Below are 288358 nucleotides of genomic sequence, written 5' to 3'. Positions count from 1 at the left end.
AAAGACAGCATTTCTGTTGAGTTAGGGCCCTGAATATGACCTCTCTTTAACTTGATGCCCTCTGGAAAGATCTTACTCTAAATAAGGTCCTATCCAAAATATTGGGGTTGGGTGTGTGAGGGCTCCAAAATATCTTTCTTGGGGTGGGGGATCACAACTGAACCCATAATAGATGCTTTTGAGTTTTACTTCATCAACTGGCCCAGTGTTCCTGGATTTTACTTGATATATTTATGGGTCACTGTATTTCTCTAAATCTAAGTTTGGTTTCCTCCTTTCTAACACAGGAACAATAATACTTGTTTCAAGCTATCATGAGGGTTAAATGTGATAAAAATTGGAACATGTCATACAATATGAGCTGGTGTTATTATTATCTCCCATCACCACCTCTGGCCCCCAAGTACCCTGGAACAAGGCCAGCGGGTCCCTGGAGTCTATCACTAATAGTAAAATAACCCAAGATAGGTGATATGGCATAAATCTGAGACCCATGTGGAAATTTTCAAAAGGAACTTTACTAAGGAACAAAATAAAACACAACTAGACACAAAATCATAGAAACATAAGTATATAGAACACCTTTGATGAATTTACTCTAACAAGAATGACCTTGGACTGGCTTGGCGGGATTATGGCCTATGAAGTGGCACCTGCCAGCCCTTTCCTCTGCCTCAGCCCTATCGCCCTCATCACCCCACCCCCGACAGCAGGTGTCCTTGGCTATGCCAATGGCCCAAGATAAACCTGGATAGCCAATCTTGTGACCATGATTCATGGCCTCCCCACTGAAAGGCTTCACTGTGGTGGAGATCGGTGCTCCTGTTTGGCTCATTCTTCACTTCCTTCCCTGCATCGGGGCAAGTCCCTTGGAAGCCTCATGGTCCAGCCCAATGGAGTTTTGACAGAGCCTGCTCTGTAGGGACCCACTCTCTCTAGGATATTTTCTTGAGTGAATGGGGAAAATAAAATCTTCATTTCTTAGCCACCTGTAAGTTTTACTTCACCAGTTGTGTTGAGAATATACTTTCATATACTGTCCAGAGTGGGGAGACAACAGACATGGTTGAATATTAATAGATGTTTGTGGGGCTATTTTCCAGTGAAAGTACTGGGGGGGGGTAACTTACTGTCATGGTTTCGTGTATTTATTTTTACTGAAATGAAATTCATATAACATAAAAGGAACAATTTTCAATTGAAAAATTCACAGTATTGTACAGCTACCACCCCTGCTTTGTCCAAAACATTTTCTGCACCTCAGAAGGAGACCCTGTACTATTAAGCAGTCACCCCCATTGTCTCCTCCCTCTACTCTCCACCGGCCTGTGGTAGCCACCAATCTTCTTTCTGTTCTATGGCTTTTCCTACTCAGAATATTTCGTATAAATGGGACCTTATGACATGTGACCTTTGTGTCTGGTTTCTTTCACTTAGCGTCATATTTTTAAGATTCATTTATGTTGTAGCATGTATCAGTGTTTCATTCTTTTTTAAGGCTGAGTAAGATTCCATTGCATGGATACGCCACCATGATTTTATTTTGCTAAGTGAGGTATGCACGCTGAGCACCAGAACTGACTTCCCCTGGAGTTTTAGAAGCTGTGTGAGGGAAAAGAGAGAGGAAGGAAAGTGAAGTGGTGACCCACAGAGAAAAATGTTGAGAAAAAATTATTGATGGTTAAAAAAAGTCTTCTATGAAGGGTTCAGTGTGCAGTATAAAGTGAAAATTTTTATTTTATTTTTTTGCCTTCCTGTGAAATCTTCATTGAAGTTGACATGAATGATGTTTTGTGACCTTATTCTTTTTTCCCATATGACAAACTGCCAAGTACAACCTGAAGGTATGATCAGGGCAAGAATGGAAGTTCCTGAGGCCAGACCTAGGTCATCTGCTTACCTGGGTTCATAGTTTGAGTTAGAACCGACTTTCTTCTGGAAGGTCAGTAAAGGCTTAGCTTCTCAGTAGAGCGGGTACAGATGTTGATGCCGCCACAACCTGCTAAGAGCTAAGTCCAGTTTTGGCATATCAGGATATCATTTGGCTGCTAAGCCAATAGACAAATCTTCCTTTTTTTAATTTTTAATTTTTTTTTTTTTTTTTTTTTGAGAGAGAGAAAGAGAGCCAGGGGAAGGGCAGAGGGAGAGAGAGAGAGAGAATCTCAAACAGACTCCATACTGAGCACACTGAGCTCAGCTGGGGCTCCATCTCAAGACCCTGAGATCATAACCTGAGCTGAAATCAAGAGTCGGACACTTAACTGACTGAGCCACCCAGGTGCCCCCAATGTTCCTTTTGATCCTGTGTAACTGGGCCCATTCTCCTCACCCTCAGCCCTAATATAAATGACCAAGGTGGTGGTGGTGGGCGGGGGTAGGGGGTGGGGGATAAGGCCTTTTGTACCAAGAGGGAGCTTCTCTGAAAGCACTGAGTTGTTTTACTTCCCTCTCTGAGATGGGTTAGAGAAGAAAGAACTGACTTTCCCATTCCGATTAAATCACAGGGAAATTCACTGTGGCACAAAAGCATAAACCTTTGGCTTCATGTTATGAAGGGTTTTAAAATCTGATTAGGTGCCTGGAATTCAGAAACATTTAGTGCCTATTGTACAAAATGAATAAAAATGTGCTGAACTTCAGCTGCTTAATAGAACAAATAAAATTATAATTTACTAGGCAAATATATCACAAGAAACAAAGCTGCTTCCCTTTGGGGAATCTAGAGACCTGTGATTCAGGAGCCTAGAGACTCATTCAAATTCTGAAGAACCCATAACAACAGGCTACACACAGGTCACAATCCAGACAACAGAGCACACCCTTTCCCAAATTCCTCCTCCGCTCGTGTTTACCACATCTAGAACAACCAGTTCTAACAATATTTTTATAGGATTGGCTCATAAGACAATAACCTTACCACATTTGACTTTTACTACCCAAACTATTCCACCTAGAATGTATAAAAAAGCAGGGGACGCTGCATTCGACCTCACCTTTCCATCTCTAATTTACTTCCTTTCTAGTCAGTTAATAGGCCCCAAGAGGATGCTTTAAGGCAGCATGTTCAGAAGCTCTCGATTTTATGGATTCTGCTTGAAATCTGTTTTTTCTGATCCACAGTATCAGCTTTCCACCAACCCCTGCCAAAAGAAGCCCCCCCCCAAACCACACACACACACACACACACACACACACACACACACACACACAAATATGGCTATGGTTTTTCTTTAATAAGAAAGAGGAATAAGGGGAAGCTAGCTAGTGTGAGCAGATTAAGGCACGTGGGCTTGGAACTTAAGTGATGATACGTATGGCTGACATGGATGTACAGAGAACCTGGGTAGGATCCGCCTAACACAATCCAGTCTCTCCTTGTGAGAGCCGTCTGCCTCTGGGCAGTAGAGAAGAGACATGAATGCCTGAAAACCATATGTAAAGGGCCGTCTTGGACTTGATGTTGATTGTCCAGCATCACTCTTTAGAGAAGGAACATAGACAAATGAGCCCAAGTGTAGAAGTGGGGTTGAGCTTTCATACCTGGCCTCTGCACCCTGCCTTCATCAGTTACAAAGACACCCAAGCAAAGGCACCCTGTGCTGCTTCAATAGAATGGATTTTGCAGCCTTACAGCCATGGAAATCTGTTGTGTGAACATTTATTGGCTAAACAGGCTGTCAGGATGCCCCTATGGGCAAACCTGTTTGGGTGTTTGCTTTCGTCTTGGGTGAATCCAACCTCAGAGAACGTCTCCCACTACTTTCCCCTTGGGTGCTCTGGTCCACTCCTACTGTTCCTTGAACATACCAGGGAGGCTTCTACCCCAGGACCTTTATACTTGACTGTTCCCCTAGCCACAAGCTCTCTCCCGATAGCTATATATTTGCTCCATCACCTCTTTCGTTAGATCTTTCTTCAAATGCAGAAAGAGTTCCATCCCTCCCACCCCTGGCACCTCAGTTTGGCTTCATCTTTTACTCATGGATTTGTTTGTTATCTCTTTCTTTGTCTCTGAGAGAGCAGGGAGTTTTGTCTTTTTTGTTCTCTGCTGTATCCTCATTACCCAATTTGTGCCTGACATGTAGTATGCACTAAAGAAGTATTTGTACAATGGCTGGGCCAATGAATGAAGGTCCTTCTGAAACCACTTGCCTTGAGAAGAATGGCAGTTCTTCATAACATCAGCACATTTTAAGGGGATTATCATCTGGGGCCTCTAATATATGTTTGTTATTTCCATAACCAGCCCAAGTCATGCTTTTTAGATATATTTATTTTCTGGATAAAAATCAGAACTACAGGAAAGTCATCCAATCATTTAGCAATTCTTCACTGAGCACTCACTTTATGACAGATCCTCTTTAGGTGCTAGAAATTCCAAAATTAAGACATAATTGTTGATTTTAAGAAACTTCTAATGGGGAAAGGTAAACCAGTAAACAAAAGAAAAAAGCAAATAATATGTGTTACAGGGGAGTGTGTACTATATTGGTCATGGTAGAGGGATAAACGGCTATAACAAATAGACCCAACAATTCGGTGGTATAAAAAAATGAATTTATCTATCTCGCATAACAGAGAAGGTAGGTTAGGCAAGTTGCTCGGCTCCACGGTCCTTGAGAAATGCAGTTTCGCTTCATATTGCTTTCCTTCCCTCCTAGGAGTTTACTCTTGTCTGCATGGTTGAGTTGGTCAGATTATTTCTCTCCAAACCCAAGTGGGAGATATATTGTGCTCTTTCCCTTGAATTTGGACTCCATCATGTAACTTGCTTTGGCTAAGGTTAGGAGGTTCGTAGGTATGGCTCAAGCACTCAAGCAGGACTTTGAAATGTGTTTGCATGCGTAGACTTGCCCTCATGCCCCTGCGCTGTGACAATGAGACTTTCCCTTGGTAGTTGCTGCCCCTCCAGCCCGGGCCACAGAGTGAACCTGTGAAGCAGATCGGACCTCAAGCCCAGCAAGGAGTCAGGTCCTGCCAGACCAGCAGCTTGGAGTGGAATCACCTAGCTGACCCTTGGACAGATCAGATGATTATTGTTTTAAGTCTGAGCTTTGGGGTGATTTGTTACAGAGACAACTCACTGATACAATGGTCAAAGCTGGGTCATGGTGCGTTCATGTTCCAGCTCACCTGAAGGGGATAGAGCATAGAGGAATGATGCTTGAAAGCCTGGAAGGGGCACGAATCACACCTATGTTCTATGTGGTTACACATAACTGGAGACTGGGTGTGGGCTGGGAAAGTAAGTCACTGGCTGGGTGACCCAATGTCTAGTTACCACTCTGTTAAAGAAGGGAAGAATGAATTTTAGGGAATAAACAGCAGTGTCCACCATATGCAGACAATGAAACAAATGCCTTACTTTGGAGAAGGGAGAGAGAGAGAGAGAGAGAGAGTCAGAAAAGTTTCCCCAGAAAGGCAAAATATTGAGCTGAGGTTTTAGGGGATGAGTAGGAGTTCGCCAGATGGAAAAAGACTGGGAAAAGCATTCTAAGCAGAAAAAATGCAAAAGGGAAAGGTGAATAGGAAACCTGGGCTTGATCATGGGGCAGCAACAAGCGTGGTGTGATTGGAATGTCCTCAGTGCTGCTAAAAGAGAGACAAGCATAGGCGTAGCATGACTGGGACACTTTATAGCAGACAGAGCACATAGTTTGTTTGATTTGACTTTCTTTCCTGATAGATCTTCATAATTTTTATATTGTCACAGAGAAAATGAGAACTGAGGTGTAAGCTTTATAATAGACAAGAACTGTGTGCCCTTTTTCTATTCTGATTTTGCCCCCTAGCAAATGGGGAGCTAGAGATGTGCTCCAAAATGGGTGCCCCCAGGAACCTTTGACATCATCCTCACCCTGGGGTTTCAGGGAACCACAGCACACCTTCTCCAAATCTCTGCACTCCCAGTTCAAACTCCCCATCTCCCCTTCTCCAGATGATGTCTGGGAAGCACCCAGAGTTTTCTCCCCACCTCGGTAGTTCCAGACTTCCATGCAGAAACTAAATGAAGCTGAAAGATGAGCCTTCAACCAAGAAATGGGGCTTGAGATGTTCAATACCTCAATTCCTGAATAACGTGAACCTGTTATAATGTAGCCTGTTACATGGGATTTGTGGTAACAATGTAACAGCTGGATAGGTTCATACTTTAGGCTGCTCTCCAGATATTAGTCCCATCTCCTGTCTCCTGGTACGTCCCTTGTAACAGGCTTCTTCTGTTTTGGGCTTTGTTTCTTCTTGCTCTCTCTCCCAGGCCTGGCTAACAGAAGCCGGAGCCCACATTTTATGTGGCTTCCTGATCTTTATTCCTTTTAAGTGCTCTCGGGATGGGGGGGAGCTTTATAGAGAGATGAATTTATGTGGTGTCAGCAGAATCCAGCTCCAGATGCCGCAACGCTGAAAGAATTCTATGCGGCAGGTGCTGCTATGCGTCTGCTTCACTTAGGATCTGATAAATCACAGATGTCTTCAACATCTGCAGCCATCAGTATGAGGTCCAGGTATAATCGTACCGCTGGACTCCTGTACTCGTCTTCTTAGCAATCTTATAAAACAGCCCAACCTTCAGAACACTAAGCCAGCTGAATTACGTAAATGGGGGAAATTAAGGCTCCTTCTAAGCCCATTATTTTCCACATGGAAGCTCATTCTCCTGGTGCATTTTTTGAAACTTTCCCCCATGATATAAGGAGCCTGAAGCTATGGCAGGAAGAGATGGCAGGGAAATATCCCGCCCTCAGTACATTCTGTGTGTTTCGACGAAACTCTTGGAACAGCGTGATTAATTGGCTCCTTTGGAGCCAGAACTGAGTCAGTGGGCTTCTGGAGCTGATGTTGCCGCAATGGGAAGGCTACACCTCTGTCCTGGAAATGTCCCGATTGTCCACCAGGGTGCTGAGCGTGGCAGCCCAAGGTGGTGCCCTGCTCATCGCCAACCTGCTCTGCCGCATGTGAGAGCTGCACCAGGAGTTTCCACCCCAAGGGCTGCTGCTCTGCAGGCTTTCTGGGCAACAGTGATTACCCAGGGGGTGGGGGGTCAGTAAGGCTGGAGACTAACTGGGCCAACCAGAGCTGTGTCCTACCAGGATTTGACTATAAAACGCAGCCAGACAGTAGGGATCAGGCCAAGAAGACAAGTCTGAAGAGAAGAAGAAATGGAGTGAGTGAATGTGTGTCACGACTGCTACGTTCTGGAGTAGGAACCAGTGAACTTCTAAGCCTGAATCAACAGATAGATAATCTGGTGTCCAGAGCGGCATTGTCTTCCAGTCCAGGGCTCTGTGCACAAAACAAAAATAAGCAAAGGCTTGCATAGCACTTTGTGACAATCGCTGTTCTTAGCACTTTCCATCTATCCCCTCATTCAGTCCTCACCATCCTGAGCTAGGTGCTTTCATCGTTCTCTCTATATGAGAGGGAAACTGAGGATACAGATTAGAAATTTGCCTAGAGGCACCAGGGTGGGTCAGTGGGTTGAGCAGCCCACTCTTGATTTCAGCTCAGGTGGTGATCTCAGGGTCGTGGGATGGAGCCCTGCATGGAGGTCCAGGCTCTGCAGGAGTCTGCTTGAGGTCCTTTCCCTCTCCCTTAGCCCCTCCTCCTGCTCGCACACCCTCTCTCTAAAATAAATAAATCTTAAAAAGGAGGGAAGGAAGGAAGGAATGAAGGGGGGGAGGGAGGGAAGGAAAAAGGAAAGAAAAGAAAGGAAAAATGGAAGGATGGATGGACGGAAGGAAGAAAAGTAAAGAAAGCAAAAGAGAGGAAATAAGGAAGGAAGGAGAAAGAAAGAAAGAAAAAGAAAGGAAGGAAGGAAGGAGGGAGGAAAGAAGGGGGAGGGAAGGAAGGAAGGAGAAAAGAAAAAAGGAAGGAAGGATGGAAGGAAGAAAAGAAGAGAAAGAAAGGAAAGAAAGAGAAAGAAAGAGAAAGGAAAGAGGGAGGGAGAGAGGAAGGAAGGAAGGAAGGAAGGAAGGAAGGAAGGAAAAGACGGAAAAAGAAAATTTGCCTAAAACCACACAGTTGGTAAGTGACCAGAAGAAGATTTGAGGTTTGCCTTCTGGCTCTGGAACCCATGCTTTTCCCCATTCCACAGTGCTATCAGTCAATCCCCAGAGGCTTTAGTTTCACAAACAATTTCTTTTCCTATTGCAAAGGGACTACATACATATTTAAGAGACAACATGCTTTGATGCAAGCAAAGAAACTGATTGTACCAACTTGAACCAAAGGGAATCTCTCTGAAGAGAATGAGACAGCTCAGAGAATGCAAGGAAACACCGAAGACGCAGGCTTGTGCCTCACAGAAGCAAGGGTAGCTTGGAGCTCTTGGTACCAGAACCAAATACACACTGCCACAGAGGGCGGAAGGAGCCCCAGCACTCTTCTGTTCTTGCAAATCCCAGGGAGACTGCTCTGCTGGTCCAGCCTGACTTCCACATCCATTCTTTGACTTAGGAGAGCAGGGTGCTCAGTGAATGGTTCCTCTAAGACCATGCGCATTTGGGGAGCAGAAATTTCCAGAAGGAAACTGGGGAGGCTTTCTGTGGAAGGGGGAAGATGTTGAGTAGGCAAAACCAAACCGCATTCACCGCAGGATTCGTGTAGTGAAGAAGCTTAAAATTGCGGACCTGAAAATCTCTCGAAGTACCACCATTCAGAGATGATCAGCTTGTCCCTTTTTGGTTAGTATTTTTTCCCGTCTCTTAACTCCCACATGAAATTTTATAAAAATGGTCATCACTCATGCCCACCACCTCCTCTCTTCCTCTTGTTCTCTCTCAGGTCCAGAGCCTCACAAACACTGCTGACCTCTTCAAAGTCTTTCTTCATCACTGCCCCTAGCTCAGTGTTTCTCTGAAAATCTGTGATGAAGAGCTAGATGGGTTTTTGCATTTTTTTTTTAAATTTCCAGTCTGACCTAATATTTTTTATAAAATACAATAAAGTTAATTGCCAGGGACTAAAGTTTTAAAATCAGACACAAAGGACACTCCCCAATTTTTTTATTATTATGTCAGCAGACATAACACCACTTTGTTAAACTGTTATAAAATTGCTAAATTCTTAATTATCAATTTCTGTACTTAACCAGGAAAGACTGTTCACAAATAGACTTAGTGCACTGACACTTCTAAAAATTCCATTTATTGCAAATATAATTAACATACAGTGTTATATTAGTTTCAGGCATACAATATAGTGATTCAACAATTCTATTCATTACTAAGTGTTCATCATGGTAAGTGTAATCTCTCTCTCTCTCTCTCTCTCTTTTTAGATTTTATTTATTTACTTGACAGAGAGAGATAGGGAGCGAGCAAGCACAGGTAGGCAGAGAGGCAGGCAAAGGGAGAGGGAGAAGCAGGCTCTCCACTGAGTTGGAAGCCCGATGCGGGGCTCAATCCCAGGACACTAGGATCATGACCTGAGCCAAAGGAAGATGCTTAACACACTGAGCCACACAGTGGCTTAACACACTGAGTGTTAACACACTGAGCCATGATAAAAGTATTCTTAGTCCCACCCCCTGTCACCTATTTCACCCATCCTCTCCACTAACCTTCTGTCTGGTAACCATCAGTTTGTTCTCTATATTTAAATACCTGTTTTTTGGTTTGTCTCTTTTTTCTTTGTTCCTTTGTTTTGTTTCTTAAATACCACATATGAGTGAAATCATATGGTACTTACCTTCTTCTGACTGACTTATTTCACTTAGCATTATTCTGTCTAGATCGATCCATGTTGTTGCAATTGGCAAGATTTTGTTCTTTTTTATTGTTAAGTAATATTCCATTGTATGTATACCCATATCTTCTTTATCCATTCATCTATCGATGGACAGTTGGGTTGCTTCCATATCTCAGATGTTGTAAATAGTGCTGCAGTAAACATAGGGGTGCATATATCTTTTTGAATTAGTAATTTTATTTTCTTTGGGTAAATACCCAGTAGTGGAATTACATATGGTAATGCTATTTTTAGTTTTTTGAGGAATCTTCATACTGTTTTCCATAGTGGCTATACCAGTTTGCCTTCCCACCAACAGTGCACAAAGGTTCTTTTTTCCCCACATCCTCTCTAGCACTTGTTTCTTATGTTTTTGATACTAACCATTCTGACAGGTGTGAAGTGGTATCTCCTTGTGGTTTAGATTCTCATTTCCCTGATGATGAGCGATGTTGAACATCTTTTCATGTGTCTGTTGGCCATCTGTGTGTCTTCTTTGGAGAAATGTCTATTCATGCCTTCTGCCCATTTTTTAAGTGGATTACTTATGTTTTTTGGTTTGGAGTTATATAAGTTCTTTATATATTTTGGATACTAACCCCTTATTGGATATACCATTTGTAAACATATTCTTCCATTTGGTGGGTTATCTTTTTGCTTGTTGATGGTTTCCTTCACTGTGTAAAAGCTTTAAATTTTGATGTCCCAGTAATTTAGTTTTGCTTTTGTTTCCCTTGCCTGAGGAGACATATCTAGAAGACTGTTTCTATAGCTGATGTCCAAGAGATTATTGCCTATGCTCCCTTCTAGGAATTGTAAGGTTTCAGGTCTTCCATTTAGATCTTCAGTCCATTTTGAGTTCATTTTTGTGTATGATATATGAATGTGGTCCAGTTTCATTCTTTTGCATGCAGAATGTAGGTACATTACATGCATGTTACTACACAGCATGTAACTGCTATGTAGTTTTCCCAATACCATTTGTTGAGGAGACCATCTTTCTACCATTGCATATTCTTGCCTCCTTTACTGAAGAATTAATTGACCATATCATCATGGGTTTACTTCTGGGTTTTGTATTCTGTTCCACTGATCTTTGTGTCTATTTTTGTGCCAGTGTCATACTGTTTGGATTACTGCTGCTCTGTAGTATATCTTGAAATCTGGGTTTGTGCTACTTCTAGTTTTGTTCTTTTTCAAGATTACTTTGGCTATTTGGGGTCTTTTGTGGTTCCATATAAAGTTTACGATTATTTGCTCTGGTTCTGTGAAAAATGCTGTTGGTATTTTGATAGGGATTGTGTTAACTCTATGGATTGTGTTGGGTAGTATGGACATCTTAACAATGTCTGTTCTCCTAATCCATGAATATGGAAAATTTTTCCATATTTCTGTGTCATCTTCAATTTCTTTCGTCAGTGTTTTATAGTTTTGAGAGGACAGGTCTTTCACCTCCTTGGTTAAGCTTATTACTAGGTATATTTTATTATTTTTGGTGCAATTGTAAATGGGACTGTTTTATTAATTCTCTTTCTCCTTCTTTATTATTAGTGTATTGAAATGCAACAGATTTCTGTATATAGATTTTGTATCCTGTGACTCTGTGAATTAATTTCTCAGTTCTAGTGGTTTTTTTGGTGAAGTCTTCAAGGTTTTCTCTATATAGTAGCATGTCATCTGCAAATAGTGAAAGTTTTACTTCTTCCTTCCCAATCTGGATGCCTTAGTGGACACTGAGTAGAATTTTCTAGATAACTTTAACCCTTTCTTTCCTTCTCAGCTTAGTTGTCACTTTCTTCAGGAAGTCTTCCTGGCAGCCCTCCTCCAGTCGCATCTGGCTGGCTTCTCTCATAGAATTCTGTGAGTCCACCTGTCAGAGCAGTCACTAATCAAGCTGTGTTCTAAATGAATCAGTCCTACTTAGTTGATGGTACTGCTGGTTACTTCTGAATGTGTCAACCCCTTGCAAAAGTTCAGGGCTCCAAAGCCAGCAAGGTCACCACAATCCCTTCAGCAAGCCTACTGGTCAAAGGAAGTAAGTCTATGTAAACCTATTTGTTTAAATGAGAAAAGAAACACCATGGGTCATTAACATTAAGATGCCAGAAATTGTAAGATGCATCCCTAGTTCTGCAATGTGAAAACAAGAATTGTAAGACACATCCAGATTTCAGAAATGGTAAAATGCAGCAATAAGTATCTTTGAACAGATGAAATGTGGTTATTAAAATCTTAATATTCTCCTCACCCCCTGGTAACATTGCCTAGAGCTATGCTGGGAAGATCACCCTGTAAGGCAACTCGGGAAACTTAGTTAACTGGGCAGGTCTCATACTGACTCTATTTTCTCATCTTCATGTGGACATTTCTCACCTTCATATGGACATAAAATCTTGTTGGGATGCCTGGGTGGCTCAATTGGTTAAGTGTCTGCCTTCGGCTCAGGTTATGATCCCAGGGTCCTGGGATCAAGTCCTGCATTAGGCTCCTTGCTCAGTGGGGAGCTGCTACTCCCTCTCCCTCTGCCCCTCTGCCCTGCTTGCGCGCTCTTGCTCTCTCAAATAAATGAATAAAATTTAAAAAATAAAATAAAACAAAAGCTCAATTGTTTGTCTTTTGAATAATGAACGTCTCACCTGTTTCTGGAGAGAAGATTTTATAGGAATGAAGAATACCCATAGTCAAGCATATTTACATTTCTGACTGTGAATATTCCTGCCCTACAAGGTGTCATTTGTGGCTACTTGTCATCCCTTGCAGATATTGTCACTAATCCCTCCTCCATTCCACTAAATTATGTAGTTAGTTGGGATTCTTATTTCCTCATCCTCATCCTTTCCCTGGGTGCTTGAGTAAGTTACCCAAGACACTGCAGTGAGTGACTCAGTGGGGAATGGAATTTCTGTTCTCCTCACCCCCAAGTAACATTGCCTAGAGCTATGCTGGGAAGATCACCCTGTAAGGCAACTCAGGAAATGTAATTAACTCGGCAGGTCTCATCCTGACTCTATTTTTTCATCTTCATATGGAAGACTGATGAGTAAGGGTTAGACAGAAGAATCCATATTGCCTAGTCTGGGAAACAATTCCTTTGAAAGGCTCATAAATTGATCTACACCTATTATCAGTATTCCAGAACCAAACAAGGGCCTTGGTGACAGACTCCAATGATATATAAGCATGACTCCATGTTAATTTGAATGTGAGAAGTACCCAGAAATCTCTTTGTGGCCAAATGTATATGTATTCTTTTTCTCATCTTTAACAACTGGTCTTATAGCTTCTATTACCTCCCAGATATCATTAATGTATTTTTGGAGATTGAAGTATCTATTAACTAGAATGATTTGGAATTTACTCAACTTGATCCAAAATGATGTTTGACCAGGGCGTGGGTAATCCACGCATACTGGGGATATCAGTATGTAAGTAGTTCATATTAGTATCATATTAATTAATAGTTCATATTAATATCAATATGTAAGTAGTTCATATTAATGTTGAAGAAGACCACAGATGTCAGCAACAATGCCAAGTCTCCCAGGTAGATTTCGTGATGCCAGAAGCAATGGAGGAGGTAGAGAAGTGGAACATTTAGAAAATGGTGGTCCAGAAAATGTGTCAATTCCTTGATACTAGAAAACAATGTTGCCATAAAGACAACATTAGACAGATCATTAGAGTTCTAGGCCTTCCCACGAACACCTGTGTACACATCAATGAAGCCATCCTCTTATCTAGATATCACTAACCTGATCTCTGGCAGCTGGGACCCAGGGATAAAGAAGAGGAAGGAGGAGAAACAAGACATTTGCCCCAGATCTTCCTTTAATCCTGTCTTTCACTTCCTGGAGCTCCCCCTCCCCCCTTCCTGGGTGGCAGTTTTCTCAAGCGATTTTATGGAGATCCACCCCAGACTTGCTCAATTTCACCATGGGCCTCAAACATTTCAATTACTTCCTTCTTTTTTACCCAGGCAAGACTTGCATTCCCCTTTGGCAGCTGGAAAGCAATCTGATTGAACTGATTGGCACCAGCTTGTGTTTCACCGATCATTCCTATATCAGTCTATTCTCCATGTCTGCATTATAAAAAGTCTCCTCCAAATTGTGTCCAATGGGTGGACTTCAGGCACTGAAACAGACAGAAGGGAAAAATGTTCAGTTGTACAGTAGGATGCTGTTTAGACACATACCCATAAATACAACGTGTAAATAAATATAGTGTAAGTATATATTTACATTGTATATCAATTATGATTCTTAGGTGCCAAGCAAGAGAAAGAAATTCTGACTTACAAACAGAAAAGGCATTTACTTAACGGCTGTGGAGTAAGTCATAGAATCAAAAGGGAAGTTCAAGAAGTCAGCTTTGGACAGGCAGGAATTGTGAAGTTTAAGGGGAAGCGGAAGGCGTGTTCTAAGCATTAGGATTGTTGATGCTGTCCTATTAGGAGAAATTGACTCCCAACAATCACGTTGTCATTTTGTTCAAAATTCAGATTCCTGAGAGAGAGCATCTAAATAGTCTTGCTTGGGTCAGAGGCACTCACTCTGGCTGGATGTGGGCAAGGTGTTTTGACCGATGGTCCCAACCAAGGAGAGACGCTAGGTCGCTAGGGTAAAATTAGAGAGTACTGCTTCTAGAAGAGTGGATGGACACTGGTGAGAAGAACCACCATCTGCTAAGTGCTGTAGGTGCCAACCTCCTTGAGCAGCAATGCCTGGGAGTGTGTCCTTGGGTTCAGTTGCCTATTCTCTAATTTTCACAGCTTCTACCTTTTCTTATTTTAGAACTCACAGCTTCCTAAAAGATCCAAATTGGTTTACACAATAGTTCCTGCAATAATAGTAGCTCTAATAAAGTGCCTGGTCAGCCTGTCCTGCCCTTAATTCCCAAGTTTTTGGTGTGTATAGGCCATTGGAAAGTCTGACTTGTTCATGTGAGCTTGGGAGGGGGTGAGGGCAGGGTGGGCTGGGTTGATTTCCAGGTGTAGCAGTCTTCATTTTGGCCCTCTGGCCAGTGTTCCAGTTAAAATGAGAAAAGCAGGATTAAATCCAGTGACATTCCCATTGCCCTATAAAACTTCAGAGTCCTTTATCTGTGACTGCCAAGTAAGTATCTGGCCTCTTAGAATGTGAAGAAACCCTTGCTTTGCTTAAGATAGCCTTCCTGACAATTGACTGTCGGAATTACTTATTTAAACAAAACCTAATTAATGCCCAAGGCAGGAACAGAGCCATGGATTAATATTTAACCATTTGGAACAGGTAATTGAGTATATGGGGTTTAGCAACAGATTTGCAGCACCGGTTGATTGGTCTCTGCCTGGTCAGCACACCCGGGGTCTCTGTTCCCTGGGCCACATTCTTTCTTTGCCTCCTCACCCTCTTCCCCATGAAGAACCCAGGAGGAAACATGGAGGGTGAAGTGTCAAGCTGGGACTTGCTAACCAAAGGCGTAGCTGAATTTAAGTTTAATATTTACTCAGCCAGGAAATGCTCTAATTAAAACAAGCTCTTTCAGTATTAACGCCCTACCCTGGAAGGACAGAAAAGAGCTCTCCCAAGAGGGTTCTGCCCTCAGGGGTGAGTAATCCTTTTCTGCCCTACACCCAGATGTCTTAGAGATCTTCCTTCCAAACTCAAGTAAGAGTATAACTGGGATTGTGGATTGAATTTTCATGGGATGTTCAGTGGTTTCCAGAATAAGAGCTGGCTGCATAGATCTCCAATCCCAGATGGGAAAAAAAAAAAAAAAGAATCACAGGGGCAAAAAGGAGATTTTTCAGCCGAGGGGGGCAGTTTCATATAGGGATAAAAGTAGGAGTAAGAAAGATGTCCTGGGTCAAATGTTGACTCCACCAGCATTTTCTGTGTGACCTCAACTCTCTAAGCCTTGGTTTCCTCTTGGGTAAATTGCAGTAATAGTATCTACCTCATGGGGTTCTGGAATGAATCAGACAAAATAATCCAGTAAAGTGTTTAATACATAATAAGTGCATATGAATTTATGCTACTATTGATTTGATCATTCGTGCCATCACTCATTCAAATAATATGCCAAATGTCCAAAGTATACCAAATAACAAGGTAGGTAATGGTAATACAAGAAACCGGCCCTTTCCTGAAGGAGCTCACAGCTTAGTACAGAAACAAATGTATAAAGTTTCCTCCCGTGTTGCGATAATTGCAATTGTGACAGTAGGAACTAAAGTGTTATTAATATGCAGAAAGGGCATTCTTTCCATGGGGAATTTCAGGAAGGCTTCCTAGTGACATTTAAACTGGGTATTTAAGGAAGTTTAGGACTTTTTCAGGAGGAGAAAAGAGAAAAGTTTATCCTGGATGGAAGGATAGCACAAGTAGGAGCACAACAATGGGAAAAAGCCCAGTGTGTATGGGAAACAACAGAAAATTTGGACAGAATGCCAGAGGGCTAGGTACAGGCGGGCATGGCGAGCAAAGAGGCTAGAAAGCCAGGGTCAAGGATGTCCTGGGCCGTATCAAAGCATTTAGACTTTATTTGCATGATCATCTCTCTATTTAGGAAGATAATTCATACAGTAATATAAAAATTGGACAAATAAAGAAGGGATTAGAACAAGAACAGAGAGAAGAGTATAGCCACAACCCAGGCAGGAGATAAAGAGGGCCCAACTTAGGGCCACAACAAGAAGAAAGGTGAGCAGGTCAGAATTAAGAGATATTTCCATGACACACTTGTCTATTCTCCTTAGAGCAAATCACTTCCTTTGCCACTGCTCCTGGTACCTTATATCTAAAGCTTGTGTTAAGAGTTTGTGAGGGGCACCTGTGTGGCTCAGTCAGCTAAGCGTCTGCCTTTGGCTTGGGTCATGATCCTGGGGGCCTGGAGTGAGCCTTGTGTCAGGCTCCCTGCTCAGCGGGGAGTCTGCTTCTCCTTCTCCCTCTGGCCTTCCTCCCTGCTTATACTCTCTCTCTCGCAAATAAATAAATAAAATCTTTTTTTTTTTTTTTTTTAAAGAGACAGTTTCTGAAAAAAATGTCTGGAAACAGTTGAGTGTTTCAGAAGAATATTTATAATGATATTTTGGGTAATGATTTATCCATATTTACCCCAAATGATCAAGAACTGTTAGGCAAATCTCCCAACTACCTCCCACACATAATTATATCACTTAAATTTGACTTTCTTTTATTTCCTTCCTTCCTATCTCCCTCCCTCTTCCCTTCCTCCTTTCCTTCTTTCCTTCTCAGTAATTTTAACTAGAGATTTTGTTTTGCCTATTCCAAACTGTCTATTAATTAGGACTCTTTACTGCAAGTGGCAGAAACCAACTAGCTTGATTAAGAAGAGTTAGGAGGAGGAAGAAGAAGAAGAGGTGGGGGAAGCGGAAGGGGTCAGGGCAGGGAGAAATTGATTACTTACCTACCTGGGAACTGAGAAGTGCAGGGATCTAGTTCAGCTAGATCCAGGGAGTCGAACACAGATGCCACAGACTAATGACTGTTCCCAGAGGGATGGAAGGAATGCTCCAATTTGGCAGAACTGAATTATAAACCCACTTCTGTGGTCAGGAGGACTGGACCAGTTACCAAAAAATGGGTGTGTACGAAATTTTTAGACCAAAAGAAAAAATGTATGACCACGGTCCACTACCTGAAAAAAATTGCTGAATGAGAATTATGGCAGCCCCTTCTTTTATGTCTTTTGATCCACAGTCAAGGATATTTTCAGGCTACAGAAATATATTTTCTTTGCTAAAAATTCCAGTGTTGTAAATAAAAACATAGTGTTCTCTGAGTAATTTAGCCAAAAGGATTGTGCTAAAATCCTAGGCTGTGGAGAGGGGTCAGCTAAGGTGGGAGTGCCTTTCCACTTTCAGCCTGTCACTAATGTCACCCACACTCTCGGGAGTCTTGAATTTATAATCTGGCTTTTGTTTTCAGTCTGGAGTCCTGATCTCGGTCAATTTTGGTTCTATTCTCCAGGTTCCTGCCTTACTCTGGAATTCTTTTCAAACTCGGAGGGAAGGGTTCTAGAATTGGCACACTCCTTAGCCTATAGGCAAGCATATAGTTTGTCCAGACCTCAATTAAATTCCATGTGTACGTGCACGCATGTGCACACATTCACACATGTGTATACGCATGCACACACTCACAAATGCACATGTCGGTGTGCTCCTGAGAGCCAGCTCTTAAATTTTCAGGAAATTTGCAAGCCAATGTCTAAACACAGCCATGACTAAAATTTACATAAACTTCACAATTAAATGAATTATTTTAAAAGCAGAGATAAGAAATACTCAAGATTCATCCCTTCCTGATGATTTGCATCTACTATATCTGTATGCTGGGGACACTATATAATAATGTGCTGCCGTCTATTTCTCCCCAGCTGTGATCAGTGAAGTCAACCTCTGGTAGCTTGAAATCAGCTATGGTGGGAGTATTTACATCATGGGAATCTGCAAATACTACAAACCAGGGCTTTATATCTCACAGGGTCGGTGGTTAAACATCTACCAGCATGCCCCTGTGTTCATACAGGCATACCCTTTTCTGCTGTAGACGACTTCTACATCCTTCTGAACACTGGTGTTACTACCTTCCGTCTGAGCACAGCGTATCAGGGAAAACCTCGTCATGCATCAAAATATTGTGCTACGCACATCACTCACAGCTAGGATTTCTTACCGAGATATTTACCTGTCTGCTTATAGGGGCAAGTAGATGAATATTACCAGACACCACAGTGATTAGATTCCACCTCGACTCCCTTTAAGGAAGTGCCTGTTGGGAGAGACCTCACCCAAATAAGATTCCTCCATCTACTTTCTTAGGTCTGGCGTTTTCCCCCTCTAAGATTGTATTTAAGAATATTGCTGGCACCGAACCACAGTCTTGTCAATTTCCCAAGTCCTTGGAAGAGTAATCACTCAGGAGCCAAGGATAAATTTGCATTGGATGGCTCCTTTGGCCTCTCTCACTAACAGAAATATATTTATGAATGCAGTGGCTTCACTGTTATATTATTTCCTTGCTTTGTCAAATGAAGCCAAGTGTAAGTTCACCATAGAACCAAACCCTGAATAAATACTGTCTTAAGGTTGATACAATTTTTAAATTTTTTTCTTGCAAGATGCAATTGAAAATATGTATCTAACAGATCTGCTGAATATGAGGCCAGTCAATGCTTTAGACTTTTAATCTACTTAATGAGATAGAGGTTAGACATAATTAAAGGTCTTGAAGCTTGCCTCTCTCAGTGCAATAAGCAAATGACTGAATTAAATCCATCCAGGGGAGAAAATAAAAGCATTTATCAAGGTAGCAATTTTGAAGGAATAACTCTTCTTCTGGTTGAACTTAAAAATAGTTTAGTATTTTGGCTAAATACCTGCAAAATACATATCAGTTTTAGTATATTCATAGTAAAGGCATTCATAAAAAGAGTGGATAGAAAGATGAATTCCCTCATCTCATTCTTCCCTGAGCCCCAGAATTTTTCCTTTTTTTGGGTGGTGGCCTGGGGGCGGGGAGTGTTGTTGCTTCTATATTGTCTTGTGACCTTTTTGGGAGAATGCTGAAGGCCCTGAAGCAGCAGATGTCTTGGAATAGCAAAGGTCCAGCATTCTAACTCTACATGCCGCAGATTTTCCTCAGCTGATCACCAAAGGCACGGAGGACAGGCAAAGCCTCTGCTCTGAGAAGATGATCTGTTGCTAGAAGGAAGTGCTTAACCCGTGAAATGGCGATGGCTCCCCATGGTCAATGAAGCCCAGTTCCAGGGAGGTGTTCCCAAGCACATATCCTCCTCCCTCAGACTCTGTTTAGAACCACTGCTCCCAGATCTCCATTCCAGTTCAGCATGGAACTCTCTGGGCCCATGACAGCTGACCTCAGTCACCTCGGTCACCCTGTATCCTACTCTGCCTGAGCAGACTGGTTGGAATGACCGCCTGTGCCAGCGCAGCTTGGCATCCCAGCTTGACGCTCTTCTCTCCTGCCTAAGGACAGAGAAAAACAAACCAGGCAGAGAGTCCTTCCCTGAGAGAGTCTGTACCATGTCCGCACAGAGACCTGCTCTGTTCTGGGCCAGTGGCTTGAAGGCCAGAGGAAGGGAGTGAGTGAGTGATGGGAGAGGAGAAGGGGGCCAGGGAACCAGCGTCCTGTGCAAAGACAGATCACGTGGGTATTATGTGAATGTCAAATCAATTACCATTAGCTGTACTAATGCCCTCATCTCTAATGTTCTAGGCAATCCTTCTAACTTAAAAACTTAATCTTGAGGGCCATTTTTTTTTTTGCGTCTTAGAATTAGGGAACGAAAGAAGGGTAGTGGCCAAAAGATCTGTCCTCGCTTCTCTTTATACATATGCATGTGTGTGTATGTATGTACACCCATCTACAAGGGCACATGCACACACAGACCTGCACTCGTGTAAGTATGTGTGGTCCCAGTGTTTGTTTCTGACCATACTGTGCATTTTAAGATACTTTCCTGGGTGTCTGCTTTAAGAACTCTCTATTATATTATATTTCTGAATTATGACCTATATTTGCTGATCTTTTACCTCTGTGCATTTTGAGGCACTGATCCTTGCCACTAAGTTTTTAATATTCTACATTTTAAATTCTATCAGTGTGCACTGTGTAACAGAACTTGTTTGGACCCAATGCCCACAAAGGGAGTGTGTGCTTAACAATTGAGTAGATTCTGTTTCCTGGTTGACTCACTTCAAGCCCTAGAGAATGGAATGCCTGGCCCTCACAGGCTGCCTGATAACGCCGAGTGGCCCTGTTTGACTAGGGGGATGGGGAGTGGACACAAGAAGAAGGTGCTATTTAAGCTGTGATGACCACGTCAAGCCCTTCCCTCAGCTCAAACTCCCTCAGAGGAAACTTCCCCAGAGGAAGTTCTCCCAGAAATGCAGGGATAGAAATTTTTCATGAGACCTAGAGGAAGAGGAGGCGCGTTTATGACTGACAAATCGGGAGGGACAGACAGAACTGTGGTTTGAAGGAATTGGGCCCAAGACCAGGGCTTGCTGGGTGAGAGCCAAAGGTGCAACTGCTTCTTCCACCAGCCTGGGCACTTACAATGCTACTTTCTTGCCCACTCCTGGATCAAATATTTCCTATGGCCAGACCTCTGGGATGGCGCCATCTTTGAACCCCTGGAAGTCCTACTTCTGGGATGTCTGCCTGGTTTCCTAGGGCCTTGAGCATGTCTTTCCTGGTGTTGAAGTGGTAACCCAACCCAGTCGCACTTTTCAGCATTGTTTCTGAAGTCATGGAAATGAAAGTAGGAGAGGGGTGTGACCAACACGGTGCCAGGGGGTCTCTGGCCCTGGTGCCTTTGTCCAGACCGATGGACACTGCTATTCCTCCCCTGAGGCCTGAGACTCTTGGGAAGTCCTCATGGGTGGGACCCCTACGGGATGGGCCTGAGGTCTGAGCTTCTGGGGAGAATTCAGGCGGTGAGCAGCGGAGAACCCTGAGTTGGTTTAGAGCCTCTGAGATAAAGGCTGCTTATCCGCAGCTACCACTCTCACAAGCCCGCTGTCCTTTAAAAAAACAGCACATGGGGGCGCCTGGGTGGCTTAGTGGGTTAAAGCCTCTGCTTTCAGCTTGGGTCGTGATCCTGGGGTCCTGGGATCAAGCCCCGTGTCAGGCTCTCTGCTCGGCAGGGAGCCTGCTTCCCTTCCTCTCTCTCTGCCTGCCTCTCTGACTACTTGTGATCTCTGTCTGTCAAATAAATAAATAAAATCTTTAAAAAAAATAATAAAAATAAAAAAATAAAAAATAAAAACCAGCACATGTAACTCCAGCAGCTGGGCTCTTTGGTGCCAAACCTGTGAAACCTTGCCCCGCGCTTTTCCCCACCAGGTCTCTCTCTGTGCTTCGAGGTGATGGCCCTCGGCTTGCGTCATCTGCGATTTCTATTTAAAGGCAAATCCCAGACAGTGAAGAATTTGCTGTAAACTCTAGCAGCAATGTGACACATGGCTTTTCTGCCACTCAGGTCACTCGGCCACAGGCCTCATGCTTCCTCCTCAATCGCGGTTCATTCCAGGAGGTTTCCTCCATTTCAGCCATTCTGGGGCAGAGCTGCCGGCCCAGCCACTTATCACTGGTAATAACCAGAAGAGCTGTGATCTTTTACATCTCCCCACAATGACCTGAGTCTTGGAAGGCGTCCTAAACTCCCGAATCCCCTCTGCCTGGTCAGGGCCTCTCTTCCTTTCTAAGGGCAGCGGATCGAGTTCAGAGGCGGGGCTCTCCCGCTGCGTAGGCGCTTGTGGGTCACGGGGAGGGCCAACAGCCTCATTAACATAGCAATCGAAGGAGAGAAAAGAAGGCCGGGTTATTCTGGTGAATGCCGAGCTTGTTCTAAATCCTCATATAGAATCCTCCTAGGCCCACAGGCGGAGGATTTGAGGCACTGTGTTGCAACAGAATTTCTGAGCCACAAAGGCATGGGAATGGAGCCATTAGGAAGGAAAGCCAGGCACTGCGAAGACATACTGCAAACAAGCTCAGCTCTTACCTTACGGGACCGGAGGAGCTTCCTGCAACTTCTAGACATTTCCATAGTGTTTGCTGGACCCGCCCTGGCTTTGAGGGTGGAAGCAGGGTGTGTCAGATTAGACAGACGAACTCCCAGGACCTGCATTTGTTGAGGAAGCAGGCCTGAGTGGACCTACATTTATCCCAATTATTTCCTCAGAATTGTCCTGCCTGTGAATGGCCTTTTAAAACAGGCACCCCTAGCTGGCTTGCATGGTGGCCTGTGAGGTTCTGCCTGTGAGGACTCTGGGGTAATCCATAGCCAAGAGAGCATCAGCACATAGGATCTGAGCAATGAGCCATCTTGAACTCATAACTACATTTTGGGAACAAGAACTGTGCCTTGAGATTTCAGGAATTCAGCCTTCAGATACAGAGAACAATGCTATGGCGGGGGGGGGGGCTGCCTTTTGGCCCACCTACTTTTCTTGGCCACAAATTCCATAAAACTTTGGGAATTGCTTGTAAAAGTCTCCATCGGAAAAGAAGTCTGAAACGTTATCTCTAGTGGTGTATGTATATTTGCCGGCCACTTTCTCATACACGAGTGTACAGTCCAAGTACCAGATTTGGTACTTAAAGAAGAATCCAACAGACCCATCACCTCACCCTACTTTGTGACTACTTGTAATCAAACACACTAATACGTTGCATTTTGGCTTTCGAAGATGTCCAATTTCTCTCTCTTTCCTATTTATTTTGGTAATGAATTGCTGTATAGACATGCAATGATAGATGTGTTTGCTCTCTCCTGGGCTTCCCTCCCTGCTGTTCTCATCAAAGAGCAAGCTGAATACCGATGGCTGTGCTGGTCCCTCGTGAGGGGGCCCCGCATCACACGCTCCGGACTCAGAAAGGGCCAGGGTTGCCATTTGTCAGTGGCTCATCGTCACGGCTGCCTCAGGTCATTGACCTGGGTCCCTCTTGTGTCACAGCAAAAGGGGCTATAATGGGACCAAAAAGAGAAGGCTGACGTTGGTGTTTGAAAGTGACCAAGTTGGGGCTGTCTCTTGGAAGCACAGTGAGATGGCCAAGGTTGGAGATACAGGGCAGGGAGGGGGCTATAGCCGCTGAGGAACGCGCTTTCCTGCCACTGCGCCTTCTAAAAGGCTATCAGGCAGGACTGCCTTGCACAACTCTGGGGGTCCCATTCACCCGGGAACTGGGTCACGCTGGCTCTGAGGTCTGTGGCTTCCCGAGCTTGTGCCTGAGGGGAAGACAGGAGAGGAGTGGGCAGCCTATGACTCCGCCCCGGCTCCTCCTGCTGGTCCTGGCATGCTTCCGTTTGGACAGTGAGCCCATGTCTCAGGGCCAAGGTGTGCCCCTCCTGGGGGAGAGTCTCTTCTGGTTTTGCCGCCTACTAAACATATGGCAGATTATTCTATTGCCCCCATAGAGACCCATGACCAAAAGAAGACTCATGAACAAAACTGGCCTTTTATTATTATTCTTTTAAAATAAAGATTTTATTTATTTATTTATCTATCTATCTTTGGGGGGAGGGGCAGGGAGAGAGGAAAAAAAAAGAACCCCAAGCAGACTCTGCAGAAAAGAATCCCAAGCAGACCCTGACACAGGGCTTGATCTCACGACCCTGAGATCATGACCCGAGGTGAAATCAAGAGCCCGACACCCAGTTGACTGAGCCACGCCAGAGCCCCCATCTTCTTTCTAGGCCAAGGGTTTCTGCTAGCCCACAGATCAGGGATGTTCACTGACTAACGTTTACTTAGAACTTTGGTTCACTTGCAGACTGCTCACTGCCGTTCTGTGCTCTCATCCCTTATATTCAAGCATCTACAAGACACAGAATGTGACTGGTCTGGGTTTGTCACCAACAGTCCTCTGGGCTACGCACCAGTCTGTGGATCGCCTGCCTAATCGTGTCTCCTTGCAGGAGGCTCGGGCGTGTTCCCCAGTGGAAGGCTGTGAGCTTACCGCACTTGATGGCTCCTTCCAGAACGTAAGACCAAAGGTGAGAAGGAAGAAAATGAAATTTTCTATAATTCCGCAGCAATCCAACGGCACCCCTGATGTCAAGGCATACTGGGTGGCGCTGTTACGGAGGTCCCTGTTATGTAGACGGCATTTCTACCAATGGCAGAGCCTGCAGGTTGCTGGCCTGAAAGCAAGTCTGCCATCGTGTAGAACAGCAACAACAAAAACCCCCAAACCTTTGCTCAAGGCTGTGACTACTCAAATTTGCCAAAGGAAGCAGTGGGAACCGCATTACTTAAATCCTTTCAAAATAGCCTGAATAAAGCACTTCACTCAAGTAAGCAGAATAGACTGCCGCTGACCCTGCGGGGCATCCATAAGATGACCTCTTATGACCTTTTTCTCGTGTCTGGTTTCTATGAAGTAGAAAGACTGGAGCTGAACCATGAAACAAAGAAGGAAGTTCATCCACCCTCCCACACCCTCGCCCTTTAGTCCTTAGTTGCGTCCTGATTTCTAGATGGTCTCCACCAATGAAGTTGTAAGAGTGCTCACACATACCGCCATCCTGAAATACTGTAGGATCCTCCTTTCCACTTTAAAGAGAGAATTCATTTCAAAAAGCCTTTCGTGGTCCCATTTCTTCTTCCATAATTCCTGCGGGTGTCCTCGTGAGTGGGCCCTGCGTAATTCTCTCGATTGGCTCGGGCGCCTCCAAGTGCGTCCCCCTACAGCCACCAAACGGAGTAAACCGCCCCTTTGCACCGCTTTACCCTGTCGGTTATGGAGTCAGCCTTGTTTGCTCTTTGAGATCCAAAAAATCACAGGGCAGCGTCTCAGGCAGCAGCTGGAATACAGAAAAGTGAAAGCAGAAGGAAGTGGACATCTTTGGCAGGAGGTGTAGTTTTGCTTTCTTTTCTCCTTCTTTCATTCATCTTTGTTTGGAAAGCAGATAAGGAGGCATTATTTATTGAGAAGGAAGTGTGTGCATTAGCTACCATGGTAACTTATGTAACTATTGGCACTGTCCGGGCCAATTAAGGCCCTTTCATAATGCTCATTTTCTTTCTAGAGGCTGAGAAAACCACTTACATAAGAGACTGATAAGTATTTTACAGGCTCTGAGCAGGAGGCTTCAAAGGTTCCTCTACCTGACTTTCCTGGCAATCTGGGCACAACCGAGTTCCATTTACTCCAAGTCTCTGGGAGGACCCTGGGCCCCAGGAGTGCCCACTTGCTGCTCTGGCAGGAGTCGGTCTTGCCACTACACCCTTCCGCACCTGCTACCCGTTCACTCTGCAGTTAAGATTCTGAGCCTCACATGGCTGGTGCTATGGAGATCCTCCCTCCCTGGGCTCTTTGCCCAGGCCCTTGGTCCCCGCTATCATACCTCTTTGGTGCTAAAACCATTGGTCTGCCTTCGATCGATCGATCAATCGAGCCATCCATCCATCCCTCCGTCCCTCCATCCCTCCATCCGTCCATCTATTGATTACCTTCCTACTACATGCCAGGTGCGGGGGATACTGAGATGAATAGGGCATGGTTTCTGCCCTCAAGGAACTTACAGTTTAATGGACGAAGCAAAAAGGCCAGTGATTTTATACATGAACACACAAAATTCACAGCATATGGAAGATTTAGAGTGAACCATTTTATTCCCATTCCTATTGTGTAGATTCCCAGTTCCCCTTCCCACTACCTTCAACCACTTCATTGAAATGCACCCAGGGATGCACATGTAAACACACGCAGGTACCTGGGGATTGAGGGTGGGGACATACAGTAGATGCCTTCTGGACGAGGGGACCCTGAATGAAAAGGGAAGTGTACGGTCACTCGAGCGGTGTCCCCAGCCCTTGTACACTGGCAAACACACTTTGATATTTTTTGACTCTCATTTGTACAGCTGTGGGTTAAACCTCCTAGGCTACTATGATACCTGTGATGCGTACTGATCCTTAATTGCCTACTGACCTTGATATGTAACAGTTTCCTTAGCCATCTGTTTAGAGGTGGCACGAGGCACCCTAAGATGTTCATTTCCAAATCCTACATTCCACATCACTTCCATTGCTCCTTGGGAGGCCCGGTGCCATAATTTCACACCTTATTGGCCATGGTGCGTGTTCGGCATAATGTAAAATGATGGGCAGGGAGAAGGTCCATCTTGTGTTAAAAATATGTTTGTTAACTGAGTGCTAGTGACTCATGGCATGGAAAAAATACATACTAACAGAAGATTTCTGGTGCATAAATTTTGAATAGTCTGTGGATGTTCAGCTCTTACATTCACCTAGTATGTACTGGGACAATACACTGGTTGTTAATAGCTGGTGTATTTTCTGATTAGTTGGTGTCATGCTATACAGATTGGAACCATTTCAGTGATTAATAATGTTAATATAAATAAGTATTTCATGGGACAATTTTAAATGAAGAATGCTGTATTTTATGCATAATCCATCACATATATTGGGCCTGGGATTTTAAAAGCATTTCTGAGCCCCTCTAACCTTTTCTTGGCTATTGCTCAAGGCAGCCTCTTTGGGTAAAGAATGGGGCCAAACAGGCAGGTTGGCATAGAGTCTCCCTTTTTCTCTTGCTTGGTTCTCCCTCTTTCTCTTGCTTCCACACTCTCAGAGCACTGGCTCTTTTGTGCTGAGTTCTGAGTAAGATTTCTTTTGAAGAAAATGCTCTGTTAATTAGACATAAGGTTGAAACCCCATTCTAATACTCAGGCAGTGTCTCCATGAGGGCCATGAAGATACCTGGGGAAGGACACCTAGTCCATTTTTGAGGGTCAGGAATGCATGGGTGAAGCTTTCCATGATAAAGTGATTCCTGAATGTGTGTATAAGGTCAGGTGAGGAGACTGTGTACCTCCCAGGCAGAGATAGCCATACCTGGGAAGTCCCAGAAGCAAGACGAGGAAAGTTTAGCTTCTTCAGGAAAGTTGCAAGGTATTCAATATGGCTGGAGTGTTTGGTTTCAGATGAGACTGGGGAGGTGAGCTGAGGTCAAACCTATGTTCTTGCCTATTCCACTTTGTCGGTTTCACATGCTTTGACCAATGCTCTGTGTCTGGATGATGTCTCTCAAACTCTTGAACTTCAAATCTAATGTGGGTATCATCTGTTCCTCTCTATCCTTCTGGCACCATTGCACTTTGACCCCAACCACATTCTCAGACCACGTGATCCAGCCTGAGAGACCTGTCATTGACCAGTCAACTCACCCTTGTATTTGCTTTTCTGAAGTCTGTACTAACCCAGATTCCAGATTCCTAAGCATCGAGCCCAGGGCCTGATGTGTCTAAACAAAGTGCTGAACTTCTACTGGCCATGACCTCGCTTTTTGGCTCTCATTTGGTTTCTAAGTCAAGTCTTTGGATAAAAATCTTGCAGTGGGATGATAGAATGACTCAACACCCTATAGCAAGTAAACATGGCATCCATGTTTTGGAAGCCAGGCTTTAGTTACCTACAGTTTCGTCTGGCTAACCTTCAAGAATTACTGTGTCCTTCCTTCAGCTTGTGAAGGTATTTCTTGTACCAAGTTGTAATCAAATTTTTCATTTGTGGGAAATGTGCCATCCTTTCTTTATCACACCAGAGTTCTCTTAGCTGAAAGGGATCTCCAAGTTGTGAGAATTGAAAATGCCAGAAATTTCCACCACCATGGTTGCTGGCAAGGGACCTCTGGGCTCATCAAAATCAAAGAGCTCAGTTGAAAGTCTTTAAAGAATGTCCTTACTGGTGGAGAAACCATCAAGTTCCACATTGCTTTTTATGGTCTCCAAACTGTTGATTGTGACAAAGCAAGTTTTATGTACAGGAAACAACCACTTCCCTTCTCCCTTTGGAGGACCTAAAAAAGTTTGATCTTAGATAAGAAACCATAAATAATTACATAAACAATTACTCAGCCTTTGCCTTTCTTCTTGTAATCCTATAATGATACTTTAGCAATAACATCAGACACCACTATTTTTCTTAAGTTTTTACAGTGAATAAAAATAGAAAATTTAAATATTATAAGTACTTGGTGTTTAAGACTTTCATTAGTTGTGAGAAGACACTGTTATTGATGAATTGCTGGCCCCTAATTTGTACACCATGCATGACTAGGACACTGAATGCAAGTTTTCGTTTTCCTCAAGCAAAGAATTAGACCATTTTTACAGTATATCATTGAGGACATAAATTTTCCGACTAAATGAAGTGCTTAGATTAAAACTATGCTTTTAGGTGTGAACCCTAGCTCCAGTATTTAGTTTTAACTATCAGAATTTTAGGTTGTCCCAAACCATAACGAAGTTAAAAGCCAGGTCACTCCCTAAACAGAGGTTGGTCTTTCTTTCTTTCTTTCTTTTTTCTTTAAGATTTTATTTGTTTGAGAGAGAGTGAGTGAGAGAGAAAGCACAAATGGGAGGGGCAGGGTAGAGGAAGAAGGAAAAGTAAACTCCACACTCAGTGGGAAGCCCAATTTAGGGTTTGATCCAAGGTTCCTGAGATCACGACCTGATCCGAAGGCAGACACTTAACCGACTGAGCCACCCAGGCACCCTAGGTTGGGCTTTCTAATATGCTGTTATTTTTTTAATGGGACAAAAAGTGATGCAATACCTTATAAAGATTAAGCTAGCTTATCTTATGTAGCATCTTATGGGAAGTTAGAAATAAAAATGTTAATAAATAATTAAATAATTTAAAAAGTTAGAACCCCATCAATGTGAGCAATAAATATTTGCCCTGTGCTTAGTGACAGATTAGACATGAACTGTTTGGCAATGTTTTGGAAAAAAGTTTTAAAAAGGAGGGTGCCTGGGTGGCTCAGTGGGTTAAAGCCTCTGTTTTCAGCTCAGGTCATGGACCCAGGGTCCTGGGATTGAGCCCCGCGTGGGTCTCTCTGCTCAGCAGGGAGCCTGCTTCCCTCCCTCTCTGCCTGCCTCTCTGCCTACTTGTGATCTCTGCCTCTCTAATAAATAAAATCTTAAAAAAAAAAAAGTTTTAAAAAGGAAGGGCCATTTTACTATGGAGAACGTGACTGTCCATTAGGATGTTTCCTGGACTTGAAGTGACATGAAACAATTCATTTAATATTTAACATTTGTGTTGTATACATTTTTAATATTTTATAACCACAAAAATACCTGATACAATCTGAAAGTTACAATGCTGGATAATACACTGTGACTAGTAAGGTTCATTTCATAAAAGTTATCAAGGTGTGAGCTTCATTTAATGCTCTAAAGGAATTGTGTAATTGTACCTTTTGTTCTCTTAAGCCTATTTGCTTCAGAATAGTAGAATTAATCACATAAACACCCTTCTCCATGCCTCCCTATGCTCCTTATTCATTCAGTCTCTGACTGGCCTGTTGAGCATCTACAGGGCCAACCCACTGTGTAAGGTAAGAGGATGCAGGATTCCAAGATGAGTAGGACCTGGTCTTTGCCCTCCAGGAGTAAAAAACAAGTGGATTGGAGTGTTTGCCTAGCTTTGACATAAGTGCAAAAAGAATGCAGTGAAACTGTGGAGGAAGGGGTCTGGCCTACATAGACAGGGACCTGGTCCACACAGTCCTTCTACAATGTAGGATTTACCTATGACAGATGAGAAGGTGTCAGGAAAAAGGCCCTGCACTGGGGATTAGGTTTGGGTTTGGCTCCTTGTTCAGTTACTTCCTAGATTTGTGACCCTGGGCAACTTAACTTCAATTCCCCAAGTTTTCTCATCTACAAAATAGAAATAATAATAGCTGTTCATTGGTCTCATGGAATCTTGGTTTTAAGGCTCAAATGAGTTAGTGCAAATGGAAATCCTTTTTAAAGTTTATATATATATATAATCTATTAGAACTAACAGATGAATTCAGTTAAGTAGCAAGATATAAAATTAATATGCAAAAATCTGTAGCATTTGTATACACAAACAACAATCAGAGAGAGAAATTAAGAAAGCAATCCCATTTGCAATCACATCAAAAAGAATGAAATACCTAGGAAAAAATTAAACCAAGGAGGTGAAAGACTTATACTCTGAAAACCGTAAGACACAATTAAAGAAATTGAAGAGGATACACAAAAAAAGGGAAAATATTCCATGTTCATAGGTTGGAAGAATCAATATTGTTAAAATGCCATATTACCCAAAGCAATCTACAGATTCAATGCAATCCCTATCAAATACCAATGGCATTTTTTTCACAGAGATTAAATATTCCTAAATTTTGTATGGAACCACAAAAGACCCTGAATAGCCAAAACAGTCTTGAGAAAAAAGAACAAATCTGGAGGCATCAACCTTCCTGATTTCAGACTATGTTACAAAGCTTTAGTAATCAAAACGCTATGGTATTGGCATAAAACCAGATACATAGATCAATGAAATAGAATAGAGAACCCCAAAGAAAATGCACACATATATAGTCAATTAATGTATGACAAAGGAGTAAGAATACACATTGGGAAAGGACAGTATCTTCAATAAATGGTGTTGGGAAAACTGGACAGCCACATGTAGAAGAAAGAAATGTGACCACCATCTCATACCATAACACAAAAATTAACTCAAAATAAACTAGAGATTTGAATGTAAGACCTGAAACCATAAAGCTCCTGGAATAAAATAGGCAGTGATCTCCTTGACATTGATCTTGGTGATGATTTTTTTGAATCTGACACCAAAAGGAAAAATAAATAAGGGGGACTACATCATACCCCAAAGCATCTGCACAGCAAAAGAAACCATCAATAGACTGAAAGGCAACTTACCGAATGGGAAAAATATTTGCAAATCATATATTTGATAAGGGACTAACACCCAAAATATATAAAGAATTCATACAGCTCCACAGCAAAAAGCAAAAACAAAAACAAAAAGCAGTCTGATTAAAGAAATGAACAAAAGATCTGAGTAGACATTTTTCCAAAAGAGACAATACAGATGGCTAGCAGGTACATGAAAAGATGGTCAAGAGTAGGAAAATGTAAATCAAAACCACAATAAGATATTACCTCACACCTGTCACAATGGCTGTTATCAAAAAGGCAAGAAATAACAAGTGTTGGCAAGAATGGAAAGGAAAAGGAATCCTTGTGCCTTGTTGGTGAAAGTGTAACTTGGTGTAGCAACAGGGGAAAACAGCCTGGAGGTTCCTCAAAAAATTAACAATAGAACTACCATATTATCCAGCAATTCCACTTCTGGGTATTTATCCAAAGAAAACAAAAACACTCGAAGAGGTAGATGCCCCTCTGTGTTCACTGCAGCCTTAGTTACAAAAGCCAAGATATGGAAGCAACCTAAGTGTCCATCAATAGACACTTGGGTGTCCATTGGGTAAAGAAGACACGGCGTACACATTTACACGATGTAATATTACTCAGCTATTAAAAAAGAATAAAATCTTGCTATTGTCATAACATGGAAGGGGCTCAAGGGCATTTTGCTAAGCGAAACAAGTCAGACAGAGAAAACCAAATACCATGCCATCTCTCTTATATGTGGAATCAAGCAAAACAACAACGAACAAACAACCCAACCAAGGTCAGAGATACAGAAAACAGATTAGTGGCTGCCAGCGGCAGGTTGGGGGGGGGGTGGAAGAAATGGATGAAGTGGGTCAAAAAAAAAAAGATTGTATGTATGTATAATTATATCATCTAATATTTATATTACATAAATCTCACATTCGGGGCACTGGTATCGAATTTCAGGTATCATGACTACTTCTGGATTTCCTAACAAGGGTGGGAGGTGAAGAATTTAGAGGGGACTTAGAAGAGATGGATAAGAAGATAAAAAAAGACGAACATGGGAAGCCCGAGACGACATGTACAACAGACACAGGAAGGACACCAGGTGTTTCCTATCTTTGCCAAGACCCAAACACGAAGAAATGAATTTACACAGCAGCACGAGGGATTCAAGTTAGGAATAAGGATGACTTTATTTTCTCTAAAGAGCTGTTAAAACACTAAAAAGGCCAGTAAAAGAGGGCTCTGGTTCTCCTCCTCCGAGAGTCTTTAAAAACAGAAAGAACGAGGAGCCATCCTCCAACAGTGCAGAGTTATATAAAGAGAGTTCAAGAATAAGAAGTCCACAGGCGATGCTTGGAACATGCTCAACCTTCAATTATTCCTTTGGGAAAGAACCAGTATTGGGAGAATGACGTCAGAGCCCCATCCACCACCTGGACAAAGTGGATGGAAGAGACCTGCCTTCTCTTCTGCAGACCTCTGTTATTCTTGCTTTATTGCTTGGTGTAACTTCGGATGTTTTATGACATACCTATATAGCCTGAGGGCCATAAGTCATTTGCTTAGGACCCACGAAATATACAACTACTTCCTCTGAAGCACTTGTGTTGATCATCATCCTTGGTGGGATTCTAGAATTTCATCCCAGTGCCATATAGAGAGCCGTACAGGCCTCGTGGACACTGGACTAACTCAAGTCTCTAAGTTTCAGTCCTTAACCTCAGCAGAGTGTATTTCAAGGGTTCCTGGTTTGTGGCTGGCGAGAAACCAGGTACATCGGGACCTAAAGACTTAACTTGCTTATTTTATTCACTCTATAAAGTGAATAAAGAGGAACAGAATCTTTAAGGCAGCCAGGTTCAGACCCAGTCTAGGCAGATGGCAAAGGATCGTTTGCATTACCAGGCCAAACATACTTCGAAGAAACCATTTGTGCTGTTGGAATTGATTTGGAATGTTCTTGAATCTATGGCATGGTTACACCTGGCTTCCATTCCCCCAAAGAGACAAGATCCTGCACATGGTCAGAGGCCTGGGGGGTTGGCCCCTCTCACTGTGGTTCAGTCCTGCCGTTAGTCCTTCCTCTGCCCTTCTCTGGCTGTGGGAGGTTAGAATTCGGAGCCAGAGGAGACGCTGATGGGTCCTCTACCGTCCAGGTGTGAGATCTGGGTCATCCCTATTCCCGAAACGGCGCTACTCTTCCTTATTTCCCATCTGATTACACTGCAGCTTGGAGCATGAGCTGCTTTTCCCACCCTTCCTGGTTGGAGTCGGCCTCCGTACTTGTGTAGCCAACAGGGAAAATGGCAGAGGAAGGAGGGAGTTTCTGTTGTAACTGTCTATTTTTAGTGGCTCATAAACTTCTCCATATTCCTTTGGCCTGAAGCTACATATGCTTGGTCTCAGCCCAAAGGGAAGTTATTTTGGAAAGTCTGAGCAAAATCCTCTTCACTGCTGCTTGCGTTGGCTTCAAGGAGACAGCAAAAAATGGGCTTTTGGAAAATCAGGTCTGTAACTTTGGGGCTGGTGTGGAACTGGCCACTGAATCCTGCTCCCACCAGCCCCCATTAGAGGCCATGCCACTGGGTGGAACATTTAGGGGCCCTTTCATAGGCTGCCTTCTGGTCACGGGATAGTGACGGCATGGTTGTCCCGAAGTTGAGGGCTGTAGCAGGGCCATCAGTAGGCTGTGCTGTGGTGTGAAAGGAGAAGGAACTGGACCCAAACTCAGGAAACTCTTACTAGTTGTGTTGGCTTGGACAGATCTAGTGGCTTCCTGGAGGAAGCAGCTAGGACGGCTCTCCGTTCTAATTCTGCTCCAGAATAAGGGGATAGAAATATATCTCTTCTTGGGATGAAAGTACTCAAATGATTGGGGGGGGGGTGGTTTGTCTTCATCCCTAAGGGCACGGCTGGTAAGAGGCCATGGAGACCAAAGGCAGGCTTTTCCTACAGCTCATACGAGGGAGAATAAAAACTTGAGGTTCTCAAGCACAAATTTATAGAGAACTTCCTGTTTGTGGAGGATGGAGATGCAGGAGAGATATAAACAAAATTGAAATGATGATTCTCTTGTGGCCATTCCGTGTCATTTCCCAGAATTGAAGCTATTTATCCATCAAAGCAGATGAAAGTCAAGCTCAGCTGTTCCAAAAATGTGAAAAAATCTCCCTTATTTATTTATTCATCTATTTATTTCTTCAACTAATATTTATCGAGTGCCCCCTGATTTTCACCCTTTCCTCTGGGAGCAGGAAAGGCAATGGACAGAAGAAGAAAAAAGTAAGAGAAAAAAACTGGTTGACTGCCTGGACACAGAAGATGGGCTTGGGGCTTAGGGAGCACCCCCAAGGTGAAAATGGCAGCCTCCATGGAGGACGTAGAGCACCACCGAGCAAACAGATCGACACTTAGATGATATGTTTGTGCTTCTCACATGCTTCCAGGTTTCAGAGGCAAATCCCTCTCGATGATTAGGGGAGGTGCTGGGACTCTGTGCTCAGGGCTGGCTGGCAGGAGGCCACCACACCTACATCAACCTTCTCGCTTCCCTGCTCTGTCATCTATTCCCATGGGAAGCTCGGAGTTCCCACACATCCTCAGCCAGGAAGGTCAGCGTGGACACATCTGTGTAGATGGTGGGGTGTGGCTGATAAGCACCAGCTGCTGGACCCTGCTTGCCCCTGAGCACCACATCCTCTTCCGTATCAGCTCCTGCAGCAAACTGCAGATCCCATCCCTCAAGCCCCCAGAGCCAGCTTTTAAGAAGGGGAATGTGAAACAGCACAAGGAACTTGACTGGGGTTCTTGCCACCCAGGCAAGACCTGGTGTGGGTTCTGCTGCTTCAGAAGCAGAAAAGGGGGAGTGGTGGCGTCCTATTCCTGAGGCTTTGATGTGAAACCAAGAGAAAACAATACCCCTATTCTTGCCCACCAGAGAAAATGATGCAGAGCCTAGAGCCATCCTTCTCAAGCTTTCATGTGTGTACAGATCACTTGGGGGTCTTGTTGGAAAGCAGGTTCAGCAGATCTGAGATGGTTCTGAGAATATATATGTCTAACAAGCGCCTAGTAATGCTTGCATTGCTCGTCTGTGGCCCTCCCTTTGAATAGTGAGGCTTTATGTTCTGTTTCCTAGCACCCCTCCTCAGGGGTAAGAACTTGAACATGAACCAACAATAATATCTCAACACAAGTCAAGGGGTAGCATATGACAGCTGTGTGGCCCATCAGAGTTTTTGCTTTTTTTTATTGGGGGGGTTGGAGGGTGCAAAATGGAGGTGGGAGAAGGAAACCCTGTCCTCTTTAGTTGCTAAAGTGTGAATCAGAGCTGCTAGGCCCAGTGATTCCCATCTCACAGAAGAGTTGTTCTGAGATGTAGCAGAAACGTGGGAGAAGTGAGCTGGGGAGCAGAGAGATCTTCACAGTGTTCAGTGTCCTGGCTCTGGTTGTCCTTTCGGGCAACTCCACTGGGCCCTTCCTCTGGTTTCCCTCTGTGAGTCTGCCAATTACCCTCTCTTGCTTCCACTGGTGGTTCTCCCCCTGGCTGCCCGTTAGGTTGACGCTCAAAACCCCCTTCCTAGGGACTCTGATTCAGTCAGTCTGGAATAGGACTTGGGCACGGGTCGTTTTTAAAGCTCCCCAAGTGATTCTAATGTGCTACCAAGATGGAGATCCACCGCTAGGCACATTCAAATTGGGTATGTATCCAGCGGCAACTGAGAGAGTGAGAGAGTCCTAAAGTGGGTTCTTGGAAACCACTGAACTAGAAGATGTGACTGAGCGAGAAAACTGAGACAGACTCCTGAGAAGACAACATCCACAGAGGGCCTGAAGAAAGGGAGGCTGAGGACCACACTCTAGCCCTTGGTGACCTCTCTGGTCCCTAACCTCTAGTATGCGCCATACTAGATCTGAATTATGTGTAGAGCTTGTAATTTGGTCTTTTTTGCCGAAGGGGATAGGTCTCATTCCAGACTATATGCTGCTTCAGGGCAGGGATGATCATCTGATGCCTCTTTCATTTCTTCCAAACACCAGCCACTGTATGTGCATTTACTGGTATCCCCAAACACGATGAGGTGACGAACAGATATTCAGGTGTGCATCCTAACGGGTTGGTCTCATCTTTCAAAACCAGGTCTCCCCAACTTCCTCCATGATTGTGAGGAATTCCTGAAACCCTTCACTATGTTCCAAGCTTGTGTTTGGGGAGGGGAAAAGGAAGGTTCATCAAGTGTTTATTTTATAGTCCTGACCCACATCTTAGTCTTACGAGTGGATGGAACGAGCCAGAAGTGGGCGATTAAAGGGTTTGTGAACTCTCTTGTCACTTCAGATTCAACAACTTGTTCTCTTGAAATAGAAATAGCTGTTGGTTTTGTGGGGTTTACCCCCCCCCCCCGCCCCAAGGTCAGGCCCTTTTCTCAGAAATGCAGTTGCCTATGGAAAACTGACACTCCCTAATGAGTCCTTACCAGCTGTCAGCCTCATAGGAACAGTAATTATTCTGCAGGCTTCTTGCTAAATTCCAACGATGGTCTCTGCCAGAGCCCCAGAACACAAGCGCACTAGAGATGGCAGGAACTCACAGAGCTCTTTGGGTGGTATTCTCTTCCCTTCCCTCAGGAGGACTTGCCCTGGGAGGCTTCCAGGCGGCCCCTCCACAGCAGATGTGAGGAGACTGGGAAGTTCGAATAGATCTCTCGGGCTGAACTTTAGGGCTGTTCATCCTGACCTGAAGAACCCGAACCAAAGAAAGGGACTGAGCTGATAGCTAGGAAGAGACACCAACCTTGCTAAGGAAAAAATAAAGTACACAAAAGCTGGTGAATATGTAAGAAAATCTTTCACAAATGTAAACACTATCATTCTTTCTTCTTCCATATTACTATATAGGAGAGAACCTTTACACATACAAGACACCTTTGGACCAAAGTCCTCAGACAGGAGTCCAGAGCTTAGCTATGGTCTTCTACGCCTCAGTCTACCACTGCCTTCCTGTGTGACAGTTCAGTTCATCTGTCTGGGCCTCAGACAACTCTTCTACAGTGAGCAAATTCCTCCTCGCATGTGGTGTCAGTAGTCAACAGCCTTCCAATGCCACGTATGGGAAACTAACTACGATTATCGGCAAGAATGGTAGGGGGCTATCTCCAAGTGGCTTGAGTCCACATGGATGACAGTTCTTTTATTTTATGGAAATGTGGTCAAAATGAAAGGCTCATCGGGAAGAAATTATAGCCTCCTGGGAGCCTCAGTCTCCTAAATGGATCCTCTTGAGCTTAGCAAGATGGGGAATTCATTTTTCTAACTCATTTGAGAATTTCTGTTGTGCTCTCTTTCTCTCTCTTTTCCTTCCCCCAGACTCAATGGCTTCCGGGGGTGGGGTGCAGGGGTTTGAGCGGGACATCTGGGAAAGGCCTGGGGGTGTTGGGGGGTGCTCCTAATGCAGTCAGCTGCTGCCTACAGCTCAGGCTGAAAGGGGTTTCAGCAAATAGCATGAGATGCCTATCCCCCAGAGCCGCCCCTCCCAGGTCATTCCCTAGAAGTGGAATCCGGCCAGTTCTTCCCAGCTGGCTCCGAAACCCGACGCCCCCGTGATTGATTTCACCATCTGACTCCAGAAGACTTGCACACAGGGGTGAAACGGACGCCTCTCAAGAGTGTGATAATCCACACTTCCTGGTAAGGTTTCCAAACACCACTCTTCCCTGGGTCGTCTTCTTACTTGATCGTCGATCTTTCTCTCGAGTCGGAAAGTGCTCCTCAGGCTTTGTGATGATGGATTTCGTGCTTTTTCCCTTCACCGGCCCACCGCACCTGGTGCAGAATTTTGTCTGTGTCACGAATCATGACGTATCATAATCCCTTGTGTACTTCTTCATCTGACAATGACCTCCTGAAGGTGGGAGTTGTGCCTTGTTTATTCCTATATGTTCAGCCACTAACAGCCTGTAGTTCTTAGTGCATAGTAGGTCTTAACTATACGTTATTTTTTTTTTTAAGATTTTTATTTATTTATTTGACAGAGAGAGATCACAAGTAGGCAGAGAGGCAGGCAGAGTGGGGAGGGGGAAGCAGGCTCCCTGCTGAGCAGAGAGCCTGATGTGGGGCTCGATCCAGGACCCTGAGACCATGACCTGGGCTGAAGGCAGAGACTTAACCCACTGAGCCACCCAGGTGCCCCAACTACATGTTATTTGAATGACTACTTCACATGAATGACCTCAGGGCATTTCGGTGACTTTCCAGGAAAAGTAAGACCACCAAGAGTCAAAATATTTTTAAAACTGCATGGTTTCCAGGTATCAGGAGAGGAAATGCTATGAGTTCAGAGACCGGGTTAACTTTTGGTGGTGATGTAATAAGATTATTGGTTAAACTGGTTTTCTTTCTTACAAGTAAAATTCCAAAGTCTCCCAAGATAACATGAAGTAGTCCTATGAGGCCTTAAGCATGCAGAAGGAAAAAGCCTGTATGCTCATGTCTCCATCCAGAAGTACTTGCCAAAGGAATAAATGAATGAAAAATGAATCTTTTAGTATACAGAAGATACGTAAATTCTCTTTAACTTTCTTTGAACTCCATTATTAAAAGAAATACCCTTACCTTTAAAGGCAGTAATATTTATAAACATAGCATGGTGTGTGGCACATAAATGGTAGCTATTTTGATTATTTTAATATAGATAATGAAGTGACATGCTTCCTCCATCAGTGTAAATCATGGTTAATGCCAAGAACTCCCCTACCCTTTTGTTAAATTAAAAGCATATAAAAAGAATAATAAAAACAAATACAAAATAACTCTTGAAAAATTCTCTAGTTAAACACAGAGAATAATTTCTTGTATCTGAAGGCCATTTTGTTTTGTAGTCTTCATTCTTTAGGAACGCCTTCACACAGCAAGGCAAGGAAGAGTACCTTCAAGGTATACATGAAAAAATTGATGGTTTAGCTGAATTTGGCTCGATGTTAGGTCCCAGTCTCTTCAGAGACCCAAACCTGAGTTGGTAGTCCATTTGTTCTTCATTTTACTTCTGTCTCATTCTTTTTGCTTTGCATAGAGCTCAACGAGGACAGTTCTACCGCTGGGATACTGGGCCCCAGTGTCTCCTAGAACATGAGGCTGGATTAAGGGACTGAGAGGAGAAACAGGGGAGATGCATGCATTTCATCACTCAAAGTTGTCTTCAAAACTCCTGAGGTGATGGCTAGTCAGGGAACTAGAGAGGGTCTGATGTTTCTGATGTTTCCAATAATCCTGGTGAGGGAGGCTTTCTTACAGGCCAGACAGTCCCCTCATCCTTATCTCAGTTAGTGAAGACAGGGTTCCATGATCCATGCTGGTTTTCTTTCTCCTTCCAACCTAGATTGGGTACAGGATGGGTCTCCCTGCCTCTCCTCCCCACCTAAGGAGGCACAGCTTTTAGGCAGTTTCTGGCCTCACATGATTTTGGTGTTCCCAGATACAACATACGAGCCACGGCCATTTTAAGGATTGTTTTGCTGTTTGGGACAGGAAGACAGACAGGAGATGACAAAACTTATGCACAGAGGTGCACAGAGCCACCATCTCCAGAGCAAGACTGGAACTGGAATAAGGCAAGTGAGGACAAGTCACACAAACACAGGTCCTGAGCCCATCTTTATTTAAAATTTTGATATTTATTTTCGATTTTTGACATTAAAATATGAATTATCTTGATTACTGGCTTCTTTGGCGACCCCTTTCATTTTGTTGGAGCCAACAATATTTCAATGACCACTACTGTCAGATTAGCTGTTGAATTTGTTCTCGTGATGGTCTCAGAGCCTGTCAAAACTCTGGCAGCGCTGTGCCACAGCACACCATCTATTCTGAGGTAACGTAGACCAAGCATCTGTGCCCGGCCCAGAGCAGGGTCTCAACTAACAAGTCTAGGTGCCCTTTCTTTCACCTGAGTGTGGAAACGTCTCAAAGCTTGAGGCATTCTTCTCTGCCATATTGAATATGTTTAAAGTGAACATGGTGGGTGAGCAGCTGGTGATCTATTGTCCCCTGAAGTAGAATGGGTTGTTTTTCCTTCTGATGGAAGGAAGCTGTTTGCTTCCCTCTTTGGGCTCCCTCAGCACTTTGTCTCTCCTGGATTATAGCTCTTACTCTGCTCGCGTTCACAGATCCATCTTCCCAGGCTGTGAGTTTCTTTGTGCAAGGACACTGTATTGTGTTTCCCCAGCACTGTGTGTAGTGCCTGGTCCTGGGCCTGCTCAGTACGTTTTCATGGAGTGAAGGTAGAAATTAGGCAGTGTTTCTGACTTATGCAAAATGCTTTTTGTTGGCATGAACTTTCTGTACCAGAAATTCTTTGATAAAGCAGAATCAAGCGCTTTCTGGGACCTCTACCTAGCTCTCACTCCCAATGTTTCCATTTGTGAGAGCTTAATATATGTCAGGTCTAGTCATTTAGGGATGTCTTTAATAACTGGCCAGAATGCCTATCACTTGAAACATTATGCTGGTGACTGAAAGTCTTCTTGAGTTAATCAGGACCTTTTGGTTTGTAAGCAACAGACTCCAACTCAAATGAACTTGAGTGAAAATGAGAATTTGCTCAAATAACAGAGAAACCCAGGGATGAATATCAGCTCTAGAAGCTGAAATGAATGTCACCAGGACCCCATCTCTCACCACTAGTGCATGGTTTCTGGCATCCCGAGGCTCACATGCAACCTGCTTCCAGCTCCCAGTGAGGAAGAGGTCCTTCATTAAACTCCACCAGAGGGGCACCTGGAGGGCTCAGTCGGTTGGTTAGGCATCTGCCTTCAGTTCATGTCATGATCCAAGGCCCTGGGATCAAGCCCTGTAGCCAACTTCCTTCTCAGTGGGGAGTCTGCTTCTCTCTCTCCCTCTGCACCTCCCCCCAGCTCCTGCTCTCTCTCAAAGAAATAAAATAAAATCTTTTAAACAAAACAAACAAAACTCTACCAGAAAGTCCTGACAAAGAATCACTTATGAACTTGTGAACCCATGGCTGAAGCTGGAGTGAATGGGCCACCTCAGATGCTCTGGGGTCACATGTGGTGGGGAAGGGGCCTGGTGGGTGAGCTTCACCCCAGCCTCGAGCCTCATGGCTTATGAGGTACTATCATAGGAAGGGGAGATTCCAATATAGATGAATAAGGATGGTTGTGGGCAGGGAGAAACAGCAGGTGCTCACTATACTTACAACATTGGATTTACTCATTTTCCATTTAACTCTCATTTTTGCATTCAGTCTTATCAATTCCTCTTAAGTACTAAGTTATGTTATTGTTGGAGTGGTTTTATGGCTTAATCTTCCCTCTTTTTCTCCCCTTTGGACATTTTTTTAAAAGCCTTTCTTGAGTTAGGCTGTTTTCTTGTGTCTACCCTCTATCTGTGGCCTGCTTTTCTTTATTTACCAGTTTTCCCCTTCTTGTGCTTGCCTCAGAGGTTGGTCTTCAACATCCAGGGTGTATTTTGGGCTCCTGGTTATGAACAGCCGTGGGGTGTGTGTGTGTGTGTGTGTGTACGTGTACTATTGTTTTCAATCTTGCCTATTGTCAAATGTCTCCTCCAATGGCTTCTAGAAGGTTTCAACAAGCAGGCTGCCTCACTTCACAGGGTGTCCTCTGATAAACCCCTTTGGGTGTGTGTGGCCTGGGTGTTCATGGAGGGGGCAGGTGTTTGGTGAAGGCACACCGATTTTCCCGGATGGGTACTGTGCTCACCCCACCAAGCATTTGCATGGGCTGTTAGCTCTGTCTGAAATGCCCTTGCCTGATCAATTTTTACTTGTTCTTTAAGTGTCTGATCAGGCACTACTTCCTCCAGGAAATTTTCTGGCCATCCAGCCCGGGCCAGGGCCAGGGTTCTTTCATCATCAGCTGGTGTGGCCATTAATGGAGCCAATTAATTACTTCTGGAGTCAGACCTGGTTGCTCAGGTATCTGTCATGAGTACCTACGCTTAGAGCCCCTTCTCTGAGTTCCATGGTATTTCCCATATCTCACTGGTGTGCCCTATATCACATTGTTTGGTGTTCATCTGTGTATCTTGCTTTCTGCCAATAGATAGGGAACTCCTTGAAAACAGGAACTGTGGGGTTTTGTGTTTTTTTTTTAAGATTTTATTTATTTTTGAGAGAGAGAGAGAGCATGAGCTGGAGCAGGCAGAGGGAGAGGGAGAAGCAGACTCCCCACTGAGCAGAGAGCCCAACACGGGGGTCGATCCCAGGACTCTGGGATCATGACCTGAGCCGAAGGCAGACACTCAACCAACTGAGCCACCCAGGTGCCCCAGAAACTGTGTTTTAACTCTATTCCTAGTTTCAGGAACACAGTAGGCCTTTGATAAATGTTTGGAAAATGACCCATGCCTTCCCTTAAAGTCTCTTAAGCTCTGCGGCAGATTGCTGTTGTGCCCAGAGCACACATCTGCTAGAGTGCCATTGCTCTTGGTTTGTGTGTCTTATTTCCTGTCCTGCATTGTACACTTCCTTGTGGTAACTGACTGTGTCTTTATTAATTCCTAGTATCTGTCACCTTGTTCTGTGGTCTATGAAGTAGGTGCTAAGTAAGTATAAAAAACATTTTAAACATAGATTGCTTTAATGAAACTGTTTCAAAGTGGCCAATTATTATACACCCTTTTGTTTGTATCTGCTGGAGTGCTTGCTCCTTGAATATGAACTAAGCCATGTGACTTTTGTCAACACTTGGTTTGGATGTTCCTTAAATGTCCCCAGGTACCAGACTGTTAAGTAGCATGGCAAGACTGTTCTTACTCTTGATATGAGAATGAGAACAAGCTCTGAGAGACAATGAGCACGATTTGGGCGGTCCATGTACTACACAGCCGTAATTATTTTTGTTCTGAGGTATGCCTTGCAGAAGGGGCCCACGTCTTTGAACTGAGCTGGGGTCTTAGGCCCTCAGACTGGTGATGGAGGTGTGTGGGGCTGGAGTCTGTGTCCAAAAACGAGTGTGGGGTGAGGCTGTCTCAAGTCCACACTAGTACATGGAGAGCAAGAGCTGGATTCCAAGTAGAGAATCTAGAAGGGAGAGGAAGCTAGGGAGACTCCTGTAGGAAGGTACTGGAAAGACTCCCAGAGGCAACCGGATGCAGCAAGGACTTTGTCACCATGAACATGCAGCTGAGTCTGTGGGTGGAAAGGGATTGTTTGGGGTAATGAGTGAGCTCTGAAAGGGATAAGAAGGAGTTGGTCTGTTGGCTCTATATAGTGGCAAGCTGGAGGGCCACCACAAACACATCATGTGTGTCAGAGGACACCATGTAGACAAGTGTACCATGGGCCTGTCTCCTCCAGGCTTCCTTTGGGGCCTGAGATGATGAGAGGGGGTGGTTGCTCTCCTTTAACTGTTCTGAGCAGCCCAGATTCGGACAGCAAATCTCATCCTCATCGCAGAATGAGGCAGAATGAGCTTAAATAAATATGACTAATATTGTGCCAGAAGCAGTCTTGGCCAAGGAGTTCAGACCCAACGCCGTCCATCCAGCCAGTGACTCCCACTAGCTGAATGGCTGCGGATGTGTGGGCTGCATACGCGTGGGCTGCATATGTGAGGGGAAGTTGGGATGCAACTTCAGGGAAGGCAAGGGGGAAAGCTTGCTTCTACTTTTTTTGTTTTTAACTGAGGTAAAATTGGTATATGACATTACATTAGTGTCGAATGTACGACATAAGAAGCTGATCTTTGTCTACACTACAGTGTGGTCATACCAGTTGAGTTGAGCAGGATAAAGTATGGAGAAAACAGACTTGGTCCACTTTCCTCTTGGAAGGAGACACTTTCTTTCCTAGCCAGCTTACGTCAGAGTAGAAGATGAGGATTTGATAAAACAATGTCTTTATTTCCTATGTATATTTCTTTGTTCCAAAAAGAGCTCTGATGTGTTTTCATGTTGGGTTCAAAGAAGAGATTGTCCTGGAAAATCACAGCTCCCTCAGAAGGGCAACCAGGACGTGAAAACCCTTCTGTGAAATCTTCACACTGATAAGCTGAGGACTGAATTTCCTGGCTCAGGTGGTTTTTAATTAAAGCAATTTATATTCAAAGAATGTCTGCACATGCAGGCTCACACAAAATCAATGAAATCAAGAGAGGAAATGGAAAAAAAAAACCACAAATGCAAACAAGAAGCACTTATGTGGAAGGGCAAATTTGTAATTTTTGTGTGTGTGTGTTTACCTTCTGTTGAAAATATCCATCTATGTAGGCTCATTTCAGCCAAAATTCTGAATGTGTTGCACGCTGTTTCCTATTCTTCTTCCCTGGCTACACAATAAGGCTGAGTTTCGTTCTAGATTAAGCACGACTCCTTATTTTTCTTACACTTAAACAAGGATGTGGTTTCAGCATCGAGCAGGACACATGGAATAATTTGCTGCCACTTTCCCTCCACCAGCTCAGTGAGAATGAGGGATTAATGAGTATGTCTCCTTAAACAAGCCGCACAGTTTTGTCATTTCCATGAAGCTTGCTGGCATATAAATATAACCCCACATTCTTTTATGAAACACATAAATGCAATAAAATAGTTGCTTTGGTTCTTTTCTGGAGGCAGAAGGAGAAAAATGTCAAACTCTCATTGTTCAGTGTTTCTAACAGACCCCTTTTGTATAACTGCTATGACTTTCCAGCACAAAGTTCCAAACTGCAGATAATAGCTTAAAAGGCTATCTGAACCCATTCTGTTATGTAGATGAAAGGAAGTCTTTAAAATTAATCTATGGCATCTCTGAATAAGAAAGAAGGGCACTCGTCCAACTCATTTCCTTGGGCCAGAGCAGTGAGCAAGCAGAACAAAAATGTCAAAATTCTGCTGCTCACAAACCGGAGTTGAACATGGCACAGACACAGCCAATTAGCAGCCGGATTTTTGCTTCTGACCTGTCACTGTTTGGAAATATGAAACAGTGTTATTATTCAATGTTACCACTAAATTCGGAGTTTATGTAAGGCACTGGACTCAAGTATAGTTTAAAGGTTAAGAACCTGTCATATTGCTGTTTTAGAACAAAGTATTCTGTGAGAGCTATATATATATATATAAAAGGAGATAAAATAATTTAATATTTTAAAATCGAAAGACTGTCTACTGGAAGACTGTCTAAACCAAGGGAAGCAACAGGAAAACAAAATTGGACCAAACATCCTGGGAACTATGTTCGCCACGTCATCCTCGAGAATCAGTTGTATGAATAAAATTGTATCACCAAATTTATTTCTATCACAGCAAGTACTGGAGTAAGGAATCAAATGCAAATATTGGCCAAATGCGAGATGGAAAGAGATGTTGAGTTAATAACATCAGTTAAAATGGCATCTGCCATTGAGGGCATTCAGGTAAAAAGACTTGAAAGTACTCAGTTATCAGAATGAATAAGCATTTAGGAGGATTAGTTAAGAAATAATTGTGTAGATCAAGACTGTTCCTCTATGCAAGTAATAGAGGGAAATATAAAAACACAGATTTTATTCACAATAAGACTTAGACACACACAAAACATAAACTATATAGGAATAGAAATATGCTAGATCTATCTGTAGGAAAAAAAACCCCGTTTCCTTTTTGAGACAGGTAAGAGAGGATTCGAATCCATGAAGAAACATGTTCTATTTTACTACCAGTATAGACATAATACCCTTTAGTATGTCAATCTCCTCCAATTAAGCTTTGGTTTTTAACAAATTTATAATGAGAATGCCAAGGGGATTTTATGGAGAACTTCACAAAAATCTTCTAATGTTCATCCAAAAAAAAAAAAAAAAATCCCTGTAAAGAGTTATCTAGGAAAATCCTGAAAAAGTAGAATAATGATGTAGGACTTTCCCAGGCTTAAAAATATATCATAAGGTTATTTTGATCAAAGCAATATGGTACTATCATGGGAACAGATGACTAGGACAGGAATCAACATATTTGGTCATTCCACCAACTGAGTAGGCATGCTCAGGAGTGAACACATATAATTGGGGTTTTCCTCCCCAAAGAGGCTTCTCACCTCCCGGGGAAATATAGATTACTACTGGGTATTTTTTTTTTCCCCAGTTTATCAACTATGCTGTGGACCCTGAGGGTAAAAATAATATCATATTCCTCATTCTCATGCCTGCAGCGTACATAGTAAAGGTATTCAATGTTTGATGGGTGTATAAGTGACTGTATGAATATAGGTGCACTGGAAAGAAAACTTTGAACAATGTTATGAAGATCCACCAGCTTTAAACCTCTGCTTGAGAGTTCCTGACAAAATTCCTTTTGAACAGCTGACATTAGAATGAGATTTTCTGTTTAACAAACCAAACTGCAGCTAATGCCTTAGGCATTTTCCAAATTAATTTATAGACTGATGCTGTTCATGGAAAAATTCTTATTAGCTCAAGTGATGACTCAAATTATTTTTTTAATGTAACGTTCCTTAAATATAAGCACACACAAAACCAGGTTTATGAACATTAGGCAAGCATAATACCAGAATGAATGTATCAATTAAACATCCATACTTATAAAACCAGTAAAATCCAGATGAGCCATAGATGGTATTTTTATGGACACTAAATTGCTGATGTTGGGTTTAATAATGGAAAGATGTGTTTAGTTGTTTTACATTTCCCTAGTTGACTTTACTCTTTCAATCTTGGAAATGAAGGACCATTGTTTGAGGCTTCCTTATTGTCACTGCTATTATTTTTAGGTTTACAGTTTTTGAAGCTTTATCCGTTGATCCATTATATTGGTTGTTCAACGGAGTTAGTACATTGCCTTGTATACAATTTGTGTAGTGTTGTATACAACACTGAAGTTTGGCACTGAATCTCATGGAAGCACAAATGTAGGTGCTGAACTCAAGATAGGTTTGGTCACAAGCAGTTGTCATCCCAATGGTTCAGAACCCTCTTGTATTACTTTTCTTAGATCATAAGCTAAAAGAAAACCCCAAACTAAAAAATTCTTTCATGGGCACCTCTGTGGCTCAAGTGGCTAAGTGTCTGACTCTTGGTTTTAGCTCAGGGCACAGTCTCAGCGTTATGAGATCGAGCCCCCACATCAGGCTCTGTGCTTAGCGGGGAGTCTGCCTGAGATTCTCTCCCTCTCCCTCTGCCTCTCCTCCCACTCGCACGCTCTCTTTCTCCCTCTCTCTCTTTAAAATAAGTAAGTAAATCTTACAAAATAATTCTTTCAGGGGCGCCTGGGTGGTTCAGTGGTTTGGAGCCTCTGCCTTTGGCTCAGGTCATGATCTGGAGGTCCTGGGGTCAAGCCCCGCATGGGGTCTCTGCTCGGCGGGAAGCCTACTTCCCCTCTCTCTCTGCCTTCCTCTCTGCCTACTTGTGATCTCTGTCTGTCAAATGGATAAATAAAAATCTTTTTTAAAAAATAATTCTTTCAGAAATCTTAGGTCGAGAAACATTGCCTTAGTTTCAAATAGTAATTGATTAAAAAAAAAAAAAATTCCAGAGTAACAGAAGAAAGGAGGCAGAATTTTGTGATTGTGGTAAATAGATTTTGTGACCATTGACCCATATTTTCAGCACCCATCTCAGGCACAAACTAATCGATCCTCCTTTGGAGATAGGCACTGCTAACCCTCCTCTGCAGAAGGAGAAATTGAGGCAGTGACAGCTGTGGGAAGCACAGGAAATCGTGGTGAAATTTAGATTAGCAGTCAAAGTTGTTTGTATCTCATTGAGAGGGAAATTGAGTGGTAATGACACAAATTGCTTAGCCCTTGGCTTGCTCTGACAATCACTGAGACTTGACATTTTTTTTTCCTCTGGCTACACAGGACTCCTTGGTATCTCAGACCACAATGCTCGGAACCTGGTCGAGCACTTGTGTTAAATACACACTCCCTGTACCTTACTCCCCGTGTGTCCTATTCAGCTACAAAGGGCTCAGTGAAAGCTAATAGCCTGTCTGAGACCACGAGAGCCAGGAGTTAGCCTGAAAGGTGCTGTCCACTTCTGATTAGAGACCTGTATGGGGTGAACGCTTACCATGGGGAGCGACTATTCTTTCCCTAGTCCAGGTGTCGCTTCTTCCTGAGCAGCTGCCTGGGGCCCGGCAGCCAGGCAGCCCTTCGGATAAATAGTACCTCAGATTCCGAGGCCTCACAGCGGCATGTGCAGACACAGCCCTCAGGTACTGGGCATGCACTTGCCTTAGTCATAGTGAGACTAGAGAGAATGTTCCTTCCAATCAGACCAAGTAATGATCAAGTTCCCAAATATCAGGGGAACATCACCTTGCCATAGTTACTAGTGTAACCAAAAGAAACCACCAGAGAACATAGAATTCCAGAGAGACTGTGTCAAGTAGATTCCTCAAGAATGCTTTTTTTTTTTTTTAAGATTTTATTTATTTATTTGGCAGACAAGAGATCACAAGTAGGCAGAGAGGCAGGCAGAGAGAGAGAGGAGGAAGCAGGCTCCCTGCTGAACAGAGAGCCTGATGCGGAGATGATCCCAGGACCCTGGGATCATGACCTGAGCCGAAGGCAGAGGCTTTAACCCATTGAGCCACCCAGGGGCCCCTCCTCATGAATGTTAAACAAGATACTGTTTAGTATGAAATAGAGCTTTCCCATGCTTGCAGCCTTCCTGCAGCTCAGCACAATAGCACTGGGAGCTAATTTCAGTTCCACACTTCTTATGATTAACTCTAGTGAGAGCTGGAGTCCTGTTTTTAAATGACCAGAGTTGACGTATTTGCCTGTCGGAAGTAACCCGCCTAAGCTAGTCACAGTAAGCCAGGTTGCCCTCTTCCATACTTATTATTAATTTTCAGGGTCCCCAAAGTAGGGCTTAATAAGAGGGAGTTTGACCTATGATCTTTAATAAGGAGCTCCTTAAATCATGCAAGGCTTGAAAGCCAAATATTTATAAACATGTTCCTACACGCATAAAAGGGAGGATGTAAACCCCACTGTTAACAATGATTATCTCAGGGGAGTGGCACTGGACGGGGTAGGAAATGTCACTTTCTGTTTTAGACACATCTATTGTCTAAGTTGCTTTTCGAGCGAGCGTGTGAGTCATATTTTAACTTTTTAAAAACATTGTTTTTATTTAGAATAATTTCATTCCCTATGAAACATGAACTGGATTCACACTCAGCCCAGGGCACGTAGGATAGAAGGCACATTAGAATTAATTGATTGGAATGGACTGACTTCAGGAGGAACCTGTGGAGACAGACAGACATGACCTGAGGTAGAGCCTCTTCTACAAGGTGGAGGGATGCTCTCTCGCAGTTTCTTCTCATCCAAACCCCTGGGTTAGAAGTAGTATGAAGCCAGGAAGATCGCAAGCCCTTGGGAGGGACCTGGGCGGCAGTAGACAAGATCCAGCCTCCGTGTAACATGACACTGGGACACGGCCATGTGATCCCCTCAGCCTCTGCCGAGTGTCCGTTCTACAACTTCAGCATTTCTGGGCGAATTTAACTTCCAAAGTTATGTTCCTCTGCGAAGCCCTATGAATTCTAGTGTGCTGGGTTGTCATTGACACAAAGAACACGTCACCCCTACCGATCTGGCCTGCTAGGGAAAATAGGTGGTGAGATTAGGGAGACTCAAGGTCTAATCCTGATTCTGCCCCTAACCCTTTATGGGTCTCAGTTTCCTCAACTCCATACACATGATAAGACTGAATGTTACATGATACTGAAAGTCTCTTTTAGTACAAAAGCCTTATGACCTCTAATGTGGTCTATAAAGCAAGCATTTTGAGTAGTGAGTACCAGTACCAGTTTCTTTCTCATTGGTAAAAGCCCAATTTTCTTCAAGAGCCCAACTTCAATTTTTTAAAAAGATTTTATTTATTTATTTGACAGACAGAGATCACAAGTAGGCAGAGAGGCAGGCAGAGAGAGAGGAGGAAGCAGGATCCCCACTGAGCAGAGAGCCCAATTCGGAGCTTGATCCCAGGACCCTGGGATCATGACCTGAGCCAAAAGGCAGAGGCTTAACCAACTGAGCCACCCAGGTGCCCCAAGAGCCTAACTTTAATTAAACACAGCAACTCAGTCAGGTATGTGTACATCCTATGTAGCCCGCTATATCATCAAAGAAAAGTCAGCCTACCCTGGGTTATAGGAACAGAAATGGCGAACCAAGGAAAGTGGTACACTCCAGGTTTCTCATGAAATAAACATGGACTTGGAATTAGGATTTAGTCCTCCGAGCTCCAACATGGGGACATAGGTGCCTTCACATTTCTCCTCCTCAGCAAGGTACCTTAGAAACGAGGCCTTCATGCCACCCACTGTCCTTCAAATGACACCTTCGCCCAGAGGCAGAGCTGTGCATTGCTCGGGAAGTGCAGGGCGGCGCCATAGTCTATATTCCGGTCAAAGGTCCGGTGGGGGCCATTCTCATGTGGGTTCCTGAAGGCAGCTGGTGAGTCAGTTGTAGCCTGACTCTTAGGCGTCTCCCCAGGGAGGTCTTGCGGAGAGGGAGGCAGGGCGACTGCACGTGAAGAGCCTAAACTCTTGGCCCCTGTAGACGTCATGCTCAACTTGGGTCACTTCTAATCCAGGATGTGGTTCGGTGACAAACCATCCTGTTACATACTATGCTATACAAAATAAGAGAGCAGAGAGTCACCTTTGAACATTATCTGAAAAGTGAATGCTAACTTGACCACTTCTTCTGACATATGTCCCTGTCTGCTTGTTTCTTCTTCTTCCTCTCTTTTTCTTCTATACTATTTCTATTTCTTCCTTTTTCTCTGGCCCATGGCCTCCCAGGGCACTTCTGCACGGTCATTAAACAATGGTTGGCAGCTCAGACCCAGAGATGCTACTGAGTTCTATTTGTCAACCATGCAAGACTTCCACGTGTTTTCTAAATGTCTTCTTGAACATCTCTCCAGGACAGGACAGTCCTTGACCCTCTGTAGCCTGTGTACAGACTCTTCCTCCTGCTTGACAGAAAACTTTGACCAAAGTTCATTCCTACTTTTTATGAATACAAGACAGAAGTCACTCCTTAACTTTCTTCTCTCTAGACCAAAGAGACCCAATTCCTTCTAGCTTCATGTAAGTCATAATTTAATAAATTTAATTACTCTTGGAACCCTTGCTAGGAGGCCTATATCTCTATATCTTTTTTTGTTTTAAAGCGTGGCAAAAATGAGACTGCGTGCCAAGTAAGATTTAGTTAAAAGAGAGCAGAAAGTTTTTTAAAATCTACCTCTTAAAAAATTATGATTCTTATATACTATATCCCTTGACCTATAAGTCAGTATTGCATTGTTTTTTTAAACAATGGTTTTGCATAGGTAAATTATTCTTAATTTCAAGTCATTTTCCTTCTTCTTTTTATACATCTGTAGTGCCCTAACCTATTTTGGAATATAGAGAGATTTTGTCCAGAAGTGAATTGCTTTTCACTCATTTGATTTTCAGGTTCGGTTTTTCGGTTTGCAAGGAACAAAGCCCCTCTCGAGTTCTAAGGCCACGGGACTTTTGAGAGTACCCGTGGCCCACAGTGGAACCTAAGAACCGCCGGAATCTGCGGCAGGACAAAACACAGCCACGCTCAGATGTCTCACATTCATCTGTGTATGTCCCTCTCCCTCCCTTTCTCTTTCACTCTCTATTTCTTCATTCTCCTCTCTCCACAGACCATCTTCCTCAGCTCCCTCCTAGCTTTGGCTTGTGTGTGTGTGAAGCCACAATGGCCTTTCCTTTCCTTTCCCTACCTCATAACTTATCAACTTTAAGTTACCATTGCCAACTGTGTCACTCTGTTGTCCAGAGCAAACTCTCAGGAGCTAGCATCTGATAGGCCTGCTCCAGCCTCTGTGACCCAATGTGTCAACCCAACCTTCCCAGGTCAGGTGTTCGTCTATATCCAGTTGCCTGTGCTGGGCATGTGAGTCTGTCACTCAGAGCACGTGCCACGTGGAATGGCTGAGTCTGGCACTGTGATGAATAAACATCTCTGGAACATCTAAAGTGAATTGAATAGTTTTTATGGAATTATTTCCCCCATTTTCTGAGCGTTGGTTTGAATTCCCATTATCTTCCAAGATATTAACACTTTACTAAAATCATTAGCATATGAAAATTGAGGAAATACATTCTAACTCTTCCTGTCTACCTAATACTGATATTGAATCATATAGATTCTTTTTTTTTTAAAAGGAAAATTGTATTTATTTATTTGAAGAGAGAGAGCGAGCGGAGGGAAGGGCAGAGGGAGACAGAATCTCAAGCAGTCTCCCTGCTGAGTACGATGCTGGGCTTGATCTCATGACCCTGAGATTATGACCTGAGCCAAAATCAAGAGTTGGACGCTTAACTGACTGAGCCACCGGGGTTCCCCTTGACAGAAATAGATTTTAAGAATGAACCCCATCAGACTTTCCTTGGAACATCACAGGTGGACACTGTCCCATTGACCACTTCTATCTTGTGATTTCAAAGTGAAAGCCATGACTCCAACTCATACCAAAGTAAAGGCAAAGGATAACACTTTTTCTTGATTGGTCACCTTAAAAAGTCACATATTCTGGAAATTGGTTGGGGAAGGGAGTCATGTATGTGGGCTCTGGGGCTGGCCTGCCTGGGATCAAAAGTTGGCTTTGACACTTCTGATCTGTGTAACTTGGGGGACTTATGTGACTCTGCTGCTTCTCAGTTTCCTCATGCATAAAATGGGGCCACTAAGAATATTTCTGATTCCCATTATTGTGAAGATTAAATGAATGAATCAATGTAAAATGTTTGCTGGAACTATCTATTGCATGGTCAAAATCCCTTAAATGTTAGTTATTATTGTGATCATTAATTCCACAAACTTTGTTGAGTAGCAATTGTATAGTTTAAGTTAGTTTGAGGTGGGATTCTGTGATTTTTAAACCATGATGGTCTTACTCAAGAAAATGCAGGTGGATCTCTCATTTGTTATGCCAAGCTCTTTACAGAATCACATTGGCAATCTCCTGTTACCTTCACATATGTTATTTTGCAAGTTCCCTGTTACGAATATTCAACTGCCTGGGATCAAATTGAGAGCAGTTGCACAATTTTTGTTGTCTTTCAGAATGTTAGGTATTTAATTTCTTTTATTCCAATTAAAGTTTTTGTAATTTAATATGAAATGTTTTTACAAAGCTAATTCTCTGAATCTTGTAATGACATTGTTCTTCACATTTTTTCCCTCTCTACTACTTCTGGGTATGCTAATGTGAAGCTTAGAGCATATTGGTGTGAAAGTCTATAGTGACTAGATGGATGAGGCACTCTTGAATTCAAGTTCATGAACTGTGAAAAGTCTGATAAAGAAATATGGTATTGCTCATTGTCATCTGAACTAAGCTGCAAAAGTTCTGCTCCAAGGTTCTGTCACACTAAATACACTCATCTTGCTAAGTATACAGATCAGGTTCAATGCCTCCGAACAGGCAGCCTCTTCTAACCTAGTGGTAAACATTTTGATTAGTGAGAAGTGTTTTCACATCTGCTTATTTCAAGCTTAAGTGCTTTTCTCCTTCTCACAGAAAAATTGAGATAAGGCAAATATCATCATCTCCATTCATTTCCACTTGCAGTTTCAGCTAGTATGTAAATACGAGGCTCAGAGGACCAGAAAATGCCTTAAATTAGCACAGTATTATAACTGCATTGGCCAATGCTAGAGAGTGATGGGAAATTGGTATTCCTAATGGAGCAGTGGTGAATATTCATTTTTCCATCTGGAAATGAAGCATATGCTATTTAAGAGATTGAAAAGTGACTTCAGCACTGTAACTACTAAACTTTACAATCTTGAGGGTGTAATTCACATGAAAAAAAATGAACGTGTGCTGTAAAAGTATACGGACGAGGACTAGAACTGAACTAGTGGCTGAAGCTAATTAAGTCTGTTTTTCAGAAGAAACCTGGGGCACAACCACGTTAAGAAAATTTCATGGGTGGGGACTCAGGACCACACTTTGATCACTATTATGAGGGGCCATGGGAACTTGGAGACGTTCTCTGCTCCTTTCTCCACAGGATTCCAATTTCAACAAGAATTGCCAGAATCTCCCTAGAAATACGGAATATTGAGGAAATGGAAAGAAACTGAGTAACACACAGACACACCTTATGCCTTAAATAAAATCCTGTAGTTAGAGCTTGGATTGAAAGCCTCCTGGGGATTGACAGCTCGTTCCTCTGTTAGAACTGCTCTCTGGAAATTAATGGGCTTGGCTTTGTATCTCCAACTGTTCTGCACAAATGAACCAAACTGGGAATCAGTTGGAGTCAGTGAAGCTTAACACAACTCCAGTTATTGTTTACATGGCTCCCATGAAACCCCTGTGCCAAACTGATTAGATTTACAGTTCATTCGATAAGCTTGTCTGCTCATGGCACATCAGGCAGTGAACCTTTTCACAAAATGAAACTAGAGCTGGAGAGGGGGGAAAAAGACCTTTAATGAAGAGGGAGGCTGAGAGACAGTGGTGGGGGATCTTCTAAGCTTTTAGACAGCCTCCCTTATGCAGGGATTCTCATGCTCAGTGTTGGAATGACACTTTGGGATTTGCCCTCCTGCTCACCAGGCACTCTGCAGTGCCATTTTAAAATATGTTGTGATAATGGATATATATATATGTGATATATATATAATGGATATATATATGTGATAATGGATATATATATAATGGATATATAATGGATAATGGATATATATGTATATATTTATATGTATATATGTATATATATGTATATATTATATCCATTATCCATTATATACCCATTATATATATATCCATATATATCCATATATCCATATATATGTGTGTGTGTATATCCATATGTACATGGATATATATATGTATATATAATATGTATATATCCATATATATATATATATATATGAAATCAATCACACTACTGGGAACTAGGGACGGTAAAAGGCTCTTGAGGGTAAAAGTGGGCCAGGGAGCCCCATGTGGACCAGTGGAAGTGATTACCCACTGCACAATGCCAGACAGAGCTGCTTTTTGTTCTTCCCCTTTCCTCCATGCTAGAGGCTTCGAGAAACTGTACAAAGCCTACCCTATTTGTACATGCCTTGGATCTATTATTGAGTGATTGAGAATTAGTCATGGAGCCATGAAATCATCACCCTCAGAACTCCATCTAGTTACCTTGAAGCAAGTAAAACTGATCTCATTTCTCTAAGAGCATGACCCAACGGTCTTGCCAACCATGGCCTTGCACTGTGGCCTTGCTCCCACTGAGCGGAGGAGGGGCCAGCTGAATAGAAGCTGATGACCACCCTCAGAGGAGTCGCACATGCGAACTTTATACTCCATCTGTTTTGGCTGGCTATTGCTTCTTCATGAACTCTCCTGAAACTTAATGGCTTCAAACAATAACCACTTTATTAATATCTTCCAGTTCTGTGGGTCTGGAATCCAGGCGGGGATTGGCTGGATGCTGCTGCTTTTGCTCCACATTCTCTCACCAGGTGTTACCTGATGGTATTCAGCTGGTGTCTGGGCAGGTTTGTAGGGTCTGAGATAGCTTCTCTCCCATACTTGGCACTTTGCCATGGACAGCTGAAGGCTGGCCTCCATTGCATCTCTCCCTCTCCATATGGTCTCATGGTTGCTCCGCTAAAAGAAGTTGAACTTTTTACCTGGCAGCCCAGAGTCCAAAAATGAGTGTTCCAAGGGTCTCAGGAATGAGCTATAAGGCTCCTTATGCATCAGCCTGGAAAATTCCAGAACATCACTTCTGCTAATTTTTATTACTCAGGAAAATCTCTAAAGCCAGTTCTGATTCAAGGTTGAGGGAGTTAGACCCCACCTCTCAATGAGACGAAAGTCAAAACATCCTTGTCTGTCTTGAGTCTTCCTCAAATACTTTCTCATGACCTTGGAACTCCAAGAAAGAATTCAGTATTATAAGTCATTTTCCAAATCTCTTACCCAATGATGGGAAAAAATATGGAAGAAAACTCTAAAGAAACCCTTGTACTGAGCACATACTGAATAATAATATTTAGTAATATTTAATAAACTAAATTTAATTTAAAATATTTAGTATTTAATATATTAATATATAACATAAACTAAATAATTAGTTTATTAGTATTTAGCTTATTTAGTAATTTAATAATACTTAGTATTTATTACTTTAATAATATTAGTAAGCCCTGGTATGTGCCAAATGCTTCATATTTAGTAACAATCGAGGGATCCACTAAATGGAATGTATAATTTAAAGTAACCATAGGGACGCCTGGGTGGCTCATTGGGTTGGGCCTCTGCCTTCAGCTTGGGTCGTGATCTCAGTTTCCTGGGATCGAGTCCTGCATTGGGCTCTGCTCGACTTCCTCCTCTCTCTCTCTGCCTGCCTCTCTGCCTACTTGTGATCTCTGTAAAATAAATAAATAAAATCTTTAAAAAAAATAAAAAATAAAGTAACCATACAGGTTCCAAATAGATAATTCCTGGCTGACCATTTTACTATCAACCTTGAACCAATCCCAGAGAAAAAGGATGTTTCTATAAAAAAAATTTAGTCTCTAAGTATTAAACCCTGGGACACACACACTAGATGCATTTCCCCACTATTTACCTCATGCTTTGTCATTTTATTGCTATGACCATACTCCCTCACCCACTAACTGTGTCTCCAGAATTCTGTGTAAACTAGAGTTGTGATTCTGAACCATAACATTATCATATTTGTGGGTGCAAACTGAAGCCCATTTTCTCCAGTCTTTTGATTTTTATTGCATTAAAAAGTCACATGGGTAGTATTGGTTCAAGCTCATGAGCCTCAGCTGTGTCTGCCATGTGTACTCCATGCTGCTTTCTCCAGAAATCTTTTCCTGAGAAAGTCTAGCTGGCATTGAGATTCCTCCCAGTTAGGCACCTACTGCTGGAATGGGGCCAGGGCAGGGTGCAGGCTGCCTCAGGGATACATTGTTGAGTGGATCGAGTGGTAGAGCCTGGGGAGCTTAGGGAAGCCTATCACCCGAGCACCTCCCACTTCATGTCACCATGCCTTCTTTTTATCTGGTGACTAAAGGATGAGGTACAGTGATGCTGGCAGCATTGTGAGGACTTGGGGACGGCAGACCAAAGAGTGAAGAAGTAGATTTTCCAATTTAGGGGATCTAGCCTTCCAAGGACCCTGCTGCTTTCTTTGTTCAAAGGACTCCTGGAATTTCAGCCTTCATACCCACCTTCTCTCCTCTCTCTCTCCAGCCTCCCTCAAATCCTAAGAATTTCCACTCTAGATTATGCAGCTCACTTTCACTTTTTCCTACCGGTCTTTGAACTGTTGGCAGGATGAGAGCATTTGAGACCTTGAGTCCAGAATGGTGCCTTATTAACTAGCTGCCTAGATGCAGGAGTTTTTCTTTTGCATGAGAATTACTGATCTTTAGAGGAATCAGGGTACCAAGGATGTGCCCTTTGAATAAAGTACACTGCTGGGTATGCTCCATTATAAGCATGTAGTACAAGGGTGACACATTTTCTTAAAAAAACCAACAACAACAAAAACAAAAGCAAACCCTCCAACTTCAAAGAAGTCTGCTGGCATAAAAGTGAAAACCTTAGGTACCATAGTCAGTCATTTTTCAGTAGTTTCCATGTTCCAGGCCTAGGTATTGGTGCCGGGGTTACAAAAATGAAGAAAGCTCAGCCTCCAATTTAAAGGAAATAAGTTTAGTAGCAGATAGTTCTGTAAGCAGATGAATCGCAGTAGCACTCACTATGAAGTGGGGGAGAGGTGTATCCAGAGAGTTGATGGAGTCTGAGAAGGGAGTCCCTGGGCAGATGGTCAGGGTGTCAACTCAGTGCTACTCTCCTCTTTGAATAGTTATTGTAGTAGTTAATGGCTGGAATGAATCTATATCTATATCTATATCTATATATAATTTTTAATTAACACTTGCAAAGATTTCAACTTTGGAATATATTTTAAAAATACACGTAACACTGCAACTATTTTTCCTGCATTTGAATTATCTAAGAAATACAGATTAAAGTTATTTATAATCACTATAGACACTGCTAGATGACTGTAGTCAGCACATAAAGAAAGTCTCAGAGAAATAAACGTATTTTGCTTATTTACTGAGTGCAAATTAGGAAATTCTAAGAGCCCCTCAAAATCAAAGAGCTGACTGTCTCCCATACTCTCTTACCTTCTTTTCAACCAATGTGGCATTTACCCAAACTTTTCTGTAACCAGTAGCAACTGGGGGTGGGTTAGCTACTTGGGGAAAGTAAACCTCTGGAGCACCGGGGTGGAGACTCTATTTGCTAGTAGGGTCCAAGGCTGAAAATTTTCACCCTGGTTTACTGGACTGAGCAGGGCAGGAATCCCCCCCACCCCACCCGCCCCCGCTCCACGCCCCCCCCCCAGTCCCGCCCCAGCCATCCCATTAGCTTTTTGAGGCTTTCCACCCTTCTGCAAGCAGGAAGAATATGCAGAAGTGTTTATGTCTGAATATCCCAACCTAACTGATACAATGTTCCTGGTGATGTTTTCCCTGCCAGAGGACACCTCCCATCAAGCTCACTCTTGGCAAACTGCTACAGTGCCTGGTTTGGGAGGCAGGAAATTTGGTCCTGGGGCCAGAGCTGAAGAAGGCTGTGAAGGTGTGCTCTTGGTTACCAAATCAGAAGCTGGGATATCCTGAGTCTTAATTTGGTCAGAGTCCCTGACATTTCTCTCTTGCGAAAAGTCCCTGCTTTGATGTCTCTGGATACAAAATTCAGATAATGGCTTTTGCCTTTGGAAATGCACTGACTTTCCATGACTTTTGAAAATGAAATGTGATATAAGTGTCATTGAGTCCATTTTCCTCCTTTTTCACCAGGAATGCCCAGAAATATGTTGTATAATGTGAAACTGTTCGATGCCTCACTTTTAATCATGTGATCAGGGACAGCAAAGCCATTGTTATGGGAACATTCTCAGCTATCAGGTGGTCCAGATTTCTGCATTCTTTTCCTACTTTCTTTGTTATTTGTTCTACATAGTGGGATGTTCACGGGGCAGAATTTATTACCCTGCCCTCAAATTTCTTGTGAGATAGAGTGCTTATTTGTATGCAGGTGGCTTGCTTTCCACATTCAAAATTTTCGAGGAAATTTTGAAGTTCAGGGTCTGATTTCCCTATTAAGCCGCATGTTCTCCTAGCTCCCCTGCCAATTTATTTTCAGTGGTATGAGCTGCTTTAATATTAGCAGCAAGATGTATTCGATAAGCTAAAGCTTCAAACAGTAACAATGATTTGTAAATCGGTCATGGTTTTGGATAATCCTTGCCACTAACTCTCCCACTGGTTGAACAGATTGTGAAAAGAGGAAGATAAGAATGTGTTTGGGACTGTCCTTCAGCTTTCATCTTATTCTCCCACCAGGCCTCCTAGCTGGCTAGTCCTCTGAGCTGTTTTTCTCTTTTCAGCTTATGGTGCCCAGTTTGGGGCCCATTGTTGCTTCTGCAAACACTGTGAGAGAAGCGAGTGATCTAGAGCCAGTGGGAAGCGCGGACTTGCTTCCACCCAAACGTCAGGCACTGAGAAACTGGAATGATAGGGACTATTTGCCAAGCTCTAATGGGAAGGAATGGTTTATCCTGACCATTTACATGAAGTGAATGTGGGGTACAGTGACCTCATTTATGTGTTCTCTCTCCCTGAGTTTAATGCCCATTACCTGAACCTACTCTTATTTTATTTTCTAGCATATTGTCTCCTCCTTCTGTTTCTTTTCTTTTTTTTTTTTTAAGATTTTATTTATTTATTTGACACAGAGAGAGATCACAAGTAGGCAGAGAGGCAGGGAGAGAGAGAGAGAGGAAGTAGGCTCCCTGCTGAGCAGAAAGCCCAACGCGGGGCTTGATCCAGGACCCTGAGATCATGACCTGAGCCGAAAGCAGATGCTTAACACACTGAGCCACCCAGGCGCCCTCCACCTTCATGTTCATAGCTACCATTTTATTCACTACATATTTAAGAGTAGACGCTGTGCTACATACCTCACGTATATAATTCATTTAATCGGTAGAATAATCTGTTGAGATCAGAATTTGGGCCGTTTCATGGATTAGAAAACTGAGTCCTAGAGAAGTAGAGGAACTTGTTCCAGCGCCTCAGTTGGGAAGTGGAAGAGGCTAAGGTGCCTCCTTGGTAATGCAAACTGGTGCAGCCACTGTGGAAAACAGTAAGAAGTTTCCTCAAAAAATTAAAAATAGAATTACCACATGTAATTCTACTAAATACTGGGTATTTACCCAAAGAAAATGAAATTACTAATTCAAAAAGATATATGCACCCCTATGTTTACTGCAGCACTATTTACTACAGCTAAGATATGGAAGCAACCCAAGTGTCGGTCCATAGATGAATGGATAAAGAAGATGCGGTGGAGGGTATCATGCTAAGTGAAACAAGTCAGTCAGAGAAAGACAAATACCATATGATTTCACTCATCTGTGGAATTTAAGAAGCAAAACAAAGGAACAAAGGAAAAAAGAGACAAACCAAAACACGGGCTTTTAAATATGGAGAACAAACTGGTGGTTGCCAGAGGGGAGGGGAGTGGGGGGATGGGTGAGATAGGCAAAGGGGATTAAGAGAACACTTACAGTGATGAGCAAGGAGTGATGTATAGAATTGTTGAATCACTATATTATATACCTGAAACTAATACAATGTATATTAATTACAACTGAATTTTTCAAAAGACAACATTATGTGTGCATGAGATACACATAACTTCATGTTTGTTTCTGATGACGGTGGGACGGAAAACCAAATTTTCCAAGTGGCGGTTTCATCTCAGTCGTGGGAACCCCGTTTTAAATTTAACATGATTCATTTAAGGTTTAGTTTATTTCTGGCTGGCTGACAAGCTGTGGCTTCTTGGCTTAGAAAAATTCCCTCAAAACAAACTTAAAAAAAAAAAAATCCCACCTGAAATGACAATGTAAAATACTATATGACATTTTGATGAGCTCATTATAAATGAATTAGAAATAGTCAAATGAAATTTACTTTATTTTGTTAAAAGATATTATTTATTTATTTGACAGAGAGAGAGAGATCACAAGCAGGCAGAATAGCAGGCAGAGGGTAAGGGAGAAGCAGACTCCCTACTGAGCAGAGACCCTGATGTGGGACTCAATCCCAGGACCCTGTGATCATGACCTGAGCCAAAGGCAGAGGCTTAACCAACTGAGCCACCCAGGTGTTCTGAAATTTACTTTAAAATATATCTTTAAAAATATATCTTTAAAATATATATACTTTAAAATATATACCTTAATGTCCACTGATGGATTAATTGATAGTGAAAACATGGTGTGAGTTTCTAAATAAACATATATACAGCAGAATATTATTCAGCCATAAAAAGAAGGAAATCCTGCCATTTGTGACAACATGGATGAAACCTGAGGACATCATGTAAATGAAATGAGGCAGACTGAGAAAGACAAATCCTCTATCATCTCGCTTATATGTGAAATCTAAAAAATCCCCCAAACCCCAAACTCATAGAAACAGAACAGATTGGTGGTTACCACAAGCTCTTAGAGATGTGTGTGTGTGTGTGTGTGTGTGTGTGTGTGATGGGTTGTCCCAAGGTACAACTTCTAGTTAATAGCATAAATAAGTTCTGGAGATTGAATGCACAGCATAGTGACTGTAGTTAAAAATATTGTATTTTATATTTAAAAGTTGCTTAGAGAGTAAATCTGAAAGATTCTCATCTCAAGGAAAAAATTGAACTATGAAGTAACAGGTTAACTAAATTTATTGTGGTGATTATTTCACAATACATACGTATATATATAAAACATATTGTATGCCTTAAACTTATGTAAATTATCTTTCAATAAAACTGGAAAAAATAGATCTGAGTTTTAAAGGCATAGCTAGCAATTTGGATTCTCCCGATTCCAGCCAGAGGCGGGTTTGCCCCTATAAAATGTGCTGTGACTTAAAGCAAATGAAATGCCAAAAAAAAGGCAGTAAGTTTCGGTATGGAAGGCAAACCCCTAACCACTTGTATAAAGAGACAAAAAGTAAAATGGAAAACTTTCTTTTTCTGAAACATAAAGTCTGACATCGAATAGTACAATCCCTATTGGAAAAGTTTACTACATATGTCTAATTCATAAAACTGTATGTTTATCATGGGTCAATGCCTAACTTGTGAAAGCCAAATTTTGAAAGACTGTACACAAGTGGAAATTCTGATTTTAATACATTTTAAGTGCTTCAGATCCTGTTAACTTTACTAATGCTTAAGGCGAGGCAATTCTTTGGGGGTAGATGCTATCCTCATCCCTACTTCATAGCTGGAGAAACCGAGGCAGGGAGAGATGAAATGATTTATGGTCATCTAGCCAGGTTGGAACAGAGACAGAATTTGAAGCAAGGATCTTTGGTTCCACAGACCATGTGCTCTAGAGAACATATAAAACCATCAGTATAATGCAACCACAAAAGGAGAATACAGAGAAGTTTTCCATAGCTAGTTTCCATGTGGCCTAAAAAGCAGCGAATATGATATTCTCTGCTGTTGGTGATGATGAAGTCAGTACAACAGTGAACTTGATAGCAAAATGATTACAGTAGGTCCCAGGAAATGGGAAATATTTCAGGCATGACATGAGTTTCTTAGACTTCTCTGCAGGTGACCAATGGTTTAAAATTATTTGAAAGCTCCCCTACCAAAGGTGGGATATAGAGCAAATAATTTTCTTTTGAAAAGTGTATTGGTAAAATATAATTCAAAAGCTCTCATCTGAGCAAATATCTATTCAAAGCTTCCACTGCCTTTTTTATTTAAAATTTTCAGTTTGTAGAAGTATCTTCTGTGATTTTATAATCATCTTCTTAGGTATTGCTGTTTGTTTTCTAATCAACATTTTTTGGGAACATGACGTGATTTTGTCATAACTGGATTTGAAGAACCCTTCTTGCGATGTGCGCACATGCGCGTGGGGACACACACACACACACACACACACACACACACCATGCCCTATACAGTCAGCACATCTTTATCACCAAGCTAACTTTCTCCCTTTGGTTCCAGACAAGTGTCTTCTTGTCCCAGATTTATTTTTTTCATTAAAACTATGTACCTCCCTCCCCAGGTCTTGACCTCTTAATTTTTAGGTTTCTTGCTTCTTTCATTTCTTCAGCCCCAGAAACTGACAATATCCTCAGCAGATCCTGAAAGACCTCTACATCTCCCTTTCCTAAGATACTTCTCTCTTGTGTTAGCCTAACCCTATTTACTATGGAAATGACAACTGATTCACAAAACTTGATTGTTACAGTTAATCAGGAAAAGCTGACCGTCTTCAAAGAGATTATTGTCAAGAGTCTGAGTTTGATTCAATTTCAAGTATGTCTGGCATCCTAGGCAGGAGGTAGGTGAAAGGCAGGAGTGTGGCTGAAAGTTTTCCATCGGTAATGGGCACTCAGGACACTCCAGAACACATCTCTCATCCTTGTTTTTCTTTATCCCTTCCTTTTCCCAAAGAAGTGTCGTTCAATTTAGTAGCACTCTATTGTTAGTTGCTCTTTTAAATTTCACATTATTTAAAATGTCAATTTGAGCACAATCGATATTTGGGATCAAGTAGGGAACTGGCTATTCAAATGTCATCTACTAACCGTATGTTGGGAAGGAAGCGGAGAATGGTGCACAGAATTACCCTTGGACGCAAGGCGTCATATTCAGTATCATTAACAGCTGCTATGACACGGACATACCCGACCATGCAGTACAAAGGCTTATGGGTTTAAACCTTTAGTTGCTGTATTGTGGGGAGGCTGGTGAGTCCTAGGAAAGTGGCCAGGGTGGGGGCAGTTGAAACTAGAGAGCTTATCAATCAGTTCAGAAGTATTTCAGCAACTGTTACAGGCATGTCAGTGGCTCGCACTGGGTACGAGGCTGCAGTGAAGCTTACTGTACTCTAACTGTTATAGTCTGGACCTGCTTCTCTGGAATAGTATGTGTTCAACATGAAGAAAAAAGGCTATCTTGCATGAAAAAATCATAATACAGATGTTTCTTAGTTTACTCAGTTGCCAACAGTCTCATAATCTTAGCAAGGTTATTACACATTTGTGAAAACAGTCTGATTTCCTGCATTGCCTGCTGAATTTGAACTCACTGCACCCCACTTCTGACTATACTTGACTGGAGCTGTTGATTGGCAGACAAGTGGGACCTGCTCCTCCTATGCTGAGGGACTTGCTCCAGAAGCTGTTATCACTCAAAAACCCTTGATGACGTTCGGGCAGCCTTTTTGTGCGGTGTGGGCTGCTCCCTTGGTACAAATACTCCTTTAGGTGAAGGGCACCCCCATTCCTATCCCCACATGCACCCACGGAACTTCAGGTCTTCCCCAGGACTGTACTCTGCTTCTGTTTCTAATGCAGGGATATCAGATTCCAAGGCAGGCTCCCCAAGGCATTCCAGAAGTCTTCAGGCTAGCACTTCTTAAACTTTTTTAGTGGCACAGGACCCCATTTTGTCAGACTGCCAAAAACCATGAATCTCTTTTCAGAACAAGGTTTTTAAAAAAATAAAATACACGGGATTGCAAATGAAACCAATTATTTTGAAATACACTTAACAAAATGTTAAAAAATTGTGTTGTATAAGTATATATACTTTAAAAATTTTTTATACTTCTTTTAAAGGAACTTTTCTGCTTTTTTTAAAGATTTATTTATTTTTCAGAGAGAGAGAGAGAGGGAGCGAGCAAGCTCAAGCAAAGCAGGGGGAGAAGCAGGCAGAGGGAAAAGCAGGCTTCCCCCAGAGCAGGGAGCCAGATGTGGGACCCCAGCCCAAGGCAGACACTTAACCAACTGAGCCACCCAGGTGTCCCAATATATATACTTTTTAATTGGCCTATTGCAGTGGAGGGTCTATTTAATAGCTACTGTAATTGATGATATTGTAACAACTATGCTGTGATGTAAAAATCAAAAACAAAAACAAAAAAAACCCCAGCAAAAAACAAAACCTGTGGGTTCTACTGGAGACTGAGTCCTAGATACATATCCTACTGCCACTGTGGTGTTTCCCTTCCATTTATAATGGAAGGAAATGCTAAATGTCAGAGGTTAGTGAAAATAAAAAAGTAAAATTTTTTTGTCACCCCAATATCACAGTAACCCTGTCTGTCTCTGCGGCTGAAGAACCCCGCCAATAAAATTGTCCTGGAGGTCAACACCGTCCTGGAGGCCCCACCCCAAGCTCTGGAGGCAGGAGACTTTAGGCCACCCACACAGAACTCAGAGCTGCCTCTTGGCAAGAATCTAGTCCTGGGAATTTGGGGGCAGGAAAGAAGAGCTCCTGAGCTCGTAGGTACGACCTTACACACCCATCCTTTCCTGTTGAGGAGCTGCTTCTCCGCTTCAGAGCACCTAGAAAATGAAATTGCTTACACCAGGGTGACTTGTCCCAAAAGCTTTCCTTTTCAAAGGGCATACCCCTGGGTGCTCAGGGTTAAGGCTGAGCTTCAGTTTTCTAATCTGCGAATTGTTATGCAGATTGTTATGAGGGCTAAATGGGCCATAAAATGAGCTATATAAATTGTATAGCACTATCCAAGTTTGCGCTATTATTTTTGACGGTTAGTTCTTTGAGGGCCGAAAACAATCCAAGCAGCTCCCTTCCCCTAGTATCTGGCGAGCGTTAAGCGCTCCAGAAGCACTCGTGGACTGAATGAATGAAGTGAGCATTTGCACGTGGGCTCCGGTCAGCGAGAATGCGCTGCTTAAGGCGGTCGGGGCCCGTGCATCATAGCACTTCTTCTTGCTTAACAGGTAGTAAAAGCCTTTCTGGCTCCGCACGGAACGGCAACCACAATTCCAGGGCTTCATTCCCGGAGGACCCCCGGGATGGAGCTGCGGGGCCGGGAGCTCGCCTCCCCCCAGCACCCAGGTGTCCCACGCCGGCTTCCGGGCCAGGTAGGCGGCGGCGGGAGAGGCGTGGGATGGCGCGGGGAGGGGCAGCGCCGGCAGCCGGCGCAGCCAGGCTGTCCGGGAAGGTGCAGGCAGCCGGGTCCGGCGGCGGGCGCGCGAGGCGGGGCCAGAGGGGTGGGGAGGGGTGGGGAGGGGCGGGGCCGGCGTCCTCGTCACTTGATAAAATGCCTGCGAGTCTCCAGAGAACAACGGGCTCATTCAGCGGTCAGGAGCTGCCCGCGAGGGGGAGCGGCGGGGCGGCTAGCGCGACTCGTCCCGGGGGTGGGGCCGGCGCAGTGGCCAGAGGAGACGAAGGTGGCTGCGGCGGCGGCGGCAGCAGCAGCAGCCCGGCAGCCTCGAACCCGGCCCGGAGCACAGGGCGGCAGCCGCGGCTCCCGCTCCACCTCGCGGTGCGCCCGTCCATGGCGGCCACGGGGCAGCTGTGGCTGCTCTACCTGTCGGCGGGGCTCCTGCCCCGGCTCGGCGCCGCCTTCAACTTGGACACCCGCGAGGACAATGTGATCCGGAAAACGGGGGACCCCGGGAGCCTCTTCGGCTTCTCGCTGGCCATGCACTGGCAGCTGCAGCCCGAGGACAGGCGGCTGTAAGTTCCCCGACTTCCCACCCCCGCCGCAGCGCCGGCCCGCGCGCGAGCAGGGGCGAGGGCGCGCCGCGTTCCCGCCCGCGGGCCCTGCCGGAGAGGCTGCCCCGCCCGGGACTCCGCGGGCCCCCGGTGGAGCGCGGCCAGCCGCCAAGCCGGTCGCGGCGCCTCCCCCATTCAGCCCTAGAAACCCGAGGACCCCGGGGCCGAGCCCCGCGGACTGCGGCCCTGGTGCCAGGCCAGGCTGTCCTTGGCCCCGGGAGAGTTTACTTTTTTTTTCTCTTTCTTTTTAAACAAAGTGTTTTCCGGCGGTCCTTCCCTTCGGGCATGTTTGCTGGGAACCCGGCAGGTGGCATGCTTTGCTGAGCTTCACGTGTGTGTTTGGAGCGGGGCGTGGGGGGGGGGGGTGGCCCAGGGTGTAGGGTCGCCGTGTTGCCGCTGTGGGCTTGCTGGGAGCGTTGTTCCGGAAGATCCAGGGCTTTCCCAACTTCACGCAACACCCGGCTTGCCCGCAGACTAGGGAGCCCCGCAGAAGTTGGAAAGTCACTGTCCTGCGTGGCTTTCCCCGCACGGCGGGTGCTCCTGTGGGAGCTACTCTAACATACCCCCTCCCCTCCTTTTGAAAGATGGAATTGACCAAGCACCTGTTCGCATGACTAGATCAGCTGAGAAAAACAAGATCGTATGAGTGGTGTGCCCCGTCCCCCAACCAGGCCCCGAAGCGTCCAGCGGTACCCAAAGACCCTTTGGGTCCCTGCATTGCGCAGGCCCAAGCCAAAGGGTTAAAGCAAAATATCGGATCTGGGCTGGGGTTTTGCAAACACAGTTTAGATCACTACCTCCCCACCTCCCGCCCCGCCCATAGTATAGCGGTGTTCCTCCCGCGAGAAAGTGGAGACTGGCACTGCTCAGCTTCTCTTTTTCTCTTACACAGTGTTTGGTTCCCACATGATCTAACTCTTTAGGCTGGAGAGGGTTTGGGAGCCTTCATCTCGATCTGTACTACTGAAAAATAAACTCACCGAGGTTCCCTCCTCCCCTAACGCTTTTAGTTGAACCAAGGTCCTTCCAGGACCAACAGACCGGAGAAAACAAAGTGCAGCCACGGAAAGAGAGGACTTTGTGTTTATGAGGGTGGAATGGGACGTTAGAGCTGGAGGAAACCTCTTGATTTCTGCAATTAACAACTTTGGAGCTGGTGAATCTTAACGGCAGATTTTTCTGCTAACACCTGGTGGTGAAGCAAATACATTTGTTGGGGGTGGGGAGGCTGAGGGCTGGTGGTCTGCAGGGCTGGCCCATTGCTTGTACTCTGCCTTCTCTTGCAGAAATAATTGCTAAGCTGTAAATCTGAAATGAGAGGTGGTTTCTGTGACCTCAGTTAATGGATGACGTTTGGTGTCTCTGAATCCTTAGGGTGTGTAAATGTGCATCCACCCACACGGTGCATTTGAACTGCTTAGTGCAGCCCTGGTTGTGGGCTGGCAGAGGGGGACACCTTCAGCCTGATATTCTTGTGCACCTGACGCCTACTGACGGTCATGGCTTCCTTGAAATACTTGTTCAAGCCAGCGTTGTGAAGGGGATGTATTGGGACAAGAAAATGTCTTTGGGATGGAGACTTAGAAAATGTGAGGCTAGCCAGGAATCTCTGTCACTGAGCAGCATGCTTGCTGAAACTTGTTACTGCTGTTATTGCTGCTGCAAGTGCTCCTGTGGGTAAGAATAAGCCTGCCATTGGCATCTGCCGCCTTCTAGAAAGGCTCTGCGTAGAGGGAGTGGCTGATCAGACCCTGGAGTGTATCTTTCCCTTGAGCTTGGAGTGTGGCAGTAACCACACTGCTGGGGAGTGTGGTTTATGTTAAATCCTGCCCCCTCCTTCCCTTCTTTTGGTAAAGTGTTCCAGCTTCAGCAGCAGCTTTGGGCGTCCCAGGAGAACCAGCACACACAGGCCATAATCACATCAGTTGTCACCTTTGTCTGTAACTGATGTGGGTGTAAATAACAGCCAGTGAGGTTGAGACCCCACAACTTCTGGTCCAGCGTCCTAAACTCTTGCATTCTGTGGAAAAGTTCAGCGGGGAACTGATGAGGGGGGTGGGGGCAGAGAGAGACATGACTTGAGCTCAAATTCCTTCTGGGCTGTGGAGCAGCTGTTAATTTATTTTAAGCCTTAGTTTCTTTATCCGTAAAATGGAGGTATTTAATAAGGTTGTTGTGAGGAGTAAGAGACCGCACGTACAATGCTTAGTTCCTGCCCGGTGTGGGGACTTGCTGACTAAGCACTGGGGGTTAGTGGTGATGCATTGAGAAGCACTAATTGAATTCCTACTGTGTGCCAGCTACTGGACAGGTGCTAACCATTCACATTCTGACTGCCAAAGAGCAAAGCCAAAGTTTATTGTAGGTGGGGTAACCGATAATTTAAACTCTTAGTCACATTTATGAAACTCATATTCAAAGCAGTCTAACTTTAACTGGTCTTAATTAGACTGATAAAGTAAATTTGCTGAACAAGAGACTTTATTGAAGCAGGAGAAGTGAAGATGTGGAAATAGCAAATGAATGCCTAGTATAGAAGCTGCCGTAGATTTTTGTGGGTTAAATTTTCTACAGTGCTATTTAAATATTTAATACCACCTTGAACTCTAGTTAAGATTTTATTACAGAATATCTGAGAGCCTCAGAACGTGTTGGGTGTTTGTAAAACTTCGGGGACTGTAAAACTTCACTTGGGTTTTTGGGCTGTGCGTTAAGGAAGTTTGAGACTCCAAATGATGGTGAGATAGTTGTCTGAATTACTGAGGTCAAGATGTGCACTCGTGGGGATCTTTTCATTTCCCTCAGGTAGTTAAGGTTAAGTTACCCCTTCCAAGAAGACTGTGTGGGACGACATCTGTGGGTATGTCCCTTCTATGACTCTTAACTCTTCTGGGAAGAGACGGATCTATGTTTGACTATAAGGCAGAACCTAGAAGGAAGAAATCTGTAAGATATTCTTATAGAGCAATTCTGGATTTTCCCCCGTCCGTTATCTTCTGAAACTTTCTTATCATCATCTTCCAGAGGCTCTTCAGGCCCATTGTCCCTTTCTCTTCTTCTTCTTCTTCTTCTTCTTCTTTTTTTAAGATTTATTTATTCAAGAGAGAGCATGTGCACACTTAGGGGGAGGGAGAGGAACAAACAGACTCCACACGAGCACAGAGCCTGACATGGGGGCTGGATCCACGACCCTGAGATCATGACCTGGGTGGAAATCAGGAGTCGGACACTCAACTGACTGAGCCACACAGGTAACCTACCCCCTCAACCATTGTCCTTTCTATTCTGACTCTGATGTTTGCTTTCAATTTTTCTCAGACTTGTGATACTTCCGCCTTTAAAATCATTAACTAGTCATCTGGTCATAAAAGTCATCTAGTCCCACTGGCTCTCTTTATAGATGAAGAAACTAAAGTTGAAACTTAGGAAATGTCTGAAGTCTCACAAATGCTTCAGCAGAATCTTAATAGAATCTGGATTTGAATTGGTATTTCTGACTTGTGCTCATGCCATCTCCTGAAGGAAATGTCAGAAATGTCTTTCAGACCTGGAGAAATTGGCCAGTATCTGAATTTTTGGAAATGTACTATGTTATGTTGATTTATTAAACTACTTCTCGTATGAATCAGGGCTATCTATTTAAATATCTATGCCTGGATTCTTCCAGCTGACCCTTATTCCAGCTGGCTTTGGATCAGATTTGGGTCCTTCTTTGTCTCTTACTCCCTCCCCTTCTGAAAGAGCTCAGTGAGGGGTGAGTGGAGCTAGCCAGGGATGAGAGCTGTGTCCAAAATGTGGACCTAAGCACTGGCTCCCTTACATTCATTCACAGTGCCATGTGGCCCAGGGCCAGTGTCCAGGGACTGTGCTCAGTCACCTTGAGTCCTGAGAGTGGAGAAAGTGCCAAAATGGACAGGGAGACTCAGCGAAGGTCATAGGATTCTGCAAGAAAGGGAAATAGAAAAGTTTAATTTTAATACAGGCTGGTAGGAGACCATCCAAGTAATGCCTTAGGGTTTGAAAGAATGGATCAGGATACTCATGGTATGAATAATATGTCAGTAAAGTCAGGTTAAATGCTCATGTAAGAGTCTCTGTGATTGTAAAGAAGCAGTTAGCATGTTGTTCTTAGTTGTATAGTCCTCTATTTTAGCATAACAATAACATCAAATTTAGTTTAAGCTTTGGCAACCATGTAGAACTTGAACTATGGTTCCTGGTTACCCTGTGACCTTGGCACAACCGTGGACAGAGTTGACAGAGTGGACAGAGTTGGCCAGTGAGTTAGTTGGCACTTTCAAGAGGGAGAGTGGAGACTTAATAGAAAACACCATTGTATGCTTAGATGACCAGGTCAGTTTTGTGTGGAACACTGATCAGTTCTCGGTCCGCCCATCTTAAGAAAGAATGTGATCAATACCTCAAGAGCCAGTTTATATTTCTCCATGAAAGTCTTTTGAGCCCACCCTACACCATAGCATTTATTTTTCCTTTGAATGTCTGTAGCACTTAGTATCAGACGTCTGTCAGTTCTGATGGCTTCGTGTTTAACTGTTATCTACGATTTTCAGAGGATGAACCAATCTTTCCCAACTGGGTTATAGGTAAGTTGAGGGCAGTGGTTTTAGGTTCATTTCTTTGCCTGATGGCACCTAGCATATGCCTTGCAGATATGGTGGATTCCTATCATCATACACTCAATTTAACTTGTGAAATCAGCTCTTTTCAGCTCAGGGTAGAGAGAGCAGGAAATCCCTTGATTTAACCCTTCGCCATTCCCTGCTCAAAGGAGCCCTTGGACTCTGCTGCCCCCAGGGAAAGGGAAGCTATCGGCATAATGCAAATAGACACCCAAGATGATAATTCTTGGTTTTTGAGTTGTCGAGAGGACACCCATCCCAACTCAGGGATTTTCCTGAGTGATTTTAAATTATATTTGATTTTTGCCTTAAACGCTGACTTGAGAGCTTGACCTCAGAAATACAGGTTGACCTGCCCTGCAGTGGATGCTCAGCATTTGTTGGTTGTTAAAATGAGACGAAATGGAGAGGCTGGCTGTAGGGCAAGATGCTGAAAGGCCTGGACCAGGGCATGTGGGGATCGCATGAGAGTAAGCACGTGGTGGTACTTGGGAATTGATGGCTAAAGCTTCAGTTATTCAAGGCTTGCAAGGGACTCTTGAATGTGTGTGTCTCTCAGGGGAGCGGTGGGGAAGCTGTTGAGCTCCTCCATTGAGAGCTGTGGAGTAGTAATCTGGTTGGACCTTGTCAGAACCAGAGTTCTGCCGGCTTCTCGGGAGGATTGCGAAGACTCAGCCCTACAGTAATGGTCACCAGGGCCAGCCCCAACCATTTCTTACCCTTTGTGTTTGTTAGATAAATGCGCAAACCGGGGCTGTAAGCAGTGAAGTGGCCGTGGCACGTTGTTGGGCAAGTTGGTTCTTGGTCTACATCTTCCATGCTTCCTGGACTGTGCAGCATGTGGTTTCTCTCTTTGGGTTTGATTATGATCATGGTTACGTGTACATCCTTCTTTCCATTCTACAGTGACCCTGTTTGGAAAGTACATCTCCAAGGAACCATGCCTTATAGCCCTTTGGTAGCTGCCAAGCAGTGGGTGAATACCAGTCGGGGTTCAGTATGTAGGGATCAGTGGGCAGACAGATACTGGCACGGTGAGGGACTGGATGGGCAGTGACTTTGTGCACGGGTACCCATGGAGGGTAGACTGTTAAGTAATGGGGCAGAGTTAACGAGGAATACAAACTTCCTGGTTTCCGGATCTTCTCAGAGCTCTATGACTTTGGAAGTATCCCCAAACCTTATCCTTGGGAGACTGGGTAATTTGCACTCTACCCAGGGCAGGGTTGATGATGATTTATTTTCCTAGTCCTTTGTTTGGCGTTAATATGCAATAGGAAGGCTAGGTCTGTTTGTGCAAAGCTGGCTCTGATTGTTCCCAATGAAGCTGCCTGAGGTTGAAGACGCACCGACAAGTGTGGAAGTAGTGCGTTCTAGCAGGTTTTCGTTTGTTAAACTGGCACTTGGAATTGGAAACAGTGATTCCTTGGAAATAAATCAAGAGCCTAATTGTTAATTAGCCCTGAACTGGGACAGGTAGATTGGCTCTTCACCAGTGTGGGTCCCTGTTAGCCTAATAACAGGGTGGAATGATCACCATCTCCTCTGTTGCTGTCTGGCTTTTCTGTTTAGGTAAACAAGGCAAGACGGTTCCAAATCCGTTTATTCCAGAGTTGGTGTGCTTGTAGAACGACTTCTTTCACGGGCCAGAGTGTCGCCTAGATTCTCCCCACATCTCCCTCCATCCCTCTGTTCCTCCACCCCCACATATACATGCTGGATTCCAGCTTTGGATTCTGCTGTCACTTCACCTAATCCCAAATTGGCAGAAAGACTTGAAAAACTTTGAAGACTCCAAAACCAATGAACTGGCCAAGAGGTCCATTCTGAATTAGGGGAAAGTGTCACTAAAGCAAGTGCAGAAGGCAAAAGCAAGTGACACGGAGCCGCGGACATCCGCTCGCAAGTTTATTTGCTAAGCGGCTACATCTATTTTGCATATCACACAATCCGAAGATTCCTTTTTTTGAAGAGCCACTTCAGATGTAGTAAAAGAAAACCTTTTAACGAAATATGCTTTCTAAGCCTGAAAGTATAGAAATAAAAATAAACCTTGGAATAGTATGAAAGGGGCACATTGGTTAGCGATACGAAGAATAAACAGAGCAGAGTAATGCCCGTTTCCCCGGGGCTGTGTTTGCTTTGTTTGGTGATATCAATGTCACTATAGTTTCTTCATTTTATAAAGGGTATTGATTCGTACTGAGGTTAAGTGTGGATGTTAGGGGAAGTGTACAGATGATAAACATTTCAGAGCCATAAGGGTAGGATGTCACTGAACTGTATAGGTCTCCTGAGCCAAAACCCCCTCTTGTCCTGGCAGAATTAGAGCCCTTCTCTTTAGGATATATTGCCATCGGTCAGGTGGTCACAGTCTTCTGTGGTCCTGATAAAGCCATGTAATCTAAAGTTAGCAAGAGGATCCTCAGCAAGCATGGGATGTGGGAGGGTTGTTCCTGGTGCGAACGGACCACTTGACAGCAGTAGGAATTTGAAGTCCTGTTTCTGTTTCAGCCCTTCCTGGGTCGTCTTTCCACGGACTCATCTGTCAGATCATGGCCTGACACCCCTCCAACTGGCAGTGTAGGACTGTCTCTTGAGAACAAGGATATTTTGAAGTGAAATGGAAATGTTTAGAATCCTGCAAGGCTTTGGTGAGATTGGAGATGCGAAGTGTTGAAAAACCAGTTGGCTAGGACTTAAGGAATCCTACTTTGCTGTGACACAAAGAAACCTAAGAGTTTTCAAACAAGGAAAAGCTTTAAGAGGCTCGGACATGATCAGGTGGCTATGTGGAGACATCGTTCTGGGAAAATGGCACTTGCATCTGAGGCCTCCTGGCTGCTCGTGAGACCTGGCCCAGGTACCAACTTAGGATAATACTCAGCAAAAGTCGAGAGCTAGCTTTAAGATCTGGGTGATGAGGAGGCTTCACGAGAACCCATAAGTGCAAGAAAAGTTGGGTTTGGACACTTTTGGGCCTTCTAGATGCCCAAGGATAGAGAACCTGGAGAAGATGTGTATGAAGCTCAAGGGAGGGTTTCAGGGGCCAGCTGGAAATGTGTTTTAATGTTCAGGGCATGGTAAAGTCATATCAGATGCCATATCCCATCTGCCAGTTTAGAAAGAAAAAGTATTTTTCCATATCTTCTATTTAGAAAGGGTTTGGGGCTGCTACAGAGATTAACTGAGGGCATGAGCATGTGGAGAGGCATCCTGGGGCCCCCGCTCAGCATGATCCCAGGAAGTGAGGGCTGCAAAGTGAAGATCCCCCAAGTTCAGCAGCACCACCAGCCATGGCCATCTGAGAAGCTTTTTCACTGTCCTGAAATTGATCTTTGGTAAGCTCATTTGTTTCTGTGTGCACATTTATGTATAATTATATATATATATTTATATATATATATATATAATTATATATAATTTACATATAATTTTATATTTCAACATAAAGGAAAGTAGGGGTTTTTATCCTTACTTGAACATGAGAAACAAGTAAAAATTTAGAGGGAAATGTGTTCTGGACTTCCAGAGAAACCATAATCAACTTTTTTTTTTTTTTTTTAATAGAAGTTGTAAGTTCAACAGATATTCACTGAGCATTTACTATGTAATAGGTACTCTTCTGGTGCTAGAGATATGGATGCAAACTAAAGTCACTGTTTACTTCTGTTGGGGGAGACACAAAATAAATAGGGGTATTACGTTAGGAGGTAGTGAGTGACATAGAGGAAAAGAAAGTGGAGACAGGTACTGCGGAGTGGTCAGCAGTCTGTCAGCCAAGGAAGACTTCACTGAAAAGGCAAAGCTGTAAGCCATGTCAGTACTAGGGGGGAAGAGTGTTTTGGCAGCAGGACCACCCAGTGCAAAGGCCCTGGGGCAGAAGCATGCCTAGCAAATTTAGAACACCAAGGACGCTTATGGTCTCCTTGGAGGCAAATTGCGTGGAGCCTTATGGGCCACTGAAAGACTTTGGATTTTACTCCTGACTTCGATGGGAATCCTTGCAGAGTTCTGAGAAGAGTATGACCTGAGCTGACTTAGATTAATCTATCAACGGTTTTCTCTAGCTGCTAGATTGAACATGGACAAGCGTGAGAGCAAGGATAGATGCAGTGATATTAATTAGGAGGCACTTATAATGACAGATAAGAGATGATGGTAGTTTGGGCCATGGTGATAGCAATGAAGATAGAAGTGGTTGTATTCTGGATATATTTTAAAAGTAGAGTCAACAAGATGAAGAGAGTGAAAGTAAAAGAGAATGTCCTCAAGGTTTTTTGCCTGAACAACCAGAAGAATGAACTTGTCCTATGATGGGTTAGGACAGAACGTAAGAGGAACGGATTTTGGAGGAAGAGTGAAAGTCTGATTTTTAGACATGTTAGATTTGAGATATCTGGACATCCCAGTGGAGGTGCTGCGTAGGCAGTTGAATGAGAGTCTGAAGTTCAGCGGGGGAAGGTCTGGGCAGGAGATACAAATAGCGGAGTCCTGGGGCTCTAGGTTGTATTTCCAGTGGAGGACTGAATGCCGAATGAGGTCACGAAGGAAGCAGGGGTAGATACTGAGGGTAAAGCTGTAGGGTACTCCCCAGGCAGTTAGGGAGAGGAAGGCCATGGCTAGTAAGCGGGAGAGCTAGGTGTGCTAACCTGGGAGCCACGTGATGAAGGCAGTGATCCATGAGTTGTGTCAGCGACCTGAGAGCTGATCACTGGGATAGCAGTGTGGAGACCAGCAGCAGCCTGAACAGAGCACTCGTTGGGGGGCTGAGAGCAGTGCCTGGTTGGAAAGATGGGTGAGAAGAGAAGATGAATTGGAGACCAAAAAAAAAAAAAAAAAAAAGGAACTCTGAGTTTTGTTGAAGAGGGGAGCCGAGCAAGAGCTAGAGGAGAAAATAGGCTTAGGAGGCAACATCATTATTATTGTTTATGATGAAAGCAAGTTATAGTGAGCTGTAGCTCGCCAGTGTGAGGATGCTTCAGTAGAAAAGGCAAAGTGAGCACAGGAGAGGAGAGAGTTGCGGGTGTGCCGTGTACGGGTGGGTGAGAGGGGTGGACCCGCGGAGGGGTCAGCCTCCTCACTGGAGCACAGGGGGCTCATCTCCCCACAGAATAAGGGGGCACAGGTGCGGGTAGCTGGGTGCTTGTCCCGGTGGGAGGTTGTGGGAGGTTTTTCCTGGTTGCTTCTCATCTCTCATCAATAACCGTACTCATTAGCCCTCAGTTCCTCAATAACCTGTGTAGAAGTTTGCCTTGTAAGGGATAAGAAGTCCATTCTAGAGCTAGAGGAATGTGGGGCTTGAATCCCAGCTTCTTCACATTCTGTGGATTTGACCTTGGGCAAGGTACTTGTCCTCCTTGGGAAGGTGGCGGTGCTGACAGTACCTGCCTGAGGGAGTGGTGGAGCAGAAGCATGGGGAGGAGAAGCACTTAGCCTCGTGCCTGGCACATCCAGTAGACCTCAACCTTTACTGTTGTGGGCTCCTTAAAATAGGAGTCGAGTTTCCTCCCCCACCCCGGAGCTTTTGTAGCTATCTTGTCTTGAAAGTCTGGTGGCCAGGAGGCCCTCCTCTCTGAGGGTTAGGTCACAGGTGCAGCTGCCCCATGGTCAAGGGGGCTACAGCCAGACTTAGGGGCAGTTCATAAGCCGTGGACAACTACAGTATCATCTTGAAGAGAAGAAAGGGAAACATGGGACTTGGAAGAAGAAAGACAAAATGACAACACATCAAAACCCTTTAACCATCTCGAGTTCCTTATACCATATTTGAGATGCAGAAGACCATAGCTTTCTATATTGCTAAATTCTTACAAGGCTCACATTAGGTGTTGAGTGAGCATTGCCTGCATGGGAGCATATGCAGCTCCAGAGTCTGGTCCCGTCTAGGATGGCATGGTGTCTGTCACTGCCACTCCCTGCCCTCCCACCATAGACACCAGGACATTGACAGGTAGACAGACGTGTGCTGTGCAGGGCAGAACTGAGTCAGGAACATGCCAGGGGGGCTGCAGCCTGACTTCCTGCTCCTGGGGCCTGGTTGCTTGTCTTTCTCATCCTGGTCAACGTTATCTAGTGTATCATGGGGTGTATGGAGTAAAAATGAGGCATGGCCTTGTCGAATTGTCAGGAATGTGGAAGACCGGGCTAAATAGCTCTTCGAGTTCTAAAATACTAGCAGTTTTCAGTCTGTTCTTTCAAGATAAGTGGTAGAGGCTAACAAGGTAACTTGAGAGAAATGTGAATCTGAAAGGAAATAGAATATCTCTGAAATTATGCAAGAGGGTGACTCATCAGGACCTTAGCATCCATGGCCCTGGGGGTGCCACAAATTAATCACAGCACATCTCCCTGAGGCGGCATGGTGGGGAGTTATTTTTTTAAATTATCTCTTTGTAGTGCAGAATGGAAAATGTGTAATTTTTTTAAAAAATGTGTAATTTTTTAATATAAAACATGAGTCTTTAAAGAGAACGCACATTTCTGGTGGGCTTGGGTTATGTCCCCTGTACATGTTCACCTCCCTCTGTCATTCAGTGCTTTCGTGGAAATGACTGAGAAGCACTGACCAGCCCAAACTCTTCTCCTCAGAGGGACAGCTAAGACCTCAAACAGTCAAGTGACACTTGGGTAGTATACATGTGGGTCCTGAAACACAGCTGCCTGGTGCCCAGTCCAGCCGATGCTATGCTGTCCACTCCTACCTTTTGGTGAAATAGCCCATTCTTGGCATTAATCCTGTGCTACATCATCTTGCACTTGACAGAACAGAGTCTTACATTTTTAAATGTCCCCCTGGAGTAGTGATAGCAAATATACAGCCACCGTTGCCCTTTCCCTTGCTGGCTGGGGACACTCCAAATGACCATAGCAATTTTTCCAGCCAAATCCCAGAATTCTCCAGATCAGCAGAGATTAACCTCCACTGATGAATGAGGGTCTGCACCTAAGACAACACCTGTTTGCTTACTTGGTCTGGCCAAATCCCTTGCTGTGGAAGGCACACTGTAAATGTCTGCCTGATGGATATATATATATCCCATCTGGTCTGAGAGCTTCTCAAAAGCAAGGCTGACAGCTTGTTCATTTTTGGTTCAAACTTAATAGAGATGAGTACCCAGTGGTACTGGTTGAGCTCTTTGAGTTGATTTAATTTTCCAGGTACATTAAAGACTTCCAGAGGACAGGAAGTGGGAGGACCATTCTTTTAGGATGATCCTTTACACCATTTTTTTTTCCTAAGTTGTGGTAAAATACGTAGAACATAAAATTTACCATCGTAACCATTTTTAGGTGTCCAGTTCTGGAGTGTTAAATATATTCACATGGTTGTGACTACTTTGGTCCTCCTTCAACTTGTTTTGGAGGGTCCAGAAATCAGAATGTCCGTGTTAACGAGACCCTAAAATATTGATAACTAAACTTAAAAGAACTAAATTGAGAATTGTGCTATGTTCTATCATCTGACAGGACATTCTAATGCGGATCACTGGCAACAAAATTAAAAGTTGAACACATTTACAGTAGAAGTTCAAAGTCCTTTCTCCCAGTGCAGCCTGTGTTTTCCGCTTTGGGAAATGACTGGTCCTGGTTGGGTCTAGCAGCTGCGCAGCTGGCTACACGTGTGGAACCCCCGGGTTCCTCAACATCTGTCCTTGACAAGCCAAAGTTCTTGTCTCTAGTTTCTAACAGAGTGAAAGAGAGAATCACAGCAGATGCAAAGCCTGGCCGTAGTCGGTTTCTCACTTTCATCTTGTTGCTCTTCCTATCAGACTCAGCAGCTTTAGAAGGAACCCTCCATCTCAGTGGCCACAGAGGTCAGGCTGGAGCTGGGGCTTGGTGGGACAGTGGCACGTTTAGGGCTGAAGTTTGAAAGGCAGTGCGTATGCATTCAGGGAACGTCTGATTAGACTAACAGCTGTCCCTAGTAGTAAGGTATCTTTAGCTTGTCTTGCACATTCTTTCCTTGTTGGTACCTCCCACCCCACACTCAGCCTTCCTTTAGAGCCTCGTTCATCTGTTACCTCTGAGCAGCTTTATTTTCTTTCTTGGTTCCTCATCGCTTTGATTTTCTAATGATTAATTTCTCTCTTGCCTGGATTCAATTTAGTTTAATAGACTCTTTTTATTTTTACTAATGTATTTATCATGGAATTTCTTTTTCTTTCTTTCTTTTTTTTTTTTTAATTTATTTTAGAGAGGGAGCCAGGAAGGGGCAGAGGGAGAGGTAGAAGAGGTAGAAGGAGAAAGGATCTCAAGCAGACTCTGCATGGAGCCCGGAACCCGATGCAGGGCTCGATCTCATGACCCCGAGATCACGACCTGAGCTGAAACCAAGAGTTGGGCACTTTACCGACCATGCTGCCCAGGTGCCCCCTACCCCTATCATGGAATTTCTAATAAACTGTTAGGGAGCTGTTAGAAGCTCACTGACGATTCTGAATTTTGGGCCCCCTTAAGGCAAGGATTTGGGTCTGATTTATCTGTGCTTGCTTGCCCAGGACTTTAATGTGGAGCCTGGCACATGTCATTCCTCAAAAATAAAAAAGTGCTGTTTTAAAAGAAATCTAGGCCATGTGCAAGTCACAGGTGTTTCATCTGCACGGAGAGAGTGGGTGTATTCTAGTAATATCACTCACTAATGCTTTTGTGGATTTCTTTACCACTGGAACTATTTATCACCTACTGAAGTTGGGAAGGAACCCAAGAAATGTTCTAGGAAGACATACCATCTTCCTTATTATGTGGATCAAGAAATGGAGGCCTAGGATTTGTTGGAGGTCCTGCAGCCACCCGATGGAGCTGCACCTACACCCTTGTCCCCCTCACTTCCTGTACTGGAACCCCAGGCCTCTACCTCCACTCCCAAGCAGGGATCGGTCTAGTCAGTGCCACTGTTTTTATATGCTGTCCACAGATGCTTAAGCAGATGTGTTCCTGTCTCCCCAAGCTGCTCTGAAAAAGAGAGCTCTCTCTTCTCTTGTGGAAAAGAGCTGCCCTCCGGAGTTCCCAAGATAAGCATTTCTTGAGGAGGAACCGGGCCTGGATTTGCCTTTGACCACACATGGAGAAGCATTTGATGTTCCCCAGATGGATCCCTACCCCCTCCGGCTTGTTCCTGGACAAGGAGTCCTAGGTCACTTCACTCCTCTCATTCATACTGTAGATGAGATGAAAGGTGAGGTGCCTGACTCAGCCCGTGACTCACCCCTGCTCCGCCCTATAGCAAGTGGGTGCCGCCGAGTGGGTGGGGCTGGGTCCCTGGCTCGGAAGACTGGACTCTGGCACTGAAAGCCTGGGGTTCTTTCCCGGCTGTGCTCACTGCGTATTAGCTCTGCGTGTGGGGATGCCCCCGGGCTGGACGGATTCACCCTCTTCGAAAGCAGGACCTGAGGTGTGCGGATTTTGGGTCGCTGGTCCTCCATAGTGGAGACGTTCCTCCCAATGCCAGCAGCGCTGACCGCCCCAGACTTCCTGGGGGCAGGGGCTGGCTCTTCTCTGGAGTCCCAACAGCTTGCTCGGGGGCTCCCTTGGCCATGGTGGGAAGCTGGTCTACCCCCTCAGCTCTGTGGATTGCAGCCCCTGCCCCCCCTCTCCCCCCGCCGGGACCTTTACTGTAATGCCTGCATGGCCAGCCCAGTGCCGCTGTGCCCGAGGTAGGGCTTGGCTGCTGCTTTACTGGTGTGTCGTCCTGGCACTGGAACAGGCTGAACCCGTCCATGCCGGCTTTTGCTTGCCTGTAGCTGCATACATAAAGACGGCACGTGTGAGCTTGCCTCATGTGGTCACGAGGTTTGATTTTTCCGTGATTTCTGGGCACTTCTATAACACTCAGTGCCCATGACATCACATGCCCTAGGAGAAGAAGACTGACGAATGGTAGACCTGTAACTCTGAAACCAGCAATACATTATATGTTAATTAATTGAATAAAAATTTTAAAAGTGTTAAAAAAATTCCCCCTCTTAGCCCTGGTCTCCATTTACCCTGTACTTCCGGGGTCAACCGTCTTTTCACGTTTGTTGTAAATCCTTGCACAGGTGCCTGTACATGTTATCAGCAAATACATACATTTTCTTATACATCCTGTAGCACGCCATATGTTCTTCTGCACCTTGCTCTTTTTTCTTTCGGCGTGTTTTAGAGCTTATGTGAGGTGTTAAATAGAGAGCTTCCTTAGTATTTTTAACGTCTGCATAGTATTCAGTTTTAATGATGAACCATGATTAATTTAGCCAGTCTGGATCTTCAAGTGATTTCTCATCATTTGCTGTTAAAAGCGGAGCTGTGGTGAAGAGCCTGATACCCCCTTTGCTTTCTCTTAAGTGGCGGGTCATTCCCAGGGCCGTGGTTTGCCCCGCATTGTTGGAATGATCCAGGCTGATTCCCGAGGAGTGACTGGCTGCTCTCCATGACTGTCAAAAATGATGTCCTACCATCCGATAGGGTCAGAGACCCCTGCTCTGCCTGTGGGATTAGTGGAATCCCTGCAGCAACTAGATCTGACCATCTCACACTCATGCTGTTGGATTCCTGATGGCTTCAGCATTTGGACCCCACCTTGTACCTATGCTTGTTAAAAAATGTTTGAATGTGAGAACGGCTGGTTGGAGTGTGTATGAGCTGAACAGCACCAAGAACTCTCCGCTACTTCGTCGCTACCTCAGGGTCTATGAGGTTTTTTGATGTTTTTTCCTTTGATCCTTACAACACCCTGTGAGAATATTTAGAACTGAGTCACAGATGACACCCAGCCAATAGGTGGTCTGGCCAGGATTTGAACCCATCAGGTCTCCCAGTCACTGCCTTGCTATTTCTAATGACGGTTTTGGCTTGCCAGTTGTTACGGGGCGGGTAAGAAGGCGTGGGCTCTCGGGAAGTCATAGCTGCTGCAAACACGTACCGTGTTATCCCGATAATGGCAGCTCCAAGCAGGACTATTGTTCAGCCAGTGAATGGATGCCAATGAGGTAGTCCTTGGGGTTAAGCTATTGAAATACTAGTTTGGGAAAGAGTTTTGCCCCAGTCCCCCTAGGTGTCCCTCAACATGGCCTTGGCTACTCTTTCTATAGGACAGCCCCCTCCCATCCTCCATGTTTCCCCACAATCCAGCAACTAAAGGGGAAGGGCCCCAACACAACAGGGGCCCCTGGGATGCAGCTCCAGCGCTGTGCCACTGTCTGGGATTAGTTGGTTTCCAAGCCATACTGGTCGCTAAATATTTTCAGATATCTTTAAATGCAGGAGTGGAGTAGTGAACAGTATGAATGTTCAGCAGTGTAGCTTCTGTAAATACTTTTATGTACATACACTTCTGAAGTTGTATTTTTTTGTTGCTCACAGTATCCTATTTCTATTTTTTTTTTTTTTTAAATCCAAAAGGCCTCTTTTGGCTTTGCATTTTGTGTTGTTTTGCTGTTGGATATAAAAATCTGGGTAGCTGGTTTGAGGCGTTGGGGGACCGGAACTCAGTCTCCCTGTTGCTCCCCCATGTGGAGCCTCAACCTCATACTCCTAGAGGGCAGCATCTGTGTTCTAGGCGGGGCGATCAAGGGGTCAAAGGAGAGTAGAGCCAAAGGCCCACGAGCACCATCTTTTAAGGAAGGTTCCTGAAGCAGCAACGTGATCCTTCATCGTGCATCCCCTTTAGCAGGACCAAGTTATAGGTCACGTCCTGCTGGGAAGGGAGGCTGCCATGAACCATCTTTATTCGGGGAGGGAGGGGGGCCTTGCACCTAGGCAATCAGTTCACTATGGAAAGAAGGGAGAACCAACCCTGGGCCACAGGTCACAGTGGCTGGCACAGCTACTAGACCTGTTATTTCAGTTATCTCCTATAGAAAATAAACTATGTGGGACTAATTTCCTTTTCTAAACATTGAAAAATTTGGATTTCCTAAGCTGTTGGAATAGTAAAATGGATATGGTGACTTACCAGGTGTGTGTGTGTGTGTGTTTTAAATATACTTTTTATCTTCTTGGTTTTTAATTAAAAATATGTTACTGAAGAAGATGGAAATTGAAAAGTCACTTTTTTGCAAATGAACTACTTGATAACAGCTTTTAAGAAAGACTTTTTTTTTTTTTTTAAGAATTAGCACTGATACTGTTGATGCTCACTCAGCACACTTGGCATATAAAAACCTGCTTGGTAATAATATCTCAAATTGAAAATTATTAAATGTAATAAGTTAATTATCAAATAAACTTCATTCATCTAACTGCGTACCTACTATGTGCCAAGCGGCGTGGGAAGATCAAAGATGGGAGGCTGGGCTCCCGGTCCAGCTCATACAGCTTCTTAGACTTGGTTCCTTGAAAGGTCAAGTCTCTAGAAGGACAAATGCGATTCTGTTTGGCAGCTGGAAAGTCAGGTATCTGATAATTCAGAAACACAGGAAGTGTTCACAAGGCGCATTTGACAAGGTCAAGCAGCTGCTTTGTAAAACTGAAAGAACAGTTTTGCTTGGAGACCTTTTATTTTCCCTTCCCTTACTGCAGTAGATAACAGCATTTTTCATCTAATGCTTTGAGGACTTACTGGTAATGAGTGGCTGGATCAGCTGAAAAGCACTTTCAGCTAATGACTTTATTTTTTAATTGAACTGGTTATACCTACACTTTCTAAATTTTTGCTGAAGTGGAATTATTGGACATTTTAAATATAGTCTATTGCAATTTTACCTTGTTTGATGCTAATTGTATGTTTCCTGTAGATTATTTAAATCATTGTTGGGAGATTGGAAGCCAGTGTTGAACCCAACTCACTCTAAAAATTGGTGCCCGGACGGAACCAGAATTCCTTCTCCACCCCTCCTCCCTTTCGCCGATCTGACTGCTCTTGTTGGTATTCCATTTAAGTGGTTGAAATTGGTGCCCTGACTTCACTTTTTCCCCACCCTGGTAATGGTGGATGTTTCTGAGCTGGAAGACAAGATGAATGTTATGGATAATAAAAACACTTTGAGTGTTTCTTTATTGCATGGGCTCCCTTGTTCTTGGTCAGAGACACACCTATCGTAAAATGTCCCCAGTCAGGTAAGAACCAGAACCTTCTGGCTCAAACGTCACAGGACTTTCACGGTCACTGAAAACTGGATTTAGTTCCAGCATGTTTCTTCAAGGAGACAGGGAGAGAGTCTCTTATAAAATGTTTGGATGGCCAGGACGAGATGACTGGTTTTGTGGGCCACATAAGGGAGGCAGATACTCTTTGGGCCCCTGTGCTGTGGAGCTCAAAGTACTTTAGAGACCTTAATTATAACTGGCCATGCTCTTGTAAAGTGTAAAGGTAGATAAATGAAAGTGCTTTAGTGATGTTATGCGATGAAGCAGAAAGGAGATTTGGGGTGGGGTGGTTTAGAGCACAGGATGATCAGAGAGTATGGGGCCCAACTTCTGTTTCATCACTTGGCAGCTGTGTGACACCAGACGAGTTACTTGTCCTCTCTGAACCTGCATCCACGTCTGTAAACTAGGTGGTGATAATGGTATCTGCTTCTTCATGAACTCAGAGTGCCTCTTCTATAATAAGACATGATAGCTGCCAGTGCATTCTCAGTAATAGCTTGTTTGCCCTAATTTGCGGGTCGGGTATGTGTTTATGTGATTTCTTGGAAGGTCATTAGAAATCTAGTCTTTTGAAAGTGAGACTGTAGTTCAGAAGGGAGCGTCAGCCTTTCAATCACCTTTCTGTGGAAACGTGAAAACCCGAGGCAAGGAGGTGGACAGATTTGTTCCACCGTGAATTTTAACTTGTACTTGCCCAACTGGATCAGCCAGTTAGTACAGTTAAATAGGGTTTTGGTTTTCCTTGGCCACTCTTGCCATCACACACACACGACCAAATGCCTGCCCTTAAGGAGTTTATAGCCTGATTAAAGCAGGCCGGGGAGAAATCCTCGTCGGTCCGGGGAAACTTGCTGTGGGGAGGGTGAAACATGAGTGCTGCTTCATGTGTAAAGCCTGGAGCTGGAGTTTGGAAATTCTTGGTGAGGAGAGCTCTAGGGGAGCAGGGTAGGCTGGCAGGAAACTCTTGAGGGAAGGCTTCGGGGGCCTTTGTGTGGTCGGGAGGTGGGGGCAACTCGTGCTGAATGGCTGGGTGTGGCCCCCAGGTGTGGCAGGCGGGGTGTGGCGTGGAGGGAGGGTGCTATCCCTCTGTGTCTGAGCCCCGCTTTCTTCCTCTCTGAGATGCAGACGGCTGCCTGCCAGTGACTGAAACATTTGAATAAAGGTCTATATGAATGACTTCATAATTACAGCCTCCTATCCACGCAAGCAGTCTCCCCCCTCCTCAGGGTTGCTGCCTCCCCTTCTCAGAAGAGCATGGAATGCATGAGCAGTATCTATCTGGGGCGGGGTGGGGGGGTTTGCAGTCCGGGGGCGCATCCAATGCCACGGCTGTGTCGGTACTGCCTCAGCTGTTGTGTTCAGGGAGCAAGGGAGAGCCCCTCCTCCCCTGGACTGGCAGCATTCTGGAGGAGAGATGGAGAATTGACACAAAAAATGGGATATGTTAATCTCAAGTGCTGATAAGGACTGTGGATATGATGAGCCAGGGCGGATGTGGGGAGGACCGGGGAAGAGCTCCAGCTGGGATGATCAAGGTAGGGCCTCTCTGAGGTGGTGATGGGTGTTGAGCCATGACGATGCGAAAGAGCCGGGGCAAGAATGTTCTGAACCTGAGGAAGCAACTGCAGAGACCCTGAGATGGAAGCCAGGTTGGTGTGGTTGAAAGACAGAAATCAGGCCAGTGTTGGGGGAGGGAGTGGGGGCAGATGAAGGGCTCTTCCCATAGTATCCTGTGGCGCACAGCATGATTTGAGTTTCGTGCCAGTGGCCGTGGGGGCTGATTGGGGGGTGGTAAGCAGAGGACTGGTGTGATGTGCCTCACGAGGTAGAACAGTGGTTGCTCTGGGGGGGCGGATGGGCTGGGGTGGAAAAGAGCGGAAAGAGGTAGACTAGTTAAAACAATACTACTCTGGTCCAGCCGTGACCAGACAGTGGCATGCATAGCAGAGACATGGGTCAGAGTGAGATGCGAGGCAGAGCCAGGAGGAGGTGCGGGTACCCTGGATATGGGATGGGAGGGGAAAACGAGCCATTGAGGGGGCTCCTAGGTGCCTGGCCCGAACACTGGTGTAGAGAGAGTATATGTTTACTAAGTGAGAGGGGAAAGGCTTCTGGGGAGGATGGAGGGGAATGGGCTTGTGTTTTTGAACATACTGAATATGAGATGCCTGGCTGGCAGTTTGGTATTAGAGTGTGGAGCTTAGGGGAAACATGTGAGCTGAAAGAGTGGTTTTGAGAGTCCTCTGTTAATAGAAGGAATATCCAGCATGATGATAAGACTACGGTGAGAGACTAGGGGAGGGTCTGAGATCTTATGGAGAAGGAGCAGCCAGTGAATGGGACATAAGAATCCATAGGCTATGTTTATTAAAATAAATAAATTAATTAAAAAAATAAAAAAATAATACAGCAAATAAGAAAAAAAAAAAAGGAAAGAAAGAAAGAATCCACAGGCTGGCACAGACTTTGCTGCCCTTTCTTCAGCCGGGCCAGTCTAGTTCCTACTTGGACAGGATTCAAGGGTCAAAATTGAACTAGACATGGCAAGTCACAGAGACTCTCATATCCCTCTTTTCCTCATAAATAAGGGAAGTGAGCCCACAGTTCAAAGCTCTTGTGGGGCAAGACAGTAATGGTCATAGTGGTCATAGTTCCCAACTGTGAAGGATATATAGGTAATAGACACTTTGTGTTAAACCAGGGGGAGAAGAGGTTAGAAGGGGCTCTGTCTGCATGGTACCCTTCTAGAATGATCATTTAAAGCTCTCACAATGAAGAGGGGCCCCTGGTGCTTAATCTCACTGGTAAGATTGTGAAGGAGTTTGACATTCTGGGGATTCCTCTGGAATGATATAAAGAAATGTGGTTTAGGGGCACCTAAGTGGCTCAGTTGGTTGGATGTCTGACTCTTGGTTTCGGCTCAGGTCGTGATCTCATGGTTCGTGAGACTGAGCCCTGCATCTGGCTCTGCACTCAGTGGGGAGTCTGCTTGAGGATTCTCTTTCTCCCCACCTCCCCCCCCCCGCCCCAACTTGTGCATGTTCTCTCTCAAAAAAAAAATAAATCTTTAAAAAAATGTGATTTAGAATTTGATTAGGTAGTCTGTTTCCTTGACCAGCTTTCTTGGACCTTCTAGTTCCTCTCTCAGGGTGGTTAATTGTTTTAACTATTTAGGTCTTAAATGCGAGCTGCATAATTAACATTGGAACTGGGCAGGTCCTCCATGAACCTTCATTCTTGTTTCCCTAAAATTAGGAAATCAAATGAGATCAAGCTGGGCTCCTTGAGCTCCTCCAGGAAACCAGGGGCTAGTGGGGGTCAAAGGGCAGTGGCTCTACCCAAGGGTACCAGGGCTCAGTTCCTGTGTGCGTGGCAGCCAGCGCTGGAGGAGGCAGGAGGGGCTGGGCCTCACACAGAGGGTAACACTCCAGTGGAATGAAAATGTCGGGAAGAGCTGGCGACAGGGCAGGTGTTCTGTGGGGAATGGACAGCACTGGCAGAGCTTCTGCAGAGCGTGGGAATGTTGGTGAAGAGCTTGGTGGGAAGGATGCATTTGGAGGGGGAGGGTTGGTCTGATTGGAGCCTGGGTGGGTGTGGAGGGGGAGGTGACGAGGCTGCAGTGTCACAGGACCAGCTCCAGTGGTGACCTCATACACCGCAGTGCTGCCTTATCTGAGGGGGATACATTCCCAAGACCCCTTGGGATCTTGGCTGCCTGAGACTGCAATAGTACCAAACCCTATATATACTATGTGTTTTCCTATTCCTGTTCCTATTCCCTATTCTTGCTTACCTGTGAAAAACCTTCATTTATAAGTCAGGCACAGTAGGAGACTCATAACAATGGTAAAATTAAACAGTTATAACAATTTACCATAATAAAAGTGGTGAATGTGGTCTCTCTTAAAATATCTTATTGTACTCTGCTTGTCCTTTGTGTGATGTTGTGAGGTGTTTGTTACCTCACGTTTGTGAGCCAAGTTTGGCGGCATGATGAGGTGAAGTGAGGTGAGTGATGTCAGCTCTGATGTCAGCGTTAGCCTACTCCTGACCTTCCGACTAGGGTTGGAAGGAGGATAGCCTGCTTGCGGACCACGACTGACCACAGCTAACTGAAGCTACAGAAAGAGAAACAATGTATAAGGGAGACTATTGTATGGGAAGAGGTGATTTTCCTGTATTTTCTCATCTGTAAGCAGCCATGTGGAGAATCCAAAATAGGTTGAGTTAAAGACCTTCAGAAACACTGGGGCTGTGAATTCTGTGTGTTTCAAACCAGAAACCAAGTTCAAGCTTCCTTTGACAAGAAGTTTTAAAGCTTTCTCTCAAAACCTGTCAAATGGGCTCATTTTGGTGTTTGTCCTTTTAGTTGAGGGCATTTATGTTACCTAAAGCTTCCTTTTGATACCTTCCAGCCTTTCCAGATGTGGTGTGGGCATTTGAGGCAAACTCCTCTCTGCGTAAGGTGTTGCTAAGTGTTTCGTTTTCAAAGACTGGTTTTCTCCGCAAATATATTCATCAGTAGGAACCGCTGGAATTAGGGCCGCTGACACCTCTAATAGGTCTAGTTGAGTTGGGGAAGTGGGTCAGCTACAGCGTGGGCCAGAGCACTCATTTAGTGAGGGTCTTGGGAAGTATTTGCTGAATGAGTGAAGGAATGAACAGATGACCGAGGGGTTGTGCTAGCAAATTGGCAGCCAGCATTTCCACGTCAGACTTATAGACAAAACTGTAAGACAATATCACATCATTACAGTCTCACTTTTACATTTAAAAACTCCCAGTGCAGCGGCACCTGGGTGGCTCAGTGGGGCCGTGGGCTCCCTGTGCAGCGTGGAGGCTGCTTCTCCCTCTCCCTTTCCCTCTGCTCCTCCCCACTGCTCCTGTGCACTCTCTCTTTCTCTCATTTCTTTAAAAACAATCTAGAGCCCAAAGAAGAGTGTCTGGCTTGAGGTATGAGGATAACCAGCAGTGGGCAGTGCTCCCCATTGTCTGCTGCTTTTAGAAGCCTCCCTGTAGAAATGGTTGAAGGTTCAAGGTTCCTCAGATTTTAAATCTGCTGGGTTGAAATTGTTAAGAGTGAGTTGTGCAAGCTACTGCATGGACGTGGCTCATTTATTAAACATACTGGCTGAGTGTCCTTGAAGCACCAAGCATGGAGCTGGATGGGAGGGGAGGCAGCAGTGAGCAGAACAGATGTGGCCTCGGCCCCTGGGCAGCCGACCCTGTGACAGGGGAGATGGACAGACAATAGGCAAGTCCTCCTAGGACTGACCATGGCTATTGCTATGAAAGTATGGTAAACGCGAACGGACACCTGATCTAGCCTGGAAGGTATAGGAGGGTTTTTAAACCCTCAAGTTGAGTAAGGGGATTCCAGGGAGAGAGGAATGTGTACAAAAGTCCTGAGCCAGGAGAGAGAGCATGTGGTCGAGGGTTTGAAGGAAGCCTGGTGTAGCTAAAGGGTCCAGAGTGAGGGAAAAGTTTAACTCAGACTGTGCTCTTCAGAAATACCTAGGCTCAGCAAAAATATTTTAGGTTATCATCAAAATATAAGTTCCCAGTGGCTGAGTACAATTTACTATGAATAAGGAAGGAGACTGTTTAGATTTCTGGCTATGGTAGAAAGCCTAGTGCCTATGAGGAAGTCTGTGTCCTAACCCCCCCCCCCCTCCCAAACCTGTAAATTATCAGGCTAAGTGGCACAGGGGACTTAAAGTTGCAAGTTAGGGTTCTTCATCAGATGACTTTAAGGTTAAGGAGATTATCCTGAATTACCCATGCGGGCCAGTGTAATCAGAGGGAGCCTGCTAATGTGGAAGAAGGAGGCAGAAGATAGATTTGGAGTTGCATCACTGCTAGCCTCGCAGAAGGAGGAAGGGGCCAGGAGTCAAGGAATGCTTGGGCAGCCTTGGAAGCTGGCTAGGGTGAGACCGAGTCTCCCGTAGAACCTTCGGAGAGTAACTGCCGACACTTTGATTTTGACTTCTGAGCTACGGAACTGTAAGATGCTAAGTTTGTGTTGTTTTAAGCCACCAAGTTTGTGGTGACGTGTTACCCAGCCACAGAAAACCAGGACATCTGCCCAGGTCAGGGTCTCCTTGCAGAGATGGCTGTTGCCACCAAGTCACTTGGTAGTAACGACCTCTGATGATGTGTTCGGCGTTCACAGAGCGGTGGAGAGTGGCTCCGACACATCCTGTCTTTTTTTTTTTAATTGTTATTTTTTATTATGTTATGTTAGTCACCATACAGTATGTCATTAGTTTTTGATGTAGTGTTCCATGATTCATTCTTAACATATAACACCCAGTGCTCCATGCAATCTGTGCCCTCCTTAATACTCATCACCAGGCTCACCCATCCCCCCACCTCCTCCCCTCTAAAACCCTCAGTTTGATTCCCGGAGTTTATGGTCTCTCACGGTTCGTCTCCCCCTCTGATTTCCCCCCCTTCATTTTTTCCTTCCTTCTCCTAATGTCCTTCATGCTATTCCTTATGTTCTGCAAATAAGTGAAACCATATGAGAATTGACTCTCTCTGCTTGACTTATTTCACTCAGCATAATCTCCTCCAGTCCCACCCATGCTGATGCAAAATTTGGGTATTCATCCTTTCTGATGGCTGAGTAATATTCCATTGTATATATGGACCATATCTTCTTTATCCATTTGTCTGTTGAAGGGCATCTTGGCTCTTTCCACAGTTTGGCTATTGTGGCCATTGCTGCTGTGAACATTGGGGTGCATATGGCCCTCCTTTTCACTACATCTGCATATCTGGGGTAAATAGCCAGTAGTGCAATTGCCAGGTCATCGGGTAGCTCTACTTCTAATTTTTTGAGGAACCTCCATACCATTTTCCAAAGTGGCTGTGCCAATTTGCATTCCTACCAACAACTACACATCCTGTCTTGAAGCAGCTGGCTGTGATGGTTCCTTAGTACATATTGATTATGCACTGCTGTGAGCCAGAGCCTGCTCAAAGAGCTTGGGATGGGTCTGTGGGTTCAAGACAGAAAGATCTGTGCCCTCCGAGAGCTTTAGTCCATGCACCGCACAGCCCTGAGCTCCACAGAGGGTTGATGAGAGTAGAGATTTCTAGCTCACCACCACTGGTTATAAACTTTTGTGAGTGCAGAGTTCTCAGATGTATTTTTGAAATCTCCAAATGACTGGTCACCAAAATAAGGAAAACATTTTAAGGTTTCATAACTTATATGTGTATATAGCTACACACACACACACACACACACACACAAACACATATTTTGGCTGGAAAGGCTAACAGGAGATATTAGTCTGATGATTGATTTTTCAAGTTGCAAAGGAGAGAGAAGAAGGCCCTTTCTCCCCATGAAAGAGCCTGACGCAGGCAGAGTTGCCGGGTTTAGATAAAAGCTCAGGCAAGCTTTAATGCCTCCTTGCTTCTCTTTACCAGGCGGGGAAGAGAGGGGAGGAGGATCTTTAAGGAGAGGGAAGGACAAGACTCCTCAGCAATCTGGGCAGGCTATCCGGGGTGCTGATGGTGACCAGGAGTGGTGCAGGGGTACGTACGGACATCCCCTGTGGACCACTGGCCCTTGGAGAGCAGAAGTACTGTCTTGCTTCTGGCTGGAGGGAGAAGTATCTTTCAGTGGACACCTGGAGAGTCCACAACGTTGGCCCTGGAGAGGGCCTCTCCTAAGGCCAGGAGAGCTTTGGTGACCAGACAAGGTGACCTCAGGTAGCCCGGACATGGGGAGATGGGTTGTAGGGCCTCCCAGGCCAAAATAACTCACTAGTGCCTGTGAAACCATCCCCAGATCCAGCCATATAGCTGGAATTTCAAGTGCAGGGTTTTAAAACTCAAGCTGTTGCATCAGTCAAGTTCATTGCTAGCTTTATATCTGAGGCGGGGGTGACTGTATAATTTGTCTCCCAAACTGGGATTATTTGTGTGAGGGAGAGGGAGTCCAGACAACAGGTGTGAGTGAGGACTATTCTGGGAAGGCTTGGTTGCGTGGTCAGCCGAGCTAAGAGCTGAAAACTTTTAACTGCTCTGTGGATAGTCTGGTGAGCAAAAATGACTCCATACAACGTGGACTCTGTGTCGAGGGGACTAGGCTTTCCAGGAGAGAAGGTGCAACCTAGGGGCCTTTCCTGAGATGCCTGTCCACAGTCCAGGGGGCCTTGAAGAGTTGTTTTCTGTATAGCCTGGACTGTAATGCAAGATCCATTTTTTCACCCCAAATCATTTCACCTTATTATATATGAGCCCTTAAAAAGTTGTTGAGAGTTGCCCTCTTGATTACTTTATTTTGAACAAGAAAGTTCTTTTTGTTATAAACACATTAGCCTAATAGGACCTGCATCAGTTATAATTGTGGATTCAGGTAGAGGTTAAATTGGTTTTAAAATATTTTAAATAAAATAAATTGCTTTTACAAAGGAGGCAAAGAAATTTACCTCCCATTTAGTAATAATTCTTCAGGATTTGCACCATAATTGCAAGTCTTGGTTGTGGTTATAAACTTTAAAATGTCCTGGGAATGCTCCTGAAAACTGGGTTAGACATGGTTTTCAGAAAGTACTATCAAAGACATATACGGAGTTTGAATAAAATCACTTCATGGAATACAAGTAAAGCTACTTTTAAATGTTTAATATGTTATTTAAGGGGCCCCTGGGTGGCTCAGAGGGTTAAATCTGCCTTCAGCTCAGGTCATGATCCCAGGGTCCTGGGATCGAGCCCCACATCAGGCTCTCTCCTTGGTGGGGAGCCTGCTTCCTCCTCTCTTTCTCTGCCTGCCTCTCTGCCTACTTGTGATCTCTCTCTGTCGGGGAAAAAAAAAAAAAAGAATACTTATAATATGTTATTTAAATGTTTGTGCAGAGGATCAGATGTCAGTTGGCTATTTCATCTATATTCATGAAAACTTGTAAGACAAATTGGCCAAAAAAATCCGTTTTGAATTTTTTTTTTTCCCAAGTGAGGAATTGTATTTGTAGGCATCCATAGTAGAAGAAGGGTGGTAGTAAAGATTAAGAGGTGTTATGGGAACAGCTGGGAGAAAGACCTCTTCAGACTGCAAGAAACCAGGGTTGAGGTGAACATTGGATTCCTTAAGGTTTGACTTAAGGTTGCAGATGGTGGACTCGCTGTGCAGGTTTCCCTCCAGCCTCCTCAAGGCTCCATAAAGGGTGAGATTAGGTTACTACAAGACAGGAGGCAGATGGTCTGGTTTACGACTGTAACAAGGGGGAGGAGCTACAGTCTGGAGCAGGTCATGCCGGGACTAGGGCAACGGGGAGAGGGTTTGCCCTGTGACCACCCTGGGAATGATCAGGTAAGGCAGGGACTTGGGACTGAGATCTAGATCTGGAAGGGGAGGTCTATGTGCAGGACCACAGATGCCAGATAGCACCATCAGCCCCCATGTCTGTACAGAGTATAGGCTGCTGGCATTCACACCCTGGCCAAAAACGAAACCAGAGCACTTTTTTGGTTGGGTTGGGGGTAGGGGATGGGAAGGTTGGCAGGTTTTACAGAGCTTAAATTGATTACAGCTCAAAAATATAGAATAGATTCTTACAAACAAGGCAGTTATGGTTATTTAAAAAAAAAACGCCTAAAAACCAGGATTTTTCTAGTGTGAATGCTGGCACCCCAAAAAGGCTTCCTCCTCTAGCATTTGCTTTACAAGTGGTTTGCAGTCTGATGGCAGCTCCCTACCCTCTCAGAGTAAAGTGAATCCTGACCCCACCCAGGGCTCCCTTCAGAATTCCTACTCAGGGTGACACCAAGCCAAAAATGGACATTTTTTAGACAACACCAACACAGGAGAACCAAGGACTATGAGGCATGTGGTGAGAGCTAGCAGCATAAAAGGGAATGGCTGGAGTAAGCCAAGAGAAACACTGGAAGAAACAGATAATCCAGGAACAGAACAAGAACTGGGTCGGGGTTGGGGGGAGACCTTACAGGTGAAATGCAGTGCTTAGAATGTTAAGAACACGTTGATCCACAAATTAAGAATAGAGTGTGCTATTAAGTAAAAGGCATGACCGGGAACCAAGAAAGAGCTTTTGGAGATAGAACTCCTGAAATTAAACTTTTTCAGTAGAAATATTAGAAAATCAAGTTGGAAAAACCTCAGAACCACAGAGAGGGAAGGAGGCCAGGAGACCCAATACCTGAGCAGTTAAGGTGTTCCAGAAAGAGCACAGAAAATGGGACGTGTGAAGTGATCGACGTGCCGTGGGTCCGTTGGTCGAAAGAGCATGCGGTCAGCACACAGTAAGTGAGTAAAGGCCCACGTGCAGGTACGTGGTTGTACCATGCAGAATGCCTAGGGTAAGTGAAGAGACTGAAGGTTCAAAGAAATGAAAATTGGACTTCCATTAGGATTTTCGTTGGCACCGCTGGATACTAGAATGAAGGCTGTAGCATCTAAGTTCTGAAGAAAATGTTTTGCAACCCAGAGTCCTACAATGCCATTTTTGTATCGGGAGGGACTAAGTTTACCTGTCATGTACTATTCCCTAGGATGATTTTTAAGAAAGTAATTAGAATAAGAGGGAAACCTGTTTTCTGAAGCAGATCAGCCCAGCAAGGCAGTCCTAGAACAGTTCGTGCAGTTGCAGAAGGTCTGAGGCCTCTGAGGAGGAAACCCGAGCAAAGTAGCAATCCTGATTTAATACAAGGTATGCAAGGGAGCTTCGAAATGATTGAGGCAAACAGTGTAAGGAAAAAGACAATGAGAAATGCCAAGACAAGCCAAAGTCATGGTTCAAATGGGAAGTACAGCAAGCAATTGATAGAATGAATGGAAGAAATGTCTGTCTGACCTTGATGCTGGGAGCAGTTTCCTTTGAGGCCAAGGGCTCTGATACTGGTCCCAGAGAGAAAGCACATAAGTTCAATGTGGTCTGATCGAACACTGAATTTTTACCTGGTTATGTAAAAGAGCAGGTGTCTTGTGGTTACACAAGACAGCATGTAAGTGGTAGGCTATTCTGACAATAGTGTAAAAGTTCAGCTAACTGGTGGTAGGAGTTGGGGGGAAAGTGAGGGAGAAAGGGTCAGGGTGCTGATGGCTGCATCTCATCATTCAGGGAAGGGAGAGATGGTGTGGAAAGTTGGCGAAGGGAAAATAGAAGGTCAAATACATTGTGTAAAACTTTAGGGGTAACAAATAGAAGAACTAAGAAAATATGGTTACTAAACATGGGAAGGAAAGTGAAGTAGCAAGTAGTGTAAGTTCTTCCCTTTTCATGTTGTGGGGTCCACAGTTATCGCCCAACGCTGACAAATCAAGAAATAAAAGTAGAAGCAGAAGTAATGGGAGATATGGAGAAGTAAATCCAGATTTTTTTTTTAAAAAGAGGTTTTCCTAGATAATGGGGCTTGGGATGAGTTTGGAATTTGCTGCTTTCCATCATAAGTCCTTTTTTAACTTTTTGGTTTCTTGTCATTTATTTGTATATATTCAACAAAAATTAAAAAATGGAGTTTGAACTTGGGTTAAAGGTAGAGGTGACACAAATGGTAATGCCATCTTTCAATTTTTTTATTACTTAATTTGGACAAACTAAGAAGGCTGCACTTTATATTCACCAATAATAGTGTCCTTGTTCTAATGAAGCAGTGGTTCATATTTCCTGGGACAAAGTTGCATAGCTAGAAGGCAGAATCTTTAATCCTTGAGGAAACGAATTACTGCCAAAAACAATGAAGCAAAGCTGCTATTGTCCTTAGAGTTTTAAAAGTGGTCCAGTGTTTAGATCTTTTGGTTTGAAGTAGTTACACAAAAGTATACCAGCTCTATTTGGGAGAGAACTTGAGGATATGAAATAGGAGTGTGGCTCTCTTGAAGTTTGAAATAACCCTGTGGTTAATAGCATAAGAGTGGGTCCCGAATACTTGTGCCAGAAATTCTCATCTAGACTCCACAAAGACCTGAATTTATATCCTACTCTCAGTTTTATGTCAAGCTTGTGTCATCATTAGCCTTTGATATTGTATTTTGCTATTTCAAGTTTTATTTTTTGTCTTTAAAGATGATGTGGTTTTGCAGGTTTTAGGTGTTGTTTTTTTTTTTAAGTTTTATTTAAGTAATCTCTACACCCAACCTGGGGCCTGAACTCATGACCCCAAGATCAAGAGTTGCACATTATTCCTACTGAGCCAGCCAGGCACCTGGAGTTTTGTATTTGAAATGTGGCTTTTCAATATGTTGGAATCCCAGGCCGGGTTTTTATATCATTATAGCTTCAAAATCGTGGAGGTGATTGTTCACCAGCCCTGTGGAAAGCACTCTCGGAAGTAATTCTTCCTGTTCCTTTTGGTATCTAAAACAATCCCGGTTCAAACTTAGATCCTCACCCTTCCTTGACAGTTTTTCTTTTGACCTGATAGGGGACTAGGCTTCTCAGACCCCATTATGTTAATTTCCTCCATTTCCCTTTGAAGGCCGTTAACTTCTATCCCCTGGTCCCTGTCACTTTGAATGTGAGTTGTCACTGTAGTTTTGAATTCCTCCATATGTACTGGGTGGGTCAGTAATGACAGCAGCTGCTGTCACTGCTTCTTAGGAGGAAATGAACTGAGTAGCCTAGCAGCTGCTGCCCAAGTCCCGGGCGTTGCTGTGGGTATCCTGGCAGTGCCCAGAGAATGTGTGCTACTTCCACTGAGCCAGCATCAAGGGGCATTGGGGTCAAAGTGGAGAAAGCTGGGATTTGAACAGAAACTAGATTCTGGTGTGGCCTTTGTGTTCCTCTGCATGCTGACTAACCCTTTTGGAGCTGTACGCAGTCTGCTAACTCAGGAGCCAGCGGTGTTTGAATGGCTTAGCCCAGTGCGCATCCTATAGGACTTGGATGGGTTACATCAGGGATGGTGCCATTGTTTGACTGGACACAGCTCTTTTTGATCATTTGTTCCTGCTAAGCATAACCTCCGCGAATGGGCTATGACCTCCTGATTCAGTCAGGGTTCAAGCTCCATTAAGAGTTTGCTTATTTCTTGACCCAGAAAAGACCACTTTTACCTTGAGAATTGGGACACCGGCCACTTGAGTTTGGTTGGGGTTAGTTACTGTGTTCTTCCATCAAGGTGCTTTCTGATGTTTTCTATGATTCTGATTTTATCCAGCTTACTTGCACCTGCCCCTTCACCCCCACCGGTCATTGTTTTCCTGATTGTCCTATGAAGTGTGGTCCCAGGGAACCAGATGCAGCCAGAGCAGGGGCAGCCCCCTGGTGATCGCTGCCTCTCTTTCCTCTGGCTGACTGGTGCCCAAGGCCAGGGACCAGAGGGGTTCTGCCAAGGGCTGCAGAGCACCCGGGCCTCCCTCCATCTAAGGTAGGACAGATTCTGGAGTGGGCTCACTGTGCCAACTGTCCAGGGCCCTGGGAGGAAGAACTGTGCTGGAAACACGTGGGGGCAGCTCCCCCCCGCCCCAGGGGAGGCAATGTGGCTGTTAATGTTATTCTCCAGAGGCACATTTCTCTTATTTGCTGAGTTTTCTTTCCTTCTCTGTTTTCTGCCCCTCCCCACCCCCTCAAACCTTGCCCTTTCCAGTCTTCCGTACGGTTGGCTTTCCTCTGCTGTAGCTGCCCTAAATAAAATGTGCGGACTCCTACAAGAGCTTGGCGTTTTTATTCTAAACAGCACCATAATAAATTTTGTTAAACATAAAAAGAAAAAAAAGAACTTGGTATTTTTAGCACATGTGAAATTGTGCTGCCACAGCCTCTGTGACCAGCTGGCAAAGTGGAATGAAATGGCTCCTCTTTCTCACTTGCCTGCTAAAGGCTTGCCTTAGCCACCCCCTGGCTGAGCAGAACATGTGGAGGGCGTGGAGGGCGGAGGTACCAAGGAGGGAGAACTAGGCAGTGGGCCGGCAGTTGAGAGAAAGGGGGCTGGGGGTCGGGGTGGGGTGGGGTGGGGAGCGGCGGGCCTGCTCAGAAGGAGGACCAACTGTCCTACTGTCCGTAGAAATAGAACAAGCTCCACAGCTTTTGAAACAACAGGAAAGCCGTCCACGCCCCTCCCCTGTAGGGCACAGCAGTGCCGGCAGCCCCTGGGCTCTGAGGGGTCTGCAAGTGCACATCTCTGGCCCTTTACCCCAGAACCCCGGGCTCCGCAGAGCAGGCTGGCTCATCCCCCAGCCAGTCATGTGGCATCACCGATTCCCACCCCTCCCTGTCCTCTGGCTCTTGCCCTGCAGGCCCCTCCTGTGCTGCCTCCCGCCCCGTGGCTGCCTCGGGGACCCCCTTCCTCACAGGCAGGTTTGAGAGCCCTCCCCCCTGACCAAGGCCCACCACCTTGGCCGCTCTCGGGTTTCATACCTGCCTATGGGTCTGGTCCCTCAGGGCCAGAGTTTGGCAGGGAGGGGGCAACCCTTGCTCATTCTAGAAGGCTCTTGAAGGTTCATGGAATGAATGCCTGAATGAATGAGTACAATGAACAGGAACTAGCAAGCCCAGCACCTGCCTTAGGTAGCTTACTAGGCTCCTCGGGTGTGGCTAAGGAGAGGAAGTGGTCAGAGAAGACTCTGTAATGACCTTGGAACTCTGGGGCTGCTCTTTATAGCCTTCTCCGCTGGAGCTGGTTGCCTCTGCAGATAACCTCTCCCCAGTCTTCACCCTGCCTGATTCCAGGAACGCTTTCACTCTGCCTGCCCGCAGCCTTTCCTTATTTTGCCTCCTATCTGTCGTTAACAGAGCAGTTCTTGTTTCGGTGTTTCATTGTGTAGGTTTTGCCCTTTCCCCTAGGTTATAAATGCCTTATAGCCTAGGAAGCATTTGACAGGAATGGGAAAAATAGTGCTCCAAAGTAATTTTTTGTCCCTACACATATATATGTGTGTGTGTATGTGTGTGTATCTATGTATGTATGTATCTATCTATTTATATATCTAGCAGTGATCTTAGGGGATCTTAGGGGAGAGTAATTACCCTCCTTGCAAAGGCCTCTGTTTTCTTATCTGTAAAATTAGAGGGCTGTACGCTCTCTGCTGTTTCCCAGGCTCACATCCTGTGACTCAGTGCTATTGAGCCCAGCACTTGGCTAATCCCGCCCAGTCCCTGGGTCAGGGTTCCTTCCCCAGATCAGCCAGGTAATTGAGCTCATTCACTTACGGCTGAGGCCAGTTCACCTCTCAGCTGTTTGTGGGAGCTCCTGGGATCTGGGACAACATTGGTGGAATATGTGTGTGGCAGTCCTGTGGAGACGCCTGTGGCCCTTTACCTTGCCCCTACCTTCTGCCAAGAAAACTTTCAGGCCCCAGGGACCCTGCCTTGGTCCTAAGTCTCCACTCCAGTTCTCTGTGTTGGTGCATGCTAGTCATGCCTTTGGATGTGGGACAGAGTGTGGGGTGGAAGTGGGCTGTGTCTGCCATGCAGGGATGTGGGAGGAGGGATCGTGCTAGGGACGTGTGTTCCCACGTGAGCCAGCCCTCATTCTAGAATGCCGTGCTTCACTGGCCCTCCCTGGACAAACTCTTGCCCCTTCCCTGTTTTTTGAGTGCATTTCCTTCTGTTGCACCTGCTGCATTGTATCAGTTTAAATTTTTGTTGTTGTTAAATTCTTTATTGGGATCAGAAAGACAGGTGGGAGGGACTGTTTTGTTTGTAGGGTTTTTTGGGTGTGTGTATGGTTTTTTGTTTTTGCATCTGAGATCTGTGGGTTTCTTAAAGGCTGGGAGTGGCTTGTTTTCTGTTTGAGGAGTTGTTGGTTCACATGTGTGTATCCAGCTCTTTCCCCCAGCTCCAGCCTCATTTCTCTGTCCCCTCAGGTGTGCTCCTTCCCTTTGTTACTGTTCCTAGCTGTTCTGAGAGCCAGCCAAACCCACAGATGTGTGTAGACAGCATTATCAAAAGGAGCCCTGCAGAAACAGTGGGTTTCTGAAGATCCCTCCTGGCTGTGAAACTGAGATTTTTAAGGCTTGTGGGTTGGGATTAGGGTCTCCTCTTAACGGAGCTAGCATCACTGGGGAGGGAGGGAAGAAGGCATAGTAGGATACCTAGTACACCGGTCATGCCGCCCAGACCCTCCCTGCCATGTCTGCGCCAGACTGATGGGATGATGGTGGCTGAACCCATTTGGGTCAGGAGTTCCCAGAGTAAGAGCTGCTCCGGAAAGGCAGAGAAAAGAAAGCACGAGAGCCAGGCAGAGGGAAGGAGACTCAGGCCGGTTGTATCTTGGGTAAGTTTAGGTTCTAAACAGTATTATTAAAAGATAAACTAACTAAGGCATATTAAAAAAAACTTTACGAGTTGGAGCAAAAATCAATAGGAATCTGGCAGCGGCAGATTGGAAGTGGTTAGGAGTGCTCTGCCAACAGGTACCAGGGGAAAGTCTCCTACAGAGAAAGTAGAAAAGCAAAGAAAAATTATTTAATCAGCTGTAGTTTAAAGCCTGGTTGGCTTTATAACCTTGAGGCATTTACAGGCTTAGATAACTGCCACGTCATTAAGCCACATGGGCCTAATGGCCTCCTTGTTTAATTAATTAGACATATGTGAACCGAAGATTCAGTGTCTAGCCAAAATTACCTTTGAAAAATGCCTCAGGAAGGCATAGTGTTAGATGTTGACATATCATTGCTTGTTAAGTTTAATGGGGCCATTTTACCCCTCCAGTGTATGTTGAGTTCCATATGTCCTTGAATTAGGTTTAGGGGTCATGTTCTATAAAACGTATCTTTTAAAACACCAGAATCCTACTCTGAGAGGTGCTGATACCATGAGAGATGGCACACTTTTCACGTTGTTTCAACAACCCCTTTCCGGGCTTGACTGGCCTAGCTGTGTGTGTGTGTGTGTGCATGTGTGTGTGTGTTGCAGGGACCAGCCACAGGACTCCACCTTTACTGTCCCTAGCACCTAAGCCAGCAGGGTATCTGGGAACTCTTGACCATGAATAATGCTGACATCTCCATATCTCGGTTCTAACTGAAATGTTAATTGTGTTTGTTAAACTCAATTCTCCAAATTCTCTGCTTTGTCAACAGGCTGCTGGTGGGGGCCCCTCGGGCTGCGGCCCTTCCACTGCAGAGGGCCAACAGAACAGGAGGCTTGTATAGCTGTGACATCACCTCCCCGGGACCTTGTACACGGATTGAATTCGATAACGATGGTGTGTCCTTCTGTCCTCACTTTGTCCACTTGGCCAGACCCCACTTGCCTTTTCCATGAGGAGGGAGGGGGAGCCCAAGCCTTTGTTCTTGGAGAGAGAGCCTCTCTTAAATACATGTCTTGACGTTTTCTACTTTTAAAATGACGCTGGGATGCATACCGACTTGCAGCCCTTCCTAAGCTTGCTTTCTAAAACGATATGGTGTATGGATGTCGCCATCTAGTGTTGTGCTGAGGTTCTACAGGAGGCTGTTGAAAAACTAAATTCAGAGCAGCAAAGAAAATTGTACATAGCTTGTAGTTGGCTGCCAAAAGTTCTCGCTTGCTGTTAAAATATTTGGGAGAAAACTGTTTTAAATATCAGAGCTCTCTAAAGTGAGAGCTGACCATCATGGATAATTTTGCCCTCTGGCTCCAACAGAGGCTTGTCTTGTGAGGGATCTATGCTGAGCCGAGCAGTTAGTGTACTGGGAAGCTCCAAGCGAGCCAGATTTGACATACTTGGTCTAAGTAGATTTGCAGATTCATGTTTATGTTCTTCTCTTTTTCATCTTTTAGAAATAACATTTGGTTTTTTCTTTACTGATTAGAAAATGATATATGTTAATTGTGAGAAAGTTGCAAAAGACATCAACCTATATAAAGAAAAACTCCAAAACCATGGGTAATCTAGACATAATCACTCTTTAACATTATGGCATTTTGGCTTCGCTCTACTTAAAGTTGTTTAGTTTTCACATTTTTGTAATGATTCAAGATAAAAAAAGTGCCTGTCTTCTCACTGGGGAAGGCAAAACTTTAGATATAGATTGATACTGAAATAAACACATACATGATGGTGTTTGTGGTTTCTCTCTTTTTTGCGGGGGAGAGGTAAAAACTAAATAAATTGCTTTCTTTCTTGGCATTGATAGAAAGATGTAAAGTGAATCTGAGGCCTTGTCTTCTCTCCTCCAGGAAAGAAAAGAATAGTGCATACTGTTAATATGACAAATTTAGGACTATGTAGAGACGTGCCCAGTTCTTGTTAGTTTGGATGACAGTTGGAGTTTGGAGACTGGATTTTCACATCACTGCTTTAAGCCGCATATGTTGGAAAGCTACCCCTGAGTCTTATAATTTTCAAATAGGTTTTTGTACTCAGGATCCTGGTTGTCAGAAAGAGTGTAGGGCCACCAGGTAAAAGCTATATAGTTTATGTAAAGAATCTTAAGAAGGTTTTTACCAGGAACCACTTACCGGTTTCTTCAAAGGAGAAATAATTTTTCTGGATTGAGTAACTGAATTTACTAAGGAGCAAGACTTGGAACCTAGGCAGAGTAGAAACCATCTTGTGTTTGTGTTCCTCTCTTGCTTCATTGCCTGCTTCAGTGACTTTGAAGTCCTAACTGTGTGTACGTAACCTGCGCTGCTTTCCACAGCGGACCCTTCATCAGAAAGCAAGGAAGATCAGTGGATGGGGGTCACCGTGCAGAGCCAAGGTCCAGGTGGCAAAGTTGTGGTAAGTGTGGAGAAGCGTGCCTATTCCACAAGGTCTGAGCTCCTGTCGTGTGCCAGCACCAGGCCGACAGCAGTGCGCAAGGCGGGCAGAGCCGCTGCCCGCCCCGTGGACAGTATGGAGGACTCGCTGCTTTACAGCAGGAATTGATGTCAAGAAGAAATCAGGCATTATTTTTTCTGTGCTTCCTAAAGATGTTATTTATTTATTTATTTATCTGAGAGAGAGCGCAAGCAGAGGGAAGGGCAGAGGGAGAAGGGGAGAGAATCTCAACTGGACTCCACGCTGAGCATGGAGCTTGACTCGGGGCTCGATCCTGTGATCCTGAGATCCTGACCTGAGCTGAAACCAAGAGTCAGATGAGTAACTGACTGAGCCACCTAGGCGCCCCTCTGTGATTTCTGATACACTTTGAAATAGTCATAAAACCTGCTTTTCTTTAGAGCTTTCAGACTTAAAGAACTTATTACTATACCTTCACTGAATATTCCTAAAATGCCAGCTAGTCTTTAGAATGCAGGAGAAAACTAGACGTGGTTTATGTCCCCGAAACTATGTGGCTTTTTTAGATGAGTTATAAAGAACATGGGAATGGTCATGGAAAGTAAGAGCAGGTAATTTAAAAGTCTGGTTGTTTGTTCTGAACATCTTCAAATATAAGTAGCAGTGGAGGAAGAAAGGGGTTTGTTCAGTGGATTGTGGGAGGTGGCCTTGGAAATGCCTTCCAGGCTGGATCACGATACTCTGTCTCTATCTCCTTTAAAATCTGGTTACTCTGACAAATTGATACAGGATTTTGAAAAAAAAATGAGAATTTTACTGAACCCTGAGTTTTGATAATCAAGAGATCATCATTACAGGAAATCAACTTAGCTATCAAAAAGTCTGTTCAGCCTGTGTTGTATGGAAAGTAACCATGAATACCTTGTAAAATTATAAAGAGTATTTTGTTTTTTCTGGCAGTGTAATTTTCTCTGCCTTTTAAAATAACCTTAATCTGAGCTTAGAGTACAAGTTAGGACTGATTATAAGGAAAAGATAGTGTGGGTAAAAGGGAAATGTCTTTGTTTTAGCTATGTCTGCCTGGTCCTAGGAAAATATGTCCGTGATTTCTCCCCTCTGGGACATAATTACAAATTTTCACCAACATACTGATGGGAAAGTTTATACGGCCAATAAAAGCCAATTAAGAAAATGAGAGAAGATATTTCCCATTGTTTATGTGACAGGTCAGTTTACAAATACATTGCCTGTGGATTACAGACTAGCATTCAGTATTTGGACTGGAGCATTATCCTCCAGGCGAGAGTAAGACAGAAGTCCTAGTTGTGATATGCTAGATTGTGGTCCCCTCGTGCCACTTTGGAGAACCGTTGCTGGTTTTGGATACCATTCCAGGATGAGGGACATGTTTAACATCCTATTTGGAATTAAGCTCTCTCTATTACAAATTGATAAAATGGTCACTAATAAGCGTAAAGTCTGTAAAAATGAATGGGCTGCTTTATTCCATCTGTTTGCAGACATGTGCTCACCGATATGAAAAAAGGCAACATGTCAATACAAAGCAGGAATCCCGAGACATCTTTGGAAGATGTTATGTCCTGAGTCAGAATCTGAGGATTGAGGATGACATGGATGGAGGAGACTGGAGTTTTTGTGATGGCCGATTGCGAGGCCATGAAAAATTTGGTTCTTGCCAGCAAGGAGTAGCTGCTACTTTTACTAAAGACTTTCATTACATTGTGTTTGGAGCCCCGGGCACTTACAACTGGAAAGGTAGGACATGTATTTATAGCAATAGAGATTAGAATGACTGCATAATTTCTGTTACACGCACCATGATTGAGTACATTTGAAGTTAAAACAAAATGTTACAAGGCACTTGTATATTAAAGAAGTAAGGTAGGATTTGTAATCTCTCAATTATATGATTTCAGAAACAGTGGTGGAAATGTATATTGGAAGATATGTTTACCCTCTCTCAGCAATTTGCATTAATACAAGTAGTTAACTTTCTTCTCTAAGAATATAATAATTAACATCCGTAGTTTTTTCCGTTTTGTATTTTCCTGTTTCTTGAGGCTGAAAGTGTTTTAAGTTTTAATGCTGGCAAACATTTCATTTTAAGGTAGTGATCTGAAAACAAAATAATTGTGTGGTGTCATGTACAAGTAACAGTATATTAATACAGACATTTTTTTCATTATATCTTAAAAGGCTATGTTTTGCTAGTAAAGCAGAGAAGTTAGAAGGGTAGATGATAAATTAGGGCATTGTGAGATGATAAATTTAGATAATTTATGGGAAAGTTGTTTAATGGTATCATTTAATTATGATTGTGATGTGGGCAAAAGGAGACACTGGGAGGGAGTGGGGAGAAGGGCCCTCAGTTTGACTGAGTTTAACTTCTCTCAAGAAATGAGGCAGGCATAGAAAATCACTGTGTTACAAAGGACAGTTAACTCTAATGCATAATGAAGAGAAATGCATAGGATTTAGACATCAGACATTTTTCTGAGAAATTTATTAAAATAAATGTGTTATAACATTTTCTGTAGTTAAGAAAAACTTAGGAAAATTTTCCCTTTTGCACTCAAAAACTCCCAACTTTGAATTTCTATTAGAAATAATCCTTGAGGAACATCTTTCTCTTTATGTCATCCGTAGTAACCTTTGGGAGGAATTTCCTTTGGCCTCCCCACTCCCAACATAACAGTATTTGTCAGGTTATGTTGACCTCATCCGAATAACGCATAGAATTTAGGAATAGTTTTGCCATAGCGAGAATAGATGCCATTTATGGTTAAAATAACAAAAACACCCACTAGTTATGTATGTATGTATTTATGGGAAACATCTTTTACCTGCTTTATAAACCCTGATTTAAAATGTTACCGTTTTTAAAAAGTCACATAGTGGGCTTACTATATGAAGTCTTCTCTTTTTAATTGTTAATTTTGAAAATTTTAGAAAGATGAAATCTTGGTTCAGGTGGTTTGGAGAAAGGATCAAAACATTTCAGCTTTATACTCTAGTAAAGTAGGTAAATTGATGGTAGGATGACAGACAATACAAAATACATCAGGCTCATGTAATTTCTAAAAAGTTACTTTCTCTAGATTTAGTTAACGAAGTAAACATTTCATTTTCCATCCGGTTTTGTGGCATTACAGAGAATTCCTAAAAATGCATGGGGCATTTTTTTTTTCATTACTAGAACAAACTTCTTTGTAAAAATTCACATAAACATGATTCTTTAAACTTTAATAACCTCAAAAGCCCTCTATTTCCTCTGCCTTTCTTCCTCCAGACTCTTCTTCTTGTCCTTATGAACGTGAGGCATGTGTATTAGGAACCATCTCTTTTATTTTGTTCCATCTTCATGGTTTTGTTGTTTTTTTTTTGCCATTTCATTTCTTTAGGCATTGTTCGTGTAGAGCAAAAGAATAACACTTTTTTTGACATGAACATCTTTGAAGATGGGCCTTATGAAGTTGGTGGAGAGACTGACCATGATGAAAGTCTAGTTCCTGTTCCTGCGAACAGTTACTTAGGTAGGAATGAGCTCAGCTGGTATGCCCGCCTTTCCAGATGCCTCAGTGAGACCCTGTCCTCCCAGGACCCTGGACCTCGAGGCTGAGAATAGGCCAGGAGGAGCCAGGGGCCTGTGGCTGCGCTGATGGGAATTGGATTTAAGCTTTGGTGATCCTGAGGTAACCTGGGTGATGCTTGGGACTCTTCCCTTCTGACCTGGGCCAGCAGTGGCCTCTGTAACTGGGAACAGGCTGTTGGTACGGGGCGGCGGGGCGGGGAGAGGCAGGGATGTCGGCAGTGAGCTGAGCTGCCTCCTCTCTCCCTCCAGTGCCTCTTTCTAGAGATACTCTTAAGAGCTACATTTATGAAGTTACTCTGAAGTGGCAGGTCAAGACGTCCAGGTCCTTCCTTGGTGACTGTTGTTCTCCAAGGGTCAGCTCTGCTTCCGGACTGGGGCCCCCCTGTCACAGGCCCCCTGGCGGGTGGCATGGTGGCTTTCCAGTGGCAGCTGAGCAGCACTGCCAGAGCAGCTTGGAGGACCCCCAGACTGTGTCTAAGTGCCAGTTCCCTAACTCCTCAGGCTCATTTGCATTACTAATGGGTGTCCTAAATTATTCGTGTGCATTATGGTAATTACACAAAGGCTTTTAAAAGCTTTAATTCTTGGTATGAGTTGACATAAAGAATAATTACTGTACATTTCTTGGGAAAAAATGTAAAAAAATCTCCTAAACCTAAATAGTGACCTACTTTTTTTTTTTTTTTTTTTTTTGTTAAAAAGTACCCCTGTTCTAGAGATGTTACTGGAACAATGGAAGGTAAAAAGTAAAAACACAAGAATAATTCTAAACAATGTGTTAGTAAGCATATTCTAAAACTGTTCTAATTATAGAGATATACATGAGTGGTACTGTTAATTAAAAACAAAAAAACAAAAAAACAAAACCACAACTTTTCAGACACTGCTTCTTCCAAATAAAAAATCTGGTGTGAGGGCATAGAAGAGGGCAGAGAAAAGTTAAAATTACCACTTGTTAAGTGCCAACCATGTGCTGCGTTTATTGCTATACAAGACGTACTTGACCTTCCCAACAATATTATAAAATCAGTATGATTATCCCTCTTTTGCTGATGGAAAAAAACTGTGACCTAGGGAGATTCATTTCTTAGTCAAGGTCACACAGTTGCTCATCCCTCAGCCAAGGAAAGAAAGGCTCGTGGAAATGAGGCAGGATGCGAAGCAGCTGGGTGTGTGAGTGAGTGCTGGGTCAGTGGCTTTGCAGGACACAAATGGGACGCAGACGCCATCCGTTTGCAATCTCAATTACTCAGTATGGTTTTTCAGGGTAAATACCATCAACACACAAGTATGTTCTTTGAATATATTTTAACAGGCAGCCTCTCATCAAATGTGTTATTTAGGGATTATTTTTGATGAGAAGTAATTTTAAATTAAAATTTAATGTAATGGTCAAGAAACCTGGTCAGGGTTTTCTGGTCAAGAAACCACCACTTTGGTCTTTAAGATAGATGCCCATGGATTTTTACAAACAGTTGCTCTTGGAGCATTCGAGACGTTAAGGTGTATTTTATTAAACACATTAGCCCCTTTTAAGAGTGGGTTGCCTCAAAAGAGGCTGCCTGGAGGTGGAAAGAGTCCAGTTCATGTTATCACATTTTTGTTGTCCGTGCTGTCCTTGTGTCTGTTGTTTCAAAAAAATCAGTGGGCTTGAGGAAGCAAGTGATCTGCTTGTGGTTTTGGAAGCTGGTGAGGCTGGCCAGCCGGAGGCGGGGGTAGCCACCTCGTGCAGCGGGAGTGTCGGGAGCTGGCAGGCCTCTTACGAAGCGTAATTGCTTTCTCTTCAATCTTTTCCGTTCCATGCGTGTGTCCAGGCCTGCTGTTTCTGACCAGCGTTTCCTATACAGATCCTGATCAGTTTGTTTATAAAACACAGCCTCCCAGGGAGCAGCCCGGCACATCCCCCGATGTGATGATGAATAGCTACCTAGGTTTGTGACCTCTGAGATGACAAATAAATTGTCTTGGTCATGGTCATTTAAAGAAATTTTTTGGGGGGGGGGAGGGGATCCATACAGAGCATAAATCTTTTTATTTTCTATTTCATTTCGAGTGAAGCACGCTGAAAAGCATGCCAGGCTGAGGCTCTGCCGCCAGGTAGTTTGCAGAGCTGGATTTGATTACATCACCCTGTTCTAAACTCGGAGCTCATCATATTCTCCAACTCACTTCACAGTTTGAGAACTGCAACAGTAGTGGTGAAGCTTTTTGTAAATCACAATAAGAAGGGTGAGCATCTGCTTCCCCTCCCTATAGGAAGATTTGCTCAGTTTGAATGGTTTTGACAGAGGCATTGATATGCACCTGCTGGCAGATCTCGGTCTGTTATCTGACCCCCCCCAGCTGATGCTTTCTAATTGGGCGCCTCACGTTTTCTGCCCTCAGAACGAGTACGTGATTGTCATCAGTGAGAACGTGCTCACCTCTATTGTTTATACGAGGTTCTCAAATACTCCATCTCACCGGTCATGGTCTTGTTTGCATGTTTGTGTCTGAGAATTAAGTTGGTCTGAAATACTGAAATGCTGTCTGTGGTAGATGAAGGATATTAGCATTTGTTTTACCAAGGAGACTGATGAATGTGGAAGTTACTAATCATTACGTTATAGCAGAACCCTATGACGTGCCCTCAGGTATGTTGGTCTGTACTTTCCCATGATAATTTAGGATCTAGCTTGATCTCCTTTTACAGTTCTAGTATCAAAGTAGAGTGCGAACAGCTTCGGGAGATGCGTGTTTCATGATTCAAGTTATACATATGCTAAGTAGCACAGGTAATTTCCATGAAAAAAGTCTTCATGTGTGTCACAGAAAGCCATGATCCTAGCCTACTGCTTTGTACTTGGGTCAAACTCTTTCATGTTGTAAGTACGACAGCTGCTAAAAAAGGCCTGGAGGGGGAGGGGTGGGGAGCCAGAGGCAAAGGTGGTGATGGCGTTACCGTGTTAGATGCCTCTTGAAATACACGGTGACCTTAACTATTACTTTGTTTTTCTAGGCTTTTCTTTAGACTCAGGAAAAGGTATTGTTTCTAAAGACGAGATCACTTTCGTGTCTGGTGCTCCAAGAGCCAATCACAGTGGAGCTGTGGTTTTGCTAAAAAGGGACACGAAGTCTGCTCATCTCCTCCCTGAGTACATCTTTGATGGGGAAGGTCTGGCTTCTTCATTCGGATATGACGTGGCAGTGGCGGACCTTAACAAAGATGGGTAAGTGCGTCTTCGGTTACTTTACATCTGCCTAGAAACCGTTGGTTCTTGGGCATTTTTCAGTCTTGAGAGGAGCCATCCTTTCCGGTTCGTTGACTCAAAGAATATTTTTGCTGCCAGATCTTTACCCTCCTGCCACGTCTTTATCACTTGTATTTTGGCTGCAGACATTCATTACCTTCCTCAGGTTATTTACATTTTCAGTTTTCTGTTTTCACTCATATTTTGGGTCTGTGAGAATTAAAATATGGAAAAACATTAACTCGAAAAATGACACCTACGTGGTTCTTCTGTGGCTTCTCATGAGGCTGTGAGAGCATCCAGAATGTCCTTTTAAAAACCGGGATCGGCAACAAAGTAATAGTTATGTCTGGTGGTGGAGGTTTGGCGGGTGGGTGGAGGGGAGCAGAGTCTGTGCACTCTTGTTCCAGCTTGGGGCCTGTCTTCAGGTTCTTCCCATTGGTACCTTCCTCTGGGCATTCATCGTGGGCTATTGTGTAAAATGTTTTACCTAAACCTAAACACTTACATACCTAAACATTACATTACCTGAACATTACATAAACACACCTACAAAAATGTTTTAATGGATGAGAAATCAATTCCACATTTGAGATCCTTTCTGTGTCCCGTCTCTGTGTCCTTAGTACCTGGGCTGATGGCATTCTCTGTGAGCTCGATGGTATTTTAGCCGACGGTTCAATTTAACCCTCATTATGTTTTTAGGTGGCAAGATATAATTATTGGAGCCCCACAGTATTTTGACAGAGATGGAGAAGTTGGAGGTGCCGTGTATGTTTACATTAACCAGCAAGGCAGGTGGAATAAAGTCAAGCCTATTCGTCTTAATGGAACCAAAGATTCTATGTTTGGCATTGCAGTAAAAAATATTGGTGACATTAATCAAGACGGCTACCCAGGTAATAGATTGTGAAATAGTTATGATGCTCACAGGCTGATTATTTGATTGCCCAAAATAATGAATGCTTATGGCATCATACTGGGATGTTTGTTGAAATATTACGTTGTCAACAGATATTGCAGTTGGAGCTCCCTACGATGATATGGGAAAGGTTTTTATCTATCATGGATCCCCGAATGGAATAAATACCAAGCCAACACAGGTAACCAGACAGCCTGGGTTTCTACAATGAGGGTTTCCGCGTTTTGCCGTGTAGTAGGATATTGGGTTTATGTGCATTTTCATGCTACTCATGTTTGATTGACAAATCTGTAATAGTATGAACTTTGTGCTTTTTTAAAATGTACCATTAGAAGATAGCTTGAAAATAGATTTAATATAAGCACATCATTGCATTTATTTGTAAAATTTCTTAGATAAATTGGGAATCAAAGTAGTCCAAAGAAAAAGACTGTTTTACCCAGATAGCATAAATAGATGGAAATGTGAGTTCTTTCCATTAGCGGGATACTAACTGGAGGTAAAATGGGCAAAAAACCCAAACAAACAAACAAACCAGATGGTTGTGATGACATGGAGAATTGAGATGCCAAAAATTTAAAATTGCTTTTGAGAAAAACAAGACATTTGGAGGGCAGGTAGAGAGGTTTGGTATGTAGTAAAAGAAGCTCATCAAAAATTGGCCTCTTTATCCTTTGAGATAGAATGTAAATCAGATGACTTCTATGAGATAAAATGTATGAAGTGTTGGAGCACATGTGTGCTTATAATTTATTTATAATTTAGTATAATTTGTAAGTAAACTCTTAGACTTCAGTTTATGAGGAAACATTTGGCTTGTTCAAAGTACCAAGAAGTTTATTTTGGTGGCCCATTATTCATTCTGATGCCCTGTTCATTTCAGATTCTTGAGGGTAAATCCCCTTATTTTGGATATTCAATTGCTGGAAATATGGACCTTGATCGAAATTCCTACCCTGATGTTGCAGTTGGTTCCCTCTCAGACTCAGTGGCTGTGTTCAGGTGTGTGATCTCTGACTTCAGTTAAGTAGGTTCAATATTCAGGTTTCGCTCAGATTTTGACCTTTTTAATTGAAAATCCTAATACCCATATTTCAAAGTTTAAGATTTGTATGGATTTTGAAGATTTTTTAAAAAAGTGATATAACAATGTGAAAAGAACTATTTTGTAATGGCTCGCTAATTTTGAATTGAGAAAGAAATCAGAACTGGTGAAAATTTTTACTTCATAGGTACTTTTAAAACCTTTTATTTTCTTCAAAGAGGAAACATAAAATTTGACAGTACAAAGAATATAAGGAGGGAAATAAGAACCCCCCTGTCTTTCACTGTCCATTAGTCAGCTCCAAAATTTTGGTTTATATCCTTTTAGTCTTTTGTGTTCTGTGAGTGCATGTGTATATTTAACAAAACGGAGCTCACAGTGTACGTATTGTTTTGTAATTTGCATTTGTCTGTAATGCCTTATGGACTTTGTCCACGTCAGTGAGTTTATGGTGCACGGGGTCTTTTCCCCTGTCCTTGAGCACTTTTCTGCGATGAAGTTACTGGCTGCCTGTAAGGTGTCACGAGGCTGGATCTAGTTTATTTAACCATCACCATACTGTCCTTGGATATTTATGTTCCTTTCAGGATTGTTTGTTTTTTTTCCTGATACACCAGCTGGCCAACATCCTTTACTTTTGTTCATGTCCTGAATTCTTCCCTCATGATAAATACCCAGAAGTGAATTTGCTGAGTGGAGGGCATATGTGTTTTCAGACTTTAGATTCAGATTCACCAAAATGACCTCCAGAAAGGCTGCCTTGGTTTGCCCATCAGCTTTGCTTGCGTCCCCATTTTCCTAGCGAATTTCATCACGGTTGGGACTCACCATTTAACATCATTTATTTCATTTGTAATTCAAGAAGTAGCACATTCTTGTAAAAAAGTTAATACACAGTTGTGGAGAATGCAAGTTCCCCAATATTCCCATCATCCACAAGACAACTTTGGATAGTTTTAGGTATCTTTCTGCTTTGAGGGCTTCCTCAAAGGGCCATTCTCACTGCTCTAACCTGGGTCTTAAAAATCTAGTCTCTGTTGGTTCTCTCTTTTTGTCAGTATAGACACATCAATCTTGTTTTTTTTTTTAACAAGCTAATATTGTTCCATTATAAGCATTTAATCTTCAATTAATGGAATTTTTAGTCTCTGACCTTTAGCTAATATAAATAGTGTGCTACAGAATACTATACATCTCTACGTGTTTTTTTTTTTTTTTTTTTTTTTTGTAAGAAAAATTCCTAGAAATAGAATCCCTGGGATACAGGTTAGAACATTTTTGTATTAATACATATATCTACAGAGAGGTTGTAACAGTTTATGGTCATGGAAGCAAGCTGTGAGAAAGCCTTATTTCCTCACACCCTTAACAGCATCAGACATGATGAATCTGGTTTTTGCTCGTGTGCTCTGTGACCCCATCCTTTGGCTGAATTTGCATTTCTTGGATTCTTAGAGTTAACCATTTGGGTTTTTCTTTCTTTCTTTCTTTCTTTTTTAAAACTATTTGACTTTACAGTTAATTTAATCTTAAAGACATCTTTAAAGATATTTTATTTTATTTTTTTTAAGATTTTATTGAGAGAGCAAGAAGGAGGGAGCACAAGCAGGGGGGAGGGGCAGAAGGAGAGTGAGAAGCAGATTCCCTGCTGAGCAGGGAGCCCGATGTGGGGCTTTATCCTAGAACCCTGAGATCATGACCTGAGCCAAAGGCAGATGCTTAACTGACTGAGCCACCCAGACACCCCTCTTTAAAGATATTTTAAATGGGTGTTAATGTACAGTGAGTCCCTAAAGAGGAAAAAAAGAAAAGAAAAAAACCCCATCATTACCCTGTAGAATTCCAGAGAGTGTCAGGTAGAGAGGTAGCCCCAACATCTAAAATATAATCCTAAGCCAAACTCCTCAGTCTTATAAGAAACTGATGCCAGGAGGACACTTCTGAAGAGAATAATGTAAAAAAAAATACAATATATGTATGTAGAATGTAGTGTAGAATATCATAGAAAAATAGTTTTCTGGTTAGATGGCAAGATCTATGAAAAACGAAGAACCACCACAGAAGTTGGAGATGGCAAGAGTAGGAGACAGGAAAAGAAGTAGAGACGAGTGTATCTGAGATGTTAGTGAGGACAAAGGAAGTTAAAAAAAAAAGTTAACTAAATGAACCGTGTGTAAGTGATTGAGAAAAGAGAGACCTCAGGAAAACATGGCTAGCTCCGTAGTGGTTTGCGTTGGTGGTTATACGTATCTGTCCTAGGAACCCAGTGACCTTCTGAACTGTCACACTGGGTACACTAGTGTGTGGTACTGTGTGCCTTCCAAGGTTAACATGTTCAGCCTGTGTTCTGTCTGGTGGTTCTCAAACACTGCCTATAATATGCCTGTTTCTCTTTGTTCCTATACATATTAATCTTAAAATATTCAATGTTTATTAAGATTTATTTATTTTAGAGCATGCACGAGCACAGGCAGGAGGGGCAGGGGAACAGGGAGAGGTTCTCAAGCAGACTCCACGCTGAACGTGGAGCCCATCGTGGGGCTTGATCCCATGACCCTGAGATCACAACTGAGCCGAAACCAAGAGTTGGATGCTTAACTGATTGTACCACCCAGGCGTCCCTTAAAAGTGTTTTTAAAAGGTAGAAGAATGTAGACCATTCATCAAAATGCAGTTTGCATTTCTAGTTGAGGTATAGCCCTCAGGTATCAAGAAGACTTGACTTCCTGTACCAGAATTTGCTTACCATGTTTTCACAGCACACAGCCTGTTTTTAGTGAGTTAATAAATATTTGCTTCTGAATATAGCTGGTATATATATTAATATTTAATATTAATATTTAATTATATTTAATATAAATATATTAAATATTAAAATACTATTTTCCTGTCTTAATAAGTAGGTTGAGTATGAACCCTGTGGACTTGTTCCTGGTTTCTTCGGAGATAGCACAGAAGAAAATTTTAAAATCCTTTCATTAAAAAAAGAGAACCCAATTCCCTTATTTTACAAATGGGGAAAGGGAGGCCCAGGACTGCTTAAGATCTGAAGACTGGATCCTAGGAGTCCAGGATCCCAACGTCTGGGCATTTTTCCCATTTACTAGTACTTCAAGGTAGATCATAAATACATGCCAGTCAAACAAGAGGTAGCTGAACCAGTAAGATTTGCTTTATGTGTTAAGGCACATGTTTCCCGATTTGTTGTGTACTATGCGCTTGAAATTATATTTGTTGTTATGTTTTAAAAAAAACAGAAGTAAGGGGCACCTGGTTGGCTCAGTGGGAAGAGCATGAGACTCTTGATCTCAGGGTCTTGAGGTTTGAGTCCTGGGTTGGGTGTAGAGATGACTGAAAAAACAAAAGGATTTTATTATTTTTCTTTTAAAGATTTTTTATTTATTTATTTGACAGACAGAGATCACAAGTAGGCAGAGAGGCAGGCAGAGAGAGAGAGAGAGGAGGAAGCAGGCTCCCCGCTGAGCAGAGAGCCAGATGCGGGGCTCGACCCCAGGACCCTGAAACCATGACCTGAGCCGAAGGCAGAGGCTTAACCCACTGAGCCACCCAGGCGCCCCAAACGTAAAAGGATTTTAAATAAAAAATAAATAAAAATGTTTTAGGCAGAAGTGTGTGTTAATATTTACTTCTGATATCTATGTCCCCTTAACACTATGATCTATAAAACATTCTTGCATCTCTAGCAATTGGTTTTAATTTGTGGATTTTTGCCTCTTAAATATGCTCTCAAAGCTTTAATTAGGAATGTGTCTAGTTAGTATCTTAGAAACTAGCAGCTGTCTACAATAACAATGGAAAGGTAAACAACCAAGATAGAAGTCATTTAGAAACAGGAGCGTGGGCAGCACTTGTCCTTCTGCAGCCCTTCACCTTGCCCATGAATGTACACGCATCTTTTCTAGCCTACCGACAGATTGATTCCAGAAGTTCCACCTCACTGTCTGGGATTTGGAATGCATTTTTCTGTCTTCCCCAGGACGGCTGGGTTACCAGAAGCCCATTAAAGTCAGTCTAACTGGATCCATGTGGTAATGAGACCATGGACCCATTCCGCATTTTGGCTGGGGAGTGACAGGGATGAGAGGGGCCCTCTCCCCGTTCGCTTGCACTGTATACTTGGACTTGCTGTATCTTCGGCGGAGGTCAGGACATAGGCTGGTGGTAATGCCTTCTTAGGCTGGGGAAATAGGGGAGAAGATGGAAGGGAGAACAGAGATGTTTTTATATAGCGAGAAGGGCCCAAGGTGTGGGGTTCCAGCTGCTTGAGTGGGTTTGCGAGGATGGGGTTAGGCAGAGCAGAGATGGGACAGGCTGAGGGCTTGAAGCTTTTGCTTACAGAGATCCTGTGGGGGTGGAAAAGTTGTACTCCCTTCTGCTGACAGGAGGACAAAGACTTAAGGCTGGAAATGGGATGTTCTGAGGAAGGGCAGAGGTTTGTGGGATGGAGTCCTGTCAGCTGAGGGTTGCCTGTATTCCTAAAATTCACATGTACCTAGAAACCCTGACAGAGAGCGTCCCAGGTAATTAGGTGTATGTGGGTTTTTCACCTTTTTGGAAGGTATTTTGGCAAGATTACTCATAATTAAATGTGCACATATTCTTCAACTCAGAAATTCTGCTAGGAGTTTATCCTACAGGGGAATTCAAATGTGTGCCTAGAAACCTGTCCTAGGAGGTCTGTCAGAGCCGGAAGCCCCAAAACAACATAAACGTCTACCCCTGAGGGACTGATTGGGTCCGAGCTGTTGCTGCATGGGCGAGGAACAGCGCCACCGGCCTGAGAACCCGGGAATTAGATCTAGGGAGAGACAGGAGGAGGCCACTGAAAGGTCAGTGAGAAAAAGCAGCACGGAGGGGCGTCTGGAAGGACAGACCAGGCCCCTTGGGGGTTTAGGTGAGGACAGAGCCATAATATGTGTCTGAAAACTCTAGAACTTTGACAAATTTTCCATGTTCCTTTCCATTTGAAAACTTCTATTAAAATGACAAGACATTTTATAAATAAGTGTATTTAAAATTTTTGGGTAAAATTTGTATAATGAGGTTTTATTTATTTATTATTTTTGTCAAGGTGTTGCAGAAGAGAAAGTATATTTTATTTTGGGGATTTTTTACTAATAGAGACTAGACTAATCCTTTGGGTGATGAGATCTTTTTGAGATCATACAGAAATCTAATTTGTTTTGTTTTGTTTTTATTGTGTTATGTTAGTCACCATATAGTATGTCATTAGTTTTTGATGTAGTGTTCAATGATTCATTTTTAACATATAACACCCAGTGCTCCATGCAATCCGTGCCCTCCTTAATACTCATCACCGGGCTTAGCCATACCCCCACCCCCTCCCCTCCAAAACCCTCAGTTTGTTTCTCAGAGTCCACAGTCTCTCATGGTTCATCTCTCCCTCCGATTTCCTCCAATTCACTTTTCCTTTCCTTCTAATGTTCTCCATGCTATTCCTTATGCTCTACAAGTAAGTGAAACCATATGAGAATTGACTTTCTCTGCTTGACTCATTTCACTCAGCATAATCTCCTCCAGTCCCATCTGTGTTGATGCAGAAGTTGGGCATTCGTCCTTTCCGATGGCTGCGTAATATTCCATTGTACATATGGACCACATCTTCTTTATCCATTTGTCTGTTCAAGGGCATCTCAGCTCTTTCCACAGTTTGGCTATTGTGGCCAGTGCTGCTATAAACATTGAGGGTGTATAATGAGATTTTAAATGATAGAGCTGTTCTTTTCTTTGGCCACAGGGGAACATCTCCCCCCTGCCGCCCCCGACCCCGTGGTTTTTAAGATGTAGTAGACAGCTTGAGAATATGTGAATTCTTCTCACACTGAAGGTAGTAAGAGGCCGAGCCTGTGTTTTGCTCCTTTTTTTTTCAGGTCCCGGCCTGTGATTAATATTCAGAAAACGGTCACTGTGACACCAAGCACGATTGATCTTCGCCAGAAAACGTTCTGTGGGGCACCTAGCGGGATATGGTGAGAGCTCCCACTGTATGCACGGAACCCCCTCACTTTCGTACGTCTGCTTTAGGGGGACCCTGTTGCTCTGAGGAGCCATGGGCAGCAGTGGGACAGAAATGAGCAAGGGGACAAGGAATCTGTCAAGTGAACATAGAACATTTTACTCATCAGTGGGCAGTGGGGGGATTCGAGACCTGGGGACCATGGGTTTTTGTTTCTTTCTACTGCAGCGATACATCTTTTAAGGAATATGTGTTTGATTTTATATAGCCTCAAGGTGAAGGCCTGTTTTGAATACACTGCCAAACCCACAGGTTACAATCCTACGATAAGTAAGTACCTAGTACCTTTAAAAATTATATATGTTCTGTCCACCAGGTTGAAAGTAATGCATAAGTAACAAAAATAAAACTGCTGTGGCCAACCTTGGTTCATAAGTTCTTGTATGAGGCATTCAGTGGCTCTGCTGTCTTCTCTTTAATCAGGAGGGCGAAGCGCAGGAGGGGAGAACTTTCCATTTGGTCCTCATTTGAATTTTCCAGAGCAGATGGTTTAGGACAGCAGGACTTGGCAAAGTACTCATTTGCTACCACAACTGTTTCCTCCATTTCTGCCTTTGAAGAGCAACATGGAAAATTGGTTTTGCGGTTGTGAGGTGGTGGGTGGTGGTTGTAGGAGATGAGTCCCAGAGCCCAAGCTTTGCACAGAATTGTTGGGTTAGTTTCTCCTTGCTGCGTGGTCCCCTCCAGGCGGCCTCCGAGGCCCAGGACACCCACGCCATGCCCCTGTGGGCGGGCTCCTTGGGGACCGGAAGGCTGGTCTTGGGAATTCAGAGCCCGGGGCTCTGCTCCGGGCTGCAGCTCCGAGGCCGGCTCACCCCGCAGCACAGCAGAGACATTGGAGTTTCCATTTTCCTATCAGGAATAAAAATGTCTCTGGTAGGAATTCCTACATAGGATTGTGGTGGAGAGCAAAGGAGATACTCTGGTGAAAGCCATCTGTCATTTATAAGGTATTATGTGGCTTCCTTTCTTTATAATCCAAACAGGCTTTTTGGCCACACGTTTAGACAAGGCTAATGACACTCTAGCGGTGGTGATCATCCTCAAAGCCTTCTGTGGTAGGTTTTAGTAAGAGCTATACGCTTTCAGGTGTAGGCAACCTGCTCCAGCTCCAGAGTCAAGATGGGGACATGGGAATTTAAAGGGTTTTTCCCCAAGGAGCAGGTACAAAGAGTGAGGGTGATCAGATGGTCCTGGCGGCCCCGTGTGATGGCGTGGCATGCCACCAACGGAAGCCTTTTTCGGGGATGGGGTGGTCTGCAGTTTTTATTTTACCTTGACGTAATGAGTTTTCTTAAGTTTCCTTCTTGTTATGTAAAGTATTACTCTGTTTTCTTTATTAAAAAGATACTGCTTTTCATACTTCAGAATTTGGCAAATTAAGTCTGTCTTCCCCCAGTTCACCCTGTCATAGCCCCCTTTTCCTGTTTTAAGCCTCCATCTTCCCCTATTTTAAGCCGTCCTCAGGTAGTTGCTTTGCCTCCCTGAGCTTTGTGGGCCCGTCTGCAGGGCTGTCTCCTGCTGTAGCCTCTCCCAGGATCTACCCACCTTGTGGGACATGTGCTTGGTGTTGCTGTAGCACGGTTTGTGCACAGGGCGGTGGTGGCCTCTCACTTGGCCTTTTGATGTGGCTGGTATTTCACTGAGTACTGGAAACGATTCTTGGGGTGGCTTTCATTGAGAAGAAAATGTCTTCTAGGATTTCTCACACTCTGTTATCCTGTTAGTATATTTTGTGTTATTTTTACCCAGACACCATACCTTACACTTGCCTGTTTGGATAATGGGTGTTTGGCCACTGTGTTTCGAGTAGACTAGAGAGACAAGGAGAAATTGTGATTCTTTGACTAGGTGAGGAGAGGAAATGGGGAAACATTTTTATTCTATGAGTCTGTCATTTACTCACACCACTCTGACTGTAGATGTGATGAAATCTCATCAGAGCTGTCCTTGTCTTCCCCTACATCAATCATTTCCATAAAATGACAGAGGTTGTTCTAGCTTTCACGTAGCATTTGATGCCCTGTGTATTAATTTCATGTTCAGTAGCTACGCCATTAACCAAGTGTTTAACGACTCCGTTAGCCGAGTGTTTACTGATGGCCTATCACGAATAGAACTTTTTTTCTGTGAAGACATTTAGAGGGACCCTGTATTTCCTCGCCTGTACTTCCACAGCACTGGGAAATTCTACATCAGATAGGACTTCCACCGAGCTGCATAAGTGAATCCATCTAAAATCCGTTCCCGGTGTCTGAGAATGTGAGCTTATTGTTTGATCAGGCCCTTTTAACTCGGTGGTCCTCGGTTGTGGTGTTGCCTACAGACAGATATTTATAATTGAGCCTTAATGAGTATTCTACTGGCTTGCCCCTTGAAAGGTCAGCAAAGGTGGCCTGCAAGGATTTTAAGATAACGCGAACTGTCTGGGGGTCAGAGAAGGTTAGAGTGGGCTTGGTAGATAAACGGTTTTAACACACCCACACCCTCCCCTGCTTTTGCCATGAGGGGCACTCAGCACTGAGCCTTGGTTGGGTTCACTGTGGAGTTAACAGGTCGTTGATAAATGGATGATGTCAAGGCTACAAGGCTAAAATGGAGACACATTCCATTTGGCAGAAATTACTACTGAAACTGTCAGTGTTTCTAAATTTTGGTCTTGCTGTAGCTCAGTAGCTGTTGTTTTGGCATAAGGATAACATTCTGTGGTCTGTGTGCATGTCTCTATGTGTACCGGTGGGTATGTGGGTGTGGCGCAGTCCCTCCCACTTCCATTCAGCTGTTCTAAAATCATACTTATGGCAGGCGTTGTCCCCATGCCGGGGAACACAGTGGCAAGCAGACTGATGGGGTCCCCGTCCACGCCTTTGCCTGGGGAAGATGGTCGGGCAGTCCCAGTGGCTAAGTGTAGTAAGTAGGGAAATAGAATACTGTCCGATCCGCCCCGGAGAGGTCAGCGCCCCCCCCCCCCCCCCGCCCTGGGAGGAAGTGATGTCCACACTGAGATCAGAAGGAGGAGTAGAGTTAGGCAGTTGGGGGTAGGTAGAGAGGGCCAGGGCCCCGCTGGCAGAGGAAGAGAGTGACCCAAGCAGAGGCCCGGAGGAAGTGGAAACCTGGACATCCAAGAGGCTTCGTAAAGCAGTTGTCTTGTGTGTTTGTGACAGAGACTTCGAAGCTGGTGCCGCCCCGTCCCTCGCTGTGTGGTCCTGGGCCAGCCCTCTAGCTCTGTGGGCATCCATTCCTCACCTGCAAGAAGAGGCTGTTAAAATAGATGCTCTTTAAGACCTCTTCTGAACTCCACCGTGAATATTAGAACGTGCGTGGTTCATTTTCTGTTTTCTGGAGAAGATTTTTTTTCCCTTGAAGCTGCCTTCTCTGGCCCTATAGGCACTTTGGTTTGCTTCCCCTTCTGGTAGTTAGTGAGTGATTGATGAATGGATGTAAGTAATTTAAATGTTACCCCATAAAGAAACATAGTAACTACATCCAGCAAAGAATGCATTCTGAAGCCGAGAAATGAGATTTTGATCATCCAAATCCTGGCTTGCCTCTGAGCTCCATCAGTAGAGGTAATCAAGTACAGGAGGTGTCTTCTAGGCCTTTGTAGGTCAGAAACTTTGGTGCGGGAGACATGGTAGCTGGCAAACGGGTCCTCTAGCCTCAAAAAGGAATGTGTTTTACCTTTCAGTTCTTTTAAGTGAGAAGTCTCCACCTGTTGTCAAAAGACTTCTCTATCTCTCCTATGTTTTATTCCCGTTTCAGACAACTGTCCGTTATCCGTGCTTCTTAAACTTTAATGGGTCTAAGACCCACCTGATAGTCCTGTTAAAATGCAGATTCTGGGGGCGCCTGGGTGGCTCAGTGGGTTAAGCCTCTGCCTTCGCCTCAGGTCATGATCCCAGGGTCCTGGGATCGAGCCCCACATCAGGCACTCTGCTGAGCAGGGAGCCTGCTTCCCCCCCTCTCTCTACCTGCTGCTCTGCCTACTTGTGATCTCTGTCAATAAATAAATAAAATCTTTAAAAAAAAAATGCAGATTCTGGTTAAGTAGGTCCGGCTGGGGCTGGAGGTTCTCACTGCCCAGCAGATGCGAGGAGAAGCTGCCACTGCTCTCCAGGTGTGGGGCCCCGTCAGGGACAGACTACTGGGTGGGAGTCAGTGCAGGCCTTTCAGGAGTGCTGGGTCCCCGTTCTCTTTGGTGCTCCAAGTGCCTGAAGTGGAGCCAGAAATCCTTGGATGCAGCTCAGAGGTTCTGACTTATTCTTGGGCTCCCCCAGGTGGCCCAATGGAAATTTAACTTCACAAACTCTTGACAGCAGCGGCAGGAAAGGACAGCTTGATCTGAAAGGCTGTAAATCAGGCAAAATGTACATTACCAGGAAATGTGATCAGCAGGAAGGGCAGTGGGAGACGTATTCTACGAGGGATTAAAATAACATCAAAGGGAACTCACTGTCCTTACAGCTGAACTGTATGTGGATATACTCTGAGTTCAGAGGATTTTGTTCATTGTATCTAGCCATTTTGGGCACGCTCGAGGCTGAAAAGGAGAGAAGGAAATCTGGGCTGTCATCAAGAGTTCACTTTCGAAACCAAGGCTCTGAGGCCAAGTATACTGAAGAGCTCACTCTGACCAGGCAGAAGCAGAAGGCATGCATAGAGGAGACCCTCTGGCTCCAGGTGAGGGGGGCCCCGCTCAGGCCGGTCGTTGTAGGGGACTGAGCTGGGTTCTGTGGTGGCCTAGGGAGATCTCTGAACCTGACACCAGCGACCTCTCATTCAGGACTGTTGGGAGCTCCCCAGGAGTGTTGATACCATACTCTGCACACTTTTCAGGAAAATATCCGAGATAAACTGCGTCCCATTCCCATAAGCGCTTCGGTAGAGATCCAAGAGCCAAACACGCGGAGGAGAGTGAATTCGCTTCCGGAAGTTCTTCCCATTCTGAATTCAAACGAACCCAAGACAGTTCACAGAGATGTAAGTCTCCTGACTTGGGTGTTGCCAAAGCTTCTGCTGTATTATGCTGCTACATCATGTGTCTTTGAAGGGGGAGGACTAGTGATTTGCTTTTTTAAAGTCCATTCCTTTGTATCAAGTAAGCTTTTTAATATACGCAAAGTTTGTTTGAGATTGGTTTCCCAGCTTAACAGTGAATATGAAAACAGAATACAGTTTGGAGCCAGAGTATTGTTCTTAATAACTTTTGGCCGCTGCGACTTATTGTGATTATAACTGGCAGAACTCATTCTCACATCCAGTATGTCCTGTGGCCGTATGGAGAAAAATACAGCGCATTTTACCATTGAGGACATTAAAATGTAGAATATAAACTTGTTAGTCTGGACATTAAAATCAAGGAATATGAAATTCAGCAAGGCCATCACTTCGTGGCTAATGTAGCCTGTGTAGTCTTAGGAAGACCATTCTGTGACATGGCCTGCTGCACGCCTCCTACGAGGGGGGCCTATATGCTGAAATTTAAGGTGGCTGAGGCCTGAGAAAGGGCAGGGGAGCTGTGGCGTCTGGATTTGGCATTGTGCACCTGCCGTCAAAATCCAGCTGGTGCCAGAGCGTCCACTGTGTGGCTCTTGGTTCTGGTGGCCCCCGACAAAGCCTCTCAGAAGTGAGTACTTGCTGCTTCAGGCCTAGGCCATGGTGCCTCAGTCTGCACACCGTCTTTATCGTCACAAAGTGTAGTTCCTTGTACTTTTGCATACTTTTTCATAGACGTTATGTTACTGCTTCTCACATGACTGTTTCTTGTGGATGTTCCCAGCTCTGTAGTCATGTTGAACACAAGAAGCAAGGAGACGCTTTCCCCAGCTATTTATTTGTCAGTGTGATTGTGAAGCACCCATTAGCACTGTGCCATTTGTTTTCTTCACCTCAGACTGTTTTCCCTTCTGTTCAACAGAGCCCATAACCGTATCCTCATGGTCTATTGTGAGGATTAAGGGAGTTAAAATAAGTAATCACATGTTAGGTAGCATCATCACGACTACTGGCACTTCTTACATTATCCCTATAAAGTTGGCTGGTGGCATCCCCCTATCACCAGGGACGTCCCTTGGAGTCTGAAAGGTTAAGTGACTTGCCCAGAGCCCCATGGCTGAGTGCGTGGCAGAGCCGGTTTGGAAGGCGGAGCTGTGTGGCTTTGGGGCTCATGCTCGTTACTACACCTCGGGGGCCTGGGCAGCGTGTTCTTACAGCACCGCTCTGTTCAAGGACAGAGTTAAAAGACGGTTCCGTTAAAGGCACTGGGTGCACGGCTGAGTATGTTTGAAGCTTCTGCTGTGGTAATTGTCGCACAGGGACGGGGTGTATGGAAACAGCCAATCACTGTCGCAGTCTCCAAGAATTGTGATGGTTTTGTTTTTACCAGAGAGAGACAAACCCTAAGAGACTCTAATTTTCAAAAACAAACTGAGGGTTGCTGGGGGGTGGTGGGTGGAGGGATCAGGTAACGGGTAACTGGGTGATGGACATTAAGGAGAGCACGTGATGTAAGGAGCACTGGGTGTTCTATAAGGCTGATGAATCACAGACCTGTACTTCTGAAATAAATAATACATTATATGTCACTTAATTTGAATTTACATTAAAAAATTAAAAATAACTAATTTCCAAAACAAAACAACAATGGTTTTGTTCTCCTACAGGTGCACTTCTTAAAAGAGGGATGTGGAGACGACAATATATGTAACAGCAACCTTAAACTAGAATATAAGTTTTGTACCCGAGAAGGAAATCAAGACAAATTTTCTTATTTACCAATGTAAGAATCACTCTGTCATCCTGGCAAAAATGACTGGCTTTGCAGCGGGTTACTGAAAACGTACTGAGGTCTTTGTCATTTTTGTTTTTGTGTGTATGTGTATGTGTTTTATAGTCAAAAAGGTGTACCAGAACTAGTTCTAAAAGACCAGAAGGACATTGCTTTGGAAATAACTGTGACCAACAGCCCTTCCGATCCGAGGGACCCCGCAAAAGACGGAGACGATGCTCATGAAGCAAAGCTCGTGGCCACTTTCCCCGACACTCTGACTTACTCAGCATACCGAGAACTGCGGGCTTTCCCTGTAAGTGGTTTCACAGCCGCTGGGAGCAAGCAACCTGGGGTGGTGGGGCGGCAGATGTGGGGGCTGAGGGTGTTGGGGGCGGCAAGCAATTGGAGGGTAATCTCCTGTTTTTCTGTTACAGGAGAAGCAGCTGAGTTGTGTTGCCAATCAAAATGGCTCGCAAGCGGACTGTGAGCTTGGAAATCCTTTCAAAAGAAATTCCAGTGTAGGTGATGCCTTCCCATCCCACATCGTGCCGTGTCTGGTGCCATTACAGGGTTGACATGCTTGGTCTGTGTTAATGTCTGTTTCTGTTTTTTCAGGTGACTTTTTATTTGATTTTAAGCACAACCGAGGTCACCTTTGACACCACAGATCTGGATATTAATCTGAAGTTGGAAACGTAAGAATTGCTTCAACCTTTCCATTCAGAATTATTTCATGAAAACACAGCCCGTCAATGAATTGGCTCTGCTTCTGACTCATAAAAGGAGTGTAATTGTAATGAGAAAACTGACTGTTAAAATGAAACCCTATTGTTTCCTTTTCATTTTCAGAACAAGCAATCAAGATAATTTGGCTTCAATTACAGCTACAGCAAAAGTGGTTATTGAACTGCTTTTATCGGTCTCTGGGTAAGTGTTTGTGTTTAGCATAACAAATCAGTGTTTAAAAGAACCGTTTACAATCCTCGCTAAAACTGGTGTTTTTTAATTTAACAGAGTTGCCAAACCTTCCCAGGTGTATTTTGGAGGTACAGTTGTTGGTGAGCAAGCAATGAAGTCTGAAGACGAGGTGGGAAGTTTAATAGAGTATGAGTTCAGGGTAAGTTTCAGCAGTTAGTCTTTTTTATTCTATATATCAAAGGTGAACATCTACTGTATATGTTAATATATGTAATGTAATTTTAATAAGTGTGGATATGTAGCTTTAATATGTAATAGCAACATTAATAAAAATAAGTAAGCATGATAAATCCTCAGTTAAAAGTGAGTTCACCGATGTTTATATCACATACCGGCTTATAGTGGAAGTTTACTCCTTCAGAATGGAGAACAAAACTATCATTCGACATGGACTTGTTCAAAATCCAGTTTAGTTTTTGTGAATAAGTGATGTAGGGACAAAGGAATACCCCACCCCTCCCTCTCCCCAGAGTCTGTCTGTAACACACAAATCTCAAAATAGTTGATATCTGGCTTTAGACTGTGTTGGGATTTCTTTCTTCTTTGTGAGGTCCTCTCTCTTACGGCGTGTGGTTAATGTTCCCTCACATTTTACAAGCCTAGTGCCGGCGAGGAACACTCCTGCTTGCTCTGAAGCATTTCTAAGCAAGAATCACAGCGACTCTCAGTCCAGTTGGGTGAACATGAGGGCATGGTGCGGAGAGGGCTCGTGACTCATCTGTGGGTTTGGGTCTATGTGGCTCAAATCAGCTGAGACAGCACAGTGGCCGTGGTCTGAGATGGCAAGAACGTGCCCACCCCTGACTCCAGCAGGATGGGGGGCTGAGTTCCACTAGGGGTGTCTCTCAGCATTGCAGACACAGCTGGGGTAGGTGGTAGTGGCGGAGGTGAGGACGCCTGCACGGGTATGGCTGCCATAGGCGGCCCTGGGTGCCACGGCGGTCCTGTCCCCCACACAGAGCTCACTCCTCATTTGGCTTCTGCCTAGGAAGCTGCTCTGTTCCTGGCTTGAACTCCTGATTCGTGGCCTTTGTAATGGTTTTCTTCCTGCTCTCAGTTGCTACCCAACCACCCTCCCCTGCCCTCCCTTGTGGTAGTGGACTGAGGCAGCTTCATTTTGGCCTAGGGAGGGGCTTCCTAGAAGGAGGCTGCTGGCGTGCCGCCACAGGCCACACTCCTCTACAGGGCCCGGGAGGTTATATAGCGACTCCCAGACCCCTGTGACCTTCCAGGTCGGGAGCATGGAGTATCGAACAAGGCAGATTCTCTTGCTCACAGGAGTTGCCGGGTTGAAGGAGCAGTCCTCCGTCTCTGACCTTTCCTAGGCCTGCATCTCTGCTGTGGGCACCAGGCTCTCTGCAGTCCAGCTCTGGAGCCTGTACTTTTCATCATAGGGTCATGCTTTTTCTCCCTGGCTGCAGGAGCAGCTACTTAATTTTAGAGTGAGAGACTTACACGAAGATATAATACGTATTATTTTCTTACAGGTAATTAACTTGGGGAAACCTCTTAAAAACCTTGGCACGGCGACCTTGAACATCCAGTGGCCAAAAGAAATTAGCAACGGCAAATGGTTGCTTTATTTGGTGAAAGTAGAATCCAAAGGATTGGAAAAGATTGCTTGTGAGCCACGAAGTGAAATAAACTTCCTGAACCTAAAGGTACATTGATTTACCCTGTGTCTCTGTAGCACATAATAAGGGAAGCAAACTTCTGTGGGGAAAATCCTTAATTTCCTGAGGAAAAGTGACATGGTGGTGTGCTTACTTCTTCTCTGGTGCCACATCTTCTGTCATAGTTGAATAACCAAGTCAGGCTGAGGATTTCTGCTGATCAGCTGCCATGATGGCACATCAGTCTGATCCAGGGCTTGTTGAAGGAAATGATGTTTTCTGGAGTTTTGGACCCAGTATGACCTATAAACAGGACTGGGATGTGCTTCTGGGGTGGGCCGGTGTTCACCCCCCATAAAACCAAACTCATTACAGAAGAGATTGGCACTTTAGCAAGAGACCTTCAAAGCTTTCATTCTTATTTATGTTTTAAAAAAGATTTATTAGAGCAAGTACACAGAGGGAGCAGGAGAAGCACATTCCCCGCTGAGCAGGGAGCCAACATGGGGCTCGATCCCAGGACCCCAGGATCATGACCTGAGCCAAAGGCAGATGCTCAACTGACTCAGCCACCCAGGCATCCCTCATTCTTATTTTTTAAAATAGTAAATATTTATCAAGTGTTGATTGTGCCTCAGGCACTGTGCTAAAATAAACATTTTATTTGCTTTTTCTCATTTCATTCCCTTGATAGTCCTTTGAGGTATTTTTTCTTATCCCTCCCATTTCACAGATGAGAGAAGTGAGATTCAGAGAGAGTAACATTTTAAGAATCACTCAGCAGTTATGAGGCTGATTCTGCGTCCGAGCTCTGCTCTGTTTTCAAAGCCCATACTCGTAACTGCATGTGCTGCTGCACGAGGACAGTCCTGGTTTATCATTATGCTCCAGTGTGACCATCTGCATCATTACTGCATGTCTGTTTCTTTTCTTCTGTTTTTAATCCTGTGTTGAGGGCAGACTTTCAGTAGATCACAGTGAGGGAGCTCCTCTGTTTAAGTGATGGTGTGCTCTGTGTTCACTGTTGGCAGCTTCTAGAAGGATCCTTTGTTCATCAACTGAAAGACAAGATGGTCCGTGACTCTTAATCCTTTCTTAAGGGAGATGCTATCTTAAAACTCCTTATGTGGATTAGTTTCCAGACTCTACTTTGAATAAGTCACATACCAGTTCTTTTGTTTTTTTCCATTTGTCAGTGTCATTTATTCAAGATGTGCTGACTTTTTACCATGCATTAGTTACCAAGCTGGGCACTAGGGACATAGGGATGAGATTTGATGCCTGATCTCAGGCTGCTCAGTTTGGTGAGGAGACAGAAGAGCAAAGAAAGCCTGCTTTCTCTTCGCCTGAGTTTTAAAGTCAGAGTGAAAATAAACTACCTGAATCGAGATTGGAACATTTGTGGATTTTATACTTATTTCTGTGGCTTTGGTGACAGGAGATGGGGAAATATTAATTGTTGATGATATGAATTTGGCATCATTTGGGAGAGGTGCCCAAGAGGTCTATGCAGTAGTGACTGCTACATTCAGTAGAACTGTTTTGGATATAATTTCTTTTCAGGAGTCTCACAACTCAAGAAGGAAACGGGAAATTGCTGAAAAACAGATAGATGATAGCCGAAAATTTTCATTATTTGCTGAAAGAAAATATCAAACCCTTGTAAGTATTTTTCAATAGCCATGACTATTGGACAAGACGGTGGCAGGAAGGTCTTCCCCACACTGTTGGATTTTATTTTAATTTTTTGTTTTATTTTAATTTTTAAAGATTTTATTTCTTTATTTGACAGAGAGAGACATAGCAAGAGAGGGAACACAAGCAGGGGGAGTGGGAGAGGGAGAAGCAGTCTCCCTGGTAAGCAGGGAGCCTGATGCAGGGCTCGATCCCAGGACCCTGGGATCATGACCTGAGCCGAAGGCAGGCACTTAACGACTGAGCCACCTGGGCCCCCGGTCCCCCCGGTCTGTTGGATTTTAACTATCGTCCTTTTCTCTCCAGAATTGCAGCACGAACGTGAACTGCGTGAACATAAGCTGCCCGCTGCGAGGGCTGGACAGCAAGGCTTCTGTCATTCTGCGCTCGAGGTTATGGAACAGCACGTTTCTAGAGGTTCGGCCCTGCCGTGAGGCTGTCCCCTGGAAGTCATTTGCCATCTCTTAGAACGTTTCTCACCTCCTTGACGCATTTGGTAACTTTGTCTCCGAACAGGAATATTCCAAAATGAACTACTTGGACATTCTCGTGCGGGCTTCCATCGATGTGGCCGCCGCCGCCGAGAACATCAAGCTCCCAAACGCAGGCACTCAGGTGAGCGGCTTCCCCACCTTCACACTGCTCAGAGCCCAGCAGGCCACCTCCACCGGGTGCCCGCAGCCTGAGGACGCGCCACCTTGTCATCCTTCCCCCACACCACTGCGACTCCCAGACGGGAGAAGTCCGACCAGTCCCGAAGGGGCTGCCACTCCACGCTGCACTGTAACAGAATCACTGGGAAAAGAAGTGCGCGCAGGGCCCTCCAGTGCTGCAGGGCACGTGGCAGATTTGAGAGCCGCTGTGCCCGTGAAAGAAGGGGTGCACCTCCCACCTCTGTAGAAGCCCCAGGTTTTCTATTGTCCCTGATGCCATAGCCACTGTTGCAGTGTCCCCAGGGATGGAAACCACCACTTTACGGAGTCGCTCATGGCATGTGTGGCTAGCTATAGTTAGTAGAAAAGATCTCTTTCTATATGAACCCAGGGTTGAATCTTACAAGGTCAGTCCCTGGTTATGCCCCTTGGAATAAGCCCCAAATGAATCCTCTTTCTCAGCCACGTAGTAGCCTTTGGAATAACGGAAGGAAACTGGCATGCCCCTGGGATGGGTCTCTCATTCTATTCAGAGCAAAGCCTCCGGCTCTTCAGGTACCCGTCAGGCCAGGCGCTCTCCTTCCTGGGCTGGCCCTAGTCGGGCAGTGTGACTCCTGGGTGGGCAGAGCACAGATGCGTGATCTGTCTAGTTTGGCTCTCCCTGAGCCCCTTCCTTCTGGACACGGCGGCCCCACACTGCTCTCAGTCAGCCTAAGACTTGGTTTTTCCAGTGTACATAGGAGATTGTGTTTGTATTTCCAGCAGCTATGTTTCTGTTCTGCTGAAATTTGCAAGTGTTTTCAACAGGATGTGTTGTCAAGCGATAGTTCCCATATCCCATCCTTGAGCAATTTTTGAAAATTCTGAACGCATGCCTTTAAATGTAAACCTCATCCCTTAGGTGCATTGTTTGTGGCCCATCATTTCCGTTCACAAAGTAGTGCTGAGTCTTGACCATTTGCCCTCTCTGAGCTTTCTCCTGCTGCAAGCTTTATCATTTTCAAAGCTGAGAAGCACAGCTTCTCTGTCCTCATCCAGGCAGTTGAGAAAATACTGAACGGAACTGGGAGCAGTGGTGGTGGTCTGGAGCCCAAAGGGCCTTGTGTCATGCTCTTGAGATCTAATGCCTGCATGTCATGTGCCAGAATGTTTTGCAAAAGAGACTGAATGGAGAGAAAGGTGGTGACTTAGTATTCTCCAGCTGGTCTCCTGATGTGCCTATGGATGTGTTCTGGCTTCAGTCCTTTGAGCCGGCTGAAAGTGCAGTGAGCCTCCTGAGCACTGGTTTCTGAAGACAGCAATCCCTGGCTGTTCAAATCTATCATCTACACCCAAAGACATTTGTCCAGAGCAAATGCTAACCTGGGCGGGATGCTTGGACAGGGGTTAAAAATCAGGACCGTCCCAGACTTAACCATGACATCTGGTCACCCTGGCCTTAGATGCTCTCTGCCTGCTACTCCAGCCCACCTCCCTGCCTCTTACCAATAAGGCATCATGAGGGATTGTCATCCAAGCCAGAGCCTCCCCGAGAAGCTCTTCTCTGTCCCTCTGACCAAGGCAGCGGTCATAGCTTTCTGTAACTTGAAACTGACAACCTGGAGAATCACTGGGTATTTAAGAGCTGGAAGAACACCACACTCTCGAGAGGGAAGGGACAGGAAGGGACAGACATTAATAGCGCATTAATAAAATGTCTACAGTTTATTGGACTTTTTATCTGTGTGTAGTCATGTAAACCTCAGAATGACGAGGTAGATGGACTCATTTTCCAAAGAAGGAAGCAGGTGCAGCAGGGGATGCCTGTGGGGTCCTGTATGGAGACCTGTAAACCCGTCTGGTTTCAGGGCTCCTGTTTTTAACTCTGTAAGTCCCCAGATCTCAAATTCAGATGAGAAAACAATCCAAGGAAGGTTATCTCTCCTTCAGGGTCACAGGACTGGCAGACATGTGGAGGGGAGACCAGACGGTGGGCTCCTAAGTCCTCCTCGGGTGCTCTTGCTGGCTAGAAGATGATGGAACTGGGGTGCTGGTAACCAGTCTAGTGGCTGGGTCACACAGGAAAGTGAGGTTCTCTTGGGCCTTTCATGTTGGGGCTTGGAGAACTCATGCCTGCTCACGGAAATTGGGATCCCTGCTGTGATCCTGCTTGGTTTAATAATTGGTAGGTACGTGAGTGGATTAATGTCTTGTATCTAGAGTGCATTTATTTTGCAAAGAGAGACATTTTCTTGCCTCTAGTCTTCTGGTACCTCTTCTATTGACTGATTTCTGAGCAACAACAGCTCCCATGTCCTACCTACAGGTTTCTTTAGTATTTTAAAGTGTACTTTTTCTGGGCCTAAAGATTTAAGCCTAATTCAAGTGTTACGATGCTTTCCTTTCTTATTTCCTCACTTATTGTGGGTTTCAGTTGTGTCTTTATCTTGGTTCCTCTGTACTTTCCAGCCCGAAGATCATCTTTCTTTGGAGAGAGAAGCAAGGAGGTGGGGTTATTCAGCCTTATCTTTTGGTCTTCATATTAAAACTTCCCTTTGCTCTTACTCTAATCCTGGCTTTAAAAGAGAAGAAAAAAACCCTTTTTGTTTCCTTTATAACCCAACCAATTTTAAGAGTTTTGTGTTCACTTCTTAATATGAAAATTATAACACATTGTTAGAACAAAGTCCAATAGAACTGGTCTCCTAACTAAACCAGATAAAATGGTTACATTTTAGCACCAGTGAAATCCATCCAGTTTACAAGCACTTACTAAGGACACACTGTGTGCCTTCCCTGCACGAATGATAGAGAAGCAAAAGTAGTAAGATACGCCTTGTGAGCTGTTAAGAATTTCATGATTCACGTGAACCAGGAGATAATTGTTGAATTGAGCCGAGGAAGGAATTGTTTATTGGTTGTATTTCTATATCCCCCACTTCATTCCTAAGGAAGGTGGAAAAGAGTATCTGTTTCCTGGCTGCCAGAGATAAGAGAAAATATGGTAGGTCAAAGACACAGCATTCTTTAGGGCAATGTGATTTTCTTCTTTCAGCTCTAAATTTGGAGAATTTGAGATATGGATCCTTTTATAAGATGAGTTTCTGATACGAGCAACACTCACTAAGGGAATGAGGTCTTTAACATAGTTTTGTGAAAGACATGAAAATACCTTCACGGAGTGATTTCTTACACTGATGTGCAGTAAGATTAGAGGGTATGACGTTAGAGTGATTCAGGGCAACGATTCTGGCAGTGAGCAAGTGAATGAGGGGTAAGCCCTGCTCACTCATGATCGCACTGACTCATCAGCAGAGCTTTGGCCACGTTTCCCCTTCATGGGCACATGATGGATGAGGTTCACATGCTTAGGTCATCCCTACAGAAATGCCTAGATTTTAAATCCCCTCCCCCCCGATTGTTTTTGGAGTTGGAGTAATTGCTACTCACCTCAACCTGTCACTGTCCATTAACAACAGCTGCTGTGGCAAGATGTGACCAGGCTTCCGAGAGCTCTGGGCAGTTGGTCACCGTTGGCCTCCCCTGACCCGATTCTGAGGCTCCCTCCCCCTTTATTCCCAGTCCCCGCTGGAGAATGACCATCCTACAGGAACAAAACTTTAGTTGACAGTTTCAGGAAACAAAATCTCAGCTGACTGGCCTTCCTCACCTTCCTGGACTACAGTGTGGCCTTACACCCAGCCTGGGTTTGTGGAGCACGTCTGTCCTTTAAGTGTGTGGCTCTGCCCCTGGCTTCAGTCCTCTTTGATGCCCAGTGAGTTGTTCTAAAAGGCTCCCAAATCTGGTTTGAATGGTAGCCAGACTCGGGGCTAGACCTCCTGGCTGGTTTCCATACACAATCTCCCCCTCCCCCACCTCATACTGTTGGATTGCTGCCATTTATAGGAATGGTTTTCCCTATTACCAGCCATTTGAAAGGCTCTGGTACACGGTCTGATTATGAAAGCTCATTCCCCTGCCATGGACCATTCTCCAATCTCCACTTCCAGGTTTAACAGAGCTTAGGCTTAAAAATGAGGATGGCAAAAAATTAAAAAAAAAAAAAAAAGAAAAAAAAATGAGGATGGCCCTTCCAGGTTGTCTCCTTGCCCCCAGGACGTACTCTATGCTTCCTTCTACTAGATGGGCAGAGTAAGTGATAAGGAGCTGGCTCATTAGTGGTTTTGTTTGGGTTCACAGTAGGGAGGCTTACTGATCCCCAGTGCCCGCTTTTATCACTGTTTCCACTGTTCTTCCTATTTCGCGGATGCCCCTGTGCTAGACCTAGTCATCTCAAGAAAGGGTTGTTCTAGCTTAAAGCTGGGGTGCCTGTCGGGGGAAGGGAGGTGAGGGGAAGTGAGCCATGGGGCACCCCTTCCCCGGGGGTAGGGCTGGTTGGCAGTTTGAGCCAAACCTCACTGAGAGCATAACAGGAAGCACAGAGGCTGATAAAGGTGTTAGAGTCAGGGGAGCGGGCTGAAAAGGGACTTCTTCGCTCTTAAATGTTCCCAGAGAAGCAGTTCTCTTGCTTCAAAGTATATTCTAAAGTCAGATGAGTTGAGAAGCTGTTTTCTAGTATAAGTAGAAAAGGAAGTATTTTAGTGAAGACTTTCTGTTAATCAAAGCAGAATGTAGGCAGACATGGAAGCCTTCTTAGGCAGCATCCCGGACGAACAGTACTGGACTGAAACCACTTCTCAGAACTTACTGGCTCGCATTTTTTGTTTATCCTTCACTTTACATTCTCTTAAGTCAGAAATACCAGAAACTCAAACTGGAAGCTCTCTACTCTATTAGCTTATGAAATCCTATTTGTAGCAAACACCAGGTCTTTCAGGAGCTTTGAAAAATAGTCTCCTGGGATTATGGAAATCCACTAAAGGCACAGAACTGAGTTGCTGCAAATTGCCAGAAGCAACTTTTTAGATGTCTGAATAAACACCACTTCTGTTTAATTGGTATTTGCCAACTATCAAATGTCTAGAGCTTAGGCTTCTCATCAGCTACTGTTTACAGCTCCAAGTCACCTCTGAAAGGGTCTGCTCTGTCCAAATACACTGTCGGAGAGCACGCACCAGGCCGTTTAAGGAAATCCTATTGTGCGAGACAGTCCTTCATTAGACATTCTAAGGGGAAGTTACCGTGGTATCAGCGTTGCAGCTCCGTCCCTATTTTCATTTTTCACAACATCTTTAAAGTCCAAGTGAGGAATATAGGCTACTTCTACATAAAATGGCCCCTTTATTTCCAATACTGAAAACGAAAAGGGAAGGTGATTGTTCTCAACGAGATACCAGGTTATACAGATGAAGCAAGATGGGCTATATACTGACGAATGTTGAATCTTGGAGATGAAAAAAAAATGCTTTATTACACAATTACTTCGATTCAATACAAAAGTTTTAAAAAGATGAGTTACCAGTAATAATAATAATAATAACTTTGTCAAAACGCAGTCCGGCATTTTCCAGGTTCTGGGAAAGATCTCACATAGGAAAGGCATCTCATTCCTCCATGGGCTGCATTGTTCAAAATGTGTCTGGAAGCAGACGTGGAACTATAAACTCCTGGTGTTCTCACCTGCCTTACAGTGGTGCTTGCTTTTATGCCCCATAGATTCGTGTGACCGTGTTTCCCTCCAAGACCATCGCTCAGTATTCAGGAGTACCTTGGTGGATTATCCTAGTGGCTATCCTCGCTGGGATCCTGATGCTGGCTCTCTTAGTGTTTATACTATGGAAGGTAAGTCCTATTTGGCATTTGAGTTCTAACGACCTAATTTTTATCTCATGCTTTTTAAAAGAGTGAATTTACACTGATAGAATCTGTATATTCCTTTGTATTGCTTCCCTTTTCTCAACATTTCATTATGAAACTTTGCCAACATGAAGCAAACTTGAGAATTTTACAATGAACATCTGTATATCTACCTCGTACCTGAAATTTAAAAGTATTTGTATATTATAAGGAGTTTCTTAAATAAATTTTGGTGTTTATCACATACCTTAGCATGTTTGGCAAATACCAATTTTGGCAAATACCAATGCTTCAGCATCATCTTTATCTAAAATTCTGAATCGAAGCCGAACTGTTGGCTGTCACATTAATCTGAACTTGTATCCTTGTTAATTTCAACTTCTGTAAAGAAATGTTCAAGGTAGCCATGGGGGCTTGTGACAGCTGCAACTAGCTTAGGAACAGAAAAGCATGCAATTCGTAACTCCATGGCAAGGGGGTCCTCACTGCCTCTCTCAAACATGAGGAAGATCTGGGTTTAATATGAAGTTCTTCATTAGAATTTGGTCCTGCAAGTAAAATTAGTATCTTCTCCTGGATTTCTACCAATAAACAGTCTATATTATAAAAATGTATATATGAGATGGATGCATACTTTTGTTGGCAAAGATTATGACCCATAGAGTTTGGATTATTCTAAGTGACTAACGAAGTTTCACAGTCCCTTATTGACAACTACAAATTGCAGAAAACTCTGAAAGCCGAAAGTTCATAATGACTTATTTGGCCGCAGAACTGGACAACATGCGAAGAGAAGCTATTTGTATTCTTTATCCTTTATTTAATGGTTCTGCTGTGAAACTAATAATGTTTTAGTTAGAGTAGCTTTATGCATGCAGCATATTACTTTCCTAAAATGCCAAAATTCTAGATTTCCACACCTGTCTGGTCCAGAGGATTTTGGATTAAATGATTATAAACCTCTACCAACAATCTCTAGGATCAGACCATCTTTATCCTTTCCCTCGGATCCAAAAGTATAATTGACAAAGATGCAGATACTGTCACTTTCAAATATTGGGCATATTTTTTGTGTGTTATTTTTCCAAGCAACTGCCTTTTACCAGTCTGAGCGAGTTTTCTGGTGTTCTCTAAATGTGTGATTTGGAGCTTGGTGACTGCTCACACCAAGACTCCTCCCTGAATTGCGTACTGGCCAGTCTTATTGCTGACATCCCCTCCAGGCAGCCGGTTTCTCTGGTCAGCACAGCCAGCCATAGGAGATGCTCTAAAAATTATTCTGGTATCAAAAACTGATTTTGAAATTTAGTATTTGAGGATGGCTTTTGTGTGCTTTCTGGAGGAGGTCACAAGGATAGTCTTCTTCAGAGCAGGTCCTACTGGCAGTCTTTAATGAGGGTGAGACATAGCTGTAGGGCGAGAGTTAAAAAACACCCAAGCTCTATAATTTTAGGCAAATCATTTCATCTTCCTGGGGCACTGGTTTGCTTTCGCTTTTTAGTGAGTGGACTGGACTATATAATCTCATGGGTTGTTTGTAGCTCTAAGGTATCCAGAACTCACAAGTGAACCCTAATCAACCTCCTATGAACCCTACACGAAGACCACTTTTATTACTTTACTGATACTCTTCTTTCTCAAAATGAACTATGCATTTTTCATGTATTAAAATCATGGAGCTTAAGGGCCAGAAAGTACTCCAGTTCAGTGGCCATTAAACTGGGTTTTGCACATCCACATAGGTGCCAAGATTAAGCTAGGTGGTGCAGTTAGGGCCAATATCCCCACTTCAGCCAGGGTCATTCTGATGTTATGTGCTTTATTTATTTGACAGAGAGACAGTGAGAGAGGGAATACAAGCAGGGGGAGTGAGAGAGGGAAAAGGAGGCTCCCCGCCGAGCAGGGAGCCTGATGGGGACTCCATCTCCAGACCTCAGGATTATGACCTGGGTTGAAGGCAGATACTTAACGACTGAGCCACCCAGGCGCCCCTGATGTTATCTGCTTTAAATACTAGGATATTGCAGAGGTTTTTGTTTGGAGGTAAAGAGGAAAGTCCTTCCTTCAGGCTGGTCTCAACACCTTCATTTTGCTAACAAGGATGCTCATGCCTGTGAATGGTAAGAATGCTGCCAGCCTGGAAGCAGGACGAGGACACTTGGTTCCCTGTCGACCCACATGTGTTACTGCAGGTTGGCTGCGTGTGTTCACTGTGTATTAGATGGAGGGAGTCACAAGTAGGCCTCAAGATAAAGGGTAAAACTATCATAATGGAGCCGTTATGAAGCTGCACTAGCCAGCGGGACACATGTGGCTACTGAGCACTTGGCATGTGGCTGTTGCCACGAACATATTTTTGATTTAACTTTGAATACCCACACGTAGTTCGTAGTTACCATGCCGTACGAAACATCTAGATTTTCACTTTAAGGAGTGGCCAGACTAGGAAGCAGAGTTTTCCAGGAGGGCAGACTTACTTGAAAGCGGATTCCAAAGGTAGTTCCACAGCCTTACAAACAAGTAAATAGAAAAGGTCCTCCCTCGTCGAGTGAAGGAAATGATAGTAAAAAGGGGAATTACGTCTCTGTGTTGATTGAGAGTGACCTAACCTGAGGAGCACAGGTTCCTACCACTTAACGGTTACCTGGTGGGTTAGAATTTGGGAACATGACAGCTGTCATTCTTTCATGATGGTGTATTCGAATTTATATTACGATTTACCCACAAAGTCCTCAAGTAGACAGCAGTTGTTCCATGAAACCTCCTGTGAAAGGCAGAAAAATGCCCTATTTTATTTGGATTTATGCTAAATCTTGGTGAACTTCTTTGTCGCAGAAAAACTGCAGAAGTCAATCTTTTACCTATTTTAGAGTTCATATTCTCCTGCATGAAGAAACCACCCAAAGCTACAATCAGACGGATATATGATTTTCCTTTTAGGATGATTTTTTTGTTCTCCGGATGTTGGTTACAGATGGAAAAACCAATTAGCAAATTAATGTCATCCGGTTTAAGTATCAGACCAGAGACCCATGGTAATCAGGTCGGTTTGGCAGCTGTTCACTTCTGGTTGATCCATAAGTGGTCTCTTTGTAACAAGCTATAACTAGAAAACAGGTTACAATCTGAGATTTTTCTTTTGTTTCTCTTATACACAAAACTGTAAAACTGACTAAATACCTTGCTTCCTTATAGTGTGGTTTCTTCAAGAGAAATAAGAAAGATCATTATGATGCCACCTATCACAAGGCTGAGATCCATGCTCAGCCGTCTGATAAAGAGAGGCTTACTTCTGATGCATAGTATTGATCTACTTCTGTGGTAATTGATCAATGTTTTTTCATTGCTAGCTGTGGGACCCGCTATGGTTGTGGTGGCTAACTTTAAGAGCAACAGCTTGCTGTGTGTGTCCCATTAACAGATGTTTCCAAATGTCCACACTGGCTTGCCTTGCTTGGATTTGTTTTATTTCACTTGAAAGCTCAGTTTTGTTTGTGTTTTAGAAATGCACAAAGAATCTTTTGTTGCAGGTGAGTTATTTTGTGTTGTTAAACGTCACCCACAGCAATGAAGATGATTGGAATCTATGTACACACAAAAGGAGGCATTAGACCTCCCTAGGAGCCCAGTTTGCCATGTGTTGTCAACCCAGTATATAGCATCCCACTTGGAATTTCAGAGGTGAATAAGAAATCACTGCAGATTTCTTGTCCACTTTGGGATTTTCCACAGATAGAAGCTTGTGTTGACTGCCTAATTAACCTGTTGCATGTTGGAAACATTGTGTTTCTCTTGAGAAGGCTTCCTTACTCTCGTTTCTGATCTTGCTATAAAGTGATGGGGGAAGGCTTGGAATGCTTTTGTTGCTCAGAAATTGTTTTATGCTCGCTAAGCATGCGAATTCCTTTTCCTGCATATCTACTACGGGTCAAAGACCACTACAACAAACTATGAATGTGTTGACCTGGTGGACACAATGGACAATTTCAGAAGATCACTCTTTACCAAGTGACCTTCATTATACAAAATTCTCATATGAAAATGCTCTGGACAGTTATGGTTTCAATATGTTGTAATGGAGTTTGACCTTGTTTCATGTTCCTAGAGATCTTATTCAACTTTGGGTCTTGGTTGATTTTAAGTTCGTGTTTTGCTTCCCTTGTTTGTAAATCCATGGAAACAGGAATTGGTGGTAATTCCTTTTTCCATTTATGTGGGCAGGAGGGGATGGAATTATTCCTATAATCCCTTTCCATGACACTGTCACGATGAATCCCAACCTTTCCATTTCAGTTCTACATACCACCCTTGACTTCCTCCTTTTTTTAAATGAAGCAAGAACCACATTTTGTAATAGGTATTTTGGCTTTTTGCACAAAATAATAAAGGAGTCCAATGTGGAAATGGCCTTACAACAAAACTTCTTGGTCCATTTTTCCTAATGATTTAGTGATGACTGAATCTAATTTTACTTTGCCCCATGACATTTTTATAACCTCATTCAACATAAATGTTCTGTTCCTATTACATGATACACATTAACCATTCCAAGTATCTTCCTCATCCTCCTCCTAGCTGCATTTTAAAATCAAAACACATCTTTTCCATGAAACATATTTTATTCATTTAAAATTTTCAATTTGATTAAAAATTTTCCTGATATGTTCTCCATAAAAATCTACTTTGGATCAGATTGAATATTTTTTTAAAAATGAATAAAATATATATTCATAAATAATTTAAGTGTAAGTGTCTTCTGCAAAAAAAATATTAGGGGTGCTCTGAAATTCAATGGCATACTTTCCTCAAGTTCTCTGCAGTACCTGATTGATTTTATTATAGGACACAGTTACTACAGGATTTAATGAAACGGCTTAAATTTGGAAGCACAACAGGAAATCCACACAGTGTAAATTACCTTATAGCTCATGAGAGATGTATACTTAGCCTCGGAGGAGAGAAGGTTCTTAAACTGACTCATTTGAACACTGGCATAGTCAAATAGTAATCTGTAAAAATATTGGTGATTTGGTTTCATTTTGTTAGTGAGACAAGGACACAAAATAATCTTTAGTTCGTGGCCTTTAAAAAGATTGTTCTTTAACATCTATTCTAAAATTGAGATCTTTTTAACAGAGTATTGTGATTATAAAAAATGGAAGCACTGTTCCAGAGCTCTGAAATTGTTAGTAAAGAGGTAGCTTACTACATTGTTATAAAATGTAAAGACAAGATGGAAAAAACGGACTTTCCTTCTAGTTTTACAGCTGTCTTCTCTTCCGCTTATCCCCAATGGCTGTTGTCTTTTCAACCTGCTTGTTCCTTCTTAAAAGAAACCATGTCTTTTTTCCCTTCGTCCAGAGGTAGGCATAGCTGAACAGGAAGCTTAGATATTCCCATTTTGTGCACTTGCTTTTCTTGCAATCCTTAATTTGTTTCTGCTTCTCTCTCCCCTTGATCAGTGCGGATTCTTTAAACGCTCCAGGTACGATGATAGCGTTCCCCGATACCATGCTGTGAGGATCCGGAAGGAAGAGCGGGAGATCAAAGATGAAAAATACATCGATAACCTTGAAAAAAAACAGTGGATCACAAGGTGGAATGAAAATGAAAGCTACTCCTAAGAGGGGCCAAAAAAAGCTTCCCAGACCCAAAATGCTTCTCCCCGCCCAACTCCGACATCTAAGTGGACTTGCGAGCCTGCTCAATCCCTGAATATTAATTTCAGACAGACTACGCCCAGTCCGAACTTGGACAGTTTTCACTGTGGACGCTGACGTGTAGCCTGGGGCTCTCTGGTCTGGCACAGCCGAATTTAAGACTGTTGGAATGGAGTTTTCTTTAACTGCCTTAATTTAACTTTCCGGGCTGCCTCTGTTTTTGGTGTGGCTGACTTGCCTGTGCCCCGTTTGGGCTTCCCCCACGGTGCTCCCGCCCTGTCCTCCCCCTAGCATAGCTGAAGACGGCACCGGTCACGGTCACTGCGCTGACAGGCCAGCTGCGCTCATTGGCACTGCCTCTGCACGCCTCCCTCCCCTAGGACTGGAGAGCCGCAAGGGAGCAGCAGGAAGCAACAGACCGTGCTCTCAGGTAGCTGTGTTTCACTTCAGAGTGCTACCTTCAGTGCAATGTGCAATAGGTGGTGTTGCCATTCTGCCATCTGTCCCCATTTCCTAGACGTGTGAACACTCCTCCCATCAGGTAACATAGAGCTTTCACCCTTCCTGCTCAGACACACAGGTGCAACAGACTTGAATGCTACTTAGACTTACTTGTATATGCTATTTATTTTTATTTTTATTTTTTTTACAACCGTTTTGTCATTGACAGGCCAAAGATTCTCCACTTTACCCTTCCAGTTGGATTGAACAATCAGAATTAGAACACGGGAGGTCATGGGTTTGAATTTCATGCAAAAAAAAAAAAATCCTTTGTAAGTTATTACATCTCCCTTCCTGACAGCCCTCCCCCCCTTCTTCCAGACCCAAACTGTTTCAGAAAGAGTTAAGTGTAAGATGCTTAATTTTTATCGGACAGCGCATATTTTTGAGTTTAGAGCCCTGTGTGAGGTCTCCTGCACCCTTTGTGCTGTAACTTTCAGGAACTCTTGAAAATAATGGGTTGGTTTGCTGGACTCGGGTGCGGTGTAAGCCCTGCTGCCCACACTGTACCATCAGGACTTGAAAGAGAGGGTTGGTGCCTATGGTGGGTCCAGACGGATCCAGTGCGAGACTACTGAGTATCTGATCCCGGAAGTCAGAACATCACGGCTTTTATGTTTTTAAATGTTGGAACCATTTAATTAGTGAGTCAGTGTTCTGGTTTTTGTCTCCTCCCCTATCTGTAGTCCCCCACATCACTTTGGGACTGCGCTAACTACAGTTTTCAATGGTTTTAATTATAAAAATGAACTGGCAGAGGAGGAAAACATTTCTATACATTCAAGAGACAATGAACAAATAGGAAATCCGAGTTTTTTAAAATTACTGTACTTCAAAATGTTAAGTTAGATGGGGAATAATAGCAAACAGGTGCTAATTTGTTGGAACAAAATTGTTGCTTCAGAGTTTTTTTTCTTTACAGAAATTGTATGCTCTGAAGATACTAAGGACATTATTCTCATTGTACTTTGGAACTTTCATTCACAAAGATGGTTTGACAAATGATACTCTGTTTACAAAAATTTCTCTAAAACAGGTCATACCAGTGTTTGAAATCTAGGTTTCTTGCTTAGGTAGGTACCTTGTAACCCAATGCACTGGCTTTATAGGTTGCCACGGAGCTGGTATTTTGAAAGTGTCTGTAGATCTTTGTTAGAAAACAAAGAATGTCCTAAAAGGGAAGAGGCAGAAGGCTGGTCCAACAACAAGGAACATCGTGGTGTTTATTGTTAAAAATGTCATCTCAAGTCAAGTCACTGGGTCTGTTTGCATTTGATACATTTTAATACTAAGTAGCACTGTAAAATTATGATTAGAAAATACCTGTGGATATTTGTATAAAAGTGTGAAATAAATTTTTTTATGAAAGTGTTCATTGCTTAGTAACACAGCATTATATATGTGAAACTCTAAAATTATAAATAACCTAATTGTTTTTTTATTTAATGAAGGCTAACTCAAGTTTTTGAGATTTTATTTTCTTTGATTGAAGGTTTTCTTTTTTCCCTTTGGGCTCTACTGTTTGTTTTCTTTTGACATCAACTGACGTCAACTGATCTGAAAGATGGCCTTATTTGAGATCCCTACAAATTGGGAGATGTCGTTTAGCAATGATACCATGGCACGAAGAGCAAGAGTTCTTATGGCAAAGTTGCTCTCCTCTGAGAAGATATGTTGGATGTGAGAGCAGTTTGGCTGTGGCACTACTGATCACCAAGGACTGATGTGGTAGAACTGACTGGCCTGAAAATATTTTCTTCCCAAAGTTTTCTGTTTAGATTTATAAGCAATTTTATGAATCTTCTTTAGCTAGATTATCACATCTAAATGAAACTAAGGCATGGAGATAGAGCTCAGATATTATAGCAAATAGCATGCCCTGTCCCGAATAAATTTCCAATGTAAAATGTATCATCTGTCTAGTAAATTAAGTAATAGTTTTCTATTAAGTATTATATAGTGAATCTTGGTTCTTTGAAGATCAGACAGGTTTTACCACCCAAAGAAACGTGATGGGTACTTTCTAATGACAGACCAGTGTGAACCTTTATTCACAATCCCCTGGACCTACCCAGATTAATGACTACAATCTGTAATCACCATCATTGTTCCAAGTGTCCGTGGCTGTACTTGGACTATGGCATAGGTTTCCTGCACTGGACATCATGGCAATACTTGATAGGATTATATCCCTTCCTCTCCCTCTTAAAAAATCCTACAGGAACACCTAGGAGTGACAGTAGAAGATAAATAGGAATATCCTTGGATCCATTTACAAACACTGACATTTTGTTGCTGGTTGCACAGTCTCACACTGGGTCATGCCTTTGGGGCTGGGACTGTTGTAGAATGTGGGGCAGATATAAGCGGTAATGCTTTAAATTGTCCAGACCAGGGAAGTAAGGGTAAGATCAAGCCTTCTACCCTACATGACAACATCGTAATGAGAACTGACTCCTGGCACACTACCTCATGAGAGGACAATGGGGGAAGACAGATTGCGGTTAATAGACTGTTCTGTTTTAAAGGAAGAAAAGAGTAAAATTGAAATGCTCTAGGTGCCTGGGTTCCAGATAAGTACAACATGAAGGCTGAGAAAACAGAAACTTATGAGAGTTGTGATCAGGAGGGATAGCATAAAGTAAATGGCTGAAGGCAATTCCTTAAGACCAAAGGGTAGGGTCTAATCATGGTTCAACCACTGAGGAAAAAGCAAGGTTCAAAGAGATGAAGAAAATGAACTTAAGAAGGATCTCAAAACAGGAACTACCACAAAAAAGCCAGTAGGTCTCTGTTCTTCCACTAGTTCCTGTTTACGAGCACGGGGCAAGTGAGTGTTTTTTCTCCTGTACCTTTAAAAAACAGGTTTTGCTGACTCTGAAAGGCATCTGGCCCAGCTGTTAGGATGGGGGAAAGTGCTGAACACCAGTGGTTGAGGCCAGGTCTGCAGAAGCGTTAACGAACAGACCCCAAGAAATCTAGAAGAAAAGCTGTAGAGGGATTCATGGTTAAATCCTCTAAGTGAATTAGAAGACAGAAATCAGGAAAAAACTGGTCTAGCACAGTGCAAGGGTAGACCACATGCCACACGACACATAACCAACCAGGGAATGGTTAATGAGGACACCGGAGTGAAGGAGTCAAGTGCAATTCCTGTAGAGTCAGTAGAGCTTAAGGGCCTCAGTCACTCTTCGCCCTCTCCCCCAAGCCATCTCTCAGACTGTTCCAAGGAAACAAGCAGCGACAGACCCACATTAGCAGAGGTCAGATAAAATTTTACTATTCATACTTCTAGAACATTCACAGTCTCAAACTACAGGGATAGCATGTACTACTTTCATTATCCAGAGCTTAGTGCATAAGTAAATAACCAGTAGATAGGTGTCAGTGTTAAGATCCTGTCATTGTGGGGCGCCTGGGTGGCTCAGTGGGTTAAGCCTCTGCCTTTGACTCAGGTCATGATCCCAGGCCCCTGGGATTGAGCCCCCTGCATCAGGCTCCCTGCAGGGAGCCTGCTTCCCCTCTCTGCCTGCCTCTCTGCCTACTTGTGATCTCTCTGTCAAATAAACAAATAAAACCTAAAAAAAAAATCCTGTCATTGTGAGGTGTGCCTGGGTGGCTCAGTCACTTGAGCATCTGATGCTTGTTTTTGGCTCTGGTCATGATCTCATGGTCATGAATCCAGACCCGTGCCGGGCTTCATTCTCTCTCCCTCTACCCCTCCCCTCATGTGTGCTTTTTCTCTCTCAAATCTTAAAATCCTGTCATTGTGAAAGAGACAGGTGTAGTTTAATAACTGTTAGATGAATGGAAAAAGAAGATATGGTATACATGGTCTATGGAATATTATGCAGCCATAAAAAGAGATCTTGCCATTTGTGACAACATGGATGGAACTAGAGAGTATAATGCCAAGTGACATAAGTCAAGAGAAAGACAAATGCCATATGATTTCACTTAGATGCAGAATATAAAAAAGCAAACAAAGTAGAATGGACACATAAACAGAGAACAAACTGTTGGTTGCCAGAGGGGAGAAGGATATAGAGAGGAAACAAGAAAATCATAAAGGAGAGTGGGAGGTACAGGCTTTCAATTTTGGAACGTGTAAGTCACAGGGATGAAAGAGACAGCATAGGGAATATAGTCAATAATGTAATAGCATTTTATGCTAAATGGCAGCTACACTTGGGTTGAACATGACAATATATGGAATTGTCTAATTACCATGTTGTACACCTGTAACTAATGTAACACCGTGTGTTAACTGCACCTCAATAAAAAACAAACAAGGGGCACCCATCTGGCTCAGTCAGTTAAGTGTCCAATTCTTGGTTTTGACTCAGGTCATGATCTCAGGGTTGTGAGATCAAGCCCTGTGTCAGTCTCTGCACTGGGTGTGAAGCCTGCTTAAGATTCTCTCTCCCTCTGCCCCTCATCATCTCTAAAAACAACAACAACTCCAAATTCTCTATTACTACAGTCCTTCCTTCCCCAACATCTTTTATATGGCCTGTAAGAATGAGAGAAGGTCTTAAACAAAAGTACTATTTTCTTTTGACATAGTCATTTTTTGGTATAAGCATGCAATAGTTTAAGTTTCCTCATTATGTGAAGCTATTTATAATTCATTCACTTATTTACATATTCATTAGTTGTAGAGAAGTCTTATAATACCCATTACAGGCCAAGGTCTGTGTCTGGGGATGGAGATACAGAAGTAACACAGACACGGTTCTTGCTCTTGGGGAACTTATGTGATAACTAATATTTGATTTTAAAAAATGGATGGATATCACAATAGCTAATTTATTTGTACTTTTAAATATAAAATGCACTGCCATTTGTCTATGCAGTGATATTACTTCCTGTTTTACACAGCAGGGGCCAAAAATCAATCACATTTTGCGAAAAAGTTGTTTCCAAAGAGTAAAATAACATAATGGCTGCTTTCAGTAGGAATTAATTTGTGTTCTTTTCCTTCCTTTTAACTCAGTGTGTAATAAAATACTGAATACTTAAAAGACTCTAAGAAAAAATTTTAAATAAAACAGATGGAAATGAATCAACTTTAAGTAGCAGAATTTAAAATCTTGCATTATAATATAAAGGTTAACATATAAGGTCAGTACCTGATGCTATGTGAGTGGAACTTGCCTCCAGAACCAACCCCAACCCCAGAAAATCCGGAATAGACACTCCACCTGGGCTGCACATTTGAATTTCTAAGGAACATTCAAGAAAAAAACCCAATGCCTAGACTACACACCAGACTGACTATCAGAATCTCAGGGTGGGACCCAGGCATCAGCACCACTGAAGGATCCCAGGGACTCAAAGAGTAGCCAAGTTAAGACATTGTTTAGGAAGTCCTTGGATGGCCTGAATATTTATGGAAAGGGCTCTGCCCTCCATGTGGAAATGCCTCATTTTGTTTCCACTGGTGATTCCAGTGCACCAGTAACAAGAGTCGAGAAGCTAAAGGCATCTCTGCCGTAAAGAGAGAGAGCAAGTGGTTAGCGTCACCTCTTAAGAGTATAATCTGGTGAGTGACTGGCATGTTTGTGTCCCAGTTTCCTCATCTGTAAAACAGGATCGATAATAGGAATCTCCTAGGTTTTTGTAAGGAGTAAAGGAGACTACTTGGAAGTGCTCTGTAATTATAATTACTCTTGTTATATAAAATCCCAAGATGTTAAGGTAGGAAGGAAGCATAGAAATTTAGTTCTACTTCCTCATTTCACAGATGGGGAGACACAGTTCCTTTTAATTCTCACTGACTTTTTGTCTCACACTTCAATGCCTGTCATACCCCATGACTTACCAGTGGGTGTTTCAGCCCCTGCCTGCAAGCTTAAGTACCTTTAACTGACTATAAACACTGTGAACCAAACTCTTGAATTTGAACTCCTTATCAACATAGGTCACTTTGTACAAGAGTGACCTGATTTCTGCTAACCTGTGTCTTGGCTCCTTAATACAATGATGAATGCAAGTCGGGGCATGTGCACAAAGTCAGTGTGTAGGCATCTTGAAACTGCTTCGTATTCATTCTGGTGGTGGTGGTGGTTGTTTTTCCTGACATGGAAGAATGTAAAAGGAGCAGATTCTTTTTGAAAATGCTTTCTCAGTTCTTTATGCACACCATCAATTCTTTGGTTTCCTTTAATGGGAACGTGCCCTACAGTTTTGTTGCTTATTACCTTTATTGCTATGCAGAAGAGGAAATGCTCATAGAGCCCAGTTTGTGCTTGGGTTACATCATGAAGATGAAAAATTAGAGCTTATGACTGGAAGAACATCTTGAAAACTCCCATTTCTCCCTTCCACCTGTCAAAATGCACTGACTGGAAGACCCATTAAAGGCAAAAAAACAAAAAAGGACACCTTCCTCTGGGAAGACAGGTTCTATTTGACTACAAGGTGTCATCAAATGACTCAAAGTACTGAAGTTCCAGGACACCTGCTTAATGGAGAAAGTGCCCTTGGTTAGGAAGTCGCCATGAACAGAGTGGCGAAGAGCAGCCCTGCTCCCACAGTGACATGCCGAGAATCACCTGGGGGTCTCGGGAAGACACAGGGTCTGATGCAGGCAGTCTGCAGCAGAGCCTAAGAGTCAACATTTCCAACAAGCTCCAGATGCTGCAAAGCTGCGGGTCCGTCGCTTACACTGTGGGGAGCAAGGGGCTCTGGGGTCCATCTCTGTCCAAGTCACGTCTCTACCACTTCCTACTTGTCTGACCTTGGACAAATAGGCTAACCCCTGACTGCCGCGAAAGATGGCAGAGGAGGAGGAGGACCCTAGCTTCATCTTGTCCCACAGACACAACTAGCTAACAACCCACATCAGTGTGAGTAACCAAGAAAACAACCCAAAGACTGGCAGAACAGACTCCACTGCTAAATGTAGAGAACAGGCCACACTGAAGAGGGCAGGAAGGGTAGACACAATGTTGGCTGGGGCCGGGGCGGCGGGTGGGGGCACAGCACTAACGGAACTTGCACTATGGTTTGCTGGAGAGAGGGAACCATGGGCATGGGGAAGGGAGGCAAATGGACTACCACACCAGAGAACCTGCACAGGGAAGACAATCCCTGTAACATTTGGCTTTGAAAGTGAAAGGGGTCGAATTTAGTGAGTTCTTACAATGAGCAGGACTTAAAGCCTGGAATTTTAAAAATCAGTGGTCTCCATTCTGGAAGACACAGAGGGTGATAGGGACATGACAAAAAGTCATGGAGAAACAGAAAGAGGAGTTTGAAAAATGCCTGGGATATAAGGGAGAGTTATTTACTAATCTCACAGGATGTGTCAGAAGAGCAGGTTTGCTGAGGAACTTCTCCAGTAACAAAGGAGCTGGCAGGCACCAGACGAGGCCCCAGCATTAAGTCATGGCCCTCTGCGGCCAATGGTGCGGCACCAACATTCACTACTTTACTTGTTTGCACCAAGCCCTGTGTTTGGGGGGTCCTGAGTCCTGGTGGCAGTGGTGGTGGGCCCAGCAGAAGCTCAAGGCACGGCTTATTAAAATTGTGTGCCCTGCCCAGGTGTGCTCTGCGGATCTTCCCCGGCCAGCCCTGGTCTTGGCTTAGCAGGTCTCCTTTTGTAAGCAGACTGGTGCAAACTTTGTTAAAATTGCATGTCTCATCCCAGCTGGGGACAAAACATTGGTCACAATGAGCAAAGAGAGCCTCTGCAGACACCTGGACTGAAGGGAAAAGCACCCAGAACACAACAGCCGGGCACATGCAGTACACACAGGAGTTGTGGTACATGGGGGACACAGCTCTGAAGGCACTACAGGACTTCTTCAGGCCATTACTTTCAAGAGGAGATGTAGCTGACTTTCCTAACACCAAGTGAGACAAAATGAGGAGACAGAGGAATATGTCCCAAAGAAGAACAGGACCAAAGCACAAGAGACCTAAGGAACACAGATGTAAGTAATACGCGTGATCGAGAATTTAAAGTAATGAGTGTAAAGATACCCACCGGACTTGAGAAAAGAGTGGAGGGCATCAGTAAGACCCCTAACACAGAGATAAAAAGAACCAATCGGAGATGAGGAATAAAATAAATTTAAAAACACACTTGATGTAATCCAATACAGTAGAGAAAGCAGAGGAATGAATTAATAATCTGGAAGACAGAGTAATGGAAAGTAATAAAGATAAACAGGTGAGAGAGAAAAAATTTGTAAAATAAGAATGTACTTCAGGAACTTACTAATTCCATCAAGTGTAATAACATTCACATTATAGGGATCCAGAAGGAGAAAGAGAAGAGGGGGCAGAAAATTTATTTGATGAAATAACAGGCCCAAACTTCTCCAATCTGGGGAAGGAAACAGATATCCAGATCCAGGTGGCACAAAAATGCCTCAACAGAATCAACCTAAGGAGGTCCACACCAAGACACGTAGTAGTTAAAACGGCAAACAGTAGTGATAAAGAGAGGATTTTAAAAACAGCAAGAGAAAAGATAATTAAATTCAAGGGAAACTTCAAAAGGCTATCAGCAGATTTGTTAGCCAAGGCTTTGCAGGCCAGAAGGAAGTGGCAAGATACAAAGTGTTGAAATTAAATAAAAATCTATAGCTAAGAATCCTCTATCCAGCAAGGCTACCATTCAGAACAGAAGGAGAGATAAAGAGCTTCTCAGACAAACAAAAGCTAAAAGAGTTCATGAGCAATAAACCAGCCCTAGGAGAGATACTAAAGGGGACTCTCAGTGAAAAAGACCGTAAGTAACAGTAAGAAAAATAGGAAAACAAGATGTGGTACACACACGCGAACACACACACACACACACATGTGCACACACACACACACACACACACGAATATTACTCAGCCATAAAAAAGAAGGAAATCCTGCCATTTACAATGATGTGAATGGAGCTAGAGAGTATTATGCTAAGTCAGTCAGAGAAAGAAAAATACCATATGATTTCATGCATATGTGGAATTTAAGAATCAAAACAGATGAACATGGTTGTGGGGGGCGGGGAGAGAGTCAAACCAGAAAACAGATTCTTACTGTAGAGAACAAACCTAGTGTTACTGGAGAAGAGGGGGGCAGGGGTATGGGTTAAATGGGTGTTGGGTATTGAGGAGGGTACTCACTGTGCTGAGTACTGGGTGTTTTATGTAAGTGATGAGTCACTAAATTCTATACCTGAAACTAATATTAACACTACATGTCAACTGACTGGAATTTAAAAAAAGACTTCAAAAAAAAAAAAAAAGAAAAGAAAAAAAGGGAAACACAAAAGCAGTAAAAATAAGCATATCTGTAAAATTAGGTCAACAGATTCACAGAATAAAAGGTTGTAAGGTATGACACTACATACCTAAAACCATGGGGGAAGGGAGAACAGAATGGGTTCAAACTTAAGTGCCCATCAATTTCATATAAATTACTACATGCACAAGATGTTATATGCAAACTTAATGGTAACCACAAACCAAAAACCACTACTACATATTCAAAAAACAAAGAGAAAGGAATCCAGATATATCACTAAAGCAAGCTAGCAACCTGTGAGAGCAAAAGGTCACAGAAGAACTACAAAAAAACCACAAAACAAGAAACAAAGTGGTAATAAATATATATCTATCAATACTTACTTTGAATGTAAATGAAATAAACACTCCAATCAAAAGACATGGGGTGACAAAATGGATAAAAAAAAACACTCATTTATATGCTGCCTGCAAGAGACTCATTTCAGCCTTAAAGACGTGCAAATGGGAAGTGAGAGAATGGAGAAACATTTATCATGCTAATGGATGTCAAAAGAAAGCTGGGCTAGTCATACTTATATTGGAAAAAATAGACTTTAAAACAAAGACTTTAACAAGAGACAAAGGAGGACACTATATAATAATAAAGGGGACAATCCTACAAGAAGATATAACAGTTATAAGTATTTATGTACCGAAAATGGGAGCAACCAAACACATGAAGCAGTAAATAACACACACAAAGGAACTAATTGAGAGTAATACAATAATAACAGGGGACTTTAAAACCCCACTTACATCAATGGACAGATCATCCAAACAGAAAATCAACAAGGAAATAGTGACTTTGAATGACACACTGGACCAGAGGGATTTAACAGATATATACAGAACATACTATCCTAAGACAGCAGAATACACATTCTTTTCAAATATACACAGAACATTCTCCAGGACAGATCACATATTAGGCCACAAAACAACTCCCAACAAATTCAAAAAGATCGAAGACATACCATGCATCTTTTCTGACCACAATACTATGAAACTACAAATCGGCCACAAGAGAAAATCTGAAAATAGCACAAATACATGGAGGTTAAATAACATACTACTACACAATGAATAAATCAACCAGAAATCAAAGAAGAAATAAAAAATTACATGTAGAGAAATGACAATGAAAATATAATGGTCCAAAATCTTTGGGATGCAGCAAAAGCGGTCCTAAGAAGGACATTTATAGCAATAGAGCCCTACCTCAGGAAGCAAAAAAATATCTCCAATAAACAACATAACCTTATACATAAAGGAGCTGAAAAAAGGAAGACAAAACCCAAAGCTAGCAGAAGGAAGGAAACAATAAATATTAGAGCAGAAGTAAGTGAAATAGAAGCTAAAGAAAAACAAAAAAAACCCCAACAGAACAGATCAAGGGAACCAGGAGCTGGTTCTTTAAAAACATCAACAAAATTGATAAACCTCTAGCCAGACTCACCAAAAGAGAGAGAGAGGGGACTCAAACAAAATTACAAATGAAAGAGTAGAAGTAACAACTGACAGCACAGAAATACAAAGGATTTTAAGAGAATTATGTAAAGACTATATGCCAACAAACTGGACAACCTGGAAGAAATGGATAAATTCCTAGAAACATATAACCCACCCAAACCGAAGCAGGTAAAATAGAAAATTTGAACAGATTGATGACCAGCAATGGAACTGAATCAATAATCAAAAACCTCCCCCCCACCAAAAAAAAAAAAAAAAAAAGTCCAGGACTAGATGGCTTCACAAACAAGTTCTACCACACATTTAAAGAAAAGCTAATATCTACTCTTTTCAAATTATTTCAAATACTAGAAGACAAAGGGAAACTTTCAAATTCATTCTATGAAGCCAGCATTACTTAAAATCAAACAAAGACAGCAAAAACAGGAGAATTATGGACAAATATCTCTGAACATAGTTGCAAAAATCCTCAACAAAATATTAGCAAACTGAATCCAATAATACATTTAAACAAATCATTCACCAGGATCAAGTGGGATTTACTCCCAGGATGCAAGGGCTGTGCAATATTTTGTAAATCAATCAATGTGATACATCACATCAATAAGGGAAAGGGTAAAAACCATATGATCATTTCAATAGATGCAGAAAAATTATTTGACAAAGTACAACATCCATTCATGATAAAAACTGACAAAAAAGTAGATTTAGAGGGAACATACCTCAACAGAATAAAGGTCTTATATGAAAAACCCACAGTGAATATCAAACTCAACGGGAAAAATCTGAGAGCTTTTCCTCTAAGGTCAGGAAGAAGCCATGGATGTCCACTCTCACCATTTTTATTCAACATAATACTAGAAGTTCTAGCAGCAATGAGACAACAAAAATAAATAAAAGGTCTCCAAATTGGTAAGGAGTAAGTAAAACTTTCACTATTTGCAGATGACATAAGACCATAGAAAACCCCAAAGACTCCACCAAAAAACTACTAGAACTGGGGGCACCTGGGTGGCTCAGGCGTTAAGCGTCTGCCTTCGGCGCAGGTCATGATCTCAGGGTCCTGGGATCAAGTCCCGCATCGGGCTCCCTGCTCAGCAGGCAGCCTGCTTCTCCCACTCCTACTCCCCCTGCTTGTGTTCCCTCTCTCTCTCTCTCTCTGTCAAATAAATAAATAAAATCTAAAAAAAACCCCAAAAACAAAAAACTAGTAGAACTGATTAATGAATTCAGTAAAGTCACAGGATACAAAGTCAATGTACAGAACTCCACTGCATTTCTACACATTAATAATGAAGCAGCAGAAAGATAAATTAAGAAAACAATCCCATCTACAACTGAACCCAAAATGATAGAATACCTAGGGATAAACTTAACTAGAGAGGAGAGAGACCTGTACTCTGTAAACTACAAAACACTGATGAAAGAAATAGAAGATGACACAAAGAAATGGAAAGACATTCTGTGTTCATTCATTAGAGTGTCTATACTACCCGAAGCAATCTGCAGATTTAATGCAATCCCTATCAGGATACAAATGGCATTTTTCACAGAGCTAGAACATACAATCCTAAACTTTGTATGGACCCACAAAAGACTGAGAATAGCCAAAGCCACTCGGAAAAAGAAGAACAAAACTGGAGGTATCCCAACCCCAGATTTCAAGATATACTGCAAAGATACAGTAATAAAAACAGTATGGTATTAGCACAAAAATAGACACATAGATCGATGAAATGGAATAGAGAGCCAAGAAATAAACACACAATTATAGGGCCAATTAATCTTTGACAAAAGAGGCAAGAATATGCAACAGGAGAGTTTCTGCAACAAATGACATTGGGAAAACTGGACAGCTACATGCGGAAGAATGGACTGGACCACTTCCTTACAAAATACACAAAAGTAAACTCAAAATGGATTAGGGACCTATACGTGAGATCTGAAACCATAAAACTCCTAGAAGAAAGCACAGGCAGTAACTTCTCTGACATTGACCATAGCAATATCTCCTGAGGCAAGGGAAACATAAACCAAAGTAAACTGTCGGGACTACATCAAAATAAAAAGCTTCTGCACAACAAAGGAAACCATCAACAAAACTAAAAGACAACCTACTGAATGGCAGAAGATATCTGCAAATGATATATCTGATAAAGGGTTAATATCCAAAATATATAAAGAACTTATACAACTCAGGACACCTGGGGGGTTGAGTTGGGTGTCCGACTCTTGATTACAGCTTGAGTTATGATCTTGGGGTCATGGGATTGAGCTCTATGTTGGGCTCCACGTTGAATGTGGGGCCTGCTTAAGATTCTCTCTCTCCCTCTCTGCTCTCCCACACCCCACTTGCATGCACTCTAAAAGAAAAAAAACAAAAACAAAACTCATACAACTGAACACCAAATAATCCGATTAAAAATGGAAAAATGGGCAGAAGACATGAACAGACTTTTCTCCAAAGAAGACATCCAGATGGCCAACAGACACATGAAAAGATGCTCAACATCACTCACCATCAGGGAAATGCAAATCAAAACCACAATGAGATATCACTTCACACCTGTCAAAATGGTTTAAATTAAAAACTGAAGGAACAACAAGTGTTGACGAGGATGTGGAGAAAAAGGAATCCTCAAGCCCTGTTGATGGGAATGCAAATTGGTGCAGCCACAGTGGAAAACAGTAGAAAGGTTCTGCAAAAAGTTAAAAATAGAGCTACCATATGATCCAGTAATCACACCACTGGGTATTTACCAAAGAATATGAAAACACTAACTCATATATATAAAACCCTATGTTTAAGGGATATATAACCCCCATGTTTATTGCAGCAGTATATACAATAGCCAAACTATGGAAGCAGCCCAAGTGTCCATCAATAGATGAATGGGTAAAGAAGATGTGGGATATATACATATACACACAAACATAATACAATGCAATATTATTCAGCCACAAAAAAGAGTGAAATTTTGTCATTTGCAACAATACAGATGGATCTAGAGTATAATGCTAAGTGAAATAAGCCAGTCAGAAAAAGACAAATCCATATGATTTCACTCATATGTGTAATTTAAGAAACAAATGAATAAAGGGAAAACAAAAGAGACAAACCAGAAAACAGACTCTTAACTACAGAGGACAAACAGATGGTCACTTACCAGAGGCGGGGCTTGGGGGACACAGGTGAAACAGAAGAAGTGGATTAAGAGTACACTTATTTGATTGGCACTAAGTAATATATGGAATTGTTGAATCATTACATTGCACACCTGAAACTAATATAACCCTGTATGTTAACTACACTGGAATTGAAATTTTAAAAGATATGTTGCCCCTAATTGCTTAATTTCTTCATCTATGAAACGGCATATGGAATAACCAGGGTCCTAGGAAAAACACTCCACCCTACTCACCTGTACACAACTTCCAACCCCGTAACAGTCTCAGACATGTGGATCAAGAGCAAATTGGGCACATTTTAATCTTTGCTATAGCTGAGTATGCAGTGTTCACTGTCTTGAAAGGCTACATGACACTGGTCTTAGGCCACTTTTGGGGTCCAAGCCTTCAAGATACTTGTGAAATCTCATTGCAGTGAACACCATTAGAAGTGAATGAGGAACACTATGCCAGTTCTTGCAGATGACCCAGAGAAACAGGGATATGTTGGTCTGGTTTTAGCTACTTCTCTAAATCCATAACAAAACAGAAAGATTGAAACAAGGTTCAGGCTGACTCTAAGAGCTGAGCTTTTGCATTTCGACATTTCCTTTTCCAAGCAGCAACTGTTCTTCAGTTTTCCTCTGCCTATTCCCAACACAAACAATCCAACCACTCCTGCCAGAAACCCTGCAAAAGTAAAGAAAATGCCTAAGCCACTGCGACAGGTAACTGTGGACTAGCCTGCTCAACCTTTATTCCATCCACCTTGTGGGAAAGGCTGGGAAGCTAAAAAGACATTTCTAGACACCCTCACAGCTAGGGTTTTGCATGTGAGTTAGAGTCTATGAAGTTAGAGTCTATACCTTCATTTGAGATCTGAAAGGTAAACTCCCAGTGAGTATGTCTACTAACAAGCACAGTGGTAGAGATTGAAGTTTCTGTGTTTGGAGTCTTCTAGCTTTCTGAGTATCATGGCAGGGTTAACTGGTGGTGGCCTCTTCATTTCTCACCTTGGACTGCAGCTATAGAACACACAACCTTACCTCAATTTCCATTGACTGCCTCAGAGCTTCCCAGGTGGGTCATTATTCTAGAAATTATCCTCAGAGGCCTAGCCTAGGACTCACCTTAGTCTCTTTTGTATACAGGTAATCTCGCAAATTAAATCCTTTCATGCTAATAATAGCTAGAGTGGTTCCTATTTTATGCACTGAACTCTGATTGATATGGCCACTCACCCAAAGAAAATGCTAAAAGATCTAGGAAATTGAAACAGAGAATAGGTAAAGAGGATGTGGCTGCCTTTTCTAGCTAATGGCTGGATTCAGAATACTTTTACTGCTTTGAAGACCAACTTGATTCTCTAAGATTTATGTCCAATCAACTCATATCAAGGTCAATCTTAATTCCTCTTTGTTCTAAATCTCCTCTAAGAGAGAGTGGAAATGTGCATTACCTGACTTAAAAAAGAAACATCAGGAAATGAGAGGAATAAAAAGAGAGAAGAGTACAGAGAATCATTATTCCTTAAATTTCAGAATGCTGTATTTCATGGACTGAATGTATTCATTAAATCCCAGTAACAAATTCTAGCAAAAATGAAAAAAATCTTCAGTAAGAAATTTGTAACTATAAACACAATGTAAGAAAACATATTTCCAGTCTGCAGAACATGATCAATGTGTGTTTTCACCTGCCCACCGTCCTTTCTTTGAGTGAAAGGATCTACTGTATCCTCTGGAAATTCTTCCCTTTCCTAAATTAATCCAAGAGGGAGGGAGGGAAGGAGGGAGGGATGGGGTGTGTGTGTGTGTGTGTGCGTGTGCGTGTGCGTGTGCGTGTGTGTGTTATGCGTATGTACCACATCTCTAGATGTATTCCCAATGTCCAGAGGGGTAATATGGCCCATGCCTGGCCAGAGTCCAATCATGGTGCTTCTCTTGGGCAATTAAGGAAAGAGGTGCTCATTAGGGAGATTTTGTACATCTAGGACTGCTGAAGGCTGGTGCTACTTTGTCCCTCTCTGGCATTACAAGGATAGAGTCAGCCTTGTGAAGACAACATCAACAACAACAACAACAACAAAAAACAACTGAGGGAAGCCTGGGTGGCTCCCTGCTTAGTGGGGAAACTGCCCTTCTCCCTGCTCATGGGCTCTCTCTCTCTCAAATGAATAAATAAAATCTTAAAAAAAAAAAAAAAAGCAGACCTGAAATATGGGGAGAAACAGAGAGGAGGTGGAGGGTAGGGCACACTCCATACTTTAGTTCCAGCTGAAGAATTTTTAAGTGACTTGAGACAAAATAGTCTCTTTTTATTTAAGTAAGTTTGAACTGGTTTCTCTGTACCTGAATCTGTAAGATCTTGCCTAATACCTGTCAACTCTACGACATCACTGAAAGGATTATTTAAAGTAGATAAATGGGGCGCCTGGGTGACTCAGTCAGTTAAGTGCCTTCAGCTCAGGTCATGATTCCAGCATCCTGGGATTGAGCCCCATATGGGCTCCCCGCTCAGCGGGGAGTCTGTTTCTCCCTCTCCCTCTGCCCCTTCTCCCCTGTTTGTGTGTGCTCTCTCTCCTCTTCTCTCAAGTCAACCAATCAATCACTAAAAAAAATACATAAAGTAGAAAAATATTTGGTTATTTTGAATTTCCTTTCCTTACATGGTTTACCCAGTGGGCTTCCCTACCTTTCCTCTTAACTTCAGCTGTGTTCTGTCTCCTGCTCACACACAAAAAATGTCAACTATCATATAAGGGTTTTCTCAATTTCTTGCATAGATTTCAGCCTTGGTCAAACTTACTTTAACAAACATGTTCTCTCCACTAAGCTATGCAGCCTTGGCATTCTCCTATGTAAAACAACAACAATAACCACCACCACCACCACCACCCAACCCAACCCAACCCTATTTCATTGGTTAGTGCCTGTATCATAGGGAGTGCTCAGTAAGAGAAACAGCCATAATCACTGGAGAACAGTGAGCAGCTTAGCCAAGGTTACATAATTAGCAAGTGGAGATGTCTTGATTCCAACACACGTCTGCCCACATCAGTTCCACACATTGCTTAAACACACTGATAATGCATCCCAATCAGAGACATGCTCCTCCTCCCATTGGAGGCAACCCTTCAGTCCTTGAGGACCCTATTAGGTACTTAACCTCTCCTTCTTCTTTATCCACAGCTTGCTTCATTGGTCCCTCACCTCCAGCATTTAGACATACTCAAAACTTTCCCTCTGTAAAATACACAAATAAATGCATTCAACTTCATGATCCTTCTCAATGACTGTATTTACAGTTATCTTTTGCTTCCCCACTACTGTTCTCATGAAACCACTCATTCCAAAGCCATCAACAACATTTTGATTAAGTCTAAAGCACACTTCTCAGTTCTCATCTTACCTAACTGCTGGGGAATATCTAACAGCATTGAATGCCCCCTCATTTTTGAGAGCACTCTTCCTTTGGCTCCTACAATTGGTCATCCCTTAAATGCTATTGCTTTGGAGGACTGTCTTGGGCTTCATACACTCTCCCGGTGATCTCAATAACTCCAATGATCATTTTCATTAGAAAGAGTGAGTTGTTTCTGTAGGAGCCAGTATCAGGTCTCCCCAAAATGAACCACTTTGGCATGCAGCTTATGCCTAGCTGATAACCATCAAAGCCCAAAAGACTCACGAAGAAACTCTGACACTATGACCCCCCCAACAACTGCCTAGATTTAGATGGAGGACCTGCTCCAAGAAGAGAGTTACAATCATAGATAACTAGATTATAATATGAACTAAGACAGTATATAGAAAGGAATCAGAAGGCCTATCTGATCAAAGCTCTCTCTATGTCTGGTTGTTTCTGAATGGTCCAGAAAACATTTGTTTAGCAAGCAATAACTGCTTTTCACCCTCCTGTGAATTTCATTCCTTCCCTTTGAAGTCCCAGACCCTTACCCTTCTCCTTAGTTCACAATGACATATATAACTTATTGTGCCTGACTTCAGACTCTCACGTCTATGTGGATCCTCTGTACATACAAAATTACAGTTAATTTTCAGTTAATCTGTTTCACATCAATTTACTTCCTAGTTCAGTTAGAAGAACCTTGCAGGGCAGAAAAGCATTTCTTCCTCCCCAACAGTGGGCACAGTCAGCAGGACACTTAAACTTTCTGGGTAACTGCTTGCCCTAGTATTGCTACAGCTGAGATCCTTGGGCATCTGACATACAGCCAGCAGAAAGTAAGTTTTCTTACCATGTCAGCCTCCCAGAATTTCTGTCTACAGAGTTCAAATGAATAATAGTGGTGATAGTCCTTTTTTTCTTTCTAAATTTAGATTAGCAGGAGAAAATACTATAGAACTAGTTCCTTGGACTTAGCAACTCTTACTAAGTTTGGTAGAGTACTCTTGGTTTTATTAATCCATTTCCTCCCAGAGATGGTCTTGTTTTTATCTATCTGTTGTGTTGTTTGTCATACACACGGTACATACATACATACATACACACGGTAAGAATGCAAGCATAGTCCCTATTTTAAGTTTGTTGTTCCAGTTAAACTCACAGACTGGTGAGTTAATGGTTCTTGCCGGGCTGGCATCTGTTTAGGTAAGCCTTGTAGGTTAATGGACACATGAAGGGAAGGCTGTTGCTAAGGGACATCTTGGAAACCAAAGCCACAAAATAGGTGGGCATGGGTCACAAAATTAGAAGCTGTTAGAATGCAGGCCATCCTAACTCAAAGACTCCTGTGTTAGGATATGTTGGTCACAGGATGGGTTAGATTGATACTAGGTCACATGTCAACCTCGAGTAAACTTCCATGCAACAAGACACACTGTAAAACACCAAACAAGCCCCAACTCCATGGCACATCCCTCCTAATATTGGTTTGGCTCCAAAGATCCAAGGCTTAGCTAAAGCTGTTGACGTAAATAGAAGAAAAACCAGATGAGATCTCCTTTCATCTTGAATGTCCTGAGAGCTTGGCATAAGTTCTGAAGGATGCTCGTACCTGTGTGCTTCTGGTGGACAACTGGATAGGCTGCGGGTCCAAATGTAGGGAATTAAACAAAAATTTGGGTGAAGTTTTGGCTTGGTAAGTCATCCCATTCTGTTCAAAGCAGGGAAAATCATGCGATTCCTTGTGTTTTGACACAGTTGCTTTACAGAGTCCCTCATCGCTCTTGTCTGACTGTGCCAGTGCTCAGGAAGGTTGGTCATACATAAGAGGTCCAAGACCATAAGGAACCTTTTTTGTCTCAACCTTCACTGCTTGTTAGTGCTGAAAAGTCCCATTCCAGTAGCACCTGCCTGTGATATAGGCAAATCTGTGGCTGGGGGCACCTCAAGTGTTTGTGGGAGACCAGGGCCACTATTTCCACTACACCATCCTTACTGCCTGTGCAATGAAGGCCTTTGCTTTCTTAGGAACTTTTGGATCATGGGGGCTGCATCACCTATGCCCTCTCTAGGGACACCTCTTGTATCTTTGGTTAAGCCATTAAAAGTCTTACTGGTTTGAACCACTATTAATAAGATCTTACTTACCAATGGCCAGATGGTGGATCCTTTAAATTGGCTACATTTGAAAGAAAACAAATTGTTTATGGAGAGCTCTCGATTGTCTTATTAGTATAATGGCTAGCCTTGGATGACTCCCTTTCAAGATGAAAGAACAGAAATTGCACTTAAGACAAAAATTAACGACACAACTAAGAAAATCAGTAAAGGGAAACTTTACTAAAATAGACTTAGGAGGCTAGAAGGGGAGGCTGGGAGGGGGAGCAGTACTACTCAATGTCAATTACAGGAAGACTTGTCAATTACAGATTGTGACAGAGGAACCATCAACAGAAAAGAATCATCCATGGCAGATCCCGACAGGAAAAGACATACATTGCATTTTCCTTTTTTGGGAGGAGGGGGGTTCATTTCATTTTATTTTATTATTAAAAACTAAACATGTGGAGCACAGATAATTTGATTCTGCATGAGGGAGGCTTCCTTTGGCTCCTACATCTGAGGAATTTAATGAGGGGAAAACACAGAGAGAAATATATACATAGCTATTTGGTGTATTTGGGAAGGTTGAAAGTAAAGTTTTACTTCAAAGGATTATTAGGGTAACCTCTCTGGGCAAGTTATAATCAGTAATGCTGCCTGGATTGTTATATTGTGGGCTTTTTAAAGAATTGGGAGGTGGGTGGGGGATTCTAAGATTTTTGTTTTTGTTTTTATTTTCCATTTACTTTTAAAAGGAAGAGTAGAGTGATGGGTAGAGCCAAACTTTTAAATATCTTTCTTGGGATGGTCAGAATTGAGTTTCAAACCTTAATGTACTCCAAGGGACCATAACACAGGCTGGAAAATAATTACTTTCCAAGCTCCAGAGCTCCTCTGCCCCGTCTCGGCACTGTCCCAGGCTCATCTGGTCCCCACACAGGGCACGCTGTCCCATGTCACTGTCCTTGGCCCCTGCCTCTGTCCGTGCTATGAAGGGGGCAGGTCCCTCAGGGTAAGCTCCTATTGATCCTACTAAGACTACTGCTAGTGACTTGTTTAAAAAAATTTTTTTTTCATTTCATATATTTTTTTTATGTTATGTTAGTCACCATACAGTACATCATTAGTTTTTGATGTAGTATTCTGTGATTCATTGTTTGCGTATAACACCCAGTACTCCATGTAATTAACGTGCCCTCCTTAATACCCATCACCTACCTATCCCTCCATTCCCCCCTTCTAAAACCCTCCGTTTGTTTCCTGGAGTCCACAGTCTCTCATGGTTCATCTTCCACTCCTATTTCTCCCCCTTCATTTTGCCCTTCCTTCTCCTAATGTCCTCCATGCTATTCCTTATATTCCACAAATAAGTGAAACTATATGATAATTGACTTTCTCTGTTGGACTTATTTCATTTAGCACAAACTCTTCCAGTACCATCCATGTTGATGTTGATACAAAAGTTGGGTATTCATCCTTTCTAATGGCTGAGTAATATTCCCTTGTGTATGTGGACCCCATCTTCTTTATCCATTTGTCTGTTGAAGGGTATCTTGGCTCTTTCCACAGTTTGGCTATTGTGGACATTGCTTCTATGAACATTGGGGTGCATATGGCCCTTCTTTTCACTATATCTGTATCTTGGGGTAAATACCCAGTAATGCAATTGCTGGGTCATAGGGTGGTTCTATTTTCAATTTTTTGAGGAACCTCCACACTGTTTTCAAAAGTGGCTGCACATGCTCAGACCACAATGTTTTGAAACTAGAACTCAATCACAAGAACAAGTTTGGAAGACATTCAAACCCTTGGAAGCTAAAGACCATCCTGCTCAAGAATGTTTGGGTCAATCAGGAAATCAAAGAAGAACTTAATCAATTCATGGAAGCCAGTGAGAATGAAGACACATTGATCCAAAACTTATGGGATACAGCAAAGGTGGTCCTAAGGGGGAAACACATGGCCATCCAAGTGTCACTCAAAAAAACAGAAAAATCCTGAATACACAAACTATCTTTACGCCTTAAAAATCTGGAGACTCAACAATAAATTAAGCCTAACCCATGCACAAGAAGGGAAATAACTAAGATTAGAGCAGAGATCAATGAATTAGAAACCAGTAATACAGCAGAATACATTAACGAAACTAGAAGTTGGTTCTTTGAAAAGAATTAATAAGATTAATAAACCACTGGTTAGACTTATCCAAAAGAAAAGAGAAAGGACCCAAATTAATAAAACTATGAATGAAAGGGGAGAGATCACGGCTAACTAACATCAAGGAAATAAATACAGTTATCAGAAATTATTATCAACAACTATATGCCAATAAATTAAGCAACCTGGAAGAAATGGATGCATTCCTGGAAATGTAAACTACCAAGACTGAAGCAGGAAGAAATAGGCCTGAATAGACCCATAATCAGTAATGACATTGAAGAAGTGATCAAAAACCTCCCAAAAAACAAGAGTCCAAGGTCTGATGGATTCCCTGGGGAATCCTACCAAACATTCAAAGAAGAAATAATATTGATTCTCCTGAAGCTGTTTCAAAAAAAGAAACAGAAGGAAAACTTCCAGACTCTTTCTATGAGGCCAGCATTACCTTGATCCCAAAACCAGGCAAAGACCCCACCAAAAAGGAGAATTTCAGGGGCGCCTGGGTGGCTCAGTGGGTTAAAGCCTCTGCCTTTGGCTTGGGTCATGATCCCAGGGTCCTGGGATCGAGCCCCACATCCGCCTCTCTGCTCGGCGGGGAGCCTGCTTCCTTCTCTCTCTCTGCCAGCTTCTCTGCCTACTTGTGATCTCTGTCTGTCAAATAAATAAGTAAAATCTTTAAAAAAAAAAAAAAAGAAGAATTTCAGACCAATAGCCCTGATAAATACAGATGCCAAAAATGTCACCAAGATCCTAGTAAATAGGACCCAACAGTACATTAAAAGATTATCAATCACCACCCCGTGGGATTTATCCCTGGGATGCAAGGGTGGTTCAACATTCGCAAATCAATGTGATAGAACACATAAATAAGGGAAAAGAGAAGAACCACGTGGTCCTCTCAACTGATGCAGAAAACGCATTTGACAAAATACAGCATCCTTTCCTGATTAAAACTCTTCAGAGTATAGGGATAGAGGAAACATTCCTCAACTTCATAAAATCCATCTATGAAAAACACACAGCGAATATCATTGTCAATGGGGGAAAAGCTGAGAGCCTTTCCACTGAGATCAGGAACACAAGGATGCCCACTCTTGCCACTATTGTTCAACGTAGTACTACAAGTCCCAGCAATAGCAATTAGACAGCAAAAAGAAATAAAAGGTATTCAAACTGGCAAAGAAGTCAAACTCTCTTCTCTTCACAGATGACACAATACTCTAGTGGAAAACTCAGAAGACTCCATCCCCAAATCTCTAGAACTCATACAGCAATTCAGCAATGTGGCAGGATACAAAATCAATGCACAGAAATCAGTTATTCCCTTATACACTGCTAGCAATGTAACCATAGAAAGAGAAATTAGAGAATCGATTCCATTTACAGTAGCACTAAAAACTGTAAGACACCTTGGAATAAACCTAACTGAAGAGATAAAGGATCTGTACTTGAGGAACTACAGAACACTCATGAAAGAAATTGAAGAAGACACAAAAAGATGGAAAAACCATTCCACACTCATGGATTGGAAGAATAAACATTGTTAAAATGTCTATGCTGCCCAGAACAATCTATACTTTCAATGCCATCCCAATCAAAATACCACTGGCATTTTTCAAAATGCTGGAACAAACAATGCTAAAATTTGTATGGAACCAGAAGAGACACCAAATTGCCAAGGAAATTGTAAGGGCCTATTTAGCCAGAGCAGCCCCACCTCGGTTGAACAGCCATTTTGTTGCTTATGCAGTAAAACTTAAACTGACCCTGCCCACCCCCCCACCGGAACTTACTTAAAAGCAAGTCCGGGAAACCAGTCTCACGTGGAGATAACAGCTCGAATGCAGGGATGGGTCGGGTCAGGTCAGGTGGAGACATCCAATCAGTGGAGTATGCATACTGTCTCCCTAGCTACCAGGAGTGTGGGCCCCACCTTTTGGGCACCTTTTGGGTGCCAATTCTGACCAAGGTGATAGGCTAGTTCAAATAGCTACTATGGGGTGAAATGTAGTTCAATTGGCCACCCGTGTGTGACCTAGCATGACTGTGCAGCTTTCTCTGTGTATTGCAATCTCATTGGCCACCGGTGTGTGGCCAGGCTCAACCACAGAACTGACACGCCCAGTACGCTATCAGGAACTGAACCTGGAGATACACAGTCCACGTCCCTTATTGGAAATCCCCCGAAACAACACATAAATACCATGCTGTAACCAGATTGGGGGTCCAAGTCCCTGCTCCGCTGCACCGGGTATACTTGGACCCAAGCTCGAGCTTGCTGAATAAACCCTTGTGTGATTGCATCGGTGTTGGCTCCTTGGTGGTCTCTCGGACACGAAACTAGGGCACAACAGAAATGATGAAAAAGAAAAACAAAGCTGGGGGCAACACGTTGCCTGATTTCAAGCTATCTTACAAGGCTGTGATCACCAAGCCAGTAGGGTACTGGCACAAAAACAGACACATAGATCAATGGAACAGAATAGAGAGCCCAGATATGGATTGTCAACTCTAAGGTCAAATAATCTTCAACAAAGCAGGAAAAAATATCCAATGGAGAAAAGACAGTCTCTTCAATAAATGGTATTTGGAGAACTGGACAGCTACGTATAGAAGAATGAAACTTGACTATTCTCTTACACCATACACAAAGATAAACTCAAAATGATTAAAGACCTCAAAGTGAGACAGGAATCCACCAAAATCCTAGAGGAGAACACAGGCAGTAATCTCTTAGACATCAACCACAGAAGTTTCTTTCAAGACAGGTCTCCAAAGGCAAGGGAAACAAAAGCGATAAAAAGAAGATCAAAAGCTTCTGCACAGCAAAGGAAACAGTTAACAAAACAAAGAGGCAATCTATGGAATGGGAGAAGATATTTGCAAATGACACCACAGACAAAGGGCTGATATCCAAGATCTATAAAGAACTCCTCAAACTGAACGCCCAAAAACCAAATAATCAAGTCCAAAAATGGGCAGAATATATCACATTTCTGATGAGAAATTGACCACGTCAGCAATTCAGCCAATGAGAATCTGTCATCTCTCTTAACTCTCACTTTTCTCTGAGAGACTTTCATTCAGAACAACCCCTCCCAACCTCCTCCCTCTTCTCCACAAAAACAGCATTCCTTTCCTTTGTTAGACTTGCTTATGGTTTTGCCATAGCTCGTTTGTTCTGAAATGCAATTCTGTTATTTCTGACTAAACCCGTTTTGCTGGTAAAATAACTGACAGTTTTCTTTTCAAGGTTAACATTACTTGGTGATCAGAAGGGGGATCCAGAGAAGACCCCCGACAACTTTAAGGCTGATAAGCTAATAGGTGCGGGTACCCACAGAGCCAACTGGGTCCATTGCTTTCTCGCTGGCCGTGGGGGTTGGGGGTAATTTTCTTCTAGATTTCAGGCTCCACTCTCTGTGTTTGAGCTCTCCAGGCTTTATTTGGGACCTGTTTTCAGACTTCGTTCTTTCTCAGAGTACTCCTTGGGCCTTCAGTCCAATCCCTTTTCAGAACCAGACTGTACCCCTTGGAACTGTGCTAGTGTTTGGTCTGGCTCCTCTTTTGGGACTGGACTGTTCTTGCTGGAACTGTGCCTGTTGGAATTACGATGGCCTTTTAATCTGACTCCTTTTAGGAATCAGACTGTTCCTGTTGGAAATGTGCCTGTTGGAATTAAGCTAGCTTTTGATCCAATTCCTTTCTGGAACTAGACCGTTCCTTGTGAAAAACGTGCTAGCCTTTGGTCCAACTCCTATTTGGAACCAAACTGTTCCTGCTGCAACTGTGCTAGACTTTGGTCCAATTCCTTTCTGGAACCAGACTGTTCCTACGGGAACTCTGCGGGCCTTTGGTCTGACTCCTCTTTGGAACTGGACCATTCCTACTGGAACTGTGTGGCCTTTGGTCCACTTTTTGGAATTGGGCCGTTTTACTGGAACTGTACTGGTCTTCGGTCCAATTCCTTTTGTAATGAGGCTGTGACTGTTGAAACTGTTGTCTAGGAATTTTTCATCTTACCCTAGAGAAAAACCTCTAAGAAATGGGATCCCAGCCATCAAAATGTGTTTAGGGTGCCCCACCTCACTGGACTCTGACTGCATGTTTAAAGACCAGGATCCCTCCTCACGTCCATTTTTAACTAAATGGATGGATTTAACCAAAAGTATTTTAGAACTTCAATGGCCATTGTGGGGAACTTTCAATCTCCCCAAACTTCTTTTTTCAAAGTTAGAAAGCCACAGCTCTTAAAAACATACAAAACAAAATGGGATGCATATTTTAATTGGTACCTTAGGCTTCCAAATGTTTTCAGGATTCTCTTGCAAAATACTATTTCTACAAGAAGAAGTTAAATGGCTTCCGAGGCCTCTTTTTTTTTTTTTTTTTTCAAACCTCTCTCGTCTTCTCTGCAGACATGTGGCCACCACCTTGTGCTCAGGCCCTGCCTCCAGCACCATTTTCTTTCTGCTGATCTTCCCTTCTCCTCTGACCCGCTCCCCTATCCCTCCTCTCCCAAACCTTTTAAAACCTGCTCCTTTAAAGTTAGGTCTTTTGAGGTACTAAATAAACTGCAGGCTTCTTACAGTCCCTGAACTAAGCTGAATTGGGAGCCACAGTTAAGAAGTTTTCTAAGGTGATTGATGCCCCCCTCTAAGTTTGCTGAAGAACTGAACATAGTTAAATTCAAACTTACCAACTTGGTTTCTCAGACTTGTGTCAATTAGTCTCCATGCTTAGTGAGGGTAGGCCAAACGCTGGATGAAACCAGCCCAATAGGAACCTCCTGAATGGGACTTAGGGTTACAAACCCCTAACTTCTGGCAAGATGCTAGAATACTGGGAACCCCCATCAAGCAATTAGAGTGGCTTTTCCTAAGCCTGCTGATTGGAACAAAATTCAGGCTTGTGGGCAAAAGCCTGATGAACCAGTTCATGACTCTTCCAATCAACTCCAAATTGTCTTTAAAGAAAATTCTGGTCTTCCTTTAGATATTGAATCTAAAGTAGAGCACTCGGTCTGTTCTGAAAAGGGGTTGGACTGAAGGCCAAAGCAGTACTCTTAGGGTAGCATTTAAATCTACATTTATTAATAGGCTGAACTGGGATCTTTCGTTTTCAGTTAAGAGGACGAGGATGGAATGAGAAAACTGCCCACTCGAGATTTGTTAATATGGCAAACCAGCTCACTCACATCCTAGATGAGTTGTGTGAAAGAAAGATCGCTAGGGGCGCCTGGGTGGCTCAGTGGGTTAAAGCCTCTGCCTTCGGCTCAGGTCATGATCCTGGGGTCCTGGGATGGAGCCCTGCATCAGGCTCTCTGCTCAGTAGGGAGCCTGCTTCCTCCTCTCTCTCTCTGCCTACTTGTGATCTGCCTGTCAAATAAATAAATAAATAAATAAAAATCTTTAAAAAAAAAAAAAGAAGAAGAAACTTCACTAAAATTCTTGGTTTTCAACTCTGGCAGATGAGGGCCCCTAAACCTAACCCCTCCCCCTCCCACCCACCCAATTTCTGCTGTTATTGTAGAGACTCAGGGCATTGGAAAAGAGATTGTTATAAACCTAAGCATTCCAGGCACTTTCCGCCACCTTGTCATTCTCTCCAATGTCCTCCTAATTCCCAATGATGGGGCTCTAAGGAACTACAGAGGCTCTTCCCTATTCTCCCCCTTAGTAGGCCTGGAGAAAGCACTCGGCAGACTGGGAATGAATAGCCCTCTGTGCGTGCAGACCCAGGGGGTACTCTCAGCACACCAACCCTGCCTCGGGGCACCAAAAATAGTTCCAACAGCAGGGTCTCTAATAAACCTCAATGGATTCCTGCCTCTGAACCTATTCCCTTCTAAGGCCTTCAAGAAACACATATGTTTTTCTCCTTAGTTCTTCTATCCCTAATTCATGTACTGACCCAAGATTTCTTAGGAAAGTATCGTGCTGGAATTTCTTTCTGCCAAAAGGGGGGAAATGATTCTAGAACTGGCCAGTAGTAATCAAAATAGCCGATCAGGACCTAAATGACCCTCTGACATGTTTTATTTGTTCAGTCTCTGGACAACACAATAGCTGGGACACTGATTATTTCCACTGGACTAGCTACTATCTCCTTCACTGGCAAGATCTTTAGCTGACAGTGACACAATCCAGAGAGCACCTCCCATCAAGGTTCAAACAGATCCCGCAAACCATCTCCACAAAATTAACCAATACCTGTAAATAAAGAAGCCCTTCAAAGCATCAAGCCCATAACAGAAGACAAGGCCCAGCACCTCAATGTCTCCTGGATGTCTCCTGTACTCCTAGTCCCTGTAATACTCCTATTTTACCTGTGAGAAAACCCGGTGGCCAAGGATGAAGCTTTGTTCAGGACCTCTGAACAATAAATAGCATTGTTATCCCTCGGGATGCTGTTGTTCCTGACCTCATATACTACAGACGTCTATTCCCACTGAGAGCCTATTTTCAATATAATTGACGTATGCAGTGCATTTTTAGTATTCCAGTTGACAAGAGAGAAAAATACCTTTTGCTTTCACGTGGGAAGAATGGAAATGCACCTGTCACAAATGTGAAAAGCAGATTTGGATGAGGGGTGCCTGGCTGGCTCAGTCGGTAGAGCATAGGACTCTTGATCTTGGGGTTGCTTGAGCCCCAAGTTAGGGGTAGAGTTTACTTAAAAAGACTTTTTTTAGGGACGCCTGGGTGGCTCAGTGGGTTAAGCTGCTGTCTTCAGCTCAGGTCATGATCTCAGGGTCCTGGGATCGAGTCGATCGAGTCGATCGAGTCCCGCATCGGGCTCTCTGCACAGCAGGGAGCCTGCTTCCCTCTCTCCCTCTCTCTCTGCCTGCCTCTCTGTCTGTTGTGATCTCTCTCTGTCAAATAAATAAATAAACAAAGCTTTAAAAAAAAAAAGACTTTTTTAAAAAAGCTGATTTGGATGACAGAAAGTTTTCTGCAGGCTCTACTCTGTTAAAATATATAGATGATTTGCTTCTCTGGTCCCCCTCTCAAACCTCTTCACAGGAAAACCAAATCTACCTGTTAAAATTTCTGACTCTAAAAGGATGTAAAGTCTCTGAAGAAAACTGTAGTTTGCTCAAACTCAGGTTTAATACTTAGGGCACCTCATCGGGGAATAAGGACCACATTTGGATCTAGGTAGATTTCAAGGCATCCTGAACTTCCCCAAACCTAAACTAAGTACCAGTTATAAGGTTTTCCTGGACAGACCAGCTATAGTTGAAAATGGATTCCAAATTTCTTTCTTATGGCTCAATCTCTGTATGCTTTACTAAAAGATGACAAACCTGGTGCCATTATTCAGAAAGATCAGGGACATGTAGCTTTTGAGAAAAAAAAAAAAAGCCTAATAAAGCCCCCTGCCCTTGGACATCCTAATTATCAACTTCCCTTTTTCTTCTGAGAAGAAAGGAAATGCCCTTGGGAGTACTCACCCCAAAACACAGACCATTATTGCCCACAGAGTAATTATAGCCAACAGCTTGACCCTGTGGCATGGAGATAACCCCTTGTCTCAGAGCCATTCCTGCCATTGTCCTCTTAGTTAAGGTCACTGAAGAATTAATCATGGGATCAATTCCCTTTAACCATCCTCGTACTTTAGCCTAGGGCGAAACTGTAAACACTTACACTGATAGTCAGTATGCCTTTGGGGTAGCTCATGACTTTGGAATATTATGGAAATAATGAGGTATCCTTACCTCCAATGGCAATAAAATTAAAAACAGCTCCTACGTTCAAAATTTATTAAATGCTATACTTTCGCTGGCTGCTCTGGGCTATTATTAAAGTCCTTGGGCATTTCAGACTCTATTCCCTCGAGGCCAAAGTAAATCACCTGCTATTTCCACCAAAAATACTGCTGTCAAGGAAACCAATAACCAAACCTCTGTTGTGGTCCAAAGGGATATTCACCCAAATGATAATCCGGAAAAATTGATAAGAGATACCCAACAATTGTTCCCAGAGAAGGAAAAACAATATTGAAAATCTAATAACAATTGGTTCAATAAAAAGAGAACTCTGGTTTGGACCAAATAACAATCTGACCCTACCAGAAATTCTAAAATTCTTACTACTTACTACTATATGTGCATTAAAGTCATTGGTCTACTGATAAAATGATAGCATTTGTGAACCAATGTTGGTGGAGAAGTATCAATAAGGTCATAGAAGTGCCCATCTCGCTTGTCCAACCTGCTCTCACCCCTTGATTTACTCACAGATGTCCAATGTTCTTGGCCTCCTTTGACCCACAACTGGTAAAGGAGATATACTTCAATATTGTAAAGGTCTGTTTCTATTAAAATAATCATGCTTTGATAGACCAATCTTTTCACAGTTCTCTCCTGGGAGACAAGACCTTAAGCATCACACCTTGCAACCTGGAGATTTTGTCTATTGGAAGACACCTTTTGTCTACTGGAAAGACTCTCTTCGACCTCAAAGAATGGTCCTTATTAGCTACCAAACTTTGTGCTGCCAAGTTCCAAGGCATAGACTCTTAGATTCACGCGACATATTTAAACAAAGCACCAAACCCTGACCGGACCTGCACACCATCTGGTGACCTGAAAGTAAAGATTTTCCAGAATTGAAGCAGAGGACTTGTGGTGAGATAGCTTTCCCAAGAAGTCCGGATAGGCCTATATATCTTTTTCTCATTGCTTTTACTATCTCTTTTGTGGAAACACAAAGCCCTTGTCTGCATTTCCCAAGCCTTGCAAAAGGTGGAAACCTTTTCTTTTGACTATGGTTTATCGACCTTTTGGAAATAGGCTGATCATGATCTCATGACAAACCAATACTTGCTTTTTCTGAAGGATTAGAAGGTTCAGGATACACAAAAGTCTTTTTTCATCTAGACTATTAACTGACTCTGGATTCTTATCCAAATTCATAGAATTTACAACTTCAAATTCTGGATTTACAACTTTGGGGACTTTATTACTGATAACATATTTGGTTCCAAACAGTTCTCTCGTGATAACAAGACTGTGTTAGTACGTCCTTGATGTTTTGCTATTTTTGCAAAAAGTTCATCAGCTACTGCTTCATGTATATACCTGCACGGTATTTTCCCAAATGCACTCGGTGAATTCTTTCAGTGTATTCCTGCAGTTTTCATTATCCTGCTCTCATGGCCACTTTAGGCAGAGACTTCCAGAAGGCGTACTTGACTCTGGATTTGCCCTTATAGAAAGAACGTTTCTTCCCTAAGTCTGAGTAAGTGCCAATAAATGTTTCAAATGGCTACTCTCGGATCTAGGGTCCAGTTGTAGAGCTACCATACAATTTGGAGTTCTTACGTAAACTTGTGAAACTTTTGTAAAAATGATGTACCTAATAAGGAGATGATCTCTAATGCTTAGGACCTTGACCTTGATAAATGTGAACTGATGCAGGAAAGATGTTAGGGTTCGAACTTGATGGCCAAGAAAGAATTCTTGAGATGTCTTTGGTGCGAAAAGGTGGTTTTATTAAAGTATGGGAACAGGACCCATGGGCAGAAAGAGCAGCACTGGGGTCATGAGGAGTGGCCCATTATACACCTTCAAGTTGGGAGGGGTTTAGGGAATAGCATAAGTCTCTAAGGAATTTTGGAAGCAAGGTTTCCAGGACCTTGAGGGGGCTAGCTATTGTTGGGAAATGGTCACTTATTGCTGTCTAATAAAACCTGAATCATGAGACCCTTCAGATGTATAAGGGTGGGTGATACACTTGGGGGATGACTGCCAACATGTATCTTGGGGGGTAGAGATAAAGGAAGTTTCCAAAGGAATTTTTATATGTTAAAGTAGAACTTACAGGATCCTGGGGATCGGGCTAAGATTGCCTTTTGCCCTTAGCAAAGTATTAACATTGAGGCAGCTGAGTTCCTAGAGGAATGTCACTCTGCCTGTTTCAAGGACTTGTCAGTGGGCTCTAGGTAGTAAGGAAATTGAGCAATTTTTCTTCTGCCTTTGTTTCCCACATCATGAACTACTGATGATAAACGCGTAAGGGTTCTCCCTCCTAACGCTCTCTGTTACTCAAATGTGGTCTTGTTTCTAACTGCTCTGCCCTTTCCCTCTAGCACCGGGAAAGGTCTTTCCTGGCACAGAAGGACAAAACCACTAAATACAAAAAACCTGACTTTTGATCAGTAATGCTTTCAGAGAAAGATCTTGATCAAAACGAGGAAATGAGAAAATTAATAAAGGGAAATCACTAAAACGGACTTGGAATGCTAGAAGGGGAGGTGAGAAGGGGGAGCAGAACCACTCAATGGCAATTTTAGGAAGATCTGTCAGTTACAGACTCCAGCAGAAGAATCACCAACAAGAAAGAATCATCTATGACAGATTCCAACAGAGAAAGACATACACTGAAACCTGCAAGAAACATGAGTCTGGCAACTCAGCCAATGAGAAACCATCATCACTCTTGAACTCTTGCTTTTCTCCAATGGACTTTCATTCAAAACAACTCCTCCCAACATTCTCCCCCTTTTCCATAAAATATCACTCATCTCCTTCGTTGGACTTGCCTATAATTCTGCCATACTTGCTTGTCCTGAATTGCAATTCTCTGTTATTCTTGAATAAACTCATTTTGCTGGTAAAATAACTAAGTTTCATTTTTAAGGTTAACACAACAAACGTAAATTCCCCTTCTTATAATCCAGCCACGTTTGACTGTTTTAACTTCCCTTTTCCCTGCAGGATTTACAGAGAGCACTCTGGTCTAATCCCTACATCCAAAGTATACAGATTACTCATGTAAATGCTGAAAGCCAAGAAGTGAATTTAACAAAAAGCCCCCAAGACTGGCAGTAAGGCTCACTTTGCTCCTGTTTTCTAGGGCTCTGTAATCAGGCTCTGCCAGCTTCAGTCATTCCTATGCAGCATCCATTTGAGGTGTATCTTAGACGCCGCCCGCCCCCCCAACCAAGGAATTCATGTTCCCTGAACAGCAGATCTTTTCAATTATAAAGCCCTTTTATCTAGCCTTCCAGAAGATCCTACCAAATTTAGAGAGGAATCAGAAAGATTAGCGGCCATTCACAATCCCTGTACCCCCGCCCCCCCTCACCCTGAGGAAACAGATGACTTGACTCTTCTACAAATGATCTCCAGAAGGCCAAAATTCAGGGGCTAACAGAGACCAACCTGAACTGTGTACTTAGGAAAAAAGCTTTATAAATGCTTTATACAGACTTTACAAAGGCATAAATCTTTTCATTCCCATTTTATAGTTAAAAAAATCTTCCTGAAGCAAGTTTAGTTAAAAAGGCAGGTCAAACCCTTGATATTCAGGCTACAGGTGTGTGTGTGTGGGGGGGGGGTGGTTAAAAACAGCTATCTTGGGGCATTGGGCTCTCTGCTCAGCAGGGAGCCTGCTTCTCTTCCTCTCTCTCTGCCTGCCTCTCTGCCTACCTGTGATCTCTGTCTGTCAAATTAAATAAATAAAATCTTTAAAAAACAAACAAAAAAAAAGCCAACTATCTTTGTTGTGCCAATCTCTACAAAACCAGAAATACAACCGTAGAAACAAGTTGAAAACCAACTATCTTTACCAATCCCCCAAACCTTGCCTATTCCTCTCAAAATGCTTATAGATATTATCAAAGATCAGGATATTATAACAAAATTGTCCTGTACTTTAAAAAGGTTAATTTTAAATAGCAATTACCCTGGAACTCTTAGGAAAAAGAATTTTTTTTGCATTCTTTCTCTGTCCCTTATAATTATGAATTTTATCATGTCTTTGAAAACATAGCTCCCATCACCTGAGACTAATGACAAAAAGGTGTGGTGAGGCTTTTTAAAATACAAACTATTGGGGCACCTGGCTGGCATAGTCAGTAGAGCATATGACCATATGATTTTTTTTTTTTTTAAGAGAGTGCGTGCATGCACCTGTGTGCTCGTGGGAAGTGGGAGAGAATTTTAAACAGGCTCCACGCCCATCACAGAGCCCAATGGGGGGCTTAATCTCAGGACCCTGAGATTGTGACCTGAGCCAAAATCGAGTCCCACACTTAACTGACTGAGCCAACCAGGCACCCCAGAGCATGTAACTCTTCATCTTGGGATTATGAGTTCAAGCCCCACACTGAAGGTTAGTCTACTTAGAAAAAAAAAAAAAAATTACAAGCTGCTATAAGGGCTCTAGCATCTCTGATAATAGGCATAATGCCCCAAATCTCCACCTTGAAAAAAAATTTGATACTTTCTCCATGCCTTTGTGATAAGAATTTTCCTATCCCCCTCTTCTCTAGGACCTAAGAGCCATTTTTTGAAATGCAAACTTCAGGGAGAAATTATGAGGAGTAAAGGAAACAAGAAAGAGACAGAGATTAAGTATTTAATCGGGCCTATACTGTCTTCTCCACAAATATTTGTAAAACCAAAGCTATTAGATTGCCTTTGTTTATATGTTTGTCCATATATATATGGTGCAAATGTGAGATATTTTTCTCTACCCCCAAATGGTATTGCTAAAATGAATTTGTAAAAGAGCTCTATTTAGTTGTTTTGAAGGCAAGTGCTTGTAAGGACTGTGTATTCTAGTACTCTCAGAAAGACAGAAACTAACCCAAATGTTTTGCAAGTTCACATGATCTGGGGAAATATCTGGTATTAAAACTAATAAAAAGTTGATTTAATTCAAATAGACACCTTTTTAGAGTTATCAGCATTGAATACAAAACGTTTGTTGTGCCTGTGTTTACTGAAAGTTGAATAAGTTTGTTATCTCTGTTGCAAAATTTGTCAGAAAGAAAAAAAAGAGTAACAGTTGACAACTTTGATGCATCATGAAGTTCTGTGGGTAATCTAGACAATTAAGAACAAGTAAATAGATGTAAGGAAGAATGTTTATAGTAAGCTTTTAAATAGCTTCCAAAATCTTTTGGGTAACCTGAAACCTTAAAGTTTTGCTAAATTAAATGATGAGTCAAATTAAATTCATTGACTATCTAGATCATTTCCAAATAAATTAATGAACATTAAGAACACAGGTTTATCTATTTGTCTTATTACAAAGAAACTATAGATAAATTGGGGCCTGTTTGTAAACATGCTTTGTGCTTAATTGAAAGATTATACTATGAAGACACACGTTTCTAGAAATTATGAAATGAATTCATAAATTTGCCAATCTAAAGAATACTGGTATAACAGTTCGCAATTGCTTACTACTTAGATTCCACTAAAAATTAAGGTTTTGTCACCAGCAAGATCCCAAGACCTGACTTTTACTGCCCACCTGCACATACACACTGATCTTTGTCCCCAGTTTTCCTTAAGTTCTTCTTTCCAGCTTGTCTTTTAACTTAGGCAAAAGACCCAACGGGCACAGCATCCCGTGTTGGAAAATGAAACTACCCCTCAAGCAATTATTACTGCCCTGATGAAGAGCTCTGGCCAGCCCAAACCACCTGGATGTGTCTGAGCGCAAGTCCTGACTCACAGCTGCACAGATGGACCACAGAGTGACCAGGAGTTACCGTTACCTCATTATAATGCTAAAATCTCTAGCTGAGGAGCAAGAGCCTCATTAACATAACATAAAATGCATGCATAGGCCCCTTTCCTTAAGGTACAGGCAGGACCTTATGCCCACCTCTACATATGATGACAAGGCTCCCCTTTCTAAATTATCATCCTAACCCTAAATAAAAGGAACCCAGGGGTGCCTGGGTAGATCAGCTGGTTAAGTGTCTAGGTCTTGACTGAGCCTCAGGTCATGATCTCAGGGTTGTTAGATGGAGCCCCATGTTGGGCTCTGTGCTCAGTGGGGAGTCTGCTTGAGATTCTCTCTCCCCTGTTCCCTCTGTGCCTCCCCAGCCCTCTCAAATAAACATATAAATCTTTTTAAAAAAATAAAGGAACCCATTCACCCTTGCTGGGGGAGTCATACCTTTGGAAGTTATCCTCTGTGACCTTCTGTGACAACTCCAACTGGTGTAGTCTCTATCTGTAACTCACCAAGGAAAAAATTGATATTGGTTCAGTCACAGTTTCTTATAGTTAAGAATTCTAATAAATGTAATGAAAACTACTGGAAATAAGGGAAACAAATCTATAGGCAAGTGTTGGGGAGGAAAAAATTTTTATTCTGCCCTTCCAAGTTCTTCTAGTTGATATAAGAATGAACTTGACAGGAAACAGGAGAAAATCAAATAAAATTTAGTAACATGTATACCCAGGAGAGACTCAGGAAAACTGAGTAAGGCTCTGAAACGGCCTAAGCCATCACCTTAATACCATCTTCAGCTAAAGACAGAGGTGGAGGAAGTGGGTAGCTGGCTGTGAAAAGCCAGCTTTTCACAGGACAAATGGGTAAGATTATTAAATGCTTATCGTCTCCAATGATAAGAGTTTCTAGAGATTTAGAATCACCCCTCTCTTCTTGGTGCTGAGGAAGATAGTCTTACAAACAGAGGTTCATTACACATGTAAAGGTCTCTTACAAAAGGGCAACTTCTTCATTCTCAGAGTTTCTCCTGTGTCTGCAGTTTCTTAAAAAATAATCAACCTAAAATAATCAATATGCCAAAGAGGCATATCTTGGGATAACAAAATACGTTCCCCTACACAGAAAGTAAGATGTGTGTTTCTGGTAAGAAAAAGTATGAGGAATGGGAATATATTTTTGTTGAAAGAAAATAATTGTGTCCTAAGTGAGACCGGTTAAAGAGGGAAAACTCAGGACAGAATCTTAATGTAAAAAAGAACGTTATAAAAGATTTATGGAAAAGGAATCTTTTTTTAAATTAATTTGTCAGAGAGAGAGAGAGAGTACAAGGAGAAAAAGCAGTGGGCAGAGCAGGCAAAGGGAGAAGCAGGCTTTTCACTGAGCAAGGAGTTCAATGTGGGACTTGATCCCAGGACACTGGGATCATGACCTGAGCTGAAGGCAGATGCTTAACTGACTGAGCCACCCAGGTGTCCCCAGAAAATGAATCTTTGAAAAGAAATTTTAGGTGTGTTCAGTATGGCTAAGGTTAGAATAAATTTAATTAACTAAATGAATTTTAATACCAAGTTATGCTGGTCCAAAATCAAAACTTTGTTTTCTTTTTAAAAGGACAACATTTTCAGAACACCTAGGTGGCTCAGTGGGTTAAGCCTCTGCCTTCGGATCAGGTCATGATCTCAGGGTCCTGGGATTGAGCCCCGCATCGGGCTCTCTGCTCAGCAGGAAGCCTGCTTTCCCTTCTCTCTCTGCCTGCCTCTCTGCCTACTTGTGATCTCTGTCTGTCAAATGAATAAATAAAACCTTAAAAAAAAAAAAAAAGGACAAAGTTTTCTGAACTGTGGGTCTGCTTTCAATAAGAAATTGCAAACAAAAACAAAAGGGCTTTTGTTAACCTTTAAAGTTATCTGCCTAGAAAACAAAAATTCTGTATTATGCCAAAATAATTTCCTATGTATATCAGGTCTTTGATTACTTAAGAAAACTAAGTCTTAATTTGAAAAGAGCTAGATTTTGCTCACAACTACTAACATTCTGCATTTGTCTTTGAGATGTTAGTGTCAGTTCAGTTAAATGTATAATTATTGTTTCATAATAATCTGTGATCCTATTTAATCAAATGTTCAAAACTTTTGATGTTTTTGATAAATTTCCCAAAATCAAATTCCAAAATGAAGTCCATTGACCATAATCTAACTGAGATGTTCCAGAGGACCCCTGGAACATACCAGAGGTTTTGCTACTCCTTATAAAAAAGAGATATTAAGCTAATTAGACTTATTTGGTAAGCTAAATTACATGGGAATCATTGTCAAATAAATGATTAAACCCTCTTAGATTACATGTGTGTAGATATTAGTTATTAAAGTATTCTAAAAATTTTATAAAACACCTAGAAATCTTATATACCCTGATTTAATCTAGAAGTGTCATGTGTCACAAAAATAACCAAATTTCCTTAACTGCATTGTAATGAACTTGAATCAGATATTTATCATTGCCATTTTTAAGTCTTTTGTCAGTTACAGTTAATATTTTACCTCTTACTTTTGCAAAAGTGCTTCATCTTTAGTGAGACACATGGAAAGAACTCTGAGTATATGTTTCTGATAACCTTAAAAAAATAAAACAGAACAGGATAAGAATGTCTAGAACTAGTGAAAAAACGATTCAAGCAGAACAAGAATAACATGTGACTGGATGAACTGAGGGGGATGATTATAATTTTCATGACTTTTAGTTTGAAACAGATGATTTTTTTTATTTTTAATTTTTTAAAAAGATTTTATTTATTTATTTGACAGACAGAGATCACAAGTAGGCAGAGAGAGAGGAGGAAGCAGGCTCCCTGCTGAGCAGAGAGCCTGATGCGGGGCTCGATCCCAGGACCCTGGGATCATGACCTGAGCTGAAGGTAGAGGCTTTAACCTACTGAGCTACCCAGGCTCCCCAAAACAACTGATTTTTTAAAAAGATTTATTTATTCATTTTTGCAGGGAGGAGCAAAGGGAAAGAGAGAGAATCTCAAGCAGACTCCCCATTGAGCAGGGAGCCCAACACGGAGCTTGATCCCTGAGATCAAGACCCAAGCTGAAATCAAGAGACAGATGCTTAACCAACTGAGCCATCCAGGCACCCCTCAACTGTTGATTTTTTAAAAAATGTTTTAGTTTTCCTAAAGGAAACTTTTTAAGGAAACTTTTTCTCTTAAGCTAATTGACTTATAGCAATTTGATAAATAATATTTGTGTAAGCAGAACTGAAACATTTATTTTTTCCTCCCTACCTGATCCCTCCAGATTTCAGGAATTCTCAGTATTCTTATAGTTTTATGGCAATGTACTTATTTTCATAAGTTCAATAAGAATCTATTCACCCTGTAACAGGTCACAACTGGAAATATTGCATATATTACCAAGGTTTTGACTTGAATGTCACATTTGAGAGACACAAGCATAGACTCAGATTTGACCAGATAGCCTTAAGGAACTAATGTTGACTTTAGGCAAGTAATAAAGCACATTGCAAATATTAACCTGATACCTTACTTACAGAATTCCTACAGCCTTCCCATGTGAGTAAAGGAGGTCACTCCCCAGGAGGTATACAAATCTTAAGATATTTTGGGGACCTGGAGAGGAGAGGAATTCACCCTTATCTATAGGTGTTTCAAGTGAAGTCTAATGGCAAGTATATGGCTTGGCTTTTGGACTCAAGAGCCTATTAACAGTTCATTCTGGAGATTCCTTATGAAAAGTTCCTGCAAAGCAGATTTAAAAGAGCCTACATGGTCAACCACTATTCTTGATGGACTTATATAAATAATCAGTCTAAGATTTTTAGAAAGTAGACTTATTTTGCAAACAAATTAGTTTAATAAATTAGGCTATCTCTGGTAGAAATGAGGGAAAAATAGAAAAAGTATGTTATAAAAATTATAAATATAAAATTATAGAGAGAAAAATCATGTTTCAATAACACACACTTCTGTGGATATTAGAGTCTAAAATGTTCATCATAAACTGGACTAGTTCTTGATTCTTTTAGCTCCCTCCAATACCTCACTACAATTCTCTTAACAAATATTTTTAATTTTTCTTCCACGTTTCTGACTTGGATCATTTAACTAAAACTTCCCTTCTTCCTGAAGCCATGTAGACTGAATATGAACAACTTGATGTAAACTTCAGAGAAATCCCAGTAGCTCATATATAGACAATCTTTGTGCTTTCTGTTGCTCTGTGGGCCATTCAAAAAGATCACCAGAAACATTCAAACTACAAACTAGGAGAATCTGACAGTTTGCCACTGCCTGTTCTCACACTATCAGAAGACGCTTCAAGCCTGACATCTAGAAATCTTCTCTACTGGCTACTTTGAGAACTGAGAAACTGGTTCATAAGTTGATCTAATCATTAACCATTGTTCTTCTGTTTCCATAAAAATGCCTCCTATTTAATACTTGATTACTTGAACCACAGGTCTAACTTTGACTGTGTCACTGTGTCCTGAAATGAGTTTAACTGAACTGACCTACTGTCAGGACGAGGAGAATTATTCAACAAGATGGAACAATCCACCAACTCACTTAAAAAAAAAATTTTTTTTTTTCCAACTCAACTTTTAAGGTGTGAAACTTCCAGGGAAATTTCAAAAGAGGTAATTGTAGGGGCTAAGGGCAGGCTACCCCAAGATATGACTAGCTGAAAATAATCAAGGCCCAAGACTCAGGAAGAAACTTTGACCTCTCTAACCCCAACAACTGCCTAAAAGAATTTAGATAAAGCATCTACTCCAGGAAGAGAGCTAGCGCCATAGATAACTACTTTACAATATGAACTAGGTATGGTATACAGGGAGGAACATAGCAAGGCCTGTTTGATCAAAGTCCTCTATGTCCCATTGTTTCTGAGTGGCCCAGAAAAAATGTGCTTAACAAATATTTACTCTTTTTATCTTCCTGTGAATTGTACTCCTTCACTTCGAAGTCCTAGATTCCTACTCTCTTCTCTTTAGTTCAGAATGACATATATATCTCATTTTCCTTGTCTTTGGAATCTCATCTCTATTTGGATTACCTGCACATACAAAATTAAGTCTGATTTTCAGCTGTTAATTTGTCTTATGTCAATTCAATTCTTAGTCCAGCTAGAACAATCTTGAAAGGCATAAAAAATTTTCTTCCTCCCCAACACCTCCCAATATCCATTCTCTCTTTTTTACCACAACAAAACAAATGTTAGGTAGACAGATATACTACCCTGAATAAAATCCCATGTGGCATTAGCTCCATGGCAACATTTGGATACAGTCAAAAAGAAGTCAGAAGTTACAGACTGGAATGCTGTGTTCCTTACTGTGCTGTACAAAACATTTAATAACACCATCCGCCATCTGTTACACCTTCAAAGGCATCCCAGCCAAGGAGAAACTAGAAAAGATTCAGTGTTGACATATGTTGGCTGCTTCTTGCTGTTTTTAGCACAGTCTTATGAAAGCATTGAGCTAACACAGGAGCTAAACAGTTTGAGGCAAAATGGAAGGGAATACGACTCTGATTAGGGGCCTGTTTTCTGCTTACTGTCTAAAATTTCAACCAACCTAATGTGGATCTTAGAGAGTGGAGAGGGAAAAAGCCATGGAACTTTTATAGTCCAAACAGAAATAGTAAAATCAAATTTCATCATATGTAGGACACCATCAATTTTAAGATACACCACTATCTATGAACTAGTAGAAAAAATTAAGGTTGCTAATAACATAGTGCTTCCTTCTCCATCAGAATTATATTTTATATTATATTTTTAAACTACATTTAGACAGATTTTAATACTATTCTTTGTATATACATAAATAGAAAAATACAAATAAAATAAATTGGTTAACTCTCTCCTGGAACTTCTATACGTTTTTACATTTGCAGTCTGAATCTCTGGGATTACACTTTAATGTAGAATAATAAATGCTGTGTTTCCCCCAAAATAGATTATGATGGAGCATTTCTTAAGAGAATGCTCCACTAGTATCTCCAGGATTTTCTTCCAGATAGCTAACACCCATTCTGCAAGTTTTGATGATGGAACACAGGTAATGATGGGGATTCTAAGACCCTACTGATTTGTGAAGTATTTAAACATGAAAGAAGAAAAAAAAGCCTATTATGTATTAATAAAATACAACAATTATATCATTCTGAAGAAAAAAATGACTGTAGCTGTGAGATTTCTTTTTTTAAGAGAAAGAGAGTGCACATGTGGGGGGAGGGGCAAAGGGAGAGGGAGGGAGATAATCTTAAGCATACTTTATGCCCAGCTGGGAGTTTCACATGGGGATTGATCTCATGACCCTGAGATCATGATTTGAGATGAAATCAAGAGTAAGATGTTTAACCAATTGAGCCACCCAGGTGCTCCTGTAGTTCCAAGATTTTTAAGGTATCTGCAGTTATAGTTTCCTGATAGTGGGGGCATCTCAGCAAGCAAAGAGCAAATGGGAAAGGACCTTTCAACAAAGCCTTTGTCTTCAGTTGGTTTGCTGACAGAAGAGCTAGGGACAGAGCAGCACAGAAGATAGTAAAATATCAGCTCTTTGTGCTTAACACTATGTCTTGGCTATGGTTGTTTGCAATTGGAGGTGACCATAAGGGGACTATATATTTTGAGTGAATCACAACAATTATAATCAAAAGTTTCACCTAATGACTTTTGTACTGAACTATAAATGAATAAAGGCCAACAGGCGTAGGGATTTTTTGTTTTGTTTTGTCTCTTGGAGTAGGGAGGGTTGGTTTTTTGAGGATAATGGTGGAAGGGGTACAATTAACACCTTTTTATCTTAGGTCCTCTTAAAGTCTTAATTTTTTAGTGGTCTTTGCTGACTTCCTCTGTAAAGCAGCCTCCATACAACATACAACACATTCACACAATTTATCACAGTATTTTCTTTTATTATCTTGATAGCCTTTAGCACTGAGATAATCTATATATTTATTTATTATCCAATTCTTTCCCCTAGAATAGAAGTCCCACTGTTCGAGTAAGTAGTTAGTTAGGTGCTAACAGGATATGCGAAGGCCAGCAAAGAGGAAGTCTTGGCCAACTACTGGGAAAGTCAAGAGGCCTATCCTGGCAGCACTCCACAAGAAGCCGGATCAAACCAGACAGGCCTAAGATGGCAGGTGCCATGACAGGAAACCCAGTCCAAATAAGGAAAGGCACAAAACCTTGTTCCCAAGAAATCCCTGGCCCACATAATAAATATTCCACCCTTTAGTTAACAACTCTCAATAAATGATAGAAACCCAACCCCCAGTGCATGCAGCTCTCGTTCCACTTGAGCTCACCCACTCTCACATCTCAAGATGTGATTTACTTAAGATTCAGTTTAAAAAACCTCCCCACTTGTGCTGCTCATATAATTGTGTCATGTCTGTCCTTCAATTCTTTCTGGTGATAAGACCAAGAACCTTCAGTGACATCTTTGGGATGGGCTAGGTCAAGGCCACAAGGACCCAGTTCACCCAGCAACATCTTTTTGGTGGCCACAAAAGACAGGTAAGAGTGTACTGAGTTACCCTCTTTATCTATGAGTCTCCAACTCTCACCTTCTTTGTGCTGGAGAGTTGTTCCTTTTTTCTACTCTTTCCAATCTACCTGGGAACAAATGGTCTGGCAGCATCAGAGAGAGACTGATTTTCAGCTTCAAAGAATGAAGGGCACTTGCTCCTTCCAGCTGAAAGGCACTCTTAGGCAACTAAGAGTTTCATGCAAGTGTCAGCGCTTATTCCTCAGGACATGTAACAGTCCCATAGGGCTTTCTACCTCACTGGTAATTAAAACTTTGGCTCATCTGGGGATCCTCCAGTACTCTGAATCCCTCTGGTTGTCTTAAACTTCCAGCAGGAGAAACCAAGACATGTAAAAGAGTGCTTGGTGGCCACTCCTGGAAGTGACACTCACAATCAGCCCTCCAAGATCCATTGCATGGATCCCTAGGTAACTGTCCCACATTCCCAGGCTGTCTCTATCTCACCAGAAATCTTTATTTTGGTCCTTCCCTTATGTGTTAGTGCCGCTTCTGGTCGGCGAACGGGAGAAGAATTAGGCACAAACAAGTCAGCTGCAAGAGACTGGGAGCTGGGGACAACAGTCGAAAAGACTGCTGCCCCAAGCAACTCCAGAGTCCCACTTTTATTAGATAGAAACAATAGCCAACAGAAGAACCGATGAAGGTCAAACATTAGTCACATGTCTCGTGGACACGCAAGGAGGAGGATAAAGTTTATAGTTAATCAAGCACATTCAAAGGACTCATCTAACAACGGGCGCTTCTGGGAAGAGAAAGGAGCGATAACGGAAAAGGGAAGCAGGCGGTATTTCGTTCCACCCTGAGTTGACCGGGCGGTTCCCGGGTGCTCGGCTTCCCTGAAGCAGGCGGCGTTCCGCCCTGGGCGGGCCGGGTGTTCCTGGCTGCCCGGCTTCGGTGAAGGGGCGGCATTCTGCCCTAAGCGAGCCAGGCATCCCCAGCTGCCCAGCTTCACGGTCATATATCGTCCTTCTCCCCAAAGACCTGTTGCCAGTATATGTTTTTCTTAAGGCCATATCCAAATGTGCTTGGTAACTAGTAAAATCCTCCAGGGGCTATAGTTTAAGTAACACATTGTTCCGAGGGGCAGTAGCATGTTAGCATCTTGTGCTCATTTCTCTCATCTTTTCTGAACAACAACTTCTCAGCCCATTTGTGTCCACTCCTTCTGACAATGACCAGTGGTGGGATGGTTCAGACAGACATCAGGCAGATTGGATGCACCTGGGTTCACTCTGAAGGTAACCCTGAGAGTGGCAGAGGCTCATCCACATGCTGTGCAGCGTCTGAAAGGTCTATTTCACGCCTCCCGGGTCTGATCCCTCGTTCAGTTTCAGGAACCTCCTCTTAAACCTACTTCCATGTTCTCTGTTGATGGCTGGGGAGAGAGACCTATGGGATGTTCTGCTGCCTATCGCAGCGATCCTATAACTCACACTGTTGTATTTGCAAGCACACCATAATATAGGCTATAAGCCATTGTACTCCCTAACAAGGGACCCTGCCCAACCATAATTTCCCCTCTAGGTTTACCTTATTCACCATTTAATTGAATATCATCTGACCCAAGCAATTCACAGGTTCAGGAGAGAACTGGATAAAAGAGGTTAATTCCACCTGCACTGGTCACAAAGTAGAAGGGATCAAAATATTTCTGTGGGTCAGATAAGAAACATTTAGACCATCAAAGGGACTCCCAGCCCTGGCAGCTACTGTTTGCCTCTGGTTGTTGAGGGGCCTAACAGAATGAGGGGAAGGAGATTCTTAGAGATCACAGAATCATGATAATGTCCACCCCAGGACATCAGGGTTATCGCTTAGTGAACACTGTCCTTATTGTTCCTACTGGGGTCTTCAGGAAGACTGTCACTCCTATGACTGAAGGCGCCAGGATGAGGCACGGGTCCCGTAATGCCAGGGCTGGGCAGGTCCCCACACAGCATGCTGGCCACTCCTGTGATGACATGGGGCAAATGGACCACTGGATCCACTTGCCACCAGAACTCCCTGGGAGGGTTCCTAATTAAGGTCCTATCAAGATCCTAGGAGGGATTGGCTCTCCTCAGGGTAATAGAGGACTCTGAGCTTCTATTGAGGTTGCCAGGAGAGGATCAGAGGCCCCTCTTGGGAACAACAGGAGCCCATGTTTAGTTGTTCCTTTTCTCATTACATGAGTCAACTCCCTCCCTGAAGACAACAGGAAATTCCACCTCTGTCTCCAAAGATTCTCCCCTAAGATGGATCTTCATGCACTGGGAACTGGGACCAGCTTCTACTAGAAAGCTTAAAAAGAAAAAGTACTTATCTTCTTTTGTAACACTGCTTGGCCCCAATATAAACTAGAGGATGGGGAAGTCTGATAGGAAAAGGCTAGTCTTTTTAAAAAATTATTATTTTTTATTAACCTATAACGTATTATTTGTTTCAGGGGTACGGATATGTCAATCATCAGTCTTACACAACTCACAGCACTCACCATAGCACATACCCCAATGTCCATCATCAGCCACCCACCCTGTCGATCCCACCCCTTTCCCCTCCAGCAACCCTCAGTTTGTTTCCTGAGATTAAGAGTCTCTTATTGTCTCCCTCTCTGGTTTCATCTTGTTTCAAGGAAAATGCTAGTCTTAACTATAACCCCATATTACAGCTTATCTCCTCTGTAAAAGGCAAGGAAATGAACCGAAATTCCATATGGTCAGGACTTTATGGCCCTATACCTTATGATCAGTCCATACTCCTTTAGGGGGCCTGAAGACATCCCTCTCCTCATCCTCTACCCCTCAATCCACCATCAGCTCAGCTGCCTCAGGGCCTTATACTTCTGTTAATCTGCCACCTCACCTGAGTTCTGTCATATTCTCTACGTGCCCCCCCGCCTTGTCTTGTGAACAGGTTGTGCCAAGATCATGTTTTTCTCTCTGTTTCTCCTGAGTCTCTCAGGAGTCTCTCAGTCCTCTTTGTTTGCTTCTTTTGTGTGTCACATCTGAACTGTATCTTGAGAGGACTGGAGGATCGTTGCCTGACTCTTGCTGATGTGGGGACTTCTCCCTCATTCATTTCCTGGGTTAATGGCTCTAAGTGGGGCCAACTGTCTGTGGTTAGTCTACCTCAGGCCTGGGACTTTGAGTAATAGTCCCAAACAGCTGCCAAAACTCCTTTCAAGGAGGCTCCCAGTCTTTTCTTGGCCCAATGTGGACTGCCAGTTTTCTCTTTCCTACTGGTGGAATGAAAACACACGTCTGTTCACCTGCAGGGGCGGATGAGATACAGGACCAGCACGCCTCTTTCTCTGCCCTCTGGGCTCTGCACCTCCTTGGCCACGACCTCCCCTTCCTTCTGTTCTGCATCACCATGGCTGTGGCTTCTGGAACCAGCTTCTCTACCACCCTGGGTGCCTCTGGTGCCAGTGGCTCCTGTTCCTCTTACACTCACCAAGGAGCCAACAGCACCCTGAGCTGTTGGGCCACCTCCTTATGAGGTTCGAACTGGAGCACCTCCTAAATCAGCACGAGGGGGCTCAGAGACTTCCCTGGACTTAAAATACCCACTTCGGATTTCCCCACAGGAGCCCCAAGTACAAGTGACAGCAGGGAACAAACTGATCGATTTTTAGTGGACACAGATACAACCTCCTCAGCATCTGCTGCAATTTGTCGGCAAAGGATGACTTAAAATGATGGTTGACTTTGTCTCATAAAACTTGTCATGGGTAATTGTTAAGAATGAGTAAGTTGAATAGATTAAAAAAAAAAAAAGCTTATAGGTAAACTTTTAAATAGGTTTCAAAATCTTTGGCATCCTAAAACTTCGAAGTTTTTCTAAGTTAGATGATACATTAGATCAAATTCATTGGATATTTAAGTCTTTTCCAAGTAAGATAAAATGCTAAAACATTAATTACTGAATGCAGATTTGTCTGCTTTTGGTGTGTTATTACAGAGAAACTGAGGATTCTAAAAACCATAAAATATACTCATAAATTTTAGATCTAAAGAATTCTGCTTTAACAGACAGTTCAACAGCTCAAAATTGCTTACTACTTAATTTTCACTGGAGACTAAGGTTTCTAAGAGTTAAAATTCTGCCAAATATAATTAAGACTGATAGAAATGATAAAGAAAGCAACTCATATGTAGGAAAGTAGGAGATATGTAAAACAAAACAAAGCAAAACAAAACTAGTATGAGGAACGGGAATACAATTTTATTGAGGCAAAAGGAAGTAATTTTGTCCTACAATGAGACTGGTTATCCAGAGAGAGAAGGCTTAGGACAAAATCTCAGTGAAAAAGAAAACTGTAGAAGGTTTGTAACGGGCAAGTTTAGGAAAAGAATTTTATATGTGATCAGAACTAAGACTTTACCGAATGGATTTTAAAAAGTACACTGGTGTAAGACTGAGATACAGCTCTTCTCTCAATTAAAGACAAAGTCTTCTTGGATTGTTGGTCTGCTCTTGATAAGAAATTGTAAACAAAGTTTTTTCTTTTTCCTTTATCTTTCCAGAAAACCAAAGTTTCTATGATTTATCTGTATCAGGTCTTTGATTACAAGAGAAACTTCTGAATATTTCTGAAACTTCTCTGAATATTCTGAAACTTCTTAATATTTAAGGAGCTGAGTTTTGCTAGCAGCTGTATAAACTTCTGTAGACTCTCTTATTGTCATCTTGGTTAATTAGATAATTAAATATTACATTTTGTTAATAATCTACAATCTTAATTCAGGTATGTGCTTTAAAACTTTGAGGTTTTTAACAAAATTCCCAAGATTCAAAATCTAAATGAAGTCTTTTTGACTAATTAGTCTTATTTATATGGCATAAGTTACATTGCAAGCACTATCAAACAAACGATGAAAAACCTTAGGTTCTATTGAATAGGTAAAGGTTATAACTGTTTTACAAATTACACGAAATTCCTAAGGCTTTTAATATACTCTGGTATAAGGTCATCATTTGACATTCTAATTACTGAAATGTTGTGTGTCACAGAAATAATTGGATCGTCAACTGCATCATAATGAACTCTCATCAGACCTCCAACCATGGCCATTTGTTAGTTTTTTGTCATTTATAGTTATTGTCCTGATGTTCTTGAGAAATGTGTTTTGTCTTCAAGGAGATTCATGAAAAGAACTTTCTAACAAACACAGGTTTCTGATATGTTTAAGATCAGAAAACTAAACTCTGTAAGAATTTCTGAACTAATGAGAAAGCTGCATTCAAATAGAACAAAATTAGTAACATGGGACTAAATGAACTGAAGAAGATGAGATAGTTTTTATGACTTATTTCAAACATTGTTGGTTCTCTAATATTTGCTCTTACAGATTTAAGTTTCCCTTAAGTTCCTCTGAAGTTATCTATGACTTACAGAAATATGATAGAATATTCCTTTGTGAACAAATTGAAACATTTATCTTTTCTCCCTCTCTGAACCCTCCAGTGTTAGGGTCCGTGATCAAAGGAGCGAGACTGATACAAAGCGAAGGTCAAGCAAAGCTTTATTTCACGCCAAGCATCGAGAATCAAACTGACCTTCGGGGCCGCCTCTTACAGAGAGAGCGACCCCTCCCAGCCTCACAGACTAACTTTTATAGAGCAAAGGCCACGTGGTTGAGCCTGGCCACACGCAGGTGGCAAATGAGATTGTAACACACAGAGAAAGCTGCACAGTCATGCTAGGTCACACACGGGTCGCCAATTGAATTACAATTCATTCCATAGTAGCTATTTGAACTAGCCTATCACCTTGGTCAGAATTGGCACCCAAAAGGCCGGGCCCACATTTTTTTTAGGGAGATAGTGATTGGATGTCTCCACCTGGCCTGACCTGCCCTTGCATTTGGGCTCTGTTATCTGGGACTGGTGGACCATATTTTACTAGTTTCCCGGACTTGCTTTTAAGTAAGTCCCCTGGGGTGGGGGAGGGCAGGGTCAGTTTAAGTTTTACTGCATAAACAACAAAATGGCTGTTCAACCGAGATGGCTGGCTAAATAGGCCCTTACATCCAGGATACAGTAAGTGTATCTCTGTGAGTATTCCTTTCTGGCAGTTATAATTATTTGCATAAGTTCAATGAGAATCCGTTCTCCCTGTAACAAGACACCACTAGAAGCACTGGTTATATTACCAAAGCTTTGACTGGAATGTCATAGAGTCATGCACAGACTCAGATATGACCAGACAGCATTAAGGAACTACGGTTGACTTTATGGAGCCAACAGAGCCCCTCAGAAACGTTAAATGTTAAGACTCTTGCTTACAGAGTTCCCAGCAGCCTTACCAGGTGAGTAAAGAGTGTAACTTCATCACAGGTGCAGGAAACCTCAGGATATTTTGGGGACCGTAAGTGGATTCATCCAAATCTACAGGCACTGCAGGCAAATCTGATGGTAAATATTTGGCTCAGCTTCTGGCCTTGAGATGCCATTAAAGACTCAATCTGAAATTCCTTATAAAATTTTCAGCAAAGTAGATTAAAAGAAAACTTACATGGTAAATTACTATACTTGTTGAGTTTATGTAAATAATTAAGCGAAGGTTGTTAAAACCTGACTTATTTTACAAACAGGTTAGTCCTGATTTTGCTATCTTTGATGGAAAAGTGGGTGCTTTTAGAGAAAAATTATGTTTCAGTAACACATCTTTGTAGATGTTAGATTCTAGTTCTGATTGTCTTTTAGCATTTGCTGTTTGCCTGTAAGACTGGCTGGACCCTGAATAATTCTGATTTCCTCGGCTATCTGGCTATGACTCTCCAAACTAAGGTTTCCAACCTTTGCCCATTCTCTTGACTTAAAGTCACTAAAAACAAAAACTGCCCTTTTTCCCGAAGCCCTGCAAATGGAAGCTGGAGACTTGAGGAAAACTTCAGAGAAATGGCCACAAAATTCATGTATAGATCATCTCAGTGCCTGTTGCTCTATGGGCCACTCAAAAGGATCACCAGAAACATTTAAACTACAAACCAGAAGGACCCATCAGATTGCCACTGCCTGTTCCTACTCCAGCTGAGGATGTTTTGAGCCTGACACTTAAACTTTCTCACTGGCAGCACTCAGGACTCAGACACTGGGTTTGTAATTTGCTCTACTCATTTACTTATTTTCCTCTTGTTTTCAAAGAAATGCCTCTTATTAATTACGTGATTGTTTGCTAAACAAGGCACAGTTTATATGATGGCTAACACAGCCTGCTGTACCTGTATTACTCCTGGGAAGAAAGAATCCACATAGATAAAATAAGGCAATAAGCCACCTGGCTACAAGATGCCCTTGACGACATTCTTACAAAAATTGGGAAAGTCTGCACAATGGCAACCACAGCATGCTGTGTATGAATCAATTCATCTGGAGAAGTTAAAAGCCTCCAGGTCACCAGGGCAGTAGCTAACTGGACCACAGTGCTCCATAAACCCACCCGACCTCCTCCACCTCCTTCTCCTGGTGGGACTTCTTTTTCTCCTAGTTTCCAGGCCTTTTGTGGTTATACCCTCTTCTTGGACCCTAGTAACTATACTCCTTATTCTGATGTTTAGATCTGTATTCTAAAGTTACTAACAAAATTGATTTCCTTTTGCCTATGCCAGGTGGATCTCCAGATGTTGGTTTGCAACAATCCTGAAAGAAACCCAGAAACAAATGACTATTAACACCTACTAGTCCAACCCAAGACTTCCTTCTACTCCCTACTCTCCATCCAGGTTTCCTAAAACTTAGATAGCAGGATTTCTGGAGCCCTCAGGCAAGGTCAACATCCCACACCATCATGAAGTACTTAAAGGAGATGCACCATCATCCAACTTTTCCTTAAAAGGTTTTTAGAGCCCAGAGTCCTTGATGGAGGGTTGTTAAAAGCAGATAGGCTCTAATAGGAAAGCAGAAGTCCTGGCCAGCTCTTGGGAAAGTCAGAGGCATGTCCTGGCAGCACTCCACAAAAAGTCAGCTCAAACCAAACAGGCTCAAAATGGCAGGTGGCATGACAGGAAACTCCTGGCCAAATAAGGAAGAAAAGGCATGAAACCTTGCTTCCAAGAAATCCCTACCCTGAGTAATGAATATTCCACCCCTAATTAGAAAGGGCCAATAAAAGAAAACCAACCCTCAGGGTACACAGCTCTCTCTCTCCAGCTTTAATAAACTTCCCCACTTGTGTTGCTCACGCAACTGTGTTGTGTCTGTCCTTGAATTTTTTTCCTTGTGCCAAGACCAAGAACCTTCAGCAACATCTCTAGGACAGGCTGGGTCCAGGCCCCAGATCACCCAGCAACACTAAGAGAGCAGCGTTCCCCCAATCCCTGCCCACCTAAGCTCTAGCCATTCTACCAAAGCTCCAACCATCCCACCAAAGTAGCCCCAGTGTGATGTACACTGAGACACCAAGGGACAGTGCCCACTATAACTACAGTTATGTTGCCAAGATAACATAAATATAAAGCACCCCAGGACACACAAGATCACATGTGCTTCTGCCCCAGACAATGTGCTAGAGCACTCCTTGGGTGGAACATCAAGGACCTCCCAGCCTGCATTCACTTTAGCTCCAGCCATTCTGCCATGGGCCCCTGCATGGAGCACCTTAAGACCTCCCAGCCTACACTGCATCAGCTATAGCCATGCTGCTAGAGGGCCCCCTATGCAGACTGGCCCAGGACCACCTGGCCTGCACCCGCTTTAGCTCCTGCTATTTTGTCAAGGAGTCCCCTGCAGAGAACATCCTGGGGCCCTCCTGAACTGTGTCCACTTCAACTTCAACTGTCTTTCCAGGGTGCTCCTGGCCCATACACGCCTCAGCTTCACCCAGAAAACCAAAGCTACCAGGCACATTCTTACACAATGTCATTCCTTCAAGACTAAGGGAAGTAGCTATTCTGTCTAATTCACTGAAACAAACACAGAGAGTAAAAAAGAAAGAAAGAAAGAAAGAAACAGAGGAATATGCTCAAAATGAAAGAAAAAGACAAAACTTCAGAAAGAGAACGAAACAAAACAGAGATAAGCAATCTACCTAATAAAGAGTTCAAAGTAATGATCATAAAGATGCTCACCAGAGAGAAGAGTGGATGAACTGTGTTAGAACTTCAACAAAGAGACAGAAAATACAAAAATGAGCCAGAGTTGAAGAATACAACTGAAATGAAGGAAAAAAGAAAGAAAAAACTAGAGGGAATCAACAGCAAATTAGAGAATGTGGAAGAATGAATCAGTGATCTGAAAAACAGGCTAATGGAAAGCAGCCAAGCTGAACAGCAAAAAGAAAAAAGAATTTTAAAAATGAGGATAGATGAACGGATTCTGGGACAAATCAAGTATACTAACATTTGCATTATAGGGTTCCAGAAGAAGAGAGAGAAAGGGGCAGAAAACTTATTGAAGAAATAATAGCTGAAAACTTCCAAACCTGGGAAAGGAAGCAGACATCCAAGTGGAAGCAGATACAGTCCCCAACAAAATGAATCCAAAGAGTTCCACACCAACACAAATAATAGTTAAAACATCAAAGATTTAAAGATATAAAGAGAAACTTAAAAGCAGCAATAGAAAAGCAACTAGCAATGTATCAGGTAAATCCCATGAGCTACCAGCTCACTTTTCAGCAGAAATTGTAGGCCACAAAGGAGTGGCAAGTTATATTCAAAGTGCTACAAGGGAAAATAATGTACAACCCGGAACACTCAACCTGGTTAAGATTAGCACTCAGAATTGAGAGACAAAGCGTTTCCTAGACAAACAAAAGTTAAAAGATCACTAACAATAAACTGGCATTACAAGAAATATTAAAGGGACTTCTTCCAGTGGAAAAGAAAAGGTCACAGAATAAAATACAAAAGGAAAAAATTTGTGAGTAAAAAAGCAAATGTACAATACGAGTTGTAAATCAGTCACTAATAAAGCTAGTATAAAGGTTAAATCACAGAATTAGTAAAATCAGTTATATCTAAGAAAACTAGTTACAGGAGTCACAAAATAAAAAGACGCAAAATATGACATCATGCACATAAAACGAGGAGGTGAGAAAAATGTTGCTAGAATGGGTTCAAGCTTAAGGAGCCATCGACTTAATATAGACTGCTATATATTTAGGATGGTATAGATGAACCTCATGGTAACCACAAACCAAAAACCTAAGCAGACAAAAAAATAAAGAGGAAGGAATCAAAGCATAACAATAAAGAAAATTATCAATCCCAAGGGAAGAGAGCAAGAGACTTAAAAAACAGAACTATAAAAACAACCAGAAAGCAATTAACAAAATGGCAATAAGCACATGCCTATCAATAATCACTTTAAATGTAAATTATATAATTGCTCCAATCAAAAGAGATGGGGTGACTGGATTAAAAAAAACAAGACCCATCTATTGCTGCCTACCACAGACTCACTTCATACCTAAAAGACACATACAGACTGAAAGTGAAGGGACAGAAAAAGATATTTCATTCAAATGGAAGTGAAAAAGAAAGCTGGGAGCAGTACTTATAACAGACAAAATAGATTTTAAAACAAAGATTATAATGAGAGACAAAGAAGGGCATTACATAATAACAAAGGGATCCATCTAACAAGAGAATATAACAATTGTAAACATCTATGTACCCCAAATAGAAGCATCCAAATACATTAAGCAAATTAACAATGAACATAAAGGGGGACACTGATGGTTATACAATAATATTAGGGGACTTTAGCAGCCCACTTACATCAATGGATAGATCAACCAGATTAAAAAAAATTCAGTAAGAAAACACTGGCTTTAAATGACACATAAGAACAAATGCACTTAACAGACAGACACAGAACAATCCATCCAAAAACAGCAGAATATACATTCTTTTCAAGTGACCAAGGAACTGTCTCCAGGAGAGATCACATATTAGACCACGAAACAAGTCTCAATAAATTTAAGAATACAAAAATTATATCAAGCATCTTTTCTAACCATGATGGTATGAAACTAGAAATCAGTTAAAAAAAACAAATTAGAAAAAGTACAAACACATGGAGGCTAAACAACATGTTACTAAATAACCAATGGACCAATGAAGAAATCAAAGAAGAAATAAAAAATACATGAAGGAAAATGAAAATGGAAACAGGATGGTCTAAAGTCTTTGAGACATAGCAAAAGCAATTCAAAGAAGGAGGTTTATAGCAATACGGGCCTACCTGAAGAAACAAGAAAAATCTTAAGCAATCCAACCTTCCACGTGAAGGAACTAGAAAAAGAACAAACAAAGCCCAACAATAGTAGGAGGAAGAAGAGCAGAAATAAATTAAATAAAGAGGAGACAAGATGGCGGGGAAGTAGGAGGAGGCACCTTTTCAACCTGCACCCTAAAGTGAGCTGATTACCTACCAAAGAACTCCGATCACCCATGAAATCAGCCTGAGATCAGAATTATACACGTCTGGATCTCTACGGGGGCCAGAAGACGCCAGTGGGCAGGTAAAGTGGAGTGGGAACGTCGGACTGATATCGGAAGATAAACAAAAGGGGGAGGGAGCCACCAGAGGCGACCGACTGGAAAATAATACCCCAATACGAGAGTGCCCGGCATCTGGGGACCAGCATTAACTTGGAGTCTGGTTGAAAGCACTCAAAAGAGCAAAGACTCGCGCGGGGAAATTGTGGGAATCGGGGCGGATAGGGATAGGGGCTTAAGTCCCCAGACCCAGGGCAGCATCCCCTGGCGCTGAGCCGGAGAGTGCGGCGGAGAAACCTGGTTTTTGTCCCGGAGCCGCCAGTGCGCCCGAGAACGGGTGGAGTCCGGCTCCCGTGAGGGGCTGGGGCCACGCCAGACGGCAGAACGCGCACCTTCCTGGAGATGCGCGCGTGCCTCAACCTCCCCTGAGAGAGGTGCACGAACGCCCAGCCTGGTGTTCTGGGACCCACGCGGTGATAGACCCACGCGGCGATAGAGCCGATAGAGCTGGAGGCGCCGCGCCCCAAACCATCCCCTGGGAGAGGTGCGCGCAAGCCCTGAGCTCTCAGCCCCAGCCAGCGGGAAAATCTCAGTGTGCGATTGCTGCTTGGAACGTCTCTGGCGGTCTGGAGCTGCCCAGACAGCCACAGCTGCCTTGGTTTTGCGTACAAGCAGGAGATCCTGCGTCCCCAGGGACCGTGACTCAGAACCTGCTCTGCCAGCGGCCCAGCGGCTGCAGCACCTGCAGGGGAGCAGACTGCGGCTTCTCTCTGAGAGGGAGGTTGGGGTGCAGTTTTCTTTCCTCTAAACCTCCAAAAACCATCAAAAGCTGTCAAGGCGAGAGAAAAGAAGTGAACAAACATAAAAACCTCCAGAGAACAAAAACCTGAAAAAAACGTTTTTCTTAGAGCCCACCCCCTTGAGGGGGTCGGGAGGACTTAACTCAGGGAACATCATTGACTGAAAACCCACGTGGCAGCCCCCTCCCCCAGAAAACAAATCAGGAAAAAAAAAAAAAAAAAAGACTACAAGAGAACAACCACCACTACTTCATAGATACAACTTTTATTTTTAATTCTTTCCCACTATTCTGGTTCATTTTTTTTCTTTTTTTATATAGATAATTTTTTAACCTATTTACCATCACAGTGAGATGTCCAGTACATCAAATTCCATGATAAACTTCTAACCTGAATTTTTTGATACATACACATGTGTTTTTCTTTTGCTTTTCTATTTTCTTAATTTTTAAAAAAATTTTTAATTTAGTTTAGTCCAGTTTATTCCTTTTTTATTTTTATTTTCTAATATTCATATAGAGTTAAACTTCAAGGTAACCCCCTTTCTCCAAGCAATGCTACCCCTATAGGTGAACCAATTTTTAATCCCCCTTTTTCTTAGGAAAGTTGAGTCCTTTAACAAAGATATCAAGATACATCCAGGAAGAATCAAAATAACCTTCCTCGCCCACACCGAGAATCTATAACCATGCTCCCATCTTTTTCTTCTGCCAGTGTCTCTGTGTATTTATGTTTGTCTGGATAGTATATAAATCTTATACTTGGGGTTCTTCTTGACGAGGCTCCTCCTTTTTTTTGCTTATATATATATATTTTTTCTCTCGTCATATACTTTTATCAGTCTTTTTGTTTGTCTGTTTTTGTTTGTATACGTCATAAACCTTACCCTGGGGCCCATTTGGGCTGAACCTTCACTTTTATCTTCCCTTTTTTTCCTGTCTCTCTCTCTCCCTCTTTTTTCTTTTTCTTTTCTTTTTTCTCTCATTTGGGTGGGGAATCCTGAGTGCTCAGAAGCGTTCCAGGGTGCACCTTGACTGCACCATGGTCAATACATCCAGCTACATCTGTCCAGTCATCTCTCACCAAAATGACTAGGAGGAGGAATCCCCAACAGAAGAAAAATACAGAGGATGGGCCTTCTGCAACAGAGCTAACGGCTATCAACATAGACAATATGTCAGAAAGAGAATTCAGGCTAACAATTATCCAGGCAATAGCTAGGTTGGAGAAAGCCATGGATGACCAAACAGAATTGATTAGGGCAGAATTGAAAGCGACCAGAGAGGAGGTTCATAATGTTAGGGCAGAGCTGAAGGCCACCAGGGATGAGGTTCACAACGCTCTCAATGAGTTCCAATCTAATCTAAATTCTCTAAAAGCTAGGGTAACTGAGACAGAAGATAGAATTAGTGATCTGGAGGACAAACAAATAGAGAGAAAGGATCAGGAGGAAGCCTGGAACAAACAGCTTAGAAGCCACGAAAACAGAATCAGGGAAATAAATGATGCCATGAAACGTTCCAACGTCAGAATTATTGGAATCCCTGAAGGGGAGGAGAAAGAAAGAAGTCTAGAAGATATAGTGGAACAAATTTTTCATGAAAATTTTCCCAATCTTGCGAATGGAACAAGTGTTCATGTACTAGAAGTAGAAAGGTCCCCCCCCAAGATTATAAATTCAAAAAAAACATCCAGGCACCTCATAGTAAAACTGAGGAATCATAATTGTAGATACAATCTCTTGAAAGCTGCTAGGACAAAGAACCTCCTTACATACAGAGGAAAGCCCATCAGAATAACGTCAGACCTGTCCACAGAGACCTGGCAAGCCAGAAAGGGCTGGCAAGATATATTCAGGGCACTAAATGAGAAGAACATGCAGCCAAGAATACTTTATCCAGCAAGACTGACATTCAAAATGGATGGAGAGATAAAGAGTTTCCAAGACCGGCAAGGCTTGAAAGACTATGCAACCACCAAGCCGACACTGCAGGAAATATTAAGGGGGGTTCTATAAAAGAGGAAAAATCCTAAGAATAGCATTGAACAGAAATATAGAGACAATCGACAGAAAGAAAGACTTCAAAGATAACACAATGTCAATAAAAACGTATCTCTCAATAATCACTCTCAATGTGAATGGCCTAAATGCACCCATAAAACGACACAGGGTTGCAGATTGGATAAAACGACAGGACCCATCCATATGTTGTCTACAAGAGACCCATTTTGAACCTAAAGATACACCCAGACTGAAAGTGAAGGGATGGAGAAGCATCTTTCACGCCAATGGGCCTCAAAAGAAGGCCGGGGTAGCGATTCTCATATCAGATAAATTAGATTTTAAACTAAAGACAGTAGTCAGGGATACAGAAGGACACTACATCATTCTTAAAGGGACTATCCACCAAGATGATCTAACAATTGTAAATATCTATGCCCCCAATATGGGAGCAGCCAATTACATAAGAAAACTATTAATCAAGATAAAGAGTCATATTGATATGAATACATTAATAGTAGGAGATCTTAACACGCCTCTCTCAGAAATAGACAGATCATCGAAGCAGAAAATCAATAAAGAAATAAGAGCATTGAATGACACATTGGACCAGATGGACCTCATAGATATATACAGAACATTCCACCCTAAAACAACAGAATACTCATTCTTCTCAAGTGCACATGGAACCTTCTCCAGAATAGACCACATACTGGGTCACAAATCAGGGCTCAACCGATACCAAAAGACTGAGATGATTCCCTGCATATTCTCAGATCACAATGCTTTGAAACTGGAGCTCAATCACAAGGAAAAGTTCAGAAGGAACTCAAATACCTGGAAGCTAAAGACCACCTTGCTTAAGAATGCTTGGATCAACCAGGAGATCAAAGAAGAACTTAAACAATTTATGGAAACCAATGAGAACGAAGACACTTCACTCCAAAACCTATGGGATACAGCAAAGGCGGTCCTAAGGGGGAAATTCATAGCCATCCAAGCCTCCCTCAAAAAAATTGAAAAATCCAGAATACACCAGCTGTCTCTACACCTTAAATAACTGGAGAATCAACAACAAATCAAACCAACTCCACACGTAAGAAGGGAAATAATCAAGATTAGAGCAGAGATCAACGAGGTAGAAACCAGAGATACAGTAGAACGTATCAACGAAACTAGAAGCTGGTTTTTTGAAAGAATCAATAAGATCGATAAACCATTGGCCACACTAATCCAAAAGAAAAGAGAGAAAGCCCAAATTCATAAAATTATGAATGAAAAGGGAGAGATCACAACTAACACCAAGGAAGTAGAAACAATCATCAGAAGCTATTATCAACAGTTATATGCCAATAAGCTAAGCAACCTAGATGAAATGGATGCATTCCTGGAAAACTATAAACTCCCAAAATTGAACCAGGAAGAAATTGACAACCTGAATAGACCGATATCTAGTAACGAGATTGAAGCAGTGATCAAAAACCTCCCAAAAAACAAGAGCCCAGGACCTGACGGATTCCCTGGGGAATTCTATCAAACTTTCAAAGAAGAAATAATACCTATTCTCCTGAAGCTGTTTCAAAAAATTGAAGCAGAAGGAAAACTTCCAGACTCTTTTTATGAAGCCAGCATCACCCTGATCCCCAAACCAGGCAAAGACCCTACCAAAAAGGAGAATTTCAGACCGATATCACTGATGAATATGGATGCTAAGATTCTCAACAAGATCCTAGCAAACAGGATCCAACAGCACATTAAAAAGATTATCCACCATGACCAGGTAGGATTCATCCCTGGGTTACAAGGATGGTTCAACATTCGCAAATCAATCAATGTGATAGAACAAATCAATAAGAGAAGAGAGAAGAACCACATGATCCTCTCCATTGATGCAGAAAAAGCTTTTGACAAAATCCAGCATCCGTTCCTGATTAAAACGCTTCAAAGTATAGGGATAGAGGGAACATTCCTGAACTTCATCAAATCTATCTATGAAAAACCCACAGCAAATATCATCCTCAATGGGAAAAAGCTTGCAGCCTTCCCATTGAGATCAGGAACACGACAAGGATGCCCACTCTCACCACTCTTGTTCAACATAGTATTAGAAGTCCTAGCAACAGCAATCAGACAACAAAGAGAAATAAAAGGTATCCAGATTGGCAAGGAAGAAGTCAAACTCTCTCTCTTCGCAGATGACATGATTCTTTATATGGAAAACCCGAAAGACTCCACCTCCAAACTACTAGAACTCATACAGCAATTCAGTAATGTAGCAGGATACAAAGTCAATGTCCAGAAATCAGTGGCTTTCTTATACACTAACAATGAAAATACAGAAAGGCAAATTAGAGAATCGATTTCATTTACTATAGCACCAAAAACCATAAGATACCTCGGAATAAACCTAACCAAAGAGGTTAAAGATCTGTACTCGAGGAACTACAGAACACTCCTAAAAGAAATTGAAGAAGACACAAAAAGATGGAAGACCATTCCATGCTCTTGGATGGGAAGAATAAACATCGTTAAAATGTCTATACTGCCCAGAGCAATCTATACTTTTAATGCCATTCCAATCAAAATTCCACCAGTATTTTTCAAAGAGCTGGAGCAAATAATACTAAAATTTGTATGGAATCAGAAGAGACCCCGAATTGCTAAGGAAATGTTGAAAAACAAAAATAAAACTGGTGGCATCACGTTACCTGATTTCAAGCTTTACTACAAAGCTGTGATCACCAAGACAGCATGGTACTGGCATAAAAACAGACACATGGACCAGTGGAACAGAGTAGAGAGCCCAGATATGGACCCTCAACTCTATGGTCAAATAATCTTTGACAAAACAGGAAAAAATATCCAGTGGAAAAAAGACAGTCTCTTCAATAAATGGTGCTGGGAAAACTGGACAGCTATATGTAGAAGAATGAAACTTGACCATTCTCTTACACCGTACACAAAGATAAACTCGAAATGGATAAAAGACCTCAACGTGAGACAGGAATCCATCAGAATCCTCGAGGAGAACATAGGGAGTAACCTCTTTGATATCAGCCATAGCAACTTCTTTCAAGATATGTCTCCAAAGGCGAAGGAAATAAAGGCAAAGATGAACTTCTGGGACTTCATCAAGATAAAAAGCTTCTGCACAGCAAAAGAAACAGTCATCAAAACAAAGAGGCAACCCACGGAATGGGAGAAGATATTTGCAAATGACAGTACAGATAAAAGGTTGATATCCAGGATCTATAAAGAACTCCTCAAACTCAACACACACAAAACAGATAATCATATCAAAAAATGGGCAGAAGATATGAACAGACACTTCTCCAATGAAGACATACAAATGGCTACCAGACACATGAAAAAATGTTCATCATCAATAGCCATCAGGGAGATTCAAATCAAAACCACATTGAGATACCACCTTACACCAGTTAGAATGGCCAAAATTAGCAAGACAGGAAACAACGTGTGTTGGAGAGGATGTGGAGAAAGGGGAACCCTCTTACACTGTTGGTGGGAATGCAAACTGGTGCAGCCACTTTGGAGAACAGTGTGGAGATTCCTCAGGAAATTAAAAATAGATCTTCCCTATGACCCTGCAATTGCACTGCTGGGTATTTACCCCAAAGATACAGATGTAGTGAAAAGAAGGGCCATCTGTACTCCAATGTTTATAGCAGCAATGGCCACGGTCGCCAAACTGTGGAAAGAACCAAGATGCCCTTCAACGGATGAATGGATAAGGAAGATGTGGTCCATATACACTATGGAGTATTATGCCTCCATCAGAAAGGACGAATACCCAACTTTTGTAGCAACATGGACAGGACTGGAAGAGATTATGTTGAGTGAAATAAGTCAAGCAGAGAAAGTCAAGTATCATATGGTTTCACTTATTGGTGGAGAATGACAAATAATATAGAGGACAAGGGTAGATGGAGAGGAGAAGGGAGTTGAGGGAAATTGGAAGGGGAGGTGAACCATGAGAGACTATGGACTCTGAAAAACAACCTGAGGGTTTTGAAGGGGCGGGGTGGGAGGGTGGGGGAACCAGGTGGTGGGTATTAGGGAGGGCACAGATTGCATGGAGCACTGGGTGTGGTGAAAAAACAATGAATACTGTTACGCTGAAAATAAATAAAAAATTTAAAAAAAAATAAATTAAATAAAGATTTAAATTAATAGAATATGTTAATGAAACCAGGAGCTGGATTTTTTTTGAAAGATAAACAAAACTTTTGTTAAATCTTTAGCCAGGCTAATCAACAAAAAAAGATAGAGGACTCAAATAAATTAAATCAGAAATGAAAGAAGAGAAATAACAAGTGACACCAAGAAATACAAAGCATTCTGAGACTACTAAAAAAAAAAAGCATATATCTCTATCTATACACACACACACACACACACACACACACATATACATATATGCCAACAAGTTGGACAACTTAAAAGAAATGGGTAAGTTCCTAGAAACATATAGTCTTCAAGACTGAATCACAAAGAAACAGAAAATTTGAATAGATTGATTACTAGTAACAAAGTTCAATCAGTAATCAAAAACTCCCAACAAACAAAAATCTAGGACCAGATGACTTCACAGGTGAATTTTACCAAACAGTTAAAAAGTTAATACCTGGGGCACCTGGGTGGCTCAGTGGGTTAAGCCTCTGCCTTCGGCTCAGGTCATGATCTCAGGGTCCTGGGATCAAGCCCCACATCGGGCTCTCTGCTCAGTGGGGAGCCTGCTTCTCCCTCTCTCTCTGCCTGCTGCTCTGCCTACTTGTGATTCTATCTCTCTCTCTGTCAAATAAATAAAATAAAATCTTTAAAAAAAAAAAAAGTTAATACCTATTCTTCTCAACTCATTCAAAAAACAAAACAAAACAAAACAAAAAACAAAAAAAAAAGAGAAGAAGGAGAATTTGTAAATTCATTCAAAAGGGCCAGCATTACTCTGATACAGAACCAGACAAAGACATTAAAAAAAAAAGAAAAGAAAACTATAGGCCAATATCCCTAATGAACACAGTTGCAAAAAAAAAAAAAAAATCCTTAACAAAATATTAGCAAACCAATTCAACAACACATTAAAAGGATCATTCACCAACAGTACATTTAAAGGATTATTCAGTATGACCAAGTGGGATTTATTCCTGGGCTGCCAGGTTGGTTCAACATCCACAAATCAATCAATGTGATACAATACATTAATAAAAGAAAGAACAAGAACCATATGATACTCTCAATAGATGCTGAAAAAGCATTTGACAAAGTACAGCACCCTTTCTTGATCCAAACTCTTCACAGTGTAGGCATAGAGGGTACATACCTCATATCATCAAAGCCATCTACGAAAAACCCACAGTGAATATCATTCTCAATGGGGAAAAACTGAGATCTTTTCTCCATAAGGTCAGAACACAGCAGGGATGTCCACTATCACCACTGCTAGTCAACACAGTACTAGAAGTCCTAGCCTCAGCAATCAGACAACAAAAAGAAATAAAAGGCATCTGAATTGGCAAAGAAGTCAAACTATCACTCTTTGCAGATGATATGATACTTTATGTGGAAAACCCAAAAGACTCCACTCCAAAACTGCTAGAACTCATACAGGAATTCAGTCAAGTGTCAGGATATAAAATCAATGCACAGAAACCAGATGCATTTCTATACACCAACAGCGAGACAGAAGAGAAATTAAGGAGTTGATCCCATTTACAATTGCACCCAAAACCATAAGATACCTAGGAATAAACCTAACCAAAGAGGCAAAGAATCTGTACTCAAAAACTATAAAGTACTCATGGAAAAAAATGGAGGGAGACACAAAGAAATGGAAAAATGTTCCATGTTCATGGATTGGAAGAACAAATATTGTGAAAATGTCTATGCTACCTAAAGCAATCTACACATTTAATGCAATCCCTACCAAAATACCATCAAATTTTTTCAACAAAATGGAACAAATAATCCTAAAATTTATATGGAACCAGAAAAGGCCCCGAATAACCAGAGGAATGTTGAAAAGAAAGCCAAAGTTGGTGGCGGCATAATTCCAGACTTCAAGCTCTATTACAAAGCTGTCATCATCAAGACAGTAAGGTACTGGCACAAAAACAGACACATAGATCAATGGAACAGAATAGAGAGCCCAGAAATAGACCCTCAACTTTATGGTCAACTAATCTGGGACAAAGCAGGAAAGAATGTCCAATGGAAAAAAGACAGTCTCTTCAACAAATGGTGTTGGGAAAGTTGGACAGCCACATGCAGAAGAATGAAACTGGACCATTTCCTTACACCACACACAAAAATAGACTGAAAATGGATGAAAGACCTCCATGTGAGACAGGAATCCATCAAAATCCTTGAGGAGAACACAGGCAGCAACCTCTTCAACCTCAAGCCACAGCAACTTCTTCCTAGAAACATTCCCAAAGGCAAGGGAAGCAAGGGCACAAATGAACTATTGGAACTTCATCAAGATCAAAAGCTTCTGCACAACAAAGGAAACAGTGAACAAAATCAAAAGACAATCGACAGAACGGGAGAAGATATTTGGAAATGACATATCAGATAAAGAGCTAGTATCCAAAATCTATAAAGAACTTATTAAACTCAATACCCAAAGAATGAATAATCCAATCAAGAAATGGGCAGAAGATATGAACAGACATTTCTCCAAAGAAGATATCCAAATGGCCAACAGACACATGAAAAAGTGCTCCTCCACATCACTTGGCATCAGAGAAATACAAATCAAAACCACAACGAGATACCACCTCACGCCAGTCAGAATGGCTAAAATTAAACAGTCAGGAAACAAAAGATGTTGGCAAGGATGAGGAGAATGGGGAACCCTCCTTCACTGTTGGTGGGAATGCAAGCTGGTGTAGCCACTCTGGAAAACAGTATGAAGGTTCCTCAAAGAGTTGAAAATAGAGCTACCCTATGAGCCAGCAACAGCAATACTGGGTATTTACCCTAAAGATACAAACGTAGTGATTCAAAGGGGCATGTGCACCCGAATGTTTATAGCAGCAATGTCTACAATAGTCAAACTATGGAAGGAACCCAAGTATCCATCAACAGATGAATGGATAAAGAAGATGTGGCATATATATACAGTGGAATACTATACAGCCTTCAAAAGAAATGAAATCTTGCCATTTGCAACAACGTGGATGGAACTAGAGGGTATTATGTTGAGTGAAATCAGTCAATCAGAGAAAGACAATTGTTATATGATCTCCCTCATATGAGGAATTTGAGAGGTAGCATAGGGGGTTTGGGGGGTGGGGAAGGAAAAAAATGAAACAAGATGGGATCAGGAAGGAGACAAACCATAAGAGACTCTTAATCTCACAAAACAAACTAAGGGTTGCTGTGGTGTGGGGGGTAGGGATAGGGTGGCTGCATTATGGACACTGGGGAAGGTATGTGCTATGGTGAGTGCTGTGAAATGTGTAAGATGATTCACAGACCTGTACCCTGGGGCAAATAATACATGATATGTTAAGTAAACAAACAAATAAATAAAATCACCACAATCAAGGGGGATTTATTCCAGGGATGCAAGGATGGTTCAATATCTGCGTATCACTCAACATAATACCTCCCATTCAAAAATGAAGAATAAAAACCATATGATCACCTGAACAGATGCACAAAAAGCATTTGACATAATACAACATTCATTCATGAAAAAAACTTTCAACACAGGTGGCACAGAGAAAACATACCTCAAAATGATAAAGGCCATATATGACAAAGCCAAAGCTAACATTATACTCAATGATGAAAATTGAAAGCTTTTCTCCTAAGGTCAGGAACAAGACAAGGATATCCACTCTCACCCTTTTATTCAACAGAGTACTGGAAATTTAATCATAGCAATCAGACAAGAAGAAGAAATCAAAGGTATCCAAATTAGTTAAGGAAAATGTAAAACTGTCACTATTTGCAGATGACATGATACTATATATCCCTAAAGACTCTACCAAAAAACCATTAAACCTAATAAATGAATGCAACAAAGTTTCAGGGTATAAAATTAATATACAGAAATCTACTGTATTTCTATACAGTAATAATAAAGTAGGAAAAAAGAAATTAACAAAATCCCCTTTACAACTGCACCAAAAAGAATAAAATACCTAGAGATAAATTTAACCAAGGAGGTAAAAGACCTATACTCTGGAAACTGTAAGACACTGATGAAAGAAACTGAAGAGAACACAACCAAATGGAAAGATATACAATGTACATGGACTAAATGAATTAATATTGTTAAAATGTCCATACTATCCAAAACAATCTACAGATTCCGTATAATTCCTATCAAAATAACAATAATATTTTCCACAGAACTAGAACAAATTTGTATGGAACCATAAAAGACTCCCCAAATAGCTAAAGCAATCTTGAGAAGGAACAAAGCTGGGTATCACAGTCCCAAATTTCAAGCTATCCTACAAAGCTATAGTAATCAAAACAGTATGGTACTGGCACAAAAACAGACACATATATCAATAGAACAGGATGGGGAGCCCAAATATAAACCCATGCTTATATGGCAAATTAATCTATGACAAAAGTGGCAAGAATATACAATGGGGAAAAGACAGTCTCATCAATAGAAGATGTTGGGAGAACTGGACAGGCATGTGCAAAAGAATACAACTGAGGGTGCCTGGGTGGCTTCTTTGGTTAAGCACTGGACTCTTGATTTTGGCTCAGGTTGTAATCTCAGGAACCAGAGATGGAGCTCCACGGTCAGGCTCTGTGCTCAGTGAGGAGTCTGCTTAAGACTCTCCCTCTCCCTCTGCCCCTCTCCTCTACTCTCTCTCTCTCTCCCCCTAAAATAAATAAATAAATCTTAGAAAAAAAAAAAAAACTGGTCCACTTTCTCAGAACACGCTCAAGGGGAACCTGGGTGGCTCAGTGGGTTAAAGCCTCTGCCTTCGGCTCAAGTCATGATCCCAGGGTCCTGGGATCGAGCCCCGCATCGGGCTCTCTGCTCAGCGGGGAGCCTGCTTCCCCTTCTCTCTCTGCCTACTTGTGATCTCTGTCTGTCAAATAAATAAATAAAATCTTAAAAAAAAAAAAAGATAAGCTCAAAATGAATTAAAGACCTAAATGTGGACCTGGAACCATAAAACTCCTAGGACAAAATAAGCAGTAATCTCCTGGATAACAACCTTAGCAACATATTTATAGATTTGTCTCCTCAAGCAAAAGAAACAAAAAGCAGAATTAAACTATTAGGAATACAACAAAATAACTTTTATAGTAAAGGAAACCATCAACAAAATGAAAAAGTAACCTATTGAATGAGAGAAGATATTTGCAAGTGACATATCCAATAAGGGGTTAATATATGAATATATAAAGAATGTATGCAATGCAACACCAAAAATACAAATAACCCAATTAAAAAATGAGAAAACCTGAACATTTTTCCAAAGAAGACACAGATGACCAATAGATACATAAAAAGATGCTCAATATGACTAATCATCAGGGAAATGCAAATCAAACCACAAGATTATCACCTCATACCAGTAAGAATGGTTAGTAACAAAAAGACTTGCAATAACAAGTGTTAGTGAGGATGTGGAAAACAGAACCCTCATGCACTATTGGTGGGTATACTGGTGCAACTACCATGGAAACAGTATGGAGATTTGACAAGAAAACTGACATATAAATACCATATGATCCAGTAATTCTGCTACTGGGTATTTACCCAAAGAAAGCAAAAATACTAATTCGAAAAGATATATGCCCTATGTTTATTTTAGCATTATTTACATTAACCAAGATATGGAAGCAACCTTAGTGTCCCTCAATAAATGAATAAAGATGTGGTGTATATATCCAATGGAGTATTACTCAGCCATAAAAAGTGAGTGAGATCTTGCCTTTGTGACAACATGGATGGACCTAGAGAGCACTATGACAAGTGAAATAAGTCAGAAAGACAAAGACAGATACCATCTGATGGTATTTGAATATAAAAAACAAATATAAAATATAAAAAACATTTTTTATTTGAATATTAAAAAAACAAATGAACAAACAAAAACAAACAGAAACTATTCATAGATACAGAGAACAAATTCTTGCTTGCCAGATGAGACAGGGATTGCAGGATGGGCAAAATAGGCAAAGGAGATTAAGAGGTACAAACTGCTGGGCGCCTGGTGGCTCAGTCGGTTAAGTGTCCACCTTTGTCGCAGGCCATGATCCCGGGGATCTGAGATGGAGCCCCTGCATCAGGCTCCTTATTCAGCGGGGTGGGAGGAGTGACTGCTTCTCCCTCTCCCTCTGCCCCTCCCCTCTGCTTGTGCTCTCTCTCACAATAAATAAATAAAATCTTCCAAAAAAAAGGGGGGGTGGTATAAACTTCTGGTTATAAAATAAATACATTACTGAGATGAAAGTACAGAACAGGGAATACAGTCAACAATACTGTAATAACGTTGTGTGGTGATATATGGTAACTACACTCATTGTGGTGAGCACTGCATAATGCATGGAACTGCTGATTTGCTATGTTGTATACCTGAAACTAATAACGTTGTATGTCAACTATACTTCAATAATAACAAATTTTTAAAAATTTTACAAATTATATTTTTGTTCTCCTTAAGGAAAGAAGGCAACTGTATGTAGGAAAAAAAAAAATCATGCCCCAGTAGAATACAAAGCTCTGCTTACAGCATGACTTTCTGGTGTCTGATTCTGATTCATTCTCATTGAGCTATAACTCTATAAATTGTAGTTAACTGATAATGCAAGTAATTCTTGCCTATATCCATGGAAACAAACTGTCAGATGGAGAGTTTCTGATTCCTAAGGGGTTAAAAGGCAATTTTGATGCCCTTTGCTAATTCACTTCTTTTCCTATTTTTTTAGTTCTCCTTTGAACTGATAACATTTTTTCTGGTCCCCTCAATTAATTGATATGTTAATTAAATTTTTGGCATGTTCATTTTTTTCAGCTTAACTGAAATAAAACAGACAAAACTGTAAGATATTTAAAACACACAATGTGATAATGACATGTTCATTTTAGAGCTACTTTCAAAGCCATGATTTTACCTTTTTCAAAAATTAGCTTTTTTGATGTATCAGTCACTGCTGTGGGGCAGGAAATGGCAGTACACCGGAAAAGGAGACTGAAAAGTGCTTGAAGGGACTATTAACAGAGGTGTTGGCAGAGTTAAATAGCCAGGATGCTGAAGTATCCGAATTAACAACACAGGGAAATTGGTACCACCGCTAGGGCCCACTGGGCATGGGGAGAGAGCTGTGGCCACACTAAAGAGGGACACAAAACAAGGCCTGGCAGGAGGGGACGAGAAAATAAATACAACTTTTCCCTCCTCTTTTTCTCTGAGCCCCATGAAGCCAGAGAGTAATGGATCAGCAACAGGCTGATACAGTCTAGCTTGTTCATTGCTGTTTCGACTTTTTTTTCAATCAAACCAGCCAGCATGAATCATAAATTCTCAGTGAATTGAGAAGATCTAGCCCAAATATGTGATATACAAAGACTTTTACAGAACCTTGGAATATAAGTATGGTTTATATCTACATAGTTAAATAACATGGCCCTTTGGTAAAGCTCATATAAAAGAGCTATGTTTTGATCACTTTCTCTATATCTCATGTCTTATGTTCATGCTGTATAGGGGTGCAGGGAAGGCCACTCCAAAATAATATTGGTTACTTTGAACTGAAGCTACTTGGGAAACAGCTAGGGCAAGAACACTCAGACCCTCCTCCATATCTGCTTTAGGTAGGAAATAAATCTCCCACATGAAAGTTACTTTTCCTGGGGCGCCTGGGTGGCTCAGTGGGATAAGCCTCTGCCTTCAGCTCGGGTTGTGATCTCAGGGTCCTGGGATCGAGCCCCGTATCGGGCTCTCTGCTCAGCGGGGAGCCTGCTTCCCCCTCCCCCTCTGCCTGCCTCTCTGCCTACTTGTGATCTCTCTTTAAAAAAAAAAAAAAAGAAAGTTACTTTTCCTGTACTAAGAAGTAAAAAGACACCCTTATCACCAGAGTAGAGACTTTAAAGTTGAGAGAGCTACAGAAACAAACCTTGTTACTGTTTACTAACCTACAACCTCAGCCCAAATTCTGCTTAGAATTCCTTACTAGTTAAAGCTCCCAAACATCTGCTTTATTTATCTCAATTCCTCACAAACTTATTGTCTCTGTCTAAAATGCATAAGAACTGCCTGCCTTGGTCATTTCTTTGGGTCTCAATTTCATTACTGGGCCTCCATGCACACATAGTAAAACTTTGGGTTTTTTCTTTTTTTTTTTTTTAATTTTTTTTATTTTAATCAACATATGTATTTTTATCCCCAGGGGTACAGGTCTGTGAATCGTCAGGTTTACACATTTCACAGCACTCATCATAGCCCATACCCTCCCCAATGTCCATTTCCCCACCACCCTCTCCCGTCCCCCCTCCCCCCCGCAACCCTCAGTCTGTTTCTTGAGATTGAGTCTTTTATGGTTTGTCTCCCTCCCAATCCCATCTTTTCATTTTTTCTTTTCCTACCTCCCCCTAACCACCCCCACCTTGCATCTCCACTTCCTCATATCAAAGAGATCATATGATAGTTGTCTTTCTCCGATTGACTTATTTCGCTAAGCATGATACCCTCTAGTTCCATCCATGTCGTCGCAAATGGCAAGATTTCATGTCTTTTGATGGCTGCATAGTATTCCACTGTGTATATATACCACATCTTCTTTATCCATTCATCTGTTGATGGACATCTAGGCTCTTTCCACAGTTTGGCTATTGTGGACATTGCTGCTATAAACATTCGGGTGCACGTGCCCCTTCGGAGCACCACGTTTGTATCTTTAGGATATATACCCAGGAGTGCAATTGCTGGGTCGTAGGGTAGCTCTATTTTCAGTTTTTTGAGGAACCTCCACACTGTTTTCCAGGGTTTTTTCTCTTTTTAGTCTGTCTCATGTCAATTTAATTCCTAAAACAGCTGGAAGAATCTTGGGGGAAAAAAGCAAATTTTTTCCTCCCCTACAGTTGGCATAGTCAGCAGGATACTCTAACTTGCTGGAGATTGCTCACTCTCCCTCAGCTGAGAGACTGTGGGACATCTGACATACAGCTAGTGGAAAGTAAGATTTCTTACCATGTCAGCCTAGTGGTATCTCTGTCTGCAGGGTCCAGTGGTATGAGACTAGCCTCCTTGCTTGTCAGAGCCAGAGAAATCCCAGTAGTTCTTGACTGGTGTTACAGATTAGTGGGTCTGTGACTAGATATGTCACACATTTGTGGGAGGCCAGAGACACCTACACACCATATCGTTTTTACCACCTGTGCAACAAATTTTTTGCTTTCTTGGATTATTTTGGGAGTAAACTTTGGATCATGGGGTGTTGCATCATCTATGCCCTCTCCAGGGTCACCTCTTACATCCACGGTAAAGATTTATTCTAAGCCTGTAAAGTTGCCTCGGGGTTCTATATATTTAGTATTGGAATTAATACATTAATGGTGATCCCACATGTTTATGGCCAAACAACAGATCTTTTGAATTGGAAAAACTTTTACATTTAAATTACTTTTTGTTGTTGTGGTGGTTTTTTGTCTACATCACCCGCTGCCCTCCTCCCCCCAAGCTCTGACTGCAAACAGTTGCCTTACTGCTATTTATGGGAGTATCAAACTGAAAGGAAAACATGAAAGTACAGCAGATAGATAACCTTAGAGAATCCCTTAATAAAATTAAAGAACCAAAGTCAGATTTAAAACAAGAATTAGAAATCAAATCGGACATAAGTCCTTCTTATGCCCTTCTTTTATCCCCCAATCCCTATCACTGACCTTCCAGAAGATCTTTTGGATCCCCTCCCTTCAAAACCTGGTGCCATCTCCTCAACCAATTTCTTTAAATCCTAGAACTCCAATTTCCCCCAAGAAGAACCCTTAAACAACCAGCTGCCTATCTTCCTTTTCTTGCAAGATTTACAGAGAGCACGTTGGCCTTTCTCTAGGCCCAGGGTAAACAGGTTATTTGAGTAAATGCTGGACTTCAGGGAGTAAATCTAGCAGGAACACCTGGAAGTCCAACAAAGCTCATTTTGCTGTACCTTATAATTCCTCCTATTTTCCAGGGCTTTGTAATCAGGCTCTGCCAGTTTCAAGCACTTCTATGCAATGTTTATGGATATACCCTGGACATCCACTGCAAAGAGTTCATGTCCCCTGGACAGTAACAGACCTTCTAAACTGTAAAGCTCCTTTACCTCTATTCTTAGAGAATCCTACTAAATTTAGAGAGGAATTACAAAGATGAGCAACTATCCACAATCTCACCTCCCTCACAGAAACTGTGACTGGCTGCTGCAGGGGTTCTTCCAGCCTGTGATTATCAGGTGGTTTTCAGACAGGCCAAATGGCTCCCGGGAGAAAAGTCCCCTGACAAGGGAAACAGATGGCCAGAGCCTCTCCCCAGCGCTCCTACGAATGACCAGAAGATGGCTCAGCTAGAGGCTGATATTCAAGGGTCAACAGAGCAACACTGGAGCACATTCCTCCCCAAATCAGTCTAAGGTTGAAATATGCACTCAGAAAGCAGGGGAACACCAAAGAGCCTTTGTTGAACATTTTACACAACCTTTTCAAAGGCATACTGCATTCATTCCAGAAGCCTCACAACATAGAATCTTCTAATCTCTGCTGTAATGGGGAATTTTCTCCCAATATGAAAAAACAAATCCACAAGAATGTGGTCAGTTGGGCGGGGCAACTGCAGAGTCTAAGACCAGAGGCACCCACCCAGTTCTTTGAAAATAGTTCGCAGGAAAGCAGGGAGAACAAGGAACCAAAAACAGTAATTCTTGCCTTGCAACTTCAGTCTTTGGAAAGGTGAAGCATGACGCTGAGAATAACTCAGAGCCCAATCAGAAATCTCCCTATTTGCCTCTAAGCAATTGCTGATATTGCAAGAAACAAAAGCAGATATTGGAAGAGAATTTGTCCTGTGCTTAAGAAAAAGGAGGGCTTAACAAGCAATCCTCCTAAACCCCACACCCTCAGAAAATTCCTATTTATCCTGAGGGACAATTCTCCCTTAAGTGACAGCTGATCCTCAGTAGCATGCCAGACCTACCACAAAACTTAAAACAGAGGCTCAGGAACTGGATCTCTTAACTGACACTGGTGCAACTTCCTCTACCATCTATCTGCTCAGATTTATCTCTATTTGTCACTTTTGATGCTATTCAGGCTATCAGAGTCTCAGGGCAACCTATTTTATTGCCTGTGTGTCAGCCCACCCCAAGACCCTTAGGCCCTATTCACCCTCATCATGCCTTTCTTGTTTCCAGCTGCTCACCAGGAAACCTTCTTGGTAGCGAACTCTGTTAATTTAATGCCACTATACACCTTAGTGAGAAAAGCATTTTTGTTTCTTTACCATTAGACCAAATCCCAAGTTTCCTACTTTAGTGAAACTCATCTTAATCTAAATTCCTCAGAAGAGGATGAATCTTTAAAAGATGTCCCATCTGTCTTTGGGCTACACATGCAAATGAAGTTGAACTGTCATGAAGTACAGAGCCCGGGTTCATTTCTTGGAAAAGGAATAAACCATTTCAATCAGTAGCTCAAAACCGTCTCTCTAGAAACCAGAGCAAGGAATTAACCCTATAACAGGCCCTCTCTCTCTTTTTAAAGATTTATTTATTTATTTGAGAGAGAGAGAGAGGGAGAGAGAAAAAGCACCAGCGTATGCACATGAGGTGGGGGGGTGGGCAGAGGGAGAGGGTATCTCAAGCACAGTCCATCCTGAGCGTGGAGCCTGATGTGGGGCTTGATCCCATTACCCTGAGATCATGACCTGAGTGGAAATCAAGAGCCACCCAGGCATAATGGACCCTCTCTTAAAACAGGATGTTCTTGTCTTTACCACCTCACCCTACACCTCAATCTTGCCAGTAAAGAAAGAAGGCAAAGGTTGACTTAGAGGGAAACCAAATTTATTAATTTGTAAAGGGCCTGAGGGACATAAATAAACTGTTTTGGGACTCCTTGGCACCTTCCTCAGTTTTCTTTTCAATCCCACCCAGACTCGAAATTTCTTTTTGCATTTCCATGTAAAGGGGACAACTGCCACTGACTCCCAGTCCAAGAGGCTACTATGAGTCTCTCTCAATATTTCCAAGTCCTTCAAGCCAACGTGGACCCTATAACCCTTACCCAAGCTTCCACCCTAGTGCACTATGCTGATGACCTTTTACTCTGTAATCAAATTGAGTAGGGAACTTTTATAGCTCCCTCATTCACTTAAAGGCGGTAGCTGAACAAAGCCATAAAACCTCTAAATCGAAACATCAGTGGGTATATGCAACTGTTACCTATTTAGGACACGAGATATCACAGGGCATTCAAACGCTCACTCCAAAACGCCTTGAGTCTCTTTTGTCCAGCCCTTTCCCCAAAATAGTTAAGTCCATTTTTATGGACAGCTGGATTTTGTCACCAACAGATTCCTAATTCTACAGTTTTTGTTAAACCTTTGTGTGCTCTTTTCTCAGGTATCACCCCACTCTGGTCTTCAGAGGCATTAACCTCTTTTGAAGTTTTAAAATGACCTCTGTCCACACTCCTCAGTTACCTAATTTCGACAAGCCCTTCCATTCATACTGCATGAAAATAACAGCTTTGCTGCGGGGATTCTAGGACAAGCTTCTGCCTCCTAGAAGAATGCCAACAGCATAGTTCTCATGCCAATTGGACCAGGTGGCATCAGGTGCACCCCCATACTTCCATGCAGCTGCCCCCTTGCCAGACAAAGCGAGGACTCTTACTTTAGGCTCCTCTGTTGACTTGTGTGTCCCCAGGATATGCCTGCGCCCTTACAAGTTCATAAGACACAGCATGTCTCGACACAACGATAGACCACTTACAAATAAGCTCTTCTAACTAACTTGTCATCTTACATCATTGAGAAACTTTAAATCCAGCTACCTTACTCCCCCTCTAATAATGGAGAGCCCCACTCTCTTCCCCACTACCGCCTCACAACTGTACGATCTCAAAACCACGACGGCATCTCTCAGACATCCCTCCAAATAATCCAGACTAACTTTTATTTTGTCATGGTTCCTGTAAACAAAATTTCCAGGGATACATAATGACTGGTTGTGCCATAATTTTCCCACACAAAACAATGGAGGCATATTCTTTGCTCACTGTAAAACAGCCCAAGTGGCTGAACTCATAGTTCTGGCCAGCAAACTTTACATGCTGGTGGGTAGGGAAAACTGCTACTATTTACATTGATTCTGGAGGTCGCCATGCTGTTGGCACAATTTGGAAATCTCACGGATTCTTACCTTTGGTGGATACTCCCATTGCTAAAGGGCTCATAAATGCTGACCTACTAAAAGCTATTCACCTCCCTTCTAAAATTATAATTATTCACTATTTAGTTCATACAAAGGAAATCGATACTATATCTTTAGAAACCAGAAGGCTAACAGAACTGTTAAATATGCGGCCCAAAAGAGACCACACCCTCACACCCTCACGCCCCCCCATCCTCAGTCTGCCCAATTTTTTTTTTCCATTAGCAAGGATTTATTTTTTATTTTTATATTAACATATAATGTATTATTAGCCCCAGGGGTACAGGTCTGTGAATCGCCAGGTTTACACACTTCACAGCACTCACCATAGCACATACCTTCCCCAATGACCATAACCCCACCACCCTCTCCCTACCCCCCTTCTCTCCCCCCCCCCCCCCCCGCGCTGCAACCCTCCATTTGTTTTGTGAGATTAAGAGTCTCTTACTGTTTGTCTCCCTCCTGATCCCATCTTGTTTCATTTATTCTTTTCCTACCCCCAAACCCCCCACGTTGCATCTCCACTTCCTTGTATCAGGGAGATCATATGATAGTTGTCTTTCTCCAATTGTCAGTCCACCCAATTTTTAACCCTACCTTTATTCCGGACTGATAGTATTAATTATCAGGCAAATACCCTTCAACCTGAAAAAGATAATTGGATACAAAAGGGTGCAAATGATTGCCAGATGCATTCTATTGTAGCGCCTTTTAACCTTTTGGCTAGCACTTACCTCCCCCCAAATGGGACATGTGTGAATATTAATGAAGGGAAAACTCACTAAAACAGAGCTGGGAGGTTTGGCAGGGGGAGCTCTCACACTCTACCACTGCTTTTCAGCTGCAGACCCAACAGAAGACATGACCTTGCAGGTGAAAACTACTATCCCAGCAGCTCAACTAATGAAAGACAGTCACAAATCAGCCAATGCAAAGCCACCATACTTCAAACTCCCAGTTTACTCCAATAGACTTGCTTGTAACAGCCTTCCCCAACTGGACCCCCCCCCCCCACTATAAAAAAGCACTCCTCTCCTTTGTTCTGCAGACTTGCCTACAATTTTGCCATAAACTGCTTGTCCCAAACTGCAATTTTCTGTTATTCCCATATATGCCCATTTTGCTGGTAAATAACTGGCAGTCTTTAGGTTAACATGTGCAAACAGAATAATTAAGGAACTAAAAGACAGTTGGTTCTGCCCTGGCAACCTCAAAATTTCTGACCAAATTATTTTGCAGTGCACTATTTGTAATCTCACCAAATCAGTATGCCCAGAAGCAGTCCTTCTAGGTCCACATTGCCCTTTGTGGCATTTCAAATGGATTTTATAGACTTGTCCCCAGCCCTGAGCTATTCTTCCTGTTTGGCCTGTTTAGTGAATAGACTGGATGCTATCCAACCAGATGTGCTAATGTCACCACAGTGGTAAAGAAATTAACAACCGGATTATTCCTCATTTTGACATTCATTTATGGATTGAGTTAGACCAAAGAACTCATATTACAGCAGAGATAAACAGTCTGCTTGCAAAAACACTGGGGCACTCATTAAAATTTCACACCCCATATCAATTTTAATCATCAAGGCAAATGGAACATAAAAATTTAGACCTAGAAAAGGCCTTTAGGAAAGACTTGCCAAGAATCTGGACTTCAATGGCCAGAAGCACTGCACTTGGCCCTTATTAAGATCCAGAATATTCCAAATGGAAGCCATGGATTGATCTGTTTAAAAAACAAAAACAAAAACAGTATTGGGGCGCCTGGGTGGCCCAGTTGAGCAACTGCCTTTAGATCAGGTCATGATCCTGGAGTCCTGGGATCAAGTCCCACATCGGGCTCCCTGCTTGGCGGGGGAGTCTGCTTCTCCCTCTGACCTCTCCCCTCTCACTCTCTCTCTCTCATGCTCTTTCTTTCCCAAATAACTAAATAAAACCCATAAAAAAATAAAAAATAAATAAAAGTGAAAAAACAGTGTTGGTCACCCATTGCCTACTGACATCTTTAAACCTTTCATTTTTGAGTTAAACAAACAACCTGATGCTATGACTAACTATACACAAGAACTACTAAACTTGAAGCATATCACCAACAGGTAAAAGAGGCATGGCCTCCTCCAACTGACGAACCTTGCCATCCCTTTCCACCTGGAGGCTGGACGTACATCAAAGTCTTTAGAAGGGAACATGCACTGTAGCCTTGCTGAAAAGGAGCTTACGAGGTGTTACTGACCACCTACACTGCCATCGAAATAGAAAAGAAATCCTCCCGGGATTCATGCAAGCCACACTAAAACAGACCCAGATCATCACTCACAAGACAACTGGGAGAGGACTTTTATAGGTGACCTGAAAATAAGGATTTGTAGGGCTCAGTTACAGGCCTCAGAAGCAGACGGCACCATGTTATAGACAGCCCTTCCCAAGATCATGGATCAAGAAACTTCTCTTTCCCCTACCCCTTCTTCTTAAAAAGACCCCATGATATTAAAACAAAGCACTTCTCTTTTTAATAGTTTTTCCATTTATAAATCATTTAATAAAAGGTAGACTTCTAGAGAATGCTTGTCTCTACCTATCCTACTTAGCTGCTCTAAGTTTCCACTTTGGACTGGTTTCCAGCCCCTGTCGTCTTCTTACCAACTCTCTTTCAACAAGTTGGTTGCAAACCAAACACCCACTGGTGCCAGTTTACCAAACATTAATCAGTCCAACTGTTGACTATGTCAACATCTAGATAATGCAAAAACAAAAAATACCCCCAACCGGTCTTTGTCCCTGCCGATGTAAACACCCGAGGGACTGAGCATGAGCAAAGGGTAAACAACACAGTGTGATATCCGTGATCAGAAAAAAGTCACTCTGCCTTTTTCCCTGGTGAGTTACGCAGGCCCCAGAAAAATATCTCCAGAAGCTCAAGGACTATCCCTTGTCAGGGTTAAAAGAACAGCTGAAGATTTTTCCCTTTACTCGGAACACAGACATGCCACTAGACTTTTCCTGGGTGATATACCAATTACAATCAAACTCTCTGGTTTGATGCTGAAAATGGCATTTTCAAACTCAGCAAGGAGATTAAAAATAACCCTAGCATAAAAGTTTGCCAAACCACCCAATGGTTTACATATCAGCCTTGTACGAGAGGCGGTAGCTCAGTTGCCCCTCTTGTTAGACTGCCCAATACCACAAACCATATTCGGGTGGATGAAATTGCAGATTTCCTTGGCTGGGTGACAAAAGTAAGCTTTATAGCTGCCAGAAGCAAACTCCAGACCTACATCAGCTACTTTACAGCCTCTTCTGCTCTCATAGACTGATAAGACCACATGAAAAATAGAGATGTACGGACATTAACATAATCAATGGCAAAGGTCATGGAATGCTCCAGGCTTCGAAAATTACAGGTTTCAACCTGACCTTGTCTGTAAATCATACCCCTCTTTTTATGTGGCAACAAGGTGTATAAAGCGTTCCCACCTAAGTGTTCAGGACAATATGGACTGATACCTGGCTTACCCTAAATGCCAACGACAAGCTTGGGCTCCTTTGTTCATAAAATCATGCCACATAAATATGCCTGTTGAAAAATCTTAGAAATTCTGCTTGTATATCACAAGTCCGCCTTCTTTTCAGCATTTAGGGTCTTTCTTCCCAAATCTTGGAGATCATGAATTAGAAAAGGCAATCCCAAGCCTCCCTGTGTAGTGGAGTAAGAGTTCAATACCACTACAAGAACTCTGAAATGACTCCGGTCAGAAGTTAACAGCTTAGTCTCTCTGGAAGTCCAAAATCCTCATACCCGACACACGCTGGCAGCCCAGCACGGGGCGACTTAGGCAGTCTCTGGTGAAAAAGTGTTCTTTCCGCATAAACCAAATGGGACAAGTTCTACCTAACTTCAGTATGTTTAAAGAAAGGCCTAATATTTTCAGCAGATAAACGAAGCACGGACATTTTATAGGACTGATCCATCTCTGGGGCTGGGGGGCTAGTTTAATGGGGTGCGAAGGAAAGGGCTCAGACTTGTTCGTCTCTGTTGGTTCGTCCTCATTCTCACCTATATTCCTTTTTCTCTTTGCAAATCTCTTACCACTCATTTACCAACTCAGTTTGTCTCTCCATAGTCACCAGCTCAGCTTTTCTATGGGAACTGGAGGGGCCCAAGGCAGGCCACCCTAAAATATGCCATAATGGCATATTGGTTATTTTGAATTGAAGCTACTTGGAAAAAGACAGACCTTCCCCTGTATCCCCTGAAGGCCCAAAGTAAATCTTCTGTGTGAAAGGTACCTACACCGTATTAAGAAGTAAAAAGACATCCCTACCCTCAGAGACTTTAAGGCTGTAGAAACAAACCTTGTTCCTTTTTACTAATCTACAACCTCAGCCCAAATCTTAGAATTCCTACTAATAAACATCTGTTTCCTTTATGCTGTCAATACCTCAAATTTATTGTTTCTTTGTCTAAAATGTATGAACTCTGCCTGCCATGGTCATTTCTTTGGGTGTCAATTTCATTATTGGGTCTCCGTGTGCACATAATAAATCTTGGGTTTTTCTCCTATTAATCTGTCTCGTGTCAATTGAATCCTTAAAGCAGCTGGAAAAACCTGACAGGGAAGGACATTTTTTTCCTTCCCTACAACTGCTTACTCTAAGATATTTTTACCATAGTCTTAAAAACCATCATGTTAACAAGTACCTAAAAAAAAAAATCTAGTGTTCTCTTCAGCTTCTGGACACTAAGTCTTTGACCCAAAAGCAAAATGTTGATACAATTTTTTCTGTGTTTTCATATACTCAGTCTCTGGATATTGGGTGGAAGTTTGGTGAATATACTTTTGATGTGGGAAACAAAGGCAGAAGAAAAATTATTGAATTTCCTTACTACCTGCAGCCCATTGCCAGGTCCTTCAGATGGGCAGAGTGACATTCCTCTAGGGACTCCACTGCTTCGATGTTAATGCTTTGCTAAGGGCAAAAGGCAATCTTAACCCAACCCCCAGGACCCTGTAAGTCTACTTTAACATATAAAAATTCCTTTGGAAACTTACTTTATTTCTATCCCAGTCAAGATACATGTTGGCAATCATCCCCCAAGCATATGACCCACCAATATACATCTGAAGGGTCTCATGACTAAGTTTCTACTTAATAGTAATAAATGACCTTTCCTAACAATACCAAGCCCCCTCAGTATCCTGGAAACCCTATTTCCAAAATACCTGGGAGGCTTACACTATTCCTAACCCCCTCCCAACTTTAAAGTATACAATGGACCATCCATCCCTTATGACCCCAGGGCAGCTCTTTCTGCCCCAGGGGTCCTGTCTGTGCTTTAATAAAACCATCTTTTTGCACCAAAGACATCTCAAGAATTCTTTTTTGCCCATCAGCTTTGAACCCTAACTTCTTTTCTACATCACTTTGGAAAAAAGAAAAAAACATTTCATTAAACAGTTGAATGGGGGGGGGGCGGGGAGTGGCGTCCAGCCCTTGGTTTCCGCTTAGGTCATGATCTCAGGGTGGTGAGATCTAGCCCCTTATCAGGCTCGGGCTCAGGGCCTAGTCTGCTTGTCCCTCTCCCTGTGCTTCCCCTGTCCACCCTCCCACCCACTCTTTTTCACTCTCTCCTTCAAACAAACAAACAAACAAATAAAATCTTTAAAGAAAAAAAACCACACAGTCGGATTGGTTTCTGGGAGAATGAAGTTGCTAAAATAAACCTCAAGATTTTGCTGGGCCTTTGTGCTTCTACAGAAGTTACTGTTCAGCTGAGCACCTTGACATGCTCAGGGCGAAAGCAGCAGAGTCGCAAACAGGGGTCAAAGGAGCTGAACAATACTGTGGGTACTAGTTAAGATTTTGGAGTTCAGGGAGTGGTATAGAAGGAAGGAAAAGGAAGGTAACCAAACAGAGGCTGGAGCAGAGTTGTAGAAATGGTTGAGAGACAATATTTTAAGGATGACTAATATTTAAATTTTAATTGTTTTATCCCAAACCTTTGGTAAAGTTGGCTTTAGGGAAAACATGAGTATGAGCGGTTCGGATAAAATCCTAATCAGGAAATAATAATAATAATAACAGCAACAATGGAGCACCTGGGTGGCTCAGCGGGTTAAAGCCTCTGCCTTCGGCTCCGGTCATGGTCTCAGGGTCCTGGGATCGAGCCCCGCAGCAGAGAGCCCGCTTCCCCCTCTCTCTCTGCCTGTCTCTCTGCCTACTTGTGATCTCTGTCTGTCAAATAAATAAATAAAATCTTAAAAAACAAAACAAAACAAAAAACCAGCAACAATGACTAAAAAAAATAGATGCCATTTACTGAGGGTCTGGTACGTCCTGGGCTTTGCACTAACACAGACAGCTACACTATGCATATCACAGTCACTGAAGGAGACAGTAATTTTCCCTCTTTATAGGTAAGGAGGCTGAAGCTCAAACAGTTTAAGTAACTCCCTCAAGGCTACAGAGCTAGTATATGGCAGGGCCTGGATTTGAAACCAGACACTAGGCTCTTTTCATTACACCATACTGCTTTCCCGTAATCCTCCCTGCAGTGTTACTACAAAACCGCTCTAGATGCTAATAACTGACAAGAACCCCCTGGTACTCTAAAGCTGCCAGTTCATAGTCAAATGGTGATAACCATCCAAAGCTTTCCCATATGTGAGTCAGATCTGTTTCCTATGGTTTCTACCCCGAAGACTCCCATCAGCTGTTTCAGCCACTCAAAACAACTCTAATCCTTCTTCCATGGAGCAGACGCTCTAATATTTTGAAGATGTGGTATAAAATTCTTCTACCATGTCAGACCCTACAGTATATGCTTTCTAAGAGCAGGCAAATCTGAATATAGGATCCTATCTGAATTGCATGTGGCTTTATTCCCAGCCACCCAGAACATTGCCTGGTAACTACAGGAAGCATCCAACAAGCATTCACAGAATGGATGAAGCAAGGCCAAATTTGGAGGATACAGAGTATTTCCGGTGGAACAGCAAAGGTATAAAAGAGATACCACCACTCTTACTTTCTCTACATATCTCATCGTCTTATGCTCATACTACTTCCTCTAAGATATTTTCACCGAAGTCATAACAACAACCATGTTAATAGATACCTGAAAAAACTGTTAGAGGCACCGCTTTCAGAGACTATGTTCAGGGGCTGTTTCCACCCCATTCCCTCAACTATCTACACCTGTTTCCAGGTGGGCATTGTTCTCCTTCAAGCTACCCTTGTGGGACTAATACAGCCTAAAAAGAGACTGTCATCTCATTCTTTATACATATATTTTATATAACCCAAGACCTGACCACTATGGAGAAATGAATTGTTATTCTACACCAGTAACTGCTGGAGATATAGATGTATACATGTCTTATTGATAAACTATCCATGGAAAAGTAATTTTTCAAAAGTTAAGGCATACCAAAGCCCTGGGGATGGATATATGCGGAAGTAGCCCTGGAGAAAAGGGACAGCTGTGGGGATTTTCAGCATAGATTGCTGCCTTTGCAGCTCTGTGGGGTTAAACCAATAGGAGAAATTGTCTAGTCCTGGATTCACTACAGACAGTTCCCGATTTTCAACAGTTCAACTTACGATTTTTCTACTTTACAATGGTGAGAAACCAATACCCATTCAGTGGAAATCATACCTTGAATTTTTATCTTTTCCCAAGCAAGCTGAAATGTGATACAGTATTCTTTCGTGAGGCTTGCAGCAGGAGCAGCAGCAGCTCCAACTCAGCCCTACAATCCCCAGGGTAAACAACCCACGTAAAGCCATTCCGCTTTTCACTTTCAGGGCAGTTCTTCAATAAAGTGTTATTATAAAATAGGCTTTGATTTAGAGGATTTTGCCCAACTGTTGGCTAACGGAAGTGTTCCAAGCACGCTTAAGGTCAGCGAGGTTAAGCTATGATGCTGGACAAGTGTATTAAATGCATTTTCAACTTACCACATCCAACCCCATCATAAGTTGAGGAAATTGGAGAAAAGGAAAAGCTGGAACAGACAAACTGTGAAGCTGAGAAGACGTTAAGAGAATGTCAGTCAAGGGGAGGGACCCCTCATAGTGGTTGCTGATCGTGCCTAGAAGGCCTGCACATGAAGCTTCAAGTCGGGCTGCCAATCACCTCCTGGGTCTGCAGTCGCTAATATTTAGGGATACTTTCCCCCGGCTTCATTCATTCGCGTTTTTGTACCGCTGCTCGGCAAGGGTCAGATCTTGAAGCTCTCTGGGTCTTGGTTTCTTCACCTGTGAAATGTGGGGCTTGCATCCCAGTGGTTTCTAGCTCGCACTCGGACTCGCAGCAGCACACCGTTGTGGAAAGCGGAGCGCGCGGCCCAGTCCTTGAGGCTTTCGGCAGAGGCTGAGGAGGTACAGGGAGCAGGAAGGTGTGGTTCGCTTCGAAAGAGCGTGGGAAGGGGGCGCACCATAGGGCGAGCCCGGCTTAGCAGCACCGGCGCCGCCGCCACCTGCGGGCTTCCCAGCTGCGCCGCGAGGCGGGTCGGGGACTACGGGGACCCGGCCCGCTCCAGCACCCCAGGCTTCCCGCCCGCAGAGGGGCGCACACACTAGCTGCCCGGTGCCTCACGGGCCCCGCCCCGGCGCGCGGGGGCTGGACTTCGGCCCATGGGCGGACCCCGCGCACGGTCCCGCCTCTCTCCCTGCCTCCCTTTCTGGGTCCCGCCCAGCGGCGCAGGGGGCCGGGCTCCGGCGAGGGGGGCGGTGGCTGCGGCGGTGACAGCCGCTCCCCGCCCCTGAGGGTCGCCACGTCCCTCACGTACCGCCCGGCCCAGGCGCGGAGCGGCGACCTGGCGGCCGCGGCTCCGGTTCCTCCGGCGGGGCTCGGCATGAGGCTGGCGCGGCTGCTGCGCGGGGCCGCCTCGGCCGGCCCGGGCTCCGGGCTGCGCGCAGCTAGCCCCGCCGGCGCCAGCCGCAGCCTCAGCTCGGATTCGGGCTCGGGGCCGGCGCCCGAGAGCGGCGTTCCGGGCCAGGTGGACTTCTACGCGCGCTTCTCGCCGTCCCCGCTTTCCATGAAGCAGTTCTTGGACTTCGGTGAGTGGGGCCCGGGCCTCGGGCCTTTGTGCGCGGCCCTGCGCGGGGAAATGCGGCCCCTGACCCGAGACGGGCCCTGCCGACGCGGGCCCCCTCTCACCTCCGGCGCACCCCCTCCTCCGTAACGTCTCTGCCCCAGCGCTTGAGACGCTTCCTTCCCCCCTTGTGGACAGATCCTCCAGCTCAGGTGCTGGCGCCGGCGCGCGGGATAAATAACTGGGGGCGTGTGCCTTTTTACTTGTATTGTTGAAAAACAAACAGGGAGGGCCGCGGGCGGAATGACCTCCCGCCTTTCAGCGCACGTGTGCAGAACCGCGCTCTCTGCCAGCCAGGTCCCTTCCGAAGAGCCGAGCGCCGGCTAGGAGCAAGTGTGTGCACACCTCCGGGAGTCGTGTTCGGATTCTTCACAGTGATGATAAATGCTCAGCTTTGTACAATGATGATTGCATAAAATTGACGTGATGAATGGAGAAGCAAGTTATAACTGGCCCGAGTGTTTCATAGAATGTTTTCCTTGCCGTTTGCCTAATAATGTTTCCACCAACAGCACATTCATTTCATCATCAGCAGTCTTGAGCACATGTAAAGTGCGTGAACACTAGTGCTGTGGGGATTGCCACATTTCACCTTGCAGAAGCGACTATCCACTTCGCTCTTCCTCTGGTGGACGCTTCTTGATTTTCTTTGGAAAGGATGCAACAGATTGCAGAGAAATTTGCAAAGTTAGGCTTTTAACTTAGACTTCTCATATGGGGGTTTGCAGGGGGAAGGGAAAACTAATAAACCAATAAAGTAAAATTTCAGTAGAAAAAGTTATCTTCTGCATTGTGAGTACTGACTGTTAAGTCAGTAAGGGATCATTAGTGGGCTCAAAAGATATCAGCATAGCTGGCAGCTTTATCTTAAAATTGTAGTGTACAGTGGCTTTTTTTTTTTTTTTTTGGGCAAAGCCCTGGGTTTTTTGCTTTTACCTTAAAATGATTGTAGTGTGATTAAGGGGTGAGTTTGGTCTTGTTCACAGTATCCTATTATATTTTCACAAGAAAATGCTTTCCTTTAATTCGGCAGTTCCTGCTATGGACAGTCTAGTTTTGCTAAGGTTGCCTCTTGCTAAAACAGCAAGATTAAATTCATGAGTTTAAAACATATTGCTGAAATAACATGACTTTTTAGTTCAACTTCAAATGCATCTGCTTGCCAAAGGCCATTCTACAACTGTTCTGCTTAGCATCTTGATGGGAGTGGAAGAAGAGCAGGCTTCTTTCCAGGAATCACACAATTGAATAAAACCGGGTTGGGGGGTGAGAGGGTGGGGGGTTGAGAGGGTGGGGAGAGGTGGTGCAGGAATTCAAAGCTTGAAGATTGTTGCTGAACAGGCATTGGTATTTTTTGCTTTCTGCTGCCTGAGAGCCCTCCTCTACATTGAGTCTTGCTTTTCATGGTTCCCAAGCATATGATAACATTTCTCTGTTTATCTTAGGTATTCATTTCGTATAAACCTGGACTTAGGAAACAGATTTTCTTAATAATAGCAGCAACAGGTTACATAGGGTAGGCTTTGGCGGGTGCTACTGTTAATTAGATTCCACGCCTTGCTCAGACTTGCTCAGGTTCCCTTGGTTCTAAGATGATCCCAGTAAGGATGCAAGTGATGGAGACAGGAAAGTATCTTCATCACTCTACAAAGCAATTGGAATGTCGGGAATTAGGAGGTCATTTAGGATGCCTCACAACCCTGGGTTATCTTGTCCCTTGCCTCCTCTTCCTTTCCCTCTCATTATGGTGATGCTGCCACTCTGACGTTGCCCAATAACTCTGTGTTTCTCCCTGCCTCTTGGCTTCTGTGCTTTCTGGCCTCTACTTACTGCTGTTCCCATCATGTTTGGTTTTAGGATCTATGAATGCTTGTGAAAAGACTTCATTTATGTTTCTGCGGCAAGAGCTGCCCGTTAGATTGGCAAATATAATGAAAGAAATAAGTCTTCTTCCAGATAACCTTCTCAGGACTCCATCAGTTCAATTGGTACAAAGCTGGTAAGATTCCCATCTTGTATTTGCAATTTCAGTGGACTTGTAGACTTCATGTAAGGTGAAAGCAAATAACTTTTTTTACTCTTCAGTGGAATCTTATGTTAGTGAGAGCATTCCCCCTCCTTTTATGGGTATGTCTGGGCTTGTCCCCTGAATCCTAGACTCTACCATTCCTTGGCTTTGGAAAAAAAAAAAAACAATCAGAACTACACAGAAATACACATACTAAACTTAGGATTTGTGTTATTGAATATGCAGGATGTTATAATAAAAAATATCTACCATGTGTTGATGGTTAGGGATTTATGTATATTACCTTTAATCTCTTAGACAACTCTGCTCATTAGTCATTTTTATTGCCATTTTATAGATGAGGAAACTGAGGCACCTACAGGTCTTTTGCTAAAGGCAGTACCAATCATAGTGGAGCTGAGATTCAAGACCAGATTTCTTTCTTTCTACTATACCATGTTATAGTCAGAATGATAAAATGTATTAAAGGATGTATATATTTTTTAATAAACTGAATTTATTTTATTGCAATATATCTTTATTGAACACAAAACTTAAAATCTTTTTTCTACCATTTAAAAATAATTAAAAGTTAGTGGAATCATATAAGAAACTATGATCTCTCTTCCGAAATATGACAGTGGGGGTGCATACATATGTGGTCACTTAAATACAGCCTTTCTTGGTAATCTTATTAATTTTCAGAGTACTAGTCTCTTAAGCACTGTACATTTCAAACGAATGAGTTTACCAGTGTTCAGTCTTAGATGGAAAAAAAAAGGTAGCTGCAAGATTTTTTCCCAGTTATTATTCATGGAGATCTTAGCTTTTTTGGTAGGAATCATAGTTTGTAGGAGAAACTGATAGAACTTCAATTTTAAAAGACAAGTGAGGGGCACCTGGGTGGCTCAGTCATTAAGCGTCTGCCTTCAGCTCAGATTACAGTCCCAGGGTCCTGGGATCAAGCCCCACATCAGGCTTCTTGCTTGGCAGGAAGCCTGCTTCTCCCTCTCCTGCTCTTGCTGTCTCTCTCTTTGTCAAATGAATAAAATCTTATAAAAAAAAAAAAAAGCAAAAGAAGTATGATTGCTCTAACATGTGTTAACAAGATGCTTGCTATCTGTAGTTCAAATACAGGACAGTTATAAATACGGTTTAAAGAAGAGGCATTTGTTTAGGAACTATGATGGAATATAAGTGAGAACATGTAGTTTTCTATGGAAGCATATTCCTGTTTTGAAAATTCTTTGTTAAAAATAGAATATGCTACATTTTGAAATCTAATCTACACTCAAAACATTGTAGGTGCTCAACTATCTCTTGAATAAAGAGCATAGTTTTTCTTGCCAGTGAAGAGAAAAGTGAGGGTTAAAGCAAATATCAGAATCACTTGACTTTGGAATGCTTTGGACTGCAGAGCGGTGCCGTGCTTGTCAAGAACAGCTTTCCAAACCAACATATGGATTTACAGATTTTTAAAACACTTTCATTGCCTGCTGGATGCCTACTGAAGACATTTGTAGGTAAAGTGCCAACCGAGCAGCCGCCAAAGCAGACCCTGTATCTTTGAAGGTTACTGAATAGTAGTGAAGTGTTTTCACCTCTGGCCCTGTACCGCTCATGTGCCTGGCCGCATGACCTTGATGAAGTCATTTGGCTCTCCTCATTTTGCTCTGTCCTTAACAGGTGATTTGCCACCTTGAATTGTTAGGTAAATTAAAAACCTACATTTTCATGACTTTTGTTTTTGTTCAGCTCTGTTTGAAAGAACTAAGTGGTAAATTATTTTAACAAGTGTTTGTTGACTGGATGTTGACTGGACATAAGCTATTAACCTGGAGCGTGCGTGCTTCCAAAGCATAACCGCCTTCAGTGCCAGCTGATCACTGCCAATGCGGAAACCCTGTCGGGATCATCTGATTTTTGTGTATTTAAAGAAGAGTCAAAAGTCTAGATTTTTAATATAAAATCTCCCAATTTTGAAAGATTGCAACTAATTAAACATTTTTTTTAAAACACTCAAGTCCTGTAAGGTATATAAGGTTTTAAAGCTCAGGTGTTAAGTTAGACTCATAGACTGAGGTAGGCAGGCTTGCACATTTTACTGAAACTAAGACAAGTCATTTGCCCCAGATCACATAGTTCATGGTAACAAACTGTTCTCATGACAATCAGCATTTATACTGTAGAGTGGTAAATTTAAGATAATGAAAAACTATTTTAGAGTATATAACTTTAAAAAAAAAAGTCGGAAATCTTAAAATTATTATTTTAAAAGATTTTATTTATTTATTTATTGAATTTATTTGAGAGAGTGTGCTTACGCACCAGCATGCACAGAAGCAGGGGGAGGGGCAGAAGGGGAGGAAGAAGCAGACTCCCTGCTGATGGGGTGGCTCCATCCCAGGACCCTGAGATCATAACCTGAGACAAAGGAAGCCACTTAACCAACTGAGCCACCCAGGTGCCGCAAAATCTTGAAATTCTTTTTTTTTTTTTTTTTAAGATTTTATTTATTTGACAGAGAGAGAGAGAGAGAGAGAGAGCGCACAAGCAGGGGGAGTGGCAGGCAGAGGGAGAAGGAGAAGCAGGCTCCCTGCAAAGTAGGGGGAGCCCGTTGTGGGACTGGATCCCAGGATGCTGGGATCATGACCCGAGCCGAAGGCAGTCACTTAACCAACTGTGTCACCCAGGCACCCAAAATCCTGAAATTCTTAATTTAACCTGTGTTTTTAGAGAAAAAGGCACTTTCTACTACTTTGTGCCAGGCACTTTGCTTAAATGTAAATGGGTCTAAAAATCCTACTTCAACCATAATTTGTAGCAGTATTGTAAATTAAAAATTAAAAGATGTTAAAATTAAAAATACCTTTTTAGTGTTTTCAAAATGTAAAAGAACAAATTTTCCCCACTGATTTGCATTTTAGGTATATCCAGAGTCTTCAGGAGCTTCTTGAATTTAAAGACAAAAGTGCTGAAGATGCTAAAACTATTTATGAGTAAGTTCACTATTTTCATCCTATTCTGAATACAATTTTTATACTCTTTAAATGTCATATAAAAACTATAAGTGTATTGAGCTTAAACCTGCTATTGCGTCACTTTAGGGAAATTAACTTTCAGTTTCTCTCCACTCCAGAACATACGATAGTATGTGTCTATAGCAGCTCATATAGGTAGGACAAATACCGTAAGTCAGTAAATATAAGAAAAGACACAGTTAAAGTGTGGTGATCAGTGGAAATCTAGATGTGGCCTTGGAGCCATTTGGATGGTAGGGAACTGGTGAGGACTCAACCTGGAGAGTGCATGCCACCTTCAACTCCGGCAGATCATTGCCAATCCACAAATACTGTTCGGATTATCTGATTTTTGTGCGTGTGTTTAAAGAAAAGCAGTAAGTTTAGACTTTTAAAATCTCCCAGTTTTGAAGATTGAACTAATTAAAAAAATTTTTTTAATACTGAAGGCCTATAAAAACATGTCTGTGAGTCTCACTTTATGACCTTTGGCCTGTAAGATAATGAAAGTAATATAACCAATTTAATAACCAGGGTACCAGAATTGATAAACCCAGGTAGTCCTCTAAGAAGTTACCTGCTTATTCCAATGAATGTTGCTCAGAAGAGACCACTTCTTTCATTGTCCTCAGAGTTCACTACACTTTTCTTTTCTTTTTTTTTTTTTTTTTACTGTCTTTAAAGATGATGGCAACATTTCACTTTTTAAATGTGTTTTGGTCTGAAAATAACATCAAGGATTTACTCTCTGCCTACGTATGAAGCACACTGTGTATTAAATCTTTAAAACAATGCTATTGAGTTAATGCTGTCTGTACACAAAGAAGTTAAGAAACTTAAGGTAGCGTTGAACTCAAATAGCCAACTAGTGGTAGCATCAGCATTTGAACTGAAGCCCTCTTACTTAAAAATAAATGTTATGCTACGAAACCTTCTGAAAATGGTTAGAGCTGAATCTAAAAAAGAAGGAGAGCAATCAAGCAGAATAATACTGTTTGGGGTTTTGAAAAGAGAGAAGTGAAATAAAGGGTGACTAGAAATGATGAGTTGTTTGTTGTTTTTGAGGAGTTTTCTTGTTTGTATTTGAGATTAGCTGTTTGGTTTTGAAGCAGATTACAACAAGGAATTCCAAAAATATTTTGAGCCGTGAGAGCATCATTGGAATAAGTTAATAGTACTCAAGATGATGACTTTGAATGGGAAAGCACTCATTCAGAAGTATAAATTCTGATGGGTATGTTACAAGATGGATTTTGTTATTTCATAATTAAGACTTTTCTCTTCTATTTAGGTCTTTAAATGCAATAATGTCTTCTAAATGACAGAAGTGGGAAGGCTGGATGACTCAGAAATTTTTCTTTTAACACAACAGTAGACTCTTCCTCTCCCATTTTTTAAACTTAATAGATTCAATGAAATTAGAATTTCTTTTACTTTTCTCAGTGGTTCTTTCTCTCTTGGAACCATAGGGAATAGTTCCCCAAACAGGCAGGCTTTATTGGTTCATTCATCTTTATTCCTTACAGAGCATGTGTTCCCTAGAAGCAAGCGCTCTTCTCTTAATGCTGAACATCCCGGGAATACTATCCTCATTGGGAGTGCTTAGATCTGAGCTGATAATGGTTAAAGAAAACCCTTAACATTTTTAGGATTGTGTTTTGTGGCAGCCTTATTTTTTAGGAGTTCCAAGAAAATAAGTTTCAAAAGTTTTATTTTGGAGAATTTTGTACTGTCATTGATTTTGTGTATTTATGATCTGAAATTTATTTAAGCATAAGAAAACATACACCAGTGGTCTTTTTTACTGTATTGGGGATTTCTTGCCTAGTATAGGTTAGTTAAGCTTACATTTTAGTATTACATTCACTTGTCAAAGCATTTGGCAATTTTGACAAGTCAGGTTTGTTCAGCTTTACAGATACTGTGATCCGGATCAGGAATCGACACAACGATGTTATTCCCACGATGGCCCAGGGTGTGATTGAATACAAGGAGAGCTTTGGGGTGGATCCTGTCACCAGCCAGAATGTTCAGTACTTTTTGGATCGTTTCTACATGAGTCGCATTTCAATTAGAATGTTACTCAATCAGCACTGTAAGTATCCAGAAGTCAAGAGAAGAAGCAAAATGAAATGAATATATACATATATTTTAAACGTATTTAGAAAACTTCTCTTTAGAAACATTTAATTTTGCTTTTTTGTATATTAAGTAAATTACCATACAAAGGAGGTATTTTCATTGAATGTAAAATACTATGTGTATATTTAAGGAAAATATCTACTGTTTGGTACCATTTAGAGAAACAGTCTTCAAATCTGGAAAAAGCAGTTATAGAGAGCTATAGCTTATTTTGTTCTTTTTTTTTTTTTTTGATAGCTTTATTGTTTGGTGGAAAAGGCAAAGGAAGCCCAGCTCATCGAAAACACATTGGAAGCATAAATCCAAACTGCAACGTAGTTGAAGTTATTAAAGGTAAATATTTATATTTCTCCTTTCAGGAAAGATGCAAAAATCAAAATTGTTGAGTGTTTTTTTTTTTTTAAGATTTTATTTATTTATTTGACAGACAGAGATCACAAGTAGGCAGAGAGAAAGGAAGGGAAGCAGGCTTCCTGCTGAGCAGAGAGCCCGATCTGGGGCTTGATCCCAAAACTTTGGGATCATGACCTGAGCTGAAGGCAGAGGCTTCAACCCACTGAGCCACCCAGGTGCCCCGGGTGTTATTTCTTGCTATTAAAACAATTATTTATATCTTGAGATAAAATGTTAGGGCAAATATATGGATTTGAAAATAAGTTTATGACGTTAATTGTACATTATGTATAGAATGAATATTTTGTTGATATGCTTTGTTAGGCAAAGTATGGTGATACTGTGGGGGTGTCTGTTTCACTTCAAAAAGTATATATCACCCTATGCGAGGAGCCATAATTCATAATAGTTTGGTTTGCATCTTTCCACACTTTTTCCTCTTATGCCACATATACTCCTATACATATGTAATTGTTGGTCTTACATTGTTTTGGAAAATGGGTGCTATATGTATATTTCTCTACAAGTTTAGAGCCATCATTCCATGTTCAGTATATATCAGTACACTTCAGGGTTTTGAATGGCTTCATGGGTATATCAGAATGTATTAATCCATCCTTCTGTTGCTTCATGCTTAGGTGGTTTTCATTTTTTTTTATTACCAGCAATACTACAGTGAACATCTTTAGATATCTGCTGACTTTGCTAGTATTTTAGAAGGAAAGATTCCTAACATTCAAGACATTTAAAATGCATTTAAAATTTTGATACCTCCAAAAAAGTATCAAATAATGAATGAGAGTGTCTGTATCCTATCCTAAACTTTCATCAACTCTACATGTTTGTTACGTGTATTGTAAATAGTTCCTTCACCTTGCTGTTTTTACTTTGTTTATGGTGTCTTCTATTTTGATGTCTTCATTTTCACATAATCATATCTGTCATTTTTCCTTCATGGGTATTAGGTTTTGTCATGTCATACTTAAGAAGACCTTCCCCAAATAAGATAATTGAAGTATATTTTCATCTATAGACAGTTTTAAAATTTCATTGATCAGTACTATTGCCACCTTAATGCGTGATATAGAAGTAAATTTAATGCTTTTTTTTTGTTTTGATTCACACTAGATGGCTATGAAAATGCTAGGCGTCTGTGTGATTTGTATTATATTAACTCTCCTGAACTAGAACTTGAAGAACTAAATGGTAAGCGTGATGGTGTCTTTTCCTCAATGATTAGTGTTGTGATTATCTGAGAAGCAATGATAAGAAGAATTTAGATGTGTCTTAATATAAAAGGGCTTTTCATCAACTTCTTTACTGAAGATGAAGAATGAGGGAGAACAATCATGTTAAGAATTGTGTGTGCGCATGCGCACATGCACGTGTGCTCGTGTGTGTGTGTGTGTGTGTGTAATTTGGATTCTGTTTGAAAAGCATTTTGGGCTCTTCTTCCCCATTTTGTTTATATTTGATTGATGATGTTCATTCTTTCCTTATTTTTGTTTCTCTTTTGGTTGTAGAAAAAATGATGCCAAGAAAATTATATTTGACTGTTATATGTACTCCAATAATGTAAAATTCACCCTTTAAGAATTCTATTTCCTGAGTAGTGAATCATTTTTTATTGTTGAGGAAGTAAAAAGACTGGAGGTATAAAGAGGAAAGAAAAATGCTCATCTGTTTGAGAATCTGTTTATCTTTGATGATCTTTTCACCCTGACTAGTACCTTTTGGACAAAAAAAAAATTCTAATGTCTTGGAAGGAGGTTGATAAATCTGATTGTGTTTCTGTGGGGGTGGGGTAGTTGGGTAGAGGGAAAAACAGTTACTAAGTTAAGATGTCCCTTTAAGAATACAATTAAATAGGCTTTTCCTAAACTGTATTCTGGACCTTACAGTGGGAAAACAGTGGAAGAAGTTCTTCACTTGAAAATAGAATTGCTTGGTGTTTTTCTAAAGCCATATTAACTCTTTTGTTTCATAACAATACCACTCAGTAAAGAATCACAATGCACAAATGATAGTTTAGGAACCTGAACTGTGAGCAGTTTCCAGGTGTCCCATCCATGTTTCCACGGGGCGGTTTATTCAGAGGAGAGTCCAATTTATTGGATCAATTAGAATTCTAAGGTATGGTGAGTCTTACTCCTTTGCTCTACTTAAAGTTCTGTTTTACATACTTCCTTCCTGCCCCCCTCCCCCTGCCCTGCCACTGCATCTCCAATTGGGCTTCTAAATTTAATAAAATGTTTGACTGTAGAATTCATATCCCTTGATAAATTGATGCTAGCTTAATTTAATTCAGATCTGTATCCATAGAAATGCCTGAAGTAAAACAGAAAACATTGCATATGGTGAAACATTTAAAAAATGACTTTTTAAAAAAATAGTATATTGATGTGAGTTGGACCATGGAACTTAGATAAGACTTTAACACTTTTGTTTTGGAAAATAAAATTCTGACCTTAAGGCCGAGAGTCCTTTTAAAAGACTCACCATCATAGTAAAAATGGGAAGCTGGGTTGGCTAGACAGTTATGCAGGATCACAAGAATGACTGCAAGCTCATGTTGTAACCATCAGTTATAAATCTATGTGAATGTGGGGTCAAACACTAACGCAGTGAAGAACCGGGATGACAGTTCTCACCCAAATAATACTACCCTCCATAGTAAATGTTTTCTTTTCATCACTACACAATATATTCTTGAAAATGCTTTAAGCACATCTCTCTGTACTTTCATATTTTTCTCTTCTGCTCTATAGCAAAATCACCAGGACAGCCAATACAAGTGGTTTATGTACCATCCCATCTCTATCACATGGTGTTTGAACTTTTCAAGGTTTGTAAAATAGTATTACATAACCTTTATCAGTCCTTTCCTGAGGTTAGGGATCTGCTCTACCAGGTTTTCCTCCCTTGCATTTCAAGATGTCATTTCATGCTCATGTCACGTTGCTGGAGATCAGCGTTTTATCCATGCTGATGGGAACTTTAGTGTAGTGGTAAGCTCGTACTTGGAAGACAGAAAGAATTGGGCCTAAATTCCAGTTCTGCCACTTAATCTCTGTGTGACGTTGGGCAAATCAGTCAACCTTTTTGAGCCTATGTTTCCTCTTCTATAAAATGAGGATAATACTATCCAGGTTGTTAGGAAGATTGGGAGTAGCCTACTAAGTGTCCAGAACAATGGTAGCTCAGTGTTAAGTGTTCAATAAAGTTCTGTTTTTACCAAATAGAATATTTAGAAGAATGGTTCTCAATTTTCCACCCTTAGAAGACCAGAGTCCCACTATTATATATTTGTGGGGGGTTTTGAGAAGGTCATTTAGACTTAGAGGGCTTTTGCTATTATATTTGCTCTTTACAACAAATTTCAAAAACTAAATAAAATTATGCTAGAAATGTTGAGTACTTTATCCCCCAATAACCCACCAGTGACACTTGGTGATACACAGAAAAGTGAGTAATGAGTGGTACAGGTCCTTGTAGCTGAAAATGACTGTCCTAAATCAAGCCTATATAGTCAGTCTCTCTTACTTTAGTTACCGTGTCTTGAGCCAGTAGTCAACTAGTAGAGAGCAGAAGTGACTTTCAGTCTGATCATGAAAAGGAAAAATACTCTGAAACACAGAAAATCTGACTGAATTCTTAGAACAGCAGGAGTTCAAGAATGCTCTTTTGTTCCTAGGACAGCAAGAATGTATCTAATACCTTAAAAAAATCTTTCTATCCAAGTGGTTAAATAAATAAGCAATTGGCACTTAAGGGATTAAAATTAATTTTTTCCTTAAAATTTCAGTTACTAGAGATCTTATTCCCCATGATGCTTAATAAAAGAAATATCATATTCTATAATAGATTTTGCATAATGTCATTAATAATGGCTTTCATTTGGAATCAAATCTTAAATAGCCTTTGGTAGAGACGATAGCGTCTTTTCCCCAGGGATACTCAACCCTGATGGGTATGCCTTGGTCACACACTCCTGTTTCCAAATTCAGTCCCATCTTTTGCCTTTTTAACCGTATCGAGTTTTATCAATTTCTGTTGCAATGCTACATGTCATATTATCTTTTCGTGCTTATACTGTGTTGGCATTGTGTACTGTGTATCCTTTAGGAATTGATCAAAACAGTTTCACAGTGTAAATATCCTTAGTTTCAAACTAGTGGAGAATTGGATTAGTTTCTGCATCGTAATAAGACCACTGCTGTGAATACTACATGAAAATTTTTTTTTCCTTCAATCTATGGCCATTAAAATAATTCTTAAAAATAGGAACAAAACTCTTCAAAAAATAAGGTTTGCTTGTTACCTACTAAATTACAGACGTATTTGGATAGAATCTTCAGCTTCAGTGTAAACTAGTCAAAGTGTTGAGATGCCTGGTTTTGGAAAATGTGCAGAATTTAGTTGAAATCTTTAAATCAGAGTATTTGAAAAGTCCTCCAAAACTGACAATAATTTTTAAAATTCTTCAAATATAAGAATTGTGATACTTTGGCCTATTTCCAACAAATTAAAATTTTTTAAATTTCATATCATGTATATATATATTTGAAAATTATAATTAGTCTTTTTTTAAAGTTGTATTTTGGATCGAACCCTAATATATTTCAGAATGCAATGAGAGCAACGATGGAACACCATGCTGACAAAGGTGTTTACCCTCCTATTCAAGTCCACATCACACTGGGGAATGAGGATTTGACTGTGAAGGTAAGTGCTTTCTGGCATGTTTCTTTGTTTTAATTGATGCACAGGCATGTACATAATTTCCTGAAGACATAACTTATTCTTGGGAGAAAGAAATCCTACCTCTAATAGTTAATAAGCACATTGCTTCATTTATCTGGCAGAGTCTGGAAATTATCCCCTGAGTCTGTTTCTATTCTGGTCCATAATCCAGATTATTCAAGGAAAAGTAAATCCTGAAGACAGACAGTTTAGCAGTGATCTTGAATATCCACTTGGATAAGTAAAAGCTAAAACATCTGAGTGTTTACAGTGTTCTATAGATAGTATATAATGTTTCATTTTTAAACAATGTTTTTCGATCTACTTTTATGTTGTTTCATTTGCTTCTCATAAAAGCTCTTTACTTAGGAGCACAGGTAATCTTATTGTTGATTTTACAGATGAGGAAACTAAGACACAGTGAGTAGCAAATAAATGCCACAGAACATGAAATCAGGCTCTGACTCCAGGGTTTTTCTACTTCATCGTTCAGATGGTCCAGTTTCTTAGAGTATGATGATTCTCTTTTTTAAATAATCATTGTAAATTTTGTTTTAAAGTAATAAATGCAATGAGTTTAATAATCAAATATATTCGTTCCTGGCCATTTGTGGGTCACTATTGTCTTTTAGTTATTTTTTCTGGGACTTACTGGGATATTTTTCAGTAGTATACTGATATCACTATTTCTGAAACATAAAAATTTTCAACAACAAATATTAGCTTTCTGTTATGATAGCTGAGGAGTTAGCTCTTTTAGAGCACCTCCTCTCCCAACCCAACCTCCCCTGCTGTTTTCCCAGTATTTAAGTTCATACTTGAAATTCTAGATTGAAAATAATCATCTTGGAGAATTTTGAAGGCATCTACTGTTCCTTATTTCAAAAGCATATAATTCAGTTACTCAGCCATCAAAAAGAATGAAATCTTTGCCATTTGCAATGATGTGGATGGAGCTAGAGTGTATTATGCTAAGCGAAATAAGTCATTCAGAGAGAGACAAATACTGCAAGATTTCACTCATATGTAGAATTTAATGAACAAAATGGATGAACATGTGTGAGGGGGGGAAAAAGAAAGAGAGGGAAACAAAGCATAACAGACTCTTAATGATAGAGAACAGCAGGGGAGTTGATGGAGGGAGGTGGGCGGGGTGTGGGCTAGATGGCAGATGAGTATTAAGGAGAGCACTTGTTATGATGAGCACTGGGTGTTGTGTGTAAGTGATGAACCACTGAATTCTACTCCTGAAACCAATATTGCACTGTATGTTCACTAACTAGAATTTAAATAAAAATTTGAAAAAATTTTGAAAATGTGTATAATTCAGTGGTTTTCAAGAATATTCATCACTGTGTTATTTCAGAACATTTTCATCACTCCCAAAAAAACCCCCATACCCATTAGCAGTCACTCCCCAATTTCTCCTACTCCCCAGTCCTTGGCAACTACTAATGTATTGTCTGTGTATGGATATCCCTATTTTGGACTTTTCATAAAAATGAAATTCTGCAATATGTGGTCTTTTGTGACTGACTTCTCCCACTTAATATGTTATAGCAGGTATCAGTATTTCATTACTTTTTGTGGTTGAAGGATACTGTGCAGTATGGGTATGACACATTTTGTTTATCCATTCATCACATTAATGAGTATCTGGGTGGTTTCCATTTTGGGGGTCTTATGAATAATGCTGCCATTCATGACAAAGTCTTTGTGTAAACATAGGTTTTCAGTTCTGTTATGTGTACACATAGAAGTTGAACTGCTTATAGGTAACTGTGTTTAAGTTTTGAGGAATTGCTGAACTGTTTTCCAGTTCAGCAATGATACCATTTTACATTTCCACCAGCAGCATATAGAAGTTCCAATTTTTCCACATCATTGTCAACATTTGTTAGAACCAGTCTTTTTGATTATAGCCATACTAATGGATATGAGTGATATCTCACTGGTTTTGGTTTGTGTGAGTCATAATTTGAGCATCTTTTCATGTGCAGATTGGCCATTTGTATATCTTTGAAATGAAAAAGTGTCAATCAAGATCCTTTGTTCATTCAGTTTTTAAGTGGATTGTCTTTTCATTGTTGCTAAGAGTTCTCTTCCTGTATTTTTTTTTTTATCATAGATACTAGTTCCTGATAAGATGTATGATTTGAAAGTGTTCTATTCTGTGGCTTATCTTTTCACTTTCTTTTTCTTTTCTTTTTTTTAAAAGAATTTATTTGAAAGGAAGGAAGAGAGTGCACCCTCCTGCAAGGGGAGAGAGGGAGAGAGAGACAGAGCACATGAGCAGGGGGAGGAGCAAAGGGAGAGGGAGAAGCAGACTCCCCGCTGAGTGGAGAGCCTGATGGGGGTCTTGATCCCAGTTCTTTGAGATCGTGACCTGAGCCAAAGGCAGATGCTTAATCAACTGAGCCACCCAGGCACCCCAGTTTTGTTCTTCTTTAAATATTTGGTAGAATCCACCAGTGAAGCCTTCTGGGCCTGAGTTTGTGTTGTGAGAAACTTTTGATAACTAGTTCAGTCATTATCAGTTTGTTCAGGTTTTCTGTTTCTTTCTTTCTTTCTTTTTTTTAAGATTTTATTTATTTATTTATTTATTTATTTGAAAGAGAGAGAGAGAGGACTGTGCTGGCAGGAAGGAGGGGTAGAGGGGGAAGGAGAGGAACTCAAGCAGACTCCATGCTCAGCGGAGCCTGATGCGGGACTTGATCTCATGACCCTGAGATCATGACCTGAGCTGAAAAAAAAAGAATCGGGCACTTAACCAACTGAACCAACTGAACTACCCAAGCACCCCAGATTTTCTGTTTCTTCCTGATGTCATTTCTGTAGTTTGTGTCTTTCTAAGAATTTGTATGTTTCACCTAGATTGTTTAATTTTTTGGCATAGAGTTGTTCATAATGTTCCCTCATAATCCTTATTTTTATAGGATTGCTAGTAATGTCCCCATTTTCATTTTGACTTTATCAATTTGAGTCTTCTCCCTTTTTTCTTGGTCAGTCTAGCTAAAATCTTGTCAATTTTATTAATCTTTAAAAAAAAAAGAACAAATTTTGTTGAGTTTTTGCCATTGTTTTCTTTATTTCATTAATTATCCCTCTAATGTTTGTTATTTCTTTCTTTGCTTGCTTTGGAGTTAGTTTGCTCTTTTTTTAGTTTCTTAAGGTGGAAATTTAGGTTATTGATTTAAGATCTTTTATAGCTATAAATTTCCCTCTACTGCTTTCTCTCTATCCCATTAGTTTTTTTATGGTGCATTTTCATTTATCTCAAAGTATTTTCTAATTTCTCTTGTGATTTCTTCTTTGACCTATCTGTTCTTTAGCAGTATATTGTTTAATTTGTATGTATTTGTTAATTGCCACATTTTTTTTCTGTTATTGATTCCTAATTTCATTCTGTTGTGGTCAGAAATATAGTGTGTATGATTTCAGTCCTTTTACATTTACTGAGACTTGTTTTATGGCTAACGTATGGTCTATGGAGAATGTTACATATCCTGGAGAGTGTTTCATGTGTACTTGAGAAAAATCTGTATTCTGCTGTTGTTGGATGGAGTGTTCTATAGATAGTACTTAAGCCTAGTTGGTCTGTTGTGTTGTTCAAATCTTGTTTTCTTGTTAATCTTCTCTCTAGTTGTTGTATTCATTTTTTTGAAAGTGGGATATTAAAGTCTCTAACTATTATTGTGACTTTTCTATTTCTCCCTTCAATTCTGTTTTGGCTTCATGTATTTTGGAGTTCTGTTAAACTATATATATGTTTATGATTTTATGTCTTTAATATATTGGCCTTTTATCATTGTAAGATGCCCTTCTTTGTCTCTGATAATAATTTTTGTCTTAAAGTGTGTGTTTATCTTATTTTTGTATTAGCATCCCAGCTTTTTTTTGGTTTCTGTTTCCATCGTGTATCTTTTTCCAAGATTCTACTTTTTTTTAAGATTTTACTATTTTTTAAGTAATCTATAGGCCCAGTGTGGGGTTTGAATTCATAACCATGAGATCCAAAGTCACATGCTTTTCTAACTGAGCCAGCCAGGTGCCCCCCCAAGATTTTACTTTGAACCTGTTTGTGTCTTTGAATCTAAAGTATGTCTCTTATAGACAACACATGGTTAAAGAATGTTTTTTTTATCCAGTCGGCCAGTGTCCACCTTTTAATTAGAGGGTTCAAGTCAGTTTCATTTAACATAATTACTGTTAATGTTGAATTTATATTTGCCATTCTATCATTTGTTGTGTATGTATCTTATGTCTCTTTTGATTATTTCTCTATTACTGATGCCTTTTTTGTTAAAATGATATTTTCTACCATTTTCATTTCCTTCTTCTTTCTTTTATTATATTTCTTTGAGTGATTTTCTTAGTGGTTGTCCTAGGATTACAATTAACATTAATTTATCTATAACAACCTAGTTCAGATTAATACCAACTTAATTACAATAGTATACACAGGCTTTGTTCCTATATAGGTCCATTCCCTCTCCCTTCCCATCCTTTGTACTGTTACTGTCATGAAACCTACATTTTTAAACATTGTATATTCAGCTACACTAATTTAGAGTTATGTCCTCTGAAACTGCCTTTTCAATAAGATAGGAGAAAAAAGTTACAAAAAATACACCTACAGCATCCTTTGTATCTACTATGTAATTACTCTTCCTGGTGCTCGTTATTTCTTTATGTGGAATTTACTCTCTTGTGTTCTTTCGTTCCAGGCTAAAGGATTCCCTTTAGTTTTTCTTTATTAGGCAGGTTTACCAGTGATGAACTCTCAAGTTTTGCTTATTTGAGAATGTCTTGGTTTCTCTTTCATTTTTAAAGGACAGTTTAGCTAGATACAGAATTCTTAGTTGATTGTCCTTCTTTCAGCACTTTGAAAATGTGAATCCTACCACCTCTGCTGTCTATGGTTTCTAAAGAGAAATCAATTGTTAATCTTACTAGAATAAAATTCTTTGTATGTAATGAATCATTTCTCTTACTGCTTTCAAGATTTTTCTTGGATTTTGACAGTTTGATTATGATTTGTCCAGATACAGATCTCTTTGAGCTTATACCTGGAGTTTGATTAACATCATCTTTTTAATCAAAACTGGGAAACTTATCTTTCATTTCTTCAGATATCCTTTCTGCCCCCTTTTCCCTCTCCTCTTCTGGGAATTGCAGCTTGTACATGTCAGTACACTTGTTGGAGTCCCACAGGTCTATGACACTCTTTTTCTTCATTTTTTTTCCCATTTTTCTTCATTTTTTTCTTTCTGTTTCTCAGACTGGATAATTTCAATTGACTTGTTTTCACTATCACTGATTCTTTTTTCCACATGTTCAGATGTGCTGTTGAGCCCTTCTGAACTTCTATTTCAGTTATTATCCTTCTCAACTCTAGAGTTTCAGTTTGGTTCTCTTACATAATTTCTGTGTATTTTTTTATTGCTGTTCTCTATTTGGGAAAGCATCGACCTTGTACTTTAGTTCTTTAAAAATGATTTCCTGTAGTTCTTTCAAAATATTTAAAATAGCTGATTTAAAATCTTTGTTTAGGGACTCCTGGGTGTTTGAGTTGGTTAAGCATCCGCCTTCAGCTCAGGTCATGACCCCAAGGTCCTGGGATCGAATCCCATATTGGGCTCCTTGCTCAGCGGGGAGTCTGCTTCTCCCTCTGCCCCTCCTCCACTCATTCTCTCTCGCTGTCTCACTTTTCCGCTCTCTCTGTCAAGTAAATAAATTCTTTAAAAAATACATAGATTTTGTTCAGTAAATCTAAGTTTCCTCAGATATAGTGTGTATTGATTCTGTCTTTTCCCCTTTGCATAGGCCATACTTTCTTGTTTCCTCTCATCTCTTATAGTTTCTGTTCAAAACTAAACATTTAAAATAATACAGTGTGACAACTCTGAAGATCAGATACTTACCCTCTCCCCAAGATTAGTTATTTGTTTGTTTAGTGAGTCTTTAAGCTATTTCTCTAAAGTCTTCATACTTTAAATTGTATGGCCACTAAAATTTACTTTGTTAGTTTAGTGGTGAACTAATGATTGGACCAAAAGTTCCTTAAATGCTTGCCATCTCCCAGTCTTTGTAAAGGGTCTCCATCTGCATATTGGGGCACACCTTCAACACTCAGCAAGGCACTTGACAACTCTGACTTAACCTTTGGGTCCTGCGTGTACAGAACCTCAGTCCACCAGAGATGAAAACTTTCCCGAACACGAACAGAGCCCTGGGTATATATATGACCTTTTAGATTCCCAGGATATCCTCGAGCTTTTCTAAGCCCCTAAGGACATCTGACTTGCTGAGTTTTCCTGTTAAGGTTTTTGTTTAGTCTGTTTGCCTTAACTGTTGTACACTGCCCTAGGCAGCCTTCAAATTAATTAATTATCTCTCTTTTTGACAAATGTTTCTGAGGATGGGAAGTGGGTGCACACAAGACTTTCTGCATTGGCGAGTGCAGAATCAGGCCAAAGAACGATAGCCTTCCCAGTGGCTGCCAGGCTGCCGGTTTCACTCTGATTCAGTTATTGATGGGAGGTGGGGGTGAGTATAAGCCAAGTTAAAACACCACGGAGTCCGTTGTTTTTCTTGACTAAATGCTCCCCAGGTCGCTGCAAGACTTTGGTTAATTTCTAGAGTTCTGATCAAAGTTGACTCTGACAGTATTTGCCTTTTTCTTGGTGCTTTGATGGATGAGACACTTTTCCTTTTTCCACTATTTTTGCTGACGTAACTCCTGCTATTCCTTTTGAGAAGACTTCTGCTTATTCCAATTCCTGTTCTTTTGTATACGACCAGTTTTAAGTGTCAGGTTTTGTTGTTTTGTATCTTTTAACTAAAGCTTTTAAGATCTTTTCTTCAGCTCTGTTCTGAAATTTCTTAATGATGTGACTTGGTATGGGTCTTTTCTTACTCATTGAGCTGGGCCCTTTAGAATTTCCACTGTTTCTTTGGTGCTTTCTTCCCTACTGCTTCATTTTCCAATAGTCCTGTTTGGAGGATGTTGGGCTTCATGAATTGATCCTCTGATTTTTCTTATCTTTTTTCTGCTGCTTTTTATCTCTTTAAACTTTTCATTCTACTCTGTGAGATGCCCTCAACTTTGAATTCCCAACTCTTGTATTGAATTTTTGTTTCTATTATCTTATAAATTTCTGGGAACTTTTTATTTTTTATCATTCCTTTTTTATAGTATTCTGTTTAGTTTTATCTTCTTTTATCACTCTGAGGATAATAATAGCTGTTTTTTTCTAAAAAATTAATATGCCTTAACTCTCTACACTGTTTCCTCTGAGTTTCTTTTTTCTGTTTATCTCTCTTGGCTGTTCATTTAAAAAGAGTGATGCACACATAAATGTATGGCAAATACCATCTGTTTGCTAAAAAAGTAATGTGAATGCATCACTTTTTTTCAGCCCAGATGCTAATGTATGTCTATTTTTTGGTTGGTTATGTGTCAGCTACTTGCTCGTTAAGGTTTACTTGATTCAAAATAAATCCCACATGTCTTCTGCTTGGGGACCTCAGTTGTGCTACAGCATTGCCTTTCTCATAACCTTTTGCTGTTTTGTCTTTCATGTGCTTTTGCATGTTGGTCTGTAGCTGTTTGCTTTTACTTGTGGTTATCCATCACAGCGTGGATTAAGATTCACCGAATTCTTAGACACTTAGCAGAGACTTGGCCTGTGCTGGTGGGCAGGATTTGTTTGGGGAATCTGTCTCTTTAGTGTCAAAGTTTCATAATGACCCAGCGATTCCATTCCTAGGTACATACCCAAAGAAATGAGAACAGGTATTCAAGCAAAAATGTATACAGGAAAGTTCATAGCAGCATTATTCATAATAGCTGAAAACTGGAAATGTCCCAGGCGTCCATCAACTGATGAACAGATCAATAAAATGTGGTACAGCCATCTAATGGAGTATTGTTGGGCCATAAAAAGAGATGAAGTATGGGTACCTGCTACAGTGTGGCTGCTAGCTACAATACTGAAAAGATTACACTAAGTGAAAGAAACCAGTCATATCATACAACTCCATTTAATGAAATGTCCAGAATTGGCAAATGTATAGGGACAAGAAACAGATTAGTAGTTGCTTAGGAGTCTGACCAAGAGTCCAGGGTTTTTTTTTGAGGTAATAAAAATATTCTAAAATTTGTGGTGAGGGTTGTACATATCTACTTATATATTAAAAACTATCGAGTTTCACAGTTTAAATAGGTGAATTTTATGGTACATGAATTACTTTAATAAATCTGTTTAAAAAAAAAAAAAGAAAGGAAGACTCAGAAGCGTCTTGAAAAGGCTGTTCTAGAAGCCCCTGTAAAGGCCCTACCAATATTAGGCTCTTCCTCCACATATCCAGGGTCACATGACCAAATCTGCTCCTGTTAAATAAATGCTTGCTTTAATTTCTTCAGTAGAGTTTTCATCCCCATCACTAGTACAGGATTTTCAGGATCAAGGTCTGCTTTTAATCTGTCTATAGAAACATAGAAAACTAGTACTAAATGATATATATTAGAAAGTCAACAGGATGGCTTATATTTGAGTTTTTAAATGGTTTTTGTATAGTCTTTCTTCCCATTCTTTTAGCTTATTCAAATTTTTTATATTTTTCACCTTTTTTCCATTGGCTAAGAATCCTGTGAGAGAGTTGGTTTTTTTCTGGCTGATGACTCTAGCTGGTCTTTTAGACTTGGTGTTTGTGCTATACTCAGTAAATAAAATAAGTGTTAACAGCCACCTGTCTTTTGAATTAAAATGTCAATGTCTTGGTTCGTTCCCTGTTGGTGATTTTACAAACTAAACATTGAGAAAGCTGTTGAGGAGGAGACTTCAGGAGCTCTGGGTGAGTTCAGGGTTAGTTAATCTTCTGCTTTTAGAGTTGTCATCAAGTTCATTTCCCTTGAATCTGAAATTCACACAAATTACCCCAGGGAGGCCAGTGTTATGGGGAACAGGAAGTTAGGGATGGTAACTCTTGGTTAGATGACATTGCGAAGTGGTGATTTCATACACCAAAGAGAAAACTTGAAAAATAAAAATTTTGGCAAACTTCTCTTTCTCAGCCTTTCTGTTGACATTACTGCATATCACCCATCTCTTTCATGATATCTTTACATTTCCTTGGCATAGGCTTCTGATGATGATTCTCGATTTTTTCTTCAAAATATCTTGATCAGAAGTTTAATTTTCACGTATCTTTCTCAACGTGTTTCTCATCAGACTGCCATTCTTCTTAAATGTGCACAGACCAACTGTCTGTCCCTCTCTCCCATTAATCCTTTCTCCCCTTTTTCCAAAGAACTCAAATCTTCTGGCATAATATCATCTGTTACAATTCCCTTAGAAACTCTTTTGACCACTTTAAAAATCTGGTTCCAGTTTATTGTGCCTTTGGCTGCAAAGCAAAGGAGGTTAGCTTTATCAGTTTTTAGTTACATTCTTATGGCTTAGTTTACCCCCTTTACCTGTAAGAAGACGCTTCTCAAAGTCACCTCTGTCCTTTCTACTCAGCTCTCTGCTTTTCTCATACTGGCCTCTAGCGAGAAATTACTTCTTGTTTCATATAAGATTGTTGTCGTCTTTCTGGCCAGAGGTTAAGGAAAACCAGGAAGTACTTACTGAAGTCTACTTTTTATCTTAATATCTATTCTAATATATTGTTTACTTTATAGAACACCCACACTTCTTACTCATGTTACCAGTAAATGTGCAGCAGAACATTAAATTAAAGGATGAGTAATTAACAAATTGATGGATTCCAGAAAATACCCAGAGCTCTTTATTAATCTTATGAAAATAAATTTCTTCACTGGACTTTGAATTCATAGCCAAAAACAATTTCAAGCATGCTTATGTTCAAGTTCTAACTAAAGTCTTTGTATATTTTTATACTGTGATTTTCTAATTGTAGGTGTATCAGAGGCAAGCCCTCAAGTGGTATTTCAAAGCATATTTTTATTTTAAAAATTAAAGTATCTGTCATTTTCATTATGAAAGTAATATATATGCATACTGTAAACATATTTAAAATTCATATAAAAACTCAACTATAAGCTATCCAGGCTTGACTTTTTTTTTATAATGCTCTTTTAAACTTACTTGTGATCAAGTCTTTGATTTTTTCTTTCTTTCTTTTTTTTTTTTTTTTTTTGAGTAGTCTCTACACCCTACGTGGGGCTCAAATTCATGACCCCAAGATTAAGAGTTGGATGCTATACCAATTAAACCAGCCAGGCACCCCCAGCCTACTGACTTTTTAACTATTCAACACTATCTATCCATCTACCTATTTATTCATTCATTCACATATATGTGTACCACACACGCACACACATGTACACACACACGTTAAACCAGATTTGTTTGTATATTAATGTTACAGATAGTAGAGTCAATTTAGATTTTGTGACAAAGGAAAATGTACAATAATTTGGAAAATAAGGCCACGTTAACTGTAAAGGAAAACAGAATGAAAGTAGTCTCTAAATAAATTACTAAATTCAGCCTAACATGTGATTTGAGTTGAGAAATGACTTAGAACAATCCAAAGACAAGTGTACTCTAAACTCAAAAGGAAGTTGTCTGGGGGTCTGTGCTGCTGAATAGTATTGTGTGGACCTCTTTCACACCAGTACTTACAGTTCTACACAATATTTCATGGCTCAGTGGTTTTCTATTTTAGAATGTGCTTTAGTTTACTTCAGTAGTCCCCTATTTAGGTTATAATCCAGTTTTAGCTATTCTGCATAGTGCTGTGGTGGATATTCTCATACATACTTTGCATACTTCTTTGATTTTTTTTTTTTTTTAGGATAAACACCGTTGGGTGAGAGGGTTCATGCATTTTGAATCTGATTGTCAAACCGCCCGCCAAAAAGGAATAACAAATTCATTGTTACATCCAGGATAGACTTAGTTTATGCCCCGTTCTGTGCTCGCTGCACTGTGGATGTGTGGCCAGTGAGAGGCAGAGCCACAGCACTGACTCTGTATTATGATAGAGCTTATTATGCATTAGAATTGTGCACATAGAACTGGAGTTCTATGAAGTCTACCAGTAAGGAAAACGTTTACACTCACAACCTGGATTGCATGGTACTTGTTTTGAAAAGCAGTACTTTCTTTGGGCACCTGTGTGGCTCAGGTGGTTAAGCAGCTGCCTTTGGCTCAGGTCATGATCTCAGGGTCCTGGGATCAAGCCCCGCTCTGGCTCCTTGCTCAGCGGGGTCTCTGCTTGTCTTTCTCCCTCTGCCCCTGCTCTTGCTTGTGTGCTTCTCTCCCTCTCAAATAAATAAATAAACAATCCTGAAAGAGAGAGAGAAGGAAAGAAGAAAGAAAAAGAAAGAAAGAGCAATACTTTCCCATCAGCAGTTAAACTGTGAGTGTGTCTTGGTGTTTTGCTGTTTATGGGACTTGGTCACAAGGCATGATCCATTCTCACCTTAGATGAGTGACCGAGGAGGTGGTGTTCCTTTGAGGAAAATTGACAGACTCTTCAACTACATGTATTCAACTGCACCCCGGCCTCGTGTTGAAACGTCCCGAGCAGTGCCCCTGGTATGTGATCAAGAAATAACAAAGTGTAAAAAAAAGAAGAAAGAATTGAATGTGTTTCTGTGAATTGAAAAAAAATAAAATGAATACCAAATAAATTACCAAATAAATCAGTTAAGCAATTATGTAGGGTATCCATGAGGGAGAAAGGAAGCTATTAGGAAAAAACACTTTCCTCTGAATTTAAACAGCCTGTGGCTCATTTCTTCATTTGATTGAAAAGAGCACAAGACAGTGAATATTGTTTCACAGTTCTTACTGCCAAGCTGGCTAGTGATATGTCAGTAGTTTCATGTGGTTAACCACATTTTGATATACTATGTCTAATAGGAAGACTGAGTTACCAGTTTTGCTAGCATTTGGTCAACACTGATTGACTCTTCAGTGTTGATTTTTTTTTTCTCATGTACTTATAATTAGAAAAAAATCTCATAATCTAGACTCAGAAAAAAGACTAGAGTTCTCATCACTTAATTGCCCACCTGGAAAAGGCTCAAATTATAATTGTGGTGGTAGTATTTTTTATTGATATCAGTCACCTGTTTTTGGGTTTCCTTGCTCTCTAACCCCTAAAAAAGCACTTTGCCAAATATCTGACCTGTAACTTGGGGAGAACTATTCTTCCGGGCTTTGAAACTTCTCTGGCATATGTGCTGGAGTCAGGCTAGAAGAGATGAAATGCAGTATAAATGAGTATAAAATAGATGGATCTATTTTAGATTCTTCCCAAGAAGTTACTAGAAGGACTTAGAGTTGCACCTGTTACACAGCACAGATTCTGTACTCAGCTGTAATCTAGTTTATGTCTTACCATGCTTTTAAAATGATTACACCAGGACTGTGCTGCTCACACTAAGGTGCGTATGCCTCCATGCACTGGCAGACAGACACAGTCAAATAACAAACATGAGCCCCTTCTTAGATTCTGATTTTACTGTAAGAAGTAAGGGAGGGAGGGGTGTATAAATCACAGAGCTGTGGGTAGGAATGGTAAGGGATCCAGGGCTGGGAGCAGGAGAGCTGTCACCACCCTGAATTGAAGGGAGAAGTTGTTAGCGGAACCCAGAAGAAAGGATAGTAACCAAGCAGCTGCTTATACTCAAGGGGTCTAATCCCAAGGGAAGCTACCCTCAGCGGGAAGGAAACAGGAATGACTTCTGTGACTAGACTCCCTCTGAGCTCCTACTGGGTTCCCCATTGTTTGGACCCACTGGAAGCAGAGGGCAGGGGAATCGTTGATAGCATCCTCCCAGGGCAAGGAGCCATGTGGAGAATGGGTAGTTATTTGGAAGGGTAAACAGAAACTCTGGTCAGAAGAGCCAAGGAATAAACAAATGGGAGAGGTAGATGAAGCCAGAGCCTACATTTGTTAGCAGCACTCTGATTCCTGAATCCGCGTAAGCTTTTAACTAAAGTGTTACATGGAGTATCATTGAATGTCTGGCTTGGTGATAAAAACTGTTTTTACACTTGTCCAAATCTTTTGCTTTGTATTAAAGAATTTGTAAGATTTATTCAGGTAAGGAAGGCCATTCCAGGTACAGGAGACAAGATGAACAAAGACACAGAAATGAAAAACAACATTTGTTTGAGGAACTTAAGAGCTGGAGATTTGGTCCAGCTGGACTAGAAAGTGAGAGGCAGAGACCTGAGGTCTTGAAAGTTCTTTTTAGAAGCTTGAATTTTTATCTCAAGGGAGTGGGTTGGGGATGGTAGGCGGGTAGGTCATGGTGTTAGTGGTGATGTGCTTTGTAGGTTTTTAAACAGGGGAGTGAGTTGTCAGTGAGTGACAAAGTGGACTTATTATTGATCTATCCAAGGTTCAGAACACAGGCTGGAAATTCATGGTATGAAGTCAAGAGATGTATCTCTGAGACTGCCAACAAAGCTTTTTCTACTCTTGTCCTGAAAGAGAGAACATGTTTAATATGATACTGCCCAAAGCAGTATTGGGATACCCTAGAGCAAGGCAGCAAAGAAGAGCAATGTGCTGTTCTAGGTCTACATGAGTCATTTTATAGAAAAAAGGAAAATGAGTTTTAAATGACCAGAGGGGAGCCATCTAATGTAGTGCCCCAACTAGGCTTCAGCTTGATCTGTATTAGTGGTTAAGTACTAATGAGCTCTTAGATGCAGGCTCCGATAGCTTCAGGATACTCAGAAGCATTCATTTTAACTAGAAAAGTATTTCACTGTGTGGCTTTCTGAATAGAATTTCACTTTTCTCATCAAACAGGCTGGTTTTGGTTATGGATTGCCCATATCACGTCTTTATGCCCAATACTTCCAAGGAGACCTAAAGCTATATTCTCTAGAGGGTTATGGGACAGATGCAGTCATCTACATTAAGGTAATAACTGTAGTCTTTTTGATTTAATGATAATTCTTTTGGTTATAAGAAAAGATGCCAGTATTTAGCTGTAATGAAATTTTCTTCTACCTCATCAATGTTAAAATATAAGAATATGGTTTTTACATAGGATCCCATGTATTTTCACAAATGATCTCCTTTACTGGGAGAAAGGACATACTCTGACCTGTGATGATCAGGACTATAGCTGTTAACAGAAAAAAAGTCGGGCTGAAGTGGGAAATCACAAGTTATATATGACACAAATTTAATGTTAATGCAAAACACCTGAATGGACATTGATCCCCCAATCTTTTGATGTACTGCCAGGGTCTTTTCTCCATATATGAGTCTGCAGATTCACGTTTCGGTTGTCTCTCCTGCAGAAGCTATACTTACCATGTATTGTTTTGATTTCTTTAAACAAAGAAACAACCAACTGCATAGTCTTTTTATTTATGTGTAGTCCTTTACAGATGTCTTCTGACTCGGATCTGACAGCAATCTGTATGTAACTTTTACTTCATGACTCTTTCCAAAGCATTCATCTTAGTTTTCAAAGCATCTCCCCCTACCATCCATCCATTTATTTATTTATTTTGCATTTCGTTTAAGCAATACTTGATTAAATTATGTGATTACAGTGACAGATGTGAGTGCATAAACGTATTTGGAAACAAGCACAGGGGACGCTTGTCAGGCATATAGCTCACCTGGTGGGAGCAGAAGCATTTAACCTACTGGCCTGTGATGTTCCATGTGTTTATCCGAGTTCAGCATATTTTACAGGGTTGGAGAGCCACCGAACCCCACCAGCCCCCTGGATTGGTTAAGCAGTGGGCAGTTGGTACCTAACTTAGTGACTCAAGTTTCTTGTTCCGGCCACTAGATGGCACCTGTTTTATAGGAAATGGTGAAGACCATTTATAAGTTTATCCAAAAAGGTTAAATTCTTTCAAGATAATAATTCTTTCTCTTTTCTTTTAAACCATCTTAATTGTGAATAACTTGAAAAGGGCAACATGAAGGTAACATTTTTATCACCAAATGTATCATTTTTGATCTAGCCCATAAATCAAGTTCTGGTAGTTCTGGCATATTTAAAGGGAATATGTAGGTGAAAGGTATTTAATTCCACTTTGGAAAAAACAGAAGACAGGAATCTTATGAAATCATTAAAATCAGGGGCCTCCTCAGTGGCTCAGTCTGACTCTTGATACCAGCTCAGGTTGTGATCTTCAGGTCATGAATTCAAGCCCCTACTGGGCTCCACATTGGAGGTGGAGCCTACTTTAAAAAAAAGGAGGGGGTGCCTGGGTGGCTCAGTGGGTTAAAGCCTCTGCTTTCGGCTCAGGTCATGATCCCAGGGTCCTGGGATCGAGCCCCGCATCGGGCTCTCTGCTCAGCGGGGAGCCTGCTTCCCCCTCTCTCTCTGCCTGCCTCTCTGCCTACTTGTGATCTTTGCCTGTCGAATAAATAAATAAAATCTTTTAAAAAAAATCATTAAAATCAATCAAAAACTTTCCTTACCATTATCGGAATGAAATTTCCTTTTCAATATTTTCTACGTCTTGGGAATACCCATAACCTAAGGTCAGCATCCTACTGAAATATCATAACTTGAAGAAGATAAGGAGGAACATGGTTTATCTCAGGTTCCAGCAATTTGCAGGAAACTGAATAGAACAGTGTGAATCAATGGCAATGATACGTTGGAAATGCGAAATGATGCACAATGTAGATATCACATCCGCTATAACTGAAATTGGTGGCTCAAACGGCAGGAGGAGAAGACACAGGGTCAAACCCAAGGCCAAGAATTTGTCAGTCAAAAGCCTTAGACATAGTTTTGTATTTATTGATAATGTTGTTATGATGACTTTTCAAAGTCCGTGACTATGCTGGAAAAAATAGTATTTCTTCTAACAAATAATTGAAATAGATGTCATGAAATGATTTTACAATTATGTATATTAAGGTGCATATGTCAGTTTTTATGCATTTATACTTAAATGGCTTTTTCAGTTAACCAACTTCTGTTCTGGGTCATGTTTTTATAAGAGGTGTCTCCTATACCTGTGTAAAATTCCAATCCAGCAGCTTCCAGGCTGTTTGGACAATTACTGCAAACAAAAAACTCAATGTGCACACCAAGCAGTGCCATAGACTTAGTAAATAATGCATTGTAAATATGTACACTGTTTCAAAATATATATAGATGGTGTGAATGATTAGTAAAGTACAAATTCAGTAAAGCACTGTTTAATTTGGAGTAACCTTTTGCCACTGTATACTTTCTCAAATAGTGGATTCCAAGAAAAAATGCCAGACTTAGGTCCCACTTTTTCTTTCAGGCTTTGTCAACAGAATCGATAGAGAGACTCCCAGTGTATAACAAAGCTGCCTGGAAACATTACAACACCAACCATGAGGCTGATGACTGGTGTGTCCCCAGCAGAGAACCAAAAGACATGACAACATTTCGCAGTGCCTAGATACGCTTGGAACACCTGGCAAATCCAGATGTGGCTTTTGTATTAAATTTGGAAGGGATGATGTTCAGAACTACATTATACCAAATGCTTCACATGTTTTTTTCAAAATTAACTATTTGGGTAGAATAAATGGAAAGTGAATTCCATTTATATCTGTTAAACCTCCTAAAGAATGAAACTGTATCTATTTTGCACTTATATTTTCACAGTTAATTGAACATATTTTTAAACAACTGCAGTTTTGGTCAACTTTCCTCTTTATGGTAGACTTCAGAAGCATGGGAGTCTTTGGGTTTCTGCAGAAAGCTTTGTGGTTTTTAAAGAACTTTTCATTTATGCGTGTTAGAAACCTTTCCTTAATGATTCTGATTAGCTAGTTAGCCATCCACCTGTTTTTTGGAATTCTGCCATCCTTTCTTACTGTGTAATGACAGCTGTAATAAGATGGTCTTCAAATGTACCAGTGAGTAAGTAGAAAACAGTTGCCATGTAAATGTAGCACCAGCCGCCTTTCAGCATCTACATGCATCACCTTCACTCTGAAGTTGATTTTTCATTTTTTAATTCCATTCCAGAGGATTGTAATAGGTTCCCTGTGGAGCTAAGCCAAGATCGTAAGCAATCTACTCTGAATGTGCTTGTGATTAATGCAGGGGGAAATTTTTATACTAAAAACAAGTTAGCAGCTGCTAAAATTCTAGAGAAGAAATTGAGGTTGAAGCAGTAAGTCCACAAAATTGAACTATTGATTATTGAGATTACCTAGGGGAGCTTTTGAGAGACAGAGTTTTTTTGGGTCCTGTTCCAGACATACAGAATCAGACTCTCAACTGAGTCTGGAGCCCAGAAATCTCAATTTTTAAAATGCTTCCCAGGTGAGTCTGATGCCTCACCTAGTTAGGAAACTACCCTTTTAAAGTGAATGTTAAAACGTAACAGAGATCTTTAGGTTTTGATTTTCACTTACTGCAAGGTCAGGCTTCTAGACTCCAGGAGAGACCAACATTCTCAGGCCTGGTGCAATTAAAAGCAGGTAGGCAAAGTGACTACATGAGAACAGTCAGGTAACCGAAGAATCAGAACCATTAAAGCACAAGTATTGATGAAGAACATGTATTTTATAAGAAATATTTAGATTTTGTTACCAGGAAAAATTCAACCAGGGCTTACCAACAGTTCTTTGCATTCATATGGTGATTTCTAGTTTACAAATACTTTGGTGTAATATAACTCTGCTGGGCTTTACAACAGATGTAGAACAGGTGGTATCATCCTTGTTTTGAGACTCAGAGTATGGCCCAAGGTTGCACAGAATTGGAGTCAGGGCCTGAGTGGTCTCTGCTGATCACTGTCAGCTGCCAGGTCTGGGAAGCCGTGAAATTAGGAGACTGTGGTATTAGTTAGACCTCAATTTTTAAGGTGACAGGGAACTATTGAAAATGAATTTTAAAGTAAGATTTTAAATATGTCCAAAACAGCTTTACTACTTAAAGGTGGGAACTTTATCTGGAAAATGCTTTGGGCTGAAACACCTCATTCTCAAAAGGATTATGTGTTTAACAATTCTGTATAAATTTGTAAATCAGAAGGGATGGAAGAGGGCAGTGAGTCCGGGACCATTATGTGAGAGGTGATAGTCCTGAGACTCAGGGTGAGTGGTTTGCCTGGGCCTTCTTAGCCAGTTTGACCAAATGTTGGAAAAAGAGATCTTTTACCCAATATATCGTTCCTTAATTATGGATTTTGTGAAAAATAATAGAATATGCTAATGGTGACATATTAGTTCAAGGTGTTACAGTTTATTAGCTTTAAATTACACTCTTTTGGTAATGATGAAATATTTTAGAATTCTTTGAATCAAAATACTTTCTTTCCTAAATGAGACATTTGTATAACTGACATAAACTTGATGTTTTACTTATAAAACACTTTCCCTCCCTCCCCCAAATTAAAGTTTTTCTCTATTTATGAGCTCAGTAATAATATTTTTAAAGCAAAAGTGAAATGTTTTCCTTTAGCTTCTTTTTAAGCTATAGCCTCTTTTTTACTTTGTTATATGGTAATGGACAGAAAGTTACATAAAAAAGTGTTTGAGGGGTAGCATTCTCCTCTATGGTTTCAAATCATTGTGCTACCTGGAAAATTTTTAGATTCTTAGATTTTTAGATTCTTAACCTATTTTCTCCACCAGCATTTAGTGTGATGCCATGTAGATACAGAAGTATATAGAAGGGTGAGAAGTGGATACTAAGTGATTTCTTCTTATAACCTGGGCATTTAATAAATGTGCCAACATTTTTTAGGAAGATTCGCAAAAATATTCTGCCCTATCCTTAAAATACTGGCTGACTTTAGATATCTTCATACTTAATAGTGATCACTTTCTTGCACTGTGAAGTTTTTACATGAAGATGTTGAAGTGGAAGTCTACCATATGATTTTATAAAATGTTTTGTGTGTGGCAATAAACTGAAAACATGGACCAAGTCTTATTTTGAAAATTAATTGGGTCAATTTAGGGTTTTCTAATATAATTATATTTTTAAAATTAAAATCTCTTCCACTACCAAGTGTCAGTGTTCCATAAATATTCAAATAGTTGCACCTAGATGGCTCACACTGAGTCTCACTGTCTTCGGTAGAGAAAATGTTTGGAACTTAGGTCTCTAATGTGTATATTCTAATGGAGAAGGCAAGAGGTAGAATTTGTCTGGTTTGAGTTATACCAGGTTTTAAATATCCAAAATCTACCGATGACTGACTCACTGCTTGTGTGATTTTTGAAAGGTTGTATTAATGTGCTCTTTGAATAACTTTTCACTATGTAAGTAATGTAGGAAAGGCCTTTATTTGACTAGCATTACCCTCTGTACCCTCAATTGAAGAATCAGAACTAAATCTAGTCAAAGGTAGATTCCTGTGTTTATTCCTGAATAATGGAACATGATGGCAACTTCCCATCATTGTTAAATCCCACAAGCTCCATAATCAACTCCATAGGTGGAAAAAGTGGGGAAACCAACCACTAGTGTTTCTGTTCCTTTGTGGCCCGTGAGTGGCTCATCAGAGAGGAAGCCAGAAATCAGTCAACCAGTTTCAGTTTGTGTCTTCAATTGCTTTGTCATAAATGTAAGGTTTTCACAGATGGGTAATCGGGATTGAGCTAGCTGGTTTGCAAATAGGGATTTTCCTGGAGGAACTTTACATCCTTTGTGATTAACTTCTGACCCCAATGATTAATCTTCTTACAGCCAAGCCCGATGCTTGAAAAAATACTATAATGAGGTATGAAGGATTTTATATATGTCAAAAAACGCGCACTGGTTTGCTGAGTTTAGGCATTCTAAAACTAGACTGCCCTTTTGTTCTATTTATGTGTTTGGAAAGAATTAGACACCACCACACACTCTTTTTTAGAGTCTTCACATTTCTTTACCAATTGCTAACCATAGGATTTTAGCAGGAAGAGACAAGATTGCCGTTTTGTTTCTTTAATTTACAACATGAAACTTAATCTGTATATATATATATATAAAAACAGTGTGGGACACCTGGGTGGCTCATTTGGTTAAGCATCTGCCTTCGGCTTGGGTCATGATTCCAGGGTGCTGGGATCGAGTCCCATAATAGACTCCTTGCTCAGTGGGGAGCCTGCTTCTCTCTCTGCCTCTGCCTGCCACTCTGCCTGCTTATGCACTCTCTCTCTCTCTCTCTCTCTCTCTCTGACAAATAAATAAATAAAATCTTAAAAAAAAAGAACAGTACTTGTCACTTAGCGAACATAATATAGGTGTATATTATTATTCTTAGTAATACTCTCTTCACTGGGGCCAGTATTATACATAGTTATACACAGTCCAACTGTAATTTTAAAAAGATTTTCAGCAGTGAGGTTGTGTTTTAATGGGTTTGGAATATGTTTCTAGGTCCCTTCATTCTGGTGTAAAATGGCCCATTTTTCCTGCAAAACGTTAGCCCTTTTTTCTTACCTTGCAAAAGCTGCTATTTTTATTAGGAAATAGTAAACAGCTATCTTTTACTCTACTAAATTACAGACTTTTGAGCAAAAATAGACAATTTTCTTTCTAGGAAGGTAAACTACAGAAACTTTGCTTTGAGTGTTACATTCATTTGGGAATTATTTTCTCAAAGTCTAGAAGTGCACTTCCTGCAGTTGTCACATAGAATATTGCGAGGAATTCTGTAGTTTGGAATGGAAATGTTGACATCTGTTTATACTAAGTTCAAAGTGGTGAAAATTTCCTTTCGGAAACAGTTTATGAAGCCAGGACATTTTAAAAGTTTAACTCAAATGTGAAAGGCAAAAAAAAAAATGTGAAAGGCCACAGTATTCTTGCCTTGATTTTATACTTTGATGTCTTCCATTATAGAATTCAAAATACAATGGTTATAGAATTATAATACTGCATAAAAATATGTATTTGTCTAAAAACTTTAAAAAGTCCATCTGATTACATAACTGAAATAGAATGAAATAGAAATTGAGTGTCATTTATTTTACTCTTACAGTATAAAAATCATCTGATTTGATACGAACTATTTCTTTTCATCGTTTACTTTTAGTATCTCCCACAATGCCCAGTACATAGGAGGCACTTACAACTGTATGTTCTGTGAATGCGTAATGAATCATGAATTCAACATGTGCCCTTTCTCAAAATGAACTCACACAAAAAGGAATCAGTGCAATAAAGAAAACTAAGTAGTAACCAGCACAAGAAACCTAGCCAAAGGAAAGAATACAGAAGAAAAGTTGAAGGAATAGCAAAGCTGCACTATTAAAGCTATGGGTTTGTTTTAAAGTATAAAGAAGTAAGTGAGTTGAAAATAGAGCTACCCTACGACCCAGCAATTGCACTACTGGGTATTTACCCCAAAGATACAAATGTAGTGATCTGAAGGGGAACATGCACCCCAATGTCCACAATAGCCAAACTATGGAAAGAGCCCGGATGTCCATCAATAGATGAATGGATAAAGATGTGGTACACACACACACAGGCATATTATGCAGCCATCAAAAATGAAGTCATACCCTTTGCAACTATGTGGATGGAACTAAAGGGCACCATGCTAAACGGAATAAGTGAATCAGAGACAATTACCATATGATCTCACTGATATGAGGAATTTGAGAAACAAGGCAGAAGATTGTACGGGAAGGAAGGAGGAAATGAAACAAGATGATACCAGAGGGGGAGACAAACCATAAGAGACTCTTAATCTCAGGAAACAAACTGAGGGTTGCTGGAGGGTAGGGGGGAGGGATAGGGTGGCTGGGTGATGGACACTGGGGAGGGTATGTGCTATGGTGAGCACTGTGTATTGTGTAAGACTGATGAATCAGATCTGTACCCCTGAAACAAATAATACATTATATGTTGATAATCAAATTTTTAAAACACTATCCTTGAAAAAATTTTTAAATAAAAATTTAAAAAGTAAATGAGCGAACACTGTTAGGGTAGGTGTGGCCCCAAATAGCAGTAGGCAGTACCTCTGGGGAACCTTTGTAAGCTGCATCAAAAAAGGGCTACTGCCGGTAATGAATCATGGAACACTACGTCAAAAACTAAGGAAGTACTGTATGGTGACTCACATAACATAATAACAAAATAAAATAAATGTAAAGAACATTCTGTGTAAAAGCAAAAAACAAAGTGGGGGGGGGGGCAGAGAAACCAGTAGCAAGGACTAATCTGGGAAAAAGACCCAAATGAACAGTATTTAGATAAAAACAAGAAAATATAACTACAAGTGGAGATTGAAAATAATTGTAAGAATACCATTAACTTTATGAACAAAATTTTGAAAATGTAAAAGAAATGGATTCATGGGGCGCCTGGGTGGCTCAGTGGGTTAAAGCCTCTGCCTTCGGCTCAGGTCATCATCCCAGGGTCCTGGGATCGAGCCCCGCATCGGGCTCTCTGCTCATCAGTGAGCCTGCTTCCTCCTCTCTCTCTGCCTACTTGTGATCTATGTCTGTCAAATAAATAAATAAAATCTTTTAAAAAAAATGGATTCATCCAAGAGATTTTGGCAATTTAAATCAACCAATAACTACTAAGGAAATAGAATTAGTAATCATAACGACACCTCACCAAAGAGAAGTGAGATGGGGGAAATCAGAGAGGGAGACAAACCATGAGAGACTGTGGACTCTGAGAAACAAACTGAGGGTTTCGGAGGTGAGGGGAGCGGGGGTTTGGGTGAGCCTGGGAGGGCACGTATTGCATGGAGCAGTGGGTGTGGTGCATAAACAATGAATTTTGGAACACTGGAAAGAAATAAAATGAAAAAAAAGAAGAGTAAAGGAAATGACATCCAAAAAAAAATCAAGAAGCCGATAATTCCTTTTTTTTTTTAAGATTTTTATTTATTTATTTGATAGAGACACAGTGAGAGAGAGAACACAAACAGGGGGAGTAGGAGAGGGAGAGGGAGAAGCAGGCTTCACTCTGAGCATGGAGCCTCATGCGGGGCTTGGTTCCAGGAACCTGGGATCATGACCTGAACCAAGGGCAGATGCTTAACTCACTGAGCCACGCAGGTGCCCCCAATAATACCTATGTTAAAGAAACTTCTAGAGAATAGAAAAAGAAATTCACCTAATCCATTTCATAAAGTTTGTAAAATCTCAAAGCTAAACCTCATTATGCACAGTATGGAAAATCAATTTATACACTAATCTTACGAACAGAGGAGGAAAAGTTTTCCAGTAAAATAGGAGCAAACTGACATAATAGTGTGTAAAAAATAATACATCACAAACTAAGTGGGGCACTTCCCAGGAATTCAAAGATGTTTCGGTATCTGAAAAATTTGTCATTTATCATATTATCATATTTGTCGTAATTTGTCATACTAAAATTCAATATTCAGACAGAAAATTCAATACCATTTTATTATTTTGAATTAGAGTTTAGTCATAATTACAATAGCTTGACTCACGATACAGGCCACTACTGGATGTTACAATCAACTGGATGGTGGTAGTCAGATATAAGACGTACCCTGGAATTGTCTGTTGGGTTGAGTCCGTGTCAGCCCTGCCATGGACAATGTAATCAGTACCAAGTCCAGAGCTTCACCGTTTGCCAGGCAGAAGCTCTCGCCTGGGGCTTCCTCCTCCTAACTCTGATCTAATACTTTGAAGTATGGAGGAAAGAAACATCCAATGTCTTTGTGTTTGGGCAAACATAAAGTTTATTAAAAGGCGTAGTGTTTTTGACAAGCACATTTGTTTTATAAAGCTTAACCTTTCTCAATCTGTAGAGCAAACCTTCATTTTGGAGAAAAATCTCCCTTTCATCTCAAAATCAACCTTCAGTGACCAACAAAAGCAACCAATAGGAACAATCACCACTGAGGAACTATCAGGCAATTGCGCTTTTTCTGTAGTGCTCAGCTGACCTTGATTTTTGCTCTTGGGTCACAAAGCCTTAGTTAACAAATGGAAGTTACAATTAAGTCCTTGTAAGCAATGCTTCTCAGACATCCATGTGCACAAGACACACCTAGGGATCTTGAGAAGGCACAGATTCTGATTCAGCAAGTCTGAAGTGAGGTTTGAGATTCTGCATTGCTAAAAAGTCTCCAGATGATACTGTTGCTGCTGGTCCATGGATCACACTTTGAATAGTAAGGGTTTAGAGACCTTGGGATAAACTGCTATCAGTATCCCAAGAGACTAACTGAAGAGATTAAACGAGTTGCAGTGTGAGTGGGGAGCCAGATAGATCTGGTAAGATGTTAAAAGTATGTAGAAGGGCTAGGATGGATCCATTCCTGATACTCAGAATACTTGGCAGGTGTCCCCATGACCTTGAGATCCAAACTCATTAGTTAACTCTGGTAAAATCTGGGTTACAAGGATCTTGCCTAGTGGAACATGTGACTAGTGGAAGTTCTGGCTAATGCATTGTAATATTCATCATTTCATGGGAGGTTATGGGTGATGACAGCAAACTTGGTGGACAATGATAGTTTCACTAGCTTCCTTATTGTCTGCTCTAGGCAATAAGCAAAGTCTTCTGGTAGTGGGAAGCACGGGCCCAAGACCTGAAGAGCTGGCACTGACGGCAGTGTGAGATAGGCAGGATTTGGTATGGCCCCTTACAGGAAGGTCTAAGTGATGGTTTCCCATCATGTGGATCTAGTCTCCAGGGTATAGATCTTGACAGGGTGTAGATCTTGACAGGGCACATCAGAAATAGCTGATAAGAACTCTTATACCTGTGAAAGTAATGTTTTGCAATAATTTAGCAGGTGGTGCAGTAATTGAGCACAATCTATTATTACATGACTGTCCTGTGAGTGGGTGACTTCTGAGGGTATAGTGAAGGAGATTTAGTTTATAACCTGGCTGGAACAGTGGATGTCCTTGTCACTATTAATAGGCAAAAAACATTCAAATCGATATGTGGAAAAATCCTCCTGAGATTTTGATTGTGGTACGTTAAATCGGCAGATCAGTTTGATAATTCACATCTTGACAACACAGTCTTTCGATCGATAAATCTCAATTTATTTAGATCACCTTTCATCAGCTTTGTAGCTTTGAGCATACAGATCCTGCACACACTTTGTTAGATTTAAATCTACGTATTTAATTTTTGAGAGCTAATATAAATAAATTTATTTAAAAATTTATTTAAAAACCTTTTTGTTCTCTAATTGCTCATTGCTAGTATATGTCACCCTTAAAATCTCCAGTACATCACCTCAGAATAAATCATGCTTCTGAAGTTACCAGATAGATCTGAGGACTGGAGATAGCTGAATAAGATATCTTCCCATTTATTTCATTTGGTCCTTGATGTGGTCTTCTTTATTGAGTAAATGGCAGTATGTTCAATGAATGTCATGACCTTGCCTGCCTTCGTAGTCCCCTCCATCTAGACTGTCATTTGTTTGACTTCACTTGGGAGGGTTAGCAGTATAATTTCACCATCCTGCCTTAGGGCTGTTGAAATTTTCTTGTCTTATGCCACAACATGGGCTGGCCAGACCATTTCTCTAGTTGTGTCTTTAACTGAGATTACTTGGAGCTTTATATTGATTATGTCCCTATCCAAGCATCACCAAGGGCATTGATCGCTGATGCCCTTCTGTCACTCATCTCCATAATGACAGACAGGAGATGGCTTATTAAACAAGTACAAGGGGGAGCCTGGGTGGCTCAGTGGGTTAAAGCCTCTGCCTGCAGCTCAGGTCATGATCCCAGGGTCCTGGGATCGAGCCCTGCATCCGGCTCTCTGCTCAGCAGGGAGCCTCCTTCCTTCTCTCTCTCTCTGCCTGCCTCTCTGCCTACTTGTGATCTCTGTCTGTCAAATAAATAAAAATCTTAAAAAAAAAAAAAGTTCTGTTACTGTGTTAAAGCTGTGCCTAATAGGTTTCCTTAGATTTTAATGTTAATCTTTGTCCTGTTAATGCCAATATTAAATGTTACAAAATAAAATCACCCACCTTGCTTCTCTCTCGCCAACACAGGGGTGGGATCGTGGAATGATATTTACCACCTGTTTGAAAAGAAGTAGGTGGATATCAGCATGTAGATATTCACTAATCACCCACTCCCCTCAAGAACATGGTAGATGCCATAACCTTTTTTTAAAAATTATTTATTTATTTATTTATTTATTTGACAGACAGAGATCGCAAGTAGGCAGAGAGACAGGCAGAGAGAGAGAGGAGGAAGCAGGCTTCCCACTGAGCAGAGAGCCCGATGCGGGGCTCAATCCCAGGACCCTGGGATCATGACCTGAGCCGAAGGCAAAGGCTTTAACCCACTGACCCACCCAGGCGCCCCATAGATGCCATAACTTGTACTGTCCAGATGACCATTCTCCCCAAACCCTATGTGCCACATTACACACACACAAACACACACACAGAGTTTGTGTGACCATAAAACTCTTTAGTATTATAGATATAAATCATTGACTTCTGTGGATATCCCAAAGATGGCATCTCTGGTGCCCCTGCTTAGTCCTATGCCTAAATGGGTCAATGGTCAATCATACTTGATGGGAATGTGATGCCTGGGAGAAGAATGCAAGCCGGTTTAACAACAGATGACAGATTTGAGTATATAATCTAATTTGGAGTACATTCTCCAAATATTGATTTGCCCCAATAAGAAATTGGGTGCTGTAGCAAAGCCAAGCTTTTGCCTGCATCATCTGGGAAGTAAAATGTATAATATCAACTTAATCAAATTTTTAGAACTTAATCAAATTTTTAGTCAGTATCCACAGAACCCACATGGCAGGGATGATGTAATAAATGCTTGCTATTTTTGTGGTAGCCCGCCATCTTTTGAAGGGTCTTTTGGTATCTGAGTAAAGCTCCATTTTATGAGTATTGTTCCCTCAAGTCTCCTTTGCTGCTAGAATACACACAGCAACCTGGTGCTGACAATTAGAAACATCAGCAACATGAAGAACAAGCTCTGTGCAGTTTCTCATATGGCTGGCATGAGCTGTGGCACCTCTACCTTGCTTTCAGAAAGAGGGCATCACGGTTGCAAGGTCAAGTTCCTGAATCAGAAATGGTGACAGTGCTGTTGTTGGTAGGTGCAGCAGTAAAGTTGAGTTCCTAGGATTCTCAGTGGTGACAGAAAGAATAGTAGTGATTTTAGCCCCCCTCCTCTTTTTTTAAAACTTTTTTCCTTGTCCAGGTGAAATTCACACAACCTAAAACTAACCATTTTCAGTGCAGTTCAGTGGGACTCCGGACATCACAAGGTTGTACAACCACCACCTCTATCTAGTTCCAAAGCATTTTTATCACCCCAAAAGGAAATCTTGCATCCATTAGCAGTGGTAGTTTCTTTTTCATGTTAGTTTTGTAGGATGATTTGGGATATTATTCTTGGGAACTTACCGAGAATTTCTTTTCTACAGTGGTATAATTATGCAAGAGCAAAAATATGCAAGGGTATGTCTATAGAAACAGTTTGTGCCTAAATTAACTCTTGGACATATTGTCTTCAAAAGAATGTTTCAAACCAGCCAAAGACTAACATCAACATGCTTACATTTGAGTCAATTTTAACTTAAAAATCCAAAATAGTAAGTGCATTGGTTTTTTTATGAGTTTGGAAATAGAATCAGATAGTTGTGAAAATAGAATTGGTTAAGTCGTGTCTACAGTTCTGTCTGAAACCACCATAGATCACACTTCTCTCTAAGGCACAGTTTGAACCAGTTGAGGATTATGACTTTGACATGCCTCCAGTTGTCTTGCTCCCCTCGGCCTGCCTTGCACCAAAATGAGATGCTCTGTCGCCCCAGGGCAAGTCAGCTCTCACTGCCTGAGTAGTGCCATCACTGTAGCTGCAGGCCCTCAGCCAATGCCAAGTTCCCTGTTCCTTCCGACCACACAGATGGACTGAGATGGGAGGGGCAGGCATGTGATAGCAAATCCGAAACTATGGTGCTAGGGATGAGGTTGGCCAAACTCCAAGTCGAGGATGATCCTCTGTCTGGCATAGCAGAGCCAGCCTTAGGGGAGTACAACCAACTTCAAGGACCCCCAGGCAGCAGGGGAAAGAAGCAGTGGGAGCAAGAGGAGTAGTGAGTGAGGGAAATCTCAGGAGGGGAATAATAATTCGCAACTGACATTTGTAATCTGTAGCTTCCATTTCAGGACAGTCCACCATATCCAGTGGATACTCATCCTCTGATGTGTTTCTTGGGCAATTATCTAGAAACGGATATTTTTTACAAGAGCTGTGTTCAGTATTAGACTATAGTTGTTTAAGCAGTATCAAATGATGTGCAGTTTTTGTAGTATAAAGCAAAAGTCTGAATTAAGGATCATTAATAGTAGCCTACTTAATACTTGACTCAGCTGTGGGTGAGACCCCCAATGCAAAATGCTAAAAATAACAGGTAAATTTAAAAGTCCCATCATGCTAAATTGTGCAAGTGTTTATGATTCTTTGTGCTTTTAGTCTGTCCATGTGAAACCCAATCCATAGATTTACCAATCTATGGTACCGAAACTTATTTTTTATTCTTTTGGGTTTTATCTTTTCACTTACTCAATTTCTTCAATATGATTGAAATCTCTACTATTCTTCACTATTATATGTTATTCATTTTTGTATGAGGCACTTAAGCCATAGATTTACTAATCTATGGTACCCAAACTTATTTTTTATTCTTTTGGGCTTTATCTTTTCACTTACTCAATTTTCTTCAATATGATTAAAATCTCTACTATTCTTCACTATTATACGTTATTCATTTTTGTATGAGGCACTTAAGCCCCTTGAAAACAATTAAAGTCTTTTTATTTTATGATTGCTTATCTATTGAAATACATTTTTGAGTGCCTACTGTATACCAGGCATTATGAAAGGCACTGGGACAAAAGGATGACTTTTCCAGGTCATGGAATTAAATTTCTCTTTCTCCAATTCATTCATTAGCCACTCAGTTGATTGGGTTTCATTTTCAGTTCGAAAATTTGGAGGCTCAGGGCTCCTGGGTGGCTTAGTTGGTTAAGCATCTGACTCAATTTCAGCTCAGGACATGATCTCATGGTCCTGGGATCTAGCCACAGGTTGGGCTCTGTGCTCAGTGTGGAGTCTTCTTGTCCTTCTCCCTCTGCTCCTCCCCCTGCATGTTCTCTCTCACAAATAAATAAATAAATAAAATATTTAAAAACAAATAAAAAGAAAGAAAAAAGAAAATTTGGAGCCTCATAGATAATTGGATATTTTCTCTTTTTTAAAAAAGATTTTTTTAATTAGTTAGTTAATTTATTGATAAAGATTTATTTATTTGGGGGGGGCAGGGGGAGAGAGAATCTCCAGCAGACTCCCTGCTGAGTGAGGAGCCCCACAGGTACTAGGTCCTCCAATGCCTGGATATTTTCATAAATTACATTCAATTGTATAACTTTGAATTTCTATAATGAAAAATCATATTAAGTCCCAAATCATGGAAGATTATTGTGACTTATTACAGTAGGCAAAACTAAAAATATCCTTGCCTTGGAATCCATTTTCTTACAGGGTTGGAGTTAATAGTGGGTGTTTTGAAGGTTTACTAAGTGTACTTTCAATTTCAGATCAGCAGATAGCAGCACTTGATTTCAGTTCAAGCAAAAGTTGCAGAGGCATTCTGTGTAATGTTATGACAAGTACACTCAAAGCCTCCAGCAAATGACTCTTAAAGTGAAAATTTAACACATTCAAATACAAGATACCATGTTTTGTCTTAGAAGGGGGAACACAGTGGTACTTTGGCCAAGTACCTTTATGAGACTGACGCGCTGCCTACTGCGCTAAGGAGGCACCTTGGCCAAGTACCTTTAATTTAACAAGGTAAGAAATACCTTTTACTACTCTTCAGTGTAAACAACTGGACTTTCTCCTGTTAAGGAGCATATAAAGCACAATCTGAAATTTTATTTACTATAATAGGAAGAAAATTTTATGTTTTTCTCTGATTAACTTTTCTCAGGAGCATTCTAAGTGACATGAATTTGATTTACTGCAATTTGCAGTATTACTGCTGCAGGCGCTAAATTAAAATAAAGACCACACAGAAGAGGTTCTTCCAAACAACCCAAAGAAGTAAAAGGAAACATTCCTGTGTACTAGGTTTATAAAACAAGTATATGCATTTTCTTAAATGCTCATCACCATCGGAAGGCATGGCTATCCTGCTGTTCATGTTTGTGGTATTGTCCCCAAAGGAAACTGAATTATCCATCCAAAAAATGTGCTAGGCCCTGTGCTAAATACACAGCTTCCTGACATTGAGTACAAGTTGCCATAGACATTCATTTTCAATTTCCAGCTGAATGATCTCTTGTCCAGTTATATTTTCACTATGATTTCTGGCTTAGGTCCATTCAACGGTGTTTTTTTTTTTTTTTTTTTTAAGATTTATTTATTTATTTATTTGACAGACAGAGTTCACAAGTAGGCAGAGAGGCAGGCAGAGAGAGGGGGGGAAGCAGGCTCCCCGCCGAGCAGAGAGTCCGACGTTGGGCTCAATCCCAGGACCCCGGGATCATGACCCAAGCCTAAGGCAGAGACTTCAACCCACTGAGCCACCCAAGTGCCCCAATAGTGGCTCTTATTGATTTGTCTTCCCTGAAATGGGTCTACTATGTCACCGATTAGTTGCCCCTCTTGTTCCATAGTTATCATTTGACAGACAAATAGGCATCCAGTGTGTTCAGGCATCTCATCCCCAGCTCCATGAGGCCCCAGTCAGACCCCTGAGCACCAGGCACACAACACCTCTGTAGGGATCCCAGCACCATCTGTGTGTGCTCCTATCACACCCCAGGATTTTGTAGCCTCACATCTTCCCTTTTGTTCTCTAGCCCTAGATGGGACTGAAAAAGTATTTTTTTGCAGGTATTAATCTTTGAGCTACCTCACAAGGGTCTTGTTGTTCTTTCAGTCTTCTATCATCTGTGCAGTCAGTTCCCCACATTAAATCTCCCCTGTTTGAAATATTTCTGTCTTCATTATTCTCCTTGACCAATACAGCTGTAAAAATAGCAAACATGTATCTGAAGCTTTATTTCAACAGCAGAGGAAGGTTTTATTTCCTAGGCTCTGTGTATGATTTCAAGTAAAATACTTGACAGGATCTTGGGGTTTTGGTGGCAAAAAATGGAATCATTAACTTTCAATAATTTAAAAATAGGGCCAATGAAATCAGAGATTTAGGATGGAAGAAGAAAAAGCAAACAAATCCCTCAACATTGCATTCAGCACTTGTTTGGATTCATGATTCCAAGTCCATTTAACAAGTTAAATCCTGAGTATCAAATACTTCACATTCTATAAATGTAAATGTAAAATCAGATTACTACTTAAATCTTCATATTTTCTGTGGCCCTCTCATTGAGTGTTTTCCTTTGTCCCTTCAAAATAGCCAAAACGAGGGGAGTGGGAGATATAAGCTTCCAGTTGTGGAATGACTAAGTCATGGGAATAGAAGGCACAGCATAAGGAATACAGTCAATGATATTCTAAGAGTGATGTAACAAGACAGATGGTGGCTACACTTGGGAACATAGCATAATGTAGAAACTTGTCAAATCACTAAGTCGTATACTTGAGACTAGTGTAATTTGTGTGTCAACTATACTTAAAAAAAAAATAGCCGAAAGGAGAGTCACAAAATACTAAAATTTAACCTGGATGAACTAGATAATTAATCTGCTTTGTCCTTTAACCATTACAGAAATGGAATGTGTAATTAAAAATTTACAAAAAAGAATCTCCAGGCCCAGATGGTTTTGCTGGAGAATTCTATGAAACATCAAGAAAAGTCAACATCAGTTTTACACAATCTCTTCCAAAAAATAAAGAGGAGGAAACACTTCCCAACTCATTTTATAAGGCTTAGGATTACTCTAATACCAAAACCAGACAAACACAGTACAAGAAAGAAAACTAAAGACTAATACCTCTCATGAACTCAGAAAACAAAGTTCAACAAAATATTAACAAATCTAATCCAACAATGTATATAAAGAAGCATATAACATGAAGTATATACCATATGGAGTGGGATTTATTCCAATATATAACACTGGCTCAACATTTAAAAAATCAACATGAGCCACTGTATAAGCAGGCTGAAGAAGAAAAATCATATGATAATATCAACTGACACAGAAAAAGCATTTGATGAAATCCATTCACATTCAGAATAGCCAGGGTCCCTACTTGGGATCTGATAGTGTTGACTCCACCCTTAGGCAACTTACCCATCCTTGATACTCCCCTATGTAAAAACAATGCTTTCATATTTTATGAAGTAAGAGGTTGGATTTTTTTTAAGACTTTATTTATTTATTTGACAGAGAGAGAGAGAGAGATCACAAGTAGGCAGAGAGGCAGGCAGAGAAAGAGGGGGAAACAGGCTCCCTGCCGAGCAGAGAGCCCAATGCGGGGCTTGATCCCAGGACCCTGAGATCATGACCAGAGCCGAAGGCAGTGGCTTAACCCACTGAGCCACCAGGCACCCCGAAAATAGTATTTTTCTAAATAAATAATGTGGTTAGAAAGTTTGTAATTATTCCTATGGTATACACTTGTTTGGATTAAACCAGTAATACCATAATATTTCTGTTTCCAGGATCCACCATTATACTTAACATTTGAATGAATACATTCATTATATAACCCGGATAGCAATTTCCAGTTCCAGTGCTAATGTACTTTCTGGCTAAAGTTGAAATTCTTAAGAGCAATTAACTAATTCATGAATTAATATTGCTTAGGCATCAGCCTCTGGAACTAAATGAGATGATGTATGTAAAATGCTTATCACATTTCCTGCCATATTGTAATAATAATGCCTTATTGTAACATAATAAATGACGGCCATTATTATTAGTACTGTAAACTAAAGATGTCATGAGTTTTTCTACAGTGATTATGGCCACAGATAAATTTTTTCTTTAAAAAATGTAAAGCATTTTCAAGCTATTGATAAGTTTCTCAAATGCAAGAATTTATGCTGGGAATTCTTTTATGTTTTTGTAAATCCTATTAATTCTGTCAATCCAAAGTCTGATTAGAAAGTTTACCAGTAGATTTTTTTCCATAGTGGATGGACGTCAGCCATATACTGCATGTGCATATCAGTAAAAACAGATACTGCCAGCTTTAATTAATTAGTGCTTCAATTAAGCCTTTGGTACAGAGAAGTTGTGTCATTTGGGTACTGTGCAACACAGATGCTGAGACAGAGTTAGGAAGGCAAAGGTCTAGTGAGAGTTACCTAGAACAAAATTTAGAGATGAACTGGGGAGGAAACAATATGGCACAGGAAGAACCTCTGACCATGTTGCAGGTCTGACAGTCTTAATTGAAATAACAGGCTGGCCAGGAGCAAAGATTGACCATGAGGACGCCCACTCAGGGCAGACATGGCTGGGACCCTCTCCACACTCAGTCATTCAAGGCGAGGGGGGCTGGGGTAGGGTGCTACCTTGGAAAGGAGGCCTTAACTTAAATACTAAAGCAGAGCCAGAAGGTATCAACAGATGGAGCATGTGGGCTAACTGCATCCTTTACAGCTAGCCAGGAAGTCATTGGGGGAGGAACTGAGGAGCACACCTCCATGAATTCCTCAGAACATACGCTGCAGAAACATAGAAGTAAAATCCCTATTTGACCTTTTCTTGCTGCCTTTCTAGGACTCACTGTGTTAAGTCTCCATATTAGCATGACTTTCACCACTTCCACGCCACTCTCAGGCCCAGGGGAAATCATTCTGCTCTTTCCCAAGTTGCTCTGGGAAGAGGCAGAATTTGTGAGGTTGACGTGGGTTGCCTGGATCCATCACTTAGACACCTCATTCACTCTTCTTCTGGGCATAAGAAAACCCTCAAGCCTTGCCTCTGTTCAGGGCATGCCCACATTCTCCTCTTATCACCAAACTTATTGAGTGTTTCTCCTCTCTCTTTCTCCTGTCTGAGCAAATTTATGTAGTTCAATGAATTACAGGTGAAGGGGTGGGGGAGCAGAGGGTGTGACAGGATCGACAAAAGCAGACCTTGACTGCAGACAGCACAATTTTCCCCCCCATCTAATTTTTATGGCCTGAGTTCCCTCTGGGCCTAGAATATTTTTATGTCCAAAGGCACAAACTTTAGTATATGTGATGCTGAAGTGAGCACAAAAGCACAAGCTTTAGAAATGTAAAAAGCAGGGCGCCTGGGTGGCTCAGTGGATTAAAGCCTCTGCCTTTGGCTCAGGTCATGATCCCAGGGTCCTGGGATTGAGCCCCGCATCAGGCTCTCTGCTCAGCGGGGAGCCTGCTTCCTCCCTTCTCTCTCTGCCTGTCTCTCTGCCTACTTGTGATCTGTCTGTCAAATAAATAAATAAAATCTTAAAAAAAAAAAAAGAAACGTAAAAAGCCTTTCCTTCGCTTTTCTGCTGTAATAACCTTGCCCTTAGTCAATGAATGCATTTGCTAAATGCATTAAGAGCAAAGAGTAAAAGAAAATCTTAGGTAACATCTCAAAATATTATGCTGCCACAATGAACATCCAAGAATCCTAACAGGACCTGTGGATGAGGTCAGTGAAACTTTGCTATAGTCTTTGATGGTTTAGGGAGAAGGGAAAAAGACCAGATGATCAAAGTCGGGAAAAAAAGAAAATCTCTATTTTTTTTTTTAAGTCAGAAGAAAAAGGATGCTGCAAATCATAGATTGGTAACCAAATGTTCCCATTTGTCTGGGAAAATTCCAGACAGAACTCATCTCGTTTCCTTTTTTTTTTTTTTTTTTTGTACTTTGTCTTAGTCAGGCAAAGACCTTAAAATAAGATATCTGGACAGCAGGAAATAATTTGACAGTCTCCGGAGATATCTCTACGAATAAGATGCAAAAATGAAGACCAGAAAACTGAGGGGCTGGTAGATTTGTGATACAACGAACCACTATTCCCAGTGAGACTGGGACATGGCCAAAGTCAAGTGGTCAAGATGGAGGTGGCTGTGGAAACTATGACACATAAAGAGAGTTGGATGGAACTGAGAATATGAAGCCTGAAGAAGTCTCAGGGAACATGTGGTAACCTAAAGATGAGAAATTAAGCACCTGTCATGTGTAGGCTTGGTCCATGGGGCTGAAAAGAAAAACTGGGAAAATTTCTGGTAATTAGAATTTGTTTCAAAAGCAAACAAAAAACCAAACAACAGAAATAACCCCTAAGACATTGTGAGGTAGTATGTTTATCAGCAGCATGACATTATGGAAGAGATTCATTCATTCTATTCAATGTACAGATTGCCTACACTCCAGACATAGAGAAATACAGAATGAGATTAGATGACTTCCAAGAGCTCGCACAATTCTGAGCAGCTATGATTCTATTCTTAAAAAAAGGAGAGTGCTAAACCACAACGAAGAGAACTGCCAGGTTTTTAAAAAAATGTTTTATATGATTTACAGAAAAACTAGTGATTCAGAAAGAGTTTTATAAAAGTTCGTGGATATACCCAGAGCCAATTTTATGGCTCACGACTGGCAATATTAATGGAAGCACTAATAAAAGTTATGATATATAGTAATAAAACACCTAAGCATGGACTCATAAGTCATATTCCAGCAAGATAAGGAGGTCATTTTTCCTTTGTGATTTAATACAGTTTTCCACAGGAGACCTGTAAACCCCCAGTATAGGCTAAAGACTGAGGTTAAACCATGCCGTTTCAGAGATAAAATAGCAATGAATATGTAGATATGAAAATAAGTGAACTCTAGATTTACAATGTGGAAATTGTTTAGTCACCCCATTTGACAGCATAAGAACCCAGGAGGTTGCTTATTGGGTTCTCCTAACTTAAGATTTAATAAGTTGACTTTCTCTCACTCAACTCTACCAAAATTCTAGACTGTTTGAGGAGGCATTAAAACCTACTAGGTTTGCTCACCATCATTATTTTTGCATCTCATCCACTTACCCTGCCATCTGATATCACACAGCTACCTTATTCACTCAGGAACTACTCCTCTGACCTCTGATTGGGCTGTCAATCATAAGACATTCCCCTCCCTGCGTATGACCCCTGTATGACTGGCGGGCCAAGTTTTCCCATCCACCTCATGGTGGTTAATTTTATGTGCCTATTTGACTGGACTAAGGGATGTCTAGATGACTGGTAAAGCATTGTGTCTGGGTATATCTGTGAGGGTGACTCTGGAAGAGATTAACATTTAAATTGGAAGACCAAGTAAAGATCCTCCTCACCAATTTCGGTGGGCGTCATCCAATCCATCAAGGGGCCAAATCAAAGAGGCAAAGAAGGGCAAATTCCCTCTCCCTCTGCTTGAGCTGAAACATCCATCTTCTCCTGCCCATGGACATCAGTGCTCCTGGTACTTGAGTTTTTGGACTCAGACAGGGACTTACATCATCAGCCCTCCTGCCCCCCTGCCATTTCTCAGGCCTTTGGACTTGAGATTGAGTTACACCACCAGTTTTCCTGGTTCTCCAACTCTCCCATCCTGCAGTTCATGGGACTTCTTGGCCTCCGCACCTGTTGGTTCTATTTCTCTGGAGAACCCTGACTAAAGCACACCAGGACAGTGACTTGTCCAGAGGGTACCCCCATCTGGGCCTAACCCTAATCTTCTTTCGGGGATTCTTAAGGGATGCTAAGAGGAGTCTTAGGGGAAGCTTGTCTCCTATTATCACAAGCAGTAGAGACTGTTTGAGTCTGGAGATATTGGGGACCCATCTTTATCACCACAAGAAAAGAGCTTCCCTGGGAGTAAACCAGTGCAGGGAAAAGAAGAGTCCAGAAATGGGAAGAAACAGAGGCCTAATAACATCCTTTGAGTTCCTGAATCCAGCATGACTGAATCCGTATGAAGGCCTGGACTTTTCAGAATCATGAGACAATGAATTCTCGTCTACTTAAACTAGTTTGAGTTCATTTCTGTCACTGGCAACCCAAAGAGTCCTAATTAATTGGATATGACAGTTACTTTTATGTCACTGGTTTAATTCTAGTCATCTTCTGGTAATTATCTTCTAGTAATCTTGAGTAAGAGATCTTTTCATTAGGACTTACTTCATTTACTTATTTTTGAAAGGGACCCATGTGGGCACACTAGTTAGGAAGGAATAATGTTGAGCACCAAAGCCATCCTGGGATTTGAGCTTCTTTTCCAAGTTAAAATGGGTTGGTCATTGTGATGTGATAATAAAATATATTTATCCCATCTCCCATGTTCTTTGAGAGATGTAGCTAACACCCACAAGAGATGGGATCTAGATACTCTTTCCTTGAGTCCAGATGAGGCTCATACAGCCCTGATCAGTGGGGAAGAATGGGAGAGATACCATGCAGCTTCTGAAGCTGGGCCATAAGAAGGACACAGCTTTTGCCTGGCTCTCAGGACACTTGCCCTTGGAACTCAGCTTCTATGCTATGTGGAATCTCAAACCAGCCACAAGGAGAGGCTCATGAAAGGGAAACTGAGGGTTTCAGCTGACAGCCAACATCAACTTCCAGATATGTAAGCAAACAAGCCTTTAGATGACTCCACTCCCAAGACTTGGAGTCTTACAGCTGAGGCCCTCATGCTTCCCACTGTGGCCTCTCTGAAATCCTGACTCTTTCAAACCATGAGAGAAAACAAAAGACTTTTTATTTTAAGCCGCTAAGTTTTGGAGCAAGTGTTAAACAGTATTAGATAACTAACATGGTCATCTTAGTTGAGATGACAGACAACCAGAGGCATACTTATTTTGCAGAAAAGGAAAGCTTTATAAGGATTGAAATGAAGTAACTGGTTTTCTGGCTATAGTTTGGAAATTCATATAGACATAGATTTCCATCATTTGAACAGTATACTTCTGAAATTGAAGTGTCATGTGTTACTTGGGAGGGGTCATTACTTTACGTAAGAAATCAGTTAAATAAAAACAAGAAGATACACTAATTTCAAAGATGTCATGATAATACCTTGGGGGAGGTGCAGTAAAATACAACAGTGTCTGATTGCTTTCTTTTGCAGCTCTGAACACTTTTTAATTTGTTGAAGATTTACAAGATCAGCTTCTACATAAAGAAAAAAAAAAACAAAACTCCACAAATCCATTCCTGAAAAATTCTAAAAGAGAGAGGAAATGAGAGAAAGGAAAGAGCCGGAGTCTGAAAAATCAAATCCCAGGAATCAAATCCCAGGCCCAGCCTCATGATTATGCAAATCATTTCAGGTTCAGAGGATTAACTAATACACTCGGTTGAGAACCTTGTCTGAAAGAATAGTATCTAAACCTGCACCCAGAGCAGCTAATGAGAGCACCTGTGAATTGTCACCTGCTCTGTTCTTTTGGACCCTTCTGCTCTTCAGTTCTTACAGTTTCAATTCAGTATTCACATATTTTATACAATAGAAGTTTCACAAAGCATTATGTTCTTTAGGGAAATACTGGAGTGGAACATAAAATATTCTGTTGTGCAAAAGCAATAGCAGCGGGTAGAGTTCACAGAAACTAGTAGAGACCAATATAATGAATTATAAGCATGCCTGTGTTTAAAGCAAGCACTGAATAACAGAAGCAACAGAACACAAAATATGCTTCTATTTAGCTCATAAAAATATACACAGTATCAAGAAAACCATAAATAATGATAAGATGATCCAGGGAATTCAAGTGCCAGGTCACATTTTACTCCCCGCTCCTTTGAACATCAGGAGCAAAGAAGTTAGGTTAATCATATTCTTTCACTTATGTCATACTATAATCAGTCTTTTTTCCAGCCGTTCCCTCTATTTTTACTCCTTCATTCCTGCTCCCTGCTCCTCTCTCCACCCTTCCCCCTTCATAGCTACCAAGAATAATGTGCTTGGTATTTGTCCTTGGGTATCTAAGTATCTTGAAAAATGTAATACTGTTTTTGTGTCACTTGATCTTGAAAACATGCGTAAGTAGGATTACGCTACACATCTCAATCTATTTCTTGCCTTTTCCACCAAACACTGGGTTTTTAAGCTCTGTCTCTGTTGCTGTATGTAGTTCTGGTTCATTATTTCTGACTGTAGCCAAGTATTCCTTAGTGTACCTCTGCTGCACTGTAATTCTCCATTTCCACCATATGAATAGCCTCCAAATCTCTATCATCATAAACAACATCATGATGGACATCTGCCTTCTTCATGACATACGTGTGAGCTGTTCTGCAGAAAGTGAGGTGGATTGCTTGGTTATTTGATATATGCATCCGTAATCTCACCAGACTGTTTTCCAAGATAGCCATCAGTCTACCCCAACCTTCAGCAGTTAGTGAGGGTTGTTTTCCCCACATCCTCACCAACACTTGGTATTGACTTTCGACCTTTTCAGCTATACTATGTTACTATGTTAGTTTGCATTTTTCCACTTACTTGTCATTTTGGATCTTTTCATGTGATTGTTGGCAATTCGGGCTTCCCATTCTATCAACCTATTTATATTTTTCTATTGTACAATCTTGTATTTCTTTTATTGATTTGCTAAAGTTCTTTGAATATTTCAGGCCTAGCATTGTCCAATAAGGTAGCCATTAGCCACATGTGGCTATTTAAATTTAAAATAATTAAAATTTAAAAATTAAAAACTTAGTTCTCAGTTACATTATCCCCATTTCAAATGTCCAGTAGCCTCATGTGGTTAGTGGCAACCATACTGGATAACACAGCCACACAGAATGTTTCCTTTATCACAGAAAGTTCTAAGGGACAACACTGTTAAATATTTTTAAATATTTAAATAAAATATTTAAATAATTCCTTGTCAATTTTTAACATTGTAAATATATTGTCCCAAATATAAATCAACCAACTATAAATCATATATATTGTGTCTTTCATTGAATAAAAACCAATAATATTCATATAGTCATATCTTTTTTTTTGAAGATTTTATTTATTTGAGAGAGAAAGTGTGCACTGGTGGGGGGGAGGGGAAGACAGAGAGGGAAAGGGGAAGGGAGAGATAATTGAGCATACTCCACGCTAAGCACTGAGCCTATGGCAGGACTTGACCTCATGACCCTGAGATCACCACTTGAGCCAAAACCAAGAATCTGACGCTTAACCAACTGAGCCATCTGGACCCCACTCATTAAAGACTTTTAACTAGTTTTAATAAGTTTTTCCAACAATAGTCCAATGCATTCTTTGTTAGGTTAATTTGAGATGGAAGATCTAGAACACCATCTTATTGCATTTTACCAATTCTAAGATGTATTTTGTTTTGTTTTGCTTCATATTTGAACATCTTTGGAATCAGGATTCATCTTTAGATCAATGACATCTAGCAGCCATATTGGCAATATTCACCTCCATTTTGACCCTTAGTGGTATATAAAATATATATATACATTATATATATATATATATATATATATATATATAAAATGAACCATAGATGGTTTCCCATTAAAAAAAATAAGGTATATATTTTTATTTAATATTTTTTCCTGTTGATTTTCTTTACCTTTTGTTTTCTTTTGTTTACTCTCTTGAAATCTCCAACTGATCAAAATCAAAACTTACCACCATTTAGAAATACTCACTTTCCAAAGTATTATATGCATTACTTATTCTAATAATTGATAAAAGTGGGCATTTCTACATTTTTCATAGAACAAGTCTATTTTCTTGTAGTTTTTTTTTATTTTAATAAACATACAATGTATTTTTATCCCCAGGGGTACAGGTCTGTGAATCGCTAGGTTTACACATTTCACAGCACTCATCATAGCACATACCCTCCCCAATGTCCATATCCCCATCACCCTCTCCCGTCCCCCCTCCCCCCAGCAACCCTCAGTCTGTTTTTTAAGATTGAGTCTTTTATGGTTTGTCTCCCTCCCAATCCCATCTTTTCATTTTTTCTTTTCCTAACTCCTCCCAACCCCCCCACATTGCATCTCCACTTCCTCATATCAAAGAGATCATATGATAGTTGTCTTTCTCCGATTGACTTATTTCACTAAGCATAATACCCTCTAGTTCCATCCACGTCGTCGCAAATGGCAAGATTTCATTTCTTTTGATGGCTGCATAGTATTCCATTGTGTATATATACCACATCTTCTTTATCCATTCATCTGTTGATGGACATCTAGGTTCTTTCCATAGTTTGGCTATTGTGGACATTGCTGCTATAAACATTCGGGTGCACATGTCCCTTCGGAGCACCACGTTTGTATCTTTAGGATATATACCCAGTAGTGCAATTGCTGGGTCATAGGGTAGCTCTATTTTCAGTTTTTTGAGGAACCTCCACACTGTTTTCCAGAGTGGTTGCACCATTGCTTGTAGTTTTTTAAATGAAGTTTTTTTTTTTTTTTAAGGATTTTATTTATTTGACAGAGATCATAAGCAGGCAGAGGCAGGAAGAGAGAGAGGAGGAAGCAGGTTCCCCGCTGAGCAGAGAGCCTGACATGGGGCTTGATCCCAGGACGCTGGGATCATGACCTGAGCAGAAGGCAGAGGCTCTAACGCACTGAGCCACCCAGGTGCCCCTTTAAATGAAGTTTTTGACAAGTATAATAGATAATATAACAAATTCTCATAAGCTGACCTCCCAAATGAATAAATGCTGACATTTTGTATTTGCTTCAATTCTATTTCTTCTTTTCTTTTTAATAATAAATCAATAATAAATTTTCTATTTTACTGATAAGTTTAATTTATTTTTACTTAATAACAAATTATTATTACAAACAAAGTTAAAGTTCCCTGTTTTTCTCTTCTCATTTTCAAATCTCTACCTCCTCGGAGACAACTACTCTCTTGAATTTGGAGTGTCACCAGTCCATATTTTGTCTACTTTTATTACATACCACTGGATTCCAAAGTAACATGAAGTATTGTGTTACAGATTTTAAATTTTTACCTGTATGACAGTGCTGCAATGACTTTGAATGTACTTCCTTGTTCATGTTCAGGTGTAAAAATTCCTTAACCACATCTGTTTCTTTAATAAAAGCAATCTGTTCTTTAAAAGACAAAAAAACAGGGACGCCTGGGTGACTCAGTCGTTGGGTGTCTGCCTTCGGTTCAGATCGTGGTCTCAGGGTCCTGGGATCAAAACCCACATTGGGCTCCCTGCTTAGTGGGAAGCCTGCTTCTCCCTCTCCCACTCCTCCTGCTTGTGTTCTCTCTCCCACTGTGTCTCTCTTTGTCAAATAAATAAATAAAATCTTTAAAAAAAGAAAAAAGAAAAAATAGATAAGTTCTCTTACTCTTTTCAAAAATAAAATATAATTGACAAAAGCGCTAAGAACGTCTTTTCTCCCCTTTGTATAAAATAACTACAGTGTGCTAGTGCATTATAATGAAGACGGTCATTGTAACTACATTCCATGAAAAACTCCTATCCAAATGTCAACTTTATTCAGTTGGAAATGATTTTTTAGGGAACTCCCTGTGTCCTTTTTTTCCCCCATAAAGCAAGCATAGCCTAATCATTTTCCATAAAATTCCTTTGGCAAATACAGATTTGCATGACTGTTAAACACATTGAAATTTCTGTGATCTGTGTTTATGTCACTGCATTGTTCAATATGTAAATCTAGTATGTGTCTGAGCATTTATATTATACCCATTTCTATAGCAACAGGGTAGATTTAATAAACTACATATATTTCACAGCAATATTTAATTGTACAAAGAATTACTACACTTCTATCTTCTACAGAAAGTATACTGCAGTGTCCTCCAACCACAGTCTTCCTTTTTTTAATTTAAAACAATGATAATGCATGTAAGATAAAAACCGAAGTGTGTCAAGGGACAAACAGTAAAAAGTAAATCTCCTTCCTACTCCAGACTTTAAGTTCCCCAGAATCTGTCTCAATTTACAATAGAGTACCTGTTTCTATGATACTTTATGATAGTCGATAATAGGGCCGAAGTAACACTGATGAGAAAAAAATAGTCTAAGATAGTTGAATGAATCTGAAAATAGGCCTGACTTTAATGATTTCCATGCATGGCAGCCTTACCAGATGACTTCAAGGAATGGTAGGTGTTCAGGTTTTTACAAATATTTCTTGGTCCTCACGTGGACCAGTTCCAGAGTGGCTTCTTCTCGTCAGTGGTTTGGTACCCATTTTGGAGCACAGTATCTAAGCGAAGGGTTCCTCATGCCCATACTGGAACTTACCACACTCTTACCCCTGAGCCCCCACACAGATCATTTACTACTATTTACTCTGCCAACTTCTCTTCATTGAATGTTCTTTCAATGTCTACCAAACACTCTCAGGTGACCCCATGCTAGATAAACCGTAACTCCTTTCAAATGTATTCTCTTCTCAAAAAATGAATAAATGTTGGTACTTTTTGGTCCAGGGAATTCTTTATTATTCTTAGGAAACTTTGAAATTGTATCAATAAATATTTTTTGGTTTTTCTCCATTTTAATTCACTTCTCTGGTTTTATGCATTTAAGTTTAATTAGTTTAATGTAATTTAATTTTAGTTAAGTAAATACATAAGTTGGTGCTCCCATTCTGATTTGTTCCATTTTCTACTTCTACATCGACAGCCTGAATTTACTTTTTAAAAAATGGGGTAGGGGGGAGGGCAGATAAAATCAACATTATGGTAAAGACAAGAATTCCATAGCATTGGTTTATTTTCATAATTGTTAACTGGATAGAAACAGTCATGCATGGGGTGCCTGGGTGGCTCATTGGGTTAAGCCTCTGCCTTTGGCTCAGGTCATGATCCCAGCATCCTGGGATCCAGGCCTGCATGGGGCTCTCTGCTCAGCAGGGAGCCTGCTTCCTCCTCTCTCTCTGCTTGCCTTTCTGCCTATTTGTGATCTCTGTCTGTCAAATAAATAAAATCTTAAAAAAAAAAAAAAAGAAACAGTCATGCAAGGAATTGATGATCCACCAACATTCCAAGCATGGTCCCAAGAAGGAAACACCATGGACTTCTGCAATGGTCAGACATGGCATTTTTATTAAAAAATGAATTCACAAAGAAAATGGCATTTCATAATCATGCATGGATTGCCTTGGGAGCTATTATCCATTACTACATACCATAAATAAAAATAAATAAATAAATAATAAAGCAAAACCAATGTTTAATTGCCCTTTTGTGTTTTTCTCCCACGCATTTCCAAAGATAGAAATTTTTCCCTCCTATGAATTCAGTGGAAAGAAAAAACTATTTTTGAAAAGTATTAATTGAATCCAGCAGAAATATTAACATGCAGACAATATTATTTCTTTAATAAAATTAACTGTATAGGCAAAGTCTGTATAATGGTTTTTATCCACAAAAGAACTTGTGGTATGATATGTAACATGAAACTAGAAAATATTCATACTTAAATCTCTTTAATAAATCTTTGAGCAACCATTTGCGTTTTAGCTGTAATGTGTCTATAAAACTGTATTTCTCCTTTCAATTACCCATTGTCATTTCAGTTACTTTCCGTACTCATTCATTTAGAGATTGAAAAGACATTATCTGAGGGCAAAGGAAATAATTTCAAGTTCCTGAATTCAATTCATGTGCCTTCATTTCTTTCCTCTTTCTCTCCCTGCTCCCACCTCCATCCCAGTCCCTTTGTCCCATTTAAGGGGTGGGCTGGCATAAAACCCAGAAAGGACCATCTGAGCCTCTCTCTTGCAGTAGTTTTAGGTGGCAATGTGAAGAGAATGGGTCAGTTGGGACCAGGAGAAGAAATTAGAAGACATACAGAGAAGGGGCCATGAAAGTCCATGAATAAGCTGAAGTTTAGGGCAATTTGAGACCCCAAATAGAGAACAAGATAGTAGGTGGCAGCAGCAAGAGCAGTAGGAGCAGACACAGCTGAGCCACATGGCGAACTTATTTTCTGCTAGTGATGGGACCAAAGCCAGCTTCATGAACATGTGACCATGAACACAGTTCAGTACTTGATTTAATGTTCTGTTGTCTCTGTCTTGAAATTTTCATTAATTTTATCATTGAGATAGCCTCAGTAAGCATGTCTGCCACTCCTTACAGCCCCATTTATAACCATGTTCACAGTGTCCCAGGAGCACAGAAGCCTATGGATCTGTGATGCTTGGGATTGCAGAGACTCAGAGCAAGTACCAGGTACTGTGGTATGTTTAAGGCTGAGTAAGCAGGGCACTCACACCTGCAAAGGGCCATACTTACCATCAGAACCAGAACTGTTTTGAAAGCACAAAGAATGCAACGTGTGGGGTTTTTAAAAAGATTTTATTTATTTATTTATTTATTTAGGGAAGAGCAGAGGGAGAGGGACAAGCAGACGTGGTGCTGAGCGCAAAGCTCTATGTGCAGCTCCATCTCATGACCCTGAGATCATGACCTGAGCTGAAATCAAGGGTCTGGTGTACTCAACTGACTGAGCCACCACGGCACCAAGAATGCAATGTGTTTTAAGAAACATAAATGAGTGGGGAAACCTACCACATCCCTTCTTATTCATGTTGCTTCCCCATGATGGGCAACCATTTCCACTGAAAATGATGACATGGAAGGAAAGGAAAGCGAAGACAACGCAGTCCTTTGTCTTTCAGTCCTTCCCGCTCATTGAGAGGCTAAAGGTAGAGGCTGTTGGTAGGATGTGCACAAATGAAGAAGTGAAATAAAAACAACTGAATTAGTTTTGCGTAGCATGTTCACTGCTCTGGTAAGAATGCAGTATATATGCCCATAGGAACTACAAAATAGGAATTGTGCAAGTTTGATGATTGCACTATGAGTTAAATGCTCTTATATTTACATTCAAAACTGACATCGCATCATATAAAGATGAATGGTAAAAGCCATGCTGACGCTTTACTTAGAATGATGTTAAATAACATATTTCAAAAAATTCATGACAATTTGAGAAGGAGAGACAGCAAAAGAAAGGAAAAAGCTTTATATCGTAGGACCTAGAATGGTAGTTTCCTTGCTTTTTGATCTAAAGACTCCACATTTTCAGTTTGCACTTGCAAATTATGTAGCCAGCCATGGAGGGGGCTGCACAATTACATGGATCTAGGAGCCACCTGTATTCTGCATGGCTCATGTGTTCCAGTCCCCTCAGGGCTGGCTGATATCTTGTTCTTCTGTGAGGTTTTGGAACTTGATTTTTCTGGGTCCCCATGTGTCCTAGCTATGAAATCCCTGTTTCCTTATTTGGGCAAGAAGACTTACAATAGAATTCCTTAATCTGAGACAACCAGAGTTCTCTATTTTTTTTTTTTTGGCTAGGATATATATTTTTAAAGATTTTATTTATTTACTTGTCAGGGAGAGAGAGACAGAGAGTACAAGCAGGGGGAAGCAGCAGGCAGAGGGAGAAGCAGGCTCCCAGCTGAGCAAGGAACCCGATGAGGGACTCGATCCCAGGACCCTGGAATCATGACTTGAGCCAAAGGCAGATTCTTAACCAACTGAGCCACCCAGGAGTTCCCAGAGTTCCCTATTCTTTACAATTAAAAGCATCTAACAGAAAAAGCACAAAATATGGTATGAATTTTAGTTAGTAAATCATACATAAATATTTTCATTCACAAAGTAAGTGATGCTAACTTAAACATGCTGCATTGGAAAAAATAGATTTTTGTTTAAAATAAAAATAATTTAGCTTGAAAAATCTGTATGAAAAGCTGTGCAAGTGAAATATTGCTAGACCAAAACCCTTTTAAAAATCAGCAAAATGAATGAGGACTCTGGTCCTTTCATCAGACATGTGCCCTGAGGGATGTCAACCTTTATGTGTGTTTTTGGGGAGACATATCAGGTATCACATGATCACTGTGGCTTTGGTCATAAACAGGACATGGCCTTCAGTGGAAGCTGAGTCAGTGAGGATATTTGCCTCAGCACAATCAATAAGTAGAAGGAGAACAAATGTGTGGAATTTGATTGAAGAGGCCAGCAATGTGTTGTGGACACCAGTGAGCAAACCAGAAAACTTGAGAAATATTGCAAAATGAACAATATGATAGAGGCCATGAACCACTACCAGAAAATTTGTTTTATCTTTATAATTGATCCTTTTGGGATTTCCTCCCCCTTGAAGGGGGAAAAAGTCACTTACTGGAAAATTTAAACATTTTAGTAAAGTTATAGCTGTAAGGACCTATTTAGCCAGAGCGATTCCATCCGGTTAAACAGTGATTTTGTTGTTTATGCAGTAAAACTTAAACTGACCCTGCCCGCCCCCCTCAGGGGAACCTACTTAAAAACAAGTCCAGGAAACCAGTAAAATACAGTCCAACAGTCCCAGATAACAGAGCCCAAATACAAGGGTGGGTCAGGTCAGGTAGAGATAACAGAGCCCAAATACAAGGGTGGGTCAGGTCAGGTAGAGATAACAGAGCCCGGATGCAGGGATGAGTCGGGCCAGGTGGAGACATCCAATCAGTGGGGGCGCATACTGTCTCCCTAGTTATCAAGGAGTGTGGGCCCCGCCTTTTGGGCACCTTTTGGGCCTCAATTCTGACCAAGGTGATAGGCTACTATGGGGTGAATTGTAATTCAATTGGCCACCCGTGTGTGACCTAGCATGACTGTGCAGCTTTCTCTGTGTGTTACAATCTCATCGGTCACCTGCGTGTGGCCAGGCTCAACCACATGGCCTTTGCTCTATAAAAGTTAGTCTGTAAGGCAGGGAGGGGTCACTCTCTCTGTAAGAGGTGGCCCCGAATGGTCGGTTTGATTCTCGATGCTTGGTGTGAAATAAAGCTTTGCTTGACCTTCGCTTTGTATCAGTCTCGCTCCTTTGATTACGGACCCAACAATAGCTGTGGATGGTATACAGGAATTGAGCAGCTGGAGAAGATCTCTTAAATTTATTTTTTTAATTTAAAAAAAAGTTTTTAAGATTTTATTTGTTTATTTGAGAGAGAGAGAGCACAAGCAGAGGGAGAGAGAGACTCATACCCTCCACTGAGCAGGGAGCCCAGAGCTGTGTTGGATCCCAGGACCCTGGGATCACGACCTGAGCCAAAGGCAGATGCCTAACTGACTGAGCCACCCAGGTGTCCCCTTAAATTTATTTTTACGTGTATATTTAGGGTTGACATGACACTATATCTCATTTTGAGCCTCACCTCCCTGTTCTGCAGAGACACCCCAACCAAACTGCCTGAGAAACTCAGGCTGCCCACTAGCAGATATGGTCAAGAAGGCAAAGGGCTACAGAGAAGAAACACAGACCCAGACTGGAGGGAGAAAAAATATACATGGTTTGAGTGATAGAGCCGTTCCAAACCTTAACAGTCCTTTAGGAATTTAACAGGTGGCAGCTTTCAGCTTCCCTTGGTTTGTTTAGAGATCTTTGCTGAAATACCAGGGGTCTGTGCTTATAACATGTGACTTTCTTCTCACAGCCAGTTACATAGGTGCTTTACACAGAGAAGTAACTGTATTTGTTAGAGTTATAATTTTTAAAAATAGAAGCAGCAAGGGTTTATTTAGGTGACATCACAAGGAACAAATCTGGAGGAGTTAGAGGTGTTCGGGTTATTTAGGCTAATTACGAAAGTCAGTACTTTTGGACATGAGTTCCCATAAACCATCTCTGGGGGGTGCTGCTGTCTAGGAGGAATACAAGGCTGAAAAGTGTCCAGGGTTTTCTTTATAGCAGAAAAGGATAAGAAGAAAGATGGTATTATCACTCAGACCTTTAAAATTGGCCATTAACTTGATAAACTATATGCAGTTGTAAACGTTTTCTTTTTTGGGTGCAAATTGCTTACCTAGTTGATTTTTTTTTTTTTTTTTTTTTTTTTTTTTTTTTTTTTAGATTTTATTCCTTTATTCGACAGACATAGATCACAAGTAGGCAGAGAGGCAGGCAGAGAGAGAGAGGGGAGGAAGCAGGCTCCCCGCTGAGCAGAGAGCCCGATGCGGGGCTCGATCCCAGGACCCTGGGATCATGACCTGAGCCGAAGGCAGAGGCTTTAACCCACTGAGCCACCCAGGCGCCCCTTACCTAGTTGATTTTAATCTCCTATATGGTTACTTGGTAGGAGGATGGGCTATCAGTTATGTAACTAAGTAAGTGGGAGGAGAAGCAATGATAGACTGAAATAATGGTGTGAATACAGTACATGCATGTAAAAAAAAAAAAACAAAAAACCTAGAGCATTGGTTCTCAAAGTGGAGTCCTCTGGGAGCTTGTTAGACCTGCAGATTCAGAGGCTCCTTCCCCCGACTTTTACTGAATCAGAAGCTCTCAGGGTGGCACCCAGCACTCTGCTGCATTTTTGACAAGCCCTCCAGGTGAGTCTGATGCATAAAAAAGCTGGACAACTTCCATGCCAGAGGGCAGTGTGAGCTGAGCCTGGTTGCTCCTTTGAGACCTCCCCACACAGGAACCAGTCTTGATTTCAGGTGTGTCCGTGCTCCGAACCCCCAACCATGGGCACTCCTTGTCTGTGTCAAGGTACTTACTGGCTTTATTCAGTTGTTCTGCTGCTGAGACTTAGAAAATTTAAGGATCAAACCTTTAATCTTAAGGAGATCATCTGCTTTTACACTCAAGTGAACTAAAATAAAGAAAATTACTCAAATAATTTACATATTCAAGAAAGGAGCTTTGGAAGGACCAGCACTAAGTAAGTCAGATTGTATGTAAGAAAGTGTTGAGGAGCTGTCTACTTATTTAAAATGAAGTTCTTTGTGGAATGCCATAATGCTTATTATAAGCAATTAGCCAAATTGGATTAATCTGCATTAATTTTCACATTGGTCTTGTTGACATTAGGGGCTGGAAAGGTGAATTTTAGTTCATAATGATGGCAATTTTTATAAATATTGGATTGCTACCTCACCTTGCTTCATCTCTTTGTCAAATACTGGAATCATTCAAAATTAATGTTCAAAGGGTCAAAGTGGCCCCAGGAAGAGCACATTCAAAAGCTCCTACCATCAGTACTGACTAGATCGATGCAAGAGGCAACTTGACCCTGAGTCCTTATGCTGTGCAGGCTGTGCTCAGGCTCCCCTCCAGACTCAGGGCCTCCCTTGGTGCCTGAGTCTTGGAATTACCTGCCTGACAGCCCTGAACTCACATCCAAGGCCAACATAGGCCTCCTTCTTTGGGCTACCTTCCTGGGGTGGGCTACAGTTTCAGGGTATGTACCCCTAGAACCAAGGAGTGTCTATAGGGCCTCTTTACTGGGGAGGGGGCTCAAGCTTGGATGTGTGGGCTGGGGGTGGGGTCCACAATCACGTGTTTAAGGAGAGAGCTGGAGGGTGGGAAGAAAATAGGCAGCCTTTTGGTGAGAGGCCAGTTCTCCCTGTTCTACCATGAGAAACTTGGAGGAATTCAATAATTCTCATATTAAAAACTGACCTCCTAAAGCGCTATGAAGATAGAGTATATTCTTTTTTAACAGTTTACTGGCTTGATTTATAATTCTAAATATTTAGATGAGTAGTGTGTGGACTTCATTGGCATTGTTGCTCCTTGCCTCTCAATTCTTATAGATGGGCTAGTCACCCACAATGACTTGTGTCCCACCCCATTATATGAAATTTGAACCTTCAGTTAACATTACTGAGTTCTATGAGTGCCATCTATGAACAATAGTTAATAGCAACAGCATGGGGGGTTTGTAGGTGAACTTGGAAAGCAGTCCTGGGGTAATGAGGAAGCATGCCAGCTCTTCTGTTCACAGTGAACACCTGCTTTAGGTAAGATAAAGGGAGCAAACCATGGATAGGTGGGAAGAGAGGCATTTAAAATGTACCAGAAAAGTACTTCAAGGACTATAACACAGAGTTGGGCTGCTGGAATAAAAGATCAGCCAGTGCCTTGGCATGGAGTATCTAGGGGCAAAAGGGAATAACACCATGATTAATAAGAGTTTAGGCTCAAAAAACATGCATGTTTCTTCAACCTTGGACCTGATGGTTATTAGCTATGTGATTTGGGGGGGGGGATGTATTAACTTCCTCTGTACTATAGTTTCTCCACATGTAAAATGGCAATAATAGTGCCTACCTTACAGAGAGGTTGTGAGAATGAAATGCAGTGGAAATGAGTGTAGAGTGCCTGAGTGTAGAGTGTAGAATGTAGAGTGTCTGGCACATCGTAGGCATCCAATCAATGACAACTGCAATTCCCATTATTATTATGATGATGATCATTATTATTATTATTATTCCCTAAGGAAATATTTGCCCATAGGGATCATAGGCAAACTTTCAAGTAAAAAGCAAACTCTTCAAAATGGATGCATTCTTAGAAACATATAAACTACCAAAACTGGAAGGCATCCATAT

The 288358-nt window shown here is 41.8% G+C and overlaps 2 protein-coding genes and 1 long non-coding RNA gene across 5 annotated transcripts; 2 read left to right on the top strand and 1 right to left on the bottom strand.

Annotated features, from left to right (window-relative positions):
- Positions 1 to 66187: 66187 nt before the first annotated feature.
- On the top strand, positions 66188 to 142936 carry ITGA6 (integrin subunit alpha 6). 2 transcript variants are annotated; one of them, XM_080798593.1, is made up of 26 exons: positions 66188 to 66584; positions 101334 to 101458; positions 102879 to 102958; positions 104479 to 104734; positions 106381 to 106512; positions 109570 to 109780; positions 110507 to 110700; positions 110816 to 110904; positions 111607 to 111725; positions 117681 to 117779; positions 118035 to 118096; positions 122346 to 122506; positions 122663 to 122806; positions 124489 to 124604; positions 124719 to 124908; positions 125030 to 125113; positions 125211 to 125290; positions 125445 to 125522; positions 125610 to 125712; positions 127061 to 127234; positions 128750 to 128848; positions 129188 to 129298; positions 129398 to 129496; positions 135130 to 135255; positions 138466 to 138591; positions 140733 to 142936. In XM_080798593.1, the coding sequence occupies exons 1-25, from the start codon at positions 66403 to 66405 to the stop codon at positions 138571 to 138573; spliced, it is 3222 nt and encodes a 1073-aa protein (XP_080654719.1). In that variant the 5' UTR covers positions 66188 to 66402; the 3' UTR covers positions 138574 to 138591; positions 140733 to 142936. The 2 variants fall into 2 exon arrangements, with proteins under 2 accessions (XP_080654719.1, XP_080654718.1); XM_080798592.1 differs by lacking the exon at positions 138466 to 138591 and having other exon boundaries at positions 66198 to 66584.
- On the bottom strand, positions 139624 to 224367 carry LOC308339684. The gene is made up of 3 exons (XR_013966553.1): positions 223709 to 224367; positions 176956 to 177012; positions 139624 to 140840 (listed from the first exon to the last, which is right to left on the bottom strand). It is a non-coding gene; the product is annotated as an uncharacterized lncRNA (long non-coding RNA).
- Positions 224368 to 224461: 94 nt separating this feature from the next.
- On the top strand, positions 224462 to 256050 carry PDK1 (pyruvate dehydrogenase kinase 1). Of its 2 annotated transcripts, XM_080798239.1 has the most exons (11): positions 224462 to 224812; positions 226705 to 226846; positions 229783 to 229854; positions 231786 to 231970; positions 232255 to 232350; positions 233539 to 233616; positions 235179 to 235255; positions 237037 to 237135; positions 248616 to 248726; positions 250960 to 251073; positions 253428 to 256050. In XM_080798239.1, the coding sequence occupies exons 1-11, from the start codon at positions 224608 to 224610 to the stop codon at positions 253566 to 253568; spliced, it is 1320 nt and encodes a 439-aa protein (XP_080654365.1). In that variant the 5' UTR covers positions 224462 to 224607; the 3' UTR covers positions 253569 to 256050. The 2 variants fall into 2 exon arrangements, with proteins under 2 accessions (XP_080654365.1, XP_080654366.1); XM_080798240.1 differs by lacking the exons at positions 248616 to 248726; positions 250960 to 251073 and having other exon boundaries at positions 224476 to 224812.
- Positions 256051 to 288358: the final 32308 nt, after the last annotated feature.

Source organism: Martes martes, assembly GCF_963455335.1.
Source record: "Martes martes genome assembly, chromosome: 3".
Classification (NCBI taxonomy): domain Eukaryota; kingdom Metazoa; phylum Chordata; class Mammalia; order Carnivora; family Mustelidae; genus Martes; species Martes martes.
This window is presented reverse-complemented; position numbering and strand designations above follow the sequence as displayed.

Coding starts and splice junctions, on each gene's coding strand:
- ITGA6 (XM_080798592.1), top strand. CDS start 66,403: ATGGCGGCCACGGGGCAGCTGTGGCTGCTCTACCTGTCGGCGGGGCTC. Junction 109,781..110,506: donor GCGGACCTTAACAAAGATGG/GTAAGTGCGTCT, acceptor TTATGTTTTTAG/GTGGCAAGATATAATTATTG. Junction 124,909..125,029: donor GAGAACTGCGGGCTTTCCCT/GTAAGTGGTTTC, acceptor TTTCTGTTACAG/GAGAAGCAGCTGAGTTGTGT.
- PDK1 (XM_080798239.1), top strand. CDS start 224,608: ATGAGGCTGGCGCGGCTGCTGCGCGGGGCCGCCTCGGCCGGCCCGGGC. Junction 226,847..229,782: donor GTTCAATTGGTACAAAGCTG/GTAAGATTCCCA, acceptor TTTGCATTTTAG/GTATATCCAGAGTCTTCAGG. Junction 237,136..248,615: donor ATGAGGATTTGACTGTGAAG/GTAAGTGCTTTC, acceptor TTCTCACCTTAG/ATGAGTGACCGAGGAGGTGG.